General features: G+C 35.5%; 10 protein-coding genes and 2 long non-coding RNA genes across 14 annotated transcripts; 6 read left to right on the top strand and 6 right to left on the bottom strand.

Annotated features, from left to right (window-relative positions):
• Positions 1 to 699: 699 nt before the first annotated feature.
• On the bottom strand, positions 700 to 3,648 carry LOC123552405 (uncharacterized). The gene has a single exon (XM_045342056.2). It carries the CDS (start codon positions 3,079 to 3,081, stop codon positions 841 to 843), a length of 2,241 nt encoding a protein of 746 aa, XP_045197991.2. The 5' UTR covers positions 3,082 to 3,648; the 3' UTR covers positions 700 to 840.
• Positions 3,649 to 5,820: 2,172 nt separating this feature from the next.
• On the bottom strand, positions 5,821 to 12,904 carry LOC123552407 (uncharacterized). Of its 2 annotated transcripts, none has more exons than XR_008370723.1 (3): positions 12,781 to 12,904; positions 10,343 to 10,419; positions 5,821 to 9,180 (listed from the first exon to the last, which is right to left on the bottom strand). It is a non-coding gene; the product is annotated as an uncharacterized LOC123552407 (long non-coding RNA). The 2 variants fall into 2 exon arrangements; XR_008370724.1 differs by lacking the exon at positions 12,781 to 12,904 and adding an exon at positions 10,752 to 10,983.
• A 36,671-nt stretch (positions 12,905 to 49,575) lies between these two features.
• On the top strand, positions 49,576 to 56,901 carry LOC123552406 (uncharacterized). 2 transcript variants are annotated; one of them, XM_045342058.2, is made up of 3 exons: positions 49,576 to 49,723; positions 52,190 to 52,285; positions 55,963 to 56,901. In XM_045342058.2, exons 2-3 carry the CDS (start codon positions 52,222 to 52,224, stop codon positions 56,430 to 56,432), a joined length of 534 nt encoding a protein of 177 aa, XP_045197993.1. In that variant the 5' UTR covers positions 49,576 to 49,723; positions 52,190 to 52,221; the 3' UTR covers positions 56,433 to 56,901. The 2 variants fall into 2 exon arrangements, with proteins under 2 accessions (XP_045197993.1, XP_045197994.1); XM_045342059.2 differs by lacking the exon at positions 49,576 to 49,723 and adding an exon at positions 51,987 to 52,076.
• An 8,764-nt stretch (positions 56,902 to 65,665) lies between these two features.
• On the top strand, positions 65,666 to 69,806 carry LOC123552404 (uncharacterized). The gene has a single exon (XM_045342055.2). It carries the CDS (start codon positions 65,955 to 65,957, stop codon positions 68,208 to 68,210), a length of 2,256 nt encoding a protein of 751 aa, XP_045197990.2. The 5' UTR covers positions 65,666 to 65,954; the 3' UTR covers positions 68,211 to 69,806.
• Positions 69,807 to 79,020: 9,214 nt separating this feature from the next.
• On the bottom strand, positions 79,021 to 83,359 carry LOC123553569 (uncharacterized). Its single transcript, XR_006686785.2, has 4 exons — positions 82,464 to 83,359; positions 81,774 to 81,853; positions 81,121 to 81,181; positions 79,021 to 80,619 (listed from the first exon to the last, which is right to left on the bottom strand). It is a non-coding gene; the product is annotated as an uncharacterized LOC123553569 (long non-coding RNA).
• Positions 83,360 to 91,550: 8,191 nt separating this feature from the next.
• LOC123553073 (5'-nucleotidase-like) lies at positions 91,551 to 112,007 on the bottom strand. Its single transcript, XM_053542322.1, is given in 7 exon segments — positions 91,551 to 92,648; positions 93,884 to 94,078; positions 94,487 to 94,642; positions 102,901 to 103,086; positions 106,075 to 106,176; positions 106,179 to 106,275; positions 110,782 to 112,007. Coding segments are annotated over 7 exon segments (1,263 nt in total). The 5' UTR covers positions 111,118 to 112,007; the 3' UTR covers positions 91,551 to 92,457.
• A 5,884-nt stretch (positions 112,008 to 117,891) lies between these two features.
• On the bottom strand, positions 117,892 to 162,590 carry LOC123553072 (transmembrane channel-like protein 3). Its single transcript, XM_053541916.1, has 20 exons — positions 151,299 to 162,590; positions 150,153 to 150,252; positions 149,431 to 149,553; positions 148,587 to 148,653; positions 145,416 to 145,482; positions 144,961 to 145,067; positions 144,485 to 144,532; positions 143,688 to 143,821; positions 142,865 to 143,015; positions 142,434 to 142,483; positions 141,451 to 141,601; positions 138,813 to 138,922; positions 138,072 to 138,159; positions 127,647 to 127,802; positions 126,763 to 126,918; positions 126,304 to 126,422; positions 122,973 to 123,128; positions 122,686 to 122,764; positions 121,792 to 121,843; positions 117,892 to 119,598 (listed from the first exon to the last, which is right to left on the bottom strand). The coding sequence occupies exons 1-20, from the start codon at positions 151,375 to 151,377 to the stop codon at positions 119,483 to 119,485; spliced, it is 2,109 nt and encodes a 702-aa protein (XP_053397891.1). The 5' UTR covers positions 151,378 to 162,590; the 3' UTR covers positions 117,892 to 119,482.
• A 5,147-nt stretch (positions 162,591 to 167,737) lies between these two features.
• LOC123540161 (uncharacterized) lies at positions 167,738 to 170,383 on the top strand. The gene is made up of 2 exons (XM_045324969.2): positions 167,738 to 168,472; positions 170,251 to 170,383. Exon 1 carries the CDS (start codon positions 167,850 to 167,852, stop codon positions 168,462 to 168,464), a length of 615 nt encoding a protein of 204 aa, XP_045180904.2. The 5' UTR covers positions 167,738 to 167,849; the 3' UTR covers positions 168,465 to 168,472; positions 170,251 to 170,383.
• On the top strand, positions 169,433 to 170,506 carry LOC123541290 (uncharacterized). Its single transcript, XM_045326705.2, has one exon. It carries the CDS (start codon positions 169,433 to 169,435, stop codon positions 170,504 to 170,506), a length of 1,074 nt encoding a protein of 357 aa, XP_045182640.2.
• Positions 170,507 to 211,767: 41,261 nt separating this feature from the next.
• LOC123553568 (piggyBac transposable element-derived protein 4-like) lies at positions 211,768 to 212,334 on the top strand. Its single transcript, XM_053542321.1, has one exon. It carries the CDS (start codon positions 211,768 to 211,770, stop codon positions 212,332 to 212,334), a length of 567 nt encoding a protein of 188 aa, XP_053398296.1.
• Positions 212,335 to 223,897: 11,563 nt separating this feature from the next.
• LOC123552401 (E3 ubiquitin-protein ligase parkin-like) lies at positions 223,898 to 269,767 on the bottom strand. Its single transcript, XM_053542320.1, has 11 exons — positions 269,409 to 269,767; positions 246,146 to 246,245; positions 243,292 to 243,404; positions 239,108 to 239,188; positions 236,398 to 236,507; positions 232,175 to 232,323; positions 231,526 to 231,587; positions 230,706 to 230,840; positions 230,072 to 230,152; positions 229,539 to 229,656; positions 223,898 to 225,016 (listed from the first exon to the last, which is right to left on the bottom strand). The coding sequence occupies exons 1-11, from the start codon at positions 269,646 to 269,648 to the stop codon at positions 224,889 to 224,891; spliced, it is 1,317 nt and encodes a 438-aa protein (XP_053398295.1). The 5' UTR covers positions 269,649 to 269,767; the 3' UTR covers positions 223,898 to 224,888.
• Positions 269,768 to 269,947: 180 nt separating this feature from the next.
• LOC123552403 (iron-sulfur cluster assembly scaffold protein IscU-like) lies at positions 269,948 to 287,507 on the top strand. The gene is made up of 5 exons (XM_045342054.2): positions 269,948 to 270,102; positions 273,215 to 273,328; positions 273,956 to 274,066; positions 276,661 to 276,739; positions 285,169 to 287,507. Exons 1-5 carry the CDS (start codon positions 270,019 to 270,021, stop codon positions 285,237 to 285,239), a joined length of 459 nt encoding a protein of 152 aa, XP_045197989.2. The 5' UTR covers positions 269,948 to 270,018; the 3' UTR covers positions 285,240 to 287,507.
• The last annotated feature ends 851 nt before the right edge of the window (positions 287,508 to 288,358 follow it).

The following is a 288,358-nucleotide window of genomic DNA, read 5'->3' as shown; positions in this document are numbered from 1 at the left end:
CGTTAGCTTCCGGTTAGACATGCGCACTTACAAATATCAAGGTAACCTACCTCCTTAAGACGCTGTCCTGATACGTATCATGAATTTAACTGCAGTGGCTGCATCTTTTGATAAGCTTTACGTACAGTTTTATGTACTGTTCAGAATGTCTCTCCGCAAAGACGTAGTCCGATTAAAGACAAGATATTTTGTCATAACCAGATGAAAGTTGTTACATTTCAAATTTAATAATGATCTTTATTATTATTATTATTATTATTATTATTATTATTTCCATGAAATATTCAAAATGTGAAACGGCGGATTGTCCACTGTAAGTGTTTCATTGTAATTTTTGAAACTAATGTAAAATGATTTCCTTTGATATATTTTTAAAATACAAGTCTTAGTATATTTTGTACTCGAAGTTAATTTGCATTTTTTATAAGTTCTGAAGGTCATAGTAATGTAGGCGAATCACGCTGAATCATATTTAAATGCTTTTCTGTTTTCATTATGAAGATAATTAATTTATCAACTTCCATTTTACTGCATATTAAAGCCAAATTCAAAAGAAATCGTGGATAGAAAAGCGTGGTTGTAATGAAATACTTTGAGATCGATAACATCAAAATGAGTATGAAATCTCTCTCTCTCTCTCTCCCTCTCTCTCTCTCTCTCTCTCTCTCTCTCTCTCTCTTATAAATATCACATATTTGGGTTTGGTCATAAACAAATTGAACCCGAGTTGCTTACTGCATTTATTCAGTTTGACATACAGGACACCGTTGACCTGGAATAGGTCAACGCAGAACAAGCTGCCTAAAGGATATTGTAATTTTATTACAGATTTAGGCTGAATTATACTACAGAGCTATTTTGTGTACCAGATGCGTATTTAATGGTGATCTTTTTATATTTATCTCTCATAAGATGACATACTTTCTTCGTACATAGAAAACAAATTGCAATAAATAAACCTTGAAGAGAGTTAAAGATAATAAACAGATACCACACGATGGTCTCATTTGTAACATTTGCTACAAAAGCAAACACCCATGTGAGACCCATGATAAGGGATAACTTAATATTGATTAGGAACGAGCATGTGCTTTTATTTCTCGTTGCTATGGCTCCCTGTTTCTTTGCGCGAGAAATGTGAATCGCCGTGGAAATGAAAGAAACTATGTCAAAGAGCTTACAAAGAGCAAGTGGGCCTGCAAAAAACAGAAGTAGAGAATATCTCGAAGAAAGCCAGCACACCCTTTTGCCATATTCTGGTTTAAAACTTTGAAATGTTTCATCGATATTTATGAAATCTAAAATTACAGCAGTACAGACTATCGCAACGGGCAGAAGCCAAGCATAGAAAGAATATATAGCAAATCTTTTCCTTCCTTTATTTTCAGGCCCAGACGCCAAAAACCTGTTGGAAAAGGTCATCCAAAGGTCAAATGCAATAACATTCATCCAACAGAATGCAGCAAGGAAGAAGTAATGAACTAAAACGCCTAATATAGTGCATAGTGTGGGTAGTTGTTCAGCTTTAAAGGCCGCTATGAATAATACTTGTGCTGAAAGAAGGGAGATAATAAGACTTACTAAAATCTTTCCAGGAGTGTTTAACAATTGAGGAAATGCTACATATACCGCTAAAGTAATGGCTAATGCTAAAATAGACACGGTAAGTCCAACTAGAGTCATATATCCTTCAACTATGTCCGAATAAAACCGTGGATTTGTAGCACTGCAATCATGCAAGCATTGGTGTGTTTTATTCAGGCATATAAACACGTCTGATCCATTTACGTGAAATTGCTCCTTAGAATAAACTTTCCGGTGCGAAAATATAAGCAAGTAAGAATTGTTTATGAATTTAAACTCTGAAAAATTTAACTGAGTAAAAGTACAATTTTCAGGAAGAAGATCTGGATGATTTTCTCGTTCAGATACAACGAATCTGCTGCACACACCGTTCATTGCAGTACGTGGCGGTGCGCAAACAATTTCTCTACATCTTTGGGAAAGGCTGTCATAGAGTTCATTGTCTTTGCATAGCTGTATAATCTCTGGCTTCTCACTGTGATACACAATGCCGATGTTGATGTCTACAACCATCCTGAGGCTGTAGACCCTAGATGTATCATTTGTAGTAGAACCTGTTGGTGTCATAACAAATTGTTCACAAAGCATTGATTTATCAACAACACCATTACACAAAGCACAGTATTTGTTACGATACACCATTCCAGATTCATCATACGTTATACCATACACACCATCCGTGCAATTCCTAATTAAATCACTCGCACTTGTTTCTTCTGGGTGTGTGCATGTAGAAATAATGGACTGCGAACTCTGACATATTCTGTATGATATTTCCGGTTGTGGTCTGATAAAGTTTAAGATATAGTTGTTCATTTCCGGTAGACTGCGCATTCCAGTTTCATTCCTAAAATGTATTTCTTGTTTCCAGTACAGGAAGTCATTGATAAAGTTGCATTGAGCACAGTACATATTTTTAAACATAATATTAAAATTTGTTCTATCTGAAACCGGAAGTCTATGCAAAATATCGTCATTTTTTGACACACCTTCGCACAAAGTTTTTGTAACATTGTGTTTCCATCTAGTCGAACATTTAGTAACCATAGTAACACCATAATCTCTGTTTTTCACTATTTCCTCTAATATCATACATTCAAACTGGTCCTTTGTCAATGATAGCATTAATGTATTACCATAATTCCCGCAACAATCATTCATTAATCCACAGAGTTTGTCGCAATGACATAGCTTATCCGGAAATGTTTTGTATACATTTTGTATATTCTTTGAGCACTTATATTTCGCACTACAGTGCTCAGAATGTATTCTGAACGTTTCCAACTGAATTTCATAATTTTCATAATAATTGTCCGGTGTTGTAGAAACGTCAATGTATACTTGCCACTGTTTATCGCTTTTCTTAGCAGTTGATGGAGAATCACTTCTTTTGCAAAATACTCCCGATTTAGATACATTTCGGAAAACCAGAAAAATTATTACAGTTTTAAAAATATTACAAATCTTTTTATTCCGATGATCATATCTATCTGCCATGGTTTGCTAACTCCCGGTCAGGTCAATCTTTAGTTTCAGAACACTTATTAATATTTTAGAATAAGGCAATTGAATTTTGCTATATGATTAATTAGATCTCATCCAAGCGCTGATAGTACAAAAAACAAACTTGTTTGTAACACTAGTTATAACATAGAAACTGAATGATACAATTTCAAGATGTATCTCATGTGTATGTTCCAAATAATTATGTTCACAGATATTTATACTGTTACACTGCACAGAGCGTAACAAGAATCTGTGGCGTTCAATTTCACCTGTCCTATCGAATAAATATACGTGTATCGCTAAAGGCTATACTTTCAGTGGATAACTATTGGACAGTTACACATCATGAAAATAAATAAATGTTTTATTCAAGCAAAATACAAAAAAAAAGTTCATAAAACTTCATAAAACTTAACCTTGAAGTAAGCATGAGGTTTTTTTGTTGTTGTTGTTTGTTGTTTTATCTTCTGATGTTTCTGTGGCCTTGTATGCAAGCATGTGACATTGGTTTGCTCTTTCATATATCATACATACAAGATGATTATTCCCTATATGCAAGCATGTGACATTGGTTTGCTCTTTCATATCATATATACAAGATGATTATTCCTATATGCAAGCATGTGACATGGTTTGCTCCTTCATTTATCATACATACAAGATGATTATTCCCTATTGCAAGCTTTGTGACATTGGTTTGCTCTTTCTATATCATATTACAAGATGATTATTCCTATATGCAAGCATGTGACATTGGTTTGCTCCTTCATTTATCATATATACAAGATGATTATTCCCTATATGCAAGAATGTGACATTGGTTTGCTCTTTCATATATCATATATACAAGATGATTATTCCCTATATGCAAGCATGTGACATTGGTTTGCTCTTTCATATATCATATATACAAGATGGTTATTCCCTATATGCAAGCATGTGACATTGGTTTGCTCTTTCATATATCATATATACAAGATGGTTATTCCCTATATGCAAGCATGTGACATGGTTTGCTCTTTCAATATCATAATATACAAGATGATTATTCCCTATATGCAAGCATGTGACATTGGTTGCTCCTTCATTTATCATACATACAAGATGATTATTCCCTATATGCAAGCATGTGACATTGGTTTGCTCTTTCATATATCATATATACAAGATGGTTATTCCCTATATGCAAGCATGTGACATTGGTTTGCTCTTTCATATATCATATATACAAGATGGTTATTCCCTATATGCAAGCATATGACATTGGTTTGCTCTTTCATATATCATATATACAAGATGATTATTCCCTATATGCAAGCATGTGACATTGGTTTGCTCCTTCATTTATCATACATACAAGATGATTATTCCCTATATGCAAGCATGTGACATTGGTTTGCTCTTTCATATATCATATATACAAGATGCTTATTCCCTATATGCAAGCATGTGACATTGGTTTGCTCTTTCATATATCATATATACAAGATGGTTATTCCCTATGTGCAAGCATGTGACATTGGTTTGCTCTTTCATATATCATATATACAAGATGGTTATTCCCTATATGCAAGCATGTGACATTGGTTTGCTCTTTCATATATCATATATACAAGATGATTATTCCCTATATGCAAGCATGTGACATTGGTTTGCTCTTTCATATATCATATATACAAGATGGTTATTCCCTATATGCAAGCATGTGACATTGCTATTTGAAATATCAAATATATAATATGATTAATCGTTGTATGCCAACATGTGACATTGCTCTTTCATAAATCATACATATGAGAATATGCAAGCATGTGACTTTGCATTGCTCTTTCATTTATCATATAAATAAGTTGATTATTCCCTATATGCAAACCTGTGACATTGCTATTTAAAATGTCATATGTATGATATGTGTTTCCCCGTATGCTAATGTGTGACATTACTATTTATTTTACCTCTCATTTGTCTACAATGATAAAATCCCATTACCCGAGAAAGAGATATTTTGACTATCAAAAACATTTTCATCCTTTCTGACACGTGACCAAGCGAAAGTGACTGTCAGGTTATGTGACCGCGCTGATATTTTGAATGTCATATAAGGGCAATTAACTGCTTCAATTTTTTAGCCAAATGATTGCCTCCCTTGTACAGATATAGTAGCGACGTCACTATTCAATGTGTACATAGGCGATTACTGCACTAAAGATGAAACTATTAAAACAGTTTATGTATAAAATTTTGTTCGGTATAATATAATAAATATCATATGGAATAATCATCTTAAATACATGATATATCAATATATAAATATCATATGGCAGCGTATGTGACATTGATATCGTCAACCCTCGAAACAGAATGTCACTACTCAGCTTTCGCCTCGGATGACATTCTGGCCTCGGGTTGACAATATCAATGTCACATACGCTGCCATATGATATTTATATATTGATATATCATGTATTTAAGATGATTATTCCCCATATGTAAGCATGTGACACTGTTGGATTGATATATTATATGTATAAAATGATTATTCCCTTTATGCAAACATAATAACTATGACATTGCTATTTGATGTATCATATGTATAAGATGATTATTCCCCATATGCAAACATATGAAATTGTTCATAAATTTGAAAATGGTATTCAGATCCAACAAACTGAAACTATTTTTAAGATATGACATTTTCCTATCGATACCAGCATAATAACAAACACTTCAATGTCTATAATCTATGTGGTGCAGTTCCAAAACAGTACATACAGCAGCTTCATTAAATCATTAAAATGCAGCATGAATGTATGTAGTGGAAATACATATAATAATGAATATACCAAAAAGACGACTATCTACATTTTAGTGAACTAAAATACAAACTAAGTAGTGTTCATTGTCAATTTTAAAATATCGATGACATTTTATTCACTTTCAAAAGATATTGCCCTTTATCTGTTTGTTATCTAAAGTTGTAGGATCAGTATCGTTTGATGTGTTTAGAGCACTAAACATTCTTTCCAGAAACATACAGGTTTACATATAGTTTTTTGAAGTACGTTATACATTCACGTTGACAGAATATGTTTTGGATTCAGTGTTGTTATATTTTCTGTTCCTTTGTGATCATGGAGTCCGTTCAATGCCTGAGTTAAGCCGGTGCTAGAAGGTGTCAGGGGTGTTCCACTTCCACTACCTCTCATTAACAGACTCAATCTGACCGAGTCTGCTATTATTTGGCTTGGTTGCATTCTATGTTTCCAAAGGATCTTCTTACAGATTTTATAGATATTTTACAATCAGCTTTGTCGTTCGTGGATAACCATGTGGAAGTGTTTTCACATTCTACATTTGATCAATATCTCAGGCGGTCCGGCTGGACATCTAACGCACAGTCTGTGGTGAATAATATGAAGTATAGGTAGCCCGGGACAGAAGTATAAAACTGTTTGAAACTATTTCAATACATTATACATGTATATTTATAGTTCTTTTTCGAAGATCAAATATTGATTTCTGTGACGTTTTCCAATAATATAGATATACAATTACACTCCGTAGATTTACATCAAATAAACAGTTGGTTGATTAGAAAAACAAAAACAGGAGATAGAATAAATAAGGGTCAGTAATTGGCATAATTATAGTGTAAATTCAGCTACAATGTTTCATTTGTTTACGTTTCCGTATCCCTACGATTTAGCTTAAATCAAGTATCTTGGATGGTTAATGTTTATAAAAGATTATTACAGAGGATGCTATCACACAATTATAAAGCTTATGATATTTTGGCTAAGATGCAGCATTTCTTTTAAGCATCTGGATGCGATAGCAACCAACTTATTTGCATAATTAGTATATCATTAAGATCGGTAAAAATTGAATTTCATTGATACATCTGGGTCATTCTTTCAGAAAAATATGACCCAGTTTCATGAATCAAATAATAACAAACTTGATCAGTACAATGTAAATGTAAAAATGTGGCTGTACATTTCAGTATTAGAAATAATAATATAAACAATGAAGTGTACAAATGGAAATGAGCTGAATTTTACAACCTTATAGAATAGATTATAAGCATAAATCATGTAATTACTGTTTTGAACAGTTACATGCAGTTATTTACTGGATAATGAGAAATATTGCTGCAATGTCCACATATCTTGCATGATTTGCATAATTCAAACAAACAAATATCACTGTTAATGCACTTAAGGTGTTAAGGGTACCATCTATACCCTTGTGGTTCTGCAGGTGTTATACCATGCACAATCATTCCCTTTATTTGAAATTAATATTCAAACGTATTTTGATATAGTTTCAATCTTCTTAAGCATGTTTTAAGGACGGAACTTTTCCTAATGGAAACCGATTTCACAGGTACGTTTAGTAATTATATAGTGGATGATAGACAAAAAAACGTATATATCAAACATACTTCTGTTGCTAAATGTACGTGGGTTGCTCAAACAGTATAAACACATCAATAATGAAACGATAGTGAGAGATAAAACATGGAGATAGAAGGGTGAGAGACTGATAATGTTGGAAAACAGGCCTGTTCAGTATATTTCATCATAAAATTCGTAAACTGATGATAATGGAAGACGTAATTTAGCTGTATCCTACGCTCTCCAGGTTTTCGGACTCAGTATTCTATAAGTTCATTTTGTTATATTACAGTTTAAGAATTAAGATTCAAGAAATTTCATTATTTTAAACTGGATTGGCTTCCTTTAAAGGGGAATAGAGACAGAATAGATCTGATAGAACAAAAGCTGGATTCCTTCTTATTGTTTATCATACTTTATACATAGCGGCAACAGCATTGAAACTTAACTACTAGCTTCTATGTTAGATGAACTATATTACAGCAAAACACATTTATGTTGGTAAATATACAAGGGCAGCATTATAATCGTGAACGGCGTCACCTAGTCGTTTGTTTACTTTTAGTTTCGTTTCAGGATACTAGCCAGTCGTGTAAATAAATACCCATTTTCATTTAGAATTTCTTCTATCATGGAACATTCGCCTTTGTTAGATGAAGGGTAAACTTCGAGAATATTGGGAAAAATTAACTAAATAATTATATAAATAAAAAGTCGTCCACAAAGCTGAATTTAGATATTTTTTGTTGACAGTGACCAATGAGCGAAGCGGCAAAGGAAATCATTGCGTAGGAGTTTGATTCTTCACTATGTAGCAATATGTGTTTTTACTAAATTATGGATCCATCTGTTACTTTAACCTGCTCTTGTTTGAGGGTCAGCTATTGTTGGAAAACACTCATAGCCCAATCCTTTTGCTTCCGATTTCAATAAGTAACTTTGAATGATTTTCAAACTTCCATTTATCCATGTTATGATAATGCATGGTTTACATTTCATTTTACAAAAAAAACATATTCGATTGCAATAAAATATGCTTAAACCTAATAAAACTCGAACAAACAAACACACAAATCAGATCACTGCAGCGCGTAGGCAAACTTAAGCTCTTAATGGAAAATGGGAGCGTTATCAAAAAACACCCTAGCATCATGTCTCTTGATATTTATAAATACAAACTAACAACTGGGGCCGTATTCACGAAGCAACTAAGATAAAAAATATTTCTTAAATATTAAGTTTTTCCTTATATTCTAAGATTTTTCTGATAAGTATAGAAACACTTCTCAATGAGTATTTTAGACTGAACAATATTTGACAGACTGACTTACTAGTGAACATAGCATCAAACAGTAATTTACCACAAGCAAATAAAGTTCGTAACTAAAAAGAAACAGTGCACTTGACTATATGATGCAGATAATAAAGTTTGAATCACTCAGCTAAAACTCATTAGTTATATCTATGTCAATAATTTTGGTGTAAGCCATACAGTATTCTTGAAATTTCTTCTATTTGAGATCAAGTTTTACTGTCTAGATACTGTGTAAGATATACACATTTTCCATTTACATAACACACTCTACACAAATGTTAATTAATAAATAATATGTTTTTAATATCAGGCTTCCACTGCTTAATTTCTTCCTGTGTTTTGTACTGGTAATTTTGGAGCAGAAGTCACCTCAACATACTGAAATGTAGAATACATCATGTAAGTTTATATATATCCAGATCATGAATTGTTAAAAATTTACATATAAAGTGAAAACCTTAAAAACATAAACAAGAAGGCTTTCACCTGACCTAGTTACCCAAGATAACCTAGCATCTAACTTGGTCTAGATTTCAGGGACAATCATTTTGACCATGATTTATGAAAATCAGGTAGTTCAGTATGGTTTTCAATGACTGACCAAGTGACACACATTTTTGACCTAAGGTACCCACTTCTGAACTTGACCTAGATTTCATACAGACAAACATTCTGAAAAGATTTATGATGACCAAGTTGAAAAAGTGACCTCTGAAGTATTTACAAAAAGTGACCTCTGAAGAATTTAAAAATGTTTTCTATAATTTGGCCTAATTAACTAGTTTCTCCCATTAGTGACCCAGTTATAAATTTATCTTAGATTTTAACCAGAATAACATTTCCACTAAGTCTCATACATATCAAGTAGAAATTGTGGTCATTAAGTGTTCACAATGACTCTCTATGATTTGACATACTGACCTAGTTTTTGACCTAGATAATTCAGTTTGGGCCTTGACATAGATTTCATATACACAAACATTCTGATGAAGTTTTATGAAGATTAAGCATAAAATGTGGCCTCTAGAGTGTTAAAAATGTTTTCTGTGATTTCACCAAGTGACCCCGTTACCTTAGGTAACCCAGTTTTCAACCTGACTTAGATTTCAAAGAGAGAAACATTCTGACATATGACATATTTTTTATGTAGATCTAGTAGTTACTGTGGCATCTGGGGTGTTATCAATGTTTTCCTATGATTTGACCTAGTTTTAGACATTGAGTAATCAAGTTTTAGACTTATACTACATTTTTTAGACATAGACATTCTGACAAAGATTTATCATGACAAAGTAGAAAATGTGGCATCTAGAGTTATCAACAACCTCTTTCCAAGACTCTCCCTAGTAACCTAGTTTCTGATCAAAAAATGTAACCAAGTTTTATGAAGATTATGTATAAAATGTGGCCTCTGGAATGTTGGTAAGTTTTGTTTTTTTTTACATTTGACCGAAAGACCTAGTTTTTGATCTCATGTGTTGTAGACAGCTTTGCCCGAAGTTTTGTGTTAACAGTGATAAAAACAAAATATCTAACTTACCCACAGTATAACCTTGAATCAACAGTCAACCAAAATGTTTCTGTCTGTCTGCTAGCATGTTGTCCACTATGTTCCATCTGAAATATTGATTCTATTAATTACAGAAAAGCACATAAATATTAAGAAAGTTAATGGAAATTGTAATTGTGCTTCACAACTTAAAGGTATATTGTGCCCAAATTTCATATTATGCAAATATGAGCAATTTCTATACAGTGAAAATGTAAACACAACATACATGTAATTGGTTGTGTTTTTTTTTTAATATAGTGCAATTGCTTTAAAAATTTAATTGTGGCTGAAGCTTTATATAAACATATTTATTTGACTTATTCAGTAAAATTGAATGTAACTGATCAGATGAGGATTTTCTAGATTAAAATTTACATGTTAAAATAAAATATCTTACTAGTGAAAATGAGCATAGCACATCTTTAAATATGTTATCATGGTCCTATATGTATACAATCAACCCTTGATTTGACAATGCAACTTAAAATCTCTAGCATGGAGAAACTAAATTACAATTGTCAGTATTGATGCATCATTCTATTCTACTTCCAGTAACTCCACAATTTGTAAAAATGTCAGCTTAAGTATTATGAATCCTGGAGACATTTACATTGGCTATTTATAACTTCACTACCACAGGAAATAAAAGATAATGATAATCAAGCTTTGTCAAGTATTGCTGTTGAGTGAAGTGCTTGTACTGTTTGGATATATTACATAGTATTAATACATTTGGCTAGAGTGCAGGGAGCTCTCAGAAACAAAAAGTCACAACCAGGAGCTAGGGTTACTTCTGCATATAACACATAGTCAAGAAAAGTAAAAATGCAACTTCAATTCATGGCCAATATTCATTCTTGAAACTTGTTTGAAGATATTTTGTTATACATTTATCATTATTCATTAAATCCAATTTGTGAGTCTAATATAGTGATTTTCTGATACTCAAAGCCTATAAATTTTCACCTAGCAGCATGTCTTGTAATTCAAGTATATACAGTTTTAACCCATGACATGTGTTTACCAAAACTAAATGTTACTGAATGTAGAAGTTGATTACAAACTTGTGAGCAAACATTTGTTCCAAATTGCCTAACTTAACAAAAAAAAAAACCTATTTTCAAAAAAAATCTTTATCAAATTATCCAGATCCAATAAGAGCCTTCATTCAGTTTTTTTCCCAGTTTTAGCATTGTTGCACTAATTTCATTAATTTTGAAATGGTGGAGTCACTGAAGTATACCAGCCAGACTGTGTGATATTATAAAATTTGGAAACATAAACATGTCAGCTTTTTAAATCTGATAATATTAAATAAAAAATTAACTGTATTGTTTTCTTTAAAACATGGCTGGATTTATTGTGTTACAAGTGACAATTGTGGAGGTGATAGTAGCAATAACCTCAGGAAAGATAACTCTTGCAAACACTTGATTCAGCATTTCTAAAAAATGTGACCACAAAAAACTTGAATGCTTGCTTTCACTGTTTAAACCTTGCTTATTGTGTTGCATGTAGGGTATCTTAAACACTGTTTAAACCTTGCTTATTGTGTTGCATGTAGGGTATCTTAAATACTGAATTATTTTTAAGACAGGAAAGACATTATGCAGACTGGAAATTATACACTGTTCTTCAAAGTGAAAGTAATCATGTATTTAAACGGGACTAAAATTTCATTTTTATATCGAATGACTGCATGATATCTCTAAAGAAACTAGGGAAGTCTTCCTTTCTTGTAGATAAATAAGTCATATTAAAATATATCAAATACATGTAGCAGAACAAAATGCAATTAGCTGCAGTCACAAAAACCTGAAAAAATGTGTTACATGTCAAAATCTAGGACATGAATTTACCACCCTATAAATTTTATGGTCTAAAGCACAATTGACTTGTCATTCATACACATACACCTCTCCGAAAACATAATTTTCATCTTGTAATCAAAACTAATAAAAAGGTGATGATTGCCGAGACAGCTGTCATTGTGTGAATGTTTACAAGTATGCTGTATCTTGTAATTTCCTGAAAGATCAATCATCCCCTTAGACCTTGTCTGATAGAATATCATTCTCTAGTTAGTCTTGGTAAACTAATTTATGCAAACCATGTATATATACATGATTTCCAAATAATTTCAAAATTTTCAAACCGAAAGTGAAAGTAGAACTGAAATTTAAAAATGCTGTTCTGTCTGAATTTAAATTGATATATTTATATCTGTTTATGTTTCTAACCTACATATTTATATTACAAAAATAACCATAACCAACATCGCGAATGACAATTTTTGAAATGACTAACACGCCGCAGAAATCCATCATGAAAAGTCTTGTTCAAAGGGCAAATATTTTCCGGCTCCGAAGTTTCACAAACCAATAATTGATGTCATTTATACCAGTAATGTAATAGAAATTACTTACCACCAACATGAACGTAAATATCAAGTCATTGTCTGTGTTCTTCGTTAAAACATCTGAAAAACACGCAGCGAGTCGACGTCGTCCGCCATTTTTTTTCGATTGATGATGCTGCGCGCGCAGCTTTTGTTCCATAGCAACAGAGTTAAGAAATTTCTTAACGAAAAAGTTTTTCTTAGCTAAGTAATTTCCTAAGATGCTTCTAACTTAAATATTTTGACTTAGTAAAGAAGAAAATTTCTTTACTAAGTCAAAATATTTAAGTTAAGAAGTTTCTTAGTGAAATCTAAGAAAATTTCTAAGATGCTTCGTGGATACCCTGATTGATAAAGCTTAATAAAATAGTATTTAGATAATATTCTGCTAGGAAGATGATCAAGTTACATTTTAATAATCGGCCGCATGTGTCGATGATATACACACTACAACACATAACTGTAAAACCAGTTATTAATGTATAAACATACACACATACATGTTTAATATATCAATGCATAATTTATTTATGAAAGTTGCTTATTGTGATTTTACCAATTTAAAGGTATATTAGATCCAAATTTCAAACTCTATACTGTACAGATATACACAGTATAAATGTCTGCTACTACAAAAATCCACGATGCACAATCACGTGGTCTATGACGTCACGCCGTAGGTATCGCGTCAAGCACTTTTGTCAATAAAGTGTCGATTCCAAACAAAAACGGCCATCTGAAGACTTCAGCAGGAGAAAGCGGGTTTTGTACGGTTCTGGAATCAGCTTGGAGCGATAGCAAGAGCTTAAAGGCTATTTGAGATGTTTGGTTAGTTTGTCTATTATTCCAGCAAAACTAAAGCAGCCACGGCAGATGCTGTGTGATCGGAGGTACGCATTGATATAAGGACTTGCAATATACAAAAGATTTTTACAAAAAATCGTAAAAGAATACTTACGAAGCATTTTTCTTATTGAATCGACGCTTTGTTAACAAAAAAAATTGCTTGGCGGGATACCTACGCGTTATAGACCACTGATTATGCACCGTGAAAAAGCGGGCTGCTTTTAACAATCAACTGTTATTGCATGGCATTCTATTAAGAATGTAGTTCTACGAGGGTGGGATCAAAAGTAATGCCACTGGCTATTGATAACCGCTATTTTTAGCGCGAGTACAAAATTCACGCCTTGCACATGTTCCCCGTTGTAATAGCTTTCAATCGACGTATAAACTATACATGTAGACACAATATCTCGCATTCACATTTGCACAAACCCTACTCGTAGGCGGTTAGGCAAAATGGTTGGTAAAGGAGCAAAAATGCGAACGAAATTAGTTCTTACATTAAGACTTGCGCTTCACTCGGAAGAGGTTCAAAGGACATTTATGCTGACATATGTGCTGTTTATGGTAGTAATGAAAGGTCCTTTTCCACAATTTGCAGATGGGTTAGGAAATTTTGTGCAGGTGTGGAGTCTGTCAAAAATGCGCTAAAACTGGTCGACCTAAGTCTGCAAGTAGTCCAAGGAAAACGAATAGTACTTTCTGACGCAAGGTATACTTCTCAGCAGATTGCGGACATGGTTAGCATTTCAAAAGCATTTGTGTTGCGCATTCTGCGAAATATTTTGAAATTGAAGAAGAAAAATGCTAGGTGGGTCCCGCATTTGCTCACTGATGATCAAAAGCGCACGCGCGGTAAGATGACGCGCAAGCTTTTGAAAAGGTTTCCAAGATACGATCAAAAAACATTTATGAATGTAGTAACAGGTGATGAGTCTTGGATATATTTCTTCGAACCGCATCGAAAAATTAGTAACCGAGTATGGCTGACCAAAAATGCCAGAAGGCCTTGCATTGCCAAAAGGATTGCAAGTGTGAAAAAGGTTATGTATGCCATATTTTTCACTACTAAAGGTCTCGCCATCCAGGTTCCTGTATCCAAAGGCAAGTCAATGAATTCCAAGTTTTATAAGAAAAAAGTTCTTAAAAAGCTTCTAAAGTATTTCCAGAAACGTCGACCAAAGACGGGTATCCGAGTCATCCATTTGTTACATGACGTCGTTTTTGAATGAACATGGAGTATATGTTCTAGAACACACAGCCTATTCCGGATCTAGCCCCCTGTGACGTTTTCCTTCTCCCTCGTCTCAAGAAAAGGCTTGCAGGCAGAAAATATACATCCCGCCAAAAGTTGGGGGCCGCCATATTTAACCTCCTTAGTGATATACCTGAAAAAGGCTATCAGAAAGCTTCTAAGGATTGGATTAAAAGATTGAGACGTTGTGTATCTGTCAAAGGAGATTACTTTGAAGGTTTGAAATAAAGATTTTCTTAATCCAACCTTTAGTTGTCATTTAACACCATTGGTTGCATCACTTTTGATCCCACCCTCGTATATACAAACAAAGTTACATATAATGAGGATTTTATACTTTTGAAGTAAATATCTAAGGATAAAATATTTTAGTGAAAAATAGACATTTTATTTCTTGAAAAAATTCACGGCCGACTTTTGTACATAAGACTTGGTGAATAAAAGACGATTACTTGAAAATTAGTGCTAAAATTAATACTGGCGTAAGTAAACATGCTCCATACTGCTTTATTATTTCAGTATTTTCAGTATTATTTTTCAAACATTATACCGGTATTTTCTTTTTGCATAAACACTGAGAAATCCGAAATATATAGGATAAACAATGTCATTGCACATTCTAAAATTGTGATTAGACAATGTATGCTTTAGGAATTAACCACGTCTTTTTTGTTTTCCTTAGAGTATTATGACAACTAGTGTGTTTACTGCGAAAAAAACATTGAACGTGTGTCAAGTATTTCTCTGTAAAATCGAAACAAAAAGTCGTTTTTTTTCTTTTTTGTTGTTGTTTTGGAGGGGGGGGGGTATTTCTTTCATTGGCCTTTTCGGAATGGCATCGAACTCAAATGTTTCATGCGTAAAGGATGTAGTAAACAGTCTGCTACAGACGCCTACTTGACTTGTAAAGTTTGTAACCAAACACCTGCAATACAAATATCACAATATTAGCATGACTATTTGTGTCTCGTTACAAACCGTAAGCAGTGCATGTCTAACATCTAGTCCCTGACATTAATGCTCTCCCTGTCACGAAATCTGATGACGAAAAAGTTTAAATTTGTCAATGTTCAAATTCCTTCAAGCGATATCACCAACTGCTATACAGTTTCTTATTCCAGTAACAAATAAGCTCAATTATATTTATTACCTGACTTTTATGTACAATGATAAAATCCCATTACCCGAGAAAGAGAAACTCATTTCCAACCTTTTTGACACGTGACTGAAGGAAATTTGACTGTCAGGTCATGTGACCGCGCTGACATTTTGAATGTCATATAGGACAAATAACTGCTTCTATCATCATGAAATGATTGCCTCCCTTGTACAAATATAGTATTATGTATTATTTTGTGCCTTGATTTAAATGAATAAATCAAAGCCCTGAGAGGACTGTAGGGAAGCGTAGCTGAACCGGTATACATTTTAATGGTAAAGTTAGGCAAGAAAAGATTCCATCATTTTGCAGTATTTCACTAAATGCTTCCATTATTTTTTAATTCATTGAACCCAAAAAGTTACCCACATCCAGACCAAGGTCAGTAAAGGTTACTCAAATCATAATCTTTGACTTGACTCTAGAGCTAATATATCTATAGGGAACCAATGTCTGTATGTATGAAGTCTGATCATCAGTAAAAGCAGACTAAGGTTTTTTAGGCCACTTTGACCTCGACTCCACAATCGATATGGGTTGTTTATGTCTTTGGCAGGGTTCTAAGAAAATCAAACGGACTAGACTGAAAGCAGGTTCGATAGACAATCTTGGTAGGATCTTGTACGTGAGATGTCATTGCATAAAACCAAGAGAACAAACAGAGAAAATGTTAAACTAGATCTATATATTATCGAAACAGTGTAACAAATTTTAAAAAATCTTACAAAACTGTGTAACAAATTTTTAAATATCTTACAAGGAAACAAAGTGAGATTAAACATTCAGTATGTTGAAGGCCCATATATGTCAAGAAATCCTACTGATTCACTTTATTGTGTGCGCACTTGAAAATAATTGGGTCAGACTAGCAGCATATCAACAAAAGACGATAAAAAGGGTTGGCAAGACAAGCATCATATCAGTAATACATAAAATACATAAGAAAAGGGCTCTAATGGCATTTTTAATAATGAGTGACTACTTTTTTAGCTCATCTGAGCCAAAGGCTCAGTGTGAGCTATTGTGATCACTCACCGTTCGGCGTCCGTAAACGTTTACTTTAAACGACATCTCCTCGTAAACCGCTGGGCCAATTTCATCCAAACTTCATAGGAATGTTCCTTGGGTTAAGCTCTACAAAAATTGATCAAAGAATTGAATTCCATGCAGAACTCTGGCTGCCATGGCAACCGAAAGGAAAATTTTTAAAAATCTTCTTCTCGAAAACCAGAAGCCCTAAAGCTTAGATATTTGGTGTGAAGCATTACCTAGTAGACCTCTACCAAGTTTGTTCAAATCATGACCCCGGGATCAAAACTGACCCCGTCATGACTTTACATAGGACAATCTTCTTCTTCTCAAAAACCAGAGGCCCTAGAGCTTAGATATTTGACATGTGGCATTGCCTAGTGGACCTCTACTACTGTTCAAATCATGACCCCGGGGTCAAAATTGACCCTGCACCAGGGGTCACTTGATTTTACATAGATTTCTATTGGAAAATCTTCAAAAAAAAATAAAAAATAAACCAGGAGGCGTAGAGCTTAGATATTTGACATGTAGCATTGCCTAGTAGACTTCTACAAAATTTGTTTAAAATTATGATCCCCGGGGTCAAAAATTGACCCCCGCCCAAGGGGTCACTTGGTTTTACAAAGGAAAATCTTCAACAAATTTCTAAAACTAAACCAGAAGGCATAGAGCTTAGAAATTTAACCTGTAGCAATGTTTAATGGACCTCTACAAAATTTATTCAAATCATGACCCTGGGTCAAAATTGACTCCGGCCCAGAGTTCACTTGATTTTACATAGGAAAATCTTCAATTTTTTTCTAAAAATAAACCGGAAGGTCTAGATCTTAGATATTTGACATGTAGCATTGCCTAGTAGATTTCTACACAATTTATTCAAATCATGACCCCCGGAGTCGAATTGACTCCGCCCCATGGGGTTACTTGATTGTACATAGAAAAATCTTCAAAATTTTCTAAAAAAAATACAAAAGGCCTAGAGCTTAGATATTTGACATGTTGCAATGCCTAGTGGACCCCCCCCCCCCCCCTCTCAGGGTCAAATTGACCTAGCCCCAGGGATTACTTGATTGTATATAGGGAAATCTTCATAAATTTGCTAAAAATAAACCAAAAGGCCTAGATCTTAGAAATTTGATATGTAACATTGCCTAGTAGACTTCTACAAATTTGTTCAAATCATGACCCCCGGGGTAAAATTGACCCCGCCCCAGCGGTAACTTAATTGTACATCGGAAAATCTTCAAAAAATTTCTAAAAATAAACCAGAAGGCCTAGAGCTTAGATATTTGACACAATGTAGCATTGCCTAGAGAACTTCTACAAAATTTGTTCAAATTATGACCACCGGCGTCAAATTGGCCCCGCCCCAGGGGTTTCTTGATTGTACATAGGAAAATCTTCCAAAAATGTCTAGAAATAAACTAAAAGGCCTAGAGCTTAGATATTTGGTGTGTAGCATTGCCTTGTGGATCTCTACCAAGTTTGTTCAAATCATGACCCCGGGGTCAGGCTTAAATGCAAATATTCATAGCAACCATTTAACCAGATGAGCGGTATAGGGCCACCATGGCCCTCTTGTTTTAAATACTTCATAAAAACTCTACATCGTGATTTTTACGTTATAAAGATTGGTGCTACCGACGACTTTTAGCGGATTAATACAGTTTTCTGTGTGTCATTTGCATTGGTCACATGACAAATATTTACCGCGTAATTAAAGTAGTTCAACGCGTAGATAAAAAATCAATATATTTATCAAATTTACAAGTGTATATCCAATTAAAATCACACTTTTATCTAAAAATCAACTAGTGTTCACATTAAATTTATTTCATATCCATAATAAATTGCTCCCCGATCTGTTTACTCTCATATCTTTCAATTCCTTGTAAGTATTGGCCTACTTTTACGGCGCATGTATGGAGAAAGGTAGTGCTGAACCGGAACCATGTGTTCTTGATTTTAGTCACGTGATAAATATTGAATTTCATAGAGGTACTGAACTACTTTTATAGCGTATGTATGGAGAAATGTAATAACGGCATTTGTAACTACAATTTCACCAATGTCAGTATACGTAGCAGGTATATGGCGACTTTGGGAAGGCTACGCCTCCCAAAAACATTTTTATATTCTTAATTTTGTTCGGTATAATAAAATAAATATCACATGACAGCGTGTGTGACACTGATATTGTCAGCCCTTGGGTTATAGTCTGCCCTCGGGTTGAGAATATCAATGTCACACACGCTACCATATGATATTTATATAATGTCATTCGTACCGTTTGTCTTTTATTTTCAAGAGGCACCTGTCAAATGACATCTCCACTTTAAATAGCTAAACGAAGGTATGTTCTGCTATTGCAATCTGCATGTCATTACGTCATGATTGAAACATCAAGGCTACCCAACTACTTCTTACTCAATATGAAACTAAATTCTTGACACTGAAATTTAAATTTTAGCATATATTACTATCCTAAATTACAAATATGCACTTTTATCCATAAATTGCCTCTTATTTATAAATTCGGTTTCAGGACACTAAATTCTGAGACAAAATGCCAATGACTAAAATGAAAGTGAGACAAGTCCCGTATTAACCTATAGTGTATTCAAATATACGAAGGATATGTGTTTGTTTTGAGTGAATATGTAATATATCTCACTAAGAGGTGAGAAAATTTCAAATATTTTCATGAGCGCGTAGCGCGAGTGAAAATGTGAACATTTTCTCACTTCGAGGTAAGATATTCCATATTCAGGAAAACAAAAACAAACAAACTTCCTTTTTATTTTATGCTCAATTACGTTGAGATGTGCATTTTGCAACAAATCTTAATCTCAACGTGGGAAACAGACGCGCGTAAACGAACATGACGTTAGACGTGTTGTGACGTTTGAAAGACGCACAAAACATAAAGTTTGAAAATACTCACTCATGGGAATCCCTAGTTTAAATCTATCACAAAAATCATTTCCCTTTAAATGCTTATAGAATATATTTACTGTTTTATTCAGGAAACATACTTTTGCTTCAGTATGAAACAGTTTTCTACCTATTCCCTCTGTGCAAGTAAACTCAGTTTGCATCCAAGTAATCGCGTTTTATCTATAGGTATATTATCACGACAAATTTGATTACAATTTCTGGCAACGGAATGAGTGTGAACGATAATAACTTTAACGAAATGAATTTCAACATTCAGAACAGCCGGTGCCAGACTTTGGAAACATATTACCTAGCAAATTTTCACATAACATGTTTTAGATAATGAGAGGCAATAATTGATATAAACCAATAACAGCACCATAATTGTATACGCCCATGAAATTTAAAATCGCCTCATCTAATCATAGGAAAAAAACAATAATGAACGATTTCATACAATAAATACAGGTATGAATGGTCTCAGGCTAATTCCAAGTGTATTAGCGCATTATTAGTTGTATATTTACCACGATCTAAAGTTAAATTATAACATTTGAAAAAAACAGATCTTGGAGGAGATCTATTCATATCGATTCTCATACGCCATTTTTGCCTCAAAATTTAGTGTCCTGAAACCGGCTTTTTACACATTTTTATCACAGAAGCAACAGGCTGAAAATGTCACATAATGAATTGCTAAGTACATGCAATACATCCGCTCAATACTTGCCTTGAATTTATCAAAATTGGATTTTTTATGATTTTTTTTTCGCACTAGTACAAGCGCAGATATGTGGAATTTTCAAATCTACTGTCCCTTGCCCCCTAATCACTGATGATTACGCCTGATTTCAGACGAGGCTGAGTTGGACTTAATATCAGACTGAAATAAAATGAAAGTGATAATTACGTTACGAGTTGGACTACTTGAGACATCACTACAGCTCGTAAATGTTTTCGGGTTAACTTTATTCGATTAGGTCAGTAAGAAAATATTGAATATCTGGCAAAAGTCGCTGCAGCATTATATGGTACATTTTTTGCATACCAGACTGGGATTTCTGGTGATATCACCGGTGCTGGAAAACATTATCTTACACCCAGTATAACGAACTACATCTGCACAGTAGATTTGTGTAGTAATAATAATGCTTTACGGTAAACAGAATAAATATCAAATTGGCCTACCTTGATAGTTTCTCTTTGTTCCTTATTTCAAAAAACGTCACTTTACGCTAAAACAAAGCAAAACGTTTCACTGCAGATAATGAAACAAACCCGGAACTATTACATTGTTTCCGTCTTTGTAACATCGTGACGTACTTCCTGTTTACGGACGTAAATTTCCCGCGCTTTGTTAATACGCTAATTTAAGAAATAAGTGTTACATGTATAAGAAAATCATTTGTTTGAATTGATCTTTACTAAAGTTTGATGAATTTGACATGCAAGAGAAAGATTCAATCACTAATGGTAGGTTCAGATGAAATATCCGGCTCTCGGGTAACTGTTTAAGACTCGGTTTGATTGGGTCTGTTCACGAGAGGTAATGAAATTTGCAACACCCCTCACGCAACACCCCTCTTAAACTTCTTTTTTCAAAATGTCGGGCAGTTTTGGAGAAATAGATGTGCGTGAGTTTGTAATTAACTACAGTATTTCAAAACACAAGTTGTAAATGCGCGCTATGAATTATGAATGCAACGCAATACCACACAAATTCAACATGCACAGTTGATAATAGTTACGTTTCAGGTATTACAAAAGAAACCATTTTGTTTAATCGGATTTCATAGATAGAAATATATGTATATCATGATAATTGTATTTATATTAGACTGCAATCCATAAAGACTGCACTTAGAATAGTTTTGAAACTTCCCATATAATATTTCATTGCAGAGAATCGCTCCTACTTCCTGCAGAATGCTGGGGTCACCTAGGGTCAGTATGTATTTCAACATGTATCTCAATAATTCTCTTGGGTCTAGGCTAACTAGCTGGCAGGGCTAATGCTATAATTTATGAGATAGCATTCCATATTAGATGGATTGCTTTCAGTATTTTGTAACTGGTATAAAGGGGGGTGTTTTCACGAAGTCGCACTTATGTGAGAAAAGGAGAACTTATCGTTTTGAAACAATTGGTGTACATATTCGTTATAACATGTCTTTAGTGTAGATTAGAATATAACTGGAGTTATAGTTTTTGCTTGTATATGTACAATATTCTTACAACACTTATGTCATACTTATATTCATAATACATATGTCGTGTTATATTGTAAAAAAGACTAAATCTGAAGTTACTATTTAGTATATTCCGTTTTGCCAAAAGAAAATTCGATTACTAGTTCAATTTCATGGCATACTGACAACAGAAGTTCAAAACCATGTCCTGCTTTTTCCACTTATCGTTATTATGCACAACTGACAGTCAGTGTTCTTCAGTGCTTTTTGTTTTGTGTGTGTGTGTGTGTGTGTGTGTTTGTTTTTTCTTAAGGTGTAGTTTATCAATGGTGATCATATAGCTATATTATGGTTATTTGACTGTATGAAATGGTTTAATATTGGCTCATGAATATCTTACATGTTATCAGCCAGCTTTGTAACATGAATTGTTTTCGAAATTCCGGAATAACCTGAGTCAACAGTAATTTTATGAAAACAAATCCAGGATTTGATTGGCTATTGGATATTTGATAGCAGAATACAATTTTGCAGGTCTTTAAGTTTTGGCTAATTAGAAGCAAAGTAAAAGTAGAAACAGAAGTTTACAAAAGGTTTTTTACTATGTTAAAATAAGTTTTGTCGGAGAAAAAAATGTCCGTGTTATCTTTTTTAAGAATATAGACAGACAATGCAATTCGACACATTTTTGCACCTAGTGTAAATGTTACTTATTGATCAATGGAACGCGCAGCTGCTGTGATTTGTCACTCTTTATCAGCTGAAGTGGATTTATTTTGCTTTATGTTTACTTATACTTATGACTGAAGTAAACTCAAAGCAGATACCTTAGTTAACAAGAATTTTCTGTCTATTTGAATAGAGAGGACGCCTTTATAAACGTAATTGTATTTTGGCCAAGATACAGCATTTCATTAGCAGTTTGATGCAATTCAAACTGAGTTACAGAGTCAGCACTTCAAATTAATTAAACCAGTAACATGCGAACTGGGTGCCACAGTATTTGCATAAATGTTAAGTAATTCTATCATTTAAAAAAGTAAATATGCCTAAACCAAAATTCGATTTCTAGGGAACGCCTTTGCTTATCAGAGAAAACAATCTCTCCTTATATTAAAACGATTCGCTTCAGAAGTTTTCTTTAGAACAAGCATGTTTGCTAGAAAAGTACTATAATCGTTGTACTTGTAGCTCATAGCCTATGTACGTTTGAGATTATATTGCTTATCGATCTAAGGTAGACATAACCCTTTGGTCACAAATACATTTGTTGAAAAACTTTCCGTGGGATGATCGATCTAGTTATAGCAATATAAAAAATGAACGAATAATGTGAGCTAAATCACCGAAATAGGAAGATTGCAACCTGGTAAATTCTAGTTATATTAGAACAAACAAAAGACGAATAACTGCTCTGATAATAATAAAACTACATTCAACGCTTACCTCTCCAAGTAAATTAAGTATAATTAAAGAACAAGGGCCATTATGAAACTAGGCGTGCCATTATGGCTAATAGGCACACACAAACCATTTATTGACGTTTCTATGACCAACATTCTCTTCATATTTATCTTTGTATTTCCATTTATTCATACCTAATAGAAACTTACATGTATGAGCTGTGTCGCTTTTTTCATCGACAATGACATCATTGTTTTAAGAATCGATCTAACAACGATTCAGCACCCTTTTACCCGCAATACTGACTGAACGCGCGGCCGTTCCGGGTACCAGGGGCCATTATGATTATAGCGCGTGAGGCACACTGTGCCATTATGAATCCGTCAATGTCGGTCGTAATAAACGGCTTTTTGTTACTATTAATTTATAGTATGGTATGTGATGGGAATAATTAAAGGATGTCAGTAACTATAACTAAACTGATTGCTATTCATGGAGCATAGAAAGATGAACATGTTTTCATCAGTCTAATACTTTCCACCATTTTGCTTAAGTTCGAATTTCTTTGAAAAAATCTTGTTGTATATCATCAACAAACACCAGTTTTATGCTTATATATAATGAAGACAACATTGTATTGAACCAAATCAGATCTGAAATTCTAGGAAACGCCCTTTGCTTTACAGAGAAGCAATTTCTCCTACTATATCAAATTATTCGCTTCATTTGAATTCTCTTGAACAAGTATGTTTGCACAGAAAGTACTATAATCTTTGTAGCTTATCTTTGTAAGTTTGAGATTATATTATATTTCTTAGCTTTTTGGGTACATCTTATCGTCTAAGGTAGACAAAACCCGTTAATTACAGATACTTCTGTTGAAAGAGAACCTTCCGTTGGATGTTCTAGTAACAACATATAAATGAATAAATAATGTGAAATAAGTCACTAAAATAGAAGGATTGGAGTGTAAGACCAAACAAAGCAAGTCATGCTGTTGTTATAGCAATAGAACAAAACATTTTTTCTGAACTCATCGTGGTAGAGATCTAGTAAGATAAGGGATAAACCATATATTTTCCAGCATCTGATTGACAAAACGATTGCATATAAAACAATTATGTAAAAGTATGATTTTATCATCAGCGACCTGGATTTTGAACTAACACTTCTCAATACTGGCTAAGGAAAAGGTTGTTAAATATGTTGTTTATCACAATCAAAAGACACAGGTTAAGATACTCTGTCAAAGCCACTTAAAACATTGAATTCCTGACTAGTAACATTTACTAATGTTTTGAAACATGCAAATTTATTGTCAATTGGAAGTGCTTTACCATTTAAATAGAATATAAATTATATGAAGACCAATCCATGTATGTAGTAACGTATAAAGTAACGATTTAACTAATATTAAGAGGTTAATATACGGCTTGGTTGTGCCTTATTGCAACTATGTGTGCCATTATGGCTAGAAGGCACAACCAGCCGTTTTTTGACCTTTTTATTATATACCTTCGCTTCATATTCATCTTGGTATTTTCATTTTACATATTTTTTCTAAAAACTTATGAGGCCTAAGCATCATTTATATTGATTTTTTCATCAACAGTAACATCAATATTTGACAATCGATCTGAAAATGATTAGCACCCTTTCACCCGCCATAATGACGTTGCTACGTGACGTCAACGTCAGAACACGCTGACATTCCGGTTACCCGGGGCCATTATGATTATGGCGCGTGAGGCGCACTGCGCCATTATGGCTTCGTCCAAAGAGGTCGTAATGACCGTTTAAAACGGCTTTTTTTTTTGTTACCATTTATAGTGACGTATATAATAAAGTAAATTAAATTAATATGACGTAACCATGCAGCTAATTTTTGGAAGGTTGATGATTCTACCCGGGTGCTCGTTTATGTCTGAAATAATGCCCGGAGGGCACCTTGGGTCATCCTAGTAGTATTAAATATAGCGTTTTTGGCATTTTGACCTCCCCCTGACCCCTTGTCCCTATTCTATAAGTGGACTTTAACCTTGCCCTAAACTTAAAATACTAACTTAGTACCCTTGATACCCTGAAAATCTTTTAAATCTTTAGTTAAACCGAATGAAAACCTTTGGTTTAACCAAAAAAAGATTTAGTCTTTGATTCGGACTGACCCCTTGTCTTTATTCTAAAAAATCCAATGCCGGACAATTAAAAACCCACAGGTTTTAAACCAGTTAAAAGTTTTAAATACTTATGATATAGATGAGTTTACAGAATAAAATTATTGTTTGAAGAAGAAAATTTACTGATAATATAAATCCTCATTATGTTATAACAAAAAACGGGAGAAAATTGATAAAGGCTACTTGTTCATCTTGTGGAAAAATGAAATCAAAGTTTGTTAAAAGTACAGGGGGTATTTAGATATTCACAAGCAATGTTACCTTATTACCTAAGAAAGGTTTAACACTTCCAGGATATAATTATTGTGGGCCAGGAAATCCCTAGATAATGGACCCCCTGTCAATGAACTGGATGCAGTATGTATGGACCATGACTTTTGCTATGGACAGTGGTGTAAAAAAGGGTACATGTGATAAGCAAATGCTTTCCAATTTAAATAAACTAAATCAAAAACATTTGGAGAAAAGATTGCAAAACATTTAGTTGTAAAACCAGCTATCAAAACGAAATACACACTTGGTCTCGGACAAAAATCAAAAAACGGGAAAAAGGGGGTAGAGTATACCCCCGGAATCACATGGAGCGATGAATTAGCAGAAGAATTACACAAACCATTAAAAGGAAATTTAGGAAACGAGAGTGATAGTTAATGATATTGATGATACTTGGTCAGCTGATTTAGTTGACATGCAAGCTTTTTCAAAATATAATAAAGGAGTAAAGTACTTGTTAACCGTTATTGATATATTTAGTAAATATGCTTGGGTTATTCCATTAAAGAATAAAACTGGAGAATCTGTTACTGAAGCATTTGAAAAAATAATTTTAGAAGGACGATTACCAGTAATTTATGGGTAGATGAAGGAAAAGAATTTTATAATAAAAAGTTTGAATCATTTTGAATAAAATAAAATTAATATGTACCATACATTTAATGAAGGAAAGGCTGTAGTTATTGAAAGATTTAATAGAAGTTTAAAAAGAATAATGTGGAAATATTTTACAGCAAATAATACTTATACTTATTTAGATAATTTGCAGGATATGTTGATAAATATAACAAAAACAAAACATTCTAGTATAAAAATGACACAACCGAAGCTAGTAAAAACTTAAATAAAGGTACTGTTTACTTTAATTTATATGGTGATTTAAAAATACCAAAGAGTAAAACAAATTTAAAATTGGTGATCGAGTTCGTTTAAGCAAAACTTAAAAGACATTTTGAAAAAGGATATACACCAACTGGACAGAGGAAATATTTATAATTTATAAAATTAATAATACAATCCCAGAACGTACACTATTAAAGATTTAAATAATGAAATAATTCAAGGTTCATTTTATGAACAAGAACTTTTACTACTACACAAGAAGTTTTTAGAATAGAAAAAAGTTATTAGACGAGACTATAAGAAAAAACAAGCTTTAGTAAAATGGAAAGGTTATAGTGAAAAATTTAATAGTTGGTACCATTTAGTGAATTGAAAGAAATTTAATTTAAAAAATATATTATATAATGGTCCATAAAAATTTAATTTCTAATAATGGAATAGAAACAATAGATCAGTTAATCATTCACTTAACTAAACTAGCTGCTGCTTACAGAAAAAGTTATAAATTTTGTGGGAGAGTAAGTACCGGATTATATATTACAGCAGGTGTCTTTGGTTGTTCAGCTGCATTAGCACTTGTTCCAGCTATTCCTATATTTGTAGCAGTTGCTGGCGCTGTTCCATCAGTAATTACCATATTTACTAACAGACTAAAACTTGACGACAAGAAATTTATTTTAAAAGCACATCATCACAAAATAAACAACTTATAACAAAGCACGGATTGGAAAAGTAAATAAAGAAGAAGAGAAACAAGTTATTCAGGATATTTTTACAATACTATTAGAAATGCAGAAAGAAAAAAAAATATTCAATGCCTTTTGAAACGTATATGAAGGAATTTAAACTTAACGGATATAAAAGTAAAAAAGAAGAAGAGCTGTATTAAATTTTACGTGTGTTTTTAGAGATTTTTTTCTATAAGTATATTATATATAGATGGTTAATAGAAAGGTAGATAGAATGATTTATGCCAAATTATCTAGCACTTTAGGAGAAATAATGAATCCAGACAAAAATTCATATAAGAAAGTTCTTAAAAGAAGAAATGTTATTAAATCAAAACTTGATCAAATAGTTAGCGATGAATATAAAAATCATGTTATTGATAAATTACAAAATGTTATAGATCCTTATCTTCGTAAAAGAACTTTATTTGAATGGGACTGTGGTTGTCTATTAACTGAAGAAGAAAATGCTGTACCCTCGAGTACTAAAACCTCTAGTTTTAAAAAGTTATGTGATTGTCCCAAACCAAATAATATTCGAAACAATCCTAAAAATGTTATTGTAACCGACTGTGATACTAATGAAGAAAAAACATATAAAAGCAATTATGCAGCTTCTAAAGACCATCGTATTAATTCTGGGTTAATAACAATGTGCTGCAAGGAGGAGAAAACCGAGTAAAATGTGCAATATCAAAAACCAATCGTAAAAGATATAAATTTAAATATTTTATTTCTTCTTAAAGATAATTTAAAACTTTATTTATTTTATTATTTTTTAATTATTTTTTTAATCCTTTTTTGCTTAACGAATTTTATTTTCTAAATATAATATATAGATGGAAATCGAGAGATCTACAAAACAATATTATAAGAAATTTGAATTAAAATTACATATAGACAAGATCCAAAGAATCAATTATATTTAATATATAAACGACTTATGAAATACTTAAATCTGAACTTAAACTTTAAAAGGTATAAAAATAAACGTTGTTTTAAAAATAACTTTTGCAAAAATGGAATAAAACTGATACAATATATAAATCAGTTATTTTCAATCAAAGGCTTTAGAAATTATTAACACAAACGAAATAAAAAAAACTTTACATCAGCTTTTGATGAAATAATAATAGAATTGGTAATTGGATTTCTGAAGGAAGTGGCTGGAGAATAGAGTCAGTTGATGCTCATTATATAAATAGATATAAGTATAGTCCGTTGGCTGCTTCAAGTTATTTAGAATTACCAAAACCATTACAACATCCAATGAAAGGATTAATAAATATAAAGAATGATGATAACGAATGTTTTAGATGGTGTCATTTAGCTTACAAATTTCCTGTTGAAAAAAATCCTCAAAATATTTCAAAATATAAAAAACATATAAACGATCTTGATTATACTGGAATTAAATTTCCTGTTACATTAAATCAAATACCTAAAATTGAAGTTTTAAATGAAATATCATTTAATATATTTGGTTATGAAGAAAATAGTATTTATCCATTGTACATATCAAAATATCAATACGAAGAACACTGTGACATGTTGCTAATTACTAATGATAAAATAAATGATAAAATAAATGATGATGACTGTAAGCCCTCAAGAACTGTAGTCCAACATTATGTTTGGATAAAAGACTTTAATAGATTAATGTTTCAAAAAACAAAATATCAACATAAAAAACACTTTTGTAAAAGTTGTTTACAACATTTTACTCAAGAAAGAATATTAAATGAACATATTCCAAATTGTTTAGCTATTAATGGTATCCAAGGTGTTAAAATGCCAAAAGAGGGAAGTAAAGTACAATTTAAAAATTATCATAAAGGTTTAGCAGTACCTTTTGTAATTTATGCTGATTTTGAATCAATAACTAAAAAAGTTTTAACTGCTTTACCATCAACTGAATCTTCATTTACTGAACCATATCAAAATCATATAGATTGTGGTTACGGCTATAAAGTTGTTTGTTGTTATGATAACAGTTATACTAAACCAACCCAGATTTATAGAGGTCCTAATGCAGTTTATAAGTTTATTGAAAAAATGCTTGAGGAAGAGGAATATTGTAAAGAAATATTTAAAGAGCACTTTAACAAAGAACTAAGAATGTCTAAAAAAGATGAAAGTGAATTTAAAAAACAAAAGTTTTGTCATATCTGTGAAAAAGAATATATAGAAGATTCAATCAAAGTAAGAGACCATTGTCATATAACAGGAAAATTTAGAGGAAGTGCTCACTTAGAATGTAATATGAAATTTAAACTAACACATAAAATTCCTGTTATTTTTCATAATTTAAGAGGTTATGACGGTCATTTTATTATGCAACAAATAGGGAAATTTAAAAAAGAAATTAATGTTATTCCTAACAATATGGAAAGATATATGGCATTTATGATTTCCGACTTGGTTTTTATTGATTCATTTCAATTTATGTCTCAATCATTGGATAACCTAGTAAAAAATATTCCAGAATTTAAATATTTATCTCAAGAATTTGATTGTGAAAGCATTAATTTATTAAAAACAAAAGGTGTTTATCCATATGATTACATGGATTCATTTAAAAAATTTAAAGAAACAGAATTACCTTCTAAAGAAGAGTTTTATTCAATTTTAAATGAAACACACATATCTGATAATGAATACGAACATGCTAAAAATATCTGGAAAAAATTTAAAATAAAAACAATGGGAGAATATCATGATTTATATTTAAAAACTGACGTATTACTTTTAGCTGATGTATTCGAAAATTTTAGAAAACTATGTTTGGAGTACTACAAATTAGATCCTTGTCATTATTTTAGTAGCCCTGGTTTAGCTTGGGATGCAATGTTAAAAATGACTGGAATTAAGTTAGATTTAATAACTGATATTGATATGTATCTTTTTATTGAAAAGGGACTGAGAGGAGGAATAAGTTATATTTCAAACAGATACAGTAAAGCAAACAATAAATATATGAAAGATTATAATTCAAAAGAAGAAAGCAAATACATTATGTACCTTGACGCCAATAATCTTTACGGTTGGGCTATGTGTCAACCTTTACCCTCTGGAAACTTTAAATTTATATCCGAAAAACAATTTAAGAAATTAATTGCAAAAGGTAAAACTAACTTTATAGTTGAATGTGATCTTGAATATCCAAAAGAATTACATACTGTACATAATGATTATCCTTTAGCTCCTGAAAAAATTAAAATACCAGACGAATGGCTTTCTGATTATAGTAAAAATATTAAAACAGAATTTGAAATAGGAAAAAGTAATGTAAAAAAATTAGTTCCAACTTTAATGAAAAAAACAAAATTATGTAGTTCATTTTAAAAATCTTGAACTATATACACAATTAGGGTTGAAAGTAACAAAAATACACAAAATATTAACTTTTGATTCATCTCCTTGGTTAAAAAGTATATTGATTTTAATACTCAAAAAAGATCTAAAGCAAAAAATCATTTGAAAAGGACTTTTTTAATGTTAATGAACAATTCTGTATTCGGTAAGACGATGGAGAATTTACGCAAGAGGATTAATATTAAATTAACACATGATGAAAATATTTTATTAAAATACATAGCCAACCTTCATTTGTTAGTTCAACGATGTTTAACAGAATTTGTTTGGTATTCATAGATAAAAGAAAGTTTGTTATTAAACAGACCTTGTTATGTTGGAATGTGCATTCTAGATTTATCAAAATATTTAATGTATGATTTTCATTATAATTACATTAAGGAAAAGTACGAGGGTAATTGTAAATTACTATTCACTGACACTGATTCATTATGTTATGAAATAAAAACCAAAGATGCATATGAGGATTTTTATAAGGACAAAGATTTATTTGATAATAGTGATTACGATAGTAATTCAAAATTTTATTTTGATAATAATAAAAAAGTAATTGGAAAATTTAAAGATGAAGCTGCCGGCATTCCCATTGTTGAATTTGTTGGATTAAGAAGTAAAAAATGTATTCATATTTATTAGAAAATGAAGTTAATGTTAAAAATGTAAAGGAATTAAAAAACTTGTTGTTAAGAAACAATAGTTCATAAAAAATTACAAAGATACTTTGTTTAATTCAACCCAAACTAATCACACCTTTAAAGTTATTCGTTCTGATAAACACATTTTCAGTTATGTTATAAATAAAACATCTTTATCATGTTATGACGATAAAAGATATATTCTTGATAATGGTTATGATACATTAGCTTATTCTTAAATTAAAACTTAAATTAATTCTTAAATTAAAACTTAAATTAAAACTTAAATTAAAACTTAAATTAAAACTTAAATTAAAACTTAAATTAATTCTTAAATTAATTCTTAAATTAAAACTTAAATTATAGAACCATAAATTGTTAACTGAATATTCATAACGTTTAAAGAATTAATATAAATAACATCATTTATTTTAAATTCATTTGCATAATTAATAGAAATAGATTCATTTTTTCTATTATTTTTTGCATTGTAACTTTGAAGAATTACATTTTCTTTATTTTTTATTTGTAATTTAGCTTCTCCTTTATCTAATTTAATTGCATCAACAAGAATAATTAAAATGCAATTAAAATTAATTGTTACATTATTACCATTTTGAACTAAACCAGGACTAGCATTTACAGTTTTCCATTGAAATAATCCACCATCGGTATCTTGGGTATAACATGTTAAAAACAATGGAGGTTTTCTTATTAATTGTCTTTCTATTTTATTTACTTTTTCATTTATATTATTGAATATTCCCATTATATTAATTATTCCAGTTAAATAAATGTCCTTATTAGTTAAAATAATTTATAATAGTTTGTTCATTTTGTTTTACATTATTAATTTTTAGTATTTTATACAATAAATCATACAATGGTACTTTGTCTTGTAACATTTTAATGAAAAATAAACAATAATATCCACAAAGTGTACTTTTTTTGTCTTGATATTGAACATTGTTGTATTTTACATTTGGTATATACTTAATTACTTCTTTCGGCGGAGGAAGTCCAAATGGATCGAAATACATATTATTTAAGTAACATACCCAATGTGTTCCAGGACCAATAGAGTCGTCCAAATTTATAATTCCACACTCGTCCTTTACTTTTAATTCTAATTTTGGTAGACCTGTGGTCTCCGAGAGTTTCACTCTTGGTAAATTATTTCTACTAAATACACCCCTAAAGTTTTTAATTTTTAATTGTTTTACCCATTGTTCAATTTCAAAGTTAGATATTGGTTTGTTTATAAATTTTATTTTTTTTTACTATAGGAATTCGTCTGTAAGGTCTCCGTTGAGAATCAATCTGTAATCCTTTCCCACTTAACAAAGATGTAATCAAAGGTATTCCTAGACTAGCAGCCAACATACCTAAAAACCCACCGTCTTGTTTTTGTTTTTGTGTTAATTTAATCACTCCAGATCCTACTAATTGCTTTCTTTGATTAGGTGTAAGATATGGTGATATCATATTTCTCTTATCATTAGCTACTGAAATCATACCATTTCCAAGTATTTTACTAACACCAGTACTGGCCAGTCCAGAAAGGGCTCCAATGCCTAGAGGAGCTAATATTTTTGGAGCTATTTTTGCTGCCATTGGAAGAATTGTTTTTCCTAACAAACCAGCCAAAGCTCCTAAAAATCCACCATTTTGACCTTGACTGGACATTTGACTTTTTGAAATTGTAATTTCTAATCCTTTATTATTTGCAACAGCTTTTTTAATTTGATTAATTTGTGTTTTTGTTAAAAGTAAAGGGAAGTTTCCATGTAATTGTTCATGTTTTAATCTAAAAGTATGTGGAATTTTGTTGTTGTAGGCTTGGGCTAAATTTTTCTTTTGTCCATCTGTAAGGTTAACTTTATATTCAATATAATTTGATGTCATTATATATAATTTATATTTATTTTATTTAAACAATAACAAGTTCATTTCCAATAGTATTTATTTCAACTGTTTCCTCATACAATACAATTGCGTAAACACGGACATGTGCTGCCGGCCGAACATTTAATTTAGCTGTTAATGTAATCTGCTTAGGATCATCTGTAGTTACTTCCTTTTTATATTCCAAGTTAAAATGAACAAATCCAAACAAACTTTGAAAATTAAATCTATTTAAAAGACTTCCGGTAGTCTTATTATTTTGTTTATAATAATAATTAATTACATCATCATATATTCTTGATATACTTGTGTATTCTGTTTCTGGATAAAAACACCATTACCAACTTCAAGACGACAATAACTCTAAAGTACATCATTATCTGCTGCATTAGCTTTAAATGTATCTAATAAATGTGGATTCTGTCTTTGTGCATTACTTTTATCAGGTCGTTGTAAATAACAAATACATGTTGTGGTTTTTGTTACACCAGCTGTTATTCAAAAGTTATGTCCGTCTGTCGTGTATCAGTTGATTGTGTTATCATTTCCGAAGGTATGACCATCTTGCTTTTTTAAATCTTTCAGTAGTAATTAGATCAAACCCAAATTCATTGAAATCAAACGTGGAACCCACAAAATTAATTTAGTTACAATTACTCTACCAGCAGCAGCAGCATTAGCTCTAAAAATTAATTCTCACCATCTGTCAGCTGCAGTGTTATTTGAATTTGACTTGGAGGTAAAATATTAGTTTCTAAACCCTGAAAAAATGAATAATTATTTAATGGAATTTTAGCATTTACCTCTTTATCACCTTGGAGTAATTCTTTTCTAAATTTGAAACCTGAATTATCAGCAGTAGCAGCAGTATCAGTATTATCTAAATAGATAAATTCATTTGTTCCAGTTGATTTTGCATAATCCTCAGATAGTTCGACCAAACTCTTTACATTTACTACCTTATATAAATTATTACAATCATAAACAATTTTTCCATTTTGTTTAACCACTAACTGATCAATTAATGAAGCTGCATTATTAATTAGAGCAATTTGGTCATCAGCATACCCAGCACCATCAGCAAGCTTATTTACTTTAAAACTTACTTCAAAATAACCATTAAACCAATCAAAATATGAACTTCTATCATTAATTGTAAAGTGATATCCGTTTTTTTGTTGCTTAACATTATTTCCCAAGTCAGATATTAAAGCTGTATCTAATTGAATAGGAGTTAATTCATATCTTTCACAATATTGTTTTGTTCTAAACATGTATATATTATATATTATTTTATTTTTTATTTTATTTTTTATTAAAGTTAAAACTTTAGTTTTTATAAATTAATCTGGTTAATACGTTTTGCCGAGCTGAAGTTCAGATCCTGACAATAATCTATTTAATTTATATAATATCCTCCTCCTTATTATTTTTACTGTTATTCTTTTCTTGTAATTCCTTAGCAATTAAAATTACCAACTGCCGGAGCAGGTTTCTTTTTAAATTTTTCAACAATTTTATCAGCAGCTAAATTTCCAACTTCTGTTCCGACCTTTTTTGTTCCACTTTCAAGTGCTGCTTTCCTGCTGTTCCAAAGCTTTTTTTCCAGCTGTGCCAATTGAGGATGCAACTCCGCTTGAAAACAATTTCGTTAAAGTGTCAAAGATCCCTGTTCCGTGTATGATTTTTTTTCCCTGTGTGGATCAAAAAATTAAATATTCCTTTATTTTGTCATAACTTTTTTGACTTATAAAAACTAAAATTTAATAATTTCATAATTAATTTTTTAAAAAACTTTAGTTTTAATTAATTTTTTTTAAAAATTTAGTGAAAAACTTGTTTAAAACCTCTTTAAAAAAATTTCTACAAATAATCGTGACAGGAAGGCCGTACGGCGACAGTCCCCTTCAGAAAAAATCAACCCCCTTTTTACAATATTTACAAATTTATTACAAAGATGATTTTTAAACAATGAATAGATATGAAAAAAAAAAAAAAAGATTATAAGAAGAAAAAAAAAAAGTTCAGATCTCTAGATACAAAAGTTCTTATGTCATTCAAATTGACGGACAAGGCTTTAAGAAATTGTGAACTTTAAGTGCAAAAACAAAAAGATTTTAAATTCAGCCCCTTTAAACCGTGAATACTTTGTTTCCCGTGTTGGCTCCCTATGGGGTAGGTTTGCTCCTGGTGACTTCAGAGGATAAAAAAAATTCGCTTTGCGGTTTAGGGAAAAAAACCCATGGGAGAAACCCTTGGCGGGGAATATCACACCAGGCGAGTGAAGACAAGTGAACCGGGGATTGTACTTCCGGGTTATGACTCCCAGGAAAAATCGTCGGGCGGAAGAAGCAAAAAATATATAAATATGGTAGCCTAGCAAAAAAAAAAGTCGGGAAAAAAACGCTCCTTTGGGTACACCTACTCGTGGTTCCCATAAATAATATGCATTTATACAAAACTTTTAGGTGCTACAAAGTTCATAGCACATGATTAAATACGTCCTTTTACTTCATTTTAAAAAGTTTATTATTTAAAAAAGACTAATTTTTAAAGTATGAAAAGATTGAAAAGTATTGATGAAACATTATAGAAATGGAAATGATAAATGCGCCTTTTTTTACAACTACAAATTAAAAAAAATTCAATGTAATAAAACGTTATTGAGAGTTGGCACCCCATTAATATCAAATCCCATACATACAACGGCTTTAAATTTAGATGGCTATGACTGGCACACAATTAAATTACATATTAATTACAAAACATGGCCTGGGATTGCCATATAATTTAACATAAAAATACATGCAGAAAATGGCTTTCCCATAATTAACAAAAGTTTGAATAATTTTTGAAACAGGTTTTTCAATTATCACGTTTAAAAATTCGTACAAATTTTACATCTTTATAAATGAAACTTTTTGACCCTCTTTCAAAAATTTACGAAGTCTGAAAAATTTAAAAAAATTATTGTATCCCGAACTAGCCAAAATATGTGCCAAAAAAGAAAATGTTACGAATTCTGTGAATGAAAAAAAATTTTACCAAAAAAAAAATCGAATGCAAAAATCATACAAAATCCAAAAAAAATTTCTTCCCTCGATCGGCATAATTTTAGCAAGAAAATTCAGAATGTTGTCTTAAGTCGTAAGGTGGTGTGGCAAGGCTTTTGTCGTTATTTAAGGATAATGTCCGCCAAATAAAAAATTTTCATGGGATTGGGTTTAAGCCGTGAGCTCCGACTTTGTCATTTTCACGGGATTCCGATTACCCGGGAAATCTAACTATTTGGGCGCAAATTTTAAATTGACAATTTGGGGCCCCATTATAGGGGTTTTTTGGGGATAAAAACATAATTCTAAATTTTATAAAATATCAACTTTTTATTATGAACAGAAATTTAAATGAATTTTCTGGAAAAATTTAAGTATAAATACAAAAAAAACCGAGGGGTTTTTTATGCGTAAAATCTGTTTTTCCTAAATAACTCAAAAATTTAAAAAAAGATGATGCAATCCTGCATTTTACACTACAAAAATAAAAAAGGGCCCCGTATGCAATTTGTGCCACGCCCCCCCTTAAAAAAGAAAATTTAAAATTTTCTTAAATGAAACAAATTGGATACTGCACTAGCAAACAAAACAAAAAAAAAAAAAAAACGCTGTCACTATTGGTACCCCATATAATATAGCCCCTGTCTACCTCTACAAAATCTGCCCCTACATTTTTCTCCAGGAATTGCTCTGATACTGACCTATATGGCGCAATGCAATTTCCCCTCTCATCACCCTGGAGTTGCTAATTTTCGCTTTATTCAAATAAGTGGCGGCTGTTGATCTGTCTCTAATACAAAGTCTTTACCGAACAAATACCGGTGAAATTAGTATCCCCATACTTCGCTAAACACTCCTTTCTTCCTGAGTACTTTTGCTCCTGGGTAGCAATTTTTACTGCATACGCAATGGGTAATTTCTCTCCACCTTTCGAAGAAATATGACCCTAAACCTAAATCTAAACATTACTCTCAAATAAAAGTCTGATCTAAATTGGCAACTTAAAAAAGGGGCGGCCCCATTAGACCCTTCAAAGTCTGGAAACCCTTTTCTTGACTTTCCCCCCACTCTACAAGATTTGGTGCCCCTTTTTTCGTCAAATCTGTGAGTGGAACTGCAAGGGCCCGCCCATTTGAGATAAATTAAAAAGTTTCAATAAAAGTATGCATCAAAAAAAATTTACTGTCAATCCCTTTGGGAAAATTTTGGTCAAAAAAATTCTATTCGAAAAATTTAGGGAAAAACTTGGTTTTTACCTCTACATCTTTGTACGTTTCTGTCCCCTGCTTTATATGACACAAAATTACCTTTTCTACTCTACTCGAAAATATCATTTCTTTATTCGGTTTAAACTGTCAATTTTTTAAACCCTCCCTAAATAGCTGCCCAAACCTTTTTAAAATTTTACCCTTATTGGTTTAGATTACATCATCCTTCCTTTTACGTACTGTTTCGATTTTTTTGATAAAAAACGTTTTCAATTTTTCCTCCCCTTTTCCCCCCCCGAAATTTAATCTTTTTTACTACCTTTCTACTAGTAAGGACCTTCCCAATGTAACAAAATTATTTTTGTTTTGTGGTAAAAAAAGACCTTATACCTCCCTTAAACCCTCCTATCTTCCCTTTCCTATTGTAATACTTTTGTATTAGCTACTTTTGTTGTTGTGAGTTTTTACAGTATCCTCCAATTTTTTGCAAATCCAAACATATGGAAAGTGGTTTTAACCCATCATTCTCCGTCTTCCCAGCCCATAACTCCTTGCACATTTATCGGTCCACGGTTTGTTTCCCTTTAAAAGTAACTCAAAGGGAGAAAACCCCAAATTTTTGCGGACTTCAGGGTAAGAAAAACAACATAGCATTCAAATCCTTTCCCCAATCTTAGGTCTTCAACCCCAAAACGCTTCAAATTTGCTTCAAACTCCGTTAAATTCTTACAAACCGTTACAATGGGTGAAAAGGTGTTGTGTTAACTGCCTTAAAGCAATAATCTACTAATTTGCCAAAGGTTGACGTAAACTGCATCCAAACGGTAACATTTCCTTGGCACCCTTTTAAACACATACATATCTACTATGTTGTATCTCTCGGTTTTAATCTAGGTAGTGTAGGCTTTGGATATCTGTAGCATAAACTACCCTGTCAAAATGTCTGTTTTTCCATCAGTATAGGTTTTGATCGGACCAACGATATCGACGGAACTCTCTTAAAGGGAAATATCAATCAAAGGGGGGGATTTTCCTAACGGAATTTACTTACTCTACCCCTTAGCTATGTACGTTTCAAAAAACTACAGATGACGTACCTCCTAACCCCTGCCTTACTCTGGCCAGTAAAAAATTTGCCCCAAAACCTATCACAGTTTTTTTCCCTTTTACTAAATGGCGCGAAGAATCTGTGATTTTATCACAGTTTCTTAAGAATTTGGTACAAACGCTGTTTTTTGTTAAAATTTTGGGGGGTTACTCCTAATAACAATCATTCCCAATCTCAAAACCCACGACCTTTCTCTACACTGTTAAACGTACTTCCTCAGCCTTTTTTTTACACAAATCTAACGTGCTATCTTTTGTTGCTTTTTAAAAATTTTTCTCTAAAATCTAAATCTGAGACGGAAATTTAGCTTTACTTTCTTTTAATTTGGCTTTCGCCCCCGTTTTTATGCTGACGCTAAGCTACTAAACGGGTTTACGCTCCCCTTTAAAAACCAATTTTTAACTCATTGGTGGTTATCTACAACCCAAGCCCCTTTTTGTCCCTTGAAATCGGCAATCAATTTATTCTAGTACATTGCCCATGTTTCCCCCCATTTGTACTTCTCTACGGGTTTTCCCCCTGACTTGCTTTCTAAGTCCGTTCACTATCAAATGTACAACCCGTTTCGCATAGCGTTAATCCCCACCATTACAAATACCCGGGGTTTTTTAGGCTGTACTTACACTAAGCATTAATCCCACATCACTTAGTTCTATAATATATTTTCCCCTCTCTGCCTCTTGACTTATCCTACTTATCTCATTTCTTCCTTACCTCTATCCTAGTCGGTACGGCTCTACCTCTATTTTTTTTTCCTTCATTTTTTTTCTTCCCCCTTTCTACTTTCTGTTTCCCGCTCTACTTCAACTCGCGCTGATTGGCCTATTCCGCCGTACTTTTACTCACAGTATATGGTTGCCCCCATTCGACCAACTTATAAAACTTTAGTACCAAAAAGGTTGATAACCTCTACCCCTTTTTAGAACATTTCTACTACCTTTTTTTTACTGTGCCCCAATTTGACTACTAGGATCTGTTCTGGGTTTTCATATGGTTTATAGTCCCGGGCCTTTTTGGTTTGATTCAGACTACTTGGGGCCTCCCCGGTCTTTGCAAAAAAAAATTGTCTTCGCTACATCCCAGCTTTTTCTAACTTCTTACTACTCAAATTTGGTATAGTTTTCTTTTACATAATCAAAAAAATTTGGGCCCTAGAATAAATCTAAAAATCCTTCGTCGTTTTTCTACCTTATAAACTAAAACCCCCCCCTAATATCTATTATTTGGCTAGAAAAATCACAAAAGGGCTCATTTCCCGAGGCCCCCGTTTTTAAACTTTTTTTATAGCATCGTCGTGAGTTCGAACTGGCGTAGCAAGCGGCTTTTAGTTTACATAATCCTTCCCATCTTCCACGGAAGCTATCAAAAACCCCTTTTTGCCGTACCCCTTTGAAGGAAAGGTAAGTTTAAGTGACCTTTTTTTTTCCCATCTGCGAACAGCGTCGTTTCGTACACATTCAAACGCATCCCTGGAATCAATTTTTTCACAAAGGGAGTCATCTTAACCTTTTTCCTTTTTTTTACTCATCTTTTCAAGTCTGTCTTAAACTTTGTCTGTTTCTAATTTCACTTTTGTTCCTCCTTCTTGTTTCTAATTTTTTAGCTAACTTAACTTATCCCTTTTTCCTTTTTTACTTATCCCGTTTAACTTACGTTATATTCTATCTTTTCCTTCTGCAACCAGCCCCTAACTCTAACCTTTCTCTCTCTGTTTAATTTTCCTTCTCTGTTCTAAAACTTTTCGTTAATTCTTCTTTTCCTTCTGAACCCGCTTTCTTTACAACCCCTTTCTTTATTCTTGTCTTTTCACGTTTCCCCAGCTGCTCTTCCTTAAAAAAGTTACGTAATCCTCTTTTATAACCTAATCCTTTTCCCACCCTTTGTTTAAATTACTTTCATAGTATGATTACATAGTTAAAAATTATAAAAACTACGCCTACAGTACTATAACAACTGAGAATAAATAAACAACGTGAGGGGAAAACTGATACAAAGTTTCACTAAGTTCGTTTCCCCCTGGGCCCAAAAAAAATACTATACTCTACGTTTACTACACCAAACGTCCTCACTAAATAAAAATACATAAGTTGCGCAAAGTCTATTGCAAAAAGGTTGCTAGGCACAATCAAAAAGTCAGTGACATAGGCTGAAAAAAATACCCTAGCTTATCAAATATCGTAACTGTAATGTGTTAACACTTTAGGTAACAAATAAACAAAAAAAAAACAAAGTGCTTTATCCTAAAATAAAGTATGGGATAAAAACTGTGTAGCACTAAAACTTAAAAAGTAGGTAAAAGATATGCAAGTAAACAAGCTTGCAAACCACAAAAAAAATACTGTATTGGTAGTATACAGTACACTAAAACAAAATAGGATACTGGGAGAAGTAGGGCGAGACAAGTAAGAGTGGAGGATAAATCTCCTTTCAAGGGCGGTCACTCTAGCCGTATTGAGGCTTTAAACATGAGTGACAAAAAACCCAAAAAAAAATAAAAGGAACGAACTCACCCCCGAAATCCCAAATGTCTAAAAATGTCTATCAATCTGTGACCCCTAAAGTGGTTAGCTGAAACTTTGGATCTGTTTGTCTTGTTGAGGTAAGATGTCACTTGAAAAATGAATAAAAATTATTGTGTACCAAAAGAAAAAAACAAGAGGAATCTTTCAGATTATTTTGCAGTTAAATGGGTGTTAATAATGTTGTTTTGTCTGTGTTGGTCGACAATCCCACTTTTGAACCCTTGTGACAGGAAAGGCCGTACCGGGGAAGTAAAACCCTCGAAAAAATCAACCCTTTACTATTTACAAAAATTTTTTTACAAAAGATGATTATTTAAAAATGAATAGTTGAAAAGAAAAAAAAATGATTAAGAAAGAAAAAAAAGAAGTTCAGTATTCTAATCAAAAAAAAAAAAGTTCTTATAGTCCCTTTTTAATCGGTACAAGGTCTTTAATGTAATTGTGAACTTTAAGTAGCACAAACAAAACAGATTTCTAAATTCAGTCCTTTAAACCGTGAATACGTTGATTCCGTGTTGGCTCCCTATGGTGGTAGGTGATTGCATCCTGAGCTGACTTCAGAGGATAACAAAATCATCGTCTTTGCGGTTTACGGCACAACCATGGGACGTAAGCTCTGCGCTGGGAATATCACATCCAGGCGAGTGAAGACAAGTGAACCTCGGGCATTGTACTTCCGGGTTATGACATCACCAGGAAAAATCGTCTGGCGGAAGAAGCTAAAATATATAACATATGGTAAGCACCATAGCAAAACAAATAAGTCAGGGCATAAAACTGCTCCTTTGGGTACACCATACCTCCGTAGGCTCCCATAAATAATACGTGCTACTTATACAAAACATATGTGCTACTAAGTTCATACGTCACATGATTAAAATACGTCACTTATTACTTCCATTATTACAAAGATTACTTACTTAAAAGACTAAAGTTAAAGTATGAAAAAGATATGAAAAGTATATGATGAAACATTATAGTAATGGAAATGATAAACTGCAGCCATTATTTACAACTACAAATTAACAAAATTCAATGTAAATCAAACGTTATATGAGAGTTGGCATCCATATAATATCTAATGCCATACACTACAACGGACATTAATTAGATGTGCTATAGACTGGCACAAAATTTTACAATTACAATAATATATTAAAAACATGGCACTAGACTTGCCATATAATTTATAACATAAAAATACAATGAAAGTAATGGCGTTCCATAATTAACAAAATGTTTGACATAAGTTTTTGAAACAGTGCTTTAAAATTATCACGATACAAATTTCAGTACAATTTTACATCTTATATAAATGAAACTTTTAGACTCCTTTTCTAAATAATTTACAGAAGCTGAAAAATTTAATAAATTATCCTGATATACCGAAACTAGCCAAAATCATTGTGCCAAAAAGTAATTTACAGAATTCTGTAGAATGAACAAAAATTTACCAAATAAAAATCGTAATGCAAAAATCATACAAAAATCTAACAAATAAATTTCTTACCTCGTCGAGCATAAATTTCTAGCAAGAAAATAATCAGACATAGATTCGTCTATAAAGTCGTAAGGTGGTGTGCGCAAGGCATATCTAGTCCAGTCTTTTTAAAAGGGATAATGTCCCGCCAAATTTACTAAATTTCAGGGGATTCACGGTTAAGCCGTGAGCTCCGACTATTGTCATTTTCACGGGATTCAGATATAGCCGGGAAATCTAACTACTTTGGCGCGAATTTAAATTGACAATTTGAGGCCCATTATAGTGGTTTTGGGGATAAAAACATAAATTACTGAAGTTTATAAAATATCAACTTTCTTATTACTGAAACCAGAATTTAATGAAATTTACAGGGAAATTTTTAAAAGTTATGAAATACGAAAAACATGAGAGGTATTTCATGCGTGAAATCTGACATTTACCTCAATAACTCAAAAATTTACAAAAAGATGATGCAATACCTGCATTTACACTACAGATAAAATAAGGCCCGTATGTCAATTTGTGACAACATCTGTAATATATATTCTAATTGAATTTATAATATATTTATTAATTTCAGAATATCCAACTCTTTGTGGTTCTTTTGTAAATGGATAAGCTCTTGTTAAATCTGCAGTACTTAAAGCATAGATAATATCACTGAAATTACCATCAACAAGTGAATTATCAATAAGATCACAATGAATGTAAATTGTATCAACAGAGTTAGTTATATTTGGTGTTGTAGTTCCCCATTCAGTATTTCTCAATTTTTTTTTCTCAAATCCAAGCAATGTATGAAAATTTGATATTTCCAAATCCAATCCAAAATTATCTGTAATTGAAATCAAAATCTTAAAACTACTTAAATCAAATTCCAAACTTATTGGAGCAATTTCTGATTTATTAAATTCAAAAAATCATCATTACTTATTAATGTTTCCCTAATATAATTATTAATATCTGTGTAACTGTAAGAACCATTTGTAAATATAATATCTTTCCAATCCTTCCCATTATGAAAAACGAATTTTTTTATTGTCATATTCATCACTAATATTATGCCAAGAGTAGGTCATAGTGTTAATACTATCCAAACCAACAACATAAGTTTTATTTTTATCTAAAATTAAAGAACGACTAAATCTGATTGTAAAATCACTCGGTTTATTTTTATTATTTTTAACTGTTTCAGACTTAATACTATTTTTTGTTCCATTTATATATTCAAGAAAAAAAATTTTTTTATATAACATTTCATGTTGTTCGGGTTTAATGTGAATTCATTTTTAATAGTTCGCCCAATTATTCTAATACCTTCATTTTTTAGTTCTTCATTATTATTTCCAGCATCAATTGAACCACAAATTAACTCCAAGTCATTAACCAATTCTTTTGGATTACATGGACAAAGTCATAACCTTGTCCTCAAATTACTTTTTTTAAATTTCATAGATCTTTTATTGATAGGTAATCCTGATTTTTTTGTTAATTCTTTAAATTTTTTTTCCTGAATTAATTGAATATTTTTTATTATTGTTATATCTTTTATTAATCAAATCAATCAAATCATTATCTACTTTAGTGTTAATTACTTCTTTTCCAGTTATTCTATCCTTAGCAATTAACTTATTTTGACCATAAAGTTTATTTAAGTTAATAATTAAATTACATATTGTCCTTTTGGGTAAAACTTTATAGGGGTATGATGTTTTATTCCTTTTCCCGTATATCCGCCTTTTTTCAAGAATATAATTGATCTTTTTTTCTATATTTGTTATAATTTCCGACTTAGCTTTAATTGCTTTCTGTTTCTTTAAACAAGATCTGGGGGATTTTTCATTCTGGATATTGAACCAGATTCATTACCCAATTTTTTTTTATATCCTCTGATACATTTTCTATGATACCCTTTCTACTTCTTCTTTAGTCATTCTTTCATCAGGATTTTAATTTGCTGTGAAAAAATTTTAAACATTTCTTGGGGTTTGTGTTATATTTTTCTGTATCTAAAAGTTTTTAAATCAATATCTTTATTAAAATTAACTATAAATTTTTTGGTCTTGCTCCTGATTCTTCTTCTGATTCTTTAGTTGTATCATCAGTGTCTTCAAAAGGATCATCTTCACCCAAAACCCCATATGATCTTCCGGCGGTATTAATCGCATTGGTTTTTGGAATGGCTGTGGTAAAATGGTTGTAATGGTTGTGGTAGTCCCGGAGGTGGTTGTTCTTCCATTATCTCTGCGATTTTTGTTCTTGCTTTTTATCAACAAAAACTTTTTGGAAGTAACGCTAATTGCCCCTTTAAATTCCCAGGTAATGCTTTTAACTGACTTGATAATTGTTTTTTTTGACTTTCTATTTTTTCAGTAATTGGCTTAAAAATTTTTCAGTATACTATCCCGATTTGTAGCTTTTCTTATTTTTCTCTCATTATTTCTTCTCTAAGATCTCTCATCTTTTGCCCGACTAATTTTTTTCTTATTCTTATTTCATTAAGTTTTGATTGCATTTATATAATAATGTAAGATAATGTAAGTTATTGTAAAATAATGTAAAATAATGTAATATTATATAAATGGAAATTCCAAAATTATGATACAAAAAGTGATAAATCCAAAATTTTTAACAATTTTATCCTTTTTATGCCAGATTCATGTATTAGAATGTTAATATGTGGATCTTCTGGATCTGGAAAAAACAAATACATTAATGCATATACTTCGAAAACCTCTTATAATTATTGATAAATTATACTTGTATGCTAAAAACCTAGAACAATCTAAATATCAAGATTTAATTAACAAAATTAAAAACCAAATTGCAAAAAAAATTAAAGTAGATCCAAATGAAATACTTGAATGTTCTAATAATGGAATAAATTTATGTTAATGATCTTGAATCAGAAAAACAAAAAGTAGTAATATTTGATGATTTTGTATGTGAGATAAAAAAGTTCAAAAAGAAATAACAAAATACTTTATTCAAGGACGTCACAAAAAACTGTTGTGTTATTTATTTAAGTCAGTCTTACTATAAAACACCAAAAGATATCGAATTAACGGGTTTACATTATATTTTATTTGAAAGTCCAGGTAAACAAGAAATGATATGATTTGTAATGAACAAAATAAGATCGTGATTCATTTGGGTAATGCAACAAATCAAAAATATGATTTTTTATATATTTACAAACCAAGGAAGTTTTTAAGAAAAAACTTTACTGGTAATATATAGATGGGAGTTTTTATGATACAAAACAAATAAGTGAACTGAGTGTAAATAAAGTTAAAATTTGTATTTTATTTAAGTGATTATGCTACTAAAAACAATATTTAAAAAGCTTAGAAAGGACAGGAATTGTATCTTTATAAAAATAAGGAACTTGATAACACAATGAATAGAGCATTAGATATGGGGGGTAATGAAATAATCAACCTAGGAGATCCAGATAAACCCAACGATGCAGTTTCAAGACGATTTGTGTTTAAAAAGTTCAAAGTGTAATAGATAACATAAACTTGAAGATGTCAAAAGTTTTAAAAAACAGACATTTTGAAGCAGAAGTAAAAAATATTGAAGAATTAACAAAAATTTTAAAAGAATTCATTATTAATAGTTGAATTACAAGGTAAAATTGAAGAAGAAATGAAAGCTTGACTGATTTTATTAAAGAAAATTGAAGAGAAATCTGATTTGACAGATGACAATATAAAAAAAGTATTTAGAACCAATTTTGAAAAGTTTATACACTCAAGTTCAAGAATTAAAAATAGTATGATTAAACATGAAGAACTAAAAGACAAGATTTTTGAAGCTGAAAAAAAGTTACAAAATAGTATCAGTTAGAAATCAGAACAGAAATAAATAAACTAAATACTGAAACTGAAAAAAAGCATAAAGATTTATTAGAATTAATTTCAAATTAAAATTGCAAAAATATAAATCTGAATTGGAAAAGGCAGCTTCACAAAGAGGTGATGATCATGACACAGCATTAGAGGATTTTAAAAAGAAAAATTAATTCTAAAATAGATGACTTTAAAAAAAAAAATTCGAAATTGGATTAGTATTGTTGACAACCGTCATAATTTAAAGTATGCAGACTTAAGTAATATTACAAAAAAATTACAAGAAGATATGACGCAGCTTAATGCTAAAGTTGAAGAACATAAAAATGAACTGGACTTTGTAGTTGAAAAATCAGTTAAAAAAAGGAGAGTTAATTACTGCTAATACTGAAGCAATTATTGCTAAATAAAGCAATTAACACAGGGTTTAAAAATCAGATAGAAAATTTGAAAAAAACAACTTGTAGACCTGATTAATAATGTTGATGCAAGTCACAAATATAAAGTACGAAGAGTTAAGTAAACTTAAAGGTTTATTTCAAGAAGATATTAATAAATTTAATAATCAAATTAATGATAAATTAAAAAAATAAAAAATGATTTGGACTCTGTAGTTGAAATATCAGCTAAACAAGGAGAATCAATCACTGCTAATACCCAAGTAATTACTGCTAATACTAAAGCAATAACCGCTAATGTCGGAGAAATTGGGACTAATGATGAAAAAATTTCAATAATTGGGAAAAAATTATAGAAGTAAAAAAAAGCTTTCTTAAAACAAGAAACACAATTAGCTAAAACAAAGAATACTGTTGACAATCTATCTGCTTCTGAAGTTGCTACAACAAAACGAATTGATGTTTTAGCTAACATAATTTTAAACTTAAAAAGAAGACAGGAAAATAGAAAAAAGGGTAGAGGAAGTGAGACATGGGAAATGTTTTCTTTGAATACTATTATAGTCATACTTTTGATTACATACAAATGAAAAAGTATTTTGACCCGTCGTGGTGCCTGGATACATTCAACATATGAAAATATGGCCGGTTTAAATTATTTAAATGAATTTGAAGTAAGACTGGGAATTTTCGTAGATTATAAAGATTTTATAAACACAAACCAAGAAATTTAAAAAAGATGACTAGATATGCTTTTGAGTGGTGTGTTTATAGTCGGAAAAACCGGAACTTATATAATAGATATTAAGATTTTTTAAAGGGTGCGAGCTCCCCGGGTGAACCGTATAAACCGACTAAAAGCCCAATATCACATTTTTTTATTTAGGTGGCGGAATCCAAGGCCCCAGGATGATGTTTATTTTTTGATATATTTGATAATGTAAATATAACAGCTGAGGCAGCTGAGGACTTTGACATGATAAGTTAATATCTATGTATAAGAAAAAAATTAAAATTTATCTAAAACAAGGAACAATGTTTTTATATTCACCCTTATGACGATTCGGAATCTACAGAATTAACATTTATGCTTTTGATGGGTAGTCACATCAGATTCTACATATCGGATGAACCTGTATCCCATGGTATAAACAGACTTTTGGATTAAAGGTTTAATTAAAAGCTTAATTAAAAGCTTAATTAAAAGTTTAATTACTATGTGTACCCTAATAATGTACTTACTAATTGAAGATAAGATCAAAGACCAGAGGCTTTGCCTCCGGGGGTTGTAGACCCACCTTTACATTTTATTAATAAATATAATATAATATAATCTGCCAAAGTTTTGCCAAAGTTCTGCCAAGTGGCAGGAATGTGGCAGTGTCTGCCAAGTTGGCAGAAAAATGGCAGGCTTTTGATTGGTTGAATTTGTGGTTTCCCGCATAATCATTTTTAAAAAATGCACTTGATTTACCTTTGACACAACAGGTACATAAAGGACAAGTATGTGTCTTACAAGTAGGACAAGCTCTCAATACACAATAGAATTGTATTTACTATAGCGTAGTATTTGTTCTCCAGTTAAACTGAAACCTGATCTTTATCTTGATATGCACTGTCAATCAGGAAGTAAATACCTTACGGTGTACTGTATTGATATTTAAGTCAATTTTATTTTAGCTTGTATCTTTGATAAAGCCTGCGGATTTTAAATTGTCCGGCATTGGATTTTTTAGAATATGGACAAGGGGTCAGTCCTGGCCAAAGACTAAATCTTTTTTTTTGGTTAAACCAAAGGTTTTCATTCGGTTTAACTAAAGATTTAAAAGATTTTCAGGGTATCAAGGGTACTAAGTTAGTATTTTAAGTTTAGGGCAAGGTTAAAGTCCACTTATAGAATAGGGACAAGGGGTCAGGGGGGTCAGATTGAGCTCACTTCGGTAATTCTAATACTACTCATCCTCCACGATTAAAATGTGACATTCAACAGCGTCGGTATGACGTTAAACCCAACCAAAGTAATCTGATTAAATACCAATTGTTAACGGTAATTTACTAGCTCAACAAATAAGTTTTACTAGGTTTTTCTTGCAGTGAGGTGACTCTTTTTATCATAAATAGTTTATAGAATTTTGACATTAATGAAGTGTCGTGCCATCCTGACATTTGTAATTCATTGACCATTTTAACACGAAAAGCTTGATAGATCATCCATATTCTGGCTCAGATTACATTTTAAACGCAGTTCTATTTAATCCTTTAATGAGAAATAGGGGCGTTGTTAAAGTACATGCCAATAATAATTCACAGCATCATGTCTCATTGATATTTATAAACCCAATTTTCCTACTGATTTGGTAAAGTTTGATTTTTGATAAAGATGTACTCAAATTATTTAAATAATATTTTGTTAAGATGAATAACTGCTCATTGAAATGGTGATTATTCTCACACACCACTGACATCCCTTCCTAATAGGATTATATAATGGTATTCATAATTTTGTATAAAACTGAGCTGACTGACTTATTACGAATTTGGTAAAATATGAAAACGGATATCAGGTGTTTTATGAACGAAATATTTGGTAAGAATTTTGTTGTGTATTAAAAATAGCAATAACTTATATTTACTTAATGTATACATACATGGTTATTTTGTTAAAACTGAGTACCATTTTATAATACTTTTCTTGATATAAAGATAATATTTTGTCGTGTTGGCAGTTATTCATTTTTACTTGTTTAGAGGCATGAATTATAAGACAGCTTACTTTAAGTTGAAGCTCAGTGTATTTATTTTTTTGTAAATAATCGATAGGGAAATAAAAATTGATTATCTTTGACTGTTTGATTCAGATTTTCTTACAATGCTTTTCTTCATTCTTTTTACATTTAAGACAATATCATTGTTTGTATACATCATTGTAAGGAACTCCATAGGTGGTAATATGATTGGTTTGTTTTATTTTTTAAATCTTAATTCATTTTGAATTTATTATTAAAAAACGACGTCTTGTTTCCATTATATATTTCAGCCATTTCTGACACTGATTCTTGGTTGATTTGAATGTTTTTGAAGTCTTAATGTAGTTTACACCCTTCTGTTTTTATAAACGTGCAAACACATAACATTCAGTCTAAATATTATATTGACACTGTACAGCTGCGTGGTGATAAGTTATTTTCTTTCCATGAGTATCAAAAAAATATCAGATTTTCGATCTTTTCAACATCTAAACAGAACAGCCAAAAGATCCGCCCAAGTAATTGTTATATCTTAAGATGTTAATATCTATTTAAAATATTTTTGTAAATGCTTTAAAACCCACACAGTCGTGTCGCTTCGATTCTGGTAACCACCGACCAAAAAGTAAGTTTAAGCTATAATTCAATAGTCTTTTTGAAATACTGGTTTCCGATTTTGAAATATCTTTTTTCAAATGTCACCATAATCTTTAAAGTGAATGACGCCAAATCTAGCGTTCAAGCGGTCTTGCAGAAAAAGGATTCTCTTGCTTGTACGAAGATGTTGTACGAAAATAAACGTGTTTTTTTCTTCCTTTCTTTACAGAAAAAAAGTAAATATAAATATGTAAATAGATTATTAGCATAAACGCAGCATTTCCATGTAACTGTTTCATAAAATTTTAACAATAATTTTTCGAAATTATAATGTTTACACATGGAGAATAACACTATCTTGACTACGAAATTGATTTTCTTAAAATGTCTTGATATTTAAAATGATCCTTCTACCACCCTTGGAGACCTTTAGAAAGATTTATAGTTATTATCTGGATTTTACATAATAAAGCAGCTTTTTCATGTAGCCTATAAATAATCGTAATGACACACTCCTTATTCTCATTAAAATCTTTATTTGAGCCGTGCCATGAGAAAACCAACATAGTGGCTTTGCGACCAGCATGGATCCAGACCAGTCTGCGCATCCGCTTTCAAAGCCTATTGCAATTATAGAAACCGTTAGCGAACAGCATGGATCCTGACCAGACTGCGCGGATGCGCATGCTGGTCTGAATCCATGCTGGTAGCAAAGCCACTATGTTGGTTTTCTCATGGCGCGACACATTTACTGAATGTAGGAGCGCTGAATATATGTTAAGAAAGTTTGGTAAGGCATTTAATTCAAATTTATTGCTGAGCAATTCCAAGTGTTCTGGTGGTAACAAGCTTGACTGTCGACCGAGAGATCTAAGGTTCGAATCCCGGCACATGCAACGGAAATGTCTTCTTTCTAACTTTGAGAGCAGTACTGGTTATTCTTTGGTAAAAGGACTTTGCGTGTATCGGTACAATGAATTGGGCACAATAAAGATTCTTTCCCAATGGATAATTTGCCCTGTGTCTGTACCGATAAAAATCTAGCAAACTTAGTGGCGGATGAAAATAATCAGTATAGACAATTTTAACGGAGACTTATAATACATTACACAGCATATTTTATAAAATAGGACTAATAGACCTTATTGATCATCATATTTTTATTCACTCTTGTGTATTTTGTTTACATTTTGGAACTAATAGAAACAGGTATGTAACTTTCAACTATGGTACAATCTATATTGAAGAAAGTCGACCCCAACGCAATAATCTTATTACGAAATTGTTAAATAGACAGTCAGTCATGCAAATCTCGCTTAATATATGTTGTATGTTTGCATTATCCATGCTGACATCATGCAGAGCGTACTTGTACGGTGCAAAAAGCAAAACAGATGTAAACACATGCACGCACCATACCATGACCGATCATTGAAAGATGATGTTAAAAATTTAAAAAGATGTATCGTACCGTACATTGGTGCATTAGTTTATCTCAAGTGAGCAAAGAACGCATTTTGAAGCAGAAACATGCACTTTGCGGTAGTATTTCTATAAAATGGAGGAAAGAAATGTATTCGCGTCATAATTCACATTGTAAGATTTGTACTTACATTGATAACATTAATGCGTTTCTTATCAATTACTGTCAACTCAAATACATTCAACCTAATCTACTTACATTTAATTTTAACTGATCTTTTTTTCAGAATTGTATATAGCAGAACACTAGAACAGAAAGATGGCACGAATGAGGCGGACACTTGCAAGATATAGAAACGTTATAACATTTCTAACAACATTTGGTAATTATTACAATTGACATCTTCCTATAGCTTTGACAGTGAATGGATGCAGATCAAAATGTTTATAAATACAATGCATTATTTATTCTCGGGCATAGCGATTTCCGACCTTATTGTTCTTAGACATGGCATTGTCTTGTGTTTCACTGTTTCTCTATTGAACAGGCAGGGACCAAAGGACATCTTTCGAAGGGACAGACTGATTTGATAAGTGTCCTCTGTCTTGTTCTGTCGTACCTTATATGATTATTCTCATGGTGCTCTGCAAAGTCATTGTTAAGCAGAATCCGATATTGATTACCTTTCTATGCTTTAAACGGGATTTTATGGATTTTGTCATAATTTTACATTAGCATATTTATGTTTTCAAATATGTGTTCTCCAGTTACTACTGATTCGTGAGTAAGGGTTTCATCTGGTGGGAAGTAGTTTTAAAGTGTATTGTATGGAACAGAATTAGGGCAAAAACTGCATTGTGCTTTAGTATATCCAATCTTGCGATTTACATATATGCATTCGTTATTCTCATGTTCACATGCTTCCTTCGGACATCCCATTTTGCATTGTTACACGACCATTTATGCATTCTATGTTTACGTGTTCCTTTCTGACATTCATACATGCTTAATTGTTTCATTTTAATATCATGGTTACTTCTTCATTAGTCTATGACATTATCTTGCTTTCGGTCATGCTGCAATGTGACATGCTCGGTGTATTAGCTTCTGGTTAACCTAGACACACTTTCCCCATGTGTCTATGTTGTCTATATGCTGATGATATGGACAGAAGTGGCTCCTGGATAGGTTGAATGTGCTTACTCGTACGCATGAACAGCTAACAAAGTTTTAAACAAACACAATTTCACTTGTCACAATGCAGAATGCAGCATAGCACTAAGCATAATGAGGTTACCATAATGTACATTTCTCATTATGCTACCAGAGGGCGCTTTTATATTCGTGCTCGGAAGCTTCCGCTAAGCCATGGAAAAAATACGACACTGCGCATTTTGGCTATGTGTCCGGTGACCGGACCTAACCTGTTTAATTTGTCAAGGCGTCCGGTAATCAAGTTCGAAAAGGCCTGTGTATCATCAAACATGTACGCATCTTATTTATTGCATTATGTCAATTGAGATATCATTCGTTTTTAGCTCGACTATTCAAAGAATAGTCTAGCTATTCTACTCACCCTGGCGTCGGCGTCACACATTGGTTAAAGTTCTGCATGCAAGTACATAAGGCTATCATTTAAAGGCATATATCTTTGTATCTTTGAAACTTATTTTTCCTTTCTTGTAGATCAATTACCAACCTCACTAGGTCAAGTCCTATAACTCTGACATGTATTTTGGCCAAATTAAGCCCCCTTTTGGACTTAGAAAATCCTTGTTAAAGTCTTACATGCAAGTTACTATCTCCAAAACTAATGCAGATATTGAATTGAAACTTCGCATGTGTCTTCTGCGTTATAAAACTAGGTGACAGCATCGAGTCCCATAACTCTGACATGTATTTTGGCCAAATTATGCCCCCTTTGGACTTAGAAAATCCTGGTTAATGTCTGGCGGGCAAGTTACTATCTCCTAAACTAATACAGATATTGAATTGAAACTTCACATGTGTCTTCAGGGTTACAAAACTAGGTAATAGCATCAAGTCCCATAACTCTGACATGTATTTTGACCAAATTATGCCCCTTTTTGGAGTTAGAGGCTGGTTAAAGTTTTGCGTGCAAGTTACTATCTCCAAAACTAATGCAGATATTGAATTGAAACTTCACGTGTGTCTTCAGGGTTATAAAACTAGGTAATAGCATCAAGTCCCATAACTCTGACATGTATTTTGACCAAATTATGCCCCTTTTTGGAGTTAGAGGCTGGTTAAAGTTTTGCGTGCAAGTTACTATCTCCAAAACTAATGCAGATATTGAATTGAAACTTCACATGTGTCTTTGGAGTTATAAAACTAGGTGATAGCATCAAGTCCCATAACTCTGACATGTATTTTGACCAAATTATGCCCCTTTTTAGAAAAAAAAAACCCTTAGAAAATCCTGGTTAAAGTTTTGCTTACAAGTTACTACTATATACGTCCAAACCTTGAATGCAGATACTGGATTGAAACTCTATTGATATTTTAACATTTAGGGTAATATTCCTACTTCTGGGGCAACAATCTGAATAGTCGAGCACAGGCTGTTTTACGGACAGCTCTTGTTAAAAGCAACATTTAAAAGCAGCTTTTTTGATAAGCACTACGTTTACTTTCCATTGAAAATCTCCATTTTAATTGTTAATTATGTAATATAAGAGTGTTGAACTTAAAACGTTTCGGTGCTGCGGGTGATACCGCGTTGGCCGAGTAAAATATTAGTCGTAAGTTATAAAGTAAAAAAAAAATACTACTGATACAGATATAGCGCTACATTACATCTCAATTTAAGGCTATCAAATATACGCTCGTCTGCGTATGTGGGGAGACAATTAATTCAGCTGACATAAGTTTGTTGTGTAGGCTATTTAAAGCGCGCTATAAATATCTGCTAACTATACAATAGTAAAGGTAGTGTTTCGAAAATAATGCTTATTTCACTTGGATTCAGATAAGAATATAATTTTGTTGTTTGTCCGGTTACCGGACGTGTAGTCTTAACACTCTCGGTACAGTTCTTGTGTTTCCGTATTTTAATACATGGGGATATATTTCCACTTGAACAAGAATTTGAGATGTAAAAATTATGTTGTCACAACGCATCATAACCCACAGCTAAATTTATCTGTAAGCATCACAACTCCTTGCATTTAAACATTTAAGGAACCACTTATGTTCTTTTCATCAATTAGCATACACCATTGACGCTCCAAAGAAGACACAATGCAAGTAACCACTACTAAATAAGATGAATGATGGATGTAGTTTGTCAGATTATAGCATGTCCGAAAGCAACACGAATATTTTATAAAAATGAAGCAAGCACAGATCATTTCTCAGAATTAAGCATGTATGAATATCAGAAAGGAACACGCAAACATAGAATGCACAAATGGTCATGTAACAAAGCAAAATGGGATGTCAGGAGGAAGCATGTGAACATGAGAATCACAAATGCATACATGTAAATCGCAAGATTGGATGTACGAAAGCACAATGCAGTTTTTGCCTTAATTCTGTTCCATAGTATTGTCATCTTCTTTAGGGAGATGTTTGGTAGAGACTGATGTGCTCTGTCAGTGAGCTACTGTTCATTCACACGTACACGTGCTTCCATGAGTGACTACGGCCAAAAGAGGTTTAAACTAATGAGTTCACAAGCACACCATTAAAAGCATTAAAAGACCGTGTGTGTTCGGGTTTTACGTCTTTTCAAACAATTTTTCAGTCATATAAACGACGGTGTCTACTTGTAGAACAAAGTATATAAACCACACTGGGACTTCTAGGATCGCTTGCGATTCATGGATTTGCAAGAAAGTTCCAAGTTAGTCTTTACCTGCACAAAAAGCATTTATAAGTAAACATGATTGTGAATGAATATTTATAGCATCATCGTAATCATATAATAAATAAAACAAAAGCTTGACTTAAAACATTCTTGTCAAAGTAAGTCTCAATATACTGATAATTCTATTTTGCAAACCTAATTTTTACAAATATTTTCATTTGAATTTTCAGTGATTGTTGCCACATTCATCTGCTTTCAAGACAAGATATCTACCGCAGACGAAGCAGAACATTCTGCCGTTGCTAGACTTTTAAACCAAAATCTCGACATCCACGACACACGCCGATCCTTGCTGAGATTCAAATTCCGTCGCAAAAAGCTGAAAGACGCACTATGGACCGCCGAACCAATACTTCAAAACGGACGATACATATTTAATATAACACAAAAGGATAAAACTGAAATCCTGGCGATAAAAGTGAAAAACAAATTATTGGGTAAGAATGTCCAGGAATTCATAACACTAGCTTCTGAAACCACGCCTTCAGTAACAGATAAACCAACCAGACCGATAACGACACAGTCAGACACAACACCTATATTTACAGATTCTCCGACATCACCAATAACAACAGAATCAATTACCACGCCTGTTGTAACTGAACCTGGAGAAAAGGAAGTAACTACAGAAAAGGATTAAAAGCGTGTAGTTGTTTAAGAAAAAAGAATGTTTGGTCGTCAGCCTAATACATATGTATATTCATAAAGATGGAACTGATTTTAACATTTCATAGCAGATGTGCTCATGGCGTGCATATAAAGCTGGGTAATTGCTTAGATCAGCTGTAAAATCGTGCATTTAGAAAATGATGCGTGGGATATATTCATTTCATGTTTCACATTTACCGAATTTTCTACTTACAACCGTATCATAGCAACGATAATATATGTAACAGGGGATTCTAATAAATTGTATGACAGGTTGTATTAGTAAAATCATAAAACGCTTTATTCTGTGACACATCATGTTCTGACAGACCGACTGGGACGGATATGTTTTGATATGTGCTATCTGACCTATTTTCTTTTCTGCCTGTCTCGTAATGGCTACTTCCATGTTGCTGTGTTTTTGCAAAGGCATTCAAGATATAAAAATATGGTTAATTAAGTGTCTTTTTTTGGTATATTGTACACGTGCCTAGCATTTGTGTGATTTTTGTATTATGTCAAACCGAGCCTGCACATTTTCGTTTTTGTCGTGTTGAGCGACCTGTGGAGTTTCCACTTTTTCTATTCTATTATATATATGTGTGTGTAAAGGATTCACCTTGCGTGGATAACATTTATTCACTCTGTCCTGCAATTTTGAAACATTGTGGGGGACAAAGGATTAGGGTTTGTGCGCAATTAACCGGTTTTAGCAGCCAACCCAAATACCCTAGGTGATGTTATAGCCACTGACTGTAAAGATGTATTTTTACTGGGTTTGATAGGCCTGAGTTGTCTTTTGTTGGAATTAGTGTCACACTTACACAGTTTATGAATTACGGCAACTGTTCAGGCTTTTGATGGTGAAAGAAGATCCCAGGTGACACTTCGGGCATTATTTCAGGCATGGGCCGGTACCTGGATAAGAACCACCAACCTTCCGGAAGTCAGCTATATGGGTTCCTCACATGTAGATCTTTATGCGGAGAGGCTCGAACCAACAACAATTAGGAGCATTTCATTCGAAGTCAATGGTCATAGATCTAACTGTAATATTTACCGAAACTTTCAGAGTGAACGTCTGTATTCTATACTCTTCACACCTCTACCTTCTACTGAAATGTTATTAAAACGGATTTACAGTAAAGTTCTATTAAATTTAGCAGTGTTATCAAAATGGGTATCGATCATCTTCAGTAAGATAAGCTTAGTTTTTACATTTTATTTCGTTACTTTTTTATGAAAAATACACAGTCTGAGACTTTCAGAGTTCACTAACCTTGGACGTAGTGTTGTAAAAACAATGACTTTACACATTAAGAATGAACATCACATTTAAATTATATTAACCAAATATGTCTTTCTAAGAAACATAATCATAATCGAATATGCCTTTTCTAAGAAACTTAATTATAACTAAATACATCTTTTCTTAAAAAAAAACATAATCGTAAGACAAATGGCTTTTATTCTAATATATAATATATATTCTATACTAAATATATCTTAATTATGTAGTCAAATGGTTATAGCGTAGATGAAGCAATGATCTTGGGGCTAAATAATACAACAACATGCCGAAAAGGACAATATCTATGATGCCACATATTTTTTCAACCGGCGCAGTTGATCAAACTTAGATGGACAAGAGTATGAATATTCAATTCAAAGATTCGTTTGCAAGGGGTTATTTTGTCACACAGGCAAAGAACTAGATCAGTTTACAAATAAACAGGTCTGCTGCACATCAGCATTTCAAAGTCTACTCCGCAATACTGTTTGTATGTACGGATACAATCTTTGTCACACAAGTTGTAATCTAGTTTTCCAACTTTTATATAAAAAAATCGGTCAAAACTGCTTATATTCCCTTACGTATTTTGTATATGAATTTACTGACTTGCAGTACCGGTGAAATATAAATTACGCTAGTACATCTATTGATAATAAACAATGTAGCTGTCTTTTGATTATGTTAAACACAGTACACATTTACATATAACTTCAAGCAGTGATTCATGCAACAGCACGCTGTGGTTAACTCTCAGCCAGTAATATACCTGCCAGTCATCTAGGTGCAAATTCAGAACATCAAGCTCTTTTTCTAGCAAACAAATTATTGATTTAAAACTTTACAGAACTGAAGGAAACTGAAAAAAAATCGCAATAATTTGTTCAACGATTTATATTTCATTCCAACTGTGTTAAACGTTTACAGTGTAGTAAAAGAATTAGTTTTATACTTCTTCTCCGACCTTATATTATAACTGTCTCCGACCTTGTATTATAACTGACATATAACTTGACTGTGATAATGGTAATTTGGTGCTTGAACTTCGTTCTGTATATGTACATATTATTTCAGTCGTTTCATAAAAGACAGCTCATTTCTTATCTTCGATGCGTATACCAAATAGACAAAAATCGAAACGTATGGATCAAAAGTGTTCCAGGTTGATCTGCAATAATTTCATTTTTCATATACCCTTTCATTTTTATTTTTCTTCCTGAAAACAAGTCATCCGTAATATGCTTGGATACAAATAAGGCAGCTAGGCTGGAAAAAGTATTTTAAGCATCCATGAGTACCATCCTTCGAAAGGGGTACGAATGCGGCGTTTTGAACTTACACCGCATAATATACATAATATACTCTAAACTGAGATTTGAAATTTTCGTATTAACAAAGCTGAAATCATTCAAACACAGCACTGACTCTCGACAAAAGATATATCTTAAGTTAAATATCAAATGAATATATATTCAGATTCTCAAAAACGTATCAACCAGTGATTTGTCTGAAGTATACTACACATCGCCCCATCGTCAATCCAACTGTAAAAGTAATCACTGTGCATTCTTTCATAAGGGATTTGTAATAAACCACCATGCCTTGCCATTTTAACAAAAATAAGGCCTGTATTTCAAAAGTTCATGTCAAATACCTAACCCTTGAGAAGACAAGCGGCTTATATAAACTTTATCCAAAACAAACGTACATGTTGTCTTGGCTGAATGACCAATACACTCTATTTATTAAAGTGTTAGGCTCTTTTTGCCTTGGTCAAAAACACATAAGTATTGGTGATTCAATGTGAATTTAAGCTATGTGAATTTTGCGTGCGAAAGGGCTTCATGCTTTGGTGACAATATTTCAAAATCTCTTGATGTAGACCGGGCACCAAACATAGACCCTTCGAACATCTACCTCAACCATGAGGATAGGCAAAACTCAGTTCACCTGCGACAAGTTGCCACATTAAAACAAGTACTAATAACATTCCAAGATCCTTTTTAAATGAGTTACGAAACAATCACAGAACATACTCTAAGGATAAATATGCGGTGAAGGAGTTATTACTAGGACACGCAATTTCGGATTAACTGACGGACCATGGACAGACCATTGACAGACGGATTCTGCGATTTCTATATGCCCTCGTTAAGGGCATAAAATTCAAATCCTGTAAATATAAAAACCCAGTATCGATATTTATACTGATAATAAATATGTTGTTTTCTTCTATTTGACATCAGTTTTCTCTCTCACTTCACTAATACCGTAATAACTGTTCATTACGTAAAACAGATTATATGAGAATTTTGGTGTATAAACAAAACCCAAATTCAATAAATCACTTCTTTTTATGTTTCAATTTGCAATTATGGAATTAGTAACAAAAGAAATTATCTTCTAAATATAAGAAATGGATAAAGTTTAACCTTCACACATTTTACGCTATTTTGTTTCAGTATCATGAAAATTTCTATTTCCGCAGAAGAGCATTTTGAAAAAGTAATATTTTCACACAATCGAACAATGTGCCTTTAAGTATGTAACAATATCTTTTTTTTCTGTTCTGCTGTTCTGGATCTGTAATTATTAGACGTTTTCAATCTTTTAGAACATGTAAAATGATTTGTAGTCGAGGCTTTTCTATTTATTTTCGTGAAAAATAAAATGCACTCTGTGATATCAGTGTGTGTTTATAACTGAAAAAAATCATAAGTGGTATAAATACAAACAAAAATGTAAACAATTATATATGGAAATAAAGCCTATCATTTTCAAAGACAGAAACACATTAACAAGTCTTAAAAGTTTTGCCGATATCAATAATTGAAGTTTTGATGCCAACTCTTGCCTCAGGCACGTACTTGTAAGCATAGATATCTATAAGAGCTACACAATTGCTTTGAAAGTAACATGAAAAATAATAAATACTGACAAGAAGAGGTTGCAAATTTTAAATTACATTCATTATGGATATCTTCAATATGAAGATTCCTGCCTTACTATTACGACATTGTAAACCTAAATTCATGATTAAACTTTTTCAAATTATATATAACTGACAAAAGAAAGAAAAGAAAACACCACATCAATCTCATAGGTGTATCCCAGTAAGTACTTGAACTTTTTGGTGCAGAAACGTGTGAAGTAATAACCTACGCATTGTTTCTATGATTAAAATGTCATTTACGACCATAAAATCTTAATTTCAAGGGAGGTGAAATATAAGCGTTTCGTATAAATTAATACCACACCTTGTTTTGTCATTACTCTTTATGATAATAAGTTTGCAATTTGTGTGCTTGTAAAATTAATCTTAGGTACTTAATTTTCTTCTTGGGTTTAACGTCACTCCGACACCATTTAGGTCATTTGGCGACGTTCCAGCTTTGATGGTGAAAGGACAGCCGGGTTAAACCACCGACCTTCCGTAAGCCAGCTGTATAGTTTCCTCACATGAAGAATTCAACGCCTCGAGTGAGGCTCGAACCCACATCGGCGAGGGACATGTGATTCAAAGTCAGCGACATTAACCACTTGGCCATGGAGGCCCCTCTTAGGTACTTTGGTCATATATATATATATATAACTAACAGTAAAGATATAGCAAGTTAGTAAATATGTGTGCTTGTTAAATTAACCTTAGGTGTGGTATTCAGATCATCTTTTTAATTATATATATGAACTGAATACCACACACATATTTACTAACTTGCTACATCTTTAATGTCATATCAATCTGACTTAAGTACTTGATCTTCTAAACGAAGATCTGAAAACGACCCATTCACATACGTCTTCTGTATATTTTGGATTTCCAGTATTGGTATTTTTATTTTAACCAGTCGGACGACTTGTTCGAATGTCAAAGAGTAAGAAAAATGTGCAGTCATTCCAGGGCTCGAACCCGAGTCCCCTTGCTTATAATGCAAGTGGCCTACCGACTGAGCTAAGCGGCTATCTGACACATTACGACAAAAGAGAATTGTAAATATCAAAAGTCAAGGCTACAGGTAGATTTGCAAAATGTTGTAAGTTAATCTCTGACTGGCTAGCGAAAGGGTCATCAGAACGACGCTATGAATAGGTCGTTCTCAGATCCTATGCGTAGCGTAATTATTTATACGAACTAAATCACCACCACAATATACCAGACCAATTACGGCAAAGCGACTAGCAGTACAAACGAACACGCAATGCCACAGCAAGTCCACTAACCCAATAAGATTAGTTTCGATGCTGCTTTATATACGAGCCCGAATTGTACTACACATTCGTACTGGTTCAGCATTTGCATATATATACTCAAATCTCTGTTTTCATGTCTTACAAATCAGTAGTGACTTTTTAGTCTTTATAACTGATTGGGACCAGAGAACCTATATTTTCTCTCTGAAAGTTAACTGGATCTCGAGGATACATTGAATATATACATAGAGAATTTGTACGAACTAAATCACCACCACAATATACCAGACCAATTACGGCAAAGCGACTAGCAGTACAAACGAACACGCAATGCCACGGCAAGTCCACTAACCCAATAAGATTAGTTTCGATGCTGCTTTATATACGAGCCCGAATTGTACTACACATTTGTGCTGGTTCAGCATTTGCATATATATACTCAAATCTCTGTTTTCATGTCTCACAAATCAGTAGTGACTTTTTAGTTTTTATAACTGACTGGGACCAGAGAACCTATATTTTCTCTCTGAAAGTTAACTGGATCTCGAGGATACATTGAAAATATACATAGATAATTTGCATTAAGGGATATAATTATATTCAGAACAGTTGACTTTCCCTTACGTGAGTTCCGCTAGGATACAAGTTCGTAGTATAAATTATTATATAGGAGAGAGAATTTATACGAACTAAATCACCACCACAATATACCAGACCAATTACGGCAAAGCGCCTAGCAGTACAAACGAACACGCAATGCCACAGCAAGTCCACTAACCCAGCAAGATTAGTTTCGATATATATGTGCGTGTTATGATAAAACAAACAACACCTCATTTGTGTTGCTATATTTTTGTAAGATTATCAGACTTTCCCATCCCTTAATGAACTAAATGTTGCCAGATATGATTGCTTGTGTTTACGTTTAATGAAAGTAATGATGACAAGTGAAAAGTATAAATAAGATAAGATAAATAGAGGCCTTCAACACAGTAAAGGTACTGATTTTCAGACATATTTCAAATATGAGTACTCTTTAAGATAAAAAAAAACCCGAATGGAAACATGAAGAAACCCTAACATTTTCATCCACAAAGATATTATAACACCAGCGGACAGTAACTTTATTCATCCGCAAAAGCAGACGTAAAATGGTAAAGACATAATCATTGTAGTATATCCGATGTTTGAGATCCTTGAAGTATCTGCTATGGTGAACTGTTTGTTTGACACCTGGACATAGCAAATGCTGAAATGACTGCTTCATTGTGTCGTTGAAAATATTTTCAGCAGCGTGTCGTGACAGAAACAAAATATGAGTTCAAGAATAGCTCACATGGTCAATAGCATATACAAAACAAAAAGTAAAAGCTATAATAAAACTGTACACCAACCCGTGTGTGTCCAGCATCTAGAAAAAATATATATCACTCTCCAAATATAGCAATTATCATCAAAGCAAAGGCAGGTAGACCAAGATAAAGGGAAATAATATTTCGGTACTGTTATGCTGTGTTTATCAAAAATGTGAGTATGCAAACTAGATATAAAATGCTTAATTGTATTTTGCAAAACTTTTGTAAAAAAAGCACAGGTTTCAAAATCATATGCTACTGTGTAAATCAACGTTTCTGTCTCGAAAATTTCTTCTTTACTTTTTACATTCACAATGTCGTAATGGGTTGTAGTTATCATTATCTATCAATAAATAAAGTTAAAACTGCATTTGAAAAATATTTCTGTTGTCCAAAATGGCTGACATGTACTAAGAAAATCATCGAATCAGTTTTGATAATAGATAGAACAAATCTAGGAACGAATAAATGTAACAGTTATGAACATGTTTTGAAAAAGTAAAATATTTCTTTTTATACCATTTTAGATGTTTTTTTCTAGTATTGTATATTAAATTCATATATCCACAACTTTTTCAAAACACAAAGAAGCACAATGTTACTGTGGAAAACGTCGATTGAAACTGAGGTTAAGCATTTTGGGTCTGATTTAATCGAAATTATGTGAAACGAATGAAAGTAAATCTATTCATTACTGAATTGCTGGACACGATATATTCTGCCTTTGCGACCAGTGTAGAGCATGATCGGTCTGCAGTCTGATCATAATTTGCACTGTACTGTTCGCCATTTAGTCAGTATTTTTTCAAGCATGCCTTTTAACTGTTGATGATACTGTCGAAATTGAAAGATGGATGAGTTCATTATAGACATTAAGCCGAGTAAGGGTTAATGAGTCATATAATTAATGGATGTAGCGGCTGCTTGCTGACAATAACAAGTTTAAAATGAAATTCTTGGCATAGATTGATTGTCCCAGGTTATAGAAGATACGAAAAGGCAGCATATTTTGTTGTTGTATTATTTCTGTCAACAGGCAATGATTTGCACGGGGGTGGGGGGTGGGGGAGAGAGAGAGAGAGAAAGGCCTGGAACTTACAGGTTTATATCAAAATTTTCGAAATTTTATATAGGAATTTCCTTGGACAGAAATTGATAATTAATGAAAAGTCAAAAACCGTGATTCTGTGCGTTTTATGCTTTACTTACTTATAAAAAAAGAACGCTCTTATAGTCTGAAAGAAAAGTATGAAGGAAAAAATCTCTAAAGCGTTAGTAACGCAACAGAAATGGATGTAACATGTAAATACTCAAATTTAATTCTATATACCTAGTACTTAATCTATCAAAATGGTTATTTCCTCGGCACTTTCGTTCGTGAATTATAACATTATTTTTGTTTTCTGTTACTTCCCATGAACAGACTCAGTCAAACAGAGTCTGCTATTGGTTTGACTTGGTTGCATTCTGCGCTTTCAAGGGATCTGTTTATTTACATACATTGTATATAACTTTTGCCGTTAACATTACTTCCTTTTAGGAGAGAGTACCCCTCTATAGATACAAATATTTTCCTTCCTATCAGAAGTATTTCCTAGTAATTCAATCTGTTAACAGTCTCTGAACAACGGACATATTTAGGTCCCCCTAGTGGTGTTAACTCTACAGAGGTTGCATTGTAGTTACATGTAATTTTAAAAATAATTTTAACAGTAAATCTGCTTAAAAGTACTTTAAAGCAGTTTTTTTAAAAAGTAAATACCTAAAAGTATATACATGTGTATACTCAAAAATACTTAAAAAGCATATCTTCTAGTATTTCAATGCTTAAACTACAATGTAGATCTTCCAAAAAGTATTAAAAGTACTTAAAAGTTTATAAAAAAAACTTTTTTTTTGAATTTTGAACTACTTTTCTATAGATTCTATAACTTATTTGGATTATTTATTCATAATCAAAAATTTAAAAAATCAAACATGATTTGAAATTTTTTGTCTGCAGTAACTTTAAAAGGCCTTTTCTCAGTCGTTCATAGTAAACATTTATTATCAAGTGATTACGGACCAGCCTTAATAGTATTATCTTTTACCAGTCATACAATATCAATAAAGGTATTAAGCGAAAATATCGTTTAACCTTTAGCCGTGCAGACTGATCATGGTATGCACTGTTCGCCATTCGGTCAGTAAATATTTAGTGAACACCCCTACGAAAAATAGACGACACAGCCAAAATCGAATGATAGACCAGTCCATTTGAGAAATAGCAGGGTGAAGGTTAAAAGTAAAGAAGCAATACTGCCTATTTTGAAACCACCCAATATAGGATATATCAAGATTAACATCCTCTGCAGCTTTTGCTTTCCGTAAACGATAAAAACGTCCTGAGAAACAAAGAGAGGCTCAGTTGAATCTTTTAAATTCTGCTGTATGCAACGTTATCGTTATATTAACGGTATAAACATTTCGATACAGAAATAACGATCTTTCATTTAGAATGTGAGATGCAGCGTAGAAAAGTTCACTCTCGTAAAATAACTGTGCTATTAGTTGAGTGAACTATTAAAAATATTTTTGTTTTCCTAAATGAGGAAATGGAAAAGGAAATGTAGCAGGATGATCAGAATATAATTGAATATACCGAATAAATTTTAATAAAAACGAGCAGTGAGAAAAAATGGAGAAAAGACACGGCTGTCAATGGAATTCTTATACAGCTGTGCTAGTATCATTTTTTCTGCTATTCCAAATTGTATATAAAGCTGTAGCATTTAGCGAAAGCAATGGGTTTCCGACAGTTGTGTCAACCACTCAAACATATGAAGATTTGTCAGCAACAACGGCGGAATATTATTATTATGATTACTATCAATATCAATACGACACTGACATTTTCAAAGTAGGATCTGACCATTGCAAGAACAAGTCTAACTGTACAGAATTGTTGACATTTCCGGACAAGCTCTGTCATTGTGATAAACTTTGTGGACTATTGAATGATTGTTGCGGAAATTATGGTTATATATCAACATTACATTTGACAAAAGATCAATTCGAATGTGTACCTTCATACGAAATTGTGAAAAATAGAGAATATGGAATAACCATGGTAACTAAATGTTCACCGGGATGGGATCATAATATAACGAAAACACTTTGCGAAGATAGGGCGGAAACAAACGATAAATTGCTAAGACTACCAGTTTCTGATAAAACAGAATTTCAGGTAATGTTTAAAAACATGTATTGTGCACAGTGCAATTTCGTCAATGATTTTTACTACTGGAAACAAGAAATTTTGTGCAAGAATGATATTGGCGTACGCGGCCTACAGGAAATGAAAGATTGTATTTTGTTTTTTATTAGACCACAGCCGGATGTATCATACAGAACGTGTCTGATATCGCAGTCTATTATATCTACATGCGATATTGCGACAGAAATTACTTATGATGAATTAAGTCATAAATGTTCGGATGGAGTATACGCTATTACTTATGATGAATCTGGAAAGATGTACCGAAACAAATACTGTGCAATGTGCAGTGGTGTTTCTTCTGAGTCAATGTTTTGTGAACAGTTGTATGGCATACCTGTTTCTTCAAACAAAACAGTAGACGAAAGACGACTTACTTACAGTCTTAGGCTTGTTGTAGATATCAATACCGGTATTGTATCTCGCAACAAGGAAGGTGAGAAAATGATACAATGCAAAGAAAATGAAATGTACGACGGTTTCTCTCAGAAATGTAGAGAAATCTACTGTGCGCCACCACTCGCTGCTACAAATGGTGTTTGCAAAAGTACAGTTCCAAACCTAGCTGCAGCACTGGATGTTGAATATAATCCAATTCTTTCTCATGAAAATTGTACATTAACTAAAGTGGACCCATCTGAGTATGAAATTAGAAACAATTCGATCACAAACAGTTTCGGATTATTTTTATTTTCCCACCGGAAAATTTATTCTATGGACCAGTTGCACTGGAGTGGATCAGATGTCTTTATATGTTTAGGGGAAATTCACAATTGTTCTGAAGATTGCAAAAGAAGCGAGTTTGTATTCCATTCTGATGCCGTTGAAAGTTATCTCACTCTGGTTGGACTTGTCGTGTCAATATTATCATTAACAATTACTTTAGTGGTTTATATAGCATTTCCACAGCTGCTTAACACACCTGGAAAGATTTTAGTGAGTCTAATTGTTTCTCTTCTTCTGGCACAAATTTTCTTCCTATCTGCCTCTAACGTTGAACATCTGCCAAAGCTATGTGTCACAGTAGGTGTGCTTGTCCATTACTTCTTCCTTGCTGCGTTCTGCTGGATGAATGTCATTGCATTTGACCTTTGGATGACCTTTTCCAACAGATTTATGACGCCAGGATCTGACAGAAAAGGGCGAACGAGATTTTTCATGTACTCACTATATGCTTGGCTTCTACCAGTTGTAATAGTCTGTACAGCTGTAATTTTAGATTTTGTGAATTCTGATGTGCAGTTTTACAATTTGAAACCAGGATATGGAAATGGAGTTTGTTGGATTTCTTCAAGGAATGCTCTTATTCTCTTTTTTGCTGGTCCACTCGCTGTTTTTAAGATCTTTGACATAATTTCTTTTATTTCAACGGCGGTTCACATTGCTCGTGCAAAGAAACAAGGAGCAATGGCGACAAGGAAGAAAAACACATGTTCGTTCATAGTCAATATTAAGTTATCCCTAATAATGGGTCTCACATGGGCGTTTGCTTTTGTGGCCAATGCTACGAATGAGACTAGTATATGGTATATGTTTATTATTTTTAATTCTCTTCAAGGTTTATTCATAGCAATATGTTTTCTTCTCACCAAAAAGGTAGGACGTCTTATCAGTGATAAATATCAGCAGGTCACCACAAAAACCACGTCCGGCACACAAATCACATCTTTGGCGTAACTTAAGCACTAAGTGATACTAAGAGAAATGTTATTTGTTTTTATGAGAGATAATTGTTGAATTGTTGTGTAAGTTCGCCATGACTGCAATTTCAATGTCCAATGTTTATAGCATGTAAGAAACCGCTATTTTAGACTCATTAATTTCGATAGTTATTTTCTGGTGAACAAGGACCGCAGCATCAAACAATCAGATTTTTTTGTTTCGCTAAAACATGTCACATACAATTTGTTCCCCTTGATTCTAAAGAGTGTTCAAACGTTAAATATGTGAATTGAAACGTTTTAGCCCGCCCAGTTTTTACTCATTTGTTTTTAATTTATGAACATTTTACTTTCTATCAGCTATTTCTGAACCCGGGGGCCTCCGTGGCTGAGTGGTTAAGGTCGCTGACTTCAAATCACTTGCCCCTCATCGATGTGGGTTCGAGCCTCACTCGTGGCGTTGAATTCTTCATGTGAGGAAGCCATCCAGCTGGCTTACGGAAGGTCGGTGGTTCTACCCAGATGCCCGCTCGTGATGAAATAATGCACGGAGGGGCACCTGGGGTCTTCCTCCACCATCAAAGCTGGAAAGTCGCCGTATGACCTAAAATGTGTCGGTGCGACGTTAAACCCAACAAAAAAAAACAAAAAAAAAAAATTCTGAACCCATTCAAAATGTCGAAAAAATGAAATATTGATGGGCTATGATATATGTTCTCCTAAAATACATTTTTGGACATAGAATAAATGAAAATGTCGCTACCTTCTACGAAGCCTGGGGACATAAGGAATGATAGAAAACTATTATTTGGTCTTTGACAAATTAGGAAGAAATTTTCGAAAGTCCGCTTTTGCTACACAGCAAACAAAGTGTATGTAAGGTTTTTTACTTTCAGTAAGCTTCATATTCCTTCATATTATGTCACATGAAAGCAAATACTGATTTGTATAGTAATATTTCAGAATCAATAGTTAAAATGTTTTATATTCCCATTTGTATATTTCACCATTGGTATTTGTCAAAGGATAATCATTTAAAAAACACACATACATTTATATCTTTTAGTTCATGTTCTTTTAGTACAGTTATTGTTAGTTTACGTACGCTTGTAGATTTTTTTACAAATTTCATGAATGACCTTTTTTCTGACAAAAGCAGCCGTTTTTTACTGTTTTCATTTATTAATTTCTGTAACAAATATTTTGCACGAGAGAAGTGTAAATTACCTGATACAGAAACGTTCAACTGTTCAAACTATTAGAGCATGAAATGTTCAAGATTTTTGAAATTTTGCCAGGCTGTGTACTTTCAATAATTTCATTTTTTATTTGACACCAGTCGTGAGGTTTCATTATCAATATTTTGTTTTTCTTGTTATCGATAGTAAAAGATCTTTGCATTTAGTAAAAGATCTTTGCACTTAGTAAAAGATCAACAAAGATTCTACCGGAAAAATATACCTTGAACGTGTATTTATCGTACATTCATATATAAAACTTACTCTGAAATTGTATGATGAAAGAGAGATAATAATACAGGTTTTAATGTTTCTTTTTGAACTGATATGCATTAAACTGGTGATTTATCCGACTAAATAATGTTTCTACGTTATGTGTTGTTGTTTTTAATCGTTAAAATAAATCGTCTCCTTAAAACTATCAATTGTCGGTAAAATACATTGGCTTCTTGGGCTTGGTTTTTATTAATTCCTATTGATACTCGAGACACAGGCAGATTGATTAACACGTATATTGTGGGGGTGCGTTACAACAGCAGACACTGTCGTTCTGACACTTTCAAATATAGCTTATTATTATATATATATCTTAAACGATAGAAAATTCGACACATAACTAAAAATGGGATTTTCTGCTGATAAGTCTGAGTACATTATGTGCCTATTTGTATGTTATTTATATTGTAAAAAAAAAGAAAATACAGAACTTTTCAATATATATTACATGTAGATAATTTACAACCGTTCAAACAACCTTTAAAAATTTGGCTCGTGGTTGAAAGGTGTCGAAGGTACTTTGATTTTTACGTAATAATAAATGCGCCGATGATACAGCAGGAAAGGGATCAAAAATGAGAAATGACTTTTATTTAACGCTCATAAACTGCCAAATCAAAAAAACGGCGAAATATCTCTTATATTTCATTTAACAAAAAAGACAATATCACGTGTATCTGCAGGCATGTCCCTTTAGCTTTGCTTGATGACGTTATATGAGAATAACAAAGCAACGTGGCCTCCGTGGTCGAGTGGTTAGGGTCACTGACTTTGAATCACTTGCCTCTCACCGATGTGTGTTCGAGCCTTATTCGCAGTGCTGAATTCTTCATGTGAGAAAGCCATCCAGCTGGCTTTCGGAAGGTCGGTGGTTCTACCCATGAGCCCGCTCGCGATGAAATAATGCACGGAGGAGCATCTGGGGGTCTTCCTCCACCATCAAAGCTGGAAAGTCGCCATATGATCTATAAATGTGCCGGTGTGACGTTAAACCCAACAAAAACAAAAAATCTTTCAGATTAATTATTTCACAGGTGGTTGCGAAATATATAATGATAATAAAGCAGCACCGTTTATCAATTGTTTCACACGATGTGTATGAAATATGTAATGTTAATGAAGCAAAGTCGTTCATTTGTGATTTCAATTTCGATTGCGAAATATATAATGTTGACAAAGCCACGTCGTTCATTAACTATTTCACATGTGACCCCAAAAAATATACTGACAATAAAACAGCGTCTTTCATTAACTATTTCACATGTGACTGCAAAAAATGTACTGACAATAAAACCAAGTCTTTCATTAACTATTTCACATGTAACTGCGAAAAATGTACTGACAATAAAACAACGTCTTTCATTAACTTGTGACTGTGAGATATATGATGATATTAAAACAACTTCTTTCATTAATTATTTCACATGTTAGTGCTTAATATGATTATTACTGTGTTTGCAATTTGCTTATCGCAGGTAGCAAACGTCATATATACATGTACTGGGATTTAATTTTGCTTTGAAATGTGACTTCTGTATTTAAAATATCTAACTGTTTTATTACAATATTCACTTTGTTTATGAATCAGAAAACTGTTTTGACAATGTAAATATAAGTAAATCAGAAAAATAGCTTTACAAACAACGACCACAGAGGATCGCAGCTTTGCGTAAATGTTGATAGCTGCAAGCAGGCAAAGCATGACGTATTTATTTATTGATGAATCAAATCTAAAGACAGTGTTGAAAAAAGTTTTTTTTTTACATCCTACGCCATCTTTTCTTTTCTTTTCAGAATTTAATTAAGATTTCTTCTTTTACCTTTTTAATACCTAAAATGAATTGTTTTGAGGGGAAGTATAAGCAATGCAAGGGGAGATGATAAATAGTACAAGATTTGGGAAACAGATTGAAAATTTGGCAACATAAACGTCAAATGAGTGTCCTGGTATATTATGTCACCACCTTCTGTCGTTTTGACGCGAACACATTATAAAGATGATCTTCTTTAAACTTGCCAAACTTCCAATGACTGCAACACACATCATTTTTAATGTCAGTGACTTACATATTTTCCTTCAGATAATTAGCAGTGCTTGTTGAAACTAAAAAGAGAAGTTGGGTTCATGTTTGATGCAAGAAACTTATTTTTAGTCAAACAGGCACATTGAAAAATCAACTAAATTAATACCACATATTGCAGTTGTGATGTATGACCTAAGTGTTCACTACAAATTCTTTAATACGGTCATTTCATAGTAAAGATGTTGTCGAAATGTCAAGCATTTTATATATATATATATATGATCTGCTCTGCTGTAACACTCCAATTGCTTGTGGAAAAAATATCACAAACGTTCTGTAACTAGAAGCCAATTTTGCTTTACATGCTGAGCCTCAAGCTACTGATGTATGAGCAGACAATCCATCCATGGGAATGTAAACTGAGACCATAATTCTAATTAAAGATGCATCTCTAGCAGATAATTTCCGTTAAAGAAGTAGGCATATTTCGTCTGTTAAAATATATCCAAAGACAAAAATATTTTATTACTTCTTTAGAAACGGGTCTTGCCGAATCCTGATTATATTTACGTACAACTATCCCCATGACAGAAACCAAACACATAATTACTGTGAAACGCAATAGTCATTTTGATTACAATGTGCGAGAAATACAACAGGAACGCCTGTATTCCGTGTGAGGCAAATATTAACTTTTACTCTGCAGACGCACATAACTATATTAATATACACAAACTTTGCTTTGGACATCTTTCGTTTCGAGTTTCGCCAGATTTGACGGTTGCCATGTCAGAGTTTTTGGTTAGTCGACGAAGGTTTCCATCTGGAACGATTTCCAGATACAAGCCCATGGGCAGGTGTCATCCACAATATCCAGGCATGGCCGACATAGCTGAAAACAATATTAATCAGCACTGATCACTAGTCTGGACATCAGCCGTCAGCTGCGACAGAGTATTGAGACAGGATACTTCAAACTCAACAAGTTCCTGATAGAAGAAAAGCCTACTCAAAGCGAAATACCGATCAATCCTGAAACACATAAAGAAAAACCTTTTAACTGGCATTATATTTATTATATTTTACAAGAGAAACATAAAACATTTCGCACTAAGTCTAACTCGAAGTTATTCTGTCAGAGAGTGAAATATCATACACATGTAAAATCATGCTAATACACGTATGTTTTCATGACTCTATGATAGACCCAAAGTATGTATATCCTGAGACCGCAGATGCCCGCGATTAATTTGTGTATAATTCGACGCAACAGAATTAGAAGGGCGTAAGTGTTAGTTACGCCCTTTTATGAATTATACGGGTTTTTTTTAACTACATACCAAGGGGCATAATCCTATTTAAATTTCTTTTTTGTTACAAACTGATGTGTTGACCAAATTCACCAATAATAAAAGGGCGTAAGTAAAAAGGTTTTCAGAATCATAGTAATACAAGGGCGTATCTGCACTTAAATGTTGTACCAGAAGGGTCGACTTACACCCTTCTGTTACTTCTATAGAATTAGAAGGGCGTATCTGTAATAGATTTTATTTCGTTTTGCCGAAAACTATGATTTTCCTCTTGTGCCCTTCTAATTCTTAGGCGTCGAATTAATGAGCACATTAGTTGAATAAGACGCCCGATACTAAAGTATTAGTAGAGACCAATTATAGCCTTGATTACACGATTTTTTATTCCTTTAGTTTCAAACCTATGCGCCATAAATCGAAAACAAAAGGGTCATATGCAATAATTATCAGCCTGTTAAAAGCAGAAATGAAAAATTCAACAGCAATAAAGAATATTCTGTATCAGTTAATGTTGGAGTTATCAAACTTTTATGATGGTGTTTAGGACTTGTGGAAACGCTACTAATACGACTTAATAGTATAACGGACCGGACAAATAATATCGAAGTATTTTATTTTTTAACAATGTAAAAGTGAAACAAAACACCTGTACCTTCACACTATAAAGAACAGTCCTTGATTTTGTCCGGATATATCAACGTCTTAAATCACAATCTTGTGATATATCTTCTCAGAAGAAATTCCAAGAGAAAATAAATAAACTCTTCATAATTGTTTGTAAATGTTAATGCTAGAGGATATAGCCTTGTCAGTCATAACTAAAATAGAGATACTAACTAACTTGTTGTTGCTTTGCTTAAATTATCTGTAATGATAATGTTAGATAAAGCTTTCTTTCATCGCAGTTTCGTCAATCGCTTAAAACGTGTACACAAAACAGTTCTTTTCAGCTGAAAGCAACGCAAATTTGTGATGCGCCGACCTTTATGCCTATCGTGTTCTAAAATAAGAGGGCAACATATTGAAAAAAATCAAGTGAAACACTATTGATTGACGGACGAAATAGGCCACAAGACAAATATCAAAACAGCTGAGTTCCAGTGGTTTCATAGAGTATACCACATGTTCCATCAGACACAAAGAAAGCAGCTAACTGGGAAAGGGTTTAACATCAAACATGTAGAGTGTCTCAGAACTGTATGTTCACAATCTCTTTTAATAGGACGATTTATCTCTTCACCAAGTACAACTGTAAAATAGATATAGCCCAGACATATGATGTTTGTATATATATCATTCTCTTAATAATTAGGATTCGATAGAACTTTTAGTTACTTTCTTCAGACTTTTAGACAAAGTCTGAGATTAGCAACAAATTAACGCAAGTTATAATAACGGTAGTCCTGTTAAAGAAGATTATTTGTAATATATTAATTACGTCAATTGAACTCCTCTACAAGACTATCCAGCTAACTGAGACACGTGTATTTCGTAAGATATTGCCTGGTTACATCCCCACCTGGACGAGGGAAAAGCACAATACTGAAATTAGAATCATCTCTTATTGTGTTGATAATATCATTGTGTATCAGATATTCAAATCCAAAAACAGATGTAGTTGTATCCAAATTCTTATATATTAGTTGACTGCTTCTTCCAGGTATAAATATTATTCATCATTACAATAAAAAATAAGAATTTGACAAAATAAGGATATCATCGAGCTTGCGTGGTGTACTATCAAACATATTAATTATTGGTAACGTCTACTTGTGCATATGGAAAAAAGGTTCAACATTAAATCCCTCTCATAAATACATAAATATATTTTAGTCAATAAGCGCTCAATTTGTTCCCATAGGAATGCAAGTTACTTGTCGGAAATCTGAATTCTAAATGGTCCACAATGGTGAACGCCTCAGAGTAGCCTCTCCTTGGTATGGTATTAAGTAAATGTAAAATACAACGCCCAAGTGCTGTATTCGTTAAATATTTGTTCCCAGCCAGCATCTATTCTAGCCTTTGACAGAAGAAAGGTTCACAAGGACTTAAATCTGGTGAATAAACGGGATTAACAAAGGCACTTTTGTGAGCCGCAGCTTTGCCATGTATTAATTTTAGAGACCGCGAAAACCATTTCTTGGATGCAGTATCTGTAAATTCGTTTAACAGCTTTCTATGAAACTGTCCAGTGACTGACTTTCCTCACGTTGTAGGAACTGTACAACATTACCCCCCCCCCCCCCCCCCCACACACACACACACCACCACCACCACCACCACCACACACACACATATACCCACACCCTTGATTTAAAGAAGATGGAAAACAAAATCGTTCTGACATTTAGTTCTTTTTGCAATTACTAGTCTACGGCTACCTTTTTGCAATCATTGTTGTCAATGCGACGCTGTGGCTCATAAATGTATACCCAGGTCTCACCTCCTGTTAGGAGCTGTGACATTGTGCGATCACCTCAATTTGAGAACTTTTTCAACGTTTCTTTAACACATTTTACCCTATTAGCTCTTCGGTTAACATATAAGGTACCGACCGGACACAAACCTTTCTTAAACTCGTGCTTGGCGGGCATCTCACGAGTTCTCCCCGTTGTCGTGACAAGAAAAGATCTCGAACACCGTGTACCTGGCGTCTTCATCAATCAAACGTCTTATAGAAGCCGTCACTGCTGTTTTGGGCCTGCCAGGACGAGCCCAGTCTTTAAAGACTGTCTGGCCATTTTTTAATTTACATACGCAACTGGAAACAGTTTTATCATGCCATTACTATAACAACTGCCTGATAAAGCCAGTCTGAGAAAAGCAGGCTTTCTCAAGCCAGTGACTTCAGAACACTTTGCACTGTTTAAACCTATGATTAAATCCAAGGACATCCGATTGTGTCCATTTTGCATTTAAAAATTGTTACGCTCTCATATGACACTTAAGTAGGTCTTTAAAATTCCAATATATAAAAAAGCGGAAAAAAACAACAAATGCTAACCTTGTGTTTTGTAACCACATCTCTGTTTTGCTGAACACGAAAGAATAATTTCAATTTATTGCCAAGTGAAATTTTATCCGAAGTTCAGTTGCTAGACGGATACCCATTCTCACCAAGCAAACGTTTGAAGTGATTTAAATACACACGTCATAACGCCGCTTGGCAGAAAAAAATAGGCAGTACCGTTTCATCTACCGTTGATTTTATTCCATGAAAGTCCATTCCAAATGCAATATCCCATGATGTAAGAGCAGAGAGCTAAAATCCTGAACTAACGCTTTGCACGAGTCATTTTCCGTTTTCTACGAGCGTTTCCGTTACAAAAACTTTTTTGTGGTAATTGCAAATACGATAGGCATACGCTATAGATTAGTGACATGGTCTCACGTACCTATTAAGAGCACGTTTATAAAAATATTGGCGTAAATGTCTTTTAGCAGTTATTCTAAAAACAAGATGGCGGCATTTTGAAGAAAAAAAAGAAGTCCGGCAAAACAGCAAAATTTGGTCCACCCCTATTTTTGCATTTTATTTCGCATAATGGTAGGATAAAAGTTGTTAATAAATTATGGCTTGATAAATAGAATAACAGGTTACTGTCTTTTGAGAAAGAGATTTCTCAGACTCGGCTAGATATGGTTCGGAAGGAGCTCGGAAAGCCTCGCTCCGTCCAGGACCATATCTAGCCTCGTCTGAGAAACCCTTTCTCAAAACACAGTAACCTGTTATTCTCTATTTCTCTGTTAATGCAGACTTCCCACATAATTAAATATGCTGTTCAACAAGTATCTACCTTGCAACTACGTACTTTAATAATGTACGTTCTAATTTAAGATTTTATTCGCTTTTTATAGCTACATGTATTTTGCTTAGTATATAATATTATGACTACACCTGATAAAAAACTAAATATCTACAAAACAGTACGAAAGTTTTCAACAGAACCTTGCAGGATTATACAGAAGTCATTCATGGATCATCCAAAAGGAGTTAACAGGAGTTTCTTGCGTGTCAAACTTCTATGGAAGCGCGCGATTGTCATTATTTTCAGAATGACCCGCGTATCGTGAAATTATCTGTACCGACAGAAGAATCCATGGTTAATTGATTTTAACTTATTTAGGATTTCGCCAGATTCTTTAGTTTGTTTATCGGACATGTATTTAAATTGTTTTAAATTAAAATTATATCAAAACCTTCGAACAATTTTTGGTATATTCTATATACTTTTGTACAGCATTGCAAGAATAAAATTTCAATATAAAAACTTCAATTTAGTAGGAAAAGAAAAAGTATTTCAAACAAAGATAAATAATCATACGTAAGTGCCAGTTTTGAAAATACACACTTCTTTGCAACACCCTACCTCTAATAAGAATTGCAAATTTTCAAACAGGTGTAGTTGTAAACAATATCACATTAGATCTACTACATTAAAATTTTGGCATGCGTTTCTTGATTTTGGCAGCTAAATCATGTTTATATTGCAGCTCTAACATACATTATCTTATTGACCCTAAAGCAGTTTTTCTGATGCTATGTTATTGGAAATTACGTGTTCCATTCAATACCTATACAAACGGTATATAAAGATGAAAAATAATATTGTATTTAATTTTCAGAATAATCATTATAAAATGTAAGTTACTAGTTATAGACTGCTCATATTTTAGATATTAAGACCAATTCTCTGTAAGAACCAAAAAATTAAAGAAGGGGTCGGCAACTCATAGTCTCAGAATTACTTCATATTTGCACCCTTTTTAGTATTCAAGCCATATATGAAGAATCAAGGATGAAGAGATATGAATCAGCTCTGGTTACCATGGAAACGGGAACATTATACTTTTTGCGAAAAATGGCAATTTCTGATAGTCAAATTTTACTAAAATAATACAAATTTCTTCACAAATAGTGGTCTCTATGTCTGAAATACAGCACTTATTTTCATAAATACCCCCTTTTAAGATTTTACATTATCTTTAAAAATTGGTCTGCATGTATACTTTTGAACTAATAGAAAAAAAAAGTGCACGCATCTGAATATAATACTTATATGGATTCAGCAGAGCTATGATACCCATTTCAATTTAAGGAGGAATTTTAGTGGGTCATTCATATTTGAGCTTTTTACAAAAATTTGAAAATTGACAAAAAATGAGTTTTCAGCAAACTCATTTATGCCTAAATTACAGAATAACCTGAAATAATATTACATTGCCAGATACAGAATTGTAGCAAAACATAAGTATTTCATGTAAAATCATTTTACAAAGTTATACTGTCCAACACTTTGTCTAGAAAATAAGGAGAATGTTCCGTTACCATGGCAACGTACAAGAAAATTATAAGTCAGACCTTTTTAAAGCACTTTCTGTATCAATTTTGTATTCTATCAAACAAGAAAAGTTCATCTGCAAACTGTCAATGCATCTAACGCACCTAAAGCACATTCTGGGCAGAATTAAGAAGGATACAACCATAATAATGATCTATGAAACTTAAAGCATTGTCACAAGGTCAGTTCTCAACAACCTTGTATACACTTTTCTTTCTTTTGGGTAAACTAATTTTGAGTTTCAAAGCAGTTGGAAATACTCAAAACCAACTGATACTGGCCTTTAAGGTATTGTATGGTTACTAATCATGACTGTCCAATTTTTTTTTCAAGTTGCCACGGTTACAACATTCATTTTGCATTAAAAAACAGGGATCATCCTAGGTCAAAATTTTAGGGAGAAGTGACTTCTCCCTCCACAGAATTAAGGGAGAAATCGAGGAATTTACGGAGAAGATTTGGCATAAAAATATCTATGTGTGATTGTGAAAAGACAGTGTCCTTTCACCTTTGGAAATCATTTTGTTGCCATGGAAACAAATAGTAGTAAAAGCAAAATTATGTCTACTTCGCCATTTGATTTAATATATACATTTTAAATACAATTCAAAATTATGAACAAATAACATTGTAATCCAAGACTGAAAAATATCATGATATTTAAAAATAATACAGTATGTTCATGTAATAACAATCATGATGCACATTCTTCCTTTAACTATCAAATTAAATCAAATTATCTACAGAAAAGTTTAGTCAATATTTTGCTAGACAAAACTTTAAATGAGCCGCGCCATGAGAAAACCAACGTTTGCGACCAGCATGGATCCATGCTGTTCACTAACAGTTTCTCTGATTGCAATATGCTTTGAAAGGGAACAGGATGGATCCTGACCAGACTGCGCGGGCTGCTCTGGATCTATGCTGGTCGCAAAGCCACTATGTTGGTTTTCTCATGGCGTGGCTCAAATGTATTTAATTCTTACAAACTACCAAGACAATGGCTAGACTTTTTACGGATAGCTATAGATAATGTAGACTTAAGACTTTACTAAGTTTATTCACAAAAACTCTGATCATGCACATTCCAGGGCCTGTACTCAGTTAATACAAACTGCAGTTGCAGACATATCTCCTAATGCTTTTTCCAAAATTTATCAAAATACACAACTAAATCTACTTTATTTATTAAAGTAAATACATGCTGGTAAAATAGGATGTTATATGCCTTGTATATCTTAGAATGAAACCTGTTTTACAGATGACAATTTTACTGGATTTCTGAAGATTAATAGATGTTGTTACATGAATGAGTTCTTAAATTAGTCAGAAAGTCAGCTAGAAACTCAGATGTTCTCTTTAATCATTGGCCATAAGTATATATGGGCTTAAGTTTTTACCTAACACAATATAGGTAAAAAGAGGGAAAAAGAATTGTAGTATTTCAACAGTCTCACAAAATCAAGTATACTAATTCAACCATTATTTTGCTATATTTTCTCAGTAATTTTTAAAGATTTAAAAAATCTATATGAAATAAAATTATCTATGGTAGAAAATATACAGTTAGATCTGCATATGTTTGAGTAATAAGCCTTCATGTATAATTATGCTGTAAATTGGTAACCAAATCGGATGAGAACTGCAAAACGTGTGCTTTTTTACAGATATTCAAAGACTGTCATGTATTTATTCCATTTAGATATGTTCAAGTGCATCTTTTTCAAAAAACATTAAATTTCATCAAATTTAAATACAACAAATTTAATGTTATACATGCAAAAGTAATCAAACAGTATCAGATTTTTTTAATTTTAATATAAAGTCAAGAATAAAGATATTTTTCAATTACAGGGCCTTTGGTTAAACAACATTTTAAGAAATGACATTCTAATTTTTTCCATAAATCTGAAAAAGAAACATTAATGCAAACAATATAAACAACTCTATTTGGAAAACACACACACTATTTTCATACACATTTTGCCTTCACAATGACATACTACATTTCAAACTTGTGTCCTCTACTATAATAGAGATGAAATGTCATCTTGTCAACACTAAACTACCTGGATTAGACAGTTATGTCACAGACTGCACATTTGCAAGTTATAAAAAGTCTTTTTAGCAGTCCTTATTATTTTTATTTGATACAGAATCTTGAGAAGGCTGGCTCTTCGGGTGATATCAGAGGTCTTCTGACTGCATTTACTTTTACCATGACTGTAGCTGTCACTGAAAAATAGAGATGTGAGAGAATATTAATCTGAATGTCTTTCATTTGTCTATGGGTGGTGGTGGGATGGGGATGGGCTCTCCAGTTAAAATATTTGTGACATCATGTTACTGGGTAGAACTACTGATCTTATACAAGCCAGCTGGATGGTTTCCTTTCACAAATTTGGAAGTTAATAAAAATTACATACACTATTTCAATCATTTAATAAATTTTGTATAAGTAAATGTATAATATATACATCTTTCCTTTATTCTTTTAATGAAAATAATTTATCACACAGACCTCCCCCTCCTTGAAATGATTTTAAAAGGAACAATTGTATGAAATACATTAAATACTTTTGAATTGCTACACTTTGATTAAATTTAAGATACATGAAATTCTAAACAAAGTTCATAAATATTCTGTCAAAAAATAACATTCAATCAAGCATTTATAAAGATCTGAAATCAGACCTGATCAGACACTAAGATAAACTATAAATAAAATGTAGATACCTTCCTTCCTTTTATTCCAATATAAGGATGATGATGATCATTCATTCTTTGAAGAATTAGTCTGGAATAAACACAAATCAAACTAAAATGGTGGTTACTGTTGTTACATTTTGACAGATACAGGATTTCATCCTTTTCAACATTATATGGACCACTTTAAAAGTAAAATCTATTTCTCATACATGTGCAGAGGGTCCTTTTCTGAAAAAGGGTATATTTTAAAATTTCAAAAACTTATCAGTATTTATAGTCACAATACAAATGTATGTCAATTTAAGTTATATGAATGCCTACTAGCTATTCTTGTATCATAGATTGAGAGGTCAAGATTTCATACTTGTATGAATATGGGAATGTGGGGGGACCTCATTCTTTATTTAAATACATGTAGGCCTCTAATGTGTAAATATATATTAAAAAAAAACATATTAACTTTGACACAAACCATTTGCATTCAATATGTACTTGTAAAACATTAAAACAGGCATGTGCAGATTAAAACATGCTGACTTATGTGTAGTAATGGATGCAATTAAATGATTTCATTTTTCAGTATTCAGCATGTTCAGTGAGTTTTGACTTCAGTAAGTCTATATTTCTACAGGTACTTTGGCAAACACATACACTGTTGCAAATGACTAAATTATGGTTACCTCTCTAGAACATCCACTCACCTCATTGTTGTTTGAAACTTTATCATCAAGCAGTCATTTTCAAATGAAACAACTCACAGCTGAAAAACAAAACAAATAAATTTACAAAAATATATACATTTTGAAATGAAAATATGTCTTTATCTGCTTTTTACAAATAACATAAAAAGCATGCTAATGGTCATTTACAACTAAAATCAGGGTTTTTTTTTCCATTATTAATCTGCTTCCAATAAAAGGAGGTAATCCCAAAGAAAACAGTATCTTCCCAAGTCTGAATATGAAATTCCCAAATGTGTTACCTTATAATGCTTATATGGGTGTTTGATATATCTATATTCAGGTTATTACAACAACATTTATAGTGTTGCTCAATTACTGAAATGTAATCCATTAAAATTTTACACAAAAAATATCTTTACACAGATTTTGGTAATTTGGAAATTTCCACATTAGACAATTTCTGACAGCATTTTCCCAATTCCACTGGTGTTGGTGCATGGTATTCCCAAAATGATGGAAAAATGCCTGTAAGTTTTATCTTGGTAAAATAATAAGAAATGTCTGTCCAATATTTAAGAAAATAACCTCTGTATGGTCTTTGAATCTGTTGAAGGAAGTGAGCACATATCTTGCATAGCTTGAAATTTTTACATGTCATATTAAAACATAAAATATTATGAGACTCACCTGTTTTCATTGTAGTGTTATCCTTTACCGCTGATCCTTCAGTCAGTTGATACAAACTTCACTTATAGAAATAAACAGACAGATGTCAGACTCTGATGTGTATCCACAGTTTAGACTCTTTTCCGTTTTCTGCCAGAGTATTTTCCCAAACATTGTCGCTATTCAGCAAATTTTAAGCGTGGACTTGGTTTGAAGGGACACATCCAAGCATCACATGCCCATTTAGCATAAAATCTCTGACTGTCATTGTATCTATATACTAAAAATGTGCAAAATCCGAGTAGAAATCTGAATTCAGCATATTCCAGGAAGTAAACTTAGATAAGCTCTTTGTGATTTCCTAAATGAAGAGCATCAAGGGGAGGTAATAAAAATAGGAAAAATGCCACAAATCATAAAATTTGGCCCCAAATCTACAAGAATATGTCTGAATGACCCATTACGATTTATGTTTCTTTTTGAAATATCATCTTCCCTTTATACAAACAAATATACTTTTCTGCTGAGACCTGTGCACTTTTCAAGATGTAGAGCACAATATAAACATATGCTTTGCTCCATAAATATATTTTTTCTTGCAGATAAAAGTCTAGATCATACAAGAATCAAATAAATATTTGGAAATATTAGTTTGGTATGAAACCTTGTTCATTTGCCTTTAAAATTTGCAAGTACGAAAATAAAGGACACTTTCTAGTACTTTCCAGATAACAAAATAGGTATGCACCCCTACTTTTTTGAAAATTCAGCAAGTTGGGGATTTTCATCCTCGTTTCCATGGTAACCGGGAGATATATTGAAAAAATGAAAAACAGGATTTTCTTAATTTTGCACCCTCTTCAAGAAAAAATCGGTTTAAAGGAAATCTGTGACTATGAGTTTCCAACTTTTTTTGGTTCTTACAGAGAATCGGTCTTAAGGTATTAGATCACTAATAGAGAACCTCCTTTTTGAAGAGTATTCAATTCCTACCATAAACCTACTTTTACTGCAATTCTTAGTGGGGGGGGGGGGGGGGGGGCGTAGGTTCAAGCCCTACTGGGACCAATTTTTTTCCCTTATTTTCCTTTTTTCTAGTAAGTTTTTACTTCTTTCAAGACTTATTATTGATTTCTTGTACAAAAATGGAAAAAGATTAATTTTATAAGCGACTTCTTTGTGCTCAAAGTGAATTTACTACTTAAACAGAAGGGGTAGAGTTACACATCTTTAAAAATATTGAGTTACACGCGGTGAAAGTTCCTTATTTTGCTTTCACTCTTAGATTATATATTGTGGAAGAAATTTAGGTAGGTTTTACGTCTGCCCTAAGGTTATTTCTAACTGGAGTAAGCAAAATTCAAAACAGAAACACAGCATTAGACCTTATTTTTTTTTTCAATGTTGAAGTATGAATTCTGTCTCATTAAATCCGTTTACTTGAGGCACCATAGAAAAAAATGATATTGACATTTTTATTTTGTATTTTATAATTGTTTACCGATAGTTTGATGTTTCTTTTATTAAAATTAATGGTCAAATGAGTTCTCTGCAAACGTTTTGGATAGTGGCCATCACTTTGAAATTTGCCTCTACGTGAGCTTGAGGAGATACCATAAGTTATACAAAATTTATAAAAAAAAAAACGGCACGGTTAAAGTTGTTTAAAAATACTGCAAAACACGGTTACCTTTCAGAATATACCAAGCAAAGGCCATTTTGTAAACATTACTATTAGTGCTCTAATACCTTAATAAAAGATGCAAAAGTTCTATGACGGATTTCAAATTAGTAATGAGCACACGCCTATTAAGTGACCACATGCATTAAGAGGCCACTTGTTCAGTTTCTTTTTGTATTCTTAAAGAACAAATTATCTTGTATTAACCTTTAACATGCTAGTGACAACTGATTCTGCCTTTGTAATCAGAGAAGAACATTATCAGCTGCACATCCGTGCATCAAGATCTGCAGTGTTGGCTATTCAGTCAGTATCGTTTCGGAAAGCATCCCTTATAACAGTTAATTGAAAGCTGGACAAGATTTTTTTATAGAAATTGAGAAGGGTAAGGGTTACTATTCTTTGAACATTAACATTAATGTGAGAAACAGCATAGCTGAATACTCAAGATCGTTCTATACCAGATAATCTCTTCTATAATTCGTATTTTCTTAATCTCCTCAGCTCTGATAAGCATTGAGAAATGAAATAGAAATAGTTTGATGATGTTTGAATGGTCTTCTTGGTTGCCTTGACTGATACAAAACATAATATGAATTGTTGGAATATGTTGTCAGTGAAATTAATCATAGAGATAAAGGAATAGGATGATCTTATAATGATAAAATAAATATAGCAACAAGAGACAGGTTTCAGTTGTTTCTTTATCAAAAATATTACAATAGTGATGATACTGAAAGAAATAATTGCTGTTGTATCTCCGTGCTATGCCTTTCCAAATAATTCATCAAGGTTTCAGACGGTCGGTGAGTTATAATTAAATCGACTGTTATTTGCTTTGGTACAAAACAAAAACATATTGCTTTTCTGTCTTGTAACAAAAGGTAAACAACTTCTTTACATACCCAACTGGAAACAGTTTTCTCCGATAATGCAGGCTTCCAATATAATGAAATATTCTGTTCAATAAGTATATGCCTTGCAACAACGTACATTTGTACTTTAAATTAATTAATGTACGCTCTAATTTCAAATTTTGTTCGCTTTTCATAGCTTCATGTGTTTTGCTTAGTATATATGACTACACCTAATAAAAAAACAACAAAACAGTTAGATAGTTTTCAACAAAACTTTGCAGGATTATACAGAAGTCATTGAGGAATCATCCAAAAGGAGTAAACATGAGTTTCTTGCGTGTCAAACTTCTACTGAAGCGCGCGATTGTCACTATTTTCAGAATGGCCCACGTATCGTGAAATTATATTTTATGTACCGACAGAAAATCCTTGGTTAATTGATTTTAACTTATTTTGGATTTCGCTAGATTCTTAACTTTGTTTATCGGACATGTATTCAAATTGTTTAAAATTGTATCAAAACCATCGAATATTTTTTGTATTATTCTGTATTTTGGTATAGCGTTGCGAGAATAAAACTTCAATATTAAAACTTCAATTAAGAAAAGAAACATTCTTTCATACGTAAGTGACAGTTTTAAAAATACACTATTTTTTTGCAGAGCTCTGCCTCTAATAAGAATTGCATATTTTCAAACAGGTGTAAACACTATCACATAACTACACTAAAAACTTGGCATGCGTTTCTTGAGTTTGGCAGCTAAAAAACAATAATGTCTGTATTGCAGCACTAACATCCGTTATCTTATTGACCCTAAAGCAGTTTTTTATGACTCTATGTTATTGGAAATTACGTGTTCCATTCAATACTTACACAACCAGACGAAAAGATGAAAAACAATATTGTCTTTAATTTGTAAAATAATCATTATAAACTTATAAGTTATTTGTTATAGACCGCTCATATTTAAGATATTAATAAAAGATGGCAAAGATTATATGACGGATTTCAAATTAGTAATGAGCACACGCATTAAGAGACCACATGTATTAAGAGGCCACTTGTTCAGTTCTTTTTCGTATTCTTAACGGACAAATTATGTTGTATTAACCTTTATAATGCTAGTCACAATTCATTCTGCCTTTGTGATCAGTGTCTTTTTGGTAAGCACCCCTTATAACAATTAATTGAAAGCTGGACAAGTTTTCTTACAGAAATTTAGCAAGGTAAGGGTTGATATTCTTTGAACATTAACATAATCGTGAGAAACAGCATAGCTGAATACTCAAGATCGTTCTACAGCAGATAATCTCTTCTATAACTCGTATCATTTCTTAATCTCCTTAGCTCTAATAAGCATTGAGAATGAAAGAGAAATATTTTGATGATATTTGAATGGTCTTCTTGGTTGCCTTGTCTGATACAAAACAATATGAATTGATAGAATATGATGTCAGTGAACTTAATCATGGAGATAAAGGAATATGATGATCTGTTAATGATAAAATAAATATAGCAACAAGAGACAGGTTTGAGTTTTTTTTATCAGAAACATTGCAATATTGATAATATTAAAGAAAAAAGCTGCTGTTGTGTCTCCGTGCTATGCCTTTCCAAATAATTGTATCAAAGTTTCGGACGGTCAATGAGTAATAATAAAATCGACTGTTATTTGCTTTAGTTCAAAAGAAAAACATATTGCTTTTCTGTCTTGTAACAAAAGGTAAACAATTTCTTTAATTTTCCCTGCCTCGTTTGCATAGCTTTCGGGACAGTCTTTCAAAATTGGCAGTCAAATTTTCAGAAAGAACGTTCTATTATAGGCCTTACATTTACATCTTAAAAAAATACGTTAAAGATCAAAATTGACATTACTTAAAGATTATTATTATTATTATTATTATTATTTAATCGAAAGGCGAATGGGCCACTCTTTTTGTCTGTTATATCTAAACGTAATGAAAATGGGTGGTTTGGCATTTATTACGATTTCTGCTACAATTGTTTTGTAGCACTCTATTGCAAAGATTGAATGTCATCCGTTACGTTTCAAATAAATGACACATGTGATAGAAGCATTGTACGAATATAACATTTAAATTACATGTCAGTGTGTGTGATGGGTACATGTTCCAGTGAGACCATGTCAAACTTTACGTAATTATGTAATCCCAATGAAATTTTACAACGAAGGGCAATTTATGTATTTATACACAAAAAAGAAGTCAACTCAATATTGATTTGCTCTTGGCTAGGGTTCAAATATTACTTGACTAGTGTTCAAATGCAATTTTAAACATTTGCATGAATCTGATCGTTCAACGCCGCTTGGCATGTCTTATTATTTTAGACATTATTTCTTGAATGTTTGACAAGTTATGCACCTGCAATCATTAAATTAAACAATTTAAAATGTCGATTGCATAATCAGGTTTTCATTACCGGATATTAATATTTTTTCAGCGTCGCCTTTTTTTGACCGGGTGATTTATAGCACAATCAGAAAAGTGTACATCAGTGTGTATTGTTAACCTTTACCCTGCTAAATTTCTAAATGGAGTGGTCCATCATTCAATTTAAACAGTACCGTTTATCATTTGAAGGAGTGTCCATCGAAAATTAACTAACTGAATATCGATCAGTGCACTGCACGGTTTTGCAGGCTGATCATGGTCTGGACTGGTCGCCAAGACAGAATCACTTCCCGACAGCAGGCTAAAGGTTAATACCTACAGATAAGAGATTATTGATGCTATTGGTTACAGGCATGGATGGGAATATCCGGTTCGAAAGAGTGGTAATGAGTTTCTGCACTTATTTCAGTGGACATACGTGTTTTCTAGTGTATCGTAATGGAAAATTAATAGACATCGTTTTTCATATTTTTCTAGTATCAAAAACTTTTAGATGTGTTGCAATAATTACTTGAAATATAGCTGTATTCTGTAACTTCTACATATTTTGCATTTCCTTGAGAATGTATTAGACATTCCCTTATATTTTTTCTGTTCGTTTGTAGTATTAGCGATACCTTTTTGGAGCTTTGTGTAATTATCAAAATTTTTATGTCCGAGAGGACCCGAAATTGAAAATAAAGATATTCTATTCTATTCTATTCTATTTTTTATTCTCTTCCAAAATTATAAACATGCGGAAAATATTCCAGTAAATAATTCTAGCATCTAGGCCATGAAAATTCCAGAAATACATTTATTTCCAAACACATGCCTCTGCAGAAAGTGCTCTTAAACAATTTGCTATACAGATAAGGTGAGCGAATATTTGATAAGTGTAAAATTCTTTTGATGTTGAGTTACAGAACACTAAACAGGTACGTTCAAGAGCAATCTCCGGCATTAATTTTCTAATTTGCTATGCTCAAAAGAAACCTTATCATTCAGAAGAAAACAATGTCAGTCACATCGGCGGCAAGTTTTCAAGCTTTTGAATGTGGAGAAAGACCCCAGGTGCCCCTCGATGCATTATTTCATTACAGACGGACACCAGCCTTCCGTAAGTCAGCAGCTGGATGACTTCCTGACACGAAGAATTCTACACTCAACCGAGATTTCGAACCACATAGACGACGGAGATCCCCCCAAAGCAAAGAACATTAACAATGACAGGATTGGAAAATTGCATTCTTATTTCAACATTTCTGCACATTACATTTAAACCGTCTTTTTTAAGACACAGGATCCTGACATTCACTTGCAGCAGAATTAGAGCTACAGTCATCTCAATGGAAAAACATTATGATTTAGTGACACAAGTGCGTATCCTGTGAAAATTTCATAATAATCAATATATTTTATATAGTTTTGCTTTAGTTACATACGTTATCTTTATGTCTGACACGGACACTTATACTGACATTTAAATTATGCTCTTTATCAGATTATGTAATCAATCGTACACAAAAGGAAAAACTATTTAAATATTTTAAGCAAATCAAATCCTCTAGTATCCAAAACACAGATGCTTGTCTTGCTATTTTTATCACATTTTCACCACTATATTCATTATAATCTTTACATTTACTTAACCTTTTTCTTGCTTAACTCAGCTTTGAAAGTAATATTCTCTTCTTATTTCGTAATAAATTTCATGTATACAATTTGTATCTCAATTCCGTCCTAACTGGTTTCTCTTCAATTACCTAACCGTTTTTATATCCTATCACTATATTACACTGTCTTTGTAGTGCCTATTTCTCTTTAATGATGTTATGTTCAACTTAAAGTTTTTTTCCTGTTATTACAAGAACTTAATTTCATGCAGACTTATTTAGACAGACTCATTAATTAAAGTTGCTCTCTAAAGGTAATCAAACATTTTCCCGTTCTGTTTTTACTCGAAAGAGATTTACGGGTGTTTTTTTTGCGCGCAGATTATAATTAGCTTCTATCTTAACCACTTATCAATGTACAAGTCTTCAATAAAATATCTGCCTGTCTGTCTGTCTGTCTGTCTTAACCACTTATCTGATGTTGCCTAGACTTTAAGTTCTTTTCACAGTTACTAAACTACATGATAGAGTTTTAACGATATTTTCTTGTCCCTAATAATTAGCTGATTAGTTTGTTTGTTTTGGGTTTAACGCCGTTTTTCAACAGTATTTCAGTCATGTAACGGCGGGCAGTTAACCTTACCAGTATTCCTGGATTATGTACCAGTACAAACCTGTTCTCCGCAAGTAACTGCCAACTTCCCCACATGAATCAGAGGTGGAGGAATAATGATTTCAGACACAATGTCGTTTATGAAATAGTCACGGAGAACATACGCCCCGCCCGGGGATCGAACTCGCGACCCCAAGATCCGTAGACCAACGCTCTTACCTACTGAGCTAAGCGGGCAGGCTCAATGATTAGTTGAATCACAAATATGTTAATTGAATGCATTTTAATGCATGTCTTAGATGTCACCGTGTAAATTACGTATGAATCAAGGATCATTGTGTCAGACTTCCTATAATCAAATAAGTTTTCCTTGGTAAATGATGTTCCCTAGAACATTCGAGTTAATGATATATAAATTTGCTATACGTTCAAACTAATACGTTTTCATTAGAAGAATCACAAAAGCAGATACAAAAATGATATATATGAAAGGAAACATCCAATTCACATCTTGTAAATATTATAATAGATAAACGGTAAATCTTTCGCACCTGTTCAAAATATTCAGTCTTGTAATGAAATCCGCAGAAAAAATGGTGGCTTATAACCCAATTATATGCTTATAGATGTTTCCGATACTGCAACTACCGTTAAAGATTGAAGCAGAGTGGTTACGTGTTTACTGATAAGTCTAGTATAATAATGTATCATCAAACAAAGTAGAATGTTTGGAAGCAGAGTAACGAAGCATTGGGCACATTAAACTACACGTAGAAAACAGAGCCACTTTTCCTCATCCACACTGCTGCGCAAGTCTAGTAAGTTGCTTAGAAAAGTGAATCATCACAACACCAGCCCGCCCAAAGTCAACGTCTTATGTCGGATGAATAGAAAAAACAATCAATAAACATCAAAATATGTGCATACAATTTGCAACAACAGTGCCAGACTGTCACAAAATACGCCCGTCATAATTCAAGAGTGCCGGGGTGATTTTGCTAGTTATCGAAGATGGCTGAGATTTCATGTCAACAAACATTATCATCAAGTTTAGTAAAGATCGGATGAAAAGTGTTTGACTTCGAGAGCGGACAAGGCTAAATTTGCAGATTTTAAGTAATTCAAGGGCCATAATCTAAGAGTGCCTGGTGCAATTTGGCCAGTTATTGAACTTGGTCGAGATATTATGCACACAATCATTATCTCCAAGTTTGGGGAAAATCGGAAGAAAACTGTTTAATTTAGAGAGCGGACATGGCTAAATTCGCAGTTTTTCAAGTAATTCAAGGGCCATAATCCCGGAGTGCCTGGGGCGATTTGGCTGGTAATCGAACTTGGCCGAGATATTATGCCAACAAACAATGTCAACAAGTTTGTTTAAGATCGGACGAAAACTGTTCGACTTAGAGAGCGGACATGCTTTTGAACGTTGACCGCAGGCGTTCACATAATTTACGCCTCGCTCTTTCAGAAACGAGCGTATAAGAATTAAATATAATTATGTCATATATAGATGAGGCGAACATAATTTCCTCTATCTGTGTGGTAATTGGATATGACATGAACTGACTTATCGTTAGTAAATTAGCTAGAAACGCAGTCCTGGTCTCTGTGACCGATGGGGTTAAGGCCACTAACTTCGAATCACTTGTCCCTCGCAGATTTTGCTTCGAACCTCACTCCTTCGAGCCTCACTCGGCACATTATATACTTCAATCGGAGAAGCTATCCAGCTGGCTTACGGAAGGTTGGTGCTAGCTGGCTTAAGGAAGGTTAATGGTTCTACCCCGGTGACCGCCTGTGAACAAATAATGCAGTTCCTCCACCATGAAAAGCTTGAAAGTTGCCATACAACCTATAATTGCGTCGGTGTGACGTTAACCCCAACAAAAAACAGAAGCGCAGTATCCAAACTCTTCTTTTAAACGTCCGTTGGACTTACAGACAAGATGACCAAACAACTGTTTGCAGAGTGCTTTATTGCTTAGATACACATGCATTTCACTTTAATATGATTGCTACTCGTTTCTTGTGCATCAAGAAAAAATAAAAATACCGAGCTACTGAATTATTCCATAATTACATAAAGCGGTTACATTAGGGACAACTACCATGTGAATAAATAAGAAGAATTAACATGTAGCATCAATAGAAATCATGGAAATACCTTTAACTTTCAAATTGCTTGTTTAGGGAACCGCTATTGGTTCATTAGTCTACACTGATACTTGAGTAAATTTTAAAGTTTATACATTTACAAATTCTTCTCTGATATTTAGTTTATACAGTATTTATTTCATTCAAGTAAACATAACATAAACATCATTGTAACAAATACAATTAGGATTAGGAAAAAAGTTACAAGTAAATTATCTGAATCCATTTCCTAATAAGCATTTTGTGTACATACAATTAGATTTTGTTATGACAGGTTGCAACAAGATACGTACTGTTGAATGATTAAAACAATGTAGAAAAGTAAACTTAAAGGAAAATAATAGAGGGAAAACTGAGTATTCCTTCAACCTAGTTTAGACGGATGAAAAGAAAACGACACAAAAAAATGAAGAAAATAATGTAAAAATATATACATGTACATAAGTAGTTGGGCACAAGTTCATTTTTCATTTTAAACAAAAGGGAAAGTTTATGTTTTCTACGTCTCTTAACTGAGGGCTCAATACTGGATTCGTTGTAAAGTTTATCTAAGTTACAATATTCTCTGATATTTAGCCTTCCAAACATGACTCGTTTGATCATCATTCCAAACTTAAGTAAAATATTTGTTTAAACAAGAATTCAAAGAGACCAAAATCCGCATGTTAGTTATCATATCAAAGTATACATTTAGCAATTAAAGCGGAAATCTAAACAGTATATAAACAGAAAATAAGAGATCCAAGGCTAGCATGTACGACAGGGAAGATAATTTAGCTGATCCTGATAAAACTGTGTCGGTATGAAACTGGATCCTTCGTTCCGTCGAAGGGTACACTGGGTTACGTTTTCTGAAATAGTCCAATACTGTTGTGACGTCCAGAGTGTCTGAAACATAATAATAATAATAATAATAATAATAATAAATAATAATAAAGACTTATCTAACAAAGAAAGACAACTAAACAGTTCAAACTTCAATGGAAAAAAAATCAAACATATTACAAGTGGGCCATAATGGCCTAAGATCGCTCACCTGAGTTTCAGAGGAACATAATACGCTCCAAATGTTAAAGGTTCCCGGAGCAGTGGAGGTTGATTACCTTAATTAGTGTGACAGATGACAAAGTCAACCTAAATTAGTGTGACAAATGACAAACAGTTAAATGGAAGTTTCTTTATTATAGTTACCTGTATACAACTGTTAATAAGACAAAGTTGTTTATAGGTACTTTTATATGTAAGCTCTACTGACCCTTAAAAAGGGACCGAGTTCTCTCATTTAAGCAACTTTGGAAGAAAACTTTACAATGATTGTAGAAACAAAGTCTGGTGAAGATCCAATAAGCAATAGATGAAAAGATGTCGTTTAAATGTACAGCTATATTAAACTATAGCGGCCCCTACAAGGGAGTGAGTCTACCCATTTGAACAAAATTGGGAGAGGACCTTCATAATGATGTCAGAGACCAAAGAACATGCCTCAAGCTGTTCAAGAGAAGAAGTCAGTAGTAAATTTATTTCTTCTTTAAGCTCTAGTGCCAAGCTCCCACAATGAAAACGATAGAAAGGGAAATTATAATGACGCTACATATAACATCTGATAAAGATACTTCAAACGGTTTATGTTAAGAATTTGTTTAAAGGTATATATAATTTTAATCCAAACGCCCCCATTTGAACAAACTTAAAAGAGGACCTTATAATAATGCTATAGACATAATTTTATGGAGGTCTATCCGTTAGTTCATGAGAACAACCCGTATAAAGGTTTTACCATTTTATTATCAGCGACCCCTCAAACGTGCCAAGCATCCTAGATTGAATGAATTTGGGAGAGGACCTTCTATATGCTGCTACAAACCAACTTTGATGACGATCCATTAAGCACTTCATGAAAAGAAGTCATTTAAAGGAGTTCCTGTTTTTATCTCTGGCGGCCCCTAAAAGCAGCCAGTCTAAACATTTAAACAAACTTGATAAAGAATCGTACCAGGATGCTACTGACTAAAATTGATGGTGGAGACGTCATCTGAGGAAAAGGGGACGAAAGGATGGACAGACGGTGAGCGATTACAATCATTCATCCCGAACACTTCATTCATAACATACGTATTACACACTAAAAAGCTGATGTTTTAATGGCAAAAACTTGTATCCATCGCCGCCACTGAGCAAAAAGGTTGATACGTATATGTTATAATTCTCGTAGTCTTTTAAAGGGGAGTAACTCGGTATGTCGCACTTCAAACATCTGACTTCCGCTGATATAACACGCTGTCCAGGTGGGTTTTGTAGATTATAAACAACATGGAGACCTGAAATAGTAAAACATGCACATGTAAAAGAAATACCAAATTTAAACGATGGATATCTATTGTTGTACACATTTTGATTATCTTGGAATGGCTCTTTGATTAACTTGATGTCAATATCTGGATCTAAGCACGCAACAACCTCTATAGCTTTAGTCATTAATGATTTGATACTCTATCAATGTTTTAAATGAAACAAAAGGCTGTACAGAAACTGTATATAGAAAATATGGCTTTTAAAAAAAAATGTGAAATAAAATTGAATTATATACTATCGGTATGTGACGATTCCTTAACATAAAAGGTACAGACCTCTGGAATAAATGTTATACAGACTCATTTCGGGACTTATGATTTAATTTAGTTCTATAAAATGCAGCCATTGGATGAAACCCAAACAGAATAATTTACCAGACATTCGAAGAAAACGTCCTTCGGATTCCTGACGATTTATTTCGTGCACGGAATGCTCAAGCTGTTCTCTAAAATTTTTACCGGAAACTGTGACCACGTCTATTTCATTTCTAAATGGCATGACGGAAAACACTTCGCCACCAGTAACCGTTCCTATATCCAAAGTGTTTTAACAGTTATTAATCTTAGAATTGCTAGCTGGAATAAGACAACTGTTCATTTAACAAACACAAGCATTAGGCTTATACGCTCGGTCAACTATATGCACAAGATTTGTATATCTACTACTTGCATTACTTCAAACTTATTGTTGAAGCAGGAGGCCACCATGGTCTCCAGATTTCAGAAGTTCACATGACAGTTGTATTCCTTCGTCTTTAAACGGTCTAGCATTTCAACCATAGTAGTGGCTGTAGGCCGGCCAAAAATAAAAACAAAATTGCAGTATGACAACTGTATGATGCAACTAAAATGCAAAAACATCAATTATCCTAAATTACAGGGGACTAGGACAGGATTGCAATGTATAACTTTTTTTAACATGATAGACATCAAAGGTATAACTCAAAGAAGAAATTCATCTGAAAAATAAACAAGAGGACCATGATGGTCCTGAATCGCTCACCTGTTCCCACATGACCCAGTTTTGAGTATGACGTCGTTTTTTCTATTATTTGACATAGTGACCTAGTTTTTGAGCTCATGTGACCCAGTTTTGAACTTGACCTAGATATTATCAAGATAAAAATTCTGACCAATTTTCATGAAGATCCATTGAAAAATATGGCCTCTAGAGAGGTCAAAAGGCTTTTCTATTATTTGACCTATTGACCTAGTTTTCGAAGGTACGTGACCCTGTTTTGAACTTAACCTAGATATCATCAAGGTGAACATTCTTACTAATTTTCATGAAGATCTCATGAAAAATATGGCCTTTAGAGAGGTCACAAGGTTTTTCTATTTTTATACCTACTGGCCTAGTTTTTGACCACACGTAACCCAGTTTCTAAAGTGACCTAGATATCATCAAGGTGAACATTCAGACCAATTTTCATGAAGATCCATTGAAAAATATGGCCTCTAGAGAGGTCAAAAGATTTTTCTAATTTTAGACCAACTGACCTAGTTTTTGATGCAGTTGACCCAGTTTCAAACTTGACCTAGATATCATCAAGATGAACATTCAGACCAACTTTCATACAGATCCCATGAAAAGTATGGCCTCTAGAGAGGTCACAAGTTTTTTTTTTATTATTTGACCTACTGACCTAGTTTTTTTAGATGGCACGTGACCCAGTTTCAAACTTGACCTAGATATCGTCAAGGTGAACATTCTGACCAATTTTCATGAAGATCCATTCAAGGGTATGGCCTCTAGAGAGGTCACAAGGTTTTTCTATTTTAAGACCTACTGACCTAGTTTTTGATCGCAATTGACCCAGTTTCAAACTTGACCTATATATCATCAAGATGAACATTCAGACCAAATTTCATACAGATCCCATGAAAAATATGGCCTCTAGAGAGGTCACAACGTTTTTTCATTATTTGACCTACTGACCTACTTTTTGAAGACACGTGACCCACTTTCGAACTTGACCTAGATATCATCAAGATGAACATTCTGACCAATTTTTATGGAGATTCATTCAAAAGTATGGCCTCTAGAGAGGTCACAAGGTTTTTCTATTTTTAGACCTACTGACCTAGTTTTTGACCGCACATGACCCTGTTTCGAATTTGAACTAGATATCATCAATTAGAACATTCAGACCAAATTTCATACAGATTCCATGAAAAATATGGCCTTTAGAGAGGTCACAAGGTTTTTCTATTATTTGACCTACTGACCTAGTTTGTGATGGCATATGACCCACTTTCAAACTTGACCTAGATATCATCAAGATGAACATTCAGACCAATTTTCATACAGATCCCATGAAAAATATGGCCTCTAGGGAGGTCACAAAGTTTTTCTATTATTTGACCTACTGACCTAGTTTTTGATGGTACGTAACCCACTTTCAAACTTGACCTAGATATCATCAAGATGAACATTCTGACCAATTTTCATGAAGATCTCATGAAATATATGGCCTCTAAAGAGGTCACAAGGTTTTTCTATTTTAGACCTACTGACCTAGTTTTTGATGGCACGTGACCCAATTTCGAACTTGACCTAGATATCACCAAGGTAAACATTCTGACCAATTTTCATAAAGATCCCATAAAAAATGTGTCCTCTAGAGTGGTCACAAGCAAAACGTTTACGCACGCACGGACGTACGCACGGACGACGGACGCTGCGCGATCACAAAAGCTCACCTTGTCACTTTGTGACAGGTGAGCTAAAAAAAACCCGGAAAATCCCTATATATTGCATTAAACACTCTAAATGTGCAGATTTTTCGACTGAATTTGCATTTTTGACGGCTATCTTGGCGGCTATCTTGAATACATTTTGCATTTCAAAATGTTCAATGATGATAAAGTTGCATCATCCAGTTTGTTGTAGAACCTTTATATGCAAACATATTTTGAGCATACGGTATTTTTTTGGTTAGGTAGCTAATTGGCATTTGGCATAGTGATTACTTTGCAATCAGAGAAGAACCATTGGAGAGATTATACAGTATATACAAAATATATATGTATGCAGATGCTCAAATACCAGGCTATATTTGTATAACATCAGTCATTTTCACCATTGATTTTATTTCCGATATAGTCAATGGCAGTGTGTTTTCGCAAAAACAAAAACTCGGTGATACGCCGTTATATTTATTAAAAGTCCTTTATGATGCAAAAGGTGTACGTATATAGCAAATATTCAAATGCGTGAACCAATTACAATATTTTTTTTTATTTTACGAACTTCGAGCCACGCGAAAATATCTGATTTTACAGCATTTGGGACCTATTGTAACTTTGAAAGAAATCTAAATGGCACATGTACTGCACATTAATACCTGTACCCCACTGCGAGGACGAGGGCATTGGAACTAGATTGGAGAAAATCACATGATAGTTACATACCTTTGTCAACAGATGATCTAATACCTCCACCATTCCATATGGCTACTGCGGCAGGGGCCCATTGATCTTCAGGGTGGGAGAAATTAATGTGTTAGTCAATTATCGCATCAGTTATAAGGTTGCCTAAATGAAAAGAAGTCAATATAGTGTCATTTTATAGTTACACAAATACTTAAGAGATATACTCTGAATGTATAGTACCCAAATATCGTTAACGTGGACAAAGGATTAGACCGCGGCATATATCGACCTCATCGCAAACATCTTTTTAGTGTAACCTGAACGGCATTCAACCACTGGGTGTCAGGAAATATTTTAACTATAAGCATGAAATGGTGACCCCTGTTGCATTTTTGTGTCTAAACGTTGGTGAGTAAAGCCACTTCTAAGCTGATGGCCCATGGTGTGGAGGAAGCACGTTTAAACTGATATTAGATATATAGGAAGAGTAGTAGAAAGAGAGTAATACAATGAAACTGCATCTCTAGTAGTATTCTCTACTGTGCAGGGCACGAATTTGACTTCAAAAGGAGCCGAAACCATACATTAACCCTTATAATGATGGACACGATAAAAAAAAATTGTTCGTGCGTTCGTTGTGGAGGGGCACAAGTTAAAAAGAATAACAATAACAGTGAACATTTTAGGCACTTTTCTCTTTTTAAGATCGTAATTAGTATATGAAACGTTACCCTTTTTTATAAAGTCCTTGAAATGAATACATTCCAATGTTAATAGCTAGCCATCCGGCCCTTTGGTAGATAAGTTAAGGTAGAACATGATTTAAAGTATTTCCAAGGTCATAATTATGTCTGAATGGGTGCCATTACTATAACGCAAATGGGCGACTCTGTGAAGAAGTCAGTAAATTAAGTTAGAGGATAATGCAATATACAGAGGACGCTGTAATTCTAGAAGCTTGCCTGATTCTTTGTCATGTGAAGTGCAGCCAGACAGTAGAATCTCATCCGAATGTTACTAACTTTCACACGGGTATGAAACGTTGCCTGCGGCACAAAATGTGCCGCGCTGAAATGAAGGCATCGCGCTTCCGACGGCGCAGGCATTGCGCAGGATGTTTACAAAAATAACGAGCACGGTGAGTAAAATTGAATGTTTTTGGTTATTGTCTTGTTACAGTAAACATATTTTAGAAATCGGGGAATGCAGCGGGATGAATGACTGATGTTATACAAATATAGCCTGGTATTAGAGCATCTGCATACATATATATTTTGTATATACTGTATAATCTCTTTGTCTTGCCGACAAATCCATGCCCAGTTTGTGAAGAAATGTGTAATATTGTTATTTTGCGCGTGTTTTTTTATCGGATACAGTAACGTGAAAATTACAAAAGCAGTGAATATTCCGAGTCATTTCACATCCTGCAGAAAAAGGAATGATGCATTTCTGTAGTATATTATAAAAAGACATGATATCTGATCGATTGAGATAAAATACATGTCAAGGAAAAGGCATATCCCCTCGTTCTGCCGACTTTTCAGTCCAGTGCCGCAGGCATCTCGATGGTGCCGCAGGCATCGTTAGGGGTGCAGTCATCTTGAATACTATTGTAGTCAGTAGTACGTGTAATTTCGACCACCTAACATGTATTAAAGTACAAAAAAATCAATAACAATGTTGTTCCTCCAGTTATTGTGTAAGACAAATCTTCTGAATCCGAACTTTATAATATTAATAGCTATTTTAAGAAGTTTGCAGTATTCTTTCTCGCTGTTTTGGGGAATGGGGCCAGGTCGATTCCAGTTGGGAAAATCACGTCATTTTATATCGAACTTGGATTATTTCCGCCTAAAATAACAATATTCAATTACCAAACATTGCCATTAGTAACAATCATTGATGCTTACTTCAAACCAAGGTACGAAAACCAGCATTAGAGCACAAAAACTGTCATAACTTTGTCATTTTTCAGCCAGTTTTGATGTTTTTGTTTCAACATCAAGTATTGTTGTTTTTATTTTCTTTACAGTTTTGGCGAACTATTTTGATTAGCGATGAGCTGAGTTCCCCCACCCCAACCCTAACAAAAAAGAAAGAAAGAAGAAAAAAAGAAATGGCGAAAAAATCAGTTTTGGTTTTCCGAAGAAAAGGAACTAAACAAGACAAAATAAAAACAACGTAAAACACGAAACTTCCCTTACAACGATACTATTCAGAAATTTTATGTGGAAAAGAAGCAAATTATTAAGTTAACGATTGTTAAGTATCTTGTTAATTTTATATTTTCAGATGAATGTGCATTCAGTGTATATTAAAAGGGAAATGAAAATCATTCAGAACTCCTTATCGTCAGACGTAAACTTTATGTGTACAATCAGTGCACAGACCTAAATCACATTTGAACGACAAAGAGTGAGTAAAGTACGTTAATATTTTAGTAGAATTTCAGAACAAGTTAAGACCCATTTTGGACACATTTTTCGAAAGATCTCAACTTCATTGGTTCTTTTCCACACAAAACTTGGGAACAGTAATTTTAAATATTCTTCGTTCGTATTTAGATAATTCTTTAGGACAATTCTTGACCTAACTGAATTTGGTGCTGATGTACTGCTACAGAAAAAATGGCTCGAGATGAGCCAAAGAAGTTTCACGTTTTTACGATTTTTTGTTTGTTTTTGCGTTCCTTTTTTTTTTTTTTTTTTTTTTTTTTTTTTTGGAACGCTGGAACGCAATAACAGCGATTCTCACCTCTTTTTTTTGGTGTGGGGGGGGGGGGGGGGGGGGGGCAGAGAGAGAGGGATTCAGCTCACCGCTTATAAAAAGTACGCCCGAACTGTAAAGAAAAAACACTCGATGCTGAAACAAAAACAACAAAATTGGTTGAAAAATGACAAATGTTATGACAGTTTTTGTGCTCCAATGCTGGTTTTCATACCTTGCTTTGAACTAAGTATCAATAATGGTTACAAATGGAAATGTTTGGTAACTGAATATTGTTATTTTAGGAGAAATAATCCCAGTTCGATATAAAATGACGTGATTTTCTCAACTGGAAGGGATCTGGCCCCATCCCCCAAAACAGCGAGGAAAAATATTGCAAACTTCTTAAAATAGCTATTAATATTACAAAGTTCGGGTTCAGAAAAATTTGTCTTACACAATTACTGGAGGAACAACATTGTTATTGATTTTAATACATGTTAGGTGGTCGAAATTACACGTACTACTGACTACAATAGTATTCAAGATGACTGCGCCCCTCGCGATGCCTGCGGCATCATCGAGATGCCTGCGGCACTGGACTGAAAAGTCGGCAGAACGAGGGGATATGCCTTTTCCTTGACATGTATTTTATCTCAATCGATCAGATATCATGTCTTTTTATGATATACTACAGAAATGCATCATTCCTTTTTCTGCAGGATGTGAAATGACTCGGAATATTCACTGCTTTGGTAATTTTCACGTTACTGTATCTGATGAAAAACACGCGCAAAATAACAATATTACATATTTCTTCACAAACTGGGCATGGATTTGTCGGCAAGACATAACTAAATCCCGCTGCATTCCCCGATTTCTAAGAAGTGTTTACTGTAACAAGACAATAACCAAAAACATTCAATTTTACTCACCGTGCTCGTTATTTTTGTAAACATCCTGCGCAATGCCTGCGCCGTCGGAAGCGCGATGCCTTCATTTTAGTGCGGCACATTTTGTGCCGCAGGCAACGTTTCATACCCGTGTTTCAGCTGGAGCAGCAAGACCTGGAACTCTCAACCCCGATTTCGTACGCAGGAAGTATATCCCTTGATCATTGTGTCCGCTCTACCCACCCAAGTCATTTTGCTTGTAGAAATATGGTTCATCCAATCGGCGTTATACACTTGCTCATAGAAATATGGTTCAAACGATCGATGTTATACTGTTGTCGACAGAAATATGGTTCACATAATTAGTGTTGTGTTGTTGTCGATAGAGTTTAGGTTAACCCAGTCAGTGTTATAAAATTGTTCTTAGAATTATTGTTCATCCAATCAGATGTCGACAGAATTACGGTTCACAGTGTTGCCGGCAGAATTATGCTTCACACAATCAGGTTACACAGTTGCTGACTGAAGTATGCTTCACACAGTCAGTGTTTTACTGTTGCCGGCTGAATTATGGTTTACATAGTGTTTCACTGTTGCTGACTGAATTATGCTTCACACAATCAGTGTTACACTGTTGCCAGCAGAATTATGCTTCACACAATTAGTGTTACACTGTTGCTGACTGCATTATGCCTCACACAATCAGTGTTACGCTGTTGCCAGCTGAGTTATGATTCACACAATCAGTGTTACACTGTTGCTGGCTGAATTATGCTTCACACAATCATTGTTACACTGTTGCCAGCTGAATTATGCTTCATGCAATCAGTGTTACACGGTTGCCGGTAGAATTATGCTTCACACAATCAGTGTTACACTGTTGCCAGTTGAATTATGCTTCATACAATCGGTGTTACACTGTTGCCAGCTGAATTATATTTCACACAATCAGTTACACGGTTTGCCGGTAGAATTATGCTTCACACAATCAGTGTTACACTGTTGCCAGGAGAATCATGCTTCACACAATCAGTGTTACACTGTTGCCAGCAGAATTATGCTTCACACAATCAGTGTTACACTGTTGCTGACTGAATTATGCTTCACACAATCAGTGTTACACTGTTGCTGATTGAATTATGCTTCACACAATCAGTGTTACACTGTTGCCAGCTGAATTATGCTTCATGCAATCAGTGTTACACGGTTACCGGTAGAATTATGCTTCACATAATCAGTGTTACACGGTTGCCGGTAGAATTATGCTTCACACAATCAGTATTACACTGTTGCCAGCAGAATTATGCTTCACACAATCAGTGTTACACTGTTGCTGACTGAATCATGCTTCACACAATCAGTGTTACGCTGTTGCCAGCTGAGTTAAGCTTCATACAATCAGTGTTACACGGTTGCCGGTAGAATTATGCTGCTTACACTATTGCTGGCTGAATTATGATTCATACAATACATGTCATTACTGTTGCCAACTGAAATATGGTTCACACAACCAGCATTATACTATTGCCAAAAGAATTATGGTCTACATAATCAGTGTTACAATGTTGCCAGTTTAATTATGGTTTATACAATCAGTGTTACAATGTTGCCGTCTGAGGTATGGTTGACAAAATCAGGGTTACACTGTAGCCAACACTTACGGTTCTTTCAGTCAATTTGACACTTTCGCCGACAAAATTTTGATGTTCTTCGCTGATTATGCTGTAGTGCAACCGCCACCACATTCTTAAGTTATTTATATTCTTAAAATTATGTTAACTGTGTGATATTCAAACAAAACTGACTACATACCACTATACAAGAAGGTATCTGAATGTCCTCCTATTACAAGATCTACCCCATCAATAGCTGCCACTTGTTTATCCATGTTGAACCCTGCATGTCCTAAAGCTATAATCTTGTTGATTCCTTCGTTTTGTAGCTTCACTACTTCACTTCGAATAGACGTAATTATGTCATTAAATTGCACTGTTAATCCTAAAAGAAGCAAGCATATCCGATGTGTTAGAATTCGCCGATTGATGGAATGGCATAGAACTCAAAAATAGTCAATTCTTTTACTTAAAGCGGATTCGTTCACTTTTTAAAGCGGCATGCCTCCAGATCGCTCGACAACCAAAAAAATAGCTTTTTTTAGATATCTTGAAATAAATGCTATATTACTTAAGAAGGCTTTAAAACTTAATTACTGACAAACTTTATGTTACGGAAACACATGAGAATTTGCTGTTTTTACTACTTTTTACGATGAAAATTGAAAAGCGTTTGTCACGCTTTTACTCCAGGTAAACTGTCTCGATTATAAATATCTATATTTTGGAGTCATAATTCACTACTTCAGCTATAGCGGTATTGGTTACGACGACGGGAAAATGTCTTTATTGCCGCGGCGGTCCGGGGTTCGATTCCCGACGCGGTAATTTTTTTTCTTGATTTGGAGTTTTTAAAATAATTTAGAAACAAAAATTCATATTCTAATGTTCATAATATGACCAAAACTTCAATTTGAAAGAAAGATTATTTTTTAGCCAAATCTGGAGGCATGCTGCTTTAATAGGTTTTTTTCTGCTCTCAAAATCGATACAATGTGGGTGCTGTGAAAGTAACCTGTAGTATAAACTTTGATTTTTGCAAGATATCCTAATAAATTAGACAAATATTGTGCAGAAATGAGTTTGCTTTTGCAAAAACGGAGAAAATCAACGTAATAATCACTTATTTTCACTCACATGATTTTTCAGTGCAATATATTTATCCTATGCCGAACTTGTTACGGACATTTAGAAATATTTTAACCAGCTGTTGGCGAGTAGCTTGAAAGGGCAATTACTGAGTAAATTCGCTGAAAATTAACATAATAACGAAGCTTGCTTACGAACATAATATTAATTTGGTTTTAACAGTAGCAAGGAAACAACCTTGAACGACTGTAAAAGATGACACTAAATATCATTTAAGATGAACACATACTACAAAGATATATAGTTTCAGGTGGACAAACTAACATTTCTTATCCTTTATCAAAGGATAATAACTCGGGTATATTAGGGATAATTATGTATTTTTACGGATGATAATATGATCTGTCGCTTTACACACTGAACTTTATTAGATAGTTGGGTCAGTATGTGAGAAGTTGATAATAAAAGCATTTTTTTTAATAAATGACCGTTTAAATGATAGATCACTTAGTACTTTTGTATAAAAATGGGGCTTATTATAAAACTGGAAAATGCTTTTGTAAAAAAGCGCATGTCTCCCCCAATGCAAAGTCCTATAGGCAAGAAGTCAATAGGGGTCAGGAGCGAAAGTCAAAGAGACACTGATGGTTGGCTGCAATAGGGATCATCTACTTGGCATGTCCAGTCATCTCGCTAAACTTCAACACTCGTGGCCTAGTGGTTCTCAAGTCACTGTTCAGGCTCCTGTGACCCTGACCTTTGATCAAGTGACCTCAAAATAAATAGGGGTTACGTATTCTGCATGTCCAATCATCCTATTAAGTTTCAATATTTTAGGTCAAGTGGTTCTCAAGTTATTTCCAAAAAATGATTTTACATGAACAGGCCACTGTGACCTTGACCTTTAATAGACTGACCCCAAAATCAATAGGGGTCATCTACTCTGCATGTTCAATCATCCTATGAAGTTTCAACATTCTGGGTCAAGTGGTTCTCAAGTTATTGATCGGAACTGGTTATCAATGTTCAGGCCCCTGTGACCTTGACCTTTAACAGAGTGACCCCAAAAACAATAAGGGTCATTTACTCTGCATGAACAATCATCCTATGAAGTTTCAACATTCTGGGTCGAGAGGTTCTCAAGTTATTGATTGGAAATGGTTTTCTATGTTCAGGCCCCTGTGACCTTGACCTTTAACAGAGTGACCCTAAAATCGTTAGGGTTCATCTACTCTGCATGACCAATCATCCTACGAAGTTTCATCATTCTGGGTCAAGTGGTTCTCAAGTTACTGACCGGAAATGGTTTTCAATGTGCGGGCCCCTGTGACCTTGACCTTTCAAAGAGTGACCCTCAAAATCGTTAGGGGTCATCTACTCTTTATGACCAATCATCCTATTAAGTTTCAACATTCTGGGTCAAGTGGTTCTCAAGTTACTGACCGGAAATGGTTTTCAATGTTCAGGCCCCTGTGACCTTGACCTTTAAAGGAGTGACCCCAAAATCGATAGGGGTCATCTACTTTGCATGTACAATCATCCTATGAAGTTTCAACATTCTGGGTCAAGTGGTTCTCTAGTTATTGATCAGAAATGGTTTTCAATGTTCAGGCCCCTGTGACCTTGACCTTTGACGGAGTGATCCCATATTCAATAAGGGTCATCTACTCTTTATGATCAATCATCCTATCAAGTTTCAACATTCTGGGTCAGTTGGTTCTCTAGTTATTGACTGGAAATGGTTTTCAATGTTCAGGCCCCTGTGACCTTGACCTTTGACGGAGTAACCCCAAAATCAATAGGGGTCATCTACTCTTCATGATCAATCATCCTATGAAGTTTCAACATTCTGGGTCAAGTGGTTCTCTAGTTATTGATCGGAAATGGTTTTCAATGTTCAGGCCCCTGTGACCTTGACCTTTGACGGAGTGGCCCCAAAATCAATAGGGGTCATCTACTCTTCATGACCAATCATCCTATGAAGTTTCAACATTCTGGGTCAAGTGGTTCTCTAGTTATTGATCGGAAATGGTTTTCAATGTTCAGGCCCCTGTGACCTTGACCTTTGATGGAGTGACCCCAAAAACAATAGGGGTCGTCTACTCTAGCAGCCCTACAACCCTATGAAGTTTGAAGGTTCTAGGTCAAATAGTTCTCCAGTAATTGCTCGGAAATGAAGTGTGACGTACGGACGGACGGACGGACGGACGGACAGGGCAAAAACAATATGCCACCTGGGGGAGACATAATTAAACGATCATACTGTGAAAAAAACTATATATACCTGGGGATGATATTTGTACAGTTTCTGGTGTTGTATATCCTACAATACCAATCTTCTCTCCACCAACAGTCGCTGTCCATGACTTTGAAAATTTGTTGAGTAAGACAGGTCGGTGTTAGCGCTTAAAACTGGGAACTCAACCTGGTCGAGGAATGTTGCCAAGCCTTTGACGCCGAGATCAAACTCATGATTTCCAAGGCACTACAATAAATGCATGTATATTTTACGTTGGTGTAGCGTACATTTACTTATAATATAATGTGCTTTGGCGAGTTCATGGTCTCTTCGACAGAAATATGTGGGTAGATGGGTTGAAACACTGGCGCCATACTATGTAAGTCATCTTGAAGAGATTGACATATATTCCTAGTTTTATGAAATTTAAAGTAGTTAAGAAGATAAGCCAGCTGATATTTGACCTCTAAATGTGCCCTTGACCTTGGACTTAATGACCAGGGTTATGCACTCTGAATGTTAGGCCTAATAACTAATGCTTATTTTACAAAATTCATTTTAGGAGTGGATACAAATTTAAGCTATTCAACATTTAACCTCCGAACGTGACCTTGAACTTGGACTTATTGACCTGATTTTTGTGCTCTGCACATCCTTTTGTTGAAGTTAATAAAGGATGCTAGTTTTATTAAAATCTTCCCATTGGTTTGAAAATATGAGGCCGAAACATATCTTAAACACTCGACATTTCACCTCAAAGTGTTACCATTGCCTTGGGCCTAGGAACTTGAGTTTTGCGGTCTGCATGTTGTCTTGGTGTGGTTAACAACTAATGTTAGTTTCTGGAAACTTCTCCAAGTGGTGTAGACAATATGTAACGTTCGCGAAAAAAATTTTTGACATTTTTTGTCAGGATGACCTTGACTTTAGACGTAGTGATCTGGTTTGTGCGCTCTGCATGCCGAAAACTGGATGGCTAAATGGCATCAGGGAATTTTACATCTGGCGGTACACTATCCAACATACTGGATGGTTTACCGTCATTAGAGAATTTTGCATCTCGAGCGGCTCGCACTAACACCACTTGATGACATTCTGCCATCTGAGAATATAACATATATTTTACATCTGGCGGGAAGCGAACCACCGCTGGAATACTATCTGACATCAAAATAATTTACAGCTTGTGGAGATCGAACCAACATTGGTAAAGGGCGACGAAAACGGCTAGTGGTGCGACAACTTATTCAAACAGGATTTGAAAGTTACACTAAAATTTCAGTTGAATGCAAGTTCAAAACGTTGACCTAAATTATCGATCTATTAACGCTACGCTAACGTTAAGTTCAGTCATGCGATCGCAATTTTGAATCTCTTTCAGTTATGTAAATAGATCTACTTTTTGAATTTCTTTCCCTCTCCAGTTCTTATACCTATCAAGTTAAATCTTAATATCTTTATTTAACCTTATCGACTCAAAATACATGTATATGCGTTTGAAATGTCCTTTAAATGTGGGAATTTGCGGTGATATGCGTAGTCAGAATAAAATGGGAACATTTAAAACAGGAAGCTTGTATAGAGAGGTCAAAGCACACATCTATAAAGTGAAGGCATATAGCTGGAATCCGGACATTCAGGCAGAAAGCTGATCCCGGTATCTAACTATTAAAGCCAGCTTCAGAGCGGATAAAACAAGAGGGCCAAGATGGCCCTAGGTCGCTCACCTAAGAAACACACCATAACAGTGTAAACATGTTTGACCTAGTGATTTCATGGAAAAAAATATTCTGACCAATTATCATTAAAACTGGAGCAAAAATCTTAAGTATAAACAAGTTGTTTTTTTATTTGACCTAGTGACCTAGTTTTTGATCCCAGATGACTCATATTCGAACCTGACCTAGATTTCATCAAGGCTATCATTCTGACCAGATTTAATGAAGATCAATTGAAAAATACAGCCTCTATCGCATACACAAGGTGTTTCTTTGATTTGACCTAGTGACCTAGTTTTTGAGCCCAGACTACCCATATTCGCAACTGACCTAGATTTCATCAAGGAAACCATTCTGACCAAATTTGATGAAAAGCCAGTGTAAAATGCAGCCCCTATAGCATACACAAGGTCGTTCCTTTATTTGACCTAGTGACCTAGTTTTTGAACCCAGATGACCCATATTCAAATTCTATCTAGATTTCATCAAGGCAATCATTCTGACTAAATTTCAGGAAGATCAACTGAAAAATACAGCCTCTATCGCATACACAAGGTTTTCCTTTGATTTGACCTAGTGACCTACTTTTTGGCCCCAGATGACCCATATTTGCACTTGACTTATATTTCATCAAGGCTATCATTCTGACCAAATTTTATGAAGATCAATTGAAAAATACAGCCTCTATCGCATACACAAGGTGTTTCTTTGATTTGACCTAGTGACCTACTTTTTGATCCCAGATGACCCATTTTCAAATTCGGCCTAAATTTCATTTAGGTTATCAATCTGACTTAATTTCAGGAAGATCAATTGAAAAATACAGCCTCTATCGCATACACAAGGTTTTCCTTTGATTTGACCTCAGATGACGCATTTTCGAACTGGGCCTAGATTTCATCAAGGCTATCATTCTGACCAAAATTCATGAAGATTAAAGCTATAAAGCCTGATATTAAGTTAACTGAGTGCGTGTTAAACTTAGGAAGCTATAAAGCCACGTTTTCCATAATTGTTTAAATTGTTTTTTTTTTCTTTTTTTTTTTGTTAGATTTAACGTCGCACCGACACATGATAGGTCATATGGCGACTTTCCAGCTTTAATGGTGGAGGAAGACCCAAGGTGCCCCTCCGTGCATTATTTCATCACGGGCGGGCACCTGGGTAGAACCACCGACTTTCCGTAAGCCAGCTGGATGGCTTCCTCACATGAAGAATTCAACGCTCCGAGTGAGGCTCGAACCCTCATCGATGAGGGGCAAGTGATTTGAAGTCAGCAACCTTAACCACTTGGCCACGGAGGCCCCTCTTGTTCAAAATGTGGCTGTCACATTTTTGTTATAAAGATAAAAATATATTAATTTCTTGCTAATTCCTTTTTAATTATCGTTTTCTCCAATATTTGACAAAAGTCCAAATGTTGATAAACATAGAATAATGCATGGATACATGATTCGTTTTGATTATCTTTCTTTGTGGCAATTCATTTAAATAAACTGATGTTTTAATACAAAATCCGGAACGTTTTATTACTGCACAACCGATAGTTATAGCGCTGTTCCGGGTGTTGAGAGCATCAATGCTTTACCAGTATGTTATCACGAACAAATCTTATATACATATTGTAGAGACAGACCCTAAAATTTTCAATGATAGTAATACATTAAATAAAGTCTAGAAATTGGTTTCCAAGTCCTTGAAATAACCAAAAATGATTTCAAAATTGTGAAGTTTATGATAGTTTTAGTTAATATCAATAACAGAAGTTTTAATTTTTAATTTAAAGTTGTGATCCACAAAGAATGACAACTCTTGCCTTGGGCTAGTACTTATAAGCAGAGATATCTATTAGTGTACTTCCCTTGCAATTACACATTTGAGTGGGAAATGAAAACTGTTTTAGACACAATATCATACTTTTTTGCACAACAAAAACATATAGAATTTATTCATTTGTGTTTGATTTACCCCTCAAAACATGGTTCCTATGATTCTGTCAACTTACATATGGTAAAAGATTAACTTTTAACAAGACAATAATAAAATGAAGTACCAGTAAGTAATTAATAGTGCAGATAATACAGTTTTGCTTGTATCAAAATGTCACACTGCAAGCACTTTTGTAATACAGAACACCTGGTAGGATTAGTAAAGGTGCAATTATATTGATCTCTATTTCCTATGCCTACATACTGAAAGATCTAAAGGGATGAACTGGTAAAATAAATCAAAGCTATTGGGTAAGAAATAGGGTAACATTCGTTTAAACCGTCATCAAAAGGATTGGTACACTCCAGTCGAATCCCTGTGAGCTGAATGTTAAACTGGTGATATTTACATCCATTTAAAATTTCGTATTAGCTGCAATTATTTTAATGTAAAGACCGTGCACCCTTAGTAATAACGTGTCGCTGTTTTTGACGATACCCACTTGTGATCAAGAACGTTCATTAGATGACGTCGCAATAATTCCGTCTGGTGAACAATCCATAAAAAATGAGTACAAACGTAAGAATTTTGAATTTTGCAAGATATTCTTATACACAACCAAAAATATTATGCAGAAAGTAGTAAACCGTTGCAACGCTTTTTAATGATGAAAAAAAAACATTCTTTTTTTAACACTTTTTTATTTCCATCCACTTTAAAATCGTTCAGTGTTATACAAACATACAAAGTATGCCAAATTTGGTAGAAATGAAAATAATGAAAAAGTTTCCCTAAACTGTGCGCGAGTAGCTTTTAGATAAGATCTCAAGTTAAATATCTCTAATACACGTCGTGAAAAAGCGTTTACAATTAATATCAAGGTATGGAGCTGTTGTGGAGGATGTACTTGACAAAATAATCATGTTAATTACACCAACATCGTGAACACCAAACATATTTTCATTTCTTACCTAAAATCAGCAACCACATCTCTAATGATGATATTGACGACAAAGATGTTGTGATAATGATTTAGTAAAAATGTAAATCTCTGCAATTATCATATTAAACTTATATTCTACTATTTAAAATTTAATTAATTTACCATCGCATCATATCCAAGTTGATTCATAAAGAAAGCTGATGCATTCCCTTGATAAACAGTGAACCACGTTGTTCCCATAAACTGGTCTCCCGCATCCAACAGTAACACGTTGTCATGACTACCGCGAATTTCCTGAATTTTCGTATATCTTCTAGCCACACCCCCAAAGCATTTCCCCTCCCTAGCATCATCTTCGGAGCACTGTGACCCATATTTGTTAAACTGTTCAAATCTCGCGTGCACGTCGTTCGTATGTAATATTGTTATTTCATATCCTCGTATCAGGATAAATGTAGAAAACCACACGTAATATAAAATCTTCATTACTGCATACATGATAGTACGAAAATGAACAGTCTTAAATAGGTAAGTCGCTGTGTATTGAACCGCGACTACATTTAAAGATGTATACTATTCCTATGTATAGGGTGATCTATGAATTTACATATGTATAATACAAAATCATTCAATTTATCTAGCAAATACTTAGAACTGTTTTTTTTTTCGATATGGAACATCCTGCCCGTGTGGACAATAAATTCATTTTCAGCTTCAGAATATATCCGTTTTCCATCACGTGGTTCACAGTAAGAAATTTTTTAAAGGATTTTTTATGTTTAGCTCTCTGAAAGCGGCCATGGTGAATAATTTGAAAATGATGGATAACAGGTCCATGCCAAGATTATACTGACCAAGTTTGGTGTAATTCTGACCAGTAGTTTCAGATATGTTTAAGTAACCAAGACAAGACTGTCGAAGGCAGCAATACTCAACTATTCAACAGCCTTGTCAATTGAATTTATTTATTTTATTTGGGTTTTACGGCACACCAACACAGTATAGGTTATATGGCGCCAAACAGGACTACAAATTTTGGTTTCACATCTCATTTACATCGGAATAAATACATGAGGTATGGAATCAAAATTTGCATACCTACTGGAATCACAGAGTTACAGCAAAACCAAGTGTTAAGACCCTATTAGTCGCCTCTTACGATCATGCAAGGGTAAGGCAGTGGTTCCAATTCTTTTCATACACAGATCGTCCCAGAACCACATGGGGCTTGTCAACTGAATTAATATGAAAGTCGAAAAGGGGGCATGATTTTATTTAATAGCTCATGACAATGGACAAGTGTGTGAAGTTTCAATCCATTCCCATTAGCGGGTACTGAGATACCAGCTTACGGAAGATGGATGGCAGACTATCTACCTACACTAACAGCTAACTCTGAACAAATTTCAAGTGAGCTAAAAAGTGCTTAGATTTGCTGGAAAATGAATAGCCATGAGTATTCCGCAATGTTCGTAGCACGTCTTGAACTGTATGCCTTTCTTGATGATAACTCAACTGATAATGATTAAAAAGTCAATTCGTTTCGTTATATTTTATAGCTTTTTTAGGGGTGGGGGTTTGGGGTATCATTATTCAGTTTTCTCTTTTTAGTAACTATGATCTTGATCTTTACCTAAGCAACATAGAAAACAACTTAAACCATGGCCTCCATACAAACTTTGGAATTTCAAGTTTGGTCGCAATACCAAATTCCTAAGTAGAACAATTTTCTATTTTTAGTATATTCCTGTCTCCAAGAAAGCTATGTAGGACAACATTCGTAACAGATCGCATTTGTAACAGATTTCGTACGTATGCGATCGCATTCGTAACAGGTAAAATGTGTTACGATTGTGTTTGTCCAACATGGGGGTTGACAATAGAAGCACATATGTATCATGTTGAGTTTATACTGCAAATTTTCAATTAGTTGGTTGTCATCGCAATATCATTAAAAGAGTGCTGCCATAAGCACCATCACAAGTTAGCGTCGTCGTCGTCGGCGCCATAATATAGAGTTTCCGGAAATTCACGAACATGTTCGAATGCCAATTTCCCGTGATTTTGCTCAATTTTTATTATCATTTCTGCATCCACTGCCACACCACTATAATATGATTACAACTTCAGCTCTTCTACTGTTACCTCGACTAGCTGAAAGGTAACCCTCTGCTCACAGGGTTTCGAACCCGGTGCGACATACATTTGTAGCTATCTTCGTTATCCAGAGCTGCCCTCAAGCTGGGTGACAAACAGGAAGTTGCTATGTCCTGGGACAAATTAATATACAACTTGTCATGGGCGGAGGCGTTAACCTTAAGTCTAGGGGCCCCGACCTTGTGCATGCTGCGAATTTATTTTCTATGAGATTTTAAGAAAATACACCTTATTTTTAATTACCCTAACCCCACTGAGCTCGCTTGTAAGAAATAGGCCTTCGTTTATTATAATCCCGCCGTGAAATAGCGGAAATTGTGCGTTCATGCAGTTATATATAGTTCTTGTCCTTGGGTATAACTTGCCCATGCATTGTTAGATTTTTAAAATTATTTGGTACAAATGATCACATGGATAGAAGGTTTGTTGCGATCATGACCCTGTTGCTATATCCAAGACAAGGTCACAGTTTTTGAACTTAGATTTGTTTTGTTATTTTTGCTTTAAAATATACTTTTTAGTCCGGATCATAACTCCTTAGCAGATTTCCAAATACTTGGTAAAAATAACCACCTTTTAAATTTGACAACTGTAGTGATCATATTACAATATTACTGCAAACGACTCAAAGTTTGGCAACCCTGTAGAATGGTTCTGAGAATATCATGTTTGTTTGTTGGATTCTATTTTCAACAGTATAAGGTAATACAGTTTAGGGCATTTAAAATCTTACCATTGATCCTACAACGACCAGTTCAAGATGATGATGATGATGAAGATGATGATGATAATGATGATAAAAATGTCAAAAATATTAAAATCATACAACAGAAACTTTAAATGTTAGTAACAGACAACTTCCCAGCCGGGAAACACACCGATAGGCGAAAATCGCAACAGATACGAGTACTTACACCCGATCTCGAACGTGTATTCCTCGACACACTAGTCGATGGTTATTTCCCCCATTAGAAATTAACTAAAATAATACCCTGGCTCATATTCGAGTTAAAACTCATACAATCTTTTTACGGTCCTGGTAAAACACACCGATACACGTAAAGTCTTAACTGGGTGGATGAGAGACACATTAGCTCTGGAAATTCCGGCCCTGTCTGGGAATTCAACAGGCTCCGCCGGTTTCGTAATCTGCAAAACTATCCACTGCACTACCCTCACCGATGGAGTTACTTTTGCCGTTCCTATAGAGATAAAAAATAAGAGTATTTCCATTCGAATGCTGACACCAGGCCAGGCAAGAAAACTCTCTTAGTAAATATAATCCAATAAAGTTCACGTCAGGGTTTTGAATAGGACATAGTTCGTTTGATGTATCCAATCGTTTTTTATTGTTGTTTCTTCTTATTTTTGATGTTCAAAGCAATGCGAATTGACAAAGATAAACAAAACAAAAACGAAAAACCTATCTTGCAGCAACCCGCGCACGCCGACGACATCATGATCAGAACAATAACATTGAGCAGTCTTCGAATAGTCAAGCTAGTCACATTTAAAAGTATACAAAAATTACATATACCCGGTTTTTCTATGGAAACAAGCTTTACAAGACTTTCTATGTAGTTGAGACTGCCTTGATCTTGTTTTTTAGTGCATTTAATTTGTTGTTGAAGCGATACACCACGATTTGCGATTATAAAAGTTGAACAGGATTGCATGGGTATGCATCTTCCTCTTTAATCAAAACATATTCATTTATTTATGCATTCAGTAAAAATTAATCTTAAAAACCCAAAAAACCGATATGGGAAATTTATAAGTAAACATGTACATGTAGCACCATGCAACAAATAAAACAGACCAGTCATGATAACGGTATTCTTCCAAGTTTAATTGCCAGATAACAAACCAGTACCAAGATAATTAACCTTACCGGAAATATCCCTCTAACCCAACAAGGGGGTAGCCCATGGCCCACTATCGCTAAATGAGTAATACTACACAAAACATGTTATTAAATCTGCGTTTTTTTTTGCCATTTCAGGGCCAAACTCTAAGACAAATAGCGTGATGTGCTACTCTTCGGGGAAAAAAAGCAAGATATTAAGAAAAATATAAGTTCAATGAAATTTTTGGTCAAATCAAATAAAAAATTTTGATCTATGTCATGTTTACAATGCTAAAGTCACAAATTTTGTTATTTTAGGGGCCATAACTCCAAGACAAATGGTGCTATATAGCTTGTTCTCGCAAGGAACCGAGATGGTGTGATGTAAAAACTTCTATACAAGTTTGGTCAAAATAAAATAATAAATATGGTCTCTATTGTGTTCACAAGACTAAAACAAGCAAATTTTGCCATTTCACGCCATTTCTCCAAACAAATGGCGCGATAGGGCTGTTTTTAAAAGAAAGTTAGATCCTTTATTAGTTATAAATCAAATAATACATGTAGTCTCCATTGTGTTGACAAGGATAAAATCAGCATGTTTTTTGTTTGTTTTTTTAGCCAATTCAAGGGCCTTAACTCCAAGTAAAAGGTGCAATACGGTTGTTTTTGAAAGGAACCGAGATCTTATAGATATATAAGTTGTGTGCAATTTTAGTAAAATTAAAAAAAATAGGGTTTCTCTATCTCGTTTCACAAGGCTAAAATCAGAAATTTATTGCCATCACTGGGCCATAACTTCAAGACGAATAACGTGATAGGGCCCTGGGTTTTTGAAAGGAACCGAGATATCATAGATATTACACGTTCTGTGCAAGTTTTGCCCAAAATCAAATAATAAATGTGTCTCTATGTATTCACAAGAAAAATGTGAACGGACGGACGATCGGACGACGTACAAAGGATAAATCACAATAGCTTACTTTGTTACTTCGTACAAGTAAGCAAAAACATGTTACAAATGTGTTTCAGATGTAAAAATGCACTTTTTTGTTCATTTTTCCGATTGAAAATGACATGTGACAAATGTGATCAGATGTCACATCAAAAATCGGCATCGATCATATTTGTCTCAAAAATTGTTACAAATGTGCTTGATTTCTGTTACATATGCGATCTCATTTGTAACACGTGTTACATATGCGATCGCATTTGTAACACCTGTTACAAATGCGATCTGTTACGAATGTGGTCCTACAAAGCTACATTAGGAGAAAGCTATGCATGTACTATTAACTTGGTCGCAATATCTTATGGCAAAAAATGGGCCTTACTGAAATATCCTTATAGTAACAAGCGGGCCAAGATGGCCCTAGGTCGCTCACCTTAGAAACATACAATAACAGTGTTCACATGTTTGACTTAGTGATTTCATGAAAGCAAATATTCTGGCCAATTTTCATTAAGATTGGACAAAAAATATGGTCTCGTGAGTTTAAACAAGTATTTTCTAATATAGATATGACCTAGTGATATAGTTTTTAACCCCAGATGACCCATATTCAAACTCTACCTAGATTTCAGCAAGGCAATCATTCCGACTAAATTTCATGAAGACCAATTGAAAAATACAATCTCTATCGCATACACAAGCGTTTTCTTTGATTTGACCTAGTGACCTAGTTTTTGACCTCAGATGACCCATATTCAAACTCGACTTAGATTTCATCAAGGCAATCATTCTGACATAATTCTATGAAGATCAATTGAAAAATACAGCCTCTATCACATACACAAGCGTTTTTCTTTGATTTGACCTAGTGACCTAGTTTTTCACCCCAGATGACCCATATTCGAAGTTGATCTAGATACAATCAAGACAATCATTCCGATTACATTTCATGAAGATCAATTGAAAAATACAGCCTCTATCGAGGTGACCTAGTGTTTGGCCCAAGATAAACCATATTCAAACTTGACCTAGATTTAATCAAGGCAATCATTCCGACCAAATTTCATGAAAATAATTGAACAATAAAATCTCTATCGCATACACAAGATTTTTCTATAATTTGAACTAGTGACCTAGTTTTTAACCTCAGATGACCCATATTCAAACTCGACCTAGATTTCATCAAGGCAATCATTCTGACCAAATTTCATGAAGATCAATTGAAAAATACAGCCTCTATCGCATACACAAGGTTTTACTTTGATTTGACCTGGTGACCCAATTTTTGACCCCAGATGACCCATTTTCTGGCTTGGCTTAGATTTTATCGAGGTAATGATCAGTTGAAAAATACAGCCTCTATCGTATACACAAATGTATCCTAGTTATCATTCTGACAAAATTTCATGAAGATCAGTTGGAAAATACAGCCTCTATCGCATACACAAGCTAAATGTTGGCAGACAGATGACAGACGCCGGACATCGAGCGATAATAAAAACTCAAAAATTGTGCAAATACAAATGGTTATACAATACACGTCTTTTTCTTGCAATCAAACTGAAACTTGCAGGGTCACATTTCCAAATACAGGGACGTCGAGAAACAAAGTTCTATATAATTTAAAAATTAAAAGGACAATAAATCATGTCTCCCTCAATCAATCCAAATGGAACTTGTGGGTTTGCATTTCCCTACAGCAGTTAACATTACCAGTTTTATTAAAATCCTTCAAACCATGCCCGTGATGCGACTCTCGACGGACGGCCACTACTGAATGTTCTTAACATAGAAGTATAAAGGCCAAAAAATCTGGTTTTACTAAACAATCTGACTGAAACTTGCAGGGCCACACTACCATGAATTATCAAACAAAATATGAGATACGATTCTGGATTGACGAAATGGAATAGAAACACTACATAATATACCAGCACCATAAATCTTGGTATTCCACAAGCCATGTGACTGAAACTTGTAGGGCCATTTTTGAGAGATGACCCCGGACTGAAGTATTAAGAAAATCCTAGATGTAATATTTGGATATTGGAAAATCTGATTTTCCCAAAATCTTGCGCGGTTTCTATATTCACAAAATATCCTGAAAGCTTTATATGACAAACTGAGCCAAAATCGCAATCAGGTTGAGATTTACTCTGGAAAATGCTGTATCAGATGATTTTTGAATCAATAAATTTATGAACATTCCTAAAAGTTCTTAACGACAAAATACCAGTTGAAACTTAGTTGACTTAGATGTTTTCATAAGAAATTCGCTTCTCGGTCCTCATACAGAAACCATCAGTAAGAGAAGGCCAACCAGTTTAGTAGTTTATTTTTTATTTAATACAAAATAAAATATATACGTAGGTAGGTAAAGTTAACAAGAGGGTCATGATGACCCTGAATATCATGACCCTGAATCGCTCACCTGAGTAATATGAGCCCGTGACATGTTTCAAATGGCAAACTGATGCTAAAATATTAGAAAGTAGGTCAGTAGGTCAAATTCATGGTCACTGAAAGTCAGTTTTAAGGTCGGTATGCAAAACTGCACGTTATCCAAATTTCAAGGCTGTATCTTAAAAAACAAGAAAGTAGGGCAGTAGGTCAAGAGTAAGGTGATCCATAATCACTTGTGTACATCAGGTAAATATAATTAAACAGTCTAGGAAATATGATCTGATATTTTTTTTAAGTATTTTTTCCTATATAACTCATATAACAAGTGACCCTCAGGGTGGGGCCTCTGTTTACCCCAGGGGCATAATTTGAAAAATTCTGTTAGAGGTCCACTAGGCAATGCTACACACCAAATATCTAAAGCCTAGGCCTTTCAGTTTCAGACAAGAAGATTTTTAAAGTTTTCTCCAATATAAGTCTATGTAAAACTTAGGATCCCCGAGGCGGGGTTTCTTTTCAACCCAGGGGCACAATTTGAACAATCGTCATAGAGTACCACAAGGCAATACTACATACAAAATATCAAAGGCCTAGGTCTTGCAGTTTCAGACAAGAAGATTTTTAAAGTTTTTTCCTATATGTCTATATACATGTAAAACATGGGACCCCCGGGGCGGAGCCTCTTTTCATCCCAGGGGCACAATTTGAACAATCTTCATAGAGGACTATTAGATGATGTCACATGCCAAATATCAAGGCTCTAAGAAAATGTTGACGGACACACAACAGACGACGGACACCGCACGATGCACGACGGACATTGACCAGTCACAAAAGCTCACCATGAGCCTTTGGCTCAGGTGAGCTAAAAATGATCATGTATAGCATAATTATGATACGAGTTTAATATTGCCTGTCTGCAAAGACCATTAGTTTCATATTCAATTTAACCCTTACCCTGCTAAATTCCTATGATGGTCTTGTCCATCGTTCAATTAGGACAGTATCAATAACTGTTTAAAGGTGCACCCACCAGAAAGGTACTGACTAAATGGCGAAAAGTGCAGATCATGATCAGTCTGCACTGGTTGCAAAGGCAGAATCAATCTGTCCAGCATGATCAGGGTTAACCATTTCATATTTTCCCCTATGAATAAAGGTCTATTTTGACTCTCCTAAATGGTGTCTTCATTTACTTTGAGATCTGTATTTATCCTTTTACAGGTGCCATTTCAACTATGTGCTACAGTAAAGAAGCTCTAAGGTTATGGGCTAAAACATGCATACTGGGCATGTCTGTAACAAAAAACGTATGCATTATCTGCAGCTGTCAATGGTATCAGCCCATGACAGACACATGTATATTTCTGTAAAACAGACTGGTATGTAATCTAAATAGTTCACTAGAATATCAAAGTTAATTGAAATGAAAATCACATAGTCCAATGTCCATTGATTAATCATTTCTAAATGGCATGCATTTTGTGGGATATGCCAGGTGAACATTAGAAGTCTTGTTCCTCCTCTATAATAGTGGTTTCTGTTTGCTGTGACAGCTTCCTGTGTCTGGTCCCCGGGGTAACAAGACTTTCTTGTGATGTATACCGACTTAATGCACCACCTGAAATAGATTACACACATAAATGAACTTTTACAGTTTGTCCACTTAGGACCTGTTTAAACTGAACATCTTTCTACACTTTCACGGAATATTATTGTTTAGAAACCATGATATAACATTTGCTTGTAAAAATATAAACCAATGAAAGCCTGATGCAGGTAACTACCTACATCGAAATATCATGTGTTGACCTTAAACCTAAGATGACACAATAGGGGTCATTTTCTGCCTACAGGGAATTAATATAGATGGCCCAGTCATCTTCTGTCCAAGCTTCCCAGTCACTCAGCAAGAACCATTTTCTGTCATAGTGTTACTATAAACTTGACATCTGACCTACCCTCCCAGTAACAGTGCCATCTACTGACCACAGATAATCAACATATCAAGTGTGTGGACCATATGTAAAAAGATTCTTTATTTATTGATTGTAAACCATTTGGGGCCTCAATGTCATACACCTGTATACAGTCCATAGTACTGGTCAATTACTGACAACATGAGTTCATCATATGAAATGCATGTCCAAGTGTTTTCCAGCTCAATGCATTGACACTTGAACTGCTTATCCTAAAGATAATTAGGTCCTCTACTTACCACAATTAATTATCCTAATACGTTTTATGGTTGTAGGCATGTTCCCATTTACTGATTAGAAACCATATTTAGGCTCAGTATCTCTGTAACCTTGACCTTTTTCCCTTTTACTCTAAAACACAATTTCAAGGGTCACCTACTAACCATAGGCAATACTACCAGTTACAGAGTGGACGCATGATTTTAGACACAAACTTGCTGACCAATGACTTACCACACCCAAATATTTCAGAATCCATGTACCAAGTATATCAAAGCCAGCACTCCATTGCAATGATGAAGATTTTCAGCCAAATGCAAAAGTCTCTTATGAGTTACTGACTCAAAAACAAAGAATCAACAGATTGAGCATAATGAATAAATACAGACAAGAAAAAACCTTAGCACATGACACATCATCTTGTAATGGTGAATATTTACGCCAAGTTATTTAAATATACATCCACACAATAAAAAAGTAACAGACCAGACAATAATAAAAGGACCAAAATTGTTTCATTTCCAAAGGCCCGAGTCTTACATGCTACAAATCATTTTATTTTGATGACTGTTTGTGTCAAGTTACTTGCATAACCATCCATGCAATGTAACGTTACTGAATAGGCAAAAAAAATGACCTATTATCTTTGACCTCTAAGTGCAACCTTGACCTATGAAACAGTGGCCTGGGTCTTGCATGCATATTGTAAACATTTGTCACATAATTTTGAAATCCCTTGATGAAAGACTGAGTTATGGATCTGACATAAAACTGATGCTTCAAGCCTGTGACCTCAAAGTGTGACCTTTACCTTGGAGCTAAGGGTCTGGGTCTTGCGCATGACACATTGTCTCATTATGGGGAATATCAGTGCCAAATAATTTCAAAATCCTTGATGAATGGCAGAGATATGAACCAGACATGAAACACCATATTAACCTTTGACCTCTAAGTGTGACCTTGACCTTGAATCTAGGAGTCTTAGTCTTGTGTAAGACACATTGCCTTCTTATGGTGAACATTTGTGCCCAGTAATTCTTAACTCCCTTGTTGAAGGGCAGTTATGGACTTGACATGAAAAAGGTCCTGCAAATTTTGAACTTTGGTAACCTAGACCTTGGAGTAAATGATCCAGTCTTAAATATGTCAAATTGTATTATTATGGGGAATATTTGTGCCAAATCATTTCAAAATTCCTTCATGGATGGCAGTATTATGTACTGGACATAAAGTGTGATGGTTGGACAGAAGGACGCAGTCCATTCCCCCTTTTTTCTTTGAAAAAGTTGGGGGACAATCAGACTTATAAGCTGTATATCCCTATCAATAGCATGAAAATAAAACAGCAAAAAATAAACTAATGTTTTGAATAAATCTTGTCTTCTTACAAAATGGATGAATTATAAACCAGTAAGCTAAATGTATTAGGAAGTGGCTATTCTTACGGTCCCGCAAACCCACAGCATTTCATAGCATCTAAATCAAGGTCTGCAACTTTAACCACTCAGGCACCTCTGGTAGAAATTATAACACCACCATCTAAAATTAAGAACAGACACTCTAGAATGCCCCTCCTTAATATCTATGTTATGACATATCTATGTTACAGCACTCACCTGACATAGCTCTTCCAGTAGCAAATATTTTTCTTTTTTCTACTTTTCGTTCCTGAAAAAATCGTACATTAAATAGATAAACATTAGGATTGTTTTGTGAAGCTCGTATGGAAGACTGGGCTTACTCAAATATGTTGCCTTGTTAATTAAAGACTTAAATATTATTATTATTATTATTATTATAACACTAGGTCTTTTTATAAATATTCTATTAAATACCACTTTAAGCAGAATTATTCTGTTACTATAAAATTACCATTTGCGCCGTGCCATGAGAAAACCAACATAGCGGGTTTGCGACCAGCATGGATCCAGACCAGCCTGCGCATCCACGCAGCATGGATCCAGACCAGCCTGCACATCCACGCAGTCTGGTCAGGATCCATGCTGTTCGCTAACAGTTTCTCTAATTGCAAAAGGATCTAAAAGCGAACAGCATGAATCCCGACCAGACCACGCGGATGCACAGACTGGTCTGGATCCATGCTGGTCACAAACCCACTATGTTGGTTTTCTCATGGCGCGGCTCATTTTATTAATTCTTTTTTTTTTGCTAAAAGCATACTTTATGAAAAAGAAATGTGCCCAAACTCATTACTAAGAAATTATTTCTAATTTATATATGAGTAATGTCTTCAAAATTATTGAACGCTTCTGTTTGTTTTGATAAAAAGCATGTATTGATGCAACCATAAAATTTTGAAAATTAGTGTTTGAATCCATGGATATTACAAATGATTTCACAGTAAACTTTTCCCATGAAAACATTGACGTGCAATTTAGTGCTCATAGTTCCAAGAGTATTTTAACAATTGTGAGATATGGACAGGATATCAAACAGAGGCTCCATATTTATTGACATGTACTGGTTAGACTGATTCAACTAATGCTTACAAACTTGAGTTGTCTTCTTAATTCCATAATGAGTCTTTTGTATGATGAAGATTTCACCTTGAAATACACCACAAGCATTCTGCAATAAATATAATTAAGGAATTGAAAAGTTTTCAGTTAGGAACATTAAAAGTCATGAAATCTTCAATAACTGTTTTTAGCTGCAAAATGCACATTTACACAAAATTTCATAAATATACATGCTAATTTCACAATGACAGAGCTAAATGAAAGTTAAGCATTTAGACACAAAATGTGAGGATTACAGGTCTGGAACAGAGACTTACATCATGAGTATCAATACAGGAACAAATACTGCAGGTGTTCCCAGGTAGGTCAGTGCATCCTCCAGCCAGTTTGGTAACTCTCCTACAAGTTCACTGATCACTCTATATGGTCTGTCATAACCACTGAAGGGTCCACAATCCACTGATGGTATAAACCTGTAATGTGTATACAGTTTATCAAAACTCTAGCTTAGAGATACATGCACATTTTATGCAAGACTAGCTTCAAGAAAAAACTTTCAGAAGATGCTTACAAAATTCACTGTATGCTAATTTGTCTTCCTTAATTTGTTACCATTCTCCTTTACATCAGTTTCACACATTCATCATACTAACAATAATTAAAACTAGAAAATGCTTTTGTAAAAAAGCGCATGTCTCCTCAAATGCAAAGTCCTATAGGCAAGAAGTCAATAGGGGTCAGGAGCGAAAGTCAAAGAGACACTGATGGTTGGCTGCAATAGGGATCATCTACTCCCGCTAAATTTCAACACTCTTGGCCCAAGGGTTCTCAAGTCACTGTTCAGGCTCCTGTGACCTTGACCTTTGATCAAGTGACCTCAAAATAAATAGGGGTCATCTACTCTGCATGTCCAATCATCCTATTAAGTTTCAACATTGTAGGTCAAGTGGTTCTCAAGTTATTTCCAAAAAATGATTTTACATGAACAGGCCCCTGTGACCTTGACCTTTAATAGACTGTCCCCAAAATCAATAGGGGTCATCTACTCTGCATGTTCAATCATCCTATGAAGTTTCAACATTCTGGGTCAAGTGGTTCTAAAGTTATTGATCGGAACTGGTTATCAATGTTCAGGCCCCTGTGACCTTGACCTTTAACGGAGTGACCCCAAAAACAATAGGGGTCATTTACTCTGCATGAACAATCATCCTATGAAGTTTCAACATTCTGGGTCGAGAGGTTCTCAAGTTATTGATTGGAAATGGTTTTCCATGTTTAGGCCCCTGTGGCCTTGACCTTTAGCAGACTGACCCTAAAATCGTCAGGGGTCATCTACTCTGCATGACCAATCATCCTATGAAGTTTCATCATTCTGGGTCAAGTGGTTCTCAAGTTACTGACCGGAAATGGTTTTCAATGTTCAGGCCCCTGTGACCTTGACCTTTCACAGAGTGACCCCAAAATCCTTAGGGGTAATCTACTCTGCATGACCAATCATCCTAATGAAGTTTCAACATTCTGGGTCAAGTGGTTCTCAAGTTACTGACCGGAAATGGTTTTCAATGTTCAGGCCCCTGTGACCTTGACCTTTAATGGAGTGACCCCAAAATCGATAGAGGTCATCTACTCTTCATGACCAATCATCCTATGAAGTTTCAACATTCTGGGTCAAGTGGTTCTCTAGTTATTGATCGGAAATGGTTTTCCATGTTCAGGTCCCTGTGACCTTGACCTTTGATGGAGTGACCCCAAAATCAATACAGGTCATCTACTCTTCATGACCAATCATCCTATAAAGTTTCAACATTCTGGGTCAAGTGGTTCTCTAGTTATTGATCGGAAATGGTTTTCAATGTTCAGGCCCCTGTGACCTTGACCTTTGACGGAGTGACCCTAAAATCAATAGGGGTCATCTACTCTTCATGACCAATCATCCTATGAAGTTTCAACATTCTGGGTCAAGTGGTTCTCTAGTTATTGATCGGAAATGGTTTTCAATGTTCAGGCCCCTGTAACCTTGACCTTTGACGGAGTGACCCCAAAATCAATAGGGGTCATCTACTCTTCATGACCAATCATCCTATGAAGTTTCAACATTCTGGGTCAAGTGGTTCTCTAGTTATTGATCGGAAATGGTTTTCAATGTTCAGGCCCCTGTGACCTTGACCTTTGACGGAGTGACCCCAAAAACAATAGGGGTCGTCTACTCCAGCAGCCCTACAACCCTATGAAGTTTGAAGGTTCTAGGTCAAATGGTTCTCCAGTTATTGCTCGGAAATGAAGTGTGACGTAAGGACGGACGGACAGAAGGACGGACGGACAGGGCAAAACAATATGTCTCCTGGGGCAGACATAAATATATAAATGTTTTACAGTTTGAGTCCACATAAGCAAATATGCAGTGGTCTGATCACTGTAGGTACAACCATTCTCAAGTAATTGATCAGAAACTAATGTGAAATCATTGTTATTTGTGGGAGATTAATTTTCGTGGATTTCGTGGTTCAGCTCAACCATGAAATTAAGTCCCAACGAACAAATTGTGCTCACAATGATATTAATTGTACACAATGTCACCAACAGACACCACAGCCGTCCGATCTGATTCTTAGTTGTATACATGCGGCACTTTAGTGTAGTTTATGGAGGCTCCATCAACGATTAACATAGGTATGTGTCGGAACAAAACTGACTTTCATTCAGACATTTACCCATGGTTTGTATATGACATGCTCTTCAAAGTAAAGGTAGATACTAAAAATTTGACGTAGCGTCAAGTACAAACCGCACTATTCTGCGGCTGTTATTTGATTTTTTTTTGGTGCCGCTCTGCGATGCTTTATTTTTACTGACATGTAGTTAAGTACTATTACTTTGGGGGACTATCAAATATTATAAATTAATTGCTAGATTTGCGTACGCTGCATTATTACCCAATTCACGTTACACGTTTCTCGGCAGGAAATAACACAATGCGAAAGTTCAACAGCTTGTGATTTCAGATGCAGACGCACATTCATTTTGCAAAAACATTCGGATGAAAGTCTAGTTTTAACACTTTTTAATTGGATCCAACTTTTCTTATTGAATATTTCAGTTTCATTAAGTTTTGCAAATTAGGGGTCGTATAATTATAGATAACACGGTTATTAATTGGCACATGATCACTCGATAATCTCCCATGGCGTAGATTGCAAATTCGGTAACCAAGGTAGCGCTTTTTGACACGTTCAGGTTTCACATGTAAGAACAAAAGCATTTATTAGATATATTCCTGTGGAAGTTATGAAAAAAAATATTTTTTTCAAAAATTTAAAATCCACGTATTTATGTCCCCAAGAAACAGCCATTTTGGCCAAAACCACCAAATTTCATGCAGATGAAATTAAATTATTTCACAGTATTTTCAGTTTAAATGGCACTGTGACCTTGATCTTTGACTCACAGAAATATAAGGTCATCTACTGACCACAGGCAATCATCTAAAAGACTTGACCAATGTGGCAAAAGCCTAATTTCTAGTTACTGATCAGTAAGTCTACAGACTGAAGGACAGTCCAACATGAACAAAACAGTATACCCAATATTCTTTGAAGTGTGCTTATGTTTGTAGGGAGGGGCAGCATAATCAGTCGCTTCTAAACTTACTCTATCACACCATATGCCATTGGAAACAGACTGATAAAAAGGTTCATGAGCAGTATTGCCAGATAGAAGTTGCCTGTACTGGATGCACGAAATAACTGCTGTGGTGGTACCATAGCAACCTGTAATAATAATCATCATAACTGCATATTATACTGTAGCATACTGTAGTAAAATCCGTATCAACATGCTATATGAAATCAAAGCAAATGTGTACAATTTTCAGACATCCTGAAAAATAAAAAGCAACCAACAATAATCAAACTAACTTTTTCTACATATACTAGAACACAGATCACTCACTGAATAAATTGCTCAGGTTATCCGCCACCCTGTGTCATTCAAACATAGTTAAACAAATAGGGATCAAATCATTTGCTCAAATGAACCATGGTACTACTAGGAAAAATTCAATGAATTAACCTGTTGGTTGTTCAAGCAATGAAAACATACAATACAGACCTTTGCAATAAAGTATCTGAAGTAGAAAACAATAAGGAGTTTGACCACACTAACAGCAGCAAGTACTGGAGAGAAATATAGCCCTAACCACACCAGGCACTGTCCATATACCACATCTAAAACACTCGATACAACATCAAACTTACTGTATCCTATCTGAAAATGGAAATAAAATAAAAATAGTAATTAATCTAAATATGCAAAACGATTACATAATAATACATTTTCAATCTCTGTTTACTTACCCTGGAACTAGATACACAATTTTTAGCCAACTGAACGATGTTGGTGAAGGGCTACAAATCAATCTGATGAAGAACCATCAAGTGGTTCCTGAGAAGGATTCATTTAAAGGCATTTCTAATTTCAGCTTCGGTGAAAGGGGCTTTTTATATTTAGTCTTAGAGGTCCCTATAAGGATCCAACTGTCCCATTTTGAAAAAATTTGGGAGAGGGCATTATAAAGATACTACAAAAGATAATAGGTAAGGGTAGATTTCTTGGAAGCCATGCTTGATTAAGATCCATCAAGCAGTTTATGTCGGAGCTAACTACTAATAAATAAAATGTTAAAATAATACATTCAGTTCATAACCTAGGAAATGTGATATCAACCTTGGCCTATTCCCTTCAATGATAGCACTATTAACAGGTAGATATATCCAAATATCATGTCAGCATCACTATAAGGCAAGTACTGTTTAAAAATATTTCAACAAAGTTCCAATTCCATAAAGCTTAAATCCTTAATCAATAAATCACTTTGACTTTCCACGGCTATTTTTTCATCATGCTTGAAACTACATGTACAATTCACATAAAAAAACTTTTTAATTCATCATCATTCTGTTTATGGAATAATGCATGACTGTTAATAAACTTACCATTTTGCAGGTACATTTTACCCATAATGCCCTGTGAAGATGGAACAGTATGCCTACAGCGAAAAGTATGCCAAGGTCAACCAATATGACCTTGAACACTTCCTCCCCGACTTCATTTTCCCAACAACATGATTCGTTGTGTGTCATATCAGCTACCTGTGATACGATAATACAACTTAATTTTACATCAAAACTTATGTATCTTTCAGTATGCCTAAAATTCAGTTACTGGAATATAAACTACACTGCGAGCAATGTTTGCATTTCTTTTATTTTGCCTATGCCCACTTTGCTCAACAGGGACAATACAGACCTATAGATAGTGGGGCTGCAAGTTCAATCCCTGAGCGAGGCTAAATCTGTTCTCCATTAAGACTGATAAAAGACACTGTCTGAAACCATATTGTTTTATCACCCTTATTCATGTGGAGCAGTTGCCAGTTACTTGCTGAGAACAGCTTAGTACAGGTACAGAATCCAGTAAAACTGGTTAGTTTAACTGCCCCCTACATAACTAAAATACTGTTGAAGACGGGCACTAAACCAAATGCAAAAAACTAAAACAAACAAGCAAATTAGATGAATTGGTATCCCCTCGCAGAAAGCGTTTGTGGTGAGGATTGGCAAAAAATTATATCCGGCAACAAGAGTGCCAGAATGTCAATATATGCCCGTCACAGCAAATTTCTTTACTCTAGCTGCTGTATTGCAAATGAATTTTAATTTTGTGGTTGTTTAGTAATCATTGTAAGTCTTTTGTTTTCCTAAGTCCACAAAAAAAATTCCTTACCAGGTAGAGATACCTTAAAATACACCTAAAATTTGAAAGTAACATCTATGTTGTACCACAGAAAAGTGGTCTTGGTTTTTCCCTATGGTCAATTATAAACAAGAGGGTCATGATGACCCTGGATCGCTCACCAGAGTAATATGTTTCAAATGTCAAACTGATGATTTTTAGAAATTTTTTGGAAAATTTTCCGATGTACAATCAAGTAACCCCTGGGGCGGGGCCAATTTTACCCCGGGGCTCATGATCTGAACAAAGTTTGTAGAAGTCGACTAGGCAATGTTACATATCGAATATCTAAGATCTAGGCCTTCTGGTTTATTTTAAGCAAATTTATGAAGATTTCCCTATGTACAATAAAGTAACCCCTGGGGCTGGGTCAATTTGACCCTGAGGGGGTCAAGATTCGAACAAATTTTGTAGAGGTCCACTAAGCAATGCTACATGTCGAATATCTAAGCTCTAGGCCTTCTGGTTTATTTTTAGAAAATACTGAAGATTTTTCTATGTACAATCAAGTAACCCCATGGGGCGGGGCCAATTTGACCCCGGGGTCATGATTTGAAGAAATTTTGTAGAGGTCTACTAGGCAATACTACATGTCAAATATCTAAGACCAAGGCCTTCTGGTTTATTTTTAGAAATTTTTTGAAGATTTTCCTATGTAAAATCAAGTGACCCCTGGGGCGGGGTCAATTTTGATCCTGGGGTCATGATTTAAACAAATGTTGTAGAGGTCCACTAGGCAATGCTACATGTGAAATATCTAAGCTCTAGGCCTTCTGGTTTATTTTAAGAAAATTTTTGAAGATTTTCATATGTAAAATCAAGCGACCCCTAGGGCGGGGTCAATTTTGACCCCGGGGGTCATGATTTGAACAATTTTAGTAGAGGTCCACTAGGCAATGCTACATGTCAAATATCTAAGCTCTAGGGCTTCTGCTTTTTGAGAAGAAGATTTTTTAAGGTTTTCCTATGTAAAATCAAGTGACCCCTGGGGCGGGGTCAATTTTGACCCCGGGGGTCTGATTTGAATAAATTTTGTAGAGGTCCACTAGGCAATGCTACATGTGAAATATCTAAGACCTAGGCCTTCTGCTTTATTTTTAGAAATTTTTTGAAGATTTTCCTATGTAAAATCAAGTGACCCCTGGGGCGGGGTCAATTTTGACCCCGGGGTCATGATTTGAACAACTTTAGTAGAGGTCCATTAGGCAATGCTACATGTCAAATATCTAAGGTCTAGGGCTTCTGGTTTTCGAGAAGAAGATTTTTTAAGATTTTTCTATGTAAAATCAAGTGACCCCTGGGGCGGGGTCAATTTTGACCCCGGGGTCATGATTTGAACAAATTTGGTAGAGGTCCACTAGGCAATGCTTCACACCAAATATCTAAGCTCTAGGGCTTCTGGTTTTTGAGAAGAAGATTTTTAAAGTTTTTCCTTTCGGTTGCCATGGCAACCAGAGTTCTGCATGGAATTCAATTCTTTGAACAATTTTTAGAGAAGACCATCCAAGGAACATCCCTGTGAAGTTTCATCAAAATTGGCCTGTTGGTTTAGGAGGAGATGTTGTTTAAAGGAAAGTGTGGACGGACGGACGGACGGACGACGGACGGACGGACGGACGGACGGACGACGGACGGACGGACGCCGGACGGTGAGCGATCACAATAGCTCACCCTGAGCACTTTGTGCTCTGGTGAGCTAAAAAGTTACAATATAAGTTATTTATAGTAACAACTAAGGGAAGTTAATCTTTAAAAAAAAATCCAAAAAAAAAAAATCCAAAAAAAAAAAAAAAAAAAAATGGAAGTCCACACAAAATCTTCACCAGGTAGAGATTGGTCAAAATACAACTCAAAATTGGATGTAGCATGCGTGTTGTACTACAGAAAAGTGGTCTCGATTTTTCCCTACGACTAGTAATGAAGAAGTTACAATATAAGCTATTTATAGTAACAACAAAGGGAAGTAATTCTAAAGAAAGGAACTGTGCATGACACTTCCTCTCATGATGCTGTATAATTGTGCTAAGTTACATCAAAATCCCTCCATGCATGAAGAAGAAATGCTTCGGACAAAGTCATTCTAGTATCTGACCTTTGGCCTCTAAGTGTGACCTTGACCTTTGACCTAGGGACCTGATTCTTGCGCATGACACTCCGCCTCATGGTGGTGAACATTTGTGCAAAGTTATATCAAAATCCCTCTATGCATGAAGAAGAAATGCTCCGGACAAGGTTTTCATTCTTGTATCCTTTGACCTCTAAGTGTGACCTTGACCTTAGACCTAGGGACCTGGTTCTTGCGCAAGACACTCCGCCTCGTGGTGGTGAACATTTGTGCCAAGTTATATCAAAATCCCTCCATGCATGAAGAAGATATGCTCCGGACAAAGTTTTCTTTCTTGTATCCTTTGACCTCTAAGTGTGACCTTGACCTTAGACCTAGGGACCTGGTTCTTGCACATGACACTCCGTCTCATGATGATGAACAATTGTGCCAACTTTCATCAAAATCAACCCATGCATGAAGAAGATATGCTCCGGAAAAAGTCATTCTTGAATTTGACATTTGACCTCTAAGTGTGACCTTGACCTTAGACCTAGGGACCTGGTTTTTGCGCGTGACACTCCGTCTCATGGTGGTGAACAACTGTGCCAAGTTTCATCAAAATCCCTTCATGCATGTAGAAGATATGCTCCGGACAAAGTCTGTGGACGCCGCCCGCCCGCCAGGGGCGTTCCCATAATACGTCCCGTTTTTCAAACGGGCGTATAAAAAGTTAAGGATGTTACTAAGAAGCAAATTATTTCATAAGTCAAAATCACTTTAACAGGAAATGAATGTTTTAAGTGTACATAATAAATGTATGTTATGTTGATCCTAAGTAATGAAATTATTTTGAATGGAATATGTTTACTGTAATAAGCTAAGCTTTTAAGCATTTAGAATTAAATAAAGTTATTTGAAATGTGAGCTTGAAGTGTAACTAGAATGAAATATTGTCTTCGTGTAGTTTGGCACCAAGTGTTGCTATTTAACATGTTCATTTGAACTTAAAAGAACAGATGCTCTTAAGAGAGCACAACCAAGTAAGATATCTTGAACATGGCTGGCAGCAGGGTGTGTGTGGATGTTGAAGGTTTGAAAAATGTATAAACAAAGGAATGGATTTTTTTTTTTTTGTGGGGTGGGGGGGGGGGAGAGAGAGTTAGAGTGAGGGTTCAAAACTTCACAAGTTGATTATAAATATTGATGGAAAATAAAAAATGAAAGAAAAAAATGTTTGGACGGGGGGAGGGGTGGGGGGGAATGCATAATCAGGGTGGATGGCATGACTGGCTGGAGTAGCGAGGTGGGGGAATGGTACAACTTTTCATGTTGAAAAATATTCATGGAAGGTTTGAAATAAATTCAAAGTAAGGAATGAATGAAAAAAAAATTGTTTTGGGTGGGGGAGGGAGGGGAGGGGTAGGACCAAGGCAAGGGGTTGCCCAGGTGTGGGCACATAACTTCACGTGTTTATTTCATGGAAAAGAATGAAAAAAGTTTAATGAAATTCTACCAATATCGCTCTGGACATGGAATTTTCATTAAATCGAGGGCAATAAGGAAAACTGACCAATTAAAAAACAAGAGGGCCAAGATGGCCCTAGGTTGCTCACCTGAGAAACACACCATAACAGTGTAAACATGTTTGACCTAGTGTGATTTCATGAAACAAATCTGACCAATTTTCATTAAAAGTGGAGCAAAAATTTTGAGTGAAAACAAGTATTTTCTTTGATTTCACCTAGTGACATAATTCTTGATCTCAGATGGCCCATATTTGAAATTGGCCTAGATTTCGTCAGGGCAATCATTCTGGCCAAATTTTACGAAGATCAATTGAAAAATACAGCCTCTATCGCATACACAAGTTTTTTCTTTGATTTGATCTAGTGACCTAGTTTTTGACCTCAGATTACCCATAATCAAACTTGACCTAGATTTCATTAAGGCAACCATTCTGATTAAATTCTATGAAAATCCAGTGTAAAATGCAGCTCCTATTGCATACACAAGGTTTTTCCTTGATTTGACCTAGTGACCTAGTTTTTGACCTCAGATGACCTATTTTTGAACTAGTTCTTGATCCCAGTTGACCCATATTCAAACTTGTCCTAGATTTCATCAAGGCTAACATTCTAACAAAATTTCATGAAGATCAGTTGAAAACTAGAAATTGCTTTTGTAAAAAAGCAGTCTCCCCCAATGCAAAGTCCTATAGGCAAGAAGTCAATAGGGGTCAGGAGCGAAAGTCAAAGAGACACTGATGGTTGGCTGCAATAGGGATCATCTACTTGGTATGTCCAGTCATCCCGATAAATTTCAACACAATTGGCCTAGTGGTTCTCAAGTCACTGTTCAGGCTCCTGTGACCTTGACCTTTGATCAAGTGACCTCAAAACTAGAGATGCTTTTTAGAAAACAGCATGTCTCCCACAACTGCCTAATCATCTAAATAATAAGTCAGTCTTTATATACTGTTTACTGAATCCACATGTGCATGCGCTTTCTTGACACCAAAAGGACCCCTATACTACTAGTAGTATAGGGGTCGGTTTGGAGGTAAAGCTACGCAAGAAATCTGAGTGGTTTTGGTAATTCAAGGGCCATAATTCTGAAGTGCCTAGGCCGATTTGGCTAGTTATCGAACTTGGCCGAGCACTTATTGGCAGACACATTTTGTTGAAGTTTGGTGAAGATTGGATGAGAAATGTTCGACTTAGAGTGCGGACAAGCTTTGTGACAGACAGACACACAGACTGGAGTAAATCAATATGTCTCCCACACCACTGTGTGGAGGGAGACATAATAAATAGGGGTCATCTACTCTGCATGTCCAATCATCCGATTAAGTTTCAACATTCTAGGTCAAGTGGTTCTCAAATTATTCTCCAAAAATGATTTTACATGACCAGGCCCCTGTGACCTTGACCTTTAATAGACTGACCCCAAAATCAAAAGGGATCATCTACTCTGCATGCTCAATCATTCTATGAAGTTTCAACATTCTGCGTCAAGTGGTTCTCAAGTTATTGATTGGAAATTGTTTTCCATGTTCAGGCTCCTGTGACCTTGACCTTTAACAGAGTGACCCCAAAATCGATAGGGGTCATCTACTCTGCATGTTCAATCATTCTATGAAGTTTAAACATTCTAGATCAAGAGGTTCTGAAGTTATTAATCGGAAATGGTTATCCATGTTTAGGCCCCTGTGACCTTGACCTTTAACAGAGTGGCCCTAAAAACAATAGGGGTCATTTATTCTGCATGAACAATCATCCTATGAAGTTTCAACATTCTGGGTCGAGTGTTTCTCAAGTTACTGACTGGAAATGGTTTTCAATGTTCAGGCCCCTGTGACCTTGACCTTTAACGGAGTGATTCCAAAATCAATAGGGGTCATCTACTTTGCATGTACAACCATCCTATGAAGTTTCAACATTCTGGGTCAAGTGGTACTCAAGTTATTGATCGGAAATGGTTTTCAATGTTCAGGCCCCTGTGACCTTGACCTTTGACGGATAGACACCAAAAACAATAGGGGTCATCTATTCTACATGACCTATCATCCTAATGAAGTTTCAACATTCTGAGTCAAGTGGTTCTCTCGTTATTGCTCGGAAATGGTTTTCAATGTTCAAGCCCCTGTAACCTTGACCTTTGATGGAGTGATCCCAAAATCAATAGGGGTCATCTACTCTTCATGACCAATCATCCTATGAAGTTTCAACATTCTGGGTCAAGTGGTTCTCTAGTTATTGATCGGAAATGGTTTTCAATGTTCAGGCCCCTGTGACCTTCACCTTTGACAGAGTGACCCCAAAATCAATAGGGGTCATCTATTCTTCATGATCAATCATCCAATTAGGTTTCAACATTCTGGGTCAAGTGGTTCTCTAGTTATTGATCGCAAATGGTTTTCAATGTTCAGGCCCCTGTGACCTTGACCTTTGACAGAGTGACCCCAAAAACAATAGGGGTCGTCTACTTCAGCAGCCCTACACCCTATGAAGTTTGAAGGTTCTAGGTCAAATGGTTCTCCAGTTACTGCTCGGAAATGAAGTGTGACGTACGGATGGATGGACGGATGGACAGACAGGGCAAAAACAATATGTCTCCCCCAGAGGGGGGGAAACATAAATACAGCCTCGGTCACATACAAAAAGTTTTTCTTTGATTTGACATAGTGACCTAGTTTTTGATCCCAGATGACTCGTATTCAAACTCTACCTGAATTCCATCAAGGCAATCATTCTGACAAATTTAAATGAAGATCAATCGAAGAATACAGTATCTATTGCATACACAAGATTTTTCTATAAGTGACCTAGTTTTGACCTCAGATGACCCATATTCAAATTTCACCTAGATTTCATCAAGGCAATCATTCTGACCAAGTTCATGAAGATCAATTGAAAAATACACCCTCTATCTCATATGTAAGATTCTTTGATTTGACCCAGTGACCTAGTTTTTGACCCAGATGACCCATTTTTGAAATTGGCCTAGATTTCATCAATGTAATCATTCTGACAAAATTTCATGAAGATCAGTTGAAAAATACAGCCTCTATCACATACACCACGTTTTTCTTTGATCTGACCTTGTGACCTATTTTTTGATACTAGATAATCAATTTTTGAACTTGGCCTAGATTTCATCAAGGCTATTATTCTGACCAAATTTCATGAAGATCAATTGAAAAATTCAGCCTCTTTTGCATACACCAGGTTTTTCTTTGATTTGATCTAGTGACCTAGTTCTTGACCCCGGATGACCAATTTTCAAACTCGGCCTAAATGTTATCAATGTAATCATTCTGACCAAATTTCATGGAGATCAGTTGAAACAAGAGCTGTCTCCATAGGATGACACATGCCCCCGATGGCACTTTGAATGAATAGTTATGGCCGATGTTAGAGTTTAGGACCTTTGACCTACGGACCTGGGTCTTGCGCGCGACACATCGTCTTACTGTGGTACACATTCAAGCCCAATAGTTTTAAAATCCATGCATGAATGACAAAGATATGGACCGGACACGCCCATCAATGCACTATCATGAAATATGACCTTTAACGTCTAAGTGTGACCTTGACCTTTGAGCTACGGACCTGGGTCTTGCGCGCGACACGTCGTCTTACTGTGGTACACATTCATGCCAAGTTATTTGAAAATCCATCCATCGATGACAAAGATATGGACCGGACACGAATGTACTATCATGAAAAATGACGTTTAACGTCTAAGTGTGACCTTGACCTTTGAGCTACGGACCTGTGTCTTGCGCGCGACACGTCGTCTTACTGTGGTACACATTCATGCCAAGTTATTTGAAAATCCTTCCATCGATGACAAAGATATGGACCGGACACGAATGTACTATCATGAAAAATGACCTTTAACGTCTAAGTGTGACCTTGACCTTTGAGCTACGGACCTGGGTCTTGCGCGCGACACGTCGTCTTACTGTGGTACACATTCATGCCAAGTTATTTGAAAATCCATCCATCGACAAAGATATGGACCGGACACGAAAATTGCGGACAGACAGACTGACAGACCGACAGACTGACAGACGGTTCAAAAAATATATGCCTCCCTTCGGGGGCATAAAAAACAGCCTCTATGGCATACACAAGCTACATGTTGACAGACAGACGACAGACAGAGGCCGAACATCGAGCAATCACAAAAATTCAACAGTTACTGAGCTCCAGTGAGCTAAAACAAGAGGGTCATGATGACCCTGGATCGCTCACCTGAGTAATATGAGCTACATGTTTCAAATGTCAAACTGATGATAAAATATAACAAAAGTCAGTAGGTCACATTCATGGTCAATGAAATTCAGTTTTATGATTGGGTTGCAAAACTGTGTATGTCATCCAAATTTCAAGGCTGTATCTTAAAAAACAAGTAGGTCAGTAGGTCAAGGTCACAGTCAAGTGACATCATATTACTTGGGGTCATCAGGTAATTATAATTAAACAGTCTTGAAAATAGGATCAAATGATTTTTTAAGTATTTTTTCCTAAGATATAACTCACATAATAACTAAGTGACCCAAGGGCAGGGCCTCTTTTAAGCCCAGGGGCATAATTTGAACAATTGTGGTAGAGGACTACAAGACAATGCATCATACCAAATATCAAAAGCCTAAGTCGTATGGTTTCAGACGAGAAGATTTTTAAAGTTTTTTCCTAAATAAGTCTATATAAAACTTGGGACCGCCAGGGCAGCACCTCTTTTCACCTCAGGGGTACAATTTGAACAATTCTGGTTGAGAACCATAAGACATTGCTACAAACCAAATATCAAAGGTCTAAGTGATGTGGTTTGAGACAAGAAGATTCTTAAATCTTTTTCCCTCTATAAGTCTTTGTAAAACTTGGGACCCCCGGGGTGGGGCCATATTTGATTCTAGGGGGATAATTTGAACAATCTTGCTAGAGGACCACTAGATGATACTACATAACAAATATCAAAGCCCTATGCCATGTGGTTTTGTACAGGAAGATTTTCAAAGTTTTCCCTATATATGTCTTTATAAACTATGTGATCCCCGGGGCGGGGCCATATTTGACCCAAGGGATATAATTTGAATAATTTTGGTAGACGACCACTAGATGATGCTACACACCAGATATCAAAGCCCTAGGTCCTGTGGTTTTGGACAAGAAGATTTTTTAATTTTTTTCCTTTCAGTTACCATGGCAACCAGAGTTCTGCATGGAATTCAATTCTTGAAAGGGGGCCACCTAAGGATCATTCCTAAGAAGTTTGGTGTAATTCAGTTCAGTGGTTTTCAAGAAGAAGATTTTTTAAGAAAATGTTGACGGACGGACAACGGACATTGAGCGGTCACAAAAGCTAAAAAGACGGGCATCACTGAAGCATGTTGGTTCATATCTATTTCAAGTTTCATGAAAATATACCAGCTTGTTACTGAGAAATGGCTGCAGACGTGGATTTTTCATTAAATCAAGGGTAGTAACTCTAATGGAAATTGACCAATCAAAAATAACTTGACGGGCATCATCGCAGTATGTTTGTTCATATTTATTTCAAGTATCAAGAAATTCTACCTACTAGTTACTGAGGAATGGCTGAGTATGAACGGACAATGCAACTTCAAAATGCCCCTCCCGATTTCATCAGTGGGGGATAATTAACTGTCACCAGCTATAGTAGAGTTTATAAGTTTTCAGAAAAAAGATGAAACTAGTAAGAATGTGTTGTCTTGGTAATATCCAATCCTTTTAATTTTTCAGACACTTCAATAATTTTACTACTGTACAAAATGCTTAATCGAACTAGATAACTAAAATCATATGCCGGTCCTGTCAAGTACAAGCAAATGAAGTTCGACTGTATTATATGTATTGACATAAGGAAATTTAACTAAAGGTAATAAAACTATCTTTGGAGCCCGGTCTTTAATGTAAACTTGCCATTAGTCAATTCAAAACTGGGCTTAAAAAAAACAACAGCCAGTCAAACACTGGAGTTTTGGGACAGGTCTCTAAACACAGTTTTAATATCTTATGTTGTTGCCTGCTTCTATCAGTCACCTCCTTACCATGGTAGAGTTAGCAGAACAGTCGTCTGTGACTTCATACAGTGATGTAACAAATATCATCAAACTGGCGATGTAAAACACAGTCGTCCTGTAACAATTTGTGACACCTTAAGTAAGTATATTCCAGCTGGTTCTATTTCAAACTAAAGAACAGCTACGGGAAATTCAGTGACAATTAAGATCGCAACATTTTTTTTTTGTCAGTATTTTTTTACAAGTTTAGTTTTGACGATAGCACTTAAATACAATAGCTAATAAAGAAGAATACAGGTATAGGCCAGAAGTTCTCATATTAAAATAGGAGACCAGTCTAAAAAGCTCTAACTGCTCATTGGTTGCTCTTGAGCTCAGTTTTGACATTGACCAATAGGAACATCTTATTCTCAGACTGGTCACTAATCTAGATTTTTTCAAGCTTGGATTTCACCTTGTGCTATATTCATCATGTTGAGAGTCTGTAATTTTGACAATTAAAAACTTACAAATGCTTAATTTTCATCATCATATTACCACAATCATTTTGATAAAATTGTCTGAATATAAATTGTATACAAAGCACTCTGCTGCATTTCAGCAGCATACATGAAGCATAATAAACAAAATACAAGTATGCAGAAGATCTGGTAATTTATTGGGTGTGTTCAAACTACATACTTAAAATAATGATGAATACAGGTCCAGGTGTTTTAAATCTATTCATCTCTTTCTGTATGAATAGACTAAGCTTACAGTCAGTCTCACCTTGCTAGAGTTAGTTTGGTTTCAATCCTTGGGTGCCATCCTTCTAGCCGTACTAACTGTTCAAATATTGGAGGAACCAAGAACTTCAGCCCAGCAACCACTGCAGTTAACTGAAATTAAAATAATACTTCAAAATCAGATCATACCTATACAACTTTATAACCACCATTTACTAAGTCCAAAACAAGAGGGCCATGAAGGCCCTGTATTGTTCACCTGACCTACTGCCCTAAAGATCATCAAGATTAACATTCTGACCAAGTTTCATTAAGATATGGTCATAAATGTGGCCTATTTAGTGTTAACTAGCTTCCCTTTTGATTCGACCCCGTGACCTAGTTTTTGACCCAACATGACCCAGATTCAAACTTTACCTACAGATCATCAAGTTTAACATTTTGACTAAGTTTCATGAAGATACAGTCATAAATGTGGTCTCTAGAGTGTTAACAAGCTTTTCCTTTGATTTGAACCCGTGACCTGTTTTTGACCTAACATGACCCGGATTCCAACTTGTCCTAAAGATCATCAAGTTTAACATTCTGACTAAGTTTCATGAAGATACAGTCATAAATGTGGCCTCTAGAGTGTTAACAAGCTTTTCCTCTGATTTGACTTAGAGACCTAGTTTTTGACCCCACTTGACCCAGATTTAAACTTGACCTAAAGATCATCAAGATTAACATTCTGACCAAGTTTCATTAAGATATGGTCATAAATGTGGCCTCTACAGTGTTAACTAGCTTTTCCTTTGATTTGACCCTGTGACATAGTTTTTGATCCTACGTGACCCAGATTTGAAGTAGACATTAAGATCATCAATATTAACATTCTGACCAAGTTTCATGAAGATATAGTCATAAATGCGGCCTTTACAGTGTTAACAAGCTTTTCCTTTGATTTGACCTGGTGACCTAGTTTTTGACCCCAGACGACCCAATATCAAACTCGACCAAGACTTTATTAAGGATAACATTCTGACCAAGTTTCATTAAGATAGGGCCAAAATTGTGACCTCTAGAGTGTAAACAAGCTTTTCCTTTGATTTGACCTGGTGACCTAGTTTTTGACCCCAGGTGACCCAATATCGAACATGTCCAAGATTTTGTTAAGGGTAACGTTCTGACCAAGTTTCATTAAAATTGGGCAAAAAATGTGACCTCTAGTGTTAACAAGCTTTTCCTTTGATTTGACCTGGTGACCTAGTTTTTGACCCAGATGACCCAATATCGAACTCATCCAAGATTTTATTGCGGGTAACATTCTGACTAAGTTTCATTAAGATTGGGCCAAAAATATGACCTCTAGAGTGTTAACAGTCAAATTGTTGACGACAGACGGATGGACGGACGACGCTGAACACAGGGTGATCACTAAAGCTCACCTTTGAGCACTTCGTGCTCAGGTGAGCTAAAAAAGGCCATAATTCTTGCAAAAAGCAATGTAGAGTTATGGTACTTGTTGTACAGAGTCAGCTTTTAATGGCGAATAAGAGCTCCAAGTTTTAAAGCAATAGCTTTGAAACGGTAAGGAGAAAAGTTGACCTAAACATAAAACTTAACCAAGAAATCTGATATTTTCCAAAGTCCAAAAGGGGCCATAATTCTTGCAAAAAGCAGGATGGAGTTTTTTTTTCTTGCAGAGTCAGCTAATGATGGTGAACAAGTGTTGCAAGTTTTAAAGCAATAGCTTTGACAGTTTAGGAGAAAAGCTGACTTAAACACAAAACTTAACCAAGAAATCTGATTTTCTAAGTCTAAAAGGGGCCATAAAGTTCATACCGTATAACTGGTTATTTCTGCGGGTAGGTAATTTCTGCGATATTTTGCGGATCTCCTCCAGCCGCAAAAAATAAATTCGCAAATATTTTGTAGTTTCTTATATCGGATCGCCCCGTTTGTCGCCTCTTTTTACTTGTGACTTTAAATTACTTAATCAATACACGTATCCCGCTAGTAGCCCCTCACTTAACTTTGTAACACTAGCAGTAAAGTACAAAAGAATTTATCAGTTTATCGTGTACAATCAATTTTAGCCAGTTTGGTGTTTGTAACAGTTCAAGCAAGATTTGTAAATTAATAGCTCTGCTGAAATACCTTGTTAGAAAGGGCTTGCCAGATCTCAATGGGCCCTTGTCTGATAGCTTGTCGCCACGGGAAATAAATGACTGCAATGAAATTGTAAAGGAATTAACTGACGCTGAAAATCGGTGCGATTCTGAATTGGAAATAACGCAAGTTCATCAAGTAAATTAAATTAACCTCTCTACAGAAATCCGCAGAAGTTAAAATTGCGGAAATTAGTATACCCATTTTCATGCCCAAAACGTAAAAATTTGCACCCACAGAAATAACCAGTTATACTGCAGTTCTTGTTGTACAGAGTCAGCTTCTGATGGTGAACAAGTGTTGCAAGTTTTAAAGCAATAGTTTTGATAGTTTAGGAAGTTGACCAAAACATAAAACTTAACCAGGCAACGCCAACGCCGATCGAGTGATGACAATAACTCATCATTTTTTTCTTCAAAAAATCAGATGATCTAAAAATAAGGCAACCATGAAAAATCCACTACAGCTGAATACACTGTCATAGATCTAGGTAATGTTATTATAACTAAATATTATTTGCCTTCAAGTACCTGATATTTTCTGACATAATCATCTAGTGGTTCAGGAAGGTCCTTCAGTAGGTCCCTGTTTTCAGCCACCTCATATATCAGAAATCCACTCCCTACTAGTAAACCTAGCACAATCACATTGCTTAATATCCTTCCCATATAGTTTGTAAACCTGTAATGTTAAAGAAGCAATATCGGTACAAGTACTGTAGTTAAAGACAAAAGATCTACCCAACACCCCACCTCACTCCCATCCACCTCCAAACAACTTGAAATGTTTAAATGACCATCTTAACAATGTCTTTATGTTGTTTATCTTCTGATTTACCATAGTTCAAAACAAGATATTCAAGCACCTAAATGATAAACAAGAGTGCAAAACTGTCACACTGTTCCACTTAACGACCACATAAGGCTAAATTTGCAGTTTTTTAGTAATTCAAGTTCCTAATAAAGCGATTTGGCTCATCATCAAAGTTGTCCGAGATATCAAGCTCACAAACATTGTCAGACAGTTTGGTGAAGATTGGATGAAAACAGTTTGACTTAGAGTGGGAAAGGCTAAATTTGCAGTTTTTTTAGTAATTTAAGGGCCATCCAGAGTACCTGGGATGACTTAGGTAGTTTAACGCCACTTTTCAACAGTATTTCAGTTATGTAATGGCAGCAGTTAACGTAACCAGTGTTCCTGGATTCTGTTGAGGTACAAAACTGTTCTCCACAAGTAACTGCCTGCTTCTCCACATGAATAAGAGATGGAGGATAAATGATCTGAAACACAATGTCTTTTATTAAATTGTCATGGAGGACATACATCTCACCCAAGGGCTCAAACTCACAACCCCAAAATCCATAGATCTGCGCTCTCCATATTGAGTTAAGCAGGCCGGTTTGATAATGTGTATGAAGTTTCAATGAAATCCCTTCATTTTTTGCAAAAGACTGACAGCAAAGTCTCCTAAATAACAACTTCAGACTTTGTTTGTTGAGTACAAATAACTTACTTTGTACAGGAATCAACTTTAGCTGTGCTCTTTTCTTCTCTTACCATCTCCTAAAACAGTGCAAGACTTGTGTTCATAACAAAGCAGTTGTCAGATTGTCTTTAGCAAAATTAAAACATACAGCTGCTAATAGAAGTGTTCTTCCAAGATAATGCAATCAAAATGTGTTTTCTTCTTTAGCAAGAGTCAGTCTACAGGTTTCTTCCTCTCAGAAAATTTATTTCAAATTTTGCAGTTTTCCATTTAAAATGACGTTGTATCAGGAATTTCATTCCCTTTGTTTGTGGAAAGACCAAGTAATCTTCTCACTTAAATTATAGGATCAAGTCCTTCCATTTTCATACCGTTTAATTAAAGTTTAGGTCAAACATTTTCACTCCAGAATGGAAACAGATCAAGACAAAGATATGACAAAGTATGTCACATACTACCTTTATGTCAGTTCTAAGAGAAGTCCTGTAATCCATGACACCCTGTCTACTGGTTACAGAATAATCCCAGGAACAGAATGTACGCCAAGCAAACTTGTACTCATTACCTCGGTCATCTGAGAGCTTACTTCTGTGATACCGTACTATCATTCTGAAACAGAGTAGCATTTTTAACAGTTATCTAAATATTCTTTCCATCGTCTGAAATCTCCATGAACATAAGCAGTACAGATATTCCAACAGGTAAGGTATATGGTGGCTTTTCTGCTAAATTTGGTGGAGTATAACTTTGCACACTTCAAAGGCTTTTGTTTGTCTGCTTGGGTTTAACATAATTTTTCAACAGTATTTCAATTATGAAACAGTGATTAGTTAAGCTAACCAGTGTTCCTGCATTCTGTACCAGTACGGACTTGTGCTCTAATAGTTACTGACGACTTTTCTCATTTAAATACATTGGAGACGAATGACTTCACACTGCAAGGTTTTGTACTATCTTTTTTTTTCTTTTTTTGCTTTTATTTCATCACACCAACTTTTGTCAAATCTGGCAGCTGGTAAGTCACATCTTCAGGTTGCAATACCAATTAAAGGGGAGAAGTGGTCTAGTGGTTATGGTGCTGTTCAACCTGGTGTGTCTCAAGATCAAGACACGCTCGGGTCATGACCGTATCTTCTAATATGATAAAAGTTCTGGCTCGAAGCTGACTCCAGAATGGTTCTAGTAAGCTTGAACGCTTCGCCACAATCACGCTAAAACATCAGTACAAACTACTCAAACATACACCTATATCTTTTCACTGTAAAACACAAGCTGACTTACATAGTTATTATATAGATGAAACAAACCAGATTAGCTGCCAGCCAGGTAAGAAAGTATGCTAGAGGTAGATTGTATGTCAGACCCAGATCTTCTGTGTACAAACCATAAAACATAAAGCTGTTTGACAGTTCTCCCTACAAATAAAACCTCCTAACATTCTAGCATATCCATTGGTTAAAAGGTTGTCACATGATGAGTCATTGATGACCCCCTATATTTCTATGGAAGGTCAGTAGATTTTTATGTTGATTAAGGCTATAAATAAGAGGTCTGTTGAACAAACCAATTCTAGGGTTTGTTAGCGACCCTCCGCGGAAATATATTGAATCAGTATGATAAATTGCAGGGCGAGGCACAATGCCAAATATTTCCGTGGAGGGTCACAAATCCAATACTTAAAAGTTATTCAGCATATCTCTATGGCATATAATTATTATATTCTTGTTTAACAGATCAATTAACCATTCCTTGCATTAAGATGAAAATTAGTAATACACTGTCAAACCTGTATTTAGCATTCAAAGGAGTGAGGCAATTTGGCTACTAGAGTCACAGTGTAATGGGAACTAAACATTTCAATTCATGAAGTAAACTGACTGGCTGTTTCAGGAAATTCAACTGCTTAATGAGGGTGGCCAGTAAAGCAAGTTTAACTGTATTCTGCACTTTCCTATTACAAACTACTGTCTGTTCAATACAGGATCACAAACACATACTTTGAGTGCAGTTTATGGCCACTGGAATACAAAGATGATCTTTTTTCATTCCTGGGATTACTAAATAAATTCCAAACTTACAAAATGTCCTCCATATGTGACGTTAGTCTGAAAATTTCCTTCTATCAGCTGAAATGAAACACAAGAGATAGAGATATATTACTGTACTGTAGATCTCTAAAACTTTTTTCTTCATTATTTGACAGAAATGGAAAATGTTGTACATGTTTTCATTAGTAATAGACAGTTTACAATAAAAAATACATTCTTTAGTATATTATTACTGTACATAAGAAATAAACATCAAGTCCTGTTGTAAGACTCCTAACATGACATTTTTAACTTCAGTAAACCTAAAATGTGAAAAGTAGAAAGCATCTCATATCTGCATGTTCACGTGCTGTAACCACAATACTTTTCTTTTATTAATTAACTCCTTTAAAGATACTTCATTATTCCTCAAAAAAGAAAATGTATCTGTGTGAACCAGGCTTTTTTACCTCCATGACTTACTTCAAATCAAACACAAAATTAGAACACAAAACTGAATCACTAACCTCTGGTACAATAATAAATCCAACCAATAACAACATCATTAGTATGTTGATATACAACAGGGTTCTCACAAATTGAAAATACGAGGCCACGTTGCTGCCAAAGTATGCTGAAAAATTGTAATTCAACTCATAAAAGTTTATACATTATTAATTTCATCAAATTTATACAGCATCTTTTCATGACAAACATGTTCAATGGTGCTTTACATTACATGATTTCCTAGCCCCTAACCCTCTCTCCAAGAGCTATAACCAATTTTACAGTAAACAGAGTTTTATTTTGACTTATCTAATATCTGCCTTTTACATTTTTAATATACATGTATGATAATTCATATTTTGACCTTTAGCTGGAGTGCACATTATGTCATTCAATTATCAAACATGTCCAATTATGTCCAAAACAGAGCAAAGCATGGTATTAGAAACAACTGCATACTAAAGAGGGCACATACCTGAAATCTTTTTGATTGTATCTTCCCACAAAGTGACCACAGTAAAAACCTTGTCAGCATCCTTCCTCTATAAAACATATCACATAACACTGTATCACATTTTGTTTTATTTCAATGACATACGAGTTTAATGTAACCTTAATAACCTCCTCATCTAACTGACATATTTCTCAAAATAAGTCAGATATAGAAAGACAAATGACTTAAAACAAACTTTCTGTCAATTCATCATTGAGAATATTTCCTACACCAAAGATCAAACTCAAAGAGACAATTGCGCCCAGAGGTGTAAAATTCCACTCGCCCGCTCGCATTGGCGAGTTAAAGTATGGATAGGACGAGTGGATATCGCTGTATACTCGACCGATCGGGCGAGTGGTTTTTACGTCGTAGCTTTAATGAAATTCAGAAATTACATCTTGAAAAACCTCAACAAACTTTGAGATGGTTCAGTTGCCACTTTGATTGACTGGAATTTACCTGCGAATCGTAAAGATATCAAAACGTCATGCCAGTAATTTTCCATTCCTAGAGCACGTGCGACCTTTTACATCTCCGTTACTTTTGTTTATCGACACGTACACAAAAAACGTGCATAGTGCATTCATTTTTTAACATTATCGCTTCAGTTTCGCAACATCGCTTGAGAAGTAATACAATTTGAAATCTACTAAGATTTCAATAAAATATCGACGGAAATGTAAGCAAAATTGTATGAAATCGGTCGAATTTTCATATAATCATTTGTTAAATTTCAAACAGCGCGATCTTAATTACCGATTTCTTTCTAAGAGAAAATAAGTGATACATACTATAGGCATAAAATTCGGACTTTTGACCAGAAAGAACAAAAAACAGAATTAAAAAATCTTAAATAATGAAAAAGCGGCAGTAATTAAATACATTGAGTAAAACGATTTTTTTGGGGTAAAAAGGTCTCGTGGATGTAAATAGAAATGTGGTTTTAAAATAAAACAAAATGATGTTGTTGCGGTTTTTAATAGTTTTAAATGAATCTTTGTACATGTATTTTTTTTTATAAAATATTCTTCTCAAACGATAATGCAAATTCCTTGAGGGCAAATAGGTCACATGGCACGAAAACTGTAATATGATGTAATGCCAAGACAATCTCGTGCAACAATACCGCTTTGATCTCCACTTCAGATGTCATGATACCGACACACTTCTTTTAGCTCTTTGAGAGGATGTTAATTGATGATGAAAACAGGCCAGTTACTTAGTTTATCAACAGAATAATTAACGATGATCGTCAACTTTTTTTTTCGTTTTCAAGACGGGTAGGTGGACGATAATTATTGTGTCCATATTTTTAGGACACTTTTCAAAGTAATTATTTTTCAGGAAATAAGTCTTGAGAAAATGAAAATAACTGATGTTTAATGCTTTCCTGACACTTTGGGAAACTACAGTAGGGGTTAGACTGTGATTATTTTTACTATCAATGCAGTTATTATGGAAAGCAACTTGGTGGTGGAGATGACAAAATTAGTTAAAGAAAAATGTCTGGTGTGAAAAGGAAATTTAAGAGTAACAAAAACGAATAATCAAAAAGGAAACGTAGTGTATGAGCTATGTGTTATATTTGAAATTTGCTTGTACATAATTCTCCTTCCATAAAACGAGACAGTATTAAAAATGTCAATTATTAGGGCGAGTGACTGTTCACTAAGGGCGAGTAGATTTTACTAGCTACTAGTCCTGCAGGGCGAGTGGTGTGAAAAAGAATTTTACACCCCTGGCGCCTGCTGAAATTATTTCAAGTGAATTATATTATTAACATGCTGATTATTTAAGTTTACAAGAAATCTTTAAGTAATGTTGTTTTGTGAAATTAATCCCACTTTTCTGACTTAAACAAGAGCTGTCACTAATGGTGAGAAATGCCTTGAAGTCTGCTCAAAAGTGATACAGTTAAAAGTTTGCGCAAATAAAGTCACACATGATTTGACCTTGACCTGAGTCATAAGCGTGACTAACCTTCTCAATATGGTTAACATTTGTGTCAAATTATTTTCAAATCCCTCAATAAATGGCAGAGTTATGGACCGGACAAGAAACAAAAAAAAAAAAAATTTAACCTTTAACCTCTAAGTGTGACCTTGACCTTAGAGCTAGGGGTCTGGATCTTGCACATGACATGTCAGTCTCATTATGAAGAAAATTTATGCCAAGTAATTTCAAAATCCCTTCATCAATGGCCGAGTTATTGACCAGACATGAAACAGACCCTGTTAACCTTTGACTTCTAAGTGTGACCTTGACCTTGGAGCTGGGGGGGTCTGGGTCTTGCACAGGGCACATCGTGTCATTATGGTCAACAATTATGCCAAGTTATTTCAAAATCCCTTCATGGATGGCAGAGTTATGGAATGGACAAGACACAGACCCTGTTAATGTTTTGACCTCTGTGACCTTGAAGCTAGGGGTCTGGGTCTTGGGCAAGACACATCGTCTCATTATGGTGAACATTTATGCCAAGTTATTTCAAAATCCCTTTATGGATGGCAGTTACAGCCTGAACAAGAATTTGCATGGATGCACACACTCGCGCACACACTAACACACGCATAGATGGACAGACAGTGCGATTTTAATATGCCAACATTTGAGGGCATGAAATTATGATATATAATTTATGGTTAAGTAGAATACCAATAATTTTTTGTTGCTTTGTCACCGCTACAATTCAGGTCACAGCATGCAAGCTTAAACAGTGGAGCAATATCTGATTTGCTGCTTAGTGCATTATTTCAGGGACTTTGAAGAACTAACCAGCTATACAGATTCCTCATGTAGAAAAGTTTACATCCCTAGCAGGATACGACCTAGGAGCAATTGACAAGTGATTTCAAGCCGAAACACTATAACCACATAGCCCAGGAGTTCTGAAGACACGAATAGTCTACATAGCAATAGAGTCCCCGAAGACATAAACAGTCCACATAACAACAGAATCCCAGAAGACATAAACAGTCTGCATAGCATTGGAAGCCCAAGACATAAATAATCCATATAGCAATAAAGGCCCCAAGACATAAATAGTCCACATAGCAATAGCGGCCCCAAAGACATCACCTGTGTACATAGCAATAGGGGCCCCAAAGATATAAACAGAGCAAAATGTCACCAAAGCCCTTAAGTAAATACCTTGTACACATTCTGATCCTTGCCTCTTTTATATCTGATCTTCAAATTTCCTTCTTTGTGTAAAAGCCTGAAAGAGTCAGTTTGAATACTGTCATCACTTTAAAACTGTGTTAACTTTTCTTGTTAATGATTTATGTGCGTGTGTTTGGGTTTAATGTCTTTTTCAACAATTTTTCAGTCATATAAATGACACTGTCTACTTGTAGCAGTGAGCACAATGCCCAACTTTATAGTGCTGCCTCACTAGAATATCACGCCACAGACACGGACATGATACCCCACCCAGTCACATTATACCGACACAGGGCTGACCAGTCCTAGCACTACCCTCTTTAAGTGCTGAGTGCCAAGCAAGGAAGCTACTAGTACCATTTTTTATGTCTCTGGTATGACGCAGCCAGGGATCGAACCCATGACCTCCCGCACTCAAAGCGGACCCTCTACCACTAGGCAACCAAGGCAGTTTGTTAATGATTTAATCCATTTAATTTTCCTTCTGTGGGTATTTTTCATTCTACTGTAATAAGAAGTTAAACGTTTGTAAAATCATGAAAATAACTATAATTGCATAATTTAGTATGACCCTGCATTGTACTGCTAGTTCTGTTTGTTGAACAATATTTTTCGCAAGTATTTCAAACATGTTTAAACTTGGGCAGTTCATCTAACGGAAGTTTCTGGATTCTGTACCAGAACTCGCCTGCTCTCTGTAAGTAATTGCCAAGTTCTCAACATGAAGGTTAGCTTATCAATAAGAGATGAAAAATAATGTAACATTAATCTGAAAACAAAGAGAACTTTTAATATTGAGAATAGAGGACCTAAGCTAGCCAGGATCACTTGCCTTGAAACAGCTAGTTTCTGTTGAATGGTGAGCGGATACGAGTTGAGACCTTGAAGCAGTGTATCTATATCCGACTCATCACAATCCTGTAGCACCTGACGTACATCTGCCTCTACATCATACCTTTAGTCAGATTGAAAACATTTCATAAGACAATTTGTAAATATCAAGAAATCATTCATTGTATACAATAATACGTCATACGGCACATTTCCAGCTTTTAACAATGGATGAAGATTCCAGGTAGAACCAATGCTACTGATTAAGTTTGATGAAGATCCATCAAGCTGTTCATGGAATTTTTAGCTCCTGCTGCCCCTTTGGTTCAGGTAAACAGGTTGCATTTTTTTCAATGAAGTATCCAGATAGTTTGGCAAAATGTTGACAAAATCAATCATATTAACAAAAGTGAAGGGCTTGAATTCTGGTCTTAATCATTTCATAATGACTTCCAAGGTGACTTAAGGTCTTTTTACACAACAGGACAGAAGAAGTGACCTTAAAACTCAGGGTTAATGCCATGCACAGATCCTTCATAAAGAGATTGATCTTATTGCAGTAGACACTTTTCCATATCAGACATAAAATAAAGCAATATTGAAATACTTAATGGGTTAGTCAGGAGCAGTATAACAAGTAATTTCCATATCAGACATAAAATAAAGCAATATTGAAATACTTAATGGGTTAGTCAGGAGCAGTATAACAAGTAATAGACTTACCCTTTATTCAAGAAAGCATACTGAATCCTGTACAATAATTCATCTAGTGTTAAACTGTAGTCTGCAGTCTGACAAATGCTCGCGGAGTCCCCTCTGCTCCCTGTCAATGGATTCTTAAGGTTTTTACATTATAAACTCATGGGTTTTAAGTTTGCAAATCCTATAAAGACGAGCTACACCATGAGAAAACCAACATATTACCTTTGCGACCAGCATGGATCCAGACCAGCCTGTGCATCTTTTTTCAAACCTTATTGCAATAAGAGAAGTATGGACCCTGATCATGCACAGGCTAGATGGTCTGGATCTATGCTGGTCACAAATGCACTATGTTGGTTTTCTTATTAGTAGTGTTTGGATTTCTGAGCAAAAACTCGAAACTAACCAATGGCAGAGCACCTGTTTGGGACAGGTATCCAAAATTAATGCAGTTAATATAAAGATTAGAATGGAACGAGTTTGAGCAAGAGGTTTTGGAGAACAGCAATGTTTGACTGACAAAAACCTTGTCTCTAAATAAAAGCCAAACAAGAGCTGTAAACAAAAATGTGATGGCCTGTTAGAAGCAAGAAGTTAACTTTTATGTGCTGTGACCTTAACCTTTGACCAAATGAATTGAGAAAGAACACCAGAACGGCAGTCATTTAATGAATATAGGCAACCATCTTTTGAAGAGAGAGCCAAATCATTCTTTGAGTTTAGAGAAGGAACTATTTCGAATCTATAGGTCACTGTGATCTAATGCCATTATTCTTTTTATCTCTAGTGTAAACCATTTTTAAAATACTGTCATCTGCTTCTTAGAACAATAATATGAGCCACGCCATGAGAAAACCAACATAGTGGGCTTGCAACAGCATGGATCCAGACCAACCTGCACAGTCCGGTCAGGATCTATGCTGTTCGCTAACAGTTTTCTCTAATTGCAATAGGCTTTGAAAGCGAACAGCATGGATCCTGACCAGACTGCGCAGGTCTGGATCCATGCTGGTCGCAAACCCACTATGTTGGTTTTCTCATGGCGCAGCTCAATCATTTATTTCGGTAAGTTGAATACAACTGAACTGTGCACCTGCATGAAATTGTTTTCTATTAAAGTTTACTTTTTCGACATTTCAGTTTCTAATATTACAAGAAGTAACTTACCATATCCGACATTTGTGTACACTTGATCGTCTTTCTCTGTTTGATCTAGAAGTGCTGTATATTCCAGTGGTTCAGACATCTCCCTCAGTTAACCCACTTTCAAACTTACTCAATTAAGTATTCCACATCCAACACAAAAACAAGAATCAAATATACCCTGTCATTCGTATTTTTAATTTTCCAAGTAGAAGTCCTTTGTTTTAACATCAACACAAGTCTAGAGACATTGATATGTTAAAGTGAACTCCATAATAGATACATATTCCTCATCAGCTTAATCCATTGCATTGATTCAGTGGCTCAACTCAATTACATGTATTTTTGAACATCAAAATTTGTATCAATGTATGTCATACAAGTGCTTTATGAATGTGCATTCATGCCAATGTGCCTTATTTTGATACCTGGTGACATGTGTTTAATCAAAGAACTTGCAAAGAACAGTCTAAGTACATGTATATCCATCTAATAATGATCTATTTACCATTCTGACACTGTCTTGTTAACAACAACATCAAATTATCCTTTTAAAACTTTAATATGAAGATATATTCAACATCACAATTTTACTACCAGACATGTTAACTTAATACATCATTCTAAAACAAAGATATCATCACACATCAATTAATCTAAAAGTACTCATCATTTGGGACAATGTGACAGTTAAACTATTCCATATAAACACAATTTGTTACCAAGAATATATTTACATTTCATTTACTCCCAAATCAATGTAGGAACAATACAGATTACATTATTACAATAATAACATGATTTTATCCCATAGTGTAATACAGTCGAAACTCGGTATCTCAAACTCGCTTACCTCGAAATTCCGCATAAGTCGAAGAAATTTTCAAGTCCCGTCAAATTTCCTTTTTATATACATAATTCAACTCCGGTTACGTCAAAATTTGACTAACGGAGACTTCGGATGTGTCGAAAGGGATTTTCAGTCCCATCAGTAAAATTCAAGTGCATTGTAAACTCGGTTAGTTGAGGTGTGAATAATATGCGATAAAATTTCACACGTCATTGTGAATGTGGTTGTTTTTTAACACATATTCATGTTTATTGCCTTACCAGAAAGCCGCGATGCCGACATATCAAAGGTGCGGCGAATATCAATGTGAGATGATATCATACTTGTCTGCAGGTGCCATAATGATAATTGTATGATGTAAACATTAGATTTCTTTAATGAGCGGTCATTTGTTTTTGAGACGTTATGAAAATTGCTTTTAATTTAAACTAATGCATTAATTAGTTTGAACAGTTGGGATCTTTAATAAGGATTAATAAGAGGTAATCACGATGAGGTTGTATAAAAAATTAACTTCTTTGTAGAAAGCATCATTCGTTCAAAATGTCAGATCAAAATGCTATCCGGGAGAGAAACGTGGTACAAAAAGGAAACTTGACTCAAAAACATTTGCGTTTAGTATCTTAGTATCATTTTTATTCTTCGAAAAACTAAAAACTTTGATAAACACAAACTTTACGGAATCGTGTACGCGTAAAGTACCAAGTGTACTGAATATTGATGTGGATGCGCATATGCCGGAAATGTTACTTGACGAAAATGTACAGATTCTGCATTTCTGATTATGTATACATGGAAATAAAATACAAAATGTACTTTAAATTTATAATCATTTTGTGTTGAGTTTTTTTAAAAGATTTATTGCAAAGTATACTATATTTATAGCGTGCCAAATAGCTGGAGATTACAAAAGATTTTGGAACCAACTTTTTTCATCACTTCGTCAATATACGTCCCTCCTCGATAATGACTCGAATTTCGGTTATCTCAAAATAAAAAGCACGGTCCCTTGGAATTCGAGATACTGAGTTTCGACTGTATGTTCGAAAATATGATCACTTACATCTTTGAGAGGATTTTAAAATCCTTTTACCATTTTTAACCTTTGCCCTACTAAATTTCAAAAATGAACTGGTCCATCATTCAGTTTGTGTTCACTGAAAATTTACTGACTGAATAGCGAACAGTGCATGCAGGCTGATCTTGATCTGCACTGGTTGCAAAGACAGAATCGCTTGCCGCCAGCAGGCTAAAAGTTAAAATCCTTTTACCATTTTCAGTAAGACTTTGTACTGCATATTTATATAAAATTTAGATCATTTTCACTGGTATATAGCCTTTTCATTATTATGATACAGGCAGACATACCTGTTCAATAAACATAAATTATTTAGTTTTCACTATAGCTGACACTACATTACCCTAAAAACAGAGGTCATGGGTTAAAGTTGTACATGTACATGAACATGTTTTCTTGTATTAACCCTCATCATGCAGGACATTATAGATTTTGTCATGGCAACCAATATAGATCATGATCAGCCTGCACATCCATGCAGTCTGATCATGATCTGCACTGTTCACCATTCAGTTGTTAACTTTTTGGTAAGCACCCTTAATAACAGTTAATAGTACTGTTCTGATTGAAAGATGGATAAATTCATTATATAAATTTAGAAGGGTAAGGGTTAAACCAAAACTGGTTTTCCCAGGAAGCATAGTTTACACTTAACATTTCAAGTAACCTTTCAAGTATTCATCACACTGAACTTTGATACATCATTATATAACTAAACTAAATATACCGTAGCATTTACCTAGCTTACACATTACCCTAAACAATCTGTACATAGATAATCAAATTTTAAAAGTAAGGTTATCAATACATAATCATATGATTACAGCTTTAATTGTTTAATGTGTAAAAATAAATGATAACATCAATGACTGTTTCAAATTGTTTGTACTGGAAACAGCCAAGTGAATCTCATCTTAATTAGGGCCGGGCTTTTATTTTTTAAAGTTAAACAATGCACATTTGAGCTGCACCACAAGGATCCAGACAAGCAAGTTACTAGAAATTCAACAGAATTAAAAAAGTTAATATAGAAAATTCACCGCCGTTACCATCATCATCAAACAACGACAAAATCATCAACATCCCGACAATACAACCAACTCACAACCTGTATGACCAGTCAGCGTGAAAGAAAACCACCTGAATTAAAGATTATGTAATACATTGGAATATCGGAATTTAATTAATTATGAGTACTCTGAAGCTGGTATAACAATCCAGCAGATAAAAAAGTTTATATTTTCAGATTTGATCTTGAAGGATAACATCCGACTTGAAATTTAACTTGGCGTATATAGTGTATATATATTTCATTTTATCTGTGTTATCAGTTTTATGAATTTCGTGCATTTATTTCATAAAACAAAAAAAAGATGAGAGAAAGAAAAAAAATGATATTTTGTAAACCCACTACTCCTATAAGACTTCTCAAAACAATTAACTCTGGAATTTTATTGATAAAAAATGAGAATAGGTCAAACATAAATGTTTGGGAATATTTATATTTATACTTGGCGTCATTGAAAAGTTACCACTTAATATATACCTCTTTACTTGTTTATACAATATCGACGTCACTTTTTCATGGCCTGTGCAGGGTCTATTACTCATAGACCCTGTCTGATCATGTCTCCTAACCCATTTCATGACTGTCAGTTGAGAACAGCACATACGACGTGCAATTTCACGACATGAAAGTTCGGCATCAAATGGAGTTAATCGAATCTGACAAATCTTTACACCAGTGATGTCTCAGCTGCGTTAAAAATGTAGTCGTGTTATGCTTTTAACACAGTCCTGTGCAATTTTTAAAATATAAGGGCCATTAGGGTGGTAACTTTTCAGTGACGCTGAGTATACATGCCTTACTACAAGGGCGGTGCATATTGAAGTAGTGGAAGCAATAACCCCTTAACTGCCCTAGTAACCCCGGGCGCTGCTTGTGGTATTAAGTGCTACCTATAGGCCATTATATTGTAACCCCGTGTCACGCTCAGGGTAATTTCATCACACGTTTAGAGAACGATTTTATCTAAGGAAAACTCAATTATACTGTCTGTAAACACGTTCCTAGCATTAACTTTCGCCTTATGTACACTGGTCATGTGATGTCAAAATGGTGTATACATGTTAAATTTTTACGAAAGAAAACCGTTTCGAAGCCAAATTTTGTTATTCAAAGATGGCTGCTTATTGTAGGAATACTAGATCGCGTTTCTCAGTAGCAGAAGTTATTGCCGAAATCCGAAATGACTCAGATAATGGTGACGATGACTTATATTCTGACACAGAAACAGGAAATGAGACAGTTGACAAATATTCTGAAAATTCTCCGCCTTTGTTACCAGTTGTTTTGGATGCACTTTCACAAAATGATGATGCTGAAATGAAAGTAGACATTCTTCCTCATCAGGAAGTGACATGCAGGATGAAAGTGACAGTGATTACACTCAAACTCCCCAGCTAAAATGCCCAAGAGTAAATAATAATGTGTCTAGGGGCAGGGGTAGGGGCAGAGGTCAACCTACACCAAGTACATTGGGTACACCGGCAAGGGGGCGTAGCACCAGGGGACGCAGTAGAGAGCAGCATACGCTAATTTCTGAATGGACTAATGCAGGAATACAGCCACCAAATGACATTCCTTTCTCTGGGAATCCTGGTATTACCCAAGATACTAGTATTATTTTCAGCCGATTGATTATTTAGAACTGTTTTTCAACGAAGATCTTATAAATCATTTGTGCATTCAAACCAACCTGTATGCAGAACAATATTGGGCAACAACCAATCTCAAGCAATTTTCTAGAGTTTGTGATTGGACTGATATCCACAATGATGGAATGAAACAGTTTCTAGCTATTGTTCTGTTGATGGGTATTGTAAATCTACCTTCTATTGAAATGTACTGGACAAAAAAGATTTTATTCAATGTGCCTGTGTTCAATCTGCTAATGACTCGCAACAGATTTCAACTGGTACTGAAATCCCTACATTTTCATAATAACAATAATTTGCTAGACAGGAATGATCCTAATTATGACAAGCTATATAAAATAAGACCAGTGATTGATCACTTGTTGAAAAATTTCAGACAGTTTACGAACCAAGAAAGAATGTATGTGTGAACGAAAGCCTGCTATTGTGGAAAGGCTGGTTGCTTTTCCGGCAATACATACCCCTCAAGCGAGCAAGATTCGGGATAAAAATATACTAGTGCTGTGAATCTGATGGTGGCATCAAGGGCAGCGGTGGTTACTGTTATAGGTTCAAAGTGTATGCTGGTAAAGATGACCCTGTGAATGAAATTAGGCCTGTGATTCCCGAGGATGAGGGTAAAGAAAGCCACCAGACTGTGCAAAGTATGTTCTAAGAAAGGCATCAAGAGGAGAGGAGAGAAGTGTGCTATTACTGCCCAGACTGCCCATCGAAACCAGCCCTGTGTTTATCGCCATGCTTCCAGGCTTTCCATACAAACTTTGTGTATTGGGAGTGAAGTGTTCAAACTTTGTGTATTGAGACCCGGGTGAAATAGTTCCAGGGTCTTCCATGGAATTCCATGGGAAAAAAAAGCCTGGAGTATTCGGACTAAGTTTCCAGCCTTTCCCAGCCTAACCAAATTATCAATGTGGAAAATTTGAAAAAGCCAAGGCTGGAATATGTACCATGATATACCAGCATTCCTGGAAAATATACCATGGTAAAATCTGGAACATCTTCCAGGCTGCCTGGAATAAAATTCCTGTTTTTCCATGAACCTGGAGTATTCAGACCATTTTTTCACTAAAGTCTGGAAAAGCCTGGAACGTTTTCCAGCATAGCCTGGAAAATGTTTCAGGTTTTACCATGGTAAATTTTCCAGGGAATGCTGGAAAATGAGCCTGGTATAACCTGGAAAATATTCCAGCCTAGTTCTAAGGTGACCCCAAAATAAATAGGGGTCATCTACTCTGCATGTCCAATCATCCTATTAAGTTTCAACATTCTAGGTAAAGTGGTTCTCAAGTTATTGTCTGGAAATGATTTTACCTGACCAGGTCCATGACCTTGACCTTTAATAGACTGACCCAAAAATCAATAGGGGTCATCTACTCTGCATGTTCAATCATCCTATGAAGTTTCAACATTCTGGGTCAAGTGGTTCTCAAGTTATTGATCGGAAATTGTTTTCCATGTTCAGGCTCCTGTGACCTTGACCTTTAACAGAGTGACCCAAAAATCCATAGAGGTCATCTACTCTGCATGTTCAATCATTCTATGAAGTTTCAACATTCTGGATCAAGAAGTTCTCAAGTTATTGATCGGAAATGGTTATCCATGTTCAGGCCCCTGTGACCGTGACCTTTAACGGAGTGACCCCAAAAACAATAGGGGTCATTTACTCTGCATGAACAATCATCAAATGAAGTTTCAACATTCTGGGTCGAGAGGTTCTCAAGTTATTGATCGGAAACGGTTTTCCATGTTCAGGCCCCTGTGACTTTGACCTTTAACAGAGTGACACCAAAATCAATTGGGGTCATCTACTCTGCATGACCAATCATCCTATGAAGTTTCAACATTCTGGGTCAAGTAGTTTTCAAGTTACTGACCGGAAACAGTTTTCCATGTTCAGGCCCCTGTGACCTTGACCTTTAACAGAGTGACCCAAAGTCAATAGGGGTCATCTACTTTGCATGTACAATCATCCTATGAAGTTTCAACATTTTGGGTCAAGTAGTACTCAAGTTATTGATTGGAAATGGTTTTCAATGTTCAGGCCCCTGTGACCTTGACCTTTGACAGAGTGACCCCAAAAACAATAGGGGTCATCTACTCTACCTGACCAATCATCCTATGAAGTTTCAACATTCTGGGTCAAGTGGTTCTCTAGTTATTGATCAGAAATAGTTTTCAATGTTCAGGCCCCTGTGACCTTGACCTTTGACGGAATGACCCCAAAAACAGTAGGGGTTGTCTACTCCAGCAGGGGGGGAGACAATTTGTATCATTGTATCAAACAAGTGTGTGAAGTTTGATGTAAATCCCTCTAGTCGTTTTGCTTTCATATGAGATTACATGTTATCAGTACATACATTTGTAACAGCGCCAAAACCACTTTATGTTCCCATATGAGACTGAGGTGTGCAAAGTTTGTGGATTGTTATTGAGATAATACCTGAGGTAATAATTGCCAAAAAAACTAACTCTTAACACCTTTGACCTGGTGACCCCAAAGTCAGTAAGGATGATGTACTCACTCAGTAAGTACTATCAGCATGTGAAGTTTGAAGGTCCTGGGTGCAGTGGTTTGCGAGTAAAGTGCCTTCATGCAAAAAGTTAACGTTGGTCCCTGTGACCTTGACCTTTGACCCCAAAGTCAGTAGGGGTGGTGTACTCAATAAGTACTATCAGCATGTGAAGATTGAAGGTCCTTGGTGCAGTGGTTCGTGAGTAAAGTGCCTTCATGCAAAAAGCTAACTTTGGTCCTTGTGACCTTGCCCTTTGACTTGGTGACCCCAAAGTCAGTAGGGGTGGTGTACTCAATAAGTACTATCAGCATGTGAAGTTTGAAAGTCCTGGGTGCAGTGGTTCGCAAGTAAAGTGCCTTCATGCAAAAAGTTAATGCTGTGACAAACGAAGTAACGAACAAACTAACGAACGGACGGACAGTTGAAAACTAATATGCCTCCCTTCGGGAGCATAAAAAATGAAAATTTAGGTACTTCCAGATGTTGAAAAATTATTTTTATGATAACTTATCAGTACAAAACTTGTTTCAGACATTAAATTATGTGTGCAAATATCTCCAATAGTTTTGAAAATATATGAAATTATGTTATTAGTACGTAATGGCTTGAAAATAGTCTTATGTTTCCCGGCATAAAGTGTGTACATATATAAGGCAGTGAAGGGGTTAACAATTACTTAACTACATGTACCATTTTGCATTTATTTCTCTTCTGTTACATGTTGTCAAATCTCACTGAAAGCTTATTTAAAGATATAATTTAAGAGCCCTTGGTTTTGCTTTTTCACCTTCATTTGTTTACAAAATTGCATTTTACATGGGAAGGGAAAGTTTAGATGGACACAGTCTAAACACCCATAAATATGTAGATAACAGTTATCAGTCACTTTCTACACATCCAAAACATATGCTTAAAAAAATTATAAAGCTTATGATTTTGAAACTTATTACAAAATAAATGTTGGCCATGTTTATAAAACCAGAACATATTCCTGATAGTGTAACGAAAATGCTCAAGCTTGATGTTTCAGACAGGAGCTTACACAAGTCGGACGAAGACCTAGCTGTTGGCAGGTTTGCTTTTGCTGATCTTAACAAGAGCAGGGTTGACAAAGCTCAACATTTCTGGGTATAAAGTCTGTACAAAGATTTGCATACAGGTTACGTGATGGCTGCAGCAAAGCTCCACCAGCTGCCACTGAAAAACAAGACACTGAGGAGGATGTCTGTACTTGATCCAGAATAAGCCTTCCATCACCAAGCCTCACTTGGTTTCAAAGCACTGGCTGACTCACTACCAAATGTTATTAGATTAGAGGAAGCAGGGGAGTTTGCCATGGAAGTCAATAATTACACTGTGGACAGACAGGTGAAAGAGTTAGATAAATTTGAGGAGAGACAACGAACAGATGAGCATTTCTGGAATAAAGTGTTTAAACTGAAGACATTCGATAGACTGCTGTATCCACTACTCACCAAGCTTGTTAAGTCTCTAATGTTAGTATTTAGTGGTCCTCTCATTGAGTCAACATTCAATATAATGGATGACATTGTTGAGAAAGACAGGACAAAGTTAAGCAGCCCTTAAGGCAAGAAATGTCAAAGCCACTGAACTGACAGTATCAAGACAAATGAAGCAGTCATGTATAATGGCCTACGACACCTACCAAAAACATTGCGCTTAAAAAAGGAAATGAAAGAGCAGATAAAACAAAAACAGCTGGATGCTTCAAACCAGCATCTAAAGCAAGAAAAAGCCAAGCATTTAGCAAAACTGATAAAATTAAAGAACAAGAGCTGTCGGATGACAGCGCGCTCGACTATTCGAAAAATTGATTGAAGAATGGGGTCAAAATATTTCCATAGATTTTCAGACAAAAGAAAACATGAGGGCAATGAAAGCTCTGTATCGCTCATCTGACCAAGGAATCATCAAGATTAACATTCTGACCAAATTTCATTAAGATATGGTCATAAATATGTCCTCTAGAGTGTTAACTAGCTTTTTCTTTGATTTGACCTGTTGATCTAGTTTTTGACCCCACATGAGCCAGATTCAAACTGGACCTTGAGATTATCAAGATTAAAATTCTGACCAAGTTTCATGAAGATATAGTCATAAATTTGGCCTCTACTGTGTTAACAAGCTTTTCCTTTGACTTGACCTGGTGACCTAGTTTTTGACCCCAGATGACCCAATATTGAACTCGTCCAAGATTTTATTGAGGGTAACATTCTGACCAAGTTTCATTAAGATTGGGCCAAAATTGTGACCTCTAGAGTGTTAACTAGCTTTTCCTTTGATTTGACCCGGTGACCTAGTTTTTTTTTTAAATGCTTAACAGAGTTATGTACTCTTGCCTATAACTGGACATGGTGATGGTAAACAAGTGTTGAAAGTTCCAAAGCTTTATCTCAAAAGACTGTCAAAATGTGGACTGGTACGAAAAACTTAACCAGGGTGTGACGCCGACGCAATGGTGAGTAGGATAGCTCTACTTATTCTTCGAATAGTCAAGCTAAACAAGAGGGCCATGAAGGCCCTGTATCGCTCACCTAACCTACTGACCTAAAGATCATCAAGATAGTTTCATTAAGATATGGTCATAAATGTTGCCTCTAAAGTGTTAACTAACTTTTCCTTTGATTTGACCTGGTGACCTAGTTTTTGACCCCATATGACTCAGATTCGAACTTGGCCTAAAGATCATCAAGATTAACATTCTGACCAAGTTTCATGAAGATACAGTCTTAAATGTAGCCTCTAGAGTGTTAACAAGCTTTTCCTTTGATTTGACCCAGTGACCTTGTTTTTGACCCAACCTGACCCGGATTTGAACATGACCTATAGATCATCAAGATTAACATTCTAACCAAGTTTCATTAAGATATGGTCATAAATGTGGCCTCTAAAGTGTTAACTAGCTTTTCCTATGATTTGTCCCAGTGACCTAGTTTTTGACCCGACATAAACCAGATTCGAACATGACCTAAAGATCATCAAGTTTAACATTCTGACTAAGTTTCAAAAAGATACAGTCTAAAATGTGGCCTCTAGAGTGTTAACAAGCTTTTCCCTTGATATGACCTAGTGACCTATTTTTGACCCCACCTGACCCAGATTTAAACTTGACCTAAAGATCATCAATTAACATTCTGACCAAGTTTCACTAAAATATGGCCTCTAAAGTGTTAACTAGCTTTTCCTTTGAATTGAGCTAGTGACCTAGTTTTTGACCTGACATGACCCAGATTCGAACTTGTCCTAAAGATCATCAAGTTTAACATTTTGACTAAGTTTCATGAAGATAAAGTCATAAATATGGCTTCTAGAGTGTTAACAAGCTTTTCCCTTGATTTGACCTGGTGACCTAGTTTTTGACCCCACCTAACCCAGTTTCGAACTTGCGCTATAGATCATCAAGATTAACATTTTGACCAAGATTTATTAATGTGGCCTCTGCAGTGTAAATTAGCTTTTTCTTTGATTTGACCCTGTGACCTAGTTTTTTATCCTACATGACCCAGATTCAAACTGGACATTAAGATCATCAAGATTAACATTCTGACCAAGTTTCATGAAGATACAGTCTTAAATGCGGCCTCTACAGTGTTAACAAGCTTTTCCTTTGATTTGACCCAGTGACCTAGTTTTTGACCCCAGATGACCCAATATCGATTTCGTCCAAGATTTTATTAAGGGTAACACTCTGACCAAGTTTAATTAAGACTGGGCGAAAAATGTGACCTCTAGAGTGTTAACAAGCTTTTCCTTTGATTTGACCTGGTGACCTAGTTTTTGACCCCAAATGACCTAATATCAAATTCGTCCAAAATTTTATTGAGGGTAACATTCTGACCAAGTTTCATTAAGATTGGGCCAAAATTGTGGCCTCTAGAGTGTTAACAGTCAAATTGTTGACGACGGCCGGACGGACGACGGACACAAGGCGATCACAAAAGCTCACTTTGAGCACTTCGTGCTCAGGTGACAAAACTGTCCGATTTTCGCCGATATTTTCGGGTTTTCAAGCTGTGAAAAGATGTTTGAAGCTTGACCTTGGTGTATATTACGCAACCCTTTCAGAAACTGAAAAAAAATCATAAAAAAACTGCGTAATATATTAAGAGTTTTTACGGTATATACGTCTATATTGACAGTCATATACTGCCATAAAATTTCTTGTTTTAGCTTTATTTACTTAAGGTTTCGATGGAGGCCTTGAGAAACAAAAATCAAACAACACCAAATCATAGAAAGAAAGAGTTGTTTGACATGAAAATTGAACAGCATGTAAAACATGTATATTACTTTACGAAACAAGTGTCAGTATACTGGTATAAACATTGAATTCCGGAAAAGGGCTGCCTAAAGGGGCTCCACTTCCGGACAGTTAAACGCCTTTAAAAACTCACCATTTTCAAAGAACAGTTACACATGTTTGTTTTGATGCCTTTGCAATAGCGTGCGAGTGGTGAAATTTCACGTAACAAGGTGGAACATAGTTTTCAGCAATTGTTTATCATTTTTTCTTTACAAATGGCATTCATTTTCAAAGGGAGACGACTTTTTCTCAAAGATTACTTAAAATAATCGGAAAAAGTTGTTTCCCTTTGAAAATGAATGCCATTTGTACTTAAAATAATCAGGAACAGTTGTCTCCCTTTGTAAATGAATGCCATTTGTAAAGAAATAAAGATAAACAATTGCTGAAAACTGTGTTCCACCTTGTTATGCGAAATTTCACCACTCGCACGCTATTGCAAATGCATCAAAACGAACATGTGTAACTGTTCTTTGAAAATGGTGAGTTTTTAAAGGCGTTTAACTGTCCGGAAGTGGAGCCCCTTTAGGCAGCCCTTTTCCGGAATTCAATGTTTATATCAGTATACTGACACTTGTTTCGTAAAGTAATATACATGTTTTACATGCTGTTCAATTTTCATGTCAAACAACTCTTTCTTTCTATGATTTGGTGTTGTTTGATTTTTGTTTCTCAAGGCCTCCATCGAAACCTTAACAAGTATTTTATATTAGATTTCTTATCTTCGGTAAAGTAACATTCTTTAAAAGACAAACTACATTATCTTTTTCACACTTAGGCGATAATTAATGAATGAAGGTCCGAACATTTTTGTTTTCTTTTGTTTGGATATTTTATGTTAACCCATACCATAGATATTAGTAACATTTAGTTTAAACTACAAGCATATATTTAGCATTATCTGTTTCGAACCTGAATGGTTCATTATCTATCTTACTACTTTTCAATTACTACTGTACACGTAGTTACTTGGAATGTTGGTCATACAACCTTCACAAGCTCCAAATAAAGTTAAGGCTATTTACAGAATACTAAAGGGCACCAGACTTGCTCGTTTTTACTTTCATTTTAATTCTGTGTTCATGTAACAACAACAGCCATTTATCTGTCAGTCTGCAGACTGTTACAGCTGTTCATAACCTACCAATAAAAATCTAGAAAATGCTTTTGTAAAAAAGCGCATGTCTCCCCCAATGCAAAGTCCTATAGGCAAGAAGTCAATAGGGGTCAGGAGCAAAAGTCAAAGAGACACTGATGGTTGGCTGCAATAGGGATCATCTACTTGGCATGTCCAGTCATCCCGCTAAATTTCAACACTCTTGGCCTAGTGGTTCTCAAGTCACTGGTCAGGCTCCTGTGACCTTGACCTTTGATCAAGTGACTTCAAAATAAATAGGGGTCATGTACTCTGCATGTCCAATCATCCTATTAAGTTTCAACATTGTAGGTCAAGTGGTTCTCAAGTTATTTCCAAAAAATTATTTTACATGAACAGGCCACTGTGACCTTGACTTTTAACAAACTGACCCCAAAATCAATAGGGGTCATCTACTCTGCATGTTCAATCATCCTATGAAGTTTCAACATTCTGGGTCAAGTGGTGCTCAAGTTATTGATCGGAACTGGTTATCAATGTTCAGGCCTCTGTGACCTTGACCTTTGACGGAGTGACCCAAAAAACAATAGGGGTCATTTACTCTGCATGAACAATCATCCTATGAAGTTTTATCATTCTGGGTCAAGAGGTTCTCAAGTTATTGATTGGAAATGGTTTTCCATGTTCAGGCCCCTGTGGCCTTGACCTTTAACAGAGTGACCTTAAAATCGTTAAGGGTCATCTACTCTGCATGACCAATCATCCTATGAAGTTTTATCATTCTGGGTCAAGTGGTTCTCAAGTTACTGACCGGAAATGGTTTTCAATGTTCAGGCCCCTGTGACCTTGACCTTTCACAGAGTGACCCCAAAATCGTTAGGGGTCATCTACTCTGCATGGGCAATCATCCTATTAAGTTTCAACATTCTGGGTCAAGTGGTTCTCAAGTTACTGACCGGAAATGGTTTTCAATGTTCAGGCCCCTGTGACCTTGACCTTTAATGGAGTGACCCCAAAATCGATAGGGGTCATCTACTTTGCATGTACAATCATCCTATGAAGTTTCAACATTCTGGGTCAAGTGGTTCTCTAGTTATTGATCGGAAATGATTTTCCATGTTCAGGCCCCTGTGACCTTCACCTTTGATGGAGTGACCCCAAAATCAATAGGGGTCATCTCCTCTTCATGACCAATCATCCTATGAAGTTTCAACATTCTGGGTCAAGTGGATCTCAAGTTACTGACCGGAAATGGTTTTCAATGTTCAGGCCCCTGTGACCTTGACCTTTGACGGAGTGACCCCAAAAACAATAGGGGTCGTCTACTCCAGCAGCCCTACAACCCTATGAAGTTTGAAGGTTCTAGGTCAAATGGTTCTCCAGTTATTGCTCGGAAATGAAGTGTGACGTACGGACGGACGGACAGACGGACAGGGCAAAAACAATATGTCTCCTGGGGGAGACATAATTATCTGGGCACATACAAAACTGGTTTACTCAGTATGCCCGCCCATTGCACATATATTTAGGTAGGATGTTTGTGGTCTGACTACGGTATACCACCCCTATGTTTTGCTGTTGTAATTTACTTATTTTGAGCACCCCGTTATTTGCAAGTCATTTTGCTTCCATTCCGCTTAGGCCAGTTGTATACAATTTTGAAATAATTTCAGGCTTTACAATCTTTTAGTAAAACAACATTTACATAGTCATTTTGATATAATTCATGCATCAAAACATCTTGTCTCAATTTTACTACATATTCTTATATTTTATTTAATTCTATTTTCCTTACATCATAAACAGAATTGATAATGTATCATTATTTTTCGTAAAGCCTTTCGGCTTTTCGCATGTATATATAGCATTCCATTCTGGACGTTTAAACCTTATCGCAAATTAAAAGATTTCAAATTTACCGCCTGATGACGTCGTAACCTGCGCATGCGCTGCACATCACCCACAATACACCAAATCCCATGAGATTCACTTTCCATTTTGCGGCGTGTTTGAATAGACGTGTCGTATAGAGTTTAAAAAATTTCTATTTTTATGACCGTACCTTTCGGTCTTTAAGTAATTTTCTGGTAACATACGTATATGTAAGTATGTCTGATGATGACCGTACGAGTCTACACCCCTCCGAAGAAGAATTTGAGGGCCCTTACAGAAGCAAGCCTCTGTGGCGTACATGCTGCGTATTTGCTGTGTATATGCCGCGAACACAGTAGTACGCCAGAGGAGTACATTTTACATACACCGCATGCCGCGTACATGCCGCGTACTATTTCGACGAGTACACAGCATGTACGCAGGAGGTCACTAGTACACTTCAAGTACGCAGCACAGACTCTGAAAATTTAAGGAGTACACTGCATGTACGCAGGAGGGACTTGTACAAGAAAATAGTACACTGCATGTACACCGCAGATACTTCGAAATTTATAACACTTTTATTTAGTTGCATTAAAGTTGTTTCCCCTTAATGCAGTTACGCCATTTTCTTCAGATGTTTACCAAATTACATGCTACAAAAATTGATTTATTTCATTGAAAAGTGGATGAAGAAAAGCATACTAATTTATTTGATAACATCAATCTACATTATTTTGGTAAGGGTAAATACTTATTGATGCATGTCACTTATCTTTTTTCTGTTTTTTTCTGTCCAAATGATCAGCATTTGCATAAGAAAGTTGGTGGGGTAAGGAATTTACATTATCACAGCAGTTTCGCCACAAGAGTACACAGCATGTATGCAGCAGGAGTACACAGCATGTACGCTGCAGGACTCGGGCCAGGAGTACACAGAATGTACGCCGCAGGAGTACACAGCATGTACGCCGCAGGACTCGGGCCAGGAGTACACAGAATGTACGCCGCAGGAGTACACAGCATGTACACCGCAGGAGTACACAGCATGTACGCCGCAGGGGTAGTACACCGCAGGCTCATTTGCATGTGAAAAGTGTATGTGCCGCGTACATGCTGCGTACTATTTCCCGCATACTAAATTCCTCCAGCGTACATCCTGTGTACTATGTAGTCCACAGCATGTACGCAGCAAGTAGTACGCGGCAGAGCTCATTTGCATGTCAAAAGTGTACTACAAACGTACTATCGGTGTATGTGCGGTGTATATCCTGCGTACTATTTAAAGCCCTTGATTTCAGTACACATCATGTACGCATCATATACGCTGTATGTACACAGCAAGAGTACGCAGCAGGCCTTTTTTTTCTGTAAGGGGGGTTTTCAGCCGATGACCTACCCCCACCCACTGACGTAAACAACAACGAGACTAAGAAAACCCAGGCTTCTACTAAATTGAAGTCGGTAGTAATTGATCCAAAGAAAAAAGGTAAGGCTCCTGTAAAGGGAAAGGCTGCTGTTAAAACAAGTGTTAAACCTTCGGGCTCTAAAAAATCAAAACCCTCGGGTTCAAATACAAGGTCGGGTACTTCGGACCCACCTGGTCAGTCTCGGAGTCAAAATAGTAATTTGTTTGACATTTCCAAGTTGTCTCCAGAAGATATAACGGGACTTCGGTCAGCGCTAGGAATTGTTGATCAAAATGACAATCTTTATTATGAGATGGATGATTATGATGACTCGTATTTTGATTCTTATGATCAGAATTTTCCAGGTAGTAACCTTAGGGTGACAGTAGATTCTAACGATATTTCTTCGGATGAAAATGAAAATTTATCTGATAAAAGGTTTAAGATTCCAAAGTTAGCATCCAGATTTGATACAAATTCTGCGTTTGGGGATACTAACAGCACCGCTAGTGGTGACTGTGATGATTACACATGGGACTTACCAAAAATGAAAACTCCAGAGCGTGGGCAGCCAATAAGTGATTCTCTAGCCGAGCTAATTAACACTGCGTGTACACAACAGTGTGACACTGACCCTTTGTTCTCAAAATATCCAGTTCCGGCTAATTGTGACAAAGCTATTCCGCCGTTAGTGAATCAGGAAGTTTGGCGGTTTATGGATAAGAAAGGTCACTTAGGTGACAAGGCATTGGTAGATATTCAGAACTTGTTGAGTACTACTTTAGTGCCTCTCAGTAAGTTGGTTGACTTTCATAAAAAGAGTAAAACTATGACTAAAGAAGTAAAGGGTTTATTCTCGGATGTCATTACTGGCTTAGGTCAGGTTCAGTACAGTATCAGCTTGAGAAGGAGATACCATATTAGACCTTATTTGAAAAAGAAATATTCCCCTCTTTGCAATATGACAATGCCTATCACAACTAAATTGTTCGGTGATGATATTTCAAAGGAAGTGAAGTCGTGTGACAATATTTCTTTCTTAGGAAAGGATCCTTACTATCAGAGTAATTTCAGAGGGGCTATTCGTAGTAGAGGTAGATTTCGTGGTCGTCGTGGATATGGTAACTTGGGTTTTGTACCGCAGGGCTTCAATGGTCCTCAGTATGGTGGTTATCAAGGACAAGGATATCGCCAACAGCCATACCCTACAAGGGGTTTTTCGGTACGAGGTGCCGGACAGTATGGTGGACGAACAAGGGCTCCTAGGAGACGTCCTACAGCTACTGTTACATCTGCGTCACTCAGTCGTGACCCAAACGAGGAGGAGTAACAGAAAGGGTAAGTCCTGTTGGACGAACACAATCTTGTTTAGATACATGGACAAGATTTACATCTGATCCTTGGATTTTAGGTGCAGTTTCAGGGTACAAGATTGATTTTGTTGAACAGCCTGTTCAAGATAAAATTCCTAGAGAGATTCCATTTGATATGGATCAAAAAGTAATTGTAAACAATGAAGTTATGGAACTTTTGAATAAGGGTGCGATTGTAGAGTCTGAAATGGAACAAGATCAGTATATTTCTACCATTTTTATTGTGAGTAAACCTGGCAGAAAATTTAGGCCAGTCATTAATTTGAAACATCTCAATGCTTTTGTGCAATATAATCATTTCAAGCAAGAAACATTTAATATTGTACTTGATTTGGTCCAACAGAATGATTATATGACAAAAATAGATTTGTCAGATGCATATTTTTCAATCCCAATACATCCTTCACATTGGAAGTATCTGAAATTCTCTTGGAACAATAAGCTTTATTCGTTTGTTTGCCTACCATTTGGGCTCACAATTGCGCCATATTTGTTTACAAAAATATTACGTCCAATTTTTGCTTGGTTCAGACAACAAAATATTCGTTCGTCATATTATATAGACGATTCAATTAATCTAAATCAAGAAAAGGCTGTTTGTCAAAATAATTGCGTCACTATTGTAGAAACTTTAGAAAGCTTAGGATTCACTTTAAATCGCAAAAAATCTGTTTTGATACCATGTCAAAGATTAGTATTCTTTGGTTACATTCTTGATACTGTGCAATTTAAAGTATTCCTGCCAGATGATAAAGTTCAAAAGATTTTGTCTAAAGCTCATGTTTTGTTGAAGGCAGATTTAGTTGTAGTAAGAGACCTTGCTTCATTTATTGGGCTTATTATTAACGCTTTTAACGCTATATTGGAAGCTCCTTTGCATTATAGGGCTCTTGAAAGGGACAAACTTCTTGGCCTTGGTGACAGTATGGATTTTGATAATGAGATAAGATTGTCTTTATTTAGTAGACAGGAAATTACATGGTGGATAACAAAGATTAATGATACAAATGGGAAAAGAATAAGACCTGTCAATGTATCTAAACGATGTAGAACTGATGCATCATTTCTAGGTTTCGGGGGAATAGACTTGGAAACAGACATTCATACCAATGGTAGATGGAATAATGAAGAAGTTCTTAATGCTAGCATAAACTACCTTGAACTCCTTGCAATTTTCTATTGTTTACAGGCTCTTTATGAAGATTGTAGAGACATACATATAGAGGTGCAGTCTGATAACACTTCTGCCATATCTTATATCAATAAGTTTGGTGGTATGGAGTCTATAGAAATGGATAAGTTGGCTAAACAAATATGGGAATGGTGCTTGCTTAGGCAGATTTATATTTCAGCTGTGCATGTTCCTGGCAGGTTGAATACAGCAGATTTTTATTCCAGGAATTTCTCTGATTCAACCGAGTGGATGTTAAAGCAAGATATATTTAATAGGCTTTGTAGGCATACTTTTTTACCTGATGTAGATGTGTTTGCATCAAGGTTGAACAAACGTTTGCCAAAATTTGTTTCATGGTTCCCTGAACCTGGTGCTATGGCTGTAAATGCATTTTCCTTGTCTTGGAACCAGTTTGTTCCATATTTATTTCCTCCCTTTAATTCAATTGGGAAGGTAATAAATAAAGTAGTATCAGATAAGGTAGACAAAGCTCTCATGGTTGTTCCATACTGGTTTACACAGAGTTGGTTTCCTGTTCTCTTAGAAAATATGTCTGATTTTCCTATCAGATTACCAAGACATCAAGATTTGCTGGCATTACCCCACAACAAAAAGTTTCATCCCTTGGGAAAAAAGCTGAAGATGATTGGCGTGGTTCTATCCGGAAGAGCTTGCAGAGTAGAGGAATTCCAAAAGAAGTTGCTAACTTTATCACAGAGTCATGGTCTGGAGGAACAACCAAGCAGTACGGCAGTGCTTGGAAAAAGTGGTGTATGTGGAATAGTATTAGGTTTTCCAGTCCATTTTATTCGTCTGAAACGGTAGTATTAAGTTATTTGTACTATCTATTTAGAAGTGGTAAGTCATACTCTATTATAAATATACACAAAGCAATGCTGCTTCAGACTTTACAAATTTTTGGAAATTCTTGGTGTAAAGAAACTGCTTTGATTTCTCGTTTTATGAAGAGTGTGTTTATACATAAACCCTCAAAGCCTAGATATGTTATGACATGGAATGTGTCTACTGTGTTAAGGTATTTGCAAAGCTTGATGCCTTTATCCAAGTTGTCGTTAAAACTGTTGACATTGAAAACATTAGCTTTGGTTGCATTAGCAACAGCGCCTAGAGCTCAGACATTATGTGCATTAGATTTAAATAATATGATTGTTCAAAAACAAGCAGTTGTTTTTACCTTTTCTGAAATTCTGAAAACGTCCAAAGCAGGACAGTGCTATTCTCTGAAGGTAGAACACTATACAGATGAGAGAATTTGTGCAATGCATACTTTGTTGTATTATGTTCAAAAGATGGCTTCTATGAGGAAAAGTGACAGAGTTTTTGTTTCTTTTGTAACACTTGATGCGGTAACAACTAGTACGTTATCAAGATGGCTCAAAATTGTGCTTGAACTTTCTGGTATAGATACTTCTATTTACAAGGGACATTCATATAGGGGGGCATCAGCCTCAGCAGCTTATAGTAAAGGCTGTAGTATTAGTAATATTATTTCGCAGGGTAACTGGAAGTCGGATAAGAATTTTAAAAAATTTTATTGTAGACATTCTGAGAGTGATGTGTCTTACAACGATGCTGTATTTGGTCATGAATGATTATTTGATGAATAATAAATTAAGGCATTGTAAACTGTATTTTTGTTGCCTTTAAAGATGCTATATATACATGCGAAAAGCCGAAAGGCTTTACGAAAAATAATGTGCCCCCATCCCAGCTTTAGTGCAGGATGGAGGGCATTATTTGAGTAAAGCCGGAGGCTGAGCATGTATATACCCTGCCCTTTGTGTAGTGAGTTTGAGTCACATTGTGTTGGAAGCTTTTTAGAATTGGTGTTGTTATATGCCCTCCCTTTTTGTATTATGTTTTTAAGCAACAAAAATTTTCTTTAAATTGTGAATCTCATGGGATTTGGTGTATTGTGGGTGATGTGCAGCGCATGCGCAGGTTACGACGTCATCAGGCGGTAAATTTGAAATCTTTTAATTTGCGATAAGGTTTAAACGTCCAGAATGGAATGCTATATATACATGCTCAGCCTCCGGCTTTACTCAAATAATGCCCTCCATCCTGCACTAAAGCTGGGATGGGGGCACATTTTATGCAAATGTTAACATAAGACCAATACTGGCCCACCGTTACAGTTTACCGTTTAAGGCTTATATTTATTATTTCACTTCATTGCCCATGTTGAGGACAACTCTGTAACAACAAACACTACCAACAAATCAGTGATGCACAAAACTTCTCTGAATACAGGCAGCCATCCAAAACAAAAACTGACGAAAACACACAAACATTTAACAAGAGTGTACATAGCACACAGCACATAGCACTGTCAGTCCTTTGAATCAGAATATGGACAATGCTATCTCTACTTCAGCACACATTAATACAACCCATAAAAGAGTGACCCTTCCATGCAACAATGGGCACCCTCCAGTACTTAACAGTATAGCTAACCCTGATACAAGCATGAACGTTGTGAATTCCTCGCAAATTCCTGTTTTCTCAGTGACACAAACAGCTCAGGATCTGCTTCTGCTGAAGATGTCAAACGCCTGGCTGCTAATTAGGAAGACAAGGAGCCTACTGACGCTGGATTCTGGAGTAAGGTATTTGTCCTTGAAAGTTTCAACAGAACAAGATATCCAGCACTCAAAACACTTGTGTCATCATTGCTGACTGTTTTCAGTGGACCACTGGTAGAATCCAGCTTCAACATTAAGGACGATATAATTGAGAAAGACCAAGCAAGTTTGCCTGTTGAAAATTATGAAGCTGTAGCAATTGTAACTAGAATGTGTCTGTAGGACACAGGGTGTGCCCACACTGGTACATTTGTCATAAATGAGGGCCAAAAATTCAAATATTTGCAGTCTTAATGGGGTATAGCCTCAAAAATCATTTTATGAAAAGGATTCATTATTCTAGGCCCTTTACTTTTTGAGCTATGAGCATCACAAACAAAAAATCCACTATTTTTGTTATTTCACGGGCCATAACTCTGCAATAAGAGCTAAGATTCTCAAGAGGAATGCCAAGTGTGCAAATTCACATCATGATAAAGACTCCAGCATGGTTTCCTGAATTTACATCTGATACTTTTTGAGCTAGGCACATAATTAGGTGAAAAAGTGCATTTTTTTTACTATTTCAGGGGCTATAACTTTATAAATAGGGGTGGAGCCAGCCAAAAAATTAGAGGTGTGCAAGATTATATCATGATAAAGACTTATGCAAGTTTTCAACCATTTATATTTAATACTTTTTGAGCTAGGTGCATCACAAGGTGAAAATGTGTATTTTTGACTATTTCAGGGGCCATAACTCTAAAAATAGGGGGCGGACCCAAATGAAAACTAGAAGATGCTTTTGCAAAAAAGCGCATGTCTCCCCCAATGCAAAGGCACGAAGTCAATAGGAGTCAGGAGCGAAAGTCAAAGAGACACCGATGGTTGGCTGCAATAGGGATCATCTACCTGGCATGTCCAGTCATCCTGCTAAGTTTCAACACTCTTGGCCTAGTGGTTCTCAAGTCACTGTTCAGGCTCCTGTGACCTTGACCTTTGATCAAGTGACCCCAAAATAAATAGGGGTCATCTACTCTGCATGTCCAATCATCCTATTAAGTTTCAACATTCTAGGTCAAGTGGTTCTCAAGTTATTTTCCGGAAATGATTTCACATGACCAGGCCCCTGTGACCTTGACCTTTAATAGACTGACCCAAAAATCAATAGGGGTCATCTACTCTGCATGTTCAATTATCCTATGAAGTTTCAACATTCTGGATCAAGAGGTTCTCAAGTTATTGATCGGAAATGGTTATCAATGTTCAGGCCCCTGTGACCTTGACCTTTGATCAAGTGACCCCAAAATTGATAGGGGTCATCTACTTTGCATGTACAATCATTCTATGAAGTTTCAACATTCTGGGTCAAGTGGTACTCAAGTTTTTGATTGGAAATGGTTTTCAATGTTCTGGCCCCTGTGACCTTGACCTTTAACAGAGTGACCCCAAAAACAATAGCGGTCATCTACTCTACATGACCAATCATCCTATGAAGTTTCAACATTCTGGGACAAGTGGTTCTCTAGTTATTGATCGGAAATGGTTTTCAATGTTCAGGCCCCTGTGACCTTGACCTTTGACGGAGTGACCCAAAAATCAATAGGGGTCATCTACTCTTCATGAACAATCATCCTATTAAGTTTCAACATTCTGGGACAAGTGGTTCTCTAGTTATTGATCGGAAATGGTTTTCAATGTTCAGGCCCCTGTGTCCTTGAACTTTGACGGAGTGACCCCAAAATCAATAGGGGTCATCTACTCTTCATGACCAATCATCCTATTAAGTTTCAACATTCTGGGTCAAGTGGTTCTCTAGTTATTGATCGGAAATGGTTTTCAATGTTCAGGCCCCTGTGACCTTGACCTTTGACAGAGTGACCATAAAAACAATAGGGGACGTCTACTCCAGCAGCCCTACAACCCTATGAAGTTTGAAGGTTCTAGGTCAAATGGTTCTCCAGTTATTGCTCGGAAATGAAGTGTGACGTACGGACGGACGGACAGGGCAAAAACAATATGTCTCCCCCAGAGGAGGGTGGGGGGGAGACATAAATAGAAGGTGTGCAAGTTCATATCATGATTAAGACTCATGCAAGTTTTTCATGAATCTATATCAAATACTTTCTGAGCTAGGCATGTCTCAAGGCGAAAATATGCATATTTGACTATTTCAGGGGCCATAACTCTGAAAATAGGGGGCTGACCCAAATGAAAAATAGGAGGTGCACAAGTTCATATCATGATTAAGACTCATGCAAGGTTTCATGAATCTATATCAAACACTTTTGAGCTAGGCATGTCACAAGGTGAAAATGCACATTTTTTACTATTTCAGGGGCCATAACTCTGAAAATAGGGGGCAAAGCCATATGAAAAATAGGAGGTGCACAAGTTCATATCATAATCAAGACTCATGCAAGGTTTCATGTATCTATATCAAATACTTTTTGAGCTAGGCATGTCACAAGGTGAAAATGTGCATTTCTGACTATTTCAGGGGCCATAACTCTAAACAAGAGGGTCATGATGACCCTGGATCGCTCACCAGAGTAATATGAGCTACATGTTTCAAATGTCAAACTGATGATTTTTAGAATTGTTTTGGAAGACTTTCTGATGTACAATTAAGTAACCCCTGGGGCGGGGCCAAGTTTACCCCGGGGGTCATGAATGGAACAAAGTTTGTAGAAGTCTACTAGGCAATGTAACATATCAAATATCTAAGATCTAGGCCTTCTGGTTTATTTTTAGCAAATTTATGAAGATTTCTTTATATACAATCAAGTAACCCCTGGGGCTGGGTAAATTTGACCCTGTGGGGTCCAGATTTGAAATTTTTTTGTAGAAGTCTACTAGGCAATGCTACACGTCAAACATCTAAGATCTAGGCCTTCTGGTTTATTTTTAGAAAATTTTTGAAGATTTTCCTATGTGTACAATCAAGTGACCTCATCGGGGGTCATGATTTGAAAATGTTTTGTAGAAGTCTACTAGGCAATGCTACATGTCAAATATTTAAGATCTAGGCCTTTTGGTTCATTTTTAGAAAAATTTTGAAGATTTTCCTATGTAAAATCAAGTGACCCCTGGGCCGAGGTCCATTTTAACCCCAGGGGTCATGATTAGAGGTCCATTAGGCAATGCTGCACGTGAAATATCTAAGCTGTAGGCCTTCTGGTTTATTTTTAGAAAATTTTTGAAGATTTTCCTATGTAAAATCAAGTGACCCCTGGGGCGGGGTCAATTTTGACAGATGGGGGTCATGATTTGAACCAATTTTGTAGAGATCCACTAGGCAATGCTACACGTGAAATATCTAAACTCTAGGCCTTCTGTTTATTTTTAGAAAATTTTTGAAGATTTTCCTATGTAAAATCAAGTGACCCCTGGGGCGGGGTCAATTTTGACCCCGGGGTCATGATTTGAACAACTTAAGTAGAAGTCCTCTAGGCAATGCTACATGTCAAATATCTAAGCTCTAGGTCTTCTGGTTTTTGAGAAGAAGATTTTTTAAGATTTTCCTATGTAAAATCAAGTGACCCCAAGGGCGGGGTCAATTTTGACCCTGGGGTCATGATTTGAACAAATTTGGTAGAGGTCCACTAGGCAATGCTTCACACCAAATATCTAAGCTCTAGGGCTTCTGGTTTTGAGAAGAAGATTTTTAAAGTGTTTCCTTTCTGTTGCCATGGCAACCAGAGTTCTGCATGGAATTCAATTCTTTGAATAATTTTTAAAGAAGACCATCCAAGGAACATCCCTGTGAAGTTTCAGGGGCCATAACTTTGAAAATAGGGGGTGGAGCCAGACGAAAAATACGAGGTGCGCAAGTTCATACCATGATAAACACTCATGCAAGGTTTCATCAATTTGTATCAAATACTTTTCCAGCTAGGCGCGTCACGAACTTCGGACGGACGAACGGATGGACGGACGCACGCATGGACAAGACCAAATCTGTATGCCCCCACCACTCATGGGGGGCACAAAAACAACTCTAAGGAAGAACAAGAGGGCCATGAAGGCCCTGTATCGCTCACCTGACCTAGGAATCATCAAGATTAACATTCTGACCAAATTTCATTAAGATATGGTCAAAAATGTGGCCTCTAGAGGGTTAACTATCTTTTTCTTTGATCTGACCTGGTGACCTAGTTTATCACCAAGATTAAGTTTCTGACCAAGTTTCATTAAGATATGGTCATAAATGTGGTCTCATGAGTGTTAACTAGCTTTTCCTTTGATTTGACCTAGTGACCTAGTTCTTTATCCTACATGACCCAGATTCAAACTGGATCTTGAGATCATCAAGATTAACATTCTGACCAAATTTCATGAAGATAAAGGCATAAATGTGGCCTCTACAGTGTTAACAAGCTTTTCCTTTGATTTGACCTGTTGTCCTAGTTTTTGACCCCGGATGACCCAATATCGACCTCGTCCAAGATTTTATTGAGAGTAACATTCTGACCAAGTTTCATGAAGATTGGGCCAAAATTGTGACCTCTCGAGTGTTAACAAGCTTTTCCTGTGATTTGACCTGGTGACTTAGTTTTTGACCCAAGCTGACCCAATATCAAACTCGTCCAAGAATTTATTGAGGGCAATATTCTGACCTAGATTCATTAAGATTGGTCCAAAATTGTGACCTCTAGAGTGTTAACAGTCAAATTGTTGACAACGGTCACGGACACAGGGCGATCACAAAAGCTCACCTTGAGCACTTTATGCTCACGTGAGCTAATAATGAGAAAAGTACAACCATGAAGATAGATACAAGGATGAAACAGTCTTGTGTTAATGCATATAGCACTTACAAACTGTATTTGAAGAAGAAAGAACAGAAGCAGCAACAAATGCAAGACAAGTTGAATGCCTCTTTGCAACTTTTGAAAGCAGAAAAAGCCAAACAAGATGATGGCCCTATATCGCTCACCTGAGTACCATTGCTTTCGCCAAAAACATAAAGAAAAAATTCTTACAAGGTACAGATATGTCAAAATACACCTAAAAATTGGAGGTACCATCCATGTTGTACCACAGAAAAGTGGTCTCAGTTTTTCCCTACGGTCAATAATAACAAGAGCTCGTCGAACACGAAATGTCCCACTTGATGCATTCAGTAATTGCACAAGGAACAGAAATTATATGCTCACTGTAAACAAAAGTTCTACCATTCTGGTTTAATCTGACCTTGACCTTTAACCTATTAACCTAACAAGCGATTACAGAGTGATCTTTGCGCCATCCACTGAGCCATTTTTGAATGTTCCAAATTTCAAGACCTGCTCAACGCCAAAATCAATGTCAAATTTCATTTCGGTACAAAACAATGTGTATGTGGTCCAAATTTGAAAGCTGTGGCTTGAGAAATGTGAAAGCAGGTCACTAAATCAATTTCAAGGTCAAAGTTCATTTTGGTAGGCAGAACTATGCATGTGCTTCAAATTTGAAGGCTGTAGCTTGAGAAATGTGAAAGTAGGTAATAGGTAAAAATCAATGTCAAATTTCATTTCAGAACACAAAAACATGCATGCGGTCCAAATTTGAAGCCTGTACCTTCAGAAATGTGAAAGTAGGTCATTATGTCAATCTCAAGATCAAAGTTCATTTCGGTACACAAAACTATGCATGTTGTTCAAATTTGAAGACTGTAGCTTGAGAAATGTGAAAGTAGGTCACTAGGTCAAAATCAAGGTCAAATTTTATTTCGGAACACAAAACTATGCAAGTGGTCCAAATTTGAAGCCTGTACCTTCAGAAATGTGAAAGTAGGTCACTAGGTCAATCTCAAGATTAAAGTTCATTTCAGTACACAAAACTATGCTTGTGGTTCAAATTTGAAGGCTGTACCTTGAGAAATGTGAAAGTAGGTCACTAGGTCAAAATCAAATTTTATTTTGGAACAAAAAACTATGCATGTGGTCCAAATTTGAAGCCTGCACCTTCAAAAATGTGAAAGTAGGTCACTAGGTCAATAACAAGGTCAAAGTTTTTTTCGGTACACAAACCTATGCATGTGGTCCAAATTTGAAGGCTGTAGCTACAGAAATGTGAAAGTAGGTCACTAGGTCAATATCAAGGTCAACTCGTGTCAAGGTTCATCTTGCCACTCAAAACTATACATGTGGTCCAAATTTGAATGATGTAAGTTATGGACGTGAAGGTTCTAATTTTTCCCTATATAAGTCTAAATGAACCATATGACCCCTGGGGCAGGGCCATATTTGACCATAGAGGGATAATTTGAACAAACTTTGTAGATAACCACTAGATGATGCTACATTACAAAATATCAAAGCCATAGTCTTTGTGGTTTGGACAAGAAGATTTTCAAAGTTTTTCCCTATATAAGTCTCTGTCAACCATGTGACCCCCAGGGCGGAGCCATATTTGACCCTAGGGGAATAGTTTGAACAATCTTAGTAGAGGACCACTAGATGATGTCATATACAAAATATCAAAGCCCTAGGCCCTGTGGTTTTGGACAAGAGGTTTTTCAAAGTTTTTTCCTATATAAGTCTATATAAACCATGTGACCCCCGGGGTAGGGCCATATTTGACCCCAGGGAAATAATCTTAACAATCCTGACAGAGGACCACTAGATTTTGCTACATACCAAATATCAAACCCCTAGGTCCTATGGTTTTGGACAAGAAGATCAGAAACTGTTTTAACTGTTCCTGGCCAATGTGACCTTGACCTTTGACCTAATAACCTCAAAATCATTAGGGGTCATCTGCTGGTCATGGCCAACCTAACTATCAATTTTCCTGACACTAGGCCCAAGTGTTCTAGAGTTATTGCCTGGAAACCATTTTACTGTTCCTGGTCACTGTGACCTTGACCTTTGACATACTGACCTCAAAATCAATAGGGGTCATCTGCTGGTCATGACCAACCTCCCTATCAACTTTCGTGACCCTAGGCCCAAGCGTTCTTGAGTTACCACCCAGAAACCGTTTTCATGTTCAGGGTCACTGTGACCTTGACCTTTAACATACCGAACTCAAAATCAATAGGGGTCATCTGCTGGTCATTACCAACCTCCCTATCAACTTCCATGATCCTAGGCCCAAGTATTCTTGAGTTATCATCCGGAAACCGTTTTACTATTCAGGGTCAATGTGACCTTGACCTTTGACATTACAGACCTCAAAATCAATAGGGGTCATCTGCTGGACATGACCAACCTCCCTATCAACTTTCATAATCCTAGGCCCAAGCGTTCTTGAGTTATCATCCTGAAATGGACTGGTCTACATTCCGACCGACCGACCTACTTACCCAACATCTGCAAAACAATATACCCCTCCTTCTTCGAAGAGGGGGCATAAAAAGGATGGAACTGGGGCAGTTTTGTTTCATACATAGAACAATAGCATACTTTTAGCCCAGGACTAGATGATTGCTTGCGTTGGTATCAACTCGTCTGACCAACCTTCCCAGCAAGTTACGGGCTTTAGTCTCGCTTGTGTCATTTTTGAGCAAATCTGAAAGACATAGTCTAAGGTCTATGACGATGATCATGAGCATTATTTTCATTTCATTGTAAAATTAGGTTTTTCTTTGAAAGTCAACAGGTGTACGACTCCAAAGTAGTCTTGTTTATTTTATTACAAACACACTTTTTGTAGCTCGACTATTCAAAGATTTAGGGAGCTATCCTACTCGCCCCGGCAAAGTCCATTGAGATATTGCTTACATATTTTGCATATTTGTTTATTATCGTGACCCCAGTCTGTAAAAAAAACTAAGCAAAGATATCAAGCATTTTGACTGAATTTGACATTGGTTCCTTTTCGACTTAGATAGAATGTGTTTATTGTAATGTTTAAGTTTGCATACCATCCCAAATATTTTCAAAGTCCATTGAGATATTGCTTTCATATTTTGCATACTTGTACACCATCATGACCTCAGTCTGTAAAAATGAAAAGGCAACTCTATCAAGCATTTTGACTGAATTATAGCCCCTTTTCAATTTAAAACATGCTTACTGTAATGTTAAAGTTTTACTCAAAGCTTATATTATACTATCAAACACTGTGAATAGTCGAGCACATTGTCCACTGGCAGCTTTTGTTTTACAAATTAATTACTGATATTCCATTAATTGAACCACATTCTACTGGTGTAGCCAGTTTGCACCTATTTTCGCGGTACTAACTTACTAAGAGAATAAATGATTATGGAAAGAAAAACAATATTATGTTGCTGTTATTTCCTATTTACTTAATAAACCTTTTCTTTTCCACTATTATTTCAAGCAGAAAATCATTTTTCTAGTCCTTGTTTACTTTTAAACCCATCATGTTTCCGGTACCTGTGACTTTCACTCTCACCAAGGGAGTTAATTCTAATTTCGCTGTACAGCATCCAACTTAATAAAGCGCTTCTTGTGAAAATGTAAAATGTATAGGACTCCTAAATTTTCATAATAAATTCGTGTTTTAGACTTTAAAAATTACTGCAATGTAAAATTAACACAGTGGAAGGGTAATTCCATCAAATATATGGACAACAAACAATTCATTACCGATTTTACTTAGTCAAAAAATTGACGAGGAAATTTAACAAGAGGACCATGATGGTCATGAATCGCTCACCTATCCCCACATGACCCAGTGTTCAACTGAGTATGACGTCGTTATTTCTATTATTTGACACAGTGACCTAGTTTTTGAGCACATGTGACCTAGATATCATCAAGATAAAAAATTCTGACCAATTTTCATGAAGATCCATTGAAAAATATGGCCTCTAGAGAGGTCACAAGGTTTTTCTATTATTTGACCTAATGACCTAGTTTTTGAAGGCACGTGACCCACTTTTAAACTTGACCTAGATATCATCAAGGTGAACATTCTCACCAATTTTCATGAAGATCTCAAGAAAAATATGGCCTCTAGAGAGGTCACAAGGTTTTTCTATTTTTCGACCTACTGACCTAGTTTTTGACCGCACATGACCCAGTTACGAACCTGACCTAGATATCATCAAGATGAACATTCTCACCAATTTTCATGAAGATCCATTGAGAAATATGGCCTCTAGAGAGGTCACAAGGTTTTTTCTATTTTTAGACCTACTGACCTAGTTTTTGACCCCACGTGACCCAGTTTCGAATCTGACTTAGATATCATGAAGATGAACATTCTGACCAATATTCATGAAGATCTCATGAAAAATATGGCCTCTAGAGAGGTCACAAGGTTTTTCTATTTTTAGATCTACTGACCTAGTTTTTAACCCCACGTGACCCAGTTTCGAACTTGACCTAGATATCTTCAAGGTAAACATTCTGACCAATTTTCATGAAGATCCATTGAAAAATATCGCCTCTAGAGAGGTCACAAGGTTTTCCTATTTTTAGACCTACTGACCTAGTTTTTGACCGCACGTGACCCAGTTTCGAACTTGACCTAGATATCATCAAGGTGAACATTCTTACCAATTTTCATGAAGATTCATTGAGAAATATGGCCTCTAGAGAGGTCACAAGGTTTTTCTATTTTTAGATCTACTGACCGAGATTTTGACCCTACGTGACCCAGTTTCAAACTTGACCTAGATATCATCAAGGTAAACATTCTGACCAATATTCATGAAGATCTTGTGAAATATATGGCCTCTAGAGAGGTCACAAGGTTTTTCTATTTTTAGATCTACTGACCTAGTTTTTAACCCCACGTGACCCAGTTTCGAACCTGACCTAGATATCATCAAGGTCAACATTCTCACCAATTTTCATGAAGATCCATTGAGAAATATGGCCTCTAGAGAGGTCACAAGGTTTTTCTATTTTTAGACCTACTGACCTAGTTTTTGACCCCACGTGACCCAGTTTCGAACTTGACCTAGATATCATCAAGGTGAACATTCTGACCAATTTTCATGAAGATCTTGTGAAATATATGGCCTCTAGAGAGGTCACAAGGTTTTTCTATTTTTAGATCTACTGACCTAGATTTTGACGGCACGTGACCCAGTTTCGAACTTGACCTAGATATCATCAAGATGAACATTCTGACCAACTTTCATAAAGATCCCATGAAAAATATGACCTCTAGAGTGGTCACAAGCAAAAGTTTACGGACGCACAGATGGACGACGGACGACGGACACCGCGCGATCACAAAAGCTCACCTTGTCACTTTGTGACAGGTGAGCTAAAAATAATTAACCTACGTTTACAAAAATAGAATGTGAACGTAATAGCTTTCCAAGTACTTCAAATTTGTTTACTGTAGAGAGCGCCGAACATTGTTGTTCTCGCAAAAATCAAATACCGTGAGACCAGATGTAACGCGAAAATAGCAGCAATATACACTGAAAAACAAAATGTTTGTGCAAGAAATACCATAAGTTCTGTTGATGTTTCTCCGTTTGACTCGCCAATTTCGAAATCAATGATAACCGTATGTCAGTGATATCCGTAGAATTCCATAAACCACATGACTGATTTTACTTTCCCAACCTTTTCTGTGTCAATTAAATCTTAATTGAGAAAGGAATCAACTATTTTAATAGTCAGAGTTTTTCTGTAACAAACTAAATCTTAATTAAGAAATAAATTAACATTTTCTAGAACACATTTTGAACAGAGTATTTGCTGATGTTGATACAGTTTGTTTTTAACTTCACCTATTCTATTTCAATCAAGAATTTTCAAAAAAACTGCTAATGAGTGCACCTGTGAGATTCTTGTGAACATCAGTAAATAGATCAGAACAAAATGCACAATAAGGAAGTAATGTTTAAAATCCGTCTAATATTACAAACTTGCTGACTCCAAAACTAACGATTTCTCACAAAATCAAACCACAAAAAATGCAGAAAATTCATATGAAGTCCAACACGAAAAGTGACTCTAAATTTCAACAGAGTTGTCCGCCCCCTCCCCCACTTTGAAACAATTATTGACAACAAACACATACAGTTGAATATCGTTACCTCGATATCTGTTAGCTCGATACTCCGGTTAGCACGATGTGTTTTAGTCGGACCCTATTTTTCCCTATATATTTCAATGTGATTATTTATCATTACCTCGATATAATTAGCTCGATATTTTGTTTAGCTCGATGACATTTTTCAGTCCCGTCAACTTACCTGTACTGTTTTTACACCTGGTTTCGTCGATATCACAGCTTGTCAAAAATATCAATGTTATGTGTAATGTGTGAAAATCAACCTATTGTTGTCTAGCGATGTATTAATCATAATCAAGTTAGATTGTGTGTTTTTATTTAATCTTTAAATTCAATTTAAATGTCAGGAAGTTTGCATTTAATTCCCAAAAATTAATCTAGTCTTATAAAACTATGTGCAAGCGGGCAAGCTGTTTTCCAATATAACAACTAAAAAAATCTGCCATTTAGGGTGGAGTAATTGTAATTCTTTCTTTATTTATTTGCATTTAAGGCCACCGGCCCATACACAATAGTATAATACAAGCATAAATAATAAAATATGTGTATGTTGTCATGACAAAATGTTCAGGTAAAGGTATATGGTAATACAAAACTAAATAATTAAACAAAACGTAAGTGATGACAAAATGTTACATCTAAACAAAATTACATGACATTATAAATATACACTGTGCTAGGTCACATTGCATACCTAATAATTTAAAGTTACGATATTATTTCAGAGCGTAATTTCATGGCATAATATATAAACTGTGAAAGGTTACGCAGTAACAAGCAATTCTTACTAGACATTAAAACATTAAATTTGTGTATAGTTGGATGGCGCCAAAACTTATCAGGTATATATCGTATGCGAATTATCTCATAAAGTGGACATTCCAGCAGGAAATGAAACTCGTTCTCAATAACATGATCACAATGAATGCAAAAACGGGTTTCTTTTGATAAGCCCATATATCTACCTTTTTCAATCATTAATTGATGAGATGATGTTCTAAAAGACACAATACTACGTCGGAATTTAACAATATCTATGTGTTCAAGGTAATCTTCAAAAACAAATCTTTGCTTAAACCCTTTATATAATACCAGTTTCTTATTGTTAACCATTTCAACGTTCCAAATTTGTAAATATTGATCTTTTAATCTAGTTGTATATTGTTTTAAGAATACATTTGGATTATCTATTGCTTGTTTCTCCCATATATATCCATAGCCATTACTATACAAATTATTTCTCAATGTAGTAACCCAGTTTTTATAACCAAGATGGTCCCAGTGTTTAAGCATATTGTAACATTTCTTAACATATCTATCTTCAGGCATATTAACAATACGAATCCAAAATTTTATACATCTCTTTGAAGCCCATATATACATAGGAAATCTGGCACAATCACCTAAAACAGCAGCATTGCAAGCATACAATAATAGGAGTAATAATATGCGTATTTAACTGGCAAATTTTCGTTATCGAAGCACAGTCCAAATGACTATTCATCTAGGAACATTACTGCTACATTCAGATTTGTTTAGGGAAGGAATAAAAATGCGAATGTCTACACGTATTTTTTTGAAAAATTAAAAAATTATATGTGTGTATGTACTATTTAAATAGGGTGTTTTATTTGTCAATAAAATTAAAATCGTATTTACGTTTTATATTATTTCTTTCCCCTTTCAATCCCTTTGAAATGCATTGGATATTATGACAATATAGACGTCCGACACAAGTACAAAGTAGTCCCAGATAGTGGATATCGTTACGTCGAACTTTGGGTACGTCAATGCAATTTTTACAGTCCCTTGAATATCGAGGTAACGGTATTCGACTGTATTTTGGTTTAATGCTAACATTTGTGTTATGTACACCTAATGCAAGCTAAATGAAGCAAGTGATTAAAATGAAGCAACTTTCTTTCATGTTATTGATTTCTTCTTTTATGTCATTTTTGTTGAACAATCATTCTTTGTTATTTCAGGTCTCAGTTAAACTTTCAAATGTGCTGAAAGTAGCCAGTTATCGCAGATTAGGAGCTTTTGACCTCAAAATCCATGGAAAATCATTAATTACAGAACCTAACGAAAAACTGAACTTCACATTTCATGCTCCAAAGACAACTGACATCCAAACATTGACAACAGCAGAAGTGAAATTGACACCGGAGAAGACCAGGGTAACACTTGCATTAATTAAATTTATTTAATTAGTATGTCTGTCAAAAAAGATAATAATTATTATGTCTTCTTCCACTCTTGATTGTTAGTCAGCATTTTCTCTCACTTCCTTACATAGTGGAACATAATGACTTCAAAAGCTTTTGTCTACAACTCTAGATTTAATGATGTTATTTTGCTAACTTGCAGAAACTTGGTGGCTCTACTCAAGTGCCTTAAACAATGCCTGGAGCAACGCCTGGTATTTTATGACACCATGAAAGGCTATAAAGACACCATATGACTCGAATTGTGTCCATGTGATAGTATGCACCCAACAAAATAAATAGAATAATCTGTTAAACATTTAAACTTCTTATATGAAATAGTGAAAAATGCTGAACCACTCAGTATAAATTATTCATTATGTCTTCTAAAAAGTGAGGGATACATTTTGTTTTTGCCTTTGTCATCCGTTCATTGTCATTAACGGCATCTAAACTTGACATGGCCAATGCTTTGTATGATAATAATGTTATATTTATGGTTTGGGAGTGAGAGGTTAGGACTAGGGGAAGGGAGACAATTCTGTGCTCTGATCAAAGACCTTAGTAGAGGATTTGTTTCCCTTGCCTAATATTCTGAGAATAACATCCGAGTTTTGCCGATTGTGAAGGGAAGGAGAAAAAAAAGTAAAAATGTGTTGAAACATACTGCGGTTGTTTTCTTCTTTTATGCATGAACAAGCTAATTCCCTACATTCTAACATGGTGGAGAATCCGAAGGAAATACTTTGAAACTGTCTTATTACGTTTTTCCCTTGAACTTTTCATCATATGGACATTTTTGTGTGGAAACTGTCATCTGAGTTTCGACCACATTGATTTTCGGCAGGACGCCATGTTGAAAACTGCAAAGTAAATGGGACAAATACTATTAACTGTGGTTGCAGTGTGTGTCATGAATTCCTCGAACAATCCGTTCATGCCTGTGGCTGCTGACTTTGATCCCAACGGTTTCCTATTTATGTAATGGCACAGGAGGTGCCCATCCATTCACTGACATATTTTTTCCCGGACAGCAAAGCACCCCATTTCATCCACTGGAGCAACAAAGTGTGCAACCCACCATTTTGGTACAGCAATCACCTGTAGTTACAAACAAGACTATAAATCATTTTAGTGGATTTACTCACAAGGATGCTTCTAAATTCTTGTCTGAATTTGAATCCTACTTAAACTCTCTCATCAATAGACCCAGGATCACCTCGTGCCGTAGCGGCATTTCATCTGCATTTGACAGGACCATCAAGAATATGGCTCAACAACTTGCTGTCAAAAGACAATTGGCAAACAGTTAAGGCATCGTTTCTTAATGAGTACTGTTATATTCTACAGAGCCCTTCGTTGATCGCCGAATCTGTAGCATTCGACAACTTAACTCCTTGGGGCCGAAATGCGACTAAAGGCGCTATATTTTCTACCCATGTAGCGTCGATATCCGACTATACGCGTGTTATCAGGACTCCCCAGGACGGTGATTGACGAGTATAGTCGCGGCACCGAGATCATGCTGATTGCGTCACATACTTGTTAATTTTTGATAATCCTGATGAAAGCAAAATTATTTTGCATACCGAGAATAATTTCTTAGATGTTATAATTATTAATTATGCTAATAATTAGTTTCCTTGATAAAATAAATGTTTGTAAATATTCGGTAAAGGAAATAAAAAAGAGGAACTCCGCTGTGTTTCGTTCATACTGTATTTCAAAAGATTAAAATAATGTCGGCTGCCCGAGACTTTTTTTTACATTGAAAACAATATTCATTATCATGCTGATTTTGACGTATCAGTCCGTCGGATGATGATTCCGACGATGAAATTTCATTATCAGAGAAATGAATGGTCAGAAAATGTTAACTTTTAGAAAGCTGAAATATTCATACACTTACATCGCATTAAATTCAAATGGATAAAAATGACACAGCAAAACATGTTTCATACATAAAAACGTTTGTAAATAAACGCTTTTTGTAAATTTAATAATTCTTCAAAGATAGGTGTAAATTTTACAACTTAACTGTCTAAGTGCGTGTCACACAACGTTTGTGTACATGTTTAGAAATAAATTATACATCAAAATAAACCATCGATATTCACTGAAAAATGAGTGTTAATTTTGAGTAATGCTGATGTAAATACTCTGTGTTAATAATGTATTTCTATTTATTGGAATTTGTTGTGTTTACATGTGAAAAAGTAATAAAATTGGAAATGTTCAAATATTTATTAAACGCAATAGGTGTGTAAAAATGATGAATGCTTCGAAGTGAAATTATAATTCTATTTGAATATAACTTACGGACGAAAGTGGATAAATATAAATATTTGTTCAAACTTGGAAGATTTTATAAGTATAGTGTAATAATAACACCCATGTTAATAATATTTCCATGCATGATTTCAATTGACTGCCTGCGAGTGTGATTATGAGAAAATCAGATAATGTTCTTCGACGTCAGGTGGTAATTCTTATCTCGCCGCAGCATGTATATTATGATATCGGCCTCAGGGAGTTAAGTTTATCTCCAACACAAGCTATTGAAGATTTTCATTCTATTGTTTTGGACAAGGGACGGAAACTTGATCAATCTGAAACTGACATGTTGAACAAATTCATTGGAGGGTTACCCCCTCAACTCGCATTTTTTGTACGAGCGGGTCGTATTCACACTTTCCGAGAAGCTCTAGTCAGCCAAAATTGGGGAGGCACACGGTTATCAACAGGGATCTGCCTCTGTTATTATTCCTACTCCTAATCAAGTGGTTTCTGACAATTCCAGATCAGTTAATGTTGTCAGCAGTATTGATGGCAATATCAAAACTCAGTTGGAAAAAATCAACAAGCGACTAGATGATCCTCAGAAGCATCGGGCGACATGTGCAGTGTGTATTCCGCACACGTAACCATCATTTTCCCTAACTCGCGTTATCTACTATCAGGTAAACATCCGCAGTTCACTATACATAGTAACAATCCTCATTCCATACTAAACTGGTACCCGCGGTACTGAATTTATAAATGGTTATAGGCATAAATCTACAGTAGAAGATCAAATAGCAAATGGTCATGAAAGGGTGGAACTACTATTCATTCTAATATCTGTGGTAACTGATGATTCACAGTTTCGGTCAATGTTAGCAGCTACATGTTAGAATCTCTCCAGCGCGCACATTACACAGCGTATACAGACCTATCAGCATTGTAATGAGGCGATACCACAGGTTAACAGTGCCCCAGACTCGGGACGGGCCTGATTGACGCCGCAGGACTTAATAGAACTGCACCAGTGGAAGTGCACAGCATGTTATGCAGGGGAACAGCAATCCTACATTCATAAAAATGAGGCGCGATAAAATGCATGGACTATTCCGCAAACTAAATATACCTAAAAGCGAAGCCATGTGTCTTTTCCTAGCATTAGATGAATTAGTAGAGCGACTCACATGTGAAACAGTGTCTCAAATATAGTCGGAGATTGTGATGGTGCATATCCTGCGTCATCTTGTTGTAACAGTGAAATCTGTATAATATGAAAATTTACACAGCACGAAGATATTAAGCATCAGGTTCAGAACTTAGTGATGGCAGGAATGACTCCTTTCTTAAGTTGGTGGAAGTTTTGAAATTGCAAATTATGTCTAACAGTGAAGCTAAAACTCTTCTTTCTGATGCCCTTACTCTTTTGGGGCAGGTTCAGTTTAATCTTTCAGTGAGAAGGCGTTATCTCATCAGACCGTCATTGAATAAGAAATACCATCCACTCTGTAATATTTCTATGCCAATAACAACATGTTTGTTTGGTGACGATATGGCGAAAGAGATTAAAGCTTGTGACTCCACATCTTCTTTGAGCAAAGCTGACGGTTAAAGGTAGGCCGACTGGCCATTTTCCTAGACGTGGATTATACAGAGGCAGAGGTTTTTATTCTGGACCTCAAAATAATTCGCCTTATTACTCCAGATATCAGCCTTACCCTCAAAGAGGTAGGCAAGAAGCAAGGCAACAATACCGCATTCAAAAGAAAGCGCCAACAGCAACAGTTACTTCCCCAAACGGGAACTAGCTCTCAAGGAAAATAATGTAGGTAAGCTTAAGTCACATATTTCAAAATGGCTGTCTATTACTAAGAATACATGGGTAATTAATGCCATATCAGGTTATGGTATTGAATTTGAAAAAGAACCATATCAAAACAAAATTCCAAATGAGATACCTTTTAAAGAAGAACAATTATGGCAGATAGTAGATAATGAAGTCAAAGAACTGTTACGCAAAGGAGCTGTAGAAACTTCATTTCACGAAGAAGATGAATTTATTTCTTCAACATTTATAGTACCTAAACCTAATGGCAAAATTGAATTTGTCAAATAAGATCATTTTAAGCAAGAAACATTCAAATTTGTTATTGATCTCTTGCAGAAAAATGATTTTATGACTTCAAAATATTTACAGGATGCGTATTTTTCAGTCCCAATTCACCCTGATTCTCAGAAATATTTGAAATTTTATTGGAATCACAGTCTCCTGAAATTTGTTGCACTCCCTTTTGCTTTAAAATCAGCTCCTTATGTATTCACCAAAATTCTTAAACCAGTGTATGGGTGGTTACGGTACCAGAATGTCAGATGTTCATATTATATAGATGATTCTCTCAATATAAATCAAGTTAAAACTGTTTGTCAATACAATACATGTACAATTGTTGACACACTTCAGGATTTGGGTTTTGTCATTAACAGAAAAGTCTGTTTTAGTACCTATGCAAAAAATTATCTTCTCTGGTTTTCTCATTGATTCAGTACAGTTCAAAATCTTTTTAACAGAAGAAAAGATTAAAAAAATTAACTTAAAAGCAGAAAATTTAATCAAAAAAGTATATGTCGTTGTTAGGGAGTTAGCTTCTTACATTGGGTTAATAGTTAACGCCTTTTACGCTATTCTTGAAGCTCCACTTCATTACAGATCTTTAGAGAGAAATAAGATAGCAGGCTTGGGTTTAGATAGGAATTTTGAAAACAAGGTTACTTTGACAAAGGATGCTATTGAAGAGTTAACCTGGTGGTCAAAAAATGTTTAGGCAAGGAATGGTAAACCTTCAAGGCCTAATCCTGTTAATTTTAGATGTAGGACGGATGCAAGTTCTCTTGGGTTTGGTGCTATAAACCTGTCTAATCTACAGCATGCTAGCGGTAGATGGAACTCAGTTGAAGCAAGAAACAATATTAATTATCTCGAGCTTCTTGCAGTACCGTATTTTGGTGTGTATTGGTCGCGGTAATGTATAGTCCGCATCTAATTTTTGCTCTGGAAATGGTCGGAAAATTGAACTTCTAGCGTATTAGTCGCAGTAAATTTCGGATTTTTTCCCCAGCAATATTTAATATTTACCGGCAAAAAAGTTATGGCGGCGGCCATATTGATACCGCGGACTGAATTATTATCAGAACCTGATTGGGGGAAATCGGACAGTGTTGTTTTCGTTCCCAACCGTTTCGTACCAACAGTAGTATCGGTAACAGATTATATCAAAGAAAAGCGGCTTTTTGACACTAATTGGCAGCAGACGGTTTGCGTTTACATTCTGTTATCATGCAAGTTTAAGTGTGAATTGTTTGCACAGCAATTATAACACCTTTCCGTGTCATGTAATTAACCGCGTTCTTTTGATTCTGAGTAAAAAGATTAACAAAATATCTCTTTTTGGATTTTTTTCTTTTATTTAAAAATCAAAAGTAAAAAATTATCTTTCAAGTTTTTTAATACGCTAAGAATTAGTATAAACAATGTTTGGAATGGAGGACGGATCTGTCCAGAATTTATCCAACCCGGAGTACATGTCAATGGCGTCCAGTAAAACGAAAGTAGAAACAAACGTAATTCAGTCTGCAAAAACATCTTTGAATTAAAGTCATTCGTAATTTTAATAGTCTGTATGGGTTATTTACGATATATTTTATTGAAAGTAACCGCTGTTGGTTGAAAAGCCACCGATATTGATATTTTTTATCCATTTTGTTCGTTCGTAACAGATGCACGTAATTTTGCGAGAGCTACGGTCAGAAAATTGGCCCGAAAAAAAAAAACTGGTGGCAATGTTCTGTCGTATAGGTCGCAGGAACTTTTTCAGGCAGCAGAATGGGTAGAAAAAGTGCGACCTATACACACTGAAATACGGTATTCTATGGTTTACAGTAATTATTTTCCAATAATAGATCAGTGTTGTATCCAGTGACTAGTTAAGTAATGTTAGTACTTTGATACTTAAAGGCGTTTCACACTGTGTTGTTCTCACGATGTAACCGACCGTATATCCGGTTTAGTTAATGAGTTGAATCTGCAATATTAAAGACTCATTTTACACACGTGCTGTGTTTATTCTTATTATTATACATGGTAATTCTGGTTCGTGCAACCAAACAACATAAAATCTGGCGACGAGCGGTTAAAAATGGCTACTTCATTACCGAACTTCAAGAAGCTGCCAGAAACTCTCAACCAAAAGACCAATGCAGGAACTGTGGGGGCAAACGCAGTCATCCATAGTGCCCCGCACAAGGACAAGAGTGTAGATAGAGTGGAAAATTAAACCATTGGGCGAGAGTGTGTAAATCTTCTGCCAAACATGTTAACATTGCCAGTGCAGACAAGCCAGACGACAACAAGGACAATTATAATGTTTATGACAGAGATTACAGCTCTGATGATTCTGACTTTGTGTTTACTGTAACCAATGATTCAAAACATAAAATACCTCTTGTACATGCAAAACTGTTTGATACTGATGTTGAATTTCTAGTTGATACAGGGTCTAGCTGTAACATTATAAATGAAAGCATATACAACGAGTTAGAGTGCAAACCTAGTCTTTGTAGTCCAACACCAGTTATTTATGCTTATGGTACTAATACTCCATTACCATGTCTAGGCTATTTTGTAGGCAAAATTTCATACAAAAATCAGGCAAAAATCTGCAATATTAAAGACTCATTTTACACACGTGCTGTGTTTATTCTTATTATTATACATGGTTATTCTGGTTCGTGCAACCAAACAACATAAAAATCAGTCCATATAAAAATTGAGTCAGATAATATCTGTGCAGTGACATATATAAATGATATGGGCGGCATAACATCAAAATGTATGGATCAATTGTCATACAAAATTTGGGATTGGTGTATACAGCCAGATATTTTCATTTCAGCTGTCTATATCCCTGGTAAAGACAAGAGGACCATGATGGTCCTGAATCGCTCACCTCTTCCCACATGACCTAGTTTTGAGTATGACATCGTTTTTTCTACTATTTGACATAGTGACCTAGTTTTTGAGCTCATGTGACCCAGTTTTGAACTTGACCTAAATATTATCAAGATAAAAATTCTGTCCAATTTTCATGAAGATCCATTGAAAAATACGGTCTCTAGAGAGGTCACAAGGTTTTTCTATTATTTGACCTATTGACCTAGTTTTCGAAGGTACGTGACCCTGTTTTGAATTTTACCTAGATATCATCAAGGTGAACATTCTCACTAATTTTCATGAAGATCTCATGAAAAATATGGCCTCTAGAGAGGTCACAAGGTTTTTCTATTTTTATACCTACTGGCCTAGTTTTTGACGGCACATGACCCAGTTTCGAAACTGACCTAGATATCATCAAGATGAACATTCAGATCAATTTTCATGAAGATCCATTGAAAAATATGGCCTGTAGAGAGGTCAAAGATTTTTCTAATTTTAGACCTACTGACCTAGTTTTTGACCGCAGTTGACCCAGTTTCAAACTTGACCTAGATATCATCAAGATGAACATTCAGACCAACTTCCATACAGATCCCGTGAAAAGTATGGCCTCTAGAGACGTCACAAGGTTTTTTATTATCTGACCTACTGACCTAGTTTTTTAAGGCACGTGACCCAGTTTCGAACTTGACCTAGATATCATCAAGGTGAACATTCTGACCAATTTTCATGAAGATCCATTCAAGGGTATGGCCTCTAGAGAGGTCACAAGGTTTTTCTATTTCAAGACCTACTGACCTAGTTTTTGATCCACTTTATTTGTTTTATTTTGTATTTTTAATTACTAAGAAATGAGTGTCTTATTTTTAATTTTGATTTTTCTACATTAATCTGAAGACGTGCCTATTTAATGGCAAAGGATGAGGAATATTTAAGACAAAACAGGCACATGATTGTGTAGAATAACATTTCTTCTGAAACACAGTTAAATGGCTTTCACACATGAACAAATTTGTGCCCCTAGTGGAACTCCAACCCATACAGGTGACAGGGGAAGTAATAAACCATTTGACCAGTGAGACCAAACAGAGTTGGGCATACAGATGCTTCAACATTGCTCGAATCCCTTTGGAATAATTTCTTAACAGATCATGATCAGGCTAGCTTAAGCTTTTGTGGTAGAGATTCATTTCAGGCAAAAATAATAACAGACGGACAAAGAATGATCCCAATATGGCCACCCTTAAAAGTGTTGTTTGTTGTGCTTTGACGCAACTTGAAATTTAGAGTTGGGGAAGTCTGTTTTTTTTTCAGTTTCTTTCGTTCAATCAATTTACAGCCAATTTTAAATATAGCCTGGCGTCATGTGTACAAACAGGCAAAACTGGGGTTACAAAAGGACAGATTTTGTTTGAAATTATTTTCATATCAACACTACTTATTTGAAAAGCTTAACAATTTTTAAATTGACTAAATGCGTTTTGATAGAATATCTGACTGCTGTACTAAAGAAGTTACGTTCAAAAAGATTTGGGCCGAGACAATGTGATAGGTCGGTCAGGATCTGTGAACAAATATTTTTTAAGATAGTAGTTGGCCTCAGCTTTGGGCTCTAGATCTAACATGCTGAATTAAACAACTGATAACAAATGGTTTGAAAACTTTATATCTGAACAATATTTCCAAATATTTTTAACTGCATACCCGTGCACGTCTTACAAGTCGGGCTTCGTTCTTTTCACTGTATTGAACAAAAGTAGAATGTGCCTATTTCTTTACCTACCGGCACATCGAAGGCCATGTGTGGCACTAACACAGACACTCCAGATTTAAAACAAATAATGAACAACACCATATTTCCTGACTTTTTGAGTTTGGATCATCAGCTACATGTATTACGGACGCATGAAATCCGATCAATATCACTTTGACGCATTAAAACAGCGATAAAACCTGTTTTGCCGTTATTATTCTGGACCGCGTAATCGAAAAAAGAAAATTTTCGGAGATTTTTATGTACGTGCGGGCGGGTAATTTTTATTTTTTTTCTCGGGAATGAAATTATTGATGCGGTAGTTCCGACGAACAACATATCAATTTGGTATGGCCCTAGAGTGTTAACAGTCAAATTGTTGACGACGGACAGAAGGACCATGACGGACATAGGGTGATCAAAAAAGCTCACCTTTGAGCACTTTGTGCTCAGGTATGCTAAAAAGAATACCCAAGTTGATTGAAGAATGCATTTGAAAAACGAAGCTTTGGAAAACAGTGGGCAAGCTACACAATTGATATAACAGGTGTTTTGATGAAAGACAGCAAAAGGGTGTTGGAGGACTCAGAAGTGGAGAAGGTATTGAGAAGCGTGCACAACCAGCCCGATGGTGGGCACTTAGGTATAAACAAAACTTAAGTGCGACTATTACAATTTTCATTTAACTGTCTTGTAATGGCGCTGCCGCTCTGCCTCATTTGTCGTATCAACAGTCTTATATTTTGCTCTAACGTGTTGTCGTTAAATGCGCAAAAACGATAAAAAGACATGACAGAAATCAGGCATCTAACGTAATGGTGTGTCATGTTGACCAGTTTTCAATGAGGGTAAACTTTTTATGCGTGGGTGGGTCATTAAATAACAGGACGGGTCAGTTTCAACGTTGAAAATTGGTCATTAATCCATTGAGAAATGACCCATGGGGTCAATTTTCAATGGGGTCAAAATAAAGACTGAATCTGATGTAAAATCTTTGAATGATAGCTCTGTAAACAAGAGCACCGCCTTGCGGGTGCTGACGCTCATCTGATTTTTTTTGTATAATAGAAATATTGTCCTACCCATGATTTTCTAAGTCTAAAAAGGGCCATCATTCTTGCAAAAAGCAGGATAGAGTTATGTTTCTTGATGTACAGTGTCCACTTATGATGGTGAAAAACTGTTGCAAGTTTTAAAGCAATAGCTTTGATAGTTTATGAGAAAAGTTGACTTAAACATAATTCTCAACCAAGAAAATGCTTTTCTAAGTCCAAAAGGGGCAATAATTATTGCAAAAAGCAGGATGGAGTTATGTTGCTTGCTGTACAGGGTCAGCTTATGATGGTTAACAAGTGTTGCAAGTTTCAAAGCAATAGCTTTGATAGTTTAAGAGAAAAAGTTGACCTAAACATAAAACTTAACCAAGAAATCTGATATTTTCTAAGTCCAAAAGGGGCCATAAATCTTGCAAAAAGCAGGATGGAGTTATGTTTCTTGCTGTACAGGGTCAGCTTATGATGGTGAACAAGTGTTGCAAGTTCTAAAGCAATAGCTTTGATAGTTTAGGATAAAAGCTGACCTAAACATAAAACTTAACCAAGAAAACTGATTTTCTAAGTCAAAAAAGGGCAATAATTCTTGCAAAAAGCAAGATGGAGTTATGTTTCTTCATGTACAGGGTCTGCTTATGATGGTGAACAAGTATTGCAAGTTTCAAAGCAATAGCTTTGATAGTTTAGGAGAAAAGCTGACCTAAACATAAAACTTAACCAAGAAATCTGATATTTTCTAAGTACAAAAGGGGCCATAAATCTTGCAAAAAGCAAGATGGAGTTATGTTTCTTGCTATACAGGGTCAGCTTATGATGGTGAACAAGTATTCCAAGTTTCAAAGCAATAGCTTTGATAGTTTAGGAGAAAAGCTGACCTAAACATAAAACTTAACCAGGCAACGCCAACGCAGACGCCGACAACCACTCAAGTGATGACAATAACTCATCATTTTTTTTCAAACAAGAGGACCATGATGGTCCTGAATCGCTCACCTATCCCCACATGACCCAGTGTTGAACTGAGTATGACATCGTTATTTCTATTATTTGACAAAGTGACCTAGTTTTTCAGCACATGTGACATAGATATCATCAAGATAAAAAATTCTGACCAATTTTCATGAAGACCCATTGAAAAATATGGCCTCTAGAGAGGTCACAAGGTTTTTATATTATTTGACCTAATGACCTAGTTTTTGAAGGCACGCTACCCACTTTTAAACTTGACCTAGATATCATCAAGGTGAACATTCTCACCAATTTTCATGAAGATCTCGTGAAAAATATGGCCTCTAGAGAGGTCACAAGGTTTTTCTATTTTTAGACCTACTGACCTAGTTTTTGACCCCACGTGACCCAGTTTCAAACCTGACCTAGATATCATCAAGATGAACCTTCTGACCAATATTCATGAAGATCTCATGAAAAATATGGCCTCTAGAGAGGTCACAAGGTTTTTCTATTTTTAGACCTAATGACCTAGTTTTTGACCCCATGTGACCCAGTTTCAAACTTGACCTAGATATCATCAAGGTGAACATTCTGACCAATATTCATGAAGATCTCATGAAAAATATGGCCTCTAGAGAGGTCACAAGGTTTTTCTATTTTTAGACCTACTGACCTAGTTTTTGACCCCACGTGACCCAGTTTCGAACTTGACCTAGATATCATCAAGGTGAACATTCTGACCAATATTCATGAAGATCTCATGAAAAATATGGCCTCTAGAGAGGTCACAAGGTTTTTCTATTTTTAGACCTACTGACCTAGTTTTTGACCCCACGTGACCCAGTTTCGAACTTGACCTAGATATCATCAAGGTGAACATTCTGACCAATTTTCATGAAGATCTTGTGAAATATATGGCCTCTAGAGAGGTCACAAGGTTTTTCTATTTTTAGACCTACTGACCTAGTTTTTGATGGCACGTGACCCAGTTTCGAACTTGACCTAGATATCATCAAGGTGAACATTCTGACCAATTTTCATAAAGATCCCATGAAAAATGTGACCTCTAGAGTGGTCACAAGCAAAAGTTTACGGACGGACGCAAGGACGGACGACGGACGACGGACGCCGCGCGATCACAAAAGCTCACCTTGTCACTTTGTGACAGGTGAGCTAAAAATCAGATGAGCTAAAAATGATGAAGATACTTCAATTATTAATGTTCCAGTCAATGTGAAAAAGGTAATAAACGAAAAGAAGCATGTAAAAAAAAGATCATAATTGAAGTTTAAAGTTTATAATTTCAGACGGTGAACTTCCCTTGAAAACTGAACAGTTCAATTATTTTTATTATCAAAACTATAAATTCAGTGAATATTACTGGAGGGCAAGGTGATTTTGGAGTATTATAATATTATATTTTAAGGATATTATTAGATAAGGTAAGCTGCTTTGGTTTTAGCTGTTTAGGATCTACTGTCCTGTATTAAAGTTTGTGGTTTTATTTCCTTTCAGCCATACCAAGTTCTTACAGTTATTCTCACTTTATTGTAATACCATTAATTTTGTCTTATTTTATACACGGGAAAGCCCCAGAATGTTATCACTTGTACATGCCCATCACTTTGCGGCGTTTGCTGAATTGCGCATCGTCATTGCGCATATTTGTCCCTCCCATTATGAATACATTTATAGAACTGCGGTACTATGTTTCATAGTGCGTTCTATGAACCATTTTTTACATAGTAAACAACCTTGTTCGTTCTATGGTATTGAGAACTCTGGAAAATTATAAAATACAGGAATTTCATCGGCTGACAAATAAAGCTGCACACTAAAGATTGCTAGGTAGTAAAGCTCCTCCCTTCATACCATATTGTTTATAACTGCTGCCTGCTGGCATTTCAATGAACTGATACCCAGCCTTTAAACAACATTACACTCAACCTACATAACATGTGTGCTCATCTTGCTTTCTATGTGAGACAGTTAGGACCAATATGGGCATGGTTGTGTTTTCCATTTGAGGACATGAACGGTTCAGTGTTGGAAAAATTACATGGTTCTGTCAGCAGATTCTATGGAATGTTCATATACAGAAAAGACTTATTATTGATGCACAATACATTTTAAATTTTCACAGAAAACATGGCAAGTTGTCAAAGACAAGTAAAGGTGAAGTTTTTAGCGCAGACACTTGCAAAATAGCTGGTGGTCTGTCTGTTTTAAACCTAAATAATAATGATGAATTAAAAAGGAAAATAGCTACAGTGTTAGATATTGGACTGGATGATATTGGAAAAGTATTTATAGTGATTAGAATTATATTAAATGATCATGCAGGTAGTACACTCAAGAGAATATACAAGAATGGAAAGCAGAATATCTAAAGTTGCAGTAATCAAACTGACACAGGCATACTGACAGCTGCAGTGCAGTTTTTTCTCTTAGGCAAACAAAGCAACAAGTGCATTCCCCAAAACAAGACTTTTGTTAAGAAGTAGAAAAAAATCCTGGGACAATCCTCAGATTTCCTGAGACTTCCTGACAATGAGAAATATTTTCTGCATGTGATATATTAAAATGTAAAATGTATTTCCAAAATTGACAAATTACAAAAGAGTTAAATTGGTATTGTATGGTATTACAAACTTTATACAATTGCTGGCTTGTTGGCACAGGGGTTCAATCATGCATCAGTCCTAAGATTTATTTAACTAGATCCCCTGTAGACAATAAGAAAACGTTGCACCGACACATGACAGGTCATATGGCGACTTCCCAGCTTTTAATGGTGGAGGAAGACCCCAGGTGCCCCTCACTCAATGCCAACTGTCATAGAGTGTAGAAACATCCCAAATAACTGAGGAGATCCCTACTAGAGAGGTTACCAAATACCATCCCCATCTACTGATATACTATTGTCATCAGAGGGAGACTTATCACAGGCTAATCACATCTTAGAGCAGCTTACTGGTTCAAGAGGTTCGCCATATGCTCAAACCTAGACTGGGTAATAATTGGCCAATTTTTAAGGGGCCATCAATGACCAACAATTGCTCCGAATCACATGCTGGTCAACCAAAATGGCCCCTTCAGGGTCCCCCCCCAACCCCTGAGTCGAAAACAGCCCCCTATTCACTTTTGGGCTACTAAAATGGTCCGTAAACCCAGTTTAGGCACACGGACTGACAACAGATGCTGAGCACTCACAATAGCTCACTCTGGGTCTTGGCTCAGGTGAGCTAAAAACCAAGGGCAAACCACCAAAACCTAGAGATCACGGTGGGTAGCCCCTGAAACAGGTCAGTCCAAAATGCACTGAAATATGTGGCAGTGGTGTTAGAGGCAAATCGTGTGCAAAAATGGTGTTGGTGACAGTGTATACCCAGAAGGGGAGAGACACAAGGCAGTAAAATGTTACACGATCATTGATGATCAAAGCAATCGGACTCGAGGCAAAAGTGAACTTTTCGTATGTTTTAGTGATATTTTTGTACCTGTACAAGAGGAAAACTACATGTTATCTACATGACTTTTGGTGGAAGTTTTGCGACAGTTGGGAAATGTACCTCTGGACTTGTCGCTGAGTCTCATGATGAGACATGTGTTTAAAGTGCTGCTGGTTCTTGAGTGTAATGATATTCCAGACATTAAAAACAAAATCCCCATATCAAATATAGCAAGACTATACCCTCATCTGAAAGACAGTGCTGAAGTTGTGTCCACAAGCAAGAATTCTAGTACTTGTAGGAAGGAAAGGAATCAAGATCTTTATGTGACTTAAGTTGTGTGTAAGTGTGGTTAAAATCGAATATTAAATGTCACTTTTATTGTGTTCACAAGGTAAAAATTACAAAATTTTGGCTCTTTGAGGGGTCAATCAGGGGTTGTAATTCCAAAACCTACAACTGGATCTGACAGATTCATCATGGAATCCAAGATTTATTGTTGTTGAAGATATTTTGCAAATTAGTATCAAATCAAACCATAAACGAAGTCTCTATGTGGCTGCAAAAGCCAAAATAGCAAATTTTGGCGCTTTAAGGGACCATAACTCTAGAACCAATGATGGGATCTGGCCAGTTTTCAAAAGGAACCAAGATATTATGCCAATACTAGTTGTGTGCAAGTTTGATTGAAGTTGATTGCAAATTAACAGTTGTCTGTATCATGTTCAAAAATATTAAATTTTGGCCCTTTAACCCTTTTCCAATCATTATCGCCCCGAACCGCCCTTATCACTTATCTAACGAAACGCCTCAATCCGCCTGTGCTGCCTACAAACGAATCCCCCGAAACTGCCCGGATAATGAACTGTTTAATATTCGTCTTTTTCCGATTGAAAACGACGAAATTTCATTGCTTTAAAAGTTTAATTGAGTTTGGAAAAGTTCATTTTACGATTACATCCGAGCCTTGCTTTCAAAACGTTACTATTTATGCAACAAATTTTGGAAATCCCCAACACATTTTCAGAAAATAAAATTGTACAGATACCAAAATGGTGGATAGCGATAGTGAATTCTAAGGATTTTCTCCAGAGGATACTAATGAAATTCCACATCGGGATCCCGATTCAGATGTGGATATTAGTGATATTTCGTCGGATGATTTATTAAGTGACTCCGATTCGTCGGAAATTGAGGAATTACACGTGTGGCAATAAGAAAATGACTCGGACAGTCACACCCCTTTGGACAATCTACGACCGTTAGTGAATTATAGAAATTGGACTCTGAAATATTCGATCGCGGTATGTTAGGGACTTTATTCATGATAGCAGACCAAATTTGACTGAAATTCCAAATCAACAACATAAATTTTTTGACATGATGTTTGATCCAAATTTTTTTGAAATTATTGCTGAAGAAACCAACCGATATGCAAGGCAAGAAATTCAACGTAAACAACAACAGAGTGGAAGGGGTGATGATGTTTGGGAGGCTCAGGGAGAAACAACAGCAAATGAAATGAGGGCTTTCTTTTCGGTAATGATTATTATGGGAATTTACATAACCTCACACGTGTGGAAGATTTCTGGAGCTCCGATGACCGACTTAGAGAGTAGAGGGTGTTGCCAAAATCATGCCTATTTAACGTTTACATAAGTTGAACCAGTATATTCATCTTACAAAGAACCGTGACCAGCCTGATCCTACTGACCCTAATCGCGACAGGTTATTCAAAGTCCGGCCACTTATAGACATGTGTAACAGAAATTTCAAGAGTGACATTTACCGTCCAAGTCGTAACCTGTCTGTTGATGAAGCAATGACTGGTTTCAAAGGCCGGTCATTGCTGAAACAGTACTTACCAAACAAGCCGACAAAATGGGGACTGAAATCGTGGATGTTAGCAGACTCTAAAACTGGTTTCTGTTTACAAGTCAACATACACTGGCGCGAAAGGTGGTCAAGGTTCGACTGAAGGTTTAGGGTACCAAGTTGTTATGGGTATGGCTCAGCATGTGCAAGGAAAGCATCACCATCTATTCTTTGACAATTATTTCACCTTGCCAAAACTGTTGATAGATCTTGTCCCCATGCAGATCTATTCTACAGGGACGGTGAGGCCAACCAGGAAAGGACTACCACCAAATTTTTCTGAGAAAGATAAAAAGGCTGACAGGGGAACGAGCGCTTTCTGGCAGAAAGGTGACATTGTAGCAGTGAAATGGAAAGATAACAATTTTGTTCATCTAATTTCAACTAGCTGTGATGACACCAATAATTATGCTACAGACCTCAGGAGGGTAGGCAGCCAGCTTGTGAACATCCCTCGTCTGGACATGGTGAAGACCTACAACAAATACATGGGTGGCTTCGATCACAACGACCAGTTACGTTCATACAATCCAGTTGGATGCAAAGCCAAGAAGTATTGGAAGTACATTCTTTGGTTTTATGTGGATTTGTGTCTTATCAATTCATGGATCCTATATAAGCTTGCCGTGACCAACAAAACAAAGAACACGTATTCCCAACAAGACTTCAGGCTGTGTGTGACGGACTTGTTGCAGGGTTAACCTCATGTAAAAGGAGGCTTTGCCAAGTCCATGTACTGTCAGCCATTGTCAATCAGGAAAACGCAGGTGGACATGTTCTTGTCAAATTTCAAGATCGGAAGTGCGCGTGTTATGTTTTCAAGGAAGAAACGTAAAACAGACAGCGGTCGTCCAGTCGAGTCTACATTCGGATGTCAACAGTGTTCAGTGAATCTTTGTAAAGATGGATGTCATGTGGAATTCCATGCAGTAAGTGAATAAGTGTTCAGTGTGTCTGCAAAAATTTGTGTTGGATCTATGTCTCAGTGGATTTATTCATGTTGGAGTTATTTATGTGGATTTTATTTGAGCCATGCCATGGGAAAACCAACATAGTGGGTGTGCGACCAGCATGGATGCGCAGGCTGGTCTGGATCCATGCTGGTCGCATACCCACTATGTTGGTTTTCCCATGGCACGGCTCATTTATCTATTTATTTAATATAGTGAGTGTAATGTGATTATTTTCAAAATTAATGAATCCATCCTTAACTTAGAAGCTGTGAGGTGATTGAATTTTTTATCAATTTTATTGCACCAGGAATATGGATTAGAATGAAGACTCTAAAGTTTTCTTATATATGCAGATACATGAAGATAATAGGTACTTTTACTAAAGACTTTATCTTTTTTTAGGAAGGCAAGTGTTTTTATCTTGTTGAAGAAAGCAACTTAGTTGGTAAAGGGGCAGACAACTTGTGAGCATGGTTCATCATTACCTGTATTGGTATTCCATTTTGACACTGCTGCTGGCCAGACTAGAAATAACATCTTGCTGTGGTATGGTCTGTTATTAGTTATCAAAATCTGCAAGCAAAGTACATTTTATATACTGGCAGCACCCTGTTGTCAGTCTGTTTGTCAATTTTAATGCGTTGGTTGTAAGAATAATCTTTTATCAAATAGTGATAACTCTACTTCTATTAAATTTACAGGAAAAACCAAGTGACTAACAGGTTAATTATTTAAAATAAAATGTTTTACTTATTTGTTACAGGATATCACAGATCGTTTGAATATTCAACAATGATCGCAGGCCATGCAAAGTTTGAATCTGACTGGCACTTTTGAATTTAGAAGAATCGATGGAGGAGGGTGAATGCTGAGACCTTTTGTAGTACATGATATTGCAGACACAGTGTATCAGTCATCAAAGAAAGGTCATAACATTGCACAGTTTGTCAACAATGATTTAAATCCTGTCACATTCTACCAGTGGAGAAATTTCTTATCACAATATTTTAAACCTTTGAAGAACATAACCAAGTTTCACCACTTTGGAAGAAGCAGTTGGAATTGTTAGTGTTAAAAGTGACAGTCCAGTTGAAACAGTCAGCTTACAAAATCTACTCCCTCTAAGGGTGCAATGCCAAAGGAGTATTATTGACATGGAATGATACAAGCCAGACAATGGTACTATATGAACACATAAGAGAACACTGTTTGTCTGAAAAGTCAAAGGATTCAGTTTGTCCCAAACCACTTGTACTGAAAACTGAAATTGTGATTGATGAGGATTTTTCTGAGAACTGGAAAAAAAGAAGTGGTTGTAAAAGATAGAAATTGTTGTTGAATTCCAAAGTTTTAATACACAACACTTCAGCCTGTTTTGTTGTTCATATAGGTGTGTTTAGCTGTTAAGGTTACACATCCTGTAAAGGTTATAGTTTCAGTTACCTACATAAAATAATACAAGAGGGTCATGATTACCCTGGATCGCTCATCTGAGTAATATGAGCTACATGTTTCAAATGTCAAACTGATGATAAAATATTAAGAAAGTCAGTAGGTCACATTCATGGTCAATGAAATTCAGTTTTACGATTGGTGTGCAAAACTGTGTATATCGTCAACATTTCAAGGCTGTATCTTAACAAGAGGGCCATGATGGCCCTATATCGCTCACCTGTTATCATTGCACTTAAGGACAAGTCTTCAAGGTCAAAAGATCATAATAGAAATCAATCAAAAGAATTATGAGAAAATATAGTTGAAATTTTCTTTAAGTAACTTTAAAAACAAGATTTGAAAACTTTTTGTAGAGGTCCACTAGGCAATGCTACATGTCAAATATCTAAGCTCTTCTGGTTTATTTTTAGAAAATTTTGAAGATTTTTCTATGTACAATCAAGTAACCCCATGGGGCAGGGTCAATTTGACCCCAGGGGTCATGATTTGAATAAACTTTGTAAAAGTCTAATAGGCAATGCTACATGTCAAATATCTAAGATCTAGGCCTTCTGGTTTATTTTTAGAATTTTTTTTTAAGATTTTCCTATGTAAAATCAGGTGACCCCTAGGGCGGAGTCAATTTTGACCCCGGGGGACAAGGTTTGAACAAATTTTGTAGAGGTCCACTAGGCAATGCTACATGTCAAATATCTAGTCTCTAGGCCTTCTAGTTTATTTTTAGAAAATTTTTGAAGATTTTCCTATGTAAAATCAAGTGACCCCTGGGGCTGGGTCAATTTTGACCCAGGGGGTCATGATATGAACAAATTTTGTAGAGGTCCACTAGGTAATGCTACATGTGAAATATCTAAGCTCTAGGCCTTCTGGTTTATTTTTAGAAAACTTTTGAAGATTTTCCTATGTAAAGTCAAGTGACCCCTAGGGCGGGGTCAATTTTGACCCCCGGGTCATAATTTGAACAACTTTAGTAGAGGTCCAATAGGCAATGCTACATGTCAAATATCTAAGCTCTAGGGCTTCTGGTTTTTGAGAAGAAGATTTTTTAAATATTTTCCTATGTAAAATCAAGTGACCCCTGGGGCGGGGTCAATTTTGACCCCGGGGGCCATGATTTGAACAAATTTTGTAGAGGTCCACTAGGCAATGCTACATGTGAAATATCTAAGCTCTAGGCCTTCTGGTTTATTTTTAGAAATTTTTTGAAGATTTTCCTATGTAAAATCAAGTGACCCCTGGGGCGGGATCAATTTTGACCCCGGGGTCATGATTTGAACAATTTTAGTAGAGGTCCACTAGGCAATGCTACATGTCAAATATCTAAGCTCTAAGGCTTCTGGTTTTTGAGAAGAAGATTTTTTAAGATTTTCTTATGTAAAATCAAGTGACCCCTGGGGCGGGTCAATTTTGACCCCGGGGTCATGATTTGAACAAAATTGGTAGAGGTCCACTAGGCAATGCTTCACACCAAATATCTAAGCTCTAGGGCTTCTGGTTTTGAGAAGAAGATTTTTAAAGTTTTTCCTTTCGGTTGCCATGGCAACCAGTGTTCTGCATGGAATTCAATTCTTTGAACAATTTTGAAAGGGGGCCATCCAAGGAACATCCCTGTGAAGTTTCATCAAAATTGGCCTGTTGGTTTAGGAGGAGATGTTGTTTAAAGGAAAGTGTGGACGGACGTACAACGGACGGACGTACAACGGACGGACGGACGGACGGACGCCGGACGGTGAGCGATCACAATACCTCACCCTGAGCACTTTGTGCTCAGGTGAGCTAAAAAAACAGGAAAATAGGTCAGTAGGTCAAGGTCACAGTCAAGTGACATCATATTACTTGGGGTCATCAGGTAATTATAATTAAACAGTCTTGGAAATAGGATCAGATGATTTTTAAGTATTTTTTCCTATATAACTCACATAATAACTAAGTGACCCCAGGGCAGGGCCTCTTTTAACCCAAGGGGCATAATTTGAACAATTTTGGTAGAGGACTACTAGACAATACATTATACCAAATATCAAAAAAGCCTAGGTCATATGGTTTCAGACAAGAAGATTTTTAAAGTTTTTTCCTATATAAGTCTATATAAAACTTGGGACCCCCAGGGCAGGGCCTCTTTTCACCCCTGAGGTACAATTTGAATAATTTTGGTTGAGGACCATAAGACAATGCTACAAACCAAATATCAAAGGTCTAAGTGTTGTGGTTTCAGAGAGGATTTTTAAACTTTTTTTCCTATATAAGTCTATGTAAAACTTGGGTGTCGGTGCGACGTTAAACCCAACCAAAAAAAAACAACAACAAAGAGATCACAGAGTGATCTTGGCGCCCACCATTGAGCCATTTTTTAATGTTCCAAATTTCAAGACCAGATCAAGGTCAAAATCAAGGTCAAATTTCATTTCGGTACACAAAACTGTGCATGTGGTCCATGCATGTGGTCCAAATTTGAAGCTGTAGCTTGAGAAATGTGGAAGTAGGTCACTAGATCAATTTAAAGGTCTAAGTTCATTTCTGTACACAAAACTATGCATTGAAAGCTGTGGCTTGAGAAATGTGAAAGTAGGTACTAGGTCAAAATCAAGGACAAATTTCCATTCAGAACACAAAACTATGCATGTGGTCCAAATTTGAAGCATGTAGCTTGAGAAATGTGAAAGTAGGTCACTAGGTCAATCTCAAGGTCAAAGTTCATTTCGGTACACAAAACTATGCACGTGTTCCAAATTTGAAGGCTGTAGCTTAAGAATTGTGAAAGTAGGTACTAGCTCAAATTTCATTTTGGAACACAAAACTATGCATGTGGTCTAGATTTGAAGCCTGTACCTTCAAAAATGTGAAAGTAGGTCACTAGGTCAATGTCAAGGTCAAAGTTTATTTCTGTACATAAACCTATGCATGTGGTCCAAATTTGAAGGCTGTAGCTACAGAAATGTGAAAGTAGGTCACTAGGTCAATCTTAAGGTCAAAGTTCATTTTGATACACAAAACTATGCACATGGTTCAAATTTGAAGGCTGTAGCTTGAGAAATGTGAAAGTAGGTCATTACGTCAAAATCAAGGTCAAATTTCATTTCAGAATACAAAACTATGCATGTGATCCAAACTAAATGTGAAAGTAGGTCACTAGGTCAATGTCAAGGTCAAAGTTTATTTAGGTACACAAACCTATGCATGTGGTCCAAATTTGAAGGCTGTAGCTACAGAAATGTGGAAGTAGGTCACTAGGTCAAGATCAAGGTCAACTCATGTCAAGGTTCATCAAGCCAATCAAAAATATACATAAGGTCCAAATTTGAATGTTGGAGGTTATGACAAGAAGACTTTTAAAGTTTATCCCTATATAAGTCTATATAATTAAACCATGTGACCCCCGGGGCAGGCCATATTTGACCCTAGGGAAATAATTTGGACAATCTTGGTAGAGGACCACTAGATGATGCTACATTCCAAATATCAAAGTCCTAGGCCCTGTGGTTTTGGACAAGAAGATTTTAAAAGTTTTTCCCTATATAAATCTATGTAATTTATTTATTTCCTGAGTTACTGTCTGGAAACTGTTTAATTGTTCCTGGCCAATGTGACCTTGAACTTTGACGTAATGACCTCAAAATCAATAGGGGTCATCTGCTTGTCATGACCAACCTCACTATCAACTTTCACGATCCTATGCCCAGGTATTCTTGAGTTATCATCCGGAAACAGTTTTACAGTTTCGGGTCACTGTGATGATCTTTGACTTCAAAATCAATAGGGGTCATCTGCTCATCTTGACCGACCTCTCTATCAACTTTCATGATCCTAGGCCCAAGCATTCTTGAGTTATCATCCAGAAACAGTTTAACTGTTCCGGGTCACTGTGACCTTGACCTTTGACATACTGACCTCAAAATCAGTAGGAGTCATCTGCTGGTGATGACCAACCTCCCTATCAACTTTCAGGATCCTAGGCCCAAGTGTTCTTGAGTTATCATCCAGTCTACATACGGACCAACCGACCGACATCTGCAAAACAATATACCCCTCCTTCTCCGAAGGGGGACATAAAGATGACATAATTGGGGCATCTGTGTTCAGTGGACTCATTTCTAGTTAATTTCTGTATCTGTTGAGGTATGATCTCTTTACATGATCTTTTGATTTTTTTTTTCAATGGTCAAGATACAGATGCAAACACGTCATTACTCTATATTCATCAGACTGAGTCAGAATTTCAGAAAGGCCTTCTGCATAGATATGGTCAAGAAATGGTGGTTATTGATAGTATATATAAAAGTACCAAGTATGACATCCCGCTGTTTATAATTTGTGTGGACACCAATGTTGGATACTATCCAGTGTGTTTTTTTTTGTACTAAGTAGAGGAACCATAGAAGGCATCTCTGAAGCATTAAATGTACTCAAAAGCTGGAATAAAGATTGGGAACCACATTCATTTATGTGTGATTTTGATAAAGCCGAAGTGTCAGTGTTTTGAAGGTAATAATGGACACCTTACATGTACTAATGAACACATTATATGTGCAAGAGGGATTATAAAAGCATTATTTATATTAACTAACATTGTAAGACATTGTTTTAGCAGTGTATGACTAAATTGTGTTCTATACCCACATGATCAGCTTTCACTAACGTCAGTAACAATTATTAATACAGGGTTCGCACAGGCTTGAAAAGTACATGAAAATGAAGGGCAGTCTTGAAAAGTCCTTGAAAACAAAATTTGTCTTGAAAAGTGCTTGAAAATTGCCTAAAGACCTTGAAAAGTACTTGAATTTCTTATTTTCTCGTATGCTAGACAATTAAAATTTCCCTGAAAATCAAAAGTAAATCTTTTAGAATAAAATCGGCAAGTTTCGAGCAATGGGCAGAGCTACGAAAACGCCGTAATAAAAAAGGTCGAATGTGTTCGGGACGAAAGCGAAGTTTGGGTACAAATGTTTCATACTTTCTGTTAGCGTTGTCTCCCCTGACTAAAATGGCGTCAATTCATCACAGAGCATGAATTGCAATTCTTATCGTAATGGGAAAGTGTGTTTTTAGCAGAGAGTGGTCGAAACGATATTCTTTGGTAAAGGAAACGAACAGTCGATATAAGGCACACTGTCGAGCATGTAGGAATGACATTGATGTTGCGCAAATGGGAGAAAGAACTTAAGGGGCATAAGAAAAATGAAAAGTCGATGTCTGGTTCGTTTGTAAATTTCTTTGTTAAGGAGGAAACAAGGTTAAAGCAGAAACTACAACCACAACTTCCGGACCCGGTGACAGTCTTACGGTACCCCCACCCCAAACAGTTACCATTGCTGGGCATGTTGCATCATCGAGTGCTAGTATTTCAAACTATGTATCAAAAAATAATGTACTTAAAGCAGAAATTATATGGACAATGCAAACCATAATGACACATGCTTCAAACAAGTCCAATGAAAACATTAATAAAATATTTCAAACCATGTTTCCAGACAGTGAAATAGCGAAAAAGTTTGCTCTTGGTGAAAGAAAAACTGCCTATATCTGTGTATTTGGTCTAGCAGACCACTTTAAAAGCTTACTGATTGAAAAGATCAAGGGACCATTTGTCGGTCTGTTTGATAAATCTCTACACAAACGTTTAGTTTTAAAATAGTTCATTGTGACATTATTTTGGCAGAAATTACCAGTTTTTTAACCCAAAGTTTTTCACTGGATGTAGACACTAATGAATGGCGGCTAGAATTTACAAATCTGTTAAGTATTATTCATAAATAAGTCCTTGAAAACTGTAGGACTAGTGCTTGAAAAGTCCTTCAAAAGTCCTTGAATTTGACTTGGCCTTGTCTGTATGAACCTGTAATAGAAGATTTGTAAAGGAGCAGCTTGAATCATTATTTTTTAATAAGTATAGAAGACCTGAAGTAAGGGCAAAATTCCTTAAACTTAGAATAAAACTAGAATGTGTCTGCAGGACACAGGGTGTGACCCCACTGGTACATTTGTCACAAGTAAGGGGCAATAATTTAAATGTTTTCAGTCTTAAAGGGGTATAACTTCAACAAAACTTTTATAAAAATGATTCATTATTCTAGGCCATATACTTTTTGAGCTATGAGCATCACAAACAAAAAATCCACTCTGTAATAAGCGCTAAGATTCTCTTATTTGGTAAAAATGTGCATTTTTGACTATCTCAGGGGCCATAACTTTAAAAATAGGGGGTGGAGCCAGTCAAAAAAATAGAAGGTGTACAAGTTGAGGTATGATCTCTTTACATGATCTTTTGATTTTTTTTTTCAGTGGTCAAGATACAGATGCAAACACGTCATTACTCTATATTCACCAGACTGAGTCAGAATTTAAGAAAGGCCTTCTGCATAGATATGGTCAAGAAATGGTGGTTATTGATAGTACATATAAAAGTACCAAGTATGACGTGTTTGTTTATAATTTGTGTGGACACCAATGTTGGATACTATCCAGTGTGTTTTTTTTGTACTAAGTAGAGGAATCATAGAAGGCATCTCTGAAGCATTAAATGTACTCAAAAGCTGGAATAAAGATTGGGAACCACATTCATTTATGTGTGATTTTGATAAAGCCGAAGTGTCAGTGTTTTGAAGGTAATAATGGACACCTTACATGTACTAATGAACACATTATATGTACAAGAGGGATTATAAAAGCATTATTTATATTAACTAACATTGTAAGACATTGTTTTAGCTGTGTATGACTAAATTGTGTTCAATTCGCACATGACCAGCTTTCATTGACGTCGGTAACAATTAGTGATAGAAAATATGTAAAGGAGCAGCTCGAATAATTATTTTTAATAAGTATAAAAGACCTGAAGTAAGGGCAAAATTCCTAAAACGTAGTGCATAAATAAAACTAGAATGTGTCTGTAGGACACAGGGTGTGACCCCACTGGTACATTTGTCACAAGTAAGGGGCAATAATTTAAATGTTTTCAGTCTTAACTCATTCAGGCCTAATCCCTTGAAAATCCGTGATATGAGATAAGCGCTCCAAGTCGGATCCCTTATTAATGCATGATGATAACAATATAGTGTAAGTCGGGTCCCACATTTATGCGTGATCAACCCCTTGTTTAAAAACGTTTGATTGGTTTAAAATTATAAACACAAAGGGCTTTCCCAAATATTTAGACAATCAGATAAAAGCTTTAACTTCGCAATGATGTAAAAAATATTTTGATTGGACAAGTATAATCTGTTTTATTCTTATGTATTAATGCGGTAGTTTAAAACGAAAGAAAAACAAAAATTGTAAACATGGCGAGCTTTCATGACGATGATTTTTCGGATATAGACGACACAGAAATGGAATATATGATGGGATTTAATGAAACCGTGAATGATTTGGTTATTTCTATGACTAGTGACGATGATTCTGACGACGATGTGCCTTTAGTTGACTTAATTCAGCGACAGAATGTGAACTGACGTGACGAGAAAGTGGGTTGGGTACAAGAATGGAGTGCAAATTTTAGACTGATAGATGTTAACGCTTTCAATGGAAATCCGGGACCTTCCGTGATTATGGATGTAAATAAAATTGAAATAGGTTTTTTTAATTTATTATTCACACCGCAAATGATTCAACAAATCGTGGATGAGACCAACAAATATGCAACAAAAAAGCAGCTGGAGAAACCTGATGACAAATGGAGGAACGTTACCTTTAGTGAAATAAGAGCTTATCTTGGATTTCAGATTGTGATGGGGATTATTGCTGCACATTATTTTGATATGTACTGGTATAGTGATCCTATGTTTAGTCCATATGGAATAAAAGAGAGGATGACACGCGATCGGAACGATAAAATCAGTAAGTACTTCCACGTAGCTGACACATCATGCAGTACTGCACGCGGACAACCAGGCCATGACAAACTTTCACATGTTCGACCGATTCTTGAAGCCGTGCGTGCAAAATTGATGGCCAATTATAAACCGCACCGTGAAACGACAGTTGATGAGGCTATGATTGGATATACCGGTCACTTAAGATTCAAACAATACATGCCACTGAAGCCGACTAAACGTAGGATCAAAGTGTGGGTAAGGGCAGACCCTCACAATGGATATGTGACTGACATTCAAGTGTATTTAGGTAAGGAGAACCGTGACGGAGCAAGGGTTTTGGGGAACGAGTTATGATGGATTTAGTGACACCAATGTTGAATCGCGGACATCAGGCCAACATTTTTTTATTTTCTGGTTTACGGGAGATTTTTCAAAAATTAGGGTGGGGGGGGGACAAATAAAAATAAAAATGAAAGTCCCAATTTTGAGCAGTCGAACAAATAAATAAAAATAAAACATCCAAAAGGATATAATTTTTTTATTTTTTGTAAACCACAGAAAACGAAAGCTTGCAAGCTTAAATTGCATACACACTCACAAATGACCTATTCTGAACTGGTTTATATCTCATCATCTCAGTATACTGTTTTTTTCTTTATGTGTAGCTTGTATGAATAATGCCATTTTCAAGTCTACATCAAGGATATGCACTATTTGTGTTTTTGTATGTATCTATTTTGAAGTAAAAATAGACTTGTGGAAACATTTTTCATTATTAAATATACATATATCACAGTTGACATTATCATATCTTAAGACCCCTGCATAATATTTATTATTTAACCCTTAACCTGCTATATTTCTATAATGGGCTGGTCCATCTTTCAATTTGGACAGTACCACTTATTACTCAAAGGGGTTTTCACTGAAAATTTACTGGCTGAATAGCGAACAGTGCAGACCATGATCAGACTGCACGGATGTGCAGGCTGATCTTGGTCTGCACTGGTCGCAAAGGCAGAATCATCTGCCGCCAGCAGGCTAAGAGTTAAACATGAATAAAAACTGCTTTAAAATGGGTATATGCAATGACTACTTTAGGTCTGCATCCTGCATATATGCATATTGACTGGCTGGAGATGGAGCCTTAAAAGACAGGCATTGTCAAACTAGAAATGAACAAGAGCTCGTCGAACACGAAATGCCCCCCTTGATGCATTTAGTAATTGCACAAGGAACAGAAATTATATGCACACTGTAAATAAGTATATGTAAACCATGTGACCCACAGGGCAGAGCCATATTTGACCCTTGGGGAATAATTTGAACAATCTTAGTAGAGGATCACAAGATGACGTCATATACAAAATATCAAAGCCCTAGGCCCTGTGGTTTTGGACAAGAGGTTTTTAAAGTTTTTTCCTATATAAAGCTATATTAACCATGTGACCCTAGGGGTGGGGCCATATTTGACCCCAGGGAAATAATCTGAACAATCTTGGTAGAGGACCACTAGATTTTGCTACATACCAAATATCAAAGCCCTAGGCCCTATGGTTTTGGACAAGAAGATCAGAAACCATTTAACTGTTCCTGGCCAATGTGACCTTGACCTTTAACATACTGACCTCAAAATCAATAGGGGTCATCTGCTGGTCATGGCCAACCTAACTATCAATTTTCCTGACACTAGGCCCAAGCGTTCTTGAGTTATTGCCTGGAAACCATTTTACTGTTCCTGGTCACTGTGACCTTGACCTTTGACATACTGACCTCAAAATCAATAGGGGTCACCTGCTGGTCATGACCAACCTCCCTATCAACTTTCGTGATCCTAGGCCTAAGCGTTCTTGAGTTATCATCCGGAAACTGTTTTACTGTTCAGGGTCACTGTGACCTTGACCATACATGTGATAAGTTCAGAATCCCAAAACTGGAGGTTTGCCATTTTTCAGCTGGAGTTGGGGTCTCAAAACTGGAGGTTTTTTATCGACATAAATTAAGCGCGCGGACACATAACGTAGAGACAAAATCCAACATTTTTGGCCACAAAATAATGTATTTAAGTCTACACCAGAAGAAACAATCCTCATAACTCTTGATTTGAATTTTGACAGAGTTATGCCACTTTTCAAGTTCATTTTTTTTTTGTTAAAGTTTTATATAATGTCTAATATCTCTGTTACATTCAAAGCTATTTACTATTATGCCCCTTTTACTGGCAAAGCTTTAATTGCCCCTTTTACTGGCAAAGCTTTAATTCAGAGTCAATCACTGAAAAAAGTCGAGCATGCTGTCTTACATAAGCTCCCTCTTGTTCTAACTTTAAACTTTCTTAACAGATATTTGTAGAAACAAAGTCTCAATTTAGGTCTGAAATGAAGGTGAACATGTATTCTACTCGAGGACTTAAAAAAACGAAGCTCTAAATTGGTCTGAACACAACTCATAAAATATGTGAATTCCTTACCCCACCCACTTTCGTATAAAAATACTGATGATTTTGACATGAAAAATAGAAAACAGAAATGCATCAACATGTATTTACCCTTAATACCAAAATAATGTAGATTGATGTTATCAAATAAATGAGTGTGTGTTTTCATCCAATTTTCAATGAAATATGTCCGATTTAGTAGCAAATTAATTTGGTAAACATTGGAAGAAAATGGCGTAACTCCATAAGGGGAAATAACACTCCTGTTCTAAAAATAGTAATGGGTTGGTTTTTCCAACAATTATTTATGTGATTTTATTAGATCTACCGAGCAAAATTTTTCTTTGAATAATCAAAATTCATTTCAGTTGGGAATTAATTCTTATGACTGGGAGTTTTTTGCTTTAAATTGGTAAAAGATGGAGCTTAATTGGCAATGAGAATGGGCAGATATTCGGCCCCGTGAGACAGGTGGAAAAATGCCCTGCTTGTCTAATCCCTTATCAAAACAAACAATTAATAATTCACCTGTGAAAAACAACTCTTTCCTCCAGCTACATGTGTGTCAAACATGTATAATACACAACAGTCGGTGACACTTTGATTTACTGTGCAAACATGTTTGGCACTCCTCGGTAATTATCAACCCAGTCATAATACTGATTTTTTTTTTTTGAAAAGCGGGAGAAACATGGTTTTTGTCGGGAGACGGGAGGCAAGGTGAAAAAATCGGGATTTTGACCCTCCCGCGCGGGAGATCACATGTATGCCTTGACCTATAACATACTGACCTCAAAATCAATCTCAAAATCAATAGGGGTCATCTGCTGGTCATGACCAACCTCCCTATCAACTTTCATGATCCTAGGCCCAAGTGTTCTTGAGTTATCATCCGGAAACCGTTTTACTATTCAGGGTCACTGTGACCTTGACCTTTGACATACAGACCTCAAAATCAATAGGGGTCATCTACTGGTCATGACCAACCTCCCTATCAACTTTCATGATCCTAGGCCCAAGCGTTCTTGAGTTATCATCCGGAAACCGTTTTACTATTCAGGGTCACTGTGACCTTGACCTTTGACATACAGACCTCAAAATCAATAGGGGTCATCTACTGGTGATGACCAACCTCCCTATCAACCTTCATGATCCTAGGCCCAAGCGTTCTTGAGTTATCATCCGGAAACGGATAGGTCTACATTCCGACCGACCGACCGACCGACAGACCGACCGACATCTGCAAAACAATATACCCCTCCTTTTTCAAAAGGGGGCATAAAAATTATGAATTGATGAATATTATGCACACTCAGTAACACTGGCTTTAAAATTAAATTGCTTTGGTTAAGTTTCAGTGGCTTGAATATTGTTTTATATTTTGCTGACTGTCAGTGCCACCTATATTGTACGACAAGCCAAAACAATCTGAATTTTGGTTCAGCTAAAATGTGTACAAAATAACAACCTTATTGGCCGATGTTCAGACAAAATTATCAGAGATTTATAAGACCCTTCACTGAGATGGGACTTGGAATTAATACGTTATGAGTCCGAAAAAAACATTTATTACTGGATATGTCATTATGTGTTCCTCAGTGTCAAAGACACATGTGGCATATAGTGTCTGAATGTTTGTCCCAAACATACTTTCAAAGGGTCTTCTTACAGATTTTGTTGATGTATACTTTATTAAGTGAACATGACAATATATTGCTCGGAGTTTCATGTTTCATAATTATCTTTTGAGTTATAGTACCTGGCTAGAACTTGATCCTAGGAAATATTGAGATAATCTTTTATATATGTCCAATATCTCCACTGGATTAGATTACCTGTCACAAATATTAAACAACCGTTAATCTGACGGTCCAATTATTTTGACTAGTTTGAATCTTTTATCACATGTATCACTGGGGTGCGACACCTTACATGGTTCATACAGGACTTGGCAAAAAAAATTCAAGGACTTTTCAAGGACTTTTTAAGGACTTTTTATGGATTTTCAAGGACTATTTTAATCGCTTTAAATCTTAAATTACAAAACCATTTAGGCTCTTCATAAGGCATTATGACAGAAGAAAAGTCACAGAACAGTTTTATTTTCCATAAGCTACAATAGCATATCTTAACCTTTATGAGATCTTCAATGGGATTACCTTTTATGAGCTATATTTGCCTGTATACATACTTAGTACATGTTTCTTATAAGTCTTTCAAGCTCTCAAGACTACATTTGTAGTTTTCAATTTGTCCTCAAGGGACTTCACTTCTTGTTTTCGCGTGTGATTTCAACGCATTTTCTCCCATAGTTCCGACATCAATGAGTTTATCACATACACTTATGCTTGTCTGACTTAAACTTCTTTAACCACGATGAATAATCATCCTGTGTAAGCCATTTTATGGCGAAACTACATTTATTTTTTGGGCCACTCATTGTTGTTGTTGATAGTCACGCTACAATGACCTTGCGCATAATATTTTAATGTTGTGAAAATCGCTATTCCATATACCGAAACGGTGTTCAACTAGCGTTCCCTACGTGGGTGTGCATGTATTTTCATTTTACACCGTTTTTTCGCTCGTTTTGACTTATTATTTATTTTTTGTATTTATCCCCTACAATACGATTGCACCCCCGTTTTTAGCAAAATTTAAGGACTTTTCTACCTTTTTTTTCAAAATTCAAGTACTTTTTCAGGGGATTTTTGGAAGAAAAAAATCAAGGACTTTTCAAGGACTTAGGATCAAATTCAAGGACTTTCAAGGACCTGTGCGAACCATTAGCAGGGACATGTCATTTTACATTGAAATTGCACTTTGTTTTGAACAGAACTACTGAAAATTGTGGTATTAGTATTTTTTCTTCTCTAACCCTCAACTTGGGCTCAAGACTTCAAAGTAAAAAAAGATATGTTTAGCAAGTTGATACTCACTTTTGCTCTCCCATTTTGCCATTTCTTTGGTTTCTTTCCTTTTTATCAATTGTGGTATTTTTCTGGCAGTCCCACATGAATTCGATCCTTGTCCAATTATAATATACAGACAACAAATCTTGTACATGTGATACGCCAGATTTTTCAACATCTGTACTGATAGTGAAGGCCATTTTTCGTAGGTGATTACTCCTAATGTTGGGCTTTAGATGCCGTAATTTCTACTCAGATCCAATTTCTTTACAACACTTGTTATCTCTGCCAACTCATTCCAAAGATTATTGTCTGTAAACTTGTATATTTTTCCAATTAATTTCACACAATTTACATTTATGCAGGCCGCCATTTTTCATGCGTCTACTGATCTAGATTAAAAACCTCTACCATACAGTTAAACTTTTATTTTTGGCAGCAGCAATTACGGACGGTCGGCGGGTAAAATGAAAATAAAAGTACTGAAAATGACTTTTATTTTTATTTTGTTTTGTCAAAAAAATAGGGTCGGCGCTCCCGTAAACCAGAAAATTAAAAAATGCTGGCCTCATGTGTATTGTGACAATTATTTCACTACAGTAGGACTATTCGAGGAATTACAACAGCAAGGAACTTAAGCGTGTGGAACATTTAGATCCAACAGACGAGGAATTCTGGACGAAATAAAACAGTAGAAACTGAAGGAACAAGGGACATCTATCATGATGCAGAAAGGAAACATGGTTGCGACAGCTTGGAGGGACAAGAAGACTGTATTCATTTTATCTACAAACTTAGATCCAACAACGCCGAGGACAACAGTTCAACAAAGGCAGAAAGATGGAAGCCAGAAAGATGTTTCTAGCCCACAGACCGTATGAAATTATACAAAGTATATGAACAGTGTTGACCATGCGGATCAGCTACGGGCAATGTACAGTCTCGCGTGCAAGTCACCCTTGTGGTGGAAATATCTTTTCTGGTTTTTAGTTGATCTTGCCATAGTGTTGGAGCCTGTATTTTGATGAAGGAATCATCAAATCACAAACAGAAGACAAGAACAGGAAAACCTAAGCCACTGACACAACTGGATTTTCAAAAGAAACTCGCGAAGCAGCTAATTGGGGACTTTATGCAGAAAAGGAAACACGACGTGCTCAAGAAAAATATTCAACTACAAGGCAGGATATGCTGGCCGGCTAATTTGTGAAAAAGGTGAACCTGTAAGATGTGTTCAAAAAATGGAAAGCGATGCGAAACACAGTATGGTTGTGAAGGATGCGGAGTGAATCTTTGTGTCAAGTGTTATAAGCCATACCACGTTCAAAAATTTCCAGAGCGATTTGGGAAATAGTGCTCAAAATCAGTGTGTAAATAAATCTCTGAACATCAAGAGGGCTTGTAATTCATTAACAAAATATCAAATAAAATAAATATAAATATAAAAATCCATAAATTTGCTGCACTAACTTCTCTATTTACAACAGCATCCGTGTATGTATGAGTCGCACCATGAGAAACCCAACAGTGTATTTGGAAGCCATGCTGGTCGCAGACGCACTATGTTGGTTTTCTCATGGCGCGGCACCTATATGGTATCATCATTACCTGTCAATCAACAAGAATGACATTTGATGTAAAAATATTTTTCGTTATAAAGTCTATCAGTTATTTAACATTTCTACATTTGAAATAATTCAAAATAATTAGAACTTCGGATGGGCAGGCGGACGGACTGATGGATGCACGGACAAGACTAAATCTATATGCCCCCACCATTCATGGGTGAAGGTAGGTGGTGATGAGACTGACTATATGTATGGTACATGAACTAGAGTGGCAGGTCAAAGGTCAAATCTGCCCATCATATAACATGTCCTGAGCATGACATAAAAGATATTAAAAGTATTAACTAGAAACTTTGATAATAGGCTGGAGTTGAGACAATCTGCAGCCTGTCACCACCACTGCATACACACTCACATGGGCTAGCACACACAACACATTCACGCACTCCTCCTGCTTCACCTCATCTTCCACCATCCACCCCTCTCACCAAAAAATAATTCTTGGAATTCTGTTATTTCTTTAAATTAGGCTTCTGTGACGCTCTGATACAACCTTTTGTACATATATTTCTTCCATCTCATTACACTCTGGTGGGAAACATAAAAGAAATTGATACAAATTGCATAATTTAACCTACGGTAATATATTTATTTTATTTTCAGGAATTAAAGTATATATTAATTTTGCAATTTTAATTGGGAACAGTCTTGGCAAAGATGGTTTACCAGAAGTGAAAATGGTGCAGGCAGCCATAAAGAATCAATATTGAAGCAGTAAGTGCAGTTTGTTGACCTAAGTTAAAGAATGAACCCATTAAAAAATATTTATGTTTATTAGCTCAACTTATTCTACTCATCCTGGCATCCATATCTGAATTGAAACTGCAGGCTGAACAAAATAATATGTAGCACAGTTCATTTCTGCACAATGGCTGATAGTGAGACATGAGGCTATAAATAGAAGACAGTTTTCACCTGTTGAAGACATCGATTTATTGGACTTTTTAAGTAGAAAATTACATTTAGTATTTTTCACTTTCTTTTTCAATAACAAGAGGGCCATGAAGGCCCAGTATCGCTCACCTGACCTATTAACCTAAAGATCATCAAGACAGTTTCATTAAAATATGGTCATAAATGTGGCCTCTAAAGTGTTAATCAACTTTTCCTTTGATTTGACCCGGTGACTTAGTTATTGACCCCACATGACCCAGATTCGAACTTAACCTAAAGATCATCAAGATTCATTAATATAAAGTCATAAATGTGGCCTCTAGAGTGTTAACAAGCTTTTCCTTTGATCTGACCCGGTGACCTAGTTTTTGACCCCACCTGACCCAGATTTGAACTTGACCTATAAATCATCAAGATTAACATTCTGAACAAGTTTCATTAAGATATGGTCATAAATTTGGCCTCTACAGTGTTAACTAGCTTTTCCTTTGATTTGACCTGATGACCTAGTTTTTGACCCCAGACGACCCAATATCGAACTCGTCCAAGATTTTATTGAGGGTAATATTCTGACCAAGTTTCATTAAGATTGAGCCAAAATTGTGACCTCTAGAGTGTTAACAAGCTTTTCCTTTGATTTGACCTGGTGACCTAGTTTTTAACCCCAGATAACCCAATATCAAATTTGTCCAAGATTTTATTGCGGCTAACATTCTGACCAAGTTTCATTAAGATTTGGTCAAAATTGTGACCTCTAGAGTGTTAACAAGCTTTTCCCTTGATTTGACCCGGTGACCTAGTTTTTGACCCCAGATGACCCAATTTCGAACTCATCCAAGATTTTAATGAGGGTAACATTCTAAGTTTCATTAAGATTGGGCCTAAATTGTGACCTCCAGAGTGTTAACAAGCTTTTCCTTTGATTTGACCTGGTGACCTAGTTTTTGACCCCAGATGACCCAGTATGGAACTCTTCCAAGATCTTAATGAGGGTAACATTCTGACCAAATTTCATTAAGATTAGGCCAAAATTGTGACCTCTAGAGTGTTAACAGTCAAATTGTTGATGACGGGACGACGACGGACACAGGGCGATCACAAAAGCTCACCTTGAGCTAATAAAGACGGAAATTGAGGCAGAAATTGGTTATCTTCGTGATGCTTTCCCAGCTGCCCTGATCATTTGAATAGATATCTTACCCAGGAGAGTCTGGAGAGGGGCATCTGGGTTGAAGCAATTGATGATAAACGAATAGAGTTCAGACAGTCCGAAAGTCGGGCAGGAGTGATGTCATAACACCCGACATTGATGTCGAAACAAATTTCTTTCGGAATGATGGCATTCGCTTGAATGAAGTAGGATGTGAACTTTACTTAGACTACCTAAAAGATGCCATTCTTTGAAATATGTAAAAATATTTTAGAATTTTTGGGGGATAAATTTAAATTCATTGTGGCGAAAAAATTCTATCCGCCAGAAGGTGATCGGGCATCAGTTATTACATGTTAACTTTTTACATTCTGTCGATGGAACCTATCAGTTGGTAGGAGCTTAAACCACTATTGACTGACTTTCTCGAGCGGCCATTATATATGCCAAACTTTTCTCTATATTATATGAAATAGCAACCCTTTTTTATATTATATGAGATCAATATGTTACAGTCATTATTAGATCAATAATAAATATTGAGAATATTGCACGTTTTTATTTTTATTTCAAGTAATCTTAAATAATGCCAAATTTAACAGGTGAAAGATATAGGGTTATCATGACCCTCTTGTCTATTATAATTCTTATTTTTGTTATTATTATCATTATTATTATTATTATCATTAATTACAATGAAATTATTATATAGGGCAGACAGTTAAGGAGGAGAGAAGAGGTGATATTGTGAAACAACTGATGGATGGAGTTTTCAATGTTGAGGATTTAACATTGGGTGGAACACGTGTTTTTGCCGACAACAAGGTCTTCATTGCCTTACAATGTACATATAGGAAATAGGGCATTGTTTAAGCCACAATTGAGTTGCAGCAGAGATAGCTTAAATTATAATCAATTTTTCAGATTATCAGATCTTATTTTCAAAGGCAACTTTCAGCTCGATTTTCTTTGGCCATTTTTAATTTCTTTTACAGTCTTGTTTTTGTTGATACTGAAATCTAAACAATGCAAGAACATCAGATATGTGCTGATCTGACTTTCAATAAAAATTGGAAGTATTTTCTTAAATATAGTTATCAAGTATATCTTTATTTATATATTTTTTAGTGTATGCAACCCATCATTTATGTATGTCAGTGGCAGAGTTTAACAAGTGTTGGAAAGACAAAATGACATCATCCAGACAAACAAAGAAATGTTAAGATGAGAAAAATGGACCAAGTGAATAGGACCAAAATTCATTGTTTAAATGCATCCAGACAAACAAAGAAACGTTTAGTTGAGAAAAACAGACCAAGTGAAAAGGACCAAAATTGATTATAATTATATTAAGTGTATTTGGGATCAATGCAAGATTTTTGAATACATAAAAAAAACTGTCAAGATTGTATTAAATGTAGCAAATAGGTATTTGTGTAATCTTAAAGTGTTTTGTCATCTTTTAAATTATGTGAATGCAGTGAAATTCAATAATTGCATGTACTGAAATATTTTTTTACATTACTCTTTTCACCATAAACGTATGTATATGAACAAATGTAGTTACTTGTCAATTGTGTTTTATTAATGTTTTCTTAACCCTATCAAAACTTAAATAAATGGCAGTTTATGGTATATCTTTTGTTCATGTTTTGTTACTATGAACACAATATAAATAAAAGGTCTCTGCCTTTTATTTATGTTTTGCTTCCTATATTTTATTTGCAATTTGTTTCCCATGTAATAAATATAAATGCCCTTTGTTAGTATTTTGTTACTGCCTTTTATTCACGTTTTATTCACTTTTTGTTTCCTCATTTGCATGTCATTTGAAAGGTCTTCAAAACATAATATTTTATTTTCCCTTTGTTTAAGTCTTTTGTTACCGGTTTGTTTTTGTATGGGTATATATAGAAGAATGGAAGGAACACCAAATGCTGTTGAAAACTTTAAAAAAATATATATCTGAAGAAAAGCTAACAACTTCATTTTTTTACCATTTGTTTACTGCATGAAAATACAGTTACTGTAAAATTGTCAGTATCTATGAGGGATTAAATTACATGCAATACTCGGGCAAGTCAATCTGCGAAGTCTAATCCTAACAAACTTGAATATTGCTCTTTCTTTTTACATTTAAATTAAAAGTCATTTTGACAAAAACCATGGAATTTCATGACCCAGGAATCTAAATGATTTCACAATAATGATCAATGCTTTGTGGTTGTTAACATGTCAAAAAACAAACATACTGCTTCTTCAAACAGTTAAGCACCTGAAACAAGTTGTAAATGAACTAGATTATAAATTATTGTATGATTTTAGCAACAATAAAGAAATGCTACTTTTCCAAGACAGAAATATCACTTTACATGGTAGGTTGCTTGGCTTCCAACTATGTATGATTTGTGTAGACAATTTCCCCTGTAGTTACTTTGACCTACAGTGATTTTCAAAAATGTTTTCATGGCACTGGCAGGTACATTGAACTGTACTGAGATACCTGTGAGCATCTGTAAGTTCCAGTGTTTGCAGCAATTAGTTTGAACTCTTGAATGACCCAGTATCAAACTCATCAGATATTTTATTGAGGAAAACATTCTGAACTAGTTTCACTAAGATATCAAAATTGTGACTACTACAGAGTTAACACATAAATTGCTCATAGCAATACATGACAAAAGACCCAGGACCCTCACGATGCTCACCTTGAATACTTGTGCTCAGTCAAGCTAAAAACATGATTTTACAGCAGTGTAACAGAAAAATGTTCAAATTTCAATCCCCAAAAACTGCCAGACAAGTGCCTGTATCTGGCATCTTAAAATGAAAAATATTTGAGTGTGATAATTGCATTTACTGCAATACCGGCTGTAAGCTGGTGAAGATAAAATGCAACGTTTTCAAAATATAATTCATCATAAAAAAGAACATGAAAAGTTGGGATTCACAAACGGCAACCTTTGGTGTATATAACTGTTAACACAAAACACACACATAATGTATACATTAAAAATAGACAAGTTACAAATAACTGAATCCAGAAACCATTCACAATCGCCACTCACTGTATTCAGAATATACTAGATTAAACAAGGAGCTGCGTTCAATAAACGCTTGATGCCCCCGGTGGCATCCTTGTCGATACAAAGCAACCTAAGTCCAAAACGAGGCCAAATTCAAGGTCAAACTGAGGTCAGGTGATGTCTGAAGATGAGGAATGGTCACAGGTTACATCTGCATTAGTATCAAGTAATTCTAGTAAGAGGTATTGATGCTAGACGAAATGGTCCCATTTGGTTAACCTCGTACAGACAGACGAACAGACAGGACAATCACTATATGCCTCCCGCATCAGTAGATGCCGGGGGCATAAAAAAGATTCTATAGAAAAGCCATTCAGGGATACATTATTATATACCACTAAAAAGATATATCCCTTAAAAGTATCACAAAAAACTTTATACTTAAAGAGTTGAGCAGAAAACTGTTGCAACATAAATTAAATGAAGGGGATATTACAGTTTTCTGTTCAGCCAATGAAATACAGAAAACAGTATTATCAAAAACATGAATATTCAGAATTCCTTCCACAGCAGTTAAGGAACATAGGATCTACACCGAAACATAAATACAGTAACACTGGTCGGAAAATTTGACTGATATGTGAATACATTAATATATCCAACTGTCGTTGAGAAACCGAGACACAGATATCTCAACCTGCTGCTGTAACGTAACACACTGTTATGTAGAATTGTTCCCAGAATGTTCACAAACTTTCTAAGTTTACAATTTCAACCCTCACAGTTATCCCAGGTAAACTGGTTATGTAATACATTCTGACCTTGCTCTGTGGTGAGCTTCTATCAGTCCATACCACAGCATCAGCTTCTTTCAGCAAAGCCTATCTCTCCAAACCAGTGATCACCTTGACAAGTTCTAGTCCATTCCTTCTCACAGAGCCAGCACCAGTCCTTACTACATCTGCTACACTTCATGTGCATACAACCTCCTATAATACATACAGACTAAACTGAAAAAATACATGTATCAAAAACAGTCTCTGTCAGAATTTCATATTTGTTTTACATTCAATGAGCTCTTCTTTAATATGTGATCTCAATGTTTTAAACACAGAACTACATAACAGCCTCCGAGAGTTATGAGACCAGTCTAAAATCCCAAGTATCTGATTAGTTTGTTCTTAGTTAGATGTTGAAATTAACCAATGACACAGCTGCATTTTAAGACTGGTCTCCACACTCAGTACAATAACCTTGGACCAAAATCATCATTATGCCCAAGGTTATTTGACCTCCACTTCTAACTCATACAGGGAAGATGTCAGTTCCTTGTGGAGAAGAAGAAAATACAGGACAGAAACAAGAGGGCCAAGATGGCCCTAAGTCGCTCACCTAAGAAACACTCCATAACAGTGTAAAACATGTTTGACCTAGTGATTTCATGGAAACAAATATTCTGACCAATTTTCATTAAGATTGGACCAAAAAATTGGTCTCTTGCGATAAAACAAGCATTTTCTTAGATATGACCTAGTTTCTGACCCTAGATGACCCATGTTCAAACTCAACCTAGATTTTATCAAGGTAATCATTCTGACCAAAATTCATGAAGATCAACTGAAAAATACAGCCTCTATCACATACAGAAGTTTTTTCTTTGATTTGACCAAGTGACCTAGTTTTTGACCTCAGATGACCCATATTCAAATTCGAACTAGATTTCATTAAGGCAATCAACCTGACCAAATTTCATAAATATCAACTGAAAAAAACAGTCTCTATCGCATACACAAGATTTTTCTTTAATTTGACCTAGTGACCTAGTTTTTGACCTCAGATAACCCATATTCAAAACTGACCTAGTTTTCATCAAGGCAATCACTCTGACCAAATTTCATGAAGATCAATTGAAAAATACATCCTCTATTGCAAACACAATGTTTTTCTTCGATTTGACCTAGTGACCTAGTTTTTGACCCAAGATGACCCATTTTCGAAATCAGCTTAGATTTTATGAAGGTAATCATTCTGGCTAAATTTCATGAAGATCAGTTGAAAAATACAGCCTCTATTGCATACACAAGGTTTTTCTTTGATTTGACCTAGTGACCTAGTTTTTGACCCCAGATGACCCATTTTCGAACATGGTCTAAATTTCATCAAGGCAATCATTCTGACCAAAATTCATGAAGATCAATTGAAAAATACAGCCTCTATCGCATACACAAGGTTTTTACGTGATATGACCTGGTGACCTAGTTTTTGACCCGAGATGACCCATTTTCGAACTCAGCCTAGATTTTATCAAGGCAATCATTCTGACCAAAATTCATGAAGATCAATTGAAAAATACAGCCTCTATCGCATACACAAGGTTTTTCTTTGATTTGACCTAGTGACCTAGTTTTTGACCCGAGATGACCCATTTTTGAACTCGGCCTAGATTTCATCAAGGTTATCATTCTGACCAATATTCATGAAGAATTGAAAAATACAGCCTCTATCGCATACACAAGGTTTTTCTTTGATTTGACCTAGTTTTTGACCCGAGATGACCCATTTTCGAACTCGGCTTAGATTTCACCAAGGTTATCATTCTGACCAATATTCATGAAGATTAATTGAAAAATACAGCCTCTATTGCATACACAAGGTTTTTCTTTGATTTGACCTAGTGACCTAGTTTTTGACCCGAGATGACCAATTTTCGAACTCGGCCTAGATTTCATCAAGGTTATCATTCTGACCAATATTCATGAAGATTAATTGAAAAATACAGCCTCTATCGCATACACAAGCTAAATGTTGACAGACGACGGAAGACAGACGACAGACGGCGGACACCGGACATCGAGCGATCAGAAAAACTCACCTGAGCATTGCTCAGGTGAGCTAAAAAGGCAAACTGACCAGTGTATTTAACAGAAATTCTATTGAAAAACAGTGTTTATAACAGTATCTTTTTTACATAATAACTGATTTTTATACACATGGTTCATACAGGAGAGCCGAGACAACTCAAGTACTCTTCACCTGCTTTTTTTTATTGTTTCTTTAAATCTTCATATTAATACAAATTTAATCAGCTACTTCTAACAACAGCATTTTGCAGAAATTGCACTAAAATGTGATCAGACTTACTTTTATCAGCTACGGGTGGATTTATAAGTGAAGTAATAACACATTTTCTTTCAAATGATCTTTGTTTCTTTATTCATTTTCAAAATCTTGTCTTTTCCCAAAGCAAGCTGCTTACATAATGTTCTTTAAAAAGTTTAGGGAGAAATTCAATATATTCAAATTTTACTTATTCTAATTTGTTTAGGGTTTTAACAGTTTTCAAACATTTTCAGGGATTAACACTGAATTCAAGTATTTCTATGGTCTCTGTGGAGCAATCAAACAAATCTATTTTCTATTTAATTATTATATAGTTGAACCTTCCTTACATGCCCCTGTATAAAGTAGCTGTCAGGTAACTTTTATTATTTCAACTAGTCTTAAGCAGCCACTTGACTTAAGCAGCTAGACTGCCACTCCACTGGGTGGCTGCTAGATTCAGATTCTCTGTTTAGGAAAGTTTTAAAATATGTTAAAACTAGAGTTGTCACAGGAGTGACGAATTATACCCCCACAATATGGCCTTGTCACAGGACTAAGCCAATGTCAAAGCCGAACTTGCTTGACCTTTGACCTACTGACCACAAAATCAACAGAGGTCAGGTCACCTGCTAGTCATGATCAACCTCCCTATGAAGTTTCATGGTCCTCTGCCCAAGCGTTCTCAAGTTATTGTCCGTAAAAGGTTTAAATGACCTTTGACCTTTGGAACTCAAAATCAATACGGGTCATCTGCTTGACATGACCAACCTCCAGATTAAGTTTCCTGATCCTAGTCCCACGTATTCTCAATTTAATGTCCGAAAACTGTTTAAAAGTTCCGGGTCACTGTGACCTTGATCTGTGACCTACTGACCTCAAAATCATTAGGGGTCATCTGCTAGTCATAACCAACCTCCCTATCAATTTTCATGATCCTAGACCTAAGCATTCTCAAGTTATCATCCGGAAACCGTTTAAATGTTCCAAGTCACTGTGACCTTGACATCTGACCTACTGACCTCAAAGTAGAACTTACCTGTATTTCATGATGTTACACCTGTGTACAAAAATTTATGACCCTTGGCCCAAGCGTTCTCAAGTTATCATCCGGAAACCATTTAACTGTTCCGAGTCACTATGACCTTGACCTTTGACCTACTGACCTCAAAGTAAAACTTGACCTGTATTTCACGATGTTATACCTGTGTACCAAAATTTATGATCCTAGGCCCAAGCGTTCTCAAGTTACCATCCGGAAACCATTTAACTGTTCCGAGTCACTGTGACCTTGACCTTTGACCTACAGACCTCAATGTCGAACTTGACATGCATTTTATGATGTTACACCTGTGTACCAAAATTTATGATCCTAGGCCCAAGCGTTCTCAAGTTATCATCCGGAAACCATTTAACTGTTCCAAGTCACTGTGACCTTGAACTTTGACCTACAGACCTCAAAGTCGAACCTGACCTGCATTTCATGATGTTACACCTGTGTACCAAAATTTATGATCCTAGGCCCAAGCGTTCTCAAGTTATCATCCGGAAACCATTTAACTGTTCAGGGTCACTGTGACCTTGACCTTTGACCTACTGACCCCAAATTCGAACTTGACCTGTATTTTCTGATGTTACACCTGTGTACCAAAAATTATTTAAACTGGTCAAGCCTTTCATGAGTTATCATCCGAAAACCATGCAAAACCAACGGACCAACCGACCGCCAAGCTCACTCCTATATACCCCCCCCCCCCAAACTTCGTTTTGTGGGGGTATAATGAAGCAGCAACATAATTCATCAGCTATTCATTCTTCCAACATGTAATTAATATCGCATTATGTTGTTATTTTTGGGTTTGACACATAAATACTACCATAGACCATAAGGCCACTTTCCAGCCTTAGATTGTAGAATAAGACCCCATCTGCTCCTTTGGGCATTATTTTAGGAACTCAGGATAGAACCACCCACCACTGGTAGGCCAGCTAGAAAGCTTCCTTACAGGAAACAATTATACACTCAAAGCAAGGTTTCAAAACCACAGCATTAAGTACAGTGATGCAAAGCCACTCAGCTGCAGAGGCCCTTCATTTTACACTCAAAGCAAGGTTTCAAAGTCACTGCAGTAAGTATAGTGATGCAAAGCTACTCAGCTGCAGAGGCCCTTCATTTTACACTCAAAGCAAGGTTTCAAAGTCACTGCAGTTGGCAGAAAATGATTCAGTTGGTGGTCTTAACAGCTTGGTCATAGAGGTCATTCAACATCTTAAACTCAAAGCAAGGTTTCAAAACTACAGCAGTAAGGGCAAGGTGGTAGTCAGGTATCCTTAACCACTTGGCGATGGTATCCCTATCAAGCTATATCAATGCGAAGTTTTTACATAGAGAAGTAATCAAAGCATTTTTACCACTTCTCTCTGTTTTGACAGAACAATGTGGACAGGATTTTGTAGTTTCCTGTATCGTTTCCATAGACGCAGATTCCCATCTCGCCCTCAAAGCTCTCTCTGAATCCACATTTAATGTCTGCAATGATACAAAATACTTCACTATTCATACTTAACTGCTTATTCTTAGTACAGTAATGTCAGCCATGTGATTTGAATATGTAAATCTAAAAGACATTTAAAGTATTAGTTTAATCTGTACTTATTTCAGGTCAACTGTGCAACAGGTTTTACAACTTATTAAACTCACTTCATTATGTCCGATCAAAGTAAAACTAGTGGACCTATAGCCAGATATTTCCTGTTCACACTTGCCCTGCTTAATTTCTATTATAAACTTGTCCATCTTCCAAATTGGACAGTTCCATTAACTGTTAAAACAGATGCTTACCAAAAAGATACCGACTGAATGGTGAACAGTGCAGTCTGATCAAGATCTATATGGTCGCAAAGGCAGAACCAATCATGTCCAGCATGATAAAGTTTAAAGTTACCGTAGTTGCCCGAGCTGAGGCATCATCCGGCTGACAAGTTCCACTGTGAATCTCCCGTGTACAGTGCCGGCAAAATTCCAGCTAAAATGTAACAGGTATTACTTTATTACACAATAACATTAAACTATACAACAGGCTGTCCACAAGTCCTCTCACAGAAAGCTGAGTACCTAAGATTTTTCAGTCACCAAACTATCTAAATATTAAACTTGACTGCAAAAGAAGCTTGATGAACAGGCCCACAACAAACATTTCAGTGAAAATTACTGCAACTACTCTTGACTGTTTTAGGCTTTGAATCTGCTCTATATGCTAGGTATCACACTGACTACACAACTTTGTAGAACCTGTGTACTTTCCATGTAGGACTTTTATAAAGGCAATTTCCAACCATCAGTCTCCTATAGCATGACGTTTTCTATCAGAAATTTCGGGTGTAAAAGAACCAGTGTTGTGATTTAATCATATTAAAAGCAAAACTGCAACACAGCAGACTTTTGTTTTTGTATTTGGATGAGATTCCTTTCTAACATTTCTTAACTGATTTTCATAAAATTGAAATTTAAATGAATTAGACACTTGGCCTAGTTGAAAGTATGCTTTTAACAAAAATTTATCAAAATATTTGACATACGTGACAGGTTCTACACTGCACATTTCTTGCATCATCTTCCACTATGATACCCTCTCCACAGCCAGTGTTTGGACACAGTATACCTCCAGACTGTAACAGACATTCCTCAGCACCAAAGTCTTTGTAGCGTTCATACTGCAATACAAAATGTTTCCAGTCTAAGAAAGCAACACATCCTTATACCTGTCCAGAAGCGATGAAAATACTATGATTTTTTCCTTAGGGTAAGATTTTAGGGAGTGGGCAACATCACTCCATCACAATTAGAGGTTACAGGCCTTTTTTTCAACTTCTGATAGTGAAGCAAGAGGTGTCACTTCCAGCATTATTTCAAACCACATCTAAGTGCAATTACCTTCAATACTTTTCAAGTCTTAAATGCATTTAAAGGATTTCAAAGTAAGAGGGCAGAACCAAGTAACAGGTGAATAAACAACATTTAAACAATTACAGAACTTGTCTCCTTCTGTTTGCTTTATTTTGGATTCAATGTCACTTATCCTACAGTACTTCTGTATTTACTTAGTTTCCCACATAATTCTCCATATGAATCAGATGTGGCAGTCCTCTGTTGTAGCACTGCTTTGTTGCTTATCCATGTTGGGTTGTGTTTCTTACTGTAATGCAGCAATGTGTTGGGTTGTGCTGCTTATTGAAATGTGGTTATTAGAGCTGTGTTACTAACTGTAATGTAGCATCATTTTGTGTTGGTTATTGAAATGTGAGGTTATTTAAGTGTTATTTTGGATTGTGTTACTTACTATAATGTAGTGCAGAGTTGAGTTTAACTTCACAGAGTTGCACAGTATAGTAACCCTACCTGTTTATTTCCCAGCAGTTTGAAGTGGTGTACATCATCCATCAGAGAATCTTCACAACCAACTGAAAACATGTAACATGCTAATAATGAAAATACAACTCTATTTAAGAGGCCAACAAAACACAAAAAGTTTCAAGATATGCTAAACACAGTTTATGTAGACTTCCAGGCTTCAATGCCCAAAAAATACTTCAGACACCCTTCAAAAACAATTCTAGGCAGGGGCGAAGAACAGTGTAGAACCAACAGCCTTCTACAAACCTGCCAGATAAGCATAACAGTGAAGAGAGTTTGCTACTTTAACCCCCTACTCTGTCAAAGAGCCAGCACCAAACATAACATTATTTTCACACTTTTCACACTTTACTTCATTTCTCATTTGAATAATGACCATTGGACATTTTAATATTGTTATGTAACAGAAATGTACTACTCCCATAAAACCCTGTAAAGTCACTCAATATTGAGGTGAAGTCTATGAAATATGGCAAGCCATGTTAAACTGTGTAGTCTCAGCATAAAACTGTTTTAACTACATGTAGAAGCAGATTAAAAAGTTGCTGTCAAGAAGAAACAAGACTACTCAGAAGTCATCTGAACACTTGTAGTATGTTCTAGTTTTCTTCTGTAAATTAGTTGTTTTGTTTACCTGGACAAGGCAAAGAATATCCAATGTTAGCATCCTCAATGAATGATCTCTGATCCAGTGAAACCCGAGCGTAAGATTTGAAGCATTCTACACAGATACATGTTTGTCCTGCACGATACCTAAGGGAACTTATGACGAATAACATGTCTCTACACAATGATATCCATTTGTCAATTTGTCACAACATTGCATGACGTGTATACATCTTGATGTTAAACGCAATTCTTTATTGATCCGAGTAGAAAAATAAACAAAAATTGATAGTATAAAATTTACTAACACAAAATTATATTATTAATTACATTGGTCCAGAAATTTTCGTGATATAAGCAATTTAATCAATATTTTGTGGCATTTATTTGGTAAAATTATGTAGCTTTGGATCAAGAAGAGCCATTTTACAGGGATACAAAATCAAGAAGACAAAACAGAACATTGGTGTCAAGTTTCTTCAAAACCTTCAAATGGTTCACAGTTACAGAGTGATGACCTTTGACCCATAAGTATGACCTTGACCTCAAAGCCAGACATCCAGAACATGCGCTTTGCACGTCATCTTGATGTGGTAAACATCTGTGCAAAGTTTCTTTACAATCCTTCAAGCAGTTTAAGAGTTACAGAGTGGACACGAAACACACACAATGACTATTGAACCCCAAGTGTGACCTTCACCTTGAAGTCAGCCACCCAGAACATGAGCTCTGCATGTTGTCTCAATGTGGTAAACATTTGTGTCAAGTTTCTTTGAAATCCTTCCGGAGGGGGGGGGTAAAGACTTACAAAGCAGACACGAAACACACTCATATGACCTTTGACCCCAAAGTGTGACCTTGACCTTGAAGCGAGCCATCCAGAACATGCTCTCTGCAAGTTGTCCCAATGTGATGAACATTTGTGTCTTTTCTTTGAAATCCTTCAAGGGGTTCAAGAGTTACAGAGCGGACACGACACTGCTACCGGATGGACAGACAAACAGACGGACACCTGGGGGTTTAACACAATACGTCCCTGGTTAGGGGGAATGTTATAAGTACACTTTGCAACTTGTAATTAAATGCAATTTCACAGTTGAATCTGGCTTACTCCTTTCAATGAAATGGACATGCTTGTGGAATTTACCACTTGCCACATCACCATGTGAAGATCATTTTAAAACAAGAGCTGTCTGTAAGACAGCGCACTCGACTTTTCTCAGTGCTTGACTCTGAATTAGGGCTTTGCCAGTAAAAACTTTATAAAACTTAACCAAAAAGTTCTAAGTTAAAAAGGGACATACCTCTGTCAAAGTTCAAATCAGAGATATGGGGATTGTTTCTTCTGGTGCAGACTTCGATAGTTTAAATTTACTATTTCAAGTTTCAAGTCAATAGCTTTGATAGTAACAGAGATATCTGACTTTATCAAAAACTTTAACAAAAAATTCTAAGTCGAAAAGGGGTATAACTCCATCAAAATTCAAATCAAGAGTTATGGGGATTGTTTCTCCTGGTGTAGACTTTGATGGTAAATAACTATTTTAAGTTTTACGTAAATAGCTTTGATGGTAACAGAGATATTTGACTTTATCAAAAACTTTAACCAACACCGACACTGGAATGAGTGCAATAGCTCTACTTTTTCTTTTGAAAAGTCGAGCTAAAAATGGTTGTAAAAACATTGTCAAAAGTCTTATGCATCTGAATAAACGTGATGTCCTGTGTTCCAAACGTGCCAGCTCAAAGAAGCATGCATTTCACCAGTACCAAGTTAATCACTTACTTAATTTTATTTACCATAAACGGCCGAAAATATAGGTCGCACTCGTGTATAGGATGCAGTGAAAAAATATCAGCAGAATTCTGGAAAAATGCTTATACCCACTTATCACATATCCGAATTTATGTTTGTCCGAAATTCGCTATAGTTTCTACGAACTCCCGGTTTTTGCTTAATCATTGTCAATGTTTTTGGATGTTGTGGCAAGTATTTAAATTGAAAAAGCATAAACTCTGTGTAAGCACTAAACTGCAGCAGAATCTGACCACTCCATGAATATTGACGCCAGTGAAAACGGAAGTACACTTTGGCACGTGGCGGAAAAATGGCGTAATTTTAAGACTGGTTTGCAAATTGTTTTAAACATTACGGATCAGAGACTATGATCATATTGGATCATTCTAAAATCTCGCATGCACCTTTTTACAATTGCCTCCGGGTATGATTAATGAACAGTTAATTGTTTGCAGATTGTGACAGTAGGTGTAAGATGAGTAATGCCTCGGGCGTGAATTTCTGGATGAACAAGAGGATTATAGACAACTATCAAAATTATGTTTGAAGATTAGATAATCGATTTCCGGGCTACCTGATATGGAGTTTCAAGTATTTTAATGCAAAATGTGTGAAAATGCGCCGGGAAAGTTTTACACAGGTCTTGTTAAAAACTTAATAATCTGTTACAGAAATGCATTGTAAAATATATATTAATGAAAAACAGCATTTATTTATCTTTTTTACGCGAGCTCTAAATTTTACATTTTATACAAAAGTAATTTAAGACGCCGGGTCCCGATACCGGCTATTAGCTATGCCCAAGTCATTGGTATTTACTCCCCTTGAATTCTCTTCAATATAGAGGTACGCGGGGTAAACAAAGATCGATTTTCTTAATTTTTGAGTTGGGGGAAATGTTTGGTCTTTTTCTATACCCATATATTGGACGCATCAGTCTTTCGAGACCAGAATCTCGTAAAAAAATGTGCGTCTTATATTTGTAGGATGACGGTAATAGTTCCTGCATATCTTTTGTAACCAATAACTGACAAATTATCAAAAAAATATGTCTGTCATATCAATATGAAGACATGCATCATTCAACTTTCATGTGCACATACCGAACAAATATGTGTCAAGTTTTCCCATTTTTTATGTATACTTTCTTTTTCTTTTTGCACATAAATATTCTCAAATTTGTATGTACCCCTTTTGAAGATTTCCTCATTTACCTGTCTGTTGGACAAGTAACACATTCTTCACTCATCCACTATACCTGTCACAGACTCAACACTTACCTGTCCACTGTACAGGTACACACATCCAACTTAACTTTTCACAGCACAAGCAACATACTCCACACTTAACAGTTCACTGTATATGTAACATACTCCTACCTGTCCACTGTGCAGATAAAACACTCCACACTCACAGTCACTAGTCACCTGTACAGACAAGACATTTCATGCTTATACAGTGAATGAAAAAATCCACACTCACCTGTTCACTGAACAGGCAACGCTCAGTGAACACACACTATATTTACCTGTCCCCTGTACAGGTAATTCACTTCATACTTACCTGTCCGCTGAACAGGCAACACATTCCACACTTATCTAAGCAATGTACAGTCAAACTTGTGCTAGCGACCACCCGTGAATAGCGACCACCTGTCGACAACGACCGGTCTCTGGTCCCCCCCGTAGAAAAATGCTCATTAAAAGGCTGTGAATAGCGACCACCTGGCGACCGCGACCAGCGACTGGCCTAATTCATTACCAAGGGTCATATTTGCCCCCAATAACGACCAAGCTGGACCGTTCCGGCATATAAATATTTGAAATCTGCCAGATTTTCATGACTTTCGCATTATAGCAAAGATAATAATAACTGCTTGATTGAAAATTTGCAAGTTTGCACCGGCCGAATTAATACATAGAATATAAAGAAAGAAAGAAGCTGTAAAAATACTTTTTATCAGCATGATAATGGCTAACTGAGAAGTGACCCTTCCCCCCGAATAAAGACCACCTGTGAACAAAGACTACTTTTGCTTGTTCCGAAGAGTGGTCTTTGTTCACAGGTTTGACTGTGCTGGTAACAAAATGCACACATATCTGATCACTGAAGAGGCAACACAGCACACTTACCTTCCACCGTACAGGACAAGACACTTTAAGCTTACACTTGCAATGGGTTACCAATTCCACACTTACCTGATCACTATACAGGCAATACACTCTGAATTTACCTATAAACTGTGCATGCAACACACTCAACACTCATCTGTTCACTGTAAAGTAACATACTGCACACTTAAATGTCTGATATACAAGTAACATGCACACTGAACAGGCTCCATACTTACCTGACCAATGAACATGCAACCCACTGCACACTTACCTGTCCTCTGTCCAAGCTATACAGGAATATATCTTACAAAGACAAAGTCTCCCTCTTAGAACACTTACCTGTCTACTGTGCAGGTAACACACTCCACACAGCGTCTATTGGGACGTATATACTTTAATGGTACACATTCTTCCTCTCCGTCATGTTCACAACATTTAAAGTAAAATTGCTGAAAGAAAATGATATTTTTTTTTTTACTGGAAGCAGTCACATGACTGAAAGCATTTAATCTAGTTTTATGATTCATTAAAAATTCCTTTGACATGATCTGATTTGTTTTTATATTATTTTCTCCTGCAAATGTATTAAATTAAAATCATTGTTTTCATATTATATTCCCTTGCAAATGTATTAAAAATTGTTGTTTTCATATTATATTCCCTTGCAAGTGTATTAAAAATCATTTTCATATTATATTCCCTTGCAAATGTATTCAAAATCGTTGTTTTCATATCATATTCCCTTGCAAATGTATTAAAAATCATTTTTATATTATATTCCCTTGCAAGTGTATTAAAAATCATTTTCATATTATATTCCCTTGCAAATGTACAGTATTAAAAATTGTTGTCTTCATATCATATTCCCTTGCAAATGTATTAAAATCATTTTTATATTATATTCCCTTGCAAATGTATTAAAAATCGTTTAAAAGCATGACTGAATTAAAGGATGCTCAATACAAGAAACGCGCAATGCCACGAAACCAGGTTTTCAACACTTTTCGTAAGAATAAACAAGAGTGCCAGAATGTCACAATATACGCCCGTCACAGCAAATTTCTTTACTCTAGCACCTGTATTTGCAGATGTAATTTTAATTTTGTGGTTGTTTAGTAATCATTGTAATTCTTTTGTTTTTCTAAGTCCACAAAAAAACTCCTTACCAGGTAGAGATACCTTAAAATACACCTAAAATTAGAAAATAACAACTATAATGTTGTACCACAGAAAAGTGGTCTTGGTTTTTCCCTATGGTCAATTATAAAAAAGTTACAATATAAGTTATTTATAGTAACAACTAAGGGAAGTTAATCTTAAAAAAAAACAATAAAAAAAAAAAACCAAAAAAAAAAAACAAGAGCTGTCTCCATAGGATGACACATGCCCCCGATGGCACTTTGAATGAATATATAGTTATGGCCGATGTTAGAGTTTAGGACCTTTGACCTACGGAACTGGGTCTTGCGCGCGACACGTCGTCTTACTGTGTCACACATTCATGCATAGTTATTTTAAAATCCATGCATGAATGACAAAGATATGGACCAGACACGCCCATCAATGCACTATCATGAAAAATGACCTTTAACGTTTAAGTGTGACCTTGACCTTTGAGCTACGGACCTGGGTCTTGCACGCGACACGTCGTCTTACTGTGGTACACATTTATGCCAAGATATTTGAAAATCCATCAATGGATGACAAATATATGGACCGGACATGCCCATCAATGCACTATCTTTTAACTTCTAAGTGTGACCTTGACCTTTGAGCTTTGGACCTGGGTCTTGCGCGCGACATGTCGTCTTACTGTGGTACACATTCATGCCAGGTTATTTGAAAATCCATCCATTGATGACAAAGATATGGACCGGACACGCCCATCAATGCACTATCCTTTAATGTCTAAATGTGACCTTGACCTTCGAGCTACGGACCTGGGTCTTGCGCGCGACACGTCGTCTTACTGTGGTACACATTCATGCAAAGTTATTTGAAAATCCATCCATGGATGACAAAGATATGGACCAGACACGAAAATTGCGGACAGACTGACAGACCGACAGACTGACAGACGGTTCAAAAACTATATGCCTCCCTTCGGGGACATAAAAAAATACAAAAAAAAAAATTGTAAGTCCACACAGAAATCCTTTCCAGGTAGAGATTGGTCAAAATACACCTCAAAATTGGATGTAACATGCATGTTGTACTACAGAAAAGTGGTCTTGATTTTTCCCTACATCTAGTAATGAAAAAGTTACAATATAAGCTATTTATAGTAACAACAAAGGGAAGTAATTCTAAAGAAGGGAACTGCGCAAGACACTTCGTCTCCTGATTGTGTATAATTGTGCCAAGTTACATCAAAATCCCTCTATGCATGAAGAAGATATGCTCCGGACAAAGTTTTCATTCTTGTATCCTTTGACCTCTAAGTGTGACCTTGACCTTAGACCTGGTTTTTGCGCATGACACTCCGTCTCCTGATGGTGAACAATTGTGCCAACTTTCATCAAAATCCCTCCATGCATGTAGAAGATATGCTAACCCTAACCCTAACCTAACCCTAACCCTATTTTTAGTAACAATGACCTTGACCTTGATCCCAGAAACCCCAAAATCAATCCCAAGCTACAACTTTATATAAGTTTTCTATACACCAAGTTTCATCATGATAGCTCATTCCTAAGTTAAGTTATTGACCGGAAACCCTTTTTTTTCTATTTTAAGTAACAGTGACCTTGACCTTGACCCCAGAAACCCCAAAATCAATCCCAGCCTTTGTCTTGATATAAGCTACATATATACCATGTTTTATTCAAATATCTTTACCGAAACAAAAGTTATTGACCGGAAACACCAGTTTGATGCCGCCGCCCGCCCGCCCGACCAACATCTACCCCAATCTAATAACTCAGGTTTTCAACGAAAACCTGGTTAAAAAGCTTGGGGCAGAATCTTCTTAAAAATTATGAATGTTCAACAAAGAGACTGGTACATGGTCTGCCAAACTTTTACCACTAAGAATGCAAGAATGACTCACAGCAGTGCTGGTTTTATTGCAAGTTGTACAGTGACCACTGAGTCTCCCTGGTAACAGTACATCATCCCAGTTACATGGTTCCTGTAACAACCAACATGAAGTTAATCAATAAAAGTTTTATTATTTCAGCTTAATTCTTGCCTTCAGCTTTAGGTGTGCTTAACAAAATCTGCCACTTCGTATCAAACAGTAAAGCAGACCTGTAAATTTCATAGGAGTTTTTATATTTTTCAGCATTAACAATGTGACATCATGAAGCAGCAAATGTAAGATCTGAGTTTGTTTTTCAAACTATCGTTTAATTGTTCATCTCAGATTTTACATTGTACAATAACTAACGCGTAGTGTGTAACAACATTATTTTGATCTATTCCTTCTGACAAAAAAAGGATAAATATGCATATTAAAAGAAGAGGATTGTTATAACGGAACCTTGATCTGCAACGCTGGATTCAACTCTCGTCACAGTCTCGTGACATTCGCCAGGCCAGGATCCCTCAAGGTATCTGTGTGATCTATCCTGGCAAAAATTTTAACCAACGCCGACACAGACACAGACGATCCGGTGACGACAATACCTCAATGACATTATTTTCAAAAATCAAGCTAACAATAGCTGTCAGTAAGACAGCTAGTGCTCGACTATTCGAAATATTGTCCCAGAAGCAGGAAAATATTACCCTAAATGTTAAAATATCGATAGAGTTTCAAGCCAGTATCTGCATTAGTTTTGGAGATAGTAACTTGCATGCAAAACTTTAACCAGAAATTTTAAGTTCAAAAGGGGACATAATTTGACCAAAATTCATGTCAAAGTTATGGGACTTGATGCAATCAACTTGATTTATAACCCTGAAGGCACAAGTGAAGTTTCAATTGAATATCTGCATTTGTTCTGCAGATAGTAACTCACATGTAAAACTTAAACCAGATTTTCTATGTCCAAAAGGGGGCATAATTTGCCCAAAATACAGGTCAGAGTTATGGGACTTGATGCTATCAACTAGTTTTATAAATATGAAGACACACATGAAGTTTCAATTCAATATCTGCATTAGTTTTGGAGATAGTAACTTGCATGTAAAACTTTAACCAGCATTTTCTAAGTCCAAAAAGGGGCATAATTTGCCCAAAATACATGTCAGAGTTACAGGACTTGGCCCAGTGAGGTTGGTAATTGATCTAGAAAAGGAAACAAGAGGGCCATGAAGGCCCTGTATCGCTCACCTGACCTAATGACTTAAAGACCATCAAGATTAACATTTTGACCAAGTTTCATTAAGATATGCTCATAAATACGGCCTCTAGTGTTAAATAGCTTTTCCTTTGATTTGACCTAGTGACCTAGTTTTTGACCCTACCTGACACAGATTTGAACTTGACCTATAGATAATCAAGATTAACATACAGAACAAGTTTCATTAAGATATGGTCATACAAGTGGCCTCTACAGTGTAAAATAGCTTTTCCTTTGATTTGACCTAGTGACCTAGTTTTTGATCCTACATGACCCAGATTCAAACTGGACCTTGAGATCATTAAGATTAACATCCTGACCAAGTTTCATGAAGAACAGTCATAAATGTGGCCTCTAGTGTTAACAAACTTTTCCTTTGATTTGACCTAGTGACCTAGTTTTTGAATCCACCTGACCCAGATTTGAACTTGACCTATATATCATCAAGATTAACATGCTGACCAAGTTTCATGAAGATATAGTCATAAATCTGGCCTCTACAGTGTTAACAAGCCTTTCCTTTGATTTGACCCGGTGACCTAGTTTTTGACCCTGGATGACCCAATATCAAACTCGTTCAATATTTTATTGAGGGTAACATTCTGACGAAGTTTCATTAAGATTGGGCCCTAATTGGGACCTTGACCTTTGACCTTGTGACCCCAAAGTCAGTAGGGGTGGTGTACTCAATAAGTACTGTGAGCATGTGAAGTTTGAAGGTCCTGGGTGAAGTGGTTCACAAGTAAAGTGCCTTTATGCAAAAAGTTAACATTGGCCCCTGTGACCGTGACCTTTGACTTGGTGACCCCAAAGTCAGTAGGGGTGGTGTACTCATTAAGTACTATCAGCACGTGAAGGTGCAGTGGTTCGCGAGTAAAGTGCCTTCATGCAAAAAGTTAACGTTGGCCCCTATGACCTTGACCTTTGACCTGGTGACCCCAAGTCAGATGGGGTGGTGTACTCAATAAGTACTATCAGCATGTGAAGTTTGAAGGTCCTGGGTGCAGTGGTTCGCGAGTAAAGTGCCTTCATGCAAAAAGTTAACATTGGCCCCTGTGACCTTGACCTTTGACCTGGTGACCCCAAAGTCAGTAGAGGTGGTGTATTCAATAAGTACTATGAGCAAGTGAAGTTTGAAGGTCCTGGGTGCAGTGGTTCGCGAGTAAAGTGCCTTCATGCAAAAAGTTAACGTTGTGACGAACAAACGAACGGAGGGACTAATATGCCTCCCTTCGGGGGCATAAAAATAAGATTCAAATCTATATGCCTTTAAGTAATAGCTATATGTACTTGCACACAAAACTTTAACCAGGATTTTGTAAGTCCAAAAGGGGGCATAATTTGAGTAAAATGCAGATAAGAGTTATAGGACTTGATGCTATCAACTAGTTTTATAACCCCAAGACGCATGTGAAGTTTCAATTCAATATCTGCATTAGTTTTGGAGATAGTAACTTGCACGTAGACCTTTAACCAGGATTTTCTAAGTCCAAAACGGGGCATAATTTGCTTAAAATACATGTCAGTCAGAGTTATGGGACTTGACCCAGTGAGGTTGGTAATTGACCTAGATAAAGAAAAAATAAGTTTCAAAGCTATATGCCTTTTAATGATAGCCATATGTACTTGCATGCAAAACTTTAACCAAGATGTGACGCCGATGCTGACGCTAGGGGGAGTAGAACAGCTGGACTATTCTTTGAATAGTCAAGCTAACAAGAGCACCGCCTTGCGGGTGCTGACGCTCATCTGATTTTTTTTGTATAATAAAAATATTGTCCTACCCATGATTTTCTAAGTCTAAAAAGGGCCATCATTCTTGCAAAAAGCAGGATAGAGTTATGTTTCTTGATGTACAGTGTCCACTTATGATGGTGATCGAAAAACTGTTGCAAGTTTTAAAGCAATAGCTTTGATAGTTTATGAGAAAAGTTGACTTAAACATAATATTCAACCAAGAAAATGATTTTTCTAAGTCCAAAAGGGGCAATAATTATTGCAAAAAGCAGGATGGAGTTATGTTGCTTGCTTTACAGGGTCAGCTTATGATGGTGAACAACAGTTGCAAGTTTTAAAGCAATAGCTTTGATGGTTTAAGAGAAAAAGTTGACCTAAACATAAAACTTAACCAAGAAATCTGATATTTTCTAAGTCCAAAAGGGGCCATCATTCTTGCAAAAAGCAGGATGGAGTTATGTTTCTTGCTGTACAGGGTCCACTTATGATGGTGAAAAACTGTTGCAAGTTTCAAAGCAATAGCTTTGATAGTTTAGGATAAAAGTTGACCTAAACATAAAATTTAACCAAGAAAACTGATTTTCTAAGTCCAAAAGGGGCAATAATTCTTGCAAAAAGCAAGATGGGGTTATGTTTCTTGATGTACAGGGTCTGCTTATGATGGTGAACAAGTATTCCAAGTTTCAAAGCAATAGCTTTGATAGTTTAGGAGAAAAGTTGACCTAAACATAAAACTTAACAAGAAATTGATATTTTAAGTACAAAAGGGGCCATAAATCTTGCAAATGCAAGATGGAGTTATGTTTCTTGCTATACAGGGTCAGCTTATGATGGTGAACAAGTATTCCAAGTTTCAAAGCAATAGCTTTGATAGTTTAGGAGAAAAGCTGACCTAAACATAAAACTTAACCAAGCAACGCCGACGCAGACGCCGACGCCGACACCGACGCCGACGCCGACGCCGACAACCGCTCAAGTGATGACAATAACTCATCATTTTTTTTCAAAAAATCAGATGAGCTAAAAATGGTCTGAAATGGTTAACTTTTGAATGCATGGAATGTCAAGGTAATAGTCCTACCACTGAATATTTTTCTCTATCCACTGGAGATGAACACAAGGTTTTATCAGTTCATTAAATACAAGCTGTATTTCAGACCGACCATCTGCAGGTATATAATAAATGTGTATATAAAAATTGTGTATATACCTTGTCTAAAAGAATTGCACCCTGCATGCAATCTGAACACCTAACTCTCAACTTGCCGGGAAATAAACCATCACATTTTTTACAGTACACATAATACTGGTATCGCTTCTTATCTGAAAAATAGGAACATCTCAAATTGATTTAGGTCAAGAAATGTTGGTACAGAATGTTTCAATATAGTATACAAGACCTACAAGTAACAAGGCCTGCAGCATGAAACTTGTATATTTCTAATTCAGTCAATGTCTGTGAGTTCACTCTCTGCCCTCAGTAAGTCTTATCAGAAGAAACATTTTCTCCGTTCAGTTAACGCTTTCTTTTAAAAGTTCTCTTTTCCTTAAGTATGGTAAGAGACTTCATGAAACCTGTTCTTTCCAACTTATTTGGGATAAGGGCCAGGGCCTTTCCAACTGGGAAACAAGAGTGGCAGACTGTCACAAAATACGCCCGTCTTCCAATTTGGCCTAATTCAAGGGCCATAATCCAAGAGTGCCTGAGGTGATTTGGCTGGTTATTTAACCTGGTTGAGATATTTTGCCCACAAACATTGTCAGCAAGTTTGGTGAAGATCGGATGAAAACTGTTCAACTTAGAGAGCGGACAATGCTAAATTTGCAGATTTTCGAGTAATTCAAGGGCCATAATCCAAGAGTGCCTAAGGTGATTTTGCTGGTTATCGAACTTGGCCGAGATATTATGCCCACAAACATTGTCACTAAGTTTGGTGAAAATCGGATGAAAACTGTTTGACTTAGAGGGCGACAAGGCTAAAATTTGCAAATTTTTGAGTAATTTAAGGGCCATAAATCAAGAGTGCCTGGGCGGTTTTGCTGGTTATCGAACTTGGCCGAGATATTATGCCCACAAACATTTTCACCAAGTTTGGTGAAGATGCTTTTGGATGCCGACCGCCCGCCCGTCCGCCCTCCACAGGTGTTCACATAATACGCCCCGCTCTTCCAGACAGGTGTATAAAAATGTCATAAACCGGTGTATAAAAATGTCATAAAAATCAAAATTAGGATTTTTTTTTTTACATATGACAAGAATATACTCGATATAACAAGAATAGACTCAATAATGACATTAGTTAGCACACTGCCCTGTGTTTCATTTCTTTATGTTTCATAGGTACAATATTGCGTGATATAGTCAAACTTCATTCATCTGAACGCCACCTTTTGCTCAAAATCATCCTCAGGTCAGGTCCATACAAAATCCCTCTATAATGTATAATTTTCAATGGCTCAAACTTCTAACAACTCAAACGAATTTTGAACAAAAAGTTCTACCATTCTGGGTCAATGTGACCTTGACCTACTGACCTCAAAATCAATAGGGGTCAGCAGCTGGTCATGATCAACCTCTCAATCAAATTTCATGATCCTAAGCACAAGCATTCTTGAGTTATCATCAGGAAACAATTTAACTGTTCTGGGTCACTGTGACCTTGACCTTTGACCTACTTGCCTCAAAATCATTAGGGGTCATATGCTGATATGATCAACTTCCCTATCAACTTCCATGATCCTAGGCCCAAGCGTTCTCAAGTTATCGTCCGAAAACCATTTAACTGTCCCGGGTCACTGTAACATTTATCTTTGACCTACTAAACTCAAAATCAATAGGGGTCATCTGCTAGTCATGACCAACCTCCATATCAACTTTCATGATCCCAGGCCCAGGCATTCTCGAGTTATCACCCGGAAACCATTTAACCGTTCTTGGTCACTGTGACCATGATCTTTGACCTACTGACCTCAAAATCTACAAGGATCATCTGCTGGCAATGACCAATCTCCCAACCAACTTTCATGATTCTAGGCGCAAGCATTCTTGAATTATCATCCGGAAACTGTTTAACTGTTCTGAGTCACTGTGACTTTGACCTACTGATCTCAAAATCAGTAGGGGTCATCTGCTGTTCATGACCAACCTCCCTATCAACTTTCATGATCCTAGGCCTAAGCATTCTCGAGTTATCATCTGGATACCATTTAACTGTTCTGGCCAATGTTACCTTGACCTTTGACCTACTGATCTCAAAATCAATAGGGGTCATCTGCTGGTAATGACCAACCCCTATATCAACTTTCATGATCCTAGGCCCAAGCATTCTTGAGTTATCATCCAGAAACAGGGACTGGTCTACATAGACAGACTGACCGACCGACATCTGCAAAACAATGTACCCCTCCTTTGAAGGGGGGCATAAAAATTCAGGGACTTTTCTTCTTTCATTGTCCAGACAACAGTTACCAACTATTTCAAGCAGATTTTATTCACCGCTATAAAATGTATACAGACCAAGCCTTTAAAATTTGGACTGCTGTTTCAGCAATGTTCATATACTTTCCATGTGGATGCCGTCTGCCACCGCAAGTAATCAAGTAGGAAGTATTAACTTTGCTTTTGTCATGCAGCTTTTAAATGTTTTCAGCCAAGGTTTATGGCCAGTCTTATAATATATCCAATTTATTCCAGTACAAACAATTTATTCCAGTACAAACAACTGATTTTCCTTATCATAGTCTTGTTACTTATTCACTAAAAGGCTTTTAAAATTGTGCAGTCTATTTTCGTTATGGAAACGGGAATGTCCAAAAAGGTAGAAATTTCAACTCATGGTCATTGGATGGCAGAATTATAGACCTGACATTATTAAGAGTGCCATATTTCTTCGGACAGGCAAAGGCCAAAAAGAGAATTAACAGAAAAGACTAAATCTAGCAAACAAGATTTGTTCATCCCAGACAACTTCATAAATGCAAGTGCTTGGGTTATAAAATTTGTCAATGATGCAAGGAACTGGGGTCTGGGAAATCCGTGTAGAAATATAGAAGACTAAGCAAACCTGTATCATCTTTCTGACGCACTGACAGTAACGGCTTTGCCTGTCCCACTACACCAACCCTATATAAGTGAAGAACACTTCCCTGACCAAGATTCAAGTCCTGAAAAACATAAACAAGAGACCCAAATAGGCCCAAGTTGCTCACCTGCAGAAAACCTTAAACATCTGACTTTGCTTCTAACTAGGTTTGGTGAAAACCCTTTAAGCTATTCATTAAAACAAAAGTTGTTTAAAAGTTGATTTTTTTCTATATTTTGCTGTCACACACCAACAAAATCGCTTACCTGAGTAACATACAATAACAGTGTAAACATGTTTTACCTAGTGATTTCTGACCAATTTTCATTAAGATTGGACCAAAAAATGTGGCCCCTTGAGTGTAAACAAGCTTATTCTTTGATTTGTCCTGGTTACCTAGTTGTTGACCTTACATGACCCAGATAAAAATTTATGTGATCTTTCATGCACACAAACATTCTGACCAAGTTTCATGCACATCAAATGAACAGGAGTATTAACAAGCTTTTCCTTTGATTTGATCTGGTGACCTAGTTTTTGACCCCATATGACCCAGTTTCGAATTTAGCCTAGGAATCATCAAGATAAACATTCTGACCGAGTTTCATAAGATAGGGTCACAAATGCACAGGCACTAGTATTGGACCTTGAACAAAATATATGACCAGACTGAATCAAAAATGAAAAAATGTAGTGAAATATGAAATACCCTTCAAAAGATACATATGTCTACTGAAGGCCAGAATCTCGGGATTCGAGCATGCGAGCAATGGGTTAACTTCCCGGGCCGTTGTGAAATAAATTCTCAAGACAATAAAACAAACTACCTATCACTATTTCATAGAGACTTGGGGTCGGTCTCATTTTGTAGCTAAATGTACACGTGAAATAGTGATAGATAGTTTGTTTAATTGTCTCAAGAATTTATTTCACAAAGGACCGGGAAGTGAACCCATTGCTCGCAGGCTCGAATCTTGAGATTCTGGCCTTCAGTAGACATATGTATCTTTTGAAGGGGGCTCATATTTTACTGTATATTTTTAATTTTCGACACATTTAGAATTAAAACAAGGATTTTTATCAATCTGGTCATATTTTTTGTCTCAGGTCTGATATCGTGCCTGTGCATAAATGTGGCCTCAAGAGTGTTAACAAGCTTTTCCTTTGATTTGACCGGGTGACCTAATTTTTGACCCCATATGACCCAGTTTCGAAAATGGCCTAGAAATCATCAAGATAAAAATTCTGACCAAGTTTCATGAAGATAGGGTAATAAATGTGGCCTCTAGGTTGTTAACAAATTTTTCCTTTGATTTGACCTGATGACCTAGTTTTTGACCGGACAAGACCCAGTTTCGATCCAGGCCTAGAAATCATCACGATAATCATTCTGTGCAAGTCTGTATCAAATCAAAGCATAAATGAAACCTCTATATGGCTGAAAGGGCCAAACTAGAAAATTTTGCCCCTTTCAGGGGCAGTAACTCCAGAGACCATGATTGAATCTAGCCGGTTTTTGAAAGGAACTGAGATCTTATTGTGCTTAAGTTGTGTGTAAGTGTGGTTAAAATCAAATATAAAATGTCATTTCTATCGTGTTCACAAGGTAAAAATTAACAAATTTTGGCTCTTTAAGGGTTCAATCAGGGGCTGTAACTCCGGAACCTATGATTGGATCTGACAGATTCATCATGGAATCGAGGATTTATTGTTGTTGAAGATATTTTGCAAGTTTGTATCAAATCAAACCATAAATGAAGTCTCTATATGGCTGCAAAAGCCAAAATAGTAAATTTTGGCCCTTTAAGGGGCCATAACTCTGGAACCCATAAAGGGATCTGGCCAGTTTTCGAAAGGAACTGAAATATTATGCCAGTAAAAGTTGTGCGCAAGTTTGATTAAAGTTGATTGCAAAATGTGGCCTCTATCGTGTTCACAAGCCAAAAATAGAAAATTTTGGCCCTTTAAGGGGCCATAACTCTGGAACCCATAATGGGATCTGGCCAGTTTTCAAAAGGAACCGAGATATTATGCCAATACAAGTCATTTGCAAGTTTGATTAAAGTTGATTGCAAAATGTGGTCTCTATTGTGTCCACAAGCCAAAAATAGCAAATTTTGGCCCTTTAAGGGGCCATAACTCTGGAACCCATGATGGGATCTGGCCAGTTTTCGAAAGGAACCGAGATATTATGCCAATACAAGTTGTGTGCAAGTTTGATTAAAACTGATTGCAAAATGTGGTCTCTATCGTGTTCACAAGAAATTGTGAACGGACAGATGGACGACGGACAAAATGCGATCACAAAAGCTAAGTGACAGGTGAGCTAAAAACATGGTCAAGGTCCTTTTAATGAACCTCCAGACAAGGTTTGATGAAAACTCATCAAGCAGTTCATGAAAAGAAGTTATTTAAAGGTACACTTATTTCTATTTTTTAACTCTAGCAGCCCCTAAAAGGAGCCAAGCACTCCCCACCCCCACCCTCCAATTGAACAAATTTTGGAGAAGACCTTATAATGATGCTACAGAATAAGTTTAATGAAGATCCGTCAAGCAGTTAATGAAAAGAAGTTGTTTAAAGGTATTCCTAGTTTTAGCTCTACTGCCCCTAAACGGGGCAAGTTGCCCCAATTTGAAGAAATTTGGGAGAGACCTTATAATAATGCTACAGACCAAGTTCGATGAAGTTCCATCAAGCGGTGAATGAGAAGAAGTCGTTTAAAAGTATTTCTAGTTTTAGCTCTAGTGGCCCCCCAAAAAGGGCACTGTGCTCCCATTTAAACAAAATTGGAATGATTCTACAGACCAAGTTTGATAAAGATCCATCAAGTGGTTCATGAGAAGAAGTTCTTTAAAGTTTTTTTCTATTTTCAGCTCTGGCACAAACGGGGACGAGGTGAACCATTTGAACAAACTTGATAAAGGTCCATGCCAGGATTCTACTGACCAAGTTTAGAGTAATTCTGACCAGTAGTTTCAGAGATGTTTAAGTAAAAACGTTGACGGAGGCTATCCACCTATATACTAATTGCTCATCCTGAACCAATTTCCAAGTGCAAAAAGGGCCATAATTCAACCAAAATACTTGACAGAGTTATTTACTCTTGCCTACAGATAAAGACTATTACAATAGACTAGTGCTCCAAGTTTGAAGTAAATATCTTCATATGACCATTTCATAAAAACTTTAACCAATGCCGATGAGGGGTGAGCCATAATCTTCAAATAGTCGAGCTAAAAATGTATTTGCTTCTACTGGCTCTAATAACCTTCAAAAGTCTACTATAGATATAAATTGAGATTCCACAGAAAATCCAAATTCTACCAAAATGTCTTTGAAAGAAAATATAAAAGAAAGTTAAATTCTTAACCAATACTGATTGTGAAGAAACAAAAGCTCATAGACTACGAAATGCCTCCCTTGATGCATTCAGTAATTGCACAAGGAACAGAAATTATTTGGTCACTGCACAAAAATGTTCTACTGTTCTGGGTCAATGTGACCCTGACTGACCTTTGACCTACTGACCTCAAAATCAAAATCTGCTGGTCATGATCAACCTCCCTAAAAAGTTACGTGATCCTAGGCTCAAGCAATATCTCAAGTTATCATCCGGAAACGATTTAACTGTTCTGGGTCACTGTAACCTTGACCTTTGGCCTTCTGACCTCAAAATCAATATGGGTCATCTGCTAGTCATGACCAACCCAACTTTCAAGACCATCCCAGGCCTAAGCGTTCTTGAGTTATCATTCGGAAACTGTTCAACTGTTCCTAATTACTGTGACCTTGACCTTTGACCTACTGACCTCAAAATATTTAGGGGTCATCTGCTGATCATGATAAACTTCCCTATCAAGTTTTCTGATCCTAAGCCTAAGCCTTGACCAGTCTTGACCAGCAGATGACCCTTAATGATTTTGAGGTCAGTAGGTTAAAGGTCAAGGTCACAGTGACCCACAACACTGGACAATAACATATGAAGGCTTAGGCCATATATAATTATGTTACTATTTTTCACACTTATTAATACTGTTTTCAATCATTTCTATCAAATGTACACTTACTAATAATGTTTTCAATTATTTCTAACAAATTTTTATGTAACTACATTGCAGCAGTAACCTTCCATAGAGGCACTGTAATATAACCATTTGAAAGAGAGTTCATTTTTTTTTTGGTTTTTCAGGGGAATATTCTTCTGAGAAAGGGGAAAAAAAACATATTATTTTATGAGGGGAATGGGGCCCATATTCGGCCCAAAAAATGGCCAAATGAGTGCCCTGGTGAAGCCGCTTCTACTGGCAACCACAGCAGCAAGATGTTGCATAGCAGATACCATAGGATTCCGGCCCACTCCTGGTGAAGCGCTGAGCACTATCAGTATCTGGACATTGGCAGGCTGCGGTTGACATTGATGTATCCCCCGTCCAAGGTAATACCAGGTATGTTCAATCGGTTTGCAGTCCCGTAAGCATGCCAACCAAGGCAAAACCTCAATTTTGCTTGTCTGTAAAAAGTTTCTGGTGACATGTGCAAAGTGAGATTGCGCGTTGTCATGCGGAAAGACCAAGCCTTGACGTTGACAGAATATAATAGGGACAACCATAAAGGACGTTATTTCTGGCTGATGCAATGCCTGGCTGCGAGATTACCTTGGAACACGACAAGTTGGAACTTAAACTTATGGCTGATGGCTGCCCAGACCGTAACTCCGCCCACATGTAAAGGTTCTGCTACAAAATGCAGTTGTTTGCTTAGCATTCACGACATTGTGACACAGATACCTCTGTCTGAGTTCTACAAGTTGAAAAGTGACACATCACTAAACACTACATTCTGCCAATGCTGACTGCGATGGTTGCTCACCCAAATCAGGTATTGGTGACAGTTAACGTTGCGCAAGAACCAGACCAAAAGTAGGGCCTGCTGCAGATGATTTCCCATTCTCTAAGACGATTTCTCACTGTATGTCAACTTACTGGCCGTCCACGGTTACCTATCACTAAACCTGTGATGTCAAAATCCTGTGGTTGACTGTGTACCATGCAAGTGAATAATTTCTGTACATTACCGATACTGCATTATCGACTTTTCATACCTGTCATTTATGTCACGCATCTGGGTTTCCAAAATAGAAAGTAAACTGTCTTGAATAAATATATTTTTATTAGTGAACACAACAAAGGTGATATTAACAACAGCGATACTAAGGAAAATTGATTGACAATGATGTGTTTTTTAAAAAAAATTGTGCATGATTTCACGCTCAGAATAATTTTTTATTATGTGAAATCTGTGCATGAAACATGTTCACACTGACGTGAATGTATTCACCAACATTCGAGCATGGCCAAAATTTGGGCCCCCCTCTTAAATTTAATTTAGCCTTGGCATTATCAAAAACCGATTGTCAGAAAACCTCTGAAAATATGGTCCTATGTTGACGAGAAGATGTTCCTGTGTAAAATTCGCTCAATGAAACCACATGGTTGATACACACAAGCTGAACAAGAAATCAGAAGCAGGTGCATGAATTTAACAATAGGCTGAATAAAATCTAGTCCAACTCGTGATGTAATTATCACTTTCATTTCATTTCAGTCTGATATTACGTCCAAATCAGCCACGTCCAAACGCAGGCGTAATCATTAGTGATTAAAATATGAACATAAATTAAAAGCTTCACAGTATGAAAAACGAAAGAAATATTTTAATTTGCTGTAGGTAATACATTTATCTTGTGAAAAGAAAAGTTATTTGACATGTTCTGCACAAAAAGCTATAGATAAACTGCTATCAAATATATGCTAGTGTTTTTCCTAGGCATTTTCAGCGTGGCGCCGCGCCATGCCCCTTTTCCCGGGCGCCACGCTGCCCTCCAAGAGGATCGTATGCGCCACGTGCCTTTTGAATTGCCCACTTACAACTAATTATCATAAAATTGTCACTGTGTTAATAATGTCTTACCCGTAATTAATGAATGACACACGACACAGGAAGCCGGCTCGTGTATTTCATGATTCGCATAGCGGGTGACATGAATCGAGTGACGTAATCATGACAGCGTGTGCTCGCTTTTCGGTCACTTTATCTTTGATCAATATTGATAACAATTATCTAATTCGAAGTTGAAATTTAATGATTCAAGCGTTATTTTTTCACACTTCGCTATTTGGAAGTTTAATGCGATATTGCAATATTAATTGTAATAATTAGTTCTGTTAAGATTCAAACATGCTGTCTGCTAAACGTAGGCTCTCGCAATTGGAAAAAGGAAACGCAAAAATTGCCAAAAACAACATGTCAATGTTTGGATTTTTGTCACGGAATGATTCCGAGTAAGTATCTTTTAAAACCATTTTTTTTTTTCTCGTAAAACGATTAATGAATTGTTGTTTTTATTGTCTTTGTAAAATTCTGGAAAACTGTTATTGATACATGATATCTACAGAGACGCACATACACACATTTTTCTTTTCTTTTAGTAAACGTATTATTATAAATTATGAATATTAAATTAAGCAAATATGTCAAACAATAGAAAAGAAAATGAACGCCGTGAAATATAAATGCCGGCATCGAAACCGCAAATGATTGTTAGCATTTTCTTTCGTAAAATATGGGAAAACTATCATTCCTACAAGATATTTACAGGGACGCACATACATACGAATTTTTATTCTTTTAGTAAACGTATCAACATAAATTAAGAATATTAAACTAAGCAAATAGGTGAAAATAGTAGAAGAAAGATATATATTATGAAGCAAATATTTGTCAATTTTCTTCTACACTGCATTTTCTATAAAATTTCAAATAATATTTAATATTTACAGAATACCTACATGTTTAGTATCAAAATGTTTGTCTTTTAAAGTTAAAGTTGATTTAATAATTAGTTTTTGTAAATTCTTATGTTTATTTCAGTCATTGGAAATTTTCATTTTCTTTTACTATAGGGAATTACTTAAGTGTCAGATTATGTTAAGCTGACTCTCAAAGTCTCAAAATGATTGTTAAGCCAGGAAGCCAAGCTGTCAACTTGTAAAAATGCTTTGTGTTGTTTTTCCTGTTCTTCTGTTTAATCATCAATTACCAGCAAAATATTGTGTTATAATGACTAAATAATTACTTAAGCCATAGGTGTAAAAATGTCACATGTCATTTCACATAACCAACGAGAATCCTTCATATATTTTAACATGAGGTTTCTTAATTTAAAATAGCGTATTCTTACACTTTATTTTTAGATGTCAAAGTAGAAGGTGTTCCTTCATAAAGATTAACTTTTCTATTTTTATTTATGGTGTTCCACATGGACTTTAGCATTTAAAATTGTGTTTGGTGTTCCAACATATTCTGGTGAACCAGATAAATATCTATAGTGCTTAAATATTGGAACTTTAGTATATTAAAACAGATAAACTACACTGGACTTGATTTATTTTTAATGTAGTGCGAATCGTCGCATAATAGTTTGGTGGAGAATCCGGGTAGATGACTTTTTAGCTCATCTGACTTTCCTAGTACCTCTGCAGACATAAGCCAAGTGAGTAACTCATCTTATATTCCCCACATCTACAAGTATATATTTTACTGGACTTAAAGTGAACTTGAAATGAAACTGCAAGGAAACATGTTTGGATTTACCAGAAGAACTCATAAACATGGAAACTGGATCTACCTAACTCCTATCAATCAGAACTACAGGATACCTCAGCAATCACAACAACCATATCACACCAGTGTGCACTATAAGTCACCATCACTTATTCAGAAACAAAAGAAATTAAGGGACACTGCCAGAATGACAGCATTCCTGAACAGAAAGGATGCTGAAAACCTTCCTTTCTATCAAATGGAGGAATCAGAACTACAAAAACAGTGTTTCAATTCATTAGAAAGATTCCATTTGGAGAATATCTCAGCTAAAGCAGAAGATGTCAAATCAGTTGTGTTGACGATTCAGCAGGAAAATGTATCTAAAAACGAAATGATTAGGTCTCTAGAGGATGAAAACAAATATGTGACTCACAAGTCTAAAATCCAGTCTGAACTCATCACAAAATTACGCGATCAGACGAAAGAAATGGAACTAAGCAAAGACACTTTACTAAATGAACATTCTAAAATCACAGATCAATGCTCAGTGCTGGAACAAACCATCAATACTTCAAAACGTGTTGTTGCAATGTTAAACATACAGAACAATTACCTTGAAAACATCGCAGAAAATCAGTGTGAGAAAATTAAAGGACTAGAGAAAATAGTTTGGGCTTGTGAAAGAGAAATAAAAACCCTGGCAGATGAAATCATAAAATTAAATAAAACAGATAAAATTGAAGGACATTCCATCTTCCTGTATGCCTGCACACGATGCACTGGTAACGTAAGTCACACCCAGAATGAGTGTCCTTCCATTGGAACAACATGCAAGCTCTGTGACCAACAGGACCACTTCACTGTTGCATGCACCTCAAAAGAAGAATTCATTAGACCTTTCTTCGTAGCTCCTTCAGGCCCTTATGGGTTGTGACTTTGAACTCATAGAATAATAAAAAAAAAATAGTGACTTGAACTGATACACATACTTGATATTTTATAATATTTTATTTGACTTTGGGGACCAAAGTAAAAGAAGCAGGGGGAAGTTATTATGAAGCAAATATTTGTCAATTTTCTTCTACACTGCATTTTCTATAAAATTTCAAATAATATTTAATATTTACAGAATACCTACATGTTTAGTATCAAAATGTTTGTCTTTTAAAGTTAAAGTTGATTTAATAATTAGTTTTTGTAAATTCTTATGTTTATTTCAGTCATTGGAAATTTTCATTTTCTTTTACTATAGGGAATTACTTAAGTGTCAGATTATGTTAAGCTGACTCTCAAAGTCTCAAAATGATTGTTAAGCCAGGAAGCCAAGCTGTCAACTTGTAAAAATGCTTTGTGTTGTTTTTCCTGTTCTTCTGTTTAATCATCAATTACCAGCAAAATATTGTGTTATAATGACTAAATAATTACTTAAGCCATAGGTGTAAAAATGTCACATGTCATTTCACATAACCAACGAGAATCCTTCATATATTTTAACATGAGGTTTCTTAATTTAAAATAGCGTATTCTTACACTTTATTCTTAGATGTCAAAGTAGAAGGTGTTCCTTCATAAAGATTAACTTTTCTATTTTTATTTATGGTGTTCCACATGGACTTTAGCATTTAAAATTGTGTTTGGTGTTCCAACATATTCTGGTGAACCAGATAAATATCTATAGTGCTTAAATATTGGAACTTTAGTATATTAAAACAGATAAACTACACTGGACTTGATTTATTTTTAATGTAGTGCGAATCGTCGCATAATATATACACTATAAAATGAACGCCGCAAAATGTAAATTTCGGCATCGAAACCCGCAAATGATTGCCTCTTACGGAACGTGTGCCTGTATGTGCATAGTCCGTATTTTTTTTTTTTGTTTTTTAAATTCTTCTCATGTGGTTGTTTTTAATATTGAGAAAAAATGCATAAGACTGATTAATTAAAGTAGAATATACGACGTCGTGCGTAAGAAGAAAAAAAAACGGGAACAATGGCAGCATTCGCTGAGTTATCTTCCCAAATGATTTGACAGGTGTCGCTACGGGCGAATAGGTCCTATCATGCGGTGTACTCTCGGCTTTTATCATAGTGTTAAACTCTTTTTCTTAACCTTTCATGCATTTGATAGCTGAATAATAAAATAATTAAAGCATTTAAAAAAAAAATTCTAATCATGTAATTTATCAATATAATCTATCTGGATAGCTGTTTCTTTGGTATTAACATAAAATTTAAAGCCTTGTAAAATTTTCATCATTTCAAAATGCTGGCTAGTAATATATAACTGAAATTATTATTTTAGCATTAATTTAAGCGAGTCACATTTCCGTATAATTTATAAGCAAAGTGGGGCTAGCTAGTAGCTAGTTGAAAATATTGTTAAATTTTACCCCTGAATGGAAGCTTTGTTTCAAATAGACAATGGTTACTCTGGAAACATTTAGTTTGCATAAAATTTCCTATCCACCGGCTGCATACTGATTGTTATCATAACAAGAGATCACAGAGTGATCTTGGCGCCCACCAATGTGCCATTTTTGAGTGTTCCAAATTTCAAGACTTACTGACTACCTCAAGGTCAAATTTCATTTCTGTACACAACACTGTGCATGTGGTCCAAATTCGAAAGCTGTAGCTTGAGAAATGTGAAAGTAGGTCACTAGGTCAATGTCAAGGTCAAAGTTTGTTTCGGTACACAATCCTATGCATGTGGTCTAAATTTGAAGCCTGTAGCTACAGAAATGTGAAAGTAGGTCACTAGGTCAATCTTAAGGTCAAAGTTCATTTTGGTACACAAAACTATGCAAGTGGTCCAAATTTGAAGGCTGTAGCTTGAGAAATGTAAAAGTAGGTCACTAGGTCAAAATCAAGGTCAAATTCTATTTCGGAATACAAAACTATGCATGTGGTCCAAATTTGAAGCCTGTACCTTAAAAATGTGAAAGTAGGTCACTAGGTCAATGTAAAGGCCAAGGTTCATTTCGGTATACAAAACTATGCATGTGGTCCAAATTTGAAGGCTATAGCTTGAGAAATGTAAAAGTAGGTCACTAGGTCAAAATCAAGGTCAAATTTTATTTCGGAATAAAAAACTATGCATGTGGTCCAAATTTGAAGCCTGTACCTTAAAAATGTGAAAGTAGGTCACTAGGTCAATGTAAAGGTCAAAGTTCATTTCGGTACACAAAACTATGCAAGTGGTCCAAATTTGAAGGCTGTAGCTTGAGAAATGCAAAAGTAGGTCACTAGGTCAAAATCATGGTCAAATTTTATTTCGGAATACAAAACTATGCATGTGGTCCAAATCTGAAGCCTGAACCTTAAAAATGTGAAAGTAGGTCACTAGGTCAATGTGAAGGTCAAGGTTTTTTCGGTACACAAAACTATGCATGTGGTCCAAATTTGAAGGCCGTAGCTTGAGAAATGTGAAAGTAGGTCACTAGGTCAAAATCAATGTCAAATTTCATTTTGAAACACGGAACTATGCATATGGTCCAAATTTGAAGCCTGTACATTCAAAAATGTGAAAGTAGGTCACTAGGTCAAAATCAAGGTCAAAGTTTTTTCCAGTGCACAAAACTATGCATGTGGTCCAAATTTGAAGGCTGTAGCTTGAGAAATGTGAAAGTAGGTCACTAGGTCAAAATCAAGGTCAACTCATGTCAAGGCTCATCTTGCCACTCAAAAATATACATGTGGTCCAAATTTGAAGGCTGTAGCTACAGAAATGTGAAAGTAGGTCACTAGGTCAAAATCAAGGTCAACTCATGTCAAGGGTCATCTTGCCACTCAAAAATATACATGTGGTCCAAATTTGAATGTTGTAGTTATTGACAAGAACATTTTAAAAGCTTTTCCCTATATAAGTCTATATGAACCATGTGACCCCTGGGGCGGGGCCATTTTTGACCCTAGGGTGATAATTTGAACAAACTCGGTAGAGAACCACTAGATGATGCTACATTACAAGTATCAAAGCCTTAGGCTTTGTGGTTTGGACAAGAAGATTTTCAAAGTTTTTCCTTATATAAGTCTATGTAAATCATAATTGAGCCATGCCATGGGAAAACCAACATAGTGGGTTTGCGACCAGCATGGATCCAGACCAGCCTGCGCATCCGCGCAGTCTGGTCAGGATCCATGCTGTTCGCTAACAGTTTCTCTAATAGCAATAGGCTTTGAAAGCGAACGGCATGGATCCTGACCAGACTGCGCGGATGCGCAGGCTGGTCTGGATCCATGCTGGTCGCAAACCCACTATGTTGGTTTTCTCGTGGCGCGGCTCATATGACCCCCAGGGCGGGGCCATATTTGACCCTAGGGGTATAATATGAATAATCTTAGTTGAAGACCACTAGATGATGTCACATACAAAATATCAAAGCCCTAGGCCCTGTGGTTTTGGACAAGGGGTTATTCAAAGTGTTTCCCTATATAAGTCATTATAAACTATGTGACCCCCAGGGTGGGGCCATATTTGACCCCAGAGAAATAATTTGTATCATCTTGGTAGAGGACCACTAGATGATGCTTCAAACCAAATATCAAAGCCCTAGGCTCTGTGGTTTTGGATAAGGTTTTCAAAGTTTTTCCCTATATAAATCTATGTAAAATATAGAAATAAACAAAGGGCCATAACTCACTCATAAATTGTTGAACCAGTCTGATTTTCAGGGGGACACAACTAGGGTACCAATACATCATTCTGACAAAGTTTGGTCAAAATCCCCCCAGTAGTTTCTGAGGAGATGCGATAACGAGAAATTGTTAACGGACGGACGGACGGACGGACGGACGGACGGAATGACGGACGGACGGACCACGGACGCAGAGTGATTTTAATAGCCCACCATCTGATGATGGTGGGCTAAAAATGTGCATGCCATGTGTCCTGTTAACTCTAGGGGGTTAAATTCAAGACATGGTTCATACAGGACATGGCAAAAAAAATTCAAGGACTTTTCAAGGACTTTTTAAGGACTTTTTATGGATTTTCAAGGACTATTTTAATCGCTTTAAATCTTAAATTACAAAACCATTTAGGCTCTTCATAAGGCATTATGACAGAAGAAAAGTTACAGAACAGTTTTATTTTCCATAAGCTACAATAGCATATCTTAACCTTTATGAGATCTTCAATGGGATTACCTTTTATGAGCTATATTTGCCTGTATACATACTTAGTACATGTTTCTTATAAGTCTTTCAAGCTCTCAAGACTACATTTGTAGTTTTCAATTTGTCCTCAAGGGACTTCACTTCTTGTTTTCGCGTGTGATTTCAACGCACTTTCTCCCATAGTTCCGACATCAATGAGTTTATCACATACACTTATGCTTGTCTGACTTAAACTCCTTTAACCACGATGAATAATCATCCTGTGTAAGCCATTTATTGGCGAAACTACATTTATTTTTTGGGCCACTCATTGTTGTTGTTGATAGTCACGCTACAATGACCTTGCGCATAATATTTTAATGTTGTGAAAATCGCTATTCCATATCTAACTTCCGTACCGAAACGGTGTTCAACTAGCGTTCCCTCCGTGGGTGTGCATGTATTTTTATTTTACACCGTTTTTTCGCTCGTTTTGACTTATTTATTATTTATTTTTTGTATTTTTCCCTTACAATATGATGCACCCCCGTTTCTAGCAAAATTTAAGGACTTTTCTACCTTTTTTTTCAAAATTCAAGTACTTTTTCAGGGGATTTTTGGAAGAAAAAAATCAAGGACTTTTCAAGGACTTAGGATCAAATTCAAGGACTTTCAAGGACCTGTGCGAACCATGCAAGAATATGTCCTTAAAGCAGACTTAACACTTTCTGCTCCCACTTAGGTGTTAAATATCGGTCAGATGTTAATGTAATGTGTATAATAAGTTTTCTTAATACATTGCAATTTGAAATAATGTCTAAAAGGTCTCACAGTTGTTTTTATTTTTAAAGCTTCACAAATTTGTGGTCTGTGTATTAAAAATCCTACGGGTGTTTTTATTAAATGTAAAGATTTATATTTTAACTTTATGTGGGCAAGTTACTGTGAATTTGAATTGACTGAAAATTAAAGAGGCAGCAACATAAAATTAAATTAACACGTGGTATGTCAACTTGTCAATAGAGATCATTTATGCCTCATGGATGATATTTTGAAATATATGAGAAAACACCTATAATAAATTAATTGAGCTGATGGAAAATTGAAGGTACATCTTATCACAAAGGCATATATTCTAACATTTAACAGTAATTATTATTATAATTTCTATATTATTCAAGATCTCATTGCATTAAGCTGTGTATGCAGATCTTTCCGATTAATTTTGTAACTTTAGGAATATATACTGTCTAGTATATTGATCCTTATTCTAAAAATATAGTCTGAATACTTGCACAATGATAAAATGATTATCCAAGGAGGCATTTCAATATTGAAAAATACTTTAAAGCTGAATAAAAGCATTTATTGTCACAATTAACAAACATAACAATCATGCAGTCCATATATAAACTGACACACAGAAAATGCACTTTAAAACAGTCCTTACAGCTAGCCTCATATTTTTTAAGGCACAGAGTATCAATAAATATAAATAAAGCTCTTTCCTCAATTGCTCAAGGGATAAACAGCTGAATTTTGATTACATAATCGGATATTTTCCAAATCTACTAATATAGTTTGAAATGACAGCGACTGAATAATAATGTAATTAATGTAAACAAACTTTTCTAGGACCTATTCGCATGTAGCGCCACCTATACGCGCACCTGTTTAATCAGGGGAATTAACTGACCGATATCGCCCATTCAAGGCCATTTTTATGATTTTTGTATACTTTCTAGAATTATAAAATCTATTATTCCGTCTATGCAATTAATGTTTTTTTTTGTGTTGTTTTTTTTCTCCAGAGCCAGTGCAGACACAACAAACGACAATGCGTCTGTCCCGACCACTGTGCAGCCGAGTCAAGGTACAGAATATCCAGACCTTGATCAAAGAAAGAAAAATTCTGGCCATGGTACCCAGTTCAACACGAAATGGCAAGATGGTCGCCCTTGGCTACAGTGTGTTAAAGAGATGAGCCCAGATGGGCATACATTTGAGGCAATGTACTGTTCTGTGTGTAGCAAGTGGTCTTTAAAAAACCGCGGTCCCTGGGTGAGCACAGGCTGTACATCTATGCGACATGATGTCATCGTCCGACATGAAGACTCGGAGCAACATAAAAATGCTATCTCTCAAGAACTCACAGCATCTGCCTCAATTGACAAGCTAGCAAGAAACATTGATAGCCGTGAAAAAGAAGGCTCTGATTGACGCACAGAAGGTGTTGCACTTCCTGATACAACACAACTTACCACACACCACTCTCTTCAAACCTCTGGTTGAACTTTGTGTGGCGCTTGGGTTGAGAATCTTTCACATCTCAGCAAGGGCAAGAATGCACAGTACACCAGCCCTAAAATCGTTGATGAATTCTTGCCATGCCAAGCAGAAACTGTAGAGGAGGAAGTAAAATAGAAGATTAAGACAAGTGATGCTTATGGTGTTATGACAGATGAGTACACAGACGTCAGTGCTCGTAAACATCTAGCAGTGGTGGGAAAGTATGTTTATAACGGTGAAAGCAACCTTTCTTTTCTTCAAGACATACAACTTCCCAATGGTAGTGCTGACATCATATACCAGTCATTGAAGAAGTATCTCCATGATGCATCAATCTCCTTGGATTCAATGACATCATTTGCTAGTGATGGTCCCTCAGTTATGACTGGAAAGAAGAATGGGGTTGTAGCAAAACTCAAAAAGGACAATCCTAGAGTAATCCCTGTTCACTGTCTAAATCACCGTCTTTAGCTTGCTGTGTCTAAGGCCTTTGGCAGTGTCTGTGAAATTGATTCAGTTGATGAAATACTAATTGCTATCTGGAAGTATTATCACTTTAGTACAGTAAAGTCTGGCAGTCTTGACGCTGTTCAGGATCTACTCCGGGAAATGGGCACATCTGACACTAAGCAGAATCTGACAGTGAAAAAGGCAGTACATACCAGGTGGCTCAGTCATGAGAATGCCCTACACTCTATAAGGAAGTTATATGTAGCTATCTGCCAGGACTTGGAGAATGCTGTCGTCTCTGGAAGAGATAAGAAACTTGGTGAAAAGTCTGGTCCCTCTGCAACAGCACTGCTGAAAATAATGAAACAGTATGACAAGCTTTTCTACATCCTCCTCCTCTGTGATATGTGCACAACCCTTGCCAGACTCACACTTCTGTTTGAAAGAGCTGACATTGATTTAGCATCAATTCAACCCCAGATACAGTCAGCAGTTGCCAACCTGCAAAGTATGAAGAAGCGTCCTGGTCCCTACCTGTCAAAGGTCACAACAATGGCCGAAACACTAGGTATCAGTGTACAAGGTGAGGACAAGATTTATCAGGTCAGAGACAAATTCATTGATGCTGTAGTTGACCACATGGAGGAGCGTTTGGAACACTCTGAGCTTATATCTGCAATGTCAGTATTAGACCTTAGTCACATTCCAGCTGATCAAGCCACTTTTCATGGAGACACTGACATTTCACAACTTGCACAGCATCTAGAACTCTCCGAGGACGATCTTCTATTTGAGTGGAATGACATCAAGGAGAAATTCAGTGGTGTGTTGGATAAGTGTACCCCGAAGTTCATGCTGGCAAAGCTGTTCGAGACAAAAGAGACTACTGGATCCATTTTCCCTTTGATGACTCGCTTGTTGTCTGTACATGAGTCACTAATATTGTCTACTGCCCCTGTAGAAAGAGTATTCTCTCAAGTCAAATTAATTGTTACAGACCACCGCAACAGACTTGAGGTTGAAACAACTAACAAACTTCTCATGATTAAATTGAACACAAAGTCAGCAAGTGATATAGACATGGGCAAAGTGATCAAGAAATTCTTGGCAAAGAACAGACGCTTAATGTGAAGAGTCATGTTTTATCTAGTGACTAAGACTAGTCATAAACAGATGATTATGTTTTTAAGTTAAAACACTTATCTATTTTAATAAGGTTTCTTGACCAGAATCTGCTAGATACATATTTAAACTGGAAATATTTGCATTAAATTGTGTGTTGAAGAAAGTTTAGGAAGTTAACTAAACAAAGTCAGCAGATTGTATTAACTTCAATATAATTAATTATAACTGTTTAAAAAATGGCTGTTTAATAAACTATAGTTGGCACAAGGTCAGAAAGTCAGCAAATTGTATTAACTCATATGTTCCATTTGATATGATGAAGTATTTACAATAAATGATCAATTGTAATAACTTTGATATAATTAATTACCTGTTTGTAAAATGGAAAATGAAATTGTGTGTTTAAGTAGGCCTAAGTTAAGAAAGTCAACCAATAGTATTAACTGACATGCTTTATTTGATAGGTCTTCTGTGTACTATATGAAATAATGTTCTTTTTGTAAAAGAGTGAATTAAATTGTGTGTTTAAGACATTGTTGTTACTTTTTGTTCATCAAAGTTCAATGATCTAAAATGACTGATAAAATGCCCTTTTTGCAAAGTGAACCGTGGAAAAGTGCCCTTATGCCCTAGCAGCACCACGCCCCATTCTGGTCCTGGGAAAAACACTATATGCATGAACGTACAGCATTTAGCACAGTGTGAAGTCGTACTCGATTTGTTCACCAAAGTTTAATCCGGGTGTTATGGAAGGTACAAGCACATGAGAATATATAATAGATCTCTCCCAATATCTGTTTTGTTTTCAAATTTTGTAATTTAACTTTAGATCATAGTAAATGTACAAATTATATTGCACTAATTCATTTAGAAATAGCCAGAGACGTTTTGCTCATCCGGTACCTGTACCTGACTATGAATGAAATGCACCAATAGTGACGTAATAAAGCTGTGACGTCATGAAATGAAAAAAAACAAATCAATAATGTAGGTCAGTGGGTCACTTTCTTCAGGTACTACGAAGTGCTCATGACATGACATATATTGTATATTTCACAAGACAAGCAAAAGAATAAATCTGCTATTCCAAATAATTTTCTTTAGATTGGGACTAAATAAAATCGTACAAATTTTGGTTGGTTGTGCTTGTAGACAAGCTTACTGTCACTGAGTGACTGCTTTTTAATTTCTGACTTTTGCAGCCACCGCGACAAGCCAAAGTATGTCAAAAACCTGGGATCTGCTGCGAGCAATATTTGCTCTCATCTCAAATACATGAATGGAAATTGTTAAACACTATGAAATATATACCATGGCCACGAAGAAAGACCCTTTTTCTCGCGATCTGCACCAATGATATTCTTGAAATACACAGCATTACTTTATACCGGCCATAAATCCACAGCTATCCCGCAATATTGACCTTGTTTTTCAGCCATGATATTTTATGATGCGTTGTTTTGATCCTTATCGACCAATCAGAAAACGCGCACCTTACAGCATTTACATTTCAAGTATTGGAGAATCTGTGGAAACCTGTACGCTGAATTCTCGTTTTTTACGTCATTATGAATTTAAAAGAAATGAACACGAAATATGGTGTATACTGTGTTGTTTATTATTTAAAGCGTATGAACAACAGACAGAAAAAAATATATATACATAAAAACAGCCTAGAGAATATAAAAAGTCACTTTGTCTACGTGTGCAAACCTCACGGTGTGTATTTAAAGTTACTGTACATATTTTTTCCAGAACGGCCCTCTTCAAACAATTTTCAGATCCCGTTATTGTTTTCATGTCGCTGTCAGTAAAATATTTTACTAAACTTCTTGCACAGGCAAATATTAAGACCAGTTAAGTAGGGACGACATGGGCGTATTTATTGAAACGCTCAAAACCGGAGGAGCTTACACCCGTGCCGTCCTGGGAAGAAGTAACATGGTTTCAGACTTGAGTATGGATCACACGTTTCACCGTATTACACCTTTATTTTTTAAATAAGTTAGTTTTGAATTTTTGAGAGAATTCAATAAAATACTTTCATAAATAATTTACTTACGAGAAGAATATAAAAAAAAAAAAACATTCGCGCAAAAATATTTTATATGAGATTGAAATTCGGCAAGCGCGCGGGAAATTTCATTAGATCTACCGTATTTCCTTTGATAACTTGAACGTGTTATCAATGTATGTCTCTAATCAACTTGATTTTATATTGTTGACTGTATAATGTATGATGGTGACACATGTTACTAATGTACTAACTAACGGACCTTAACAAACGAGCTCCTTTCTGTTGTACATGGGCACAGTAATACTTATGCATATTTTAGTGTTTTTTTTTCTTCAGATAACAAAATCAAATAAATATGTGTTGTTTCTTATAAATATAATGACTTACAAATTATATATTTCGCGTAATATGCGTATCTTTTGTAAATCGGCATAGTGACTATATTTAAAGAAAACTTGCGACATTCAATATTTCGCCAACAATGCGTTGTTAGAAGTCGTTTTTTATTTCATTATTAATTAAAAAAATAACTGTTTTGTTGTCTGGAGAATCTAAGGGCATTTACTGAAGTAAAACTTATTGCAAAGAGATGTCAATTAATTTGCAAACAAATTCAGCTTAAAAAGACTTACTATATCAATTTGCACCCCTGTTGCAATTATTGGTAATCTATCTGATTGTGACAGACGATTAATTACAATTATCTAATATTCAAAATGTAATAAAAATTATTTAGAATAAATAAAAAAAATCTATGCTTCGAACTTTCAAAAGAATTTGCCGATTTGGAATCGGTCTTGTAACCGGTATCAATACATTATTTAACTAACAAGAGCTGTCGGAGGACAGCAACGCTCGACTATTTAACAGCCTTGTAGCTTGAATGAATAAGAAAGTCGAAAAAGGGGCATAATTTAGTAAAAATGTAAAATAGGGTTATGGAACCTGCATAGTGCTTATCAGCTCATGACAGTGAACTAGTGTGTGAAGTTTCAATCCTTTCCCATTAGTGGATACTCAGATACCAGCTTACATACAAAAACTTAACCAAAAATTTCTATGTTGAAAAAGGGGCATAATTTTGTAAAAAAGCAAAATAAAGTTATGGGACCTGCTTTGGGCATGTCAGATCATGACAGTGAACAAGTGTGTGAAGTTTCAATCCATTCCCATTAGTGAGTAATTCTAAGTCAAAAACGGGGCATAATTTTGTAAAAAAGCAAAATAGAGTTATGGAACCTGTGCAATGTAAGTCAGTTTATCACAGTAAATAAGTGTGTGAAGTTTCAATCCATTCCCACAAGTGGTTACTGAGATACCAGCTTACATACAAAACCTTAACCAAAAATTTCTAAGTCAAAAAAGGGGCATAGTTTTGTAAAAAAGCAAAACAGAGTTATGGAACCTGTGCAATGTAAGTCAGTTTATCACAGTGAATAAGTGTGTGAAGTTTCAATCCATTCCCACAAGTGGTTGCTGAGATACCAGCTTACATACAAAAACTTAACCAAATCGGGATGCGGACGCCGACGCGGACGCGGACGCCGACGCAGGGGCAGTCCAATAGCTCTACTATTCTATAGGGCTGTCATTGATTGGGTCTTTGGCATATCGACGATACCGATATATCGGAAGACAAATATCGACGATACATCGATATATCGATTATTAAGTTTGATTAAAAACCTGTTTGTTCATGGGCATGCTATATACCTTCTTGTTAATATTATGTTTAGTTTTATTGCCTACTTTTTATATTACTGTTTGATTGTGTTGTATTTGTATCTGTGAAATAAATAAAATAAATGAAAATTAATGAAATCTTTTATAGATCTTCACTGTGCCTTCATTCCTCTTTTGCATTTATCCTACTTTACAACCTAGTGAACTATAATACCAGGCACTGGAGTCGGGTTTCAAACAGCTAAAATTCTGCATTTCTCTTCCACAGATATCTATTTATTTATTAAATTAATTAATTTATTTATTTACCATGTTTTTATTTATTTTTAGCCTGTTTCATACCCTGTCTAATTTTTACCTTGCACTTACATTCGGTACTGGCATCGCGTGTTTTTGTTGTTTTTTTTTTTTTTTTTTTTTTTTTTGTTTTTTTTTTGTTTTCTTTTTTAACTTTTGCCCAAGTTTTCGATGGGCCTCAAATGTGTAGCGTTGACTGTTTGTTTGTTGTACTGAAAGACATGTTTAAGTAACACCTTGTGTTTCTACGAACCCAAACAAAGCTTTTCTTTCCGTCTTTCGACTCTTTTTCCACTATTAAGCCAGCGACGGCTTCCTCTTCGGCCATCTTTGATTGTTATTGTTACGGACACTAGCTAAATTCTGTACCTTTTTACTGAGTGATCAGCTATACGCGAACAAGTAAAAAGCCGAGATTGACGTAGAAACAGTATATACACTATGTTTTTACATGCACAAACAACGAAGCGACCTTTCAAGACAGGACAACTTAACTTTTTGCAAATAGATTCTGAAGTTGAGCCCTTTTTACTTCTACCCATATAGGTAGTGCCGGCTAGTGGGAAAAGACTGCTACGGTACAAGTTTAGACATGACCTTTTTTGACAACTTCCGTTACTTACGGCACATTTTTGCAGGCAGAAAAAGTTGTTTTAGAGGGTCTGAGTGTTTATCTAGACAGTTGTTTTTTTCTCTCTGTAAAATATCGATTTTTGAAAATGGGAATCGATAATCGATCGACCAAAAAATATCGTTGATACATCGATATCGTTTCTATCGATGACAGCCCTACTATTCTATGAATAGTCGAGCTAAAAAAGCACGTGATGGGTATTAAAAAATCTTTCAAAGTAAACCAGAGTAGTCAAGATGATGATCAGAAATAAACATTTATTTCTTGGAGATATCTACTCTTACGTCGCGAACACCATTTTCGTAGATCTCGTATACAGAAATAACTTTCAATATACTTCTCTCAGTTATTTTTTTTCTGATTGAACAGGGTTATAGATCTTCCAAAAAATAATTAAAACAGTTGTTTATATAAGAGAAGTTTAGGTAATTTGAGTTCATATTTCCCTTAGGCTCTCCGATTTTCAATGTGTTATAAAAACGTTTTGTGTGCATATATTTCATTCTTCTTTTGTATTTCAATTATTCATTTTATATACGAATGAATTTTGTCATAAAGCCAACAAAAATACCACTTACTTAAAAAAAAACGGGTGCATTACGGTTATGGAAATTTCCTGGCGCTCACCGAATTTCAATCTCGCATAAGACCATTTTGCGCGAACGTACTTTATTTTCGTTTCAAAAATCAGTTATTTTTATTATACGTTTGTATGTGGTTAAATTCAGTCATAAACCCTGCAAATAAAACATTTATTAAAGAAAAACAAAACAAAGCAAAACATAATGTCAATTTAATGCATGGGTCCTTTGACTTTTCTTTTACATTTTGTTGTTTGGAACGATAATACATTTGTGAATTTAGAAGATTTCTTTTAATTTCATTGTAACAGACAAACAAACAAAAAAACATGGAGAAAAAATGATTTTACAATACTCACTAACGTTCAACAAATTCAAAACATGTAAGAGGTGCATTACGAAAGAAAACGGGAGACGAAATTGACCGGTTCACCGGTAGGGCGATTTGACGCGGTACATAATTCACCACAGTTGGGCGGTTGTTTACATAGGATTTCACCTAACGTGTTTCATTTTGAAACTAACATATTTTTTTACTGACTTACAGAAACAAGCAAGATTATCAGGTATTCGTCTGTATATATTATGTATAACAAGTAGAGTGCAGAAACATGTGAAAATTTGGTGTTAAATGCAAACTTCATAAAACTCAATTTCCACTCGGTTTTTAGCATATTTTGGCCCGACGTTGCAGTTTGACCGTCACAATATAAAAGAAACTGTATACGTCGGATTAGTTCGACTAGTTGTGCTTGTCACTCAATGTACACTTCTGACATTGCCAAACAAATTTAAACTAAGGAATGAAAATAATGTAATATTTCTATTAGGCATATCTTTATCTTGTCAGTGTATAAAATATAAAATATCTGAACATAAAACAAGCCATCCCAATACTGAAATCAAATGAGCAAGGCTGGGATGCATCTTGGGCTGACCTGGAAGTGTCTGTGCAGTTAGGTAGGTTTTCTAATCAATTAGTTAACTTTGTATTAAATTATGTCAACTGTTGAAAATCCTAACTTTATACTAGTCCTAAACCATTCATAACTTTATCATGACATCACAGTACATTAGGGGTTCTAACTGACCAATCAGAGAGCTGCATTTTCGAGTACCTGCCAGTTTCCACTTGGGTATAAACGAAGTATATTTACAATGAACATATAGTGACTTAAGCAATTAATATCACACTATCGTAGAAATCAAATTAAGATTTTTCACTGCATATGCTCCAGATAATGCTACAAACAACAAAACTTTGAAGTTTCATCAAAATATCATATCGATTTAATACCTTTATTTTTGTTAAAATTTTGAGATTTTACACAGGGAGTCTATGATAAAGTCCGAGTAAAATGTAATCAATACCCAAGTGAAATTAGTATCATTCCACAACGTTTTGGACATGTTAAAATTATGAATATTATTCTCTCTGCAACCAGAATCTAAAAATACCTTCAAGGACGCCTCTGCAGATAAAAGCTTTCCACAAAAAATTAAATCAAACTCATCAGTATTTAGGCCAGTTTTCCTTGAGATTTCGGTTTTAACGTCAAGAATTTGCATCGCACATGTGATGTCAATCATTAAATGTTTATCTTTAGCCAACTGAATATTAAGTGATGTTGACATTTCTGTGTGTGAAAAATGGCGGATATTTTGCGGGAAAACTGACAAGTAATTATACAATAACATTTTATTAATTTCAGTTGTTATAGCTCTTATTTTTTGATGAAGAAAAGTCCAGTTTGTTTAATTATGGTGTTTTCTCACCAAAATCAACTGTGACAGATATATACATTACAAATTTCTCATAAAGATTTAATGATTATCCCTTCGAAGATAGATCCAAAACATGGTTCAAGTTTATATTCATACGCCTAAACATTTTCCTGCTTTTGTCACACTGTTGGATTTCCCATATATGAACTATACCTGTCTGTACTTCTAAACTTAAAACATCGGCCAAAACATCATACCAGGAACTTGAAGTAAAACATAAGATTTATTTGACAACTGCACTATTTCGCAGGGTGTTCTAAATTGTTATGAAAACATATAAAAAATGGCCGTCTTTCGCAACCTTCAGAGAACTTTCTTGCAATTTGAGAAAAATCTTGGATCACCAGTGGCACTTTACCACAAAAACGTAAATATTTCGTTGCATAAGTATATGTTAATGTCAAATTCTTGCCAACAAAAGATGTAGTGCTGACAGTGTTGTACATTGTTATCTTCAATTTTAAATGAAACGTACCCAAAACATTTCGTACCATGGAATTAGCTTGCTCATCTTTTAACAGTCTGTCCCTGACAAGCGCCTCCCAGTCATAATAAAAGTTGATTGTTGGACAGTACACTGTATATATAAATATATCTAGATATAAAATACATGTTCTGTTTATATGTTTAACATTCAGGGGTGAAACTGTTGCAAGTTGTCGCAGTTTATAACCCATTACTTTCATAACTTGTTTCAGTTATCATAAAATATTACAAAGCCCTCCTGTGCCAATTCCTCATCTTGAATGAGACTAATGCAATTATTTCTTGAATCCTTAAATTTTTATCTTTCCAGCTATGCCATAAATTTTTTTACACAAGGCTGTTAAAGTTTTACGCAAAAGTTTTAAAGCTATAAAACTTTTAACATCCCATTATGCTTATCAGGTCATGATCAGACTAGAAGAGAATTGGATTAACCACAATTTGCTACTAATTTCATTTTAAAGGTCACTCTGTGAGAACAGCAAAAAGTCTTTTTTTGAATAACTTACCTGAGTTAACTATATTTTATAACTAATACAGGTTATAAAATGCTTGAATTATGTTGAAAAAGTAACTGAAATAGGTTACATAACTTGAAACAGTTACACCCCTGACTGTTTAATTAACAGGTATTTATATGTATAAATTTACATGTCCAAGCAGTGGGGTACTGGTTCCTCTCCAGGAGCCACCCGACCAGGGTTCCCGAGGCGACGGCTTTGCGGGACGGACGACGGGATAGGCAATTCCGGTTTAAAGTGAATTGGATTAACCACAGTTTGCTGCTAATTGCATTTTAAAGGTCACTTTGTGAGAACAGCAAAAAGTCTTTTTTTGAATAACTTACCTGAGTTAACTATATTTTATAACTAATACAGGTTATAAAATGCTTGAATTATGTTGAAAAAGTAACTGAAATAGGTTACATAACTTGAAACAGTTACACCCCTGGCTGTTTAACAGGTATTTATATCTATAAATTCACATGTCCGAGCAGTGGGGTACCGGTTCCCCTCCAGGAACCACCCGACCGGGGTTCCCGAGGCAATGGCCTTGCGGGACAGACGACGGGATAAGCGATTCTGGTTTAAAGTCTGGAGTCAATTATTATAGGTTATTAGATTTGTATCGAGAAATACGCATGAGTTCTGCAGCGGAAATATTGCGCGACTTTAGTATCGCAGTGTTATTCCGCGAAAGAACGAATGCCTATTTCTTGATGCAAATCTAATAATCTTTTTATTACATACGCATCTACACCTAAAGTTATTATATAAATGATGCAAATTTGTTATTAAGCCTGATATCTTCGTTATTGAACTTAAGTATGTAATAATTGTATAATGTCACATGTCAAGTGTAATACACTGGCCTATAGATTTTGTTATAGCATTAGGGGTGTAACTATATGCTAGTCTCATGCTACAGTATATATCGGATACGGGATACAGAATCAATGATACAGTAAATTTTGCAATACAAATTGAGTACCATAAGCCAGCATTCATGTCAAAAATTGGGGAAAAAATCAATGTTCCTACAATAACAATAGGACCTACATGGAAAGTACTTGAAAATTAGCTTTTATTAGTTAAAGAAATTTTCATAAATGATAATTAGATAAAGGCTTTGTTTAGTTACTGTCTTTAACACTGATAGTATGAATGTTTTCATTCTATGTTTCAATTTTGACTGTATCATGAAACAGGCCTATGATATGATATGATACATATGTATTGTAATACAGTGAATTTCAATATACTGTTATATAGCTTACATGCCAATGAAGAGGCAGAGGGTAATTTCCATTGCATTAAGTCCTGAAGTTATAACAAAGTTGCAGATGAGCTTATTCATGTTTAGGTCACATATTTTTTTAGTAATTATTAAAGGGGTAAGAACAATACTACCTTTAGAAAAAGGTGAAGTGGAAAAGGAAAAGAACAATTTGATAAGTCAGAAATGTCTAGACGATAGTGTTTCTTGTATGTTGCCATACAATTTGTATGACACATCATTATAACAGTGCCAGCATATATTGTAACCGCTGTTTTCATTCTTTTTTTCTATTTTTTCCTTAATCTAAAATGAGTGCATATTTTGGTGATTTTAAGTTCAGCTGACACCATGATTGTTGATTATTACTTTCCACATGTCCGAGAAAAGTAACGTGCCATGCTGTACTGTATGGGGTTTGTTTGGAGGGGGAGGATATGCATTTTTTGACTTTAGGAGGGTCACAAACATAGGGTAATGGAGGTCAATACATATTGGCAATATGAATTTCCACAGTGTACAGATGAAGCAGCTAATATTAGATCATTTGTGCATAACTTATTTCCACTCTTCAAAACAAACTCTAAGACAAAAAATAGACATGAATTTTCTTAGTCAAATAATATATAGTCAAACATATAATATGTTTTTGAAAGATAGTGATACTACTGCTTGAAGTGGCTGAACTCTATGATTAGACACATTAACAAACCAAAATGTCAAGAGTTGAGGCCAGAGGCCAAAGAAGGCAGATTGAAAGCCAGAAAGTTGAGTATGTATAGCACAAGACTGAGCTACAAATCATGGGTACCACACTTGGTCAACGTGTATGTTCTCTAACTGTTTGACAGTTTTAAAACAATGTGCATGAAGTCATTAATTTTGTTCTTGTCCTTTTATTCGAGTGAGGAAATTGTTAAGACATATGTGGAAAAAAGTCTGTACTGGACAGGACCTGGTGTAGAATCCAGAAACACTGCTTCCATTGCATAACAGAAGTACTGTTGTCAGAATCATCAATGATGTTGAACCCAGAGATCAGTAAACAAAAACGGGTTAAAATTACAATGCAGAGTTTAATGACATAAATGCATTGCCAATGTATATATCATTCTGTAAGAACCCAAGTCATTTGGAAAAGCACAATGGTGGATTTACAGCATTTTCATATATTTGAGAATATTTTCCCTAAAATATCTCTCTCCTTTTGATTACAGGTGATTGATCACTATGAAAACCCACGCAATGTTGGATCCTTGGATAAAAATGACAAGAATGTTGGTACAGGGTTGGTAGGAGCTCCAGCATGTGGAGATGTCATGAAACTACAGGTAGGCTTGACCATTGAAGAAATAAAGGTGGATTTTCTCCTATACAGTGTATTTCAAAGGCATTTAAAATGGTTTACTTCCTTCTGTTCAATACTTTTGATAATTAGGGTATCTTTCAAAAATGTATCAGATTTGTACCACAGGTCATTTTAGCAGTACTGGCATATTATCGACTTCTGAGAGAGAAAAAAAATGCCTGAAACGTGTTAACAAGCTGCTTTAAGCTCAGAACCAAAGATAGACTCAAACTGAATTATTAATGTACAAGGTGGGTATTCTGGCAATGCAGTCCATCTGGATCATTGTGTTTCTTTTAAACATCTAATAAACCTCTGTACCTGGATCTTTAAACAAACTTGGTTCTCAGAAAAATTTTTGCACAGACTTCTCTCAAATACGTTCAGATGGTTCACTTAACTAAATGTTGGGGATTTTCAGGACTAGAAAATAGGAAAAACATTATGGCTTTCTCTTGTGTTATTAGTGCTTGAATACATTGTATATAATGCTCAGCAGAATCGTCGGGAAGTATCACTGGATAAATAGTGTGGTAAATTGTTTTATAAATCAGTACATGAAATATTTGAATATTTTGGATGGGCTAAAATGCTTCAGTTACATTTTCAGGTAAAAGTAGATGAAAATGGAAAGATAATTGAAGCAAAGTTTAAAACATTCGGCTGTGGATCAGCTATTGCTTCCAGCTCCTTGGCAACAGAATGGGTTAAAGGCAAAAATGTAAGTAATTTAACAACAGAAAATTGTCAATATCTCTTTCATACCTATGCAAACTAGGTTAAGGATTTTCAGAGCCCATCCAAAGATAGTACAGTTGTGTGCCTTTTAGACTAGCCACTAGAACGACAGTTTTTCACAATTTTTTAGATTTTTTACGAAATGTTTATATGCCTGAAGGGACATATTATGTTATGGTGCTGGTGTCCGTCTGTCTGTTCGTTAGCAATTTTGTGTCCACTTTGTAACTCTTGAACCCCTTGAAGGATTTTGAAGAAACTTGACACAAATGTTCATCACATCGAGACGGCATGCAGAGTGCATGTTCTGGATGGCTCGCTTCAAGGTCAAGGTCACACTTAGGGGTCAAAGGTCATATGACTTTGTTTCGTGTCTCTGTAACTCTTGAACTGCTTGAAGGATTTTAAAGAAACTTTGCATAAATGTTCACCACATCAAGGCGACATGCAGAGCGCATGTTTTGGATGGCTCACTTTCAGGTCACACTTAGGGGTCAAAGGTCATACCAGAACCCCTTGAAGGATTTCGAAGCAACTTTACACAAAATTTATGTTCACCACATCAAGACAGTGTGCAGAACGCATGTTCAGGATGGGTCACATGAAGGTCACACTTAGGGGTCAAAGGTCATATATTTCTATGTTTCGTGTCTGCTCTGTAACTCTTGAACTGCTTGAAGGATTTTAAAGAAACTTGGCACAAATGTTCACCACATAGAGACGATGTGCAGAGTGCATGTTTCGGATGGCTCGCTTCAAGGTCAAGGTCACACTTAGGGGTCAAAGGTCATACCTTCAGGCATATATTGCTCCGCATTGCGGTGCTCTTGTCATACCTTGTTATTTTCTGTCATAACAGGAAAAACATGTCTATTTTAGAGATTTTCTCATACAAAGTAATTGTAAGATTATGATATTATTAGACATAAAATGATGTAGACTGGCACATTGGCTACTTTTGTAAAGAAAATACAAAAACTGAATATATTATGGACCAGGATCTAGTCTATGCACCCTTGAACTTACACAACATTTGTACACCAGTATTATTGGTAGATACAAATTTTTGGTGCAAAATGCTAATGGATTCCAATGTAACATCCTGCATGTAATCACCATAAAGTGTAAATGTGCATGATTTCTTTTTAGGTCATTTGAGGCATTGCAGAGTTATGCCTCCCCTGGAAGTTCTTAATTCCTATGGTAAAATGGGAATACGGAGGTAGAAGTCACATTCATTAATAGGTCTAGTTTATTATACACCTTCAAAGACAAGGGCATAACTTGTTTGGCTTAAATTGTTTGGTTGGTTGGTAGACAATAGGTAGAGAATGACTGTAGTTGTCAAAGCTTGAAGGTCAGTGCCACAGTGACCTTCAAACTGAAAGGGTTTTCAATAAATGTGGAATGCTTTGTCCTGTGACTGTCAAACTTAATAGAGTGATTACTTAGGGTCAGTAAAGGACCCCTAATTACTTGTGGCCAGTAGGTCAAAGTATCAGTGGCACCATGAACACCATGTAAGTATATATGTTCTGTGATATCATTAATGTGTAGTGTAGATTATAATTTTATTTTTATGCCCCCGAATGGAGGCATATAGTTTTTGAACCGTCTGTCAGTCTGTCGGTCTGTCAGTCTGTCCGCAATTTTCGTGTCCGGTCCATATCTTTGTCATCGATGGATGGATTTTCAAATAACTTGGCATGAATGTGTACCACAGTAAGACGACGTGTCGCGCGAAAGACCCAGGTCCGTAGCTCAAAGGTCAAGGTCACACTTAGACGTTAAAGGTCATTTTTCATGATAGTTGGGCGTGTCCGGTCCATATCTTTGTCATCCATGGATGGATTTTCAAATAACTTGGCATGAATGTGTACCACAGTAAGACGACGTGTCGCGTGCAAGACCCAGGTCCATAGCTCAAAGGTCAAGGTCACACTTAGACGTTAAAGGTCATTTTTCATGATAGTGCATTCGTGTCCGGTCCATATCTTTGTCATCCATGGATGGATTTTCAAATAACTTGGCATAAATGTGTACCACAGTAAGACGACGTGTCGTGCGCAAGACCCAGGTCCGTAGCTCAAAGGTCAAGGTCACACTTAGACGTTAAAGGTCATATTTCAACATAGTGCATTGATGGGCGTGTCCGGTCCATATCTTTGTCATTCATGCTTGGATTTTAAAAATATTGGGCATGGATGTGTACCACAGTAAGACGACGTGTCACGCGCAAGACCCAGGTCCGTAGGTCAAAGGTCCTAAACTCTAACATTGGCCATAACTATTCATTCAAAGTGCCATCGGGGGCATGTGTCATCCTATGGAGACAGCTCTTGTTTCATGTATAAAATGCACTTTAGTGTATGCCACCATAGCACATATTACATTATTCTCATGGAAGACCTCTTGTCGTATAAAAAAAAGATGTGTGTAAAACATAAAGCTGATGTTTAGCACATGTAGACTCACATGTAGCAATCAGTGTGATTTGTTTTCTTCACAGTTTCAGCAAAGACTTAATAATGCATATACGGGTGTTCTTAAAAGCTTTAATCATTTTAAATTTTACAGGTAAGTGAGGCAGGAGACATAAAGAATACAGATATTGCTAAGGAGTTATCCTTACCTCCGGTCAAGCTGCACTGTTCTAGTAAGCATGCTTTATCATTGTCACACGTATATAGATAGAACACTTGATAATCTGCACTTTGATGTAAAAATTAAATTATTTTGATGGAACAACATTGTTAAGTAAAAGAACAAAGGCTAATGCCTTGAGTTAATAGACAGCATGGTTGAGTTTTTAGCTCGACTATTCAAAGAATAGGTAGAGCTATTGGACTCATCTGTGCATCTGCGTTTTTGTTTGTAAGCTGGTATCTCAGTAACCACTTGCAGGAATGGATTGAAACTTCACTCACTTATCCACTTTGATAAACTGACCTACATTGCACAGGTTCCATAACTCCGTTTTGCTGTTTTACAAAATTATGCCCCTTTTTTCGACTTAGCAGTTTTTGGTTAATTTTGTGTATGTAAGCTGGTATCTCAGTACCTGGTTAATTTTGTGTATGTAAGCTGGTATCTCAGTACCCACTAATGGGAATTGATTGAAATTTCACACAATTGTCCACTGTCATGAGCTGATAAGTACTGTGCAGGTTCCATAACTAAAAACCCTGTTTGCACTTTTGCAAAATTATTCCTCTTCAGCTTTTGTATTCATTCAATTGACAAGGCTCTTGAATAGTCGAGCATTGCTGTCCTCCGACAGCTCATGTTTCTATTTCTTAATAGATGTAAAAACATTGTATCATTTAGATACATCATGTTAGTGCAGTGTCGGATTTCTTTCATAATTATGATCTCTCAGGAGGGTCAGTATCCCAAAAATTTCACATTTATTCTTCCAATCGGCAAAATAATGGAAACAACATTTTGGTGCACAGTCATCAAGAACTTTTTATTCATGTAACTGGTTACGGTACATTTTGCTGGTCATTTGCTCCAAAAGAGCATTGAGTCATAGTTAATAATAAATATATACCAACATAAAGCAAAGTTATCAATGATATTTTGTATATAGCTGGAGGATGGGGATGAATTCTTTAATAAATTTCAGCTTAGCTCTGCATACAACTATTAGACACCAGCCTGCATAAGAAACAGTTGCATTTTTAGCTCAGCTTTTCGGAAGTTAAAAATTGTAGAGCTTTCTTTGTCACCCTTTATTTGGCGTCCATGTCACAAAAGTTTTGCATGTAAACAGGTTTCTCTAAAACTGGTAGGCCTAATGCTTTCAAAATTCACACATGAATTTTGCATTAAGAGGTGGCCTCACAGGGAAAGTTACTTAACTCTAGCTTTTATTTTGTCAAAATGGTGACTATGATTGTGCAATGCCAGAAAACACACACTCTCTAAAACGATTTCTTACATCAACTGTCTATTCATATTGCTACATGGTTTGGAAATAATCGTCACATTACTTCATATACTTACATTGTTAATTTAATGTTGCATTGTGTAGAAGATATCAAAACTAGTTTAACTTTTCAATACATGTAAGCTGGCAACATGCCCCATTTCATATTGAAAAAATCTGTCTTCAAACTGTGTCAGACCCGGTTCATGCAATGACAGTAAAATGCTGACTATGCAATAAATGTCATTTCAGTGGAAGTGTGATGTGGCTAAAATTGTAACTATTCTTAAATTTGCTTCAAAAATCCAAAAGGATAAGTCCGTAGTCATATTTTAAAGATATTTTCGTCTAATGATTTTAATGATTTTAGAGGGTTGAAAAGTAAGGATCAAGTTACCAGGACCACCACTCTCTCGACTGACATTCTCTCTTGTAATACTTGTATTCACACCAGTTTGCTGAATGTATCTATTATTGTTAGTTTCAAAGTATGGAAAAATACTGTAATTTAGTATTATAATTAGAGCCCACATAGAGTCTTTTCTTTTTATCATCATATGTGACACTTGTAGGAAAATTTATGCTCTGTTTTACTGAGTAGAACACTTTTAATTCTAAGGTCTGTTGAGAGTCTAGAAATGTTATGTGGATTTTCTTCAAAAATATCAGAGATAGAGTTTTGTCGACATAGATACACTCTTCCTGCTGTATCATATGCAAGTCCGGGCATTTGTAGTATGTCATCATCCTCATAGATGGCCTTGACCTCTCCATCAAAGGTCAGACTGGTGATAGAATTACTGACAATGTCAGACACAAACATGATCTCACCTGGTATGTAAAGGGCAACAAAAACTGGAAAGATGAAAAGTTTGTTGCCATCGGTGTCTTGAGTAAAGCTTCGAATTATATCCCCCTCCATGTTCAGGATATAAACACCGGACTCGATTTCAGAATTTGCAATAACTGCAAAGAGATGTTTTGTCCCAATATTCAATATCAATGGGTTTTCCTTTACTGTAATGTTTCGCTGGATTATTAGTATTACAGTGTGACCTTCAGGAGTATGATTAATTGATAATAACTGTATTTTCTGAGCCTCCGGAAGTGAAACTGCAATTTCGGAGTCTGTAACCTTAGCAACACTCCATGGTTAAGACTCTGTATAAAAAGTAGTTAAAAGTTTCCGTTGACTTTTGTCTACGATTTTGACAGATTTGTTTGCCAGATCAGCCATTATCAGAAGATTTTCAGAAAAAATGCACAAACCGTAGATAGATGAAAGGTATCTTTCATCAGAATTCACTGTAATTGTACCTTTGGTCAAGTCTGTGTTTATGTAGATGTACCAAAAAAGGAAAAATAAAAGAAGTAAAATCCCTATCAGAAAAAGATTGCATCTGATTTTGGTCTACTGTTCAGGAGAAAGTACTACTGATGTGTTCTGTAATATCTTCTTCGGAACTTTCTCATTTTTTTGCTCATTTCTTTGTCTTCTCCTTAGCCGACTTTTTGTATGGATTAAATTTTGGTTGCCTGGCACTAGATTTTGGTCAGACATATTGAAAAACATTTGTTCATTCTACACACTACATCAGTTCACTGGACACACTGCCAGTTTGTTCTACACTACATGTTTATCAGTTCAAAGTTGTGTGTATAGTTTTTAAACAGTAATGAAATATTAATGTTATACACATTCCAATAACTCCAGTTAATTATCCAAGTTTATTTCACTGCTTCACTGGTCACCTTGTTAAACTTTAAAGCTTTATTGATTCATCTCTGCACCAAGAAAACTGGATGTGCTCTTCTATTTGACCTGTACTACCAGTATTATGTAAATGTACTCCCTTTAACATTCTGCATAAATAATTACCCTACTTTCGCTTTGTAAAATATTTGCTGGATCTATATTTAGATAATGAATGGTAATCTGATATGGTTGTATTTTCTCTAATATTCTCAAACTGTGTGGCAAGCAAAATAGAACAGTGGTATTATCTTAAGTATTGAAAGCTGTGTATTGCAATTCTTAGTTTATACTGATGTAATTTTAGTTTATATTAATTTATTTAAGCTCAATTATGATAAAAGATTCATGAATATTGAACCACTTTTAAATTCGCTTCTTGGAACAACCAGTACTGGTGTCATGTGAGAAGGCATGGTCACCCTCTAAGGGCTCAAACCCACGGGCCCTGGTTGAGTGGCTGACACTTTGACCACTCGAAAACTGCTCCCCTCACAAATTCTTATTGAAGCAAAAATAGCTTTTGTCTATCAAATGGGGAAAGAAATGTTGAGGGGAAATAAATGTTGGGCGAAAAATCTCAAGTTAAAGTTATGTATCACATTTCAGAAATGTCCAACAGAGCATTTAAGCTCTATCATTTTTGCATTTGTTTGAATGCAAATGGAAATGGTATGAAAAAAGAAAGCAAGAGACACTATAAAGATGTTGCTGTTGTTAATTTCTGTCAGTTAGACTATATTAAAGATGTAGTGGTCTTGAAAATCTATCATCGTACAAATATCATTATAGCTCAAGCGATCAATACCCAGTTCAAATGATACAAAAATTGTTGCCCATCTTTAAAGTATGAATTAAAGTACCGAGTCATTTTGTAATAGTGAAAACTTTGATTTTGTTACCAAAATTCGAACCAACATAAAGTTTCTGGGTTTTGTCATTGAATGCAGCACTGACAGGTGAGAAAACACCATCTGATTTATTTAACAGTACTTCGCCTTCCTTCAGGTCAGGTTCCAGTCGAAATATTTCGTGTAATTGTGTTCGACATAGGTATACTCTCCCATCTCTATCAATGGAGATACCAAGAAATAATAAAATGTCATGAGCGTCGTAGAATGTCCTTATTTGCCCATCTAGAGTTAGACTGGTTACCAGGTTTGTGGCAATATCTGTCACATACATTACATTGCCTTCAGGATATATTGCCAGAAGGTATGGAAATTTGAAGAGCTGGTCACCAGTAGAAAAGTGAGTGAAGTTTTTCAGTACTATCCCTTCCATGCTGACCACATAAACTCCAGGCCCTGGGTATGCAATAGCAACTATGAACATCCAGTTCCAGTATTCTAGTCCGATAGGTCGCCCTTTTATTGATATATTTCGATCAATGGATAGTGATAAGGACTGAGTTTTGGATATTTCATTAATAGAAAGCAACTGTATTTTACTTGCATCAGTGAGTGTTATGGCAACTTGTCTGTCTGTGACTTTGGTAATTCTGTAGGGTGTTGTTTCTGCATACATTATTGAAACAACAGCTTGAAGATCTATATCAATTACTTTTACTGATTTGTTAGCACTATCTATACCCACTAGGAGACTGTCAGACAGGAGACACAAGTCAAACAAAGAAGATGAGTATTGCTCATCAAAATTCACTGGAATTACAGTTTTGTCATTCATAAATTTTGTGTGCACTTGTCACACTGCCAGTAACAGGAACACTAAAATTACTATAAAGCACAGATTATTTCTTAAAATTATTTTCTCTTCTGATGAAATAAAACCTGTCTTCTGCTTCTCTTCAGTGGAGAATGCTTAATTAGCTTTTTTCCAAATCATCTGTACGTCTTTGGGTAAGCCTTTCCTCTGTTTGCAAAATCCTTTCATTGATGGGCGTGTCCGGTCCATATCCCTGTCATTCATGCATGGATTTTAAAATAACTACGCACGAATGTGTGACACAGTAAGACGACGTGTCGCACGCAAGACCCAGCTCCGTAGGTCAAAGGTCCTTAACTCTAACATCGGCCATAACTATTCATTTAAAGTGCCATCGGGGGCATGTGTCATCCTATGGAGACAGCTCTTGTTTTTTATCACATGTTAGCTTTTCCTGCCAAAACATCAGAAATTCTTCTTTCTTTAACAGTTATAAAAAGGTCAATTTGACCAACATCTCCTATACTATAAATGGTGTTGACGTCAAAGCTTTATTACACTAGTGTATTATCAATTTTATGTGATGCCTTTATTTTTCTCCTGCAACATCAAACAATTGTGATAACATAAATAATTGTATAGTCCTCAAATAAATAAAAAAAAAAAGCCAGGTAGTTGTACATAAAAGCTACCTATACAGTTCATTAACTTACTTGAAGTAATGTACATTACAGCTATGTGTACAGTGTATTTATGTGAAGTAATTTTGAAAAAAAAATTAAACTAGCCTATGAAAGAATTGTAAAGTGAATAATCTTGTAGATTAAATGCTTGACTTTCATGTTTAAGCAATGACAGTGTATAATTTCAGCAGTATTTCCTTTATGCTGTGAAAAACAAGTGCCCATTAAAATGACTTGAATGAAGCAACACTTTTTTGTTGCTTTTTAGCTCACCTGAGCAATGCTCAGGTGAGTTTTTCTGATCGCTCAATGTCCGGCGTCTGTCGTCCGTCGTCTGTCAACATTTAGCTTGTGTATGCGATAGAGGCTGTATTTTTCAATTAATCTTCATGAATATTGGTCAGAATGATAACCTTGATGAAATCTAGGCCGAGTTTGAAAATGGGTCATCTCGGGTCAAAAACTAGGTCACTAGGTCAAATCAAAGAAAAACCTTGTGTATGCGATAGAGGCTGTATTTTTCAACTAATCTTCATGAATATTGGTCAGAATGATAACCTTGATGAAATCTGGGCCGAGTTCGAAAATGGGTCATCTCGGGTCAAAAACTAGGTCACTAGGTCAAACCAAAGAAAAACCTTGTGTATGCGATAGAGGCTGTATTTTTCAATTGATCTTCATGAATATTGGTCAGAATGATTGCCTTGATGAAATCTAGGCTGAGTTCGAAAATGGGTCATCTCGGGTCAAAAACTAGGTCACTAGGTCAAATCAAAGAAAAACCTTGTGTATGCAATAGAGGCTGTATTTTTCAATTATTCTTCATGAATATTGGTCAGAATGATAGCCTTGATGAAATCTAGGCCAAGTTCAAAAATGTGTCATCTCGGGTCAAAAACTAGGTCACTAGGTCAAATCAAAGAAAAACCTTGTGTATGCGATAGAGGCTGTATTTTTCAATTGATCTTCATGAATATTGGTCAGAATGATTGCCTTGATGAAATCTAGGCCGAGTTCGAAAATGGGTCATCTCGGGTCAAAAACTAGGTCACTAGGTCAAATCAAAGAAAAACCGTGTGTATGCGATAGAGGTGGTATTTTTCAATTGATCTTCATGAATTTTGGTCAGAATGATTACCTTGATGAAATCTAGGCCGGGTTCGAAAATGGGTCATCTGGGATTAAAAACTAGGTCACTAGGTCAAATCAAGGAAAAACCTTGTGTATGCGATAGAGGCTGTATTTTTCAACTGATCTTCATGAAATTAAGCCAGAATGATTACCTTGATAAAATCTAGGCCGAGTTCGAAAATGGGTCATCTGGGGTCAAAAACTAGGTCACTATGTCAAATCGAAGAAAAACATTGTGTATGCAATAGAGGATGTAGTTTTCAATTGATCTTCATGAAATTTGGTCAGAGTGATTGCCTTGATGAAATCTAGGTCGAGCTTGAATATGGGTTATCTGAGGTCAAAAACTAGGTCACTAGGTCAAATTAAAGAAAAATCTTGTGTATGCGATAGAGACTGTTTTTTTCAATTGATTTTTATGAAATTTGGTCAGGATGATTGTCTTAATGAAATCTAGGTCGAATTTGAATATGGGTCATCTGAGGTCAAAAACTAGGTCACTTGGTCAAATCAAAGAAAAAACTTGTAAATGTGATAGAGGCTGTATTTTTCAATTGATCTTCATGAATTTTGGTCAGAATGATTGCCTTGATAAAATCTAGGTCGAGTTTGAACATGGGTCATCTAGGGTCAAAAACTAGGTCATATCATAATCTAAGAAAATGCTTGTTTTATCACAAGAGACTAATTTTTTGGTCCAATCTTAATGAAAATTGGTCAGAATATTTGTTTCCATGAAATCACTAGGTCAAACATGTTTTACACTGTTATGGTATGTTTCTTAGGTGAGCGACCTAGGGCCATCTTGGCCCTCTTGTTTATTCTATGGAGACTTTGTTAGTGTATAGCTAAGCCTGTTGTTAATGATACAGTTAAATTTATTTATAGTCAAAGTCAGAAACTTTACATTTTGTATAAATGGATGAGTCTTCTATGCCAGGTGTATGGGGCAGTGGTTTAATAACTGAAAACACACCTGTTACCCACCCAACTGTAACATTTCAGACATAAAAACAAACTTCATTGTAATCTGTTTGACAACAACATTTCAGTATTAAAAAAAACAAAACTACTGGTTAGGAACCATTTTCCGGACAGAACCAGTTTCCGGACACATGCAATATACGATTTATTTCGTTGTTATTCATGTAAGTGTTTTATCTAGAACATTTAGATGTTTGTTCTTCATGTCTACAACAAACCACTGTTTTATAAGGCTGTATAATGTTTGGGGTTTTGATGATAACCCACCTGCGTTTACAAAACAACCTTCTGTCTTAACGGGGCATGAAGATAGCATTGCGCATGCGCAGTAGTTCACACATGCCGAGGTATCAAGTGTGGAAGAAAGAATCAAACTTCATAATGATAGTCTGCTTATAACTTGTTCTACTTTTAATTTCACACTAAATGTTACGTAAGATGCATTGCTGTCGATTTTCGCACTAATTTTATTCTATTTCTATTGAAATTATCAAGGATTCGTGTTAGACGAAATTCGATTTTTTATAGTCAACCTCGGTTTGCTTTCGTAGCTGCTATTGAACGTCGGGTCATGTTTCAAGTGCAATTTTGAAGAGATGGGTGATTAAGAAATGTGTTGAAATAGTTTAATTACTTATTTTGATATCAAATTAACAACAAAACACCGTCAAAATATTTGTCCGGAAACTGGTTTACCTGGCGGGAAAAATACCTTATTTTAGTGACCCCATTTGAGGCCCCACGGAGCCCAAATTTTACGTCACAACGCGATGCTGATTACAACATCGGATGCGGAAGGAGCTGAAGTTTGTGCAGTGTGGACTTCATTTATGTCAAATATATTTTTAGGAATTAATGGAGCCGAAATATGAAAATGTGTCCGGAAAATGGTTCCCAACCAGTACATTGTGTTACAAAGTGTGTTTATATATTTTCAGTGTTGGCAGAGGATGCTATCAAGGCTGCATTGAATGATTGGAAAGTTAAGAACAACAAATCGGAGGGATAAACAATATATTAAATGCTGACACAACTAGAATTTGGAAATGGGAAAACTGATATTGTGATATTATTTTGAATGAGAACTGGACTTCAGTGCATAGTTGTATCGGTTATGTTGTAAAATCATCATAATTGCATTTGTGTTACATGCAAGAAAAACATTTTATACCAAACTTACATGAATAGTTAGAGACAAGTGATACAAAGATGTATACAGCTTGTCAGAAGTGTGCTGTGGATAACAATTGCCATTGTTAAACTTCATGAAAACCTCACTCAAGAGATGTTTGGTTTTTTTCACCTGTATAATTGTCCTAAATGTGACACGGCAACAAAGGTCTACCATGTATTTTTAGCTTGACTATACAAAGTATATGGAGAGCTATCCTACTCGCCCTGGCGGTGGTGTTGGCATCCCTTCCGCGTCCACACCTTGGTAAAAGTTTTGATGCACTTTTTCTCTGTATCTGTTATTACCAAATATATTTGACTCAAACTAAAAACAGTTGTACCTCAGCATCACCCATATCACATGACATAAGGACTATAACTCTGGCACCAATATTTCTGAATTATGCCCCCTTCACACTTGAATTTTAGGTTAAAGTTGTTGCACTTTCACTTTATCTTTGTAATTACTAAATGAATTTGATTCAAACTAATTTTTCTTTCACATTGACTTCCTCATCATATGACACAAGGTTGATAACTCTGGCACAAATATTTAGTGACTTATTTCCCCTTATTACTTAGAATTTCAGTTTAATTTTTATGCTTTTTCACTGTATCTCTGTTGTTGTGGATTTTCTTCAAACTTAAAACAGTTGTTCCACATGATCAACCACATAATATGACATTATGTTCATGATGCTAGCACCAAAATGCTATTATGCCCCCTTTTTACTGGAATTTCAGGTTCAAGATGTGATTTACGTCTGCTCTATCTGACTTATTTGATTCAGACTTCAAATAGTTGTTCCATATTATTAGCCACATGATGTGACACATGGTGCATTATGTTTGCAGAAATTTTCCATGAATTATGTCCCTTTTATACTTATTTGATGTTTTGATACACTTCTCTATCTCTGTGATTACTAAATACACACAGACTTAAGCTATTGTCCAATATCTTAATCCAAATTGGAGTAATTCAACACTCCAGTGACAGCTTTAGCTTCCTCAGATGTGCCCAGTTTCACTGTCCAGCATCGAAATAGTCAAGTGTGCTGTCTCCTGTGACAGTTCTTGTTAACTTTCCTTTGACCCCTAGTCAAATCCAAGATTACCTTTCAGGTGAAGGTCAGAGCCCGTACATCTTGGTGTGCTCCACAGTGACCTTTAACTCAAAGGTCACTTCGAGTTTTAACTATTTTTGTGACAGTTTGTTCATACATATTCAAATTGATTATGTATTATGCTTTAGATATATGTAATTCAGTGTGTTATTTGCATATGTTGTAATATATTATTAGAGAAAAAGGAGACTCTGGTTTATATGTAATATACTGACAGTACTTTTTACCTAGAGGCACATTTATGCAGATGGTACCCCTCTGTAATGTCTTCAGTATTCTGATATTCAGGATTTTTTATGTTTGAAATTTTTAAACAAAAAGTTTGGAAATCCAGACATGTAAAGTAATATGCATGTTCAGGTTTAATCAGTGATACAGTATTACTTACTATGCAGACAAAAACCTTAAATTGGGAATAGGTTATAAAAATTTCATATTATCCTTTGAATGCCCTTTATAGAAAATAATAGCATAAACAATCCTGTCCTCTGTCTTTTGCATTTGAAACAGTTGACCATTTAGTTAATATATGTATTAATTAAATAATTAAATCACACACCAATCAGAGTCCGCTGCTTTGACTTGCAGTGTTAATAAATGCCAAGGCAATCATAATCTCCTGATTTTTCACTTCTGTGTTTAGTCGTCATGAGGGTTTTTGCTTTCACTTTCCTGTCTCTCCCTGATATGATGAAACTGAAAAAAATAATGTGATAACTGGGAGATGATCTAAAACTATACTGGTAGTCATTTAGAAACTTAGAAAAACGACCATGTGAAAAAGGTTGCAAGGTATTTTTAGTACAAAAATGAATTAAAGAAAACATAAGGACAGTGTTTATTTTCTGTTATAGAAAATCAGTTTTTCTGTCAGAAACATTCAGTTACCAATTGGAAGGTTATTTTTCGGGTGCTTTCACTTTTGTTTATAATGATCATTGTGTTATTATGCATAAATAAATATAAAGAAAGCTAAACTGGCTTGGTTATATACTTAACAAAAAATGAGTACCCGGTTCATAAAAAGGTAAAATGCCAGTTCAATAGAATCTAGAGATTGTTTTTCATGAAAAATGTATGCCTCCCACCACTAACCATGCAGAGATTGCAAAATGCCACAAATTAACCCTTACCTTGCTAAATTTCTATAATGAACTTGTCCATCTAATTTGGACAGTACCATTAACTGTTAATAGGGGTGTTTACCAAAAAGATACTGACTGAATGGCGAACAGTGCAGATCATGATCAGACTGCACAGATGTGCAGGCTGATCATGATCTGCACTGGTCGCAAAGGCAGAATCAATTGTGTCCAGCATGGTAAGGGTTAAGACCGTAACTCTTGGGAAAATACTGAACCATAAAATTTCAATAACACAACTAGGCTTGGCAGTAGTAACTCCCGTGAAGTTTGGTGGAATTCCAACCAGTGGAATAGGAGAAGTAGCGAAGAGTAAAGAATTAGACAAATCAAAGGTCAGAACGCCGCTGAAAATAATTTAGTCTGAACACAATGATAATTTGCACAATTTCACTTCACACTAATCACTTGTGAGGTTTGGTGAAATTCAGCTTAATGGTAAGCAATAGTGTAAACACTGTAAAATATGACATATCAAGGGCCATTACTCTGCTGAAAATCACTGAACTAGAACATGCTGATGATAGGTATAACTAAGTCTGGCACTAATAACTCGTGTAAGGTTTGGTAGAAATCTGCCCAATGGTGTAAGAGAAGTTGCCAAAATATCATACAGACAAAGGGCCATATCTCCCCTAAAAATCTCTGAAGCAGTACATGCCGATAAGATGCATTATAAGACATGG

Source organism: Mercenaria mercenaria, chromosome 4 (genome assembly GCF_021730395.1).
Source record: "Mercenaria mercenaria strain notata chromosome 4, MADL_Memer_1, whole genome shotgun sequence".
Lineage (NCBI taxonomy): Eukaryota > Metazoa > Mollusca > Bivalvia > Venerida > Veneridae > Mercenaria > Mercenaria mercenaria.
This window is presented reverse-complemented; position numbering and strand designations above follow the sequence as displayed.

Excerpts from the sequence above, each read along its gene's own strand:
- LOC123552405 (XM_045342056.2), bottom strand. The coding sequence starts at position 3,081 with ATGGCAGATAGATATGATCATCGGAATAAAAAGATTTGTAATATTTTT.
- LOC123552406 (XM_045342058.2), top strand. The coding sequence starts at position 52,222 with ATGGCACGAATGAGGCGGACACTTGCAAGATATAGAAACGTTATAACA. Across the intron at positions 52,286-55,962 it reads AACATTTCTAACAACATTTG|TGATTGTTGCCACATTCATC; the intron begins GTAATTATTACA and ends TTGAATTTTCAG.
- LOC123552404 (XM_045342055.2), top strand. The coding sequence starts at position 65,955 with ATGGAGAAAAGACACGGCTGTCAATGGAATTCTTATACAGCTGTGCTA.
- LOC123553072 (XM_053541916.1), bottom strand. The coding sequence starts at position 151,377 with ATGTCTGAACCACTGGAATATACAGCACTTCTAGATCAAACAGAGAAA. Across the intron at positions 126,919-127,646 it reads TAAAATGTACCTGCAAAATG|ATAGGATACAGTAAGTTTGA; the intron begins GTAAGTTTATTA and ends TTCCATTTTCAG. Across the intron at positions 119,599-121,791 it reads TACTGGAAGAGCTATGTCAG|GTGGTGCATTAAGTCGGTAT; the intron begins GTGAGTGCTGTA and ends AATCTATTTCAG.
- LOC123540161 (XM_045324969.2), top strand. The coding sequence starts at position 167,850 with ATGGATAAGAAAGGTCACTTAGGTGACAAGGCATTGGTAGATATTCAG.
- LOC123541290 (XM_045326705.2), top strand. The coding sequence starts at position 169,433 with ATGGATTTTGATAATGAGATAAGATTGTCTTTATTTAGTAGACAGGAA.
- LOC123553568 (XM_053542321.1), top strand. The coding sequence starts at position 211,768 with ATGATTCAACAAATCGTGGATGAGACCAACAAATATGCAACAAAAAAG.
- LOC123552401 (XM_053542320.1), bottom strand. The coding sequence starts at position 269,648 with ATGTTATTGTATAATTACTTGTCAGTTTTCCCGCAAAATATCCGCCAT. Across the intron at positions 236,508-239,107 it reads GCAATAAAACCAGCACTGCT|CAATTTTACTTTAAATGTTG; the intron begins GTGAGTCATTCT and ends ATTTTCTTTCAG. Across the intron at positions 231,588-232,174 it reads ATATTCTTTGCCTTGTCCAG|TTGGTTGTGAAGATTCTCTG; the intron begins GTAAACAAAACA and ends ACATGTTTTCAG.
- LOC123552403 (XM_045342054.2), top strand. The coding sequence starts at position 270,019 with ATGGCCGTCTTTCGCAACCTTCAGAGAACTTTCTTGCAATTTGAGAAA. Across the intron at positions 270,103-273,214 it reads TGGCACTTTACCACAAAAAC|GTGATTGATCACTATGAAAA; the intron begins GTAAATATTTCG and ends TTTTGATTACAG. Across the intron at positions 274,067-276,660 it reads AATGGGTTAAAGGCAAAAAT|GTAAGTGAGGCAGGAGACAT; the intron begins GTAAGTAATTTA and ends TAAATTTTACAG.